The sequence below is a fragment of the Zosterops lateralis genome, assembly GCF_965231275.1.
Source record: "Zosterops lateralis genome assembly, chromosome: 7".
NCBI lineage: Eukaryota > Metazoa > Chordata > Aves > Passeriformes > Zosteropidae > Zosterops > Zosterops lateralis.
The window spans coordinates 21,569,503-21,832,670 of NC_139767.1; the positions used below are offsets into that span (position 1 = coordinate 21,569,503).

At 36.8% G+C, this 263,168-nt stretch overlaps 4 protein-coding genes across 11 annotated transcripts; 3 read left to right on the plus strand and 1 right to left on the minus strand.

Moving 5' to 3' along the window:
* Positions 1 to 1,601: 1,601 nt before the first annotated feature.
* FAP (fibroblast activation protein alpha) lies at positions 1,602 to 38,934 on the plus strand. Of its 5 annotated transcripts, none has more exons than XM_083865375.1 (26): positions 1,602 to 1,627; positions 2,564 to 2,648; positions 8,398 to 8,493; positions 10,346 to 10,440; positions 10,548 to 10,622; positions 10,813 to 10,865; positions 11,841 to 11,913; positions 12,511 to 12,631; positions 13,127 to 13,281; positions 14,317 to 14,420; positions 14,754 to 14,889; positions 17,767 to 17,811; positions 19,407 to 19,511; positions 19,597 to 19,667; positions 20,263 to 20,316; positions 20,642 to 20,766; positions 21,980 to 22,027; positions 24,784 to 24,882; positions 25,607 to 25,676; positions 26,862 to 27,056; positions 29,386 to 29,440; positions 31,791 to 31,890; positions 34,869 to 34,933; positions 36,894 to 36,966; positions 37,220 to 37,293; positions 38,634 to 38,934. In XM_083865375.1, the coding sequence occupies exons 2-26, from the start codon at positions 2,621 to 2,623 to the stop codon at positions 38,733 to 38,735; spliced, it is 2,217 nt and encodes a 738-aa protein (XP_083721501.1). In that variant the 5' UTR covers positions 1,602 to 1,627; positions 2,564 to 2,620; the 3' UTR covers positions 38,736 to 38,934. The 5 variants fall into 5 exon arrangements, 4 of the variants coding, with proteins under 4 accessions (XP_083721501.1, XP_083721500.1, XP_083721502.1 ...); XM_083865374.1 differs by lacking the exon at positions 1,602 to 1,627 and adding an exon at positions 1,820 to 2,289; XR_014590571.1 differs by lacking the exons at positions 1,602 to 1,627; positions 31,791 to 31,890; positions 38,634 to 38,934 and adding an exon at positions 1,820 to 2,289 and having other exon boundaries at positions 37,220 to 37,254.
* Positions 38,935 to 49,576: 10,642 nt separating this feature from the next.
* GCG (glucagon) lies at positions 49,577 to 56,229 on the plus strand (the record flags this gene model as incomplete). The annotated part of the gene is made up of 6 exons (XM_083865531.1): positions 49,577 to 49,674; positions 50,058 to 50,219; positions 51,093 to 51,146; positions 52,629 to 52,766; positions 54,894 to 55,037; positions 56,074 to 56,229. The coding sequence occupies 6 exons, from the start codon at positions 49,577 to 49,579 to the stop codon at positions 56,096 to 56,098; spliced, it is 621 nt and encodes a 206-aa protein (XP_083721657.1). The 3' UTR covers positions 56,099 to 56,229.
* A 5,146-nt stretch (positions 56,230 to 61,375) lies between these two features.
* On the plus strand, positions 61,376 to 143,792 carry DPP4 (dipeptidyl peptidase 4). 3 transcript variants are annotated; one of them, XM_083865643.1, is made up of 26 exons: positions 61,376 to 61,579; positions 61,651 to 61,735; positions 69,756 to 69,845; positions 70,412 to 70,506; positions 70,633 to 70,707; positions 72,617 to 72,669; positions 72,772 to 72,844; positions 74,004 to 74,124; positions 74,536 to 74,696; positions 76,534 to 76,637; positions 80,010 to 80,139; positions 80,285 to 80,329; positions 83,274 to 83,378; positions 83,480 to 83,547; positions 83,750 to 83,803; positions 84,261 to 84,385; positions 85,340 to 85,387; positions 85,858 to 85,956; positions 87,849 to 87,918; positions 89,496 to 89,690; positions 90,624 to 90,678; positions 92,512 to 92,611; positions 94,042 to 94,106; positions 99,159 to 99,231; positions 99,475 to 99,548; positions 143,634 to 143,792. In XM_083865643.1, exons 1-26 carry the CDS (start codon positions 61,574 to 61,576, stop codon positions 143,637 to 143,639), a joined length of 2,175 nt encoding a protein of 724 aa, XP_083721769.1. In that variant the 5' UTR covers positions 61,376 to 61,573; the 3' UTR covers positions 143,640 to 143,792. The 3 variants fall into 3 exon arrangements, with proteins under 3 accessions (XP_083721769.1, XP_083721768.1, XP_083721767.1); XM_083865642.1 differs by lacking the exon at positions 143,634 to 143,792 and adding an exon at positions 135,563 to 135,688; XM_083865641.1 differs by lacking the exon at positions 143,634 to 143,792 and adding an exon at positions 100,451 to 101,608.
* SLC4A10 (solute carrier family 4 member 10) lies at positions 103,646 to 217,382 on the minus strand. Of its 2 annotated transcripts, none has more exons than XM_083865645.1 (25): positions 216,955 to 217,382; positions 195,859 to 195,940; positions 184,904 to 185,050; positions 175,337 to 175,475; positions 168,235 to 168,395; positions 157,809 to 157,997; positions 147,510 to 147,598; positions 142,968 to 143,125; positions 141,124 to 141,211; positions 140,489 to 140,635; positions 139,821 to 139,921; positions 138,240 to 138,414; positions 137,921 to 138,054; positions 136,469 to 136,714; positions 126,215 to 126,320; positions 123,386 to 123,547; positions 123,020 to 123,133; positions 122,363 to 122,524; positions 119,397 to 119,648; positions 118,096 to 118,164; positions 115,588 to 115,761; positions 114,843 to 114,965; positions 112,069 to 112,136; positions 110,279 to 110,395; positions 103,646 to 105,855 (listed from the first exon to the last, which is right to left on the minus strand). In XM_083865645.1, the coding sequence occupies exons 1-25, from the start codon at positions 217,033 to 217,035 to the stop codon at positions 105,789 to 105,791; spliced, it is 3,351 nt and encodes a 1,116-aa protein (XP_083721771.1). In that variant the 5' UTR covers positions 217,036 to 217,382; the 3' UTR covers positions 103,646 to 105,788. The 2 variants fall into 2 exon arrangements, with proteins under 2 accessions (XP_083721771.1, XP_083721770.1); XM_083865644.1 differs by having other exon boundaries at positions 147,510 to 147,601.
* Positions 217,383 to 263,168: the final 45,786 nt, after the last annotated feature.

Genomic DNA, 263,168 nt, shown 5'->3' on the forward strand with positions numbered 1-263,168 from the left:
GAATATTTTAAAAAAATGTCTCTCCAAGTCTAATGCTATGAATGTTGCCAAAATACTGCCCAGATCAGTTCTACCTCACCAAGGCTGGTGTAACAGCTAGGATTCAAATTCTGGCCCATACTTAAGCTAAGGTGGTAACTTGGCCACTTGAGGGATAATATATTAAATGTTTTTTCTTTGTCATAGTCTGTAATAAATTCTCCAGTTAGCCCAAGTTCTGCTGGACAATTTGATGTGACAGGAAACCTATCTCATCTACCAGATTTTCAATTTTCAGGGAAGCCAGAGGAGTTGATAAACCCATCAACTACTGAATTTCAGTAAGATCTGGGTACTTGGTCCTTGTTAACCTCCTCTGAAAAATCAGTCCCAGTGCCTGACTTTCACACAGAGACACCACCATTGCAGATTCCTTTCCTCAGAAGAAAATGAACTCTGTCCCAGCAGGGAGAAAGGTGAGGTGAGGTCATCAAACTGCATGCAAAACCAACAATCTTAAACCCAGCCTGCAACTTCCAGTCCCCAGCCCTAAGTTTTATGTGACTATTCTGTCAGACTGTGGCCTTCTTTGGCAGGTGACATTTCCCGTGTGTGTGTGTGTGTGTGTCTGTGTCTGTGTTTATGTGTATGTGTATGCATGTATGTCCATTTATGTGTGTGTTGATGTCCATGTATCTGCGTGTCTGTGTGTCTGTCCCTGTGTATGTATTGTGTGTCTGTGTCCCTGCATGGATGTGTGTCTGTGTCTGTGTGTCTGTATTGTGTGTGTGTGTGTCTGTATCGTGTGTGTGTGTCTGTATTGTCTATGTCCATGTGTATGTGTCCCTGTGTGTTTGTCCCTGTTCCTGAGTATGTCCCTATGTGTGTGTCACTGTCCATGTATGTGTCTCTGTCCCTGTGTGTGTGTCCCTGTTCCTGCGTATGTCCATGTGTGTGTGTCCCTGTCTCCGTGTGTGTTCCTGTCTCCGTGTGTCCCTGTCCCTGTGTGTCTTTGTCCCCATGTTTTTCTGTCCCCGTGTGTCTCTGTACCCGTCTGTGTCCCTGTCCCGTGTGCGTCCCCGTGCGCGTCTGTGTGTCCCTGTCTCTGTCCCCGTGTGTGTCCCTGTCCCCATGTGTGTCCCCGTGCCCATCTGCGTGTCCCTGTCCCCGTGCCCGTCCCCGTGCCCCTGTGTGTGCCCCTGTCCTCGTGCCCGTCCGTGTGTCCCTGTCCCCGTGTGTGTCCCTGTCCCTGTCCCTGTCCCCGTGCCCGTCCGTGTGTCCCTGTCCCCGTGTGTGTCCCTGTCCCTGTCCCCGTGCGCGTCCCCGTGCCGCTGTGTGTGCAGTGCAGTGCCGTGCAGTGCGGTGCGGTACCGCCAGGGGGCGCGGCGCGGCCGGGCCTCCCCCAGGGCAGCACCGCCCTCAGGCCGGGCCGGGCCGGGTGAGCGGCGGGCGGGTGGCGGCGGGGCCCGGGCGCGGCCGGCTTCTTTCCTTTTCCTGCCTTTCTCTGCTCTCCTCAGGGATGGGTTATGTAACCTGACACTGCGGTCTCCGGAGTTTTCCCAGTTTTCAGCTGACCTCACTTCAGTGGGCTAAATAAAATAGGTGTAATTGGTGGTTGGAGAACTATTTCAGAATTTCCGCTGGGCCCGTATGTATTTACTTCTTTAAACTCTCCTACGTAGCCTATAGATGTGCATAGTTCTGTTTTTCCCTGAAAAACAGAAACTCTCCTTACATGTGGAAGACATTAAACAGTATCTGTTTCTGCTGCTTGTTTTGCATTCTTGTGCGGTCATTTATTATTTCTAAAAGTAAACATATGTGAATTCTACATAAACGATAAAGCTACGCGACTTTCTTCTGATTTCTCTGTAGAGAGTAGAAATACGGTCATGACTGTGTCCTGAGAATGTGGGGATTGCCAAAAAACACAGTAGATACTTTCCAGAGAAAAACAGTGCATGTCAAGTGTCTGGTGAGTCACAAAACCTCAAGTTAGTGTAAGCAGATGTTGGTTACACTCGCATTGATGGGAAGGACATAATCACCACCCCAATAGCCTCCCACTGTCCGTTTCTGGTCCAAGAACTTCCCCAAAAGTGTGGTTTCAATTTTATGGAAAGCCTTTGAAATTTGGCAGAGTTTCCAAAAGTATGTAGGGGGAAAAAAAAAAAAAAAAAAAGTCTGCCAGAGGTTTGGCCTCCAACTGTGAAAACAGACACTGCCTTTTCAAACTCCACTCCTAGATCTACTGACCAACACCCAGAAGAGAGAATTTACATTCTTTTAGAATACAACGGGAAAATGAAGGTCTGTATGCTCCTGAATTCAACTTTTGATAGCATTTACATCCTTTGTTTTAAACTGTCAGCTGCTGCACAAGGCCAGGCTCTGATGTGGAAATATGTGCTTGAAAGAAGAGGGAAAGGGAAGTGTTTTCGTATGTACTGCAGGGACATTTTTTGCTTGTTGCTTGCATGGATTACAGCAGTTAGAGAGAAGGAGGATTTCATTATTTACCAGCCATGGAAGCAAACTTCAGGCAATATTAAAAATGTAATTATTGTTTGTTTCTGTTCTGCAGACCCGGCTAAAAATCATATTTGGCGTGGTTATATGCCTTTTGCTTTCCTTATTACTTATGTGTATTATACTGCTTCCATCAAGAGGTAAGGTATTTCTAATCTAATGTAGTGTAAAATGCAGTATCTTCTGCTTTTGTGGCTTGTAAAGTTCACAAAAGTTTATCAAATCATGTTTAGGATTGTCCTGTCAGAATTGTTATGGCTTTATCACTTTACAGAAATGTACTGACAGCTGAAATATCCTGAAGGTAGGATTGAAATGCCAGCAGATGTTGAAACAAGGAACTCCTTGAAGTGAAAAGCACCTGAATTAACTTCATTGTGCATGATACATAATGTTCTTAGTCACAGCTGTAAAAATAACTCTCAGATATTCTCATATTTTCTGTGTTAGGGGTTAGGAGACTTTCCCAAACTGCTAGTAATTTTCTTTAGCTTGACGAATTCACATTTAGTTTTAAATGATTGTGTAATAATTACAGAAGTTCTGTATCCAATTACAAGTTAAACTTTTTTTTTTGTAGATGGTACAGTGAATTACTTGTGAATATATTCAAACTTGCATTTTAAAATTAAAGTCAGCATTGTATAAAATAGAGATGGATAGTTTGCTCTAGTATTATTACACCAGCTGTAGGTAAATCAACCCAGTGTGGTCTGCTGAGTCCTCTGGTGAAGCTTGAAATTATTTTTTAAATTTTTGACATGAGTGGCACTGACTTAATTGTTTTCTATGACACGTTAGTAAGGGCAATACAAGTATTTACATGACCCTATCACCATAGCAGATTTTCGAATGCCTCTGAAATAATTAAAATATTAATAAAAGGTTTATCTTCCTGTAACAGTAGCTATTTAAAGAATGTTTTTTCTATCATTATTCTTTTTTTGTGTGTGTGGGTAGGGGAACTGAGGTGGAGAAACAGTTTTATATTTACAACTAAATGTTATTATAAAATTAACCATCTGCTTAAGTCTTGTGAAAGTTAAGTCCTGCAGTTAATATGCAGGTTTTGTGAAAGGTGAAACCTCTTTTGTATCTGATATTTCTGTGACTAATGTTTATCATGGCTTGTTGAGAGAAGGGTTGAAGGTTTCTAAAGCAATTAGGGATGATTCCATTATGCAACATTTTAAGATGAGGATATCTATATATCAATTATATATATCTATAGATAGATATAGATATGCATATATATTATGCAGTGCTGGAAGAGATACCACCTCAGAGTGACAGGTTTGACTTTTACTGTCACTAGTGGGGTGCCAGGTTTTTTGCCCAGCTAAGCATGGTCAAATCTGAGCTTTCACTAGGAGGTAAATGCATGGTATCAAGTCAGACTTACCCCCATCGGATCTGCATTTTATGACAGGGAGGGCAGAATATTTTTATGAGATTTGTATTTTAAAAAATAGTAGTGAGGGAACAAAGAGGATGGAGACCAAGGATCATTTTGGAAGCCTGAAGAAGTTGATAAAGATAATAGAAGATAGTGTAGGAAAAAGTGAATATCTTTTTTTCCCCTCTCCAGTTGTCACATACAGCTCACTGGCTTCTTTCGTACCTCAGCAATTATGGGGAACACTTGTCATCTCTCTTGGAATAGTGATTTGATAACCAGTCATACCAAACATCATATTTAGATCCAGTAGGACGATAAAGAAATTATCTTACTTCACAGGATGCTTTTGGAGGAGCATTTTAGACAATTGAATAACACACAGTTTTGTCCAACACAAAATTATGTTGGATGTGTCTGATTATGGCTTCTTATTCTCAGGTGGAACTGCAAGTGCTGCAATTACCTGTTCAGATGCCCTAACCTTTTTGAATTCTAAGTAGTCTAGTGATCAGTTGTAAACAGAAGAAATATAAATTAATTTTGCAGTTACAAATTTTGCAAGCTGAAGACAGACAGGAAATGGCTACATGGCTGGAATGTTGTTTGTACATTCCGGCTTTACCACTGCTCAGCTGGAAGGATGTGGCAATCTAGGAGGACAATTATCTGCATATGAGAAATGTATAGACACAGACCAAATAAATTTCTACTTAAGAAATGTACAAAGAAAAATGGAAGAAGCATTAAGTTCTGGTCTTGTCTGCTAAGTTTCTAGTAATTTCATGTTCTTCAGTCTTCTCAAAATGGGATAGCTGGTTTTGATTTATACATGCTAGTGTATAAAAATGTCAAAAATTCTCAAAAGTTAACTGGAAAATAATTTTTTGAGGGGATATCGAGAGGGAAATACTTGTCCTTGGTCTTCAACAGGAAAAGGATTTGTTTTGTCTACCTACTCTGTGAAGAGTAGGTAGCACTTACAAGCACTTAATATGAGGCTCAGAACTACACCCCTAGGCAGCACAGAATCTGAAAAACATGAAAGCTAAAACTTAAGGCATCACTTGCAGTTATTAGACAATTTCTGTGGGGCTCAGAAGAGCAAGGTGGGCAATCTCAGTGTAGCCAATGGCATCCATGCCTAAGAAATCACTGATCATTTTTTGACACATCTTTGAGTTAGGAATGTGTGGTGGGATTTACGTGGCAGTGATAACCATGACTCCAAACTATGTTACCATAACTCCAAATGGTTCAGAAATGGGCTTTTCACTTGTACACTGGGGTACCTAGTCCTGTTCTTCTGCAGCATAAACAAGAAAGAAAATACCTGTCTGCACTTGAGAAGCAATAGCAGAACCACAGGCCGAGTTACGGTTAACTGCTTAGGCTTCAAATTAATCTTTTCTGCTATTTTTAATGAATGTCCAAAGTTGTGTCTGTCAAAGCATCAGCCCACAGAGATGAGAATGAAAATTCTATTCCAGAAGCAGACAATGACACCATGCTAACCAATTTTCATTTGGCATGTCCTCTACTTGATTGTTAGCAGTGGATGCTAAATAAAATACTTATAAAATTACATACATATGTATAACTGCATATAAAAAAATACCATATACAGAAACAACAATACCTTCTGATTATGTATGCTTACTGTAATTTGGCCAGACTAGACACAATTTATAAGGATGCATATTAGAACATGTTGTGGAATAAGCCATAAACCAGAAGAGCTTTGAAATATAAAGGGTTGTGTTGGTTTACCCACATCCAGTCTTTGAAATTGAATAACCCTGGTAATAGAAACAGAATTTCACAGTGATGGAGTGATGTGCATAAAGTTAATCTGAGTTTAATATAACTGCAAATTTTTCTTTCTGTGTTTTATTAAGTTCTCTCATGACAGGGAACTGAAAGGTAAAGGAGAAGGTATTTGCATAAAGCCAGTGATAATTATTAGATGTTTACAGACTTTTATCGCTACAATTATACATGTAAGTCCAATAAATGCAAATTCATGAGTGAGTAATTATGATTATTGAATATATAAAGCAAGTTACACTGTGAGGCAAAATAACCAATTCAGTTCAGAGAGAAATGCAGAACTGTACCCTGTAAATGAGTGGAAATGGACCACAAAGGATTAAATCTGAGGCAGCAGGGTGGTGAAGGGAAGTGAGCAAAGATGAAATTTGAATTTCTGTGTTTGGCTCTGCTGTTTGCTTCCTTTTCGTCCCTGGGCTTTTTTTTCATCCTTATAATTTCACAGAGAAACAAACCAAAATGAAAGAATTTGCCAAGCCTACTAACACACATCCAAATTAATGTCTGTAGAGTGCTGCAGATACATAAAGTATGTTTCATGTTAGTGCCCAGTTTGTGAGCAGAGATTTCAGATACTGTTACTGAACAAGTCTCTAGTTCACAGAGGAAAGAATCAGCAGAAATTGTGGGAAACAGTTGAAGATGCTGTTGCTATCTTCTGTTACCTAAAAACAAAGGTAAGTACTCAAGTGAGAAATAATTGTATTCAAATTTTTCATAGTGGTAGAAGTTCAGATCTTAGTGGCCACATTTTGAAAATCAGTAGTCATTATAAATCATCATGGAATGTTAAGTATGTAAGGGTGAAAGAACTAACACAGGGAAGGTTTAAATTAGAGCTGCAAAAATTAGACCAGTGATGAGAAGTTTGTGATATTGCTTGTCTCTTAAAATGAGAGAAGGAACCTGGTAATTTTACCAGATTAAGGTATCAAAAAGGACTGCAAATTTAAAGCTTTCTATACAAGCAACCTTAGAAACAGATCTTGATTTCTTTTGCTCATAAGCTTATTCACTTAGAGAATTTTAAGTGATAGTTATAAGTAATCATCATTCAACATAACTGGAACTGGATTCTTTGGAGTTATGTCCATTTTTCTTTTCAGTCTGCCATCTTCTGTGTTTTTCATTAGTGTATCAAAGATCTGTAATATGTAGTCATAGTATTAGCAAGAGGAACTAACTTCTTATTGAACTTCTTGGGATATTTTCTGGACATATTGCTAGCTCAGAGTTTATATGGCCAGGTTTTTGCCTCTGGATTGGCATTCAGTTTTATTCCTTGTGACAGCTTTCTTCTGCGTTAGTGCAGACAAGGCTTGTGTCAACAGTCAACCTGACATGTGTATTCTACAGTAAGTAATAGTCACTTAGCAGAAGAAAATATCTATTATCATTACAAAGTACCATAGAAGGCAATATGAAGAAACATTTCCCGGGAAGTCAGTGTGATCTTAACAGAGAGGGCAACTAATGAGCAAGTGATGGAGCATGATATGAAACCTGAGAGCGACGAGTCATCTTGATTATCTGACTGTCATCTGAGAGCTCTGAAGGAACAAACAGGGGAAGTGGCAAAGATCTACTAAGCTGCAGTGTGATATCTCTGAAAACCCTGGCAGAAGTCCCTTTGATTTTAAAGGAGAAAGCATAGTGTCCAGAATGCCTAGACCTGAAACCTGCCATTATTGTGCTGTTGAACTTTAAAAATTTGCCTTTATCTGAAAAGTTCATGTGTCTTTTGAGGATTAAATATTTTGATTACTCTCACTCTTGTGAATTGCACAGGTTTTACACAGGAATTGCACAGCATAATCCTCTTCTTATCCAGTTGATTTGACCTTGAATTTTCTTTTAAAATCTGCCTTAGTTTAAGTTGTTCAGCTTTAGAAAAAAATATAGCCCAACAAGAGCCAGAAAACCAGCCTTCACTTCTTGCATTATTTTAATACCATTATCTGACCTGCTTAGAAATCAAATATTTGAGTACCTGTCTTCTTTAGAGAATCATTGATAATTTTCTTTTGCAGCATTAAATAAAAAGTTCAAGTTTTGGTTCACTCATTCATTACTTTTCAGCATTATTTTTACCTGCATCCTTTGTCAATGTGTTTCATGTGACTACTAAGACATATATGTGGATGGGATTATTTTGCAAGCCTTCTAATAATGATTAATGAGACATGTAAAAAATTTGGAAGTAAGAGTTTGTAGGCATATCCTGTTGTTTGACCATTTGCTGAACATGCGAAGATCTTGATTAAAATAGTTGCCTTTACAGGTTCGTGAAACCCATGCTTTAAAAAAAAAAAAAAAAAAAAAAAAAAAGCACCAAACAACCTTTAATTTGTCATTTGTGTGGAAGAGGCTTATTTGGACTCACAGGGTCTTCAGGTAAAAGTGTCTGAGTGAATAAATGCTTGAAATAAATTAGTTTGTCTTAGTTAATTAGTTAATTTTGCATTCCCAAAGATGAGTCTTTCAGAGGCTAAAGGACCTTATCAGAACAGTAACAGAGAACTTTTCTTTCTGCTGCACCTATGCATATCTCCAGGACTATGGTATCCTCACTGTTCCATGGCACTAAGTATAGAAAAAATAAAACTCTGGACTAATAATTTTTCCCTCTTTTCATTAACAGAAACTTTTTGTCTTATTCTTAGTTGTCAACACAGATGATGGTCCCAGAGCTCTTACATTGGAGGATTATTTGAATGGAAACTTCCAATATAAAACATTTTTTCCATATTGGGTGTCAGGTAAGTAAAACCTTTTCCCAAACACAGATAAGTCTTTCTAATATGTGTTTACACACTGGTTTACACAGACTGAGAAATATATTTTCCTTCCAGCTTTACTTTGAATGAATGCTAACTATGAAGTTAAACAAGTGTTAGTCAAAACTTATGGTTGAAATTTACTGTTCTGTCAGTCATTCTAGAAAATTCAGGTATTTGATGTTTCAACAGACATGTCTGAGTCAAGTATAAACCATAATTTTAAGAGGCCTTCAGTGTTTTATTTCTTTGACTGTCATATTCAATGCAGCAAGTGAAAGAAATTTGTCAATGTGTCAGTTATTCCTTAAGCAATCTCCTTTTCATGCTTTTCTCAGCACTTTTTCACTTACCACTTGTAATGATTGAGGTAGTCTGTCTTACAGACCCTGTTCTTTGTTTTCAGTAATACTGGGCTCTGCAATGAGGCCAGCTGTTCTAATCTCATTTAAGGAAGTGCTGAAAATGCTGAAATTCCTGAGTTCCAGGATATTGCATAGAAAATAAAGTTGAATTCTCAAGTTCCTTAAGGTGGAGACATGAAGTCAATTGCTGCTGATATAAATATGTCTGTGTGTGGCTGAAGTGCTGCTCTTGTTACCATTGAATTGCACAGCCCAGGAAGGCTGGAGCTAGCCTGGATTACATTCTAGCACACATACTACTCCCATCTCTGTGCTGCCTCAAGCACTGTTCTCTGCCAGTAGCAAGAAGCAGAGTGCCCATTCACATGGTCTCTCACAAAGCTAGTTTTATCCCACGATTTTAGAACTGAAGTAAAGCACTATACAGCATTGCTTGCAGTAGTTTAATTTTATAATAACAGCTTGAAGTATGTTGTTATCAGCCGTATAATTTAAAAATCAGGTCACTGTTTGTTAGAATTCTGTCTGAATGTCTGAAGAATGTAGGCAGCATATCACCTAAACCTAATATTCTTCTTCTCTCTTTATAGCTTTCTCACTTAGACTTATCTTTTAACAGTCACAAAACTCACACAAAAGTCATGCCATAGATTCCATAGATAGTCATGCCTACAGCATTCCATATGTCTACTTCTTTTCTGAAACAAGGAGTTAAAATTGTATATCTCATCCTAAGAGTGATTTTAAACACAAATACTGTAACACAAATCACACAAGAGTGCTCAGAAGATCCAAGGGTGATCTAATTTCCTAAAAATGAACATCTTCACAATGTTTCAGCCTGCTTTTTAACTTTTAATCTTGTTTTCTAGCTACACCAAATGTGTAATTCATTGTTGCTGTTTGTAGCAGTGAAAATAATAATCTGAAACTAAAATTCTGATCTTCATTTTCTACCAAAGTATAGCCCAGATCTTGAGAACAGGGAGGGTTAAATTCCATTTTCAATAAAGCTCACCCACCCTCATTTTGTAAGACTTTTGTAAGAGCAGAGTCATGCAGTGTCAATGGCATGGTACTGCTGTTTTCTGCAGATTATACAAATGAGAATGTTCTGGTAAAATGATAAACAAAGATTTTTTTTCTTTAAAATATTTAGACTTTGATATTGACTTTCTAATGAGTCTGTCACTGGCATTTTTGATCAGACATTGATGAGAATAAAATCTGGCATTTACTTGTAAAGTTAAATAGTTGACCCTCTGTGCAGTGTAAAGTCTCGAGAATGTACTCAAAAACCCTGAAGACAGCTTCTGGATAACTGTACCTCAGCATCATTAGAAGAAAAACATTTTTTATGTAGATGCCATAAGATATTAGCTTAAAATCTATTCTTTGAAAGAGATGTGAGTTCTTTGTTCTGTAGTATCTTCTGCAAAGGTAACAGATATTTTATCTTGTTTATAAAGATAATGAATATCTTCATCAGTCTGCAGAAGATGACATTATTCTTTACAATGTTGAAATTAATTACGCAACCACCATCATGACAAACAGCACAATGGTATGTACTTTTTTAATTATTATAAAGGCAGAAAAGTGCAGTTGTATTTCAAGTTACTGTTTAAAAGTGAGTGATATTAGAATCTAATTTACTTATTAATTTTTCAGAAACAAGTTAATGCTTCAAATTATGTGATGTCATCAGACCAATATTTCATAGCTCTGGAAAGCAATTATTCAAAGGTAATTATTTTAATATAGCTCTTAATGTAATATTTACTTTTATTTAGCATTTTGTTGATTGTGTTTACCATGGATAAATGTTTCTTGGTATTATCTTGAGAAAGAGGTAGGCTGTGAAGTGGCTGTTGATTATTTGTAATTAGATTATCTTTTTCAAGGCTAATAATACTCTCTTGCTTCATTTTTGCAGCTGTGGAGATACTCTTATACAGCATCATATCACATTTATGATCTCATAAATGGGTAAGGCCTGGTATTTCTTATGGAGAGCTGTGGTGAATACACTGTAGTGATGTGCTTGCAAGCATTCATTCAAGAACTGTAGTAATGTGACTACCAACTTGCTTTGCTTTTGCCTAAATCTGTCAGGTTACTTGTTTGCTTGAGAAAAAAAAAAAAAATGTTCCCTAGGAAAAATAATGCATTCTTTTCATCTGGATTGATTTCTATTTCATGCCCTAAAACTTTCACTGCTCAATATTCTCGTTTGTCTCCGTCCTCTTCTACTAATTCATTCTTTTTATCATTGATCTAATCTTCAGCTTTTCTAAAACTCTTGTAACCGGCCATCCCACATTCCTCAAAAGTCTACAGCTTCTCCCATGGCGTTTGGTCTCTTTCCCAAGGTTGCCCAAACCACTCCCCTTTCCACCCAAATCCACTGGAGGCCATATGCAGTGGCCTGTAAGTAGCAGCATGACCAAATGCTTCTTAGTTCTGAGCAACAGGGGCTGCCCTGAGCTGCACTATTCTTGGGAAACTGTTGGCTCAAGATGACAGGAAGAAGTTGCTGCAAGCTAATGTGAGTAGAGAGGTGCCGCATGGAGCAGCATGTGCAGCATGTGCTGGAGCCTCAGCAAGTGCTGGATGTGCTGCTGTTGTGCCTGCCTCAGGGTATGCTGAGTTCACATTTAACCTTTGAGACTTAATGCAGGCTGCAGCTACAGCAAATGACTGCAGGTGCTTGTGTAGCATTTGGAAAGAGATAAGACTGCTCCTTAGGCGGCTGAATAGGTTTTCAAAGGAATAAGTTTAAGTCTTTGCCAGCACTGGTGCACACCATCCTATTAACTGCATGTCTCTGCCTGCCTTAATTGTGCATTCTCAAGAAACAATGAGCAGTTAGAAAATAACTTTGTGACTTTTTTATTAATGTACAGTATAATGATCCATTTGCACTGTGCACAAAAAGCCATCTCAACTTCTTTCCTTTTTTAGTGGTTTTGTAACAGAAAATCAGCTTCCACATAAAATTCAGTATATATCCTGGTCACCCGTTGGACACAAATTGGTTAGTAAAGATAATTAAGTGCTAGAATGAATTTGCTTTGTATGGCTAAAAGACATTTATCTGCCTTTGGTTTTTTATTTTGTTAGGCCATATTGTTGATAGGCCTGTGTTTATTAATCTTAGTTATGAGAAATAATTACAAAGAGAACAATTTTAACTTGTTCAGATTTTACTGTCTGTGTCTCAGTAGAAAAATAATTCATGTTCTCAGGTATATGATATGTTCCAGTTTGCTCACCAGTCTCTATCCAGAATTGACCAACATAATTTTATATAATACTAAATGCAGTTTCAAGGCCTGAAAACCAATTGGTTTCTCCTTGATGCTGTTTAACACATGGATTTAAAATGGATATTTACAGATGCAACATTTAAAATCTGTTCTAAAATTTTTACTGAACACGGAATTTGGCCTGTAATGTATAATTTATTTGCTGAGGTACCAACTCTTGCAGAATTTACAAGGGCTATTAGTATACCATTTCCTATTTTGTATTCATTAGGTCTTGCTAGTGTAATGTAGGCGTATTGACTGCAGAAGATGTTGCTCTAATCCTGTTATTGCCTGTACTCTTAAGAAAACTTTCTTGTCTTTAGGTATATGTATACCAGAATAATATCTATTTGAAACAAAGTCCCAGAGAGGCACCAATTAAAATAACTAGCGATGGAAAACAGAATGAAATATTCAATGGGATTCCTGACTGGGTCTATGAAGGTAAGTGAATCTTGAAGGGCAACAACAATGCTTTGTTTAGATTGGTTCCAGTTTTCATAATCTATTTTTAAATATCTGTGATAATACTATTTATTTTAAGCCCTAAGGATTACTTCTTTTCCGTATTGGATTTGCTGTACAATGTATGAATTTTGTATTCATAACACATAATCAAATTCCTGAGTCTTTGTTATTGAAACTATATTAAAACTCAACAAAGTTGTCTTCCTTCTGATGCAAAAGCAGAGGCTGGGAATTAAGATTTAAAGTTTCAATTTCAGTGAAAATTTGGCACTTCAGTGCATCCAAAAAAAAAGTTAAAAACATGCACACAGGAAAATCTCAAGTGATTTAAGTGGGATCTGTGTTCATATTTTGGGATGTTTGATGTTATTTATTTAGTGTAGCTGTCTTTATGTGTCTAGATTGCTGAGTAGAGTGCTAAAATAGACTGGAAGGTAGATTACAGTTATAAACTTTTTTTTCTTCCCTCAGAGGAGATGCTAGCAACAAAATATGCACTGTGGTGGTCTCCAAGTGGAAGATATTTAGCATATGTACAATTTAATGATTCTGACATACCAATTATTGAATATTCATATTTTGGTGAGGATCAGTATCCTAGAAAAATAACTATCCCTTACCCAAAGGTATGTTTTATCATTCTTTTAACTTCCCTTCTGTTGAGAAAATTTTTATGACAGTTAGAAAATTAAATGTGCTTAATTCCTTAAGTATTACCATGGTTAAACCCATTGTGACTTAAATGAAAGAAAACAAGCTTGGTCAAAGTTCTGAAAAGCTGTAGATACATACAAAATGTTAAATATAATGTCAGTGAAATAAATGGAATTACTCATTTAGGTAAAAAGCCTGTGCAAAAGTGCATGCTTTAATATTTTTCAATTCAGTTTACTTATTCTGGTGTGTAAACTATGCAGTTGTTATCTTTCATTATCGTAAATAAATTAAGAGACTAATTTTTATTTTTAAAAATAAAGGCTATGGCAGCTTCACTTTATTTGCACACTTCATAGTGCTTTTTGATCTCAAGGGGCTTTGGATTTTAATTGCTTTCAAGTGCCAGATCTAAGGCAAGAAGGTTTTGGGTTGGCATTTCTTCAGCATGTATTAGAGAGCTCTCCCAGCTCTTATCATGTTCATATGACTGCAAGGGATCATGTTAATGTATCTTAAGAATTTGCTCACCTGTCAGCTGGGTCACAGTTCTAAAGTAAAACTGGATGGTTTAGACCACACATGGAGAAGAATTAATAAACTGATAATATATGCAGTGGAGAAGCAACCATGAAATCCGTTTAAGCAACCATTTCCCAGCCAGGATGTCAAACACCACTTGCAATAATGTGAATAAACTGGGGTTTTACACTGAAGTCAGGATAGTGTGTGCTGCAAAGACCCACACTGCAAACAGAACAATGATTCTCACAAAGGCACTAAACTCAAATGTTTAAAAGGTTTTAGTTATACATGGAATGATACAAAATTAAGTATGTACTACTGCTGCAGTGTCACTCTGAGATCTTATAAGATCATTTGCTCTGTTATACTCAATTGAATTCATACTTTTTAGCCTGTCTACTTTCCTGCAAGAAGTGCTTTTATTTTCCTCAATCTGAATTATTCAGAGCCTGGTTTTAATAACCTAAAATTTTTCTTTGAAGGCTGGAGCTAAAAATCCTACTGTTAAAGTGTTTATTGTAGACACTATCAATTCCGAAGCATTTGGGCCAGAGGAGGTGCCAGTTCCTAAAATCATAGCAGCCAGGTAGTGTGCCCTCAGATATGTCTTTTCTTGTTTAAAAAGATTTTGTCTATTTGTTTTAAACACTTGACCATCTGAGTTGTAGTTTTTCTAACAATGTATTGCCATATAATCCTCTTAGAAGGATTAGAAGCTAACTAGAAATACTGTATTTTTATTTTAGCTGTCCATATGATACATATGGTACAAAGGATAAAAAAGTACCCTAAAACAGTAAAAGCTTTGCTGTTGTTTTTCAGAGAGCAATGTGGGGGATGGGGATGCAATCTGTAGCAATGCTTCTATACTCCTGTTGTTTAATAATGGCCATTTCTTCCTTTGTTTTTTATATTTTAGTGATCACTATTTTACTTGGCTTACTTGGGTAACAGATACTCGAATCTGTGTGCAGTGGCTGAAGAGAATACAGAATTTTTCAGTCTTAGCTATTTGTGACTTCAAAGAGCATTTAAATACTTGGGACTGTCCAGAGGTAATGAAGTTGGAAATAAAAATCCAAAATTACTGAAATTAGCAGTTTCTAATCCCTGCCATAATTACATTTTACAATGTTTTGTCAAAATAATCTTTTATTAGTAGTGATACCTTTTTCAGTATTTTAGTTGCTGGGAGAGGGGTGAAAAATATTAATTACTCATTAATTAATAAATAATGGAAATAAAATCACATTTTTTCTTGGTGAAGCTTAAATAAGAACCAAACAACAACAACAACCAATACCAGAAAAATTTTATTGAGATGCTTTCAGTAATGTTGTTTATTTCCTGCTTGTGTTAGCATCTTCAAAAGTGGAACCATATAGGATCTGTATTTTTTTTAAGGAAAATCTTATTATGCTATGTTGAAATTCCATACTAAGTCTGTTCACATCATGTCATTTTAGATTACTGTTAGATTATTTGAAAGAACATACACATTAATAGTAAGGCAGGTTTTCTGGAAGAAGAAATTCTTCTGTTTTATCAAATTTTTATCAAATCATACAGTTCCAGACACTAGGCAAGTTTTCAGAAACACAATCAGATCTGAAAAGAAAAGTTCAGGCTAGTTGCAATGGTAACTAATTTTGGTTTCAATATGTCATTCTATGATTTAGTAAGTTGGGAAAGAAGATCCTGGTCTGCTGAAGAGAACAGAGTTTTGTAAAGCCTGAAAAGGGTACACACAGATAAATTCATATAGATCCTGAAGGAAAGACAACCCTGAATTTCAGTAACTCACAGAGATCACAGAGATCTCATTTGTTGTCTTTTAGTATTGGTTCTTTTGGCTTGTCTTGTTCTTAGGGTTCATGGTACAGAAACACTATTAAAACTAACATTAGACGAAACTTTGAACTAATGGGAAATAAAATCAATAATATTTATAAAAGCATTCTGTATAACTGATAAATTATAAATTCAGAGTTTATTGACACAGCCTTTTCAAACTGAAAATAATTTTTACTCCTCTTTAACTTGAAAGTTGTTGCTAATTTAAAGGGAATTTAAGGTCCTGTTATTTTAAAAAAATTGTCATTGAAGCAGTATTCCACAGAGAAATATTGTAATTTATAAGAAAAAAACATGTTTAATGCAGTATTTGCTGTATTTCCTAAGTAATTGTTCCACTTTATAGGTGCATTAACACTGAATCCACACCTTGCCTCCAAGTAAGCTCTATTTTAATAATTGTGTATTTTAATGGAAAGAAACAAGCATATAAGGTTTCTGGTATTCTACCACAATCCACTGAAGTACTTTAACGCAAGCTTAACTTTTAGCACATAACCAGTTTTATTTACTTCAATAGATCTGTTTATGTGTTTAAAATTAAGCATGTGCTTAATTGCTTTGCTGGAACCAGACCAGACCAGACCAATTAACATCTTTCAGGACTGTGTTCATGATCCTTGTTTAATTGCATTTCTCCATGAAACCTTATTTATGGAGTCACTACTGACGTTTCTATAATTCTATATTTATACAGTGATACAATGCTTTTATCACATTAAAGTTTGCACAAATGGCCCATCGAAGGAGTGTGAACAGATGGGACTGCTGCATTAGCTCTATTTGCCATTAGAAAGTATATCTCTGAACATTTCCTTTGGCAAAAATAGTTATCTTGTTGAATTCAGATTACATTGAGTCTCTAATGTATAATAAACATGCTATGTTTTATGCATTTGATAATAATAACAAAATAAAATCTACAGGATGATCCTAAAGTGTAGATTCATCAAAAATGTTCACATGTTCCACTCTTGCTCATGTGGCTAGACCACAAAAACCAGTATGAGCAGTGGAACTATTCATATGAGTAACAAAAAGGCATGTCATGTGAAATTGGGACTACTCAAATGAGAGAAGTTAAATATGTCCCTAATGTACTGTCATCAAGATCTGGGTCTTAATTTAAAGAATGGAAAATAATGTTAAGATGCAGATATAAAACAGGACATCCCATTTTTGTTGTCTGAAAAAAGCATAAAATCCATCTTTTCAGTTAGTAGCATAGTGGAGCCCTTGCAAAGTACTAGGTAGTCTTCTAAGGGACAAGGTCCTGCAACTTTTCCTTTGTAGTCACTTTGTTGGGATTAAATTAGAAGGGAGAACACATGATTTTAAATAGTAATGAGATTGTGCTGAGGATAAGAAATACAAACCATATTCCTTAGAAAGCGGATTTGTTAAATTTAGTTCAGACTATGGAAGAAATACTGTACTGAATGAACAGTATAAAGAAAAATTTTCAAGATAAAAAAAGAATTTCATTGATCGAATGCAGAATTTTAAAATATATCACTAGAAACTTTACAAGCAAGATATAAGTGCAAATGTAAAAGCTCCTTTAGCTGCATTGTTCATGCTCAGTATCAGTCTGTTTCCAAATCAGCTTTAAGAACAAGAAGTTAAAATCTTCTAAATTTATACTCATAGTCTCAGGATGCCTAGTAGTCACATCATCCAGTGCTCTAAATCAACATCACAGCTCTGAAATCAAATATAAACCAGCTGAAAATCTACACCAAAATTTTAGTCATAATATTCCTGATATTATTTATTTGGATTTTTGGAAAAAAAAAAATGAGATTAAGTAGTTGATCATTCTTGTATTCAGTTAAAAGGTTGGATAATTGCTTTAAATTTTATTTAGGTCTGATGACCGCTGGTAAAAACAATAATTTAATTAATGTAATGACCTTAATACAGCAATATTATTTACTTAGACAACCTCCAATTCCCTGAATCTTCATAGCAAATATTCTAAAATTCTCTTTTACAGGCAGTTACTGATTTATTTGAAGATTTTAAATCTCCATAAACTCAGTTTTCTTAAAGAGTGTATGTTTGCTTTTGTTTTTCAGAATCAACAGCACATAGAAGAGAGTCAAACAGGATGGGCAGGCGGGGTAGGTTTTCTTGTTGTACTCTATTTTAATTCAGTTATAAGCTACAGCTTCCTGCATCTTCCCATCAGTGTTTTGAAACATGAGACATACACCTTTCTGAGGTGTACATCTCACCTTTTGGAGACATACAACACTACTGCTTAGACTTGTTGCACTGTAGGACTGAGACTTTTAATGCCATGCTAGATGTAGTATCTGGCTACCTGCTTTCTAAATTTAAAAACCTATTTCTGTCCCGACCAACTTACTAGACAGGAAAGTTGGTTGAGACAGAAATTAATGAAGAGAGGAAAGTAATGAAAATAGGTTGATTTATAGTGCAACGTAATCTTTAGAAGCATTCTGGAGTGTAAGAATAGATGTAAAATTCCTCTGGTGACACTAGGGCAAGGGATAAAATGGGCTATCGCAGTATCTTAAGAATAAAGTCTGTCCACTCAGGACAGTTTGAGTGCCATATCTTCAGCTGGGGGGAACCTTCAAGGTAAGATAACCCACTTAGAATGGCACGCAATACTTCTCTGGAGTTACCTCTTAGCAAAAGATGTTTTTTCTGCCCAGTAACCCTAGACTACCATACACCTTTGGAAACTTGCAGTAAAAACAAACTTACGAGGAAATTGTAAGAGCATGAGGTCAGTATTTACAGTCATATAGTCCAACAGTGAATATGTAGCATTGCTTATATTTACTTTCAGGCAGGGCAGGTTAACAGAATCAAGTGTGTGAACCTCACACTACCTGAATATCTTGCAGTGGACTGAACAATGAGCTTCAATTTTCAGTGCACTATCTCCCTAAAGAGATGTTTTAATGTGAAGATATATATTTATAAGGATTATTTTACTTTGTCCTTTTTTTTTTTCTATTTTCTTTTTTCTTTTTTTTTTTTTTTTCTTTTTGATAGTTCATTTGAGATTCTGATGACAGATTTTTATTAGAGCTAAAGAATTTGCACACATGCATAAATCCCAGCTTTTGTCTTTATCGGCTTTCACGTATTAGGAATCACAGATACAGTCTCCAGGAGAATTTAACTTGTGGTCACAAGTCTTAGTTGAGCTTGAGTTAATATTATTCAAAAGTTGTATTCACTCAGGAATGTTTGACTATGTTTGACGTATTTGCAGGTTGTTCCTATTGTCTTCGTGTTTTGAAAATAAAATTTACAGTCGCAGTAATTCAACCTTGACTTAAAATTTTAGTAAAGTGATTGTTTAATATTCAGTCTGGCACCATTCATGAACATAAGCTTTATTCAGAAGCTTATTTGTTTAAAATAATTTCTGCCTGTTTTTAAATAACTAAAGAAAGGTCATTCAGAATATACAAATTATTCCACTTATAAGTAGAGAGCTCACATCTGGTCTTGAGGTATCTATATTATCAGTTTAAGAAATCTCAAATGACAGAAGTTGTAACGTGATCACAGGGAGATTGAATATCACAGGTACAAACTTGTGCAAAGTAGTTTGTCCCATTTGAACTGATTAAAGTAGTCTGCAGTCTTGTTAGTTTTAGCATGTGTAGTATAATCTGCTAAACAGCTTGGACAGTCTCATGTCTCATCTACTGTTTTTCTTCCATTGTTTCAGTTCTTTGTTTCTGCACCATATTTTACATCAGACAGCAGTTCATACTACAAAATTTTTAGTGACAAAAATGGTTATAAGCATATTCATTACATCAATGGCTCTGTGGTAAGTCAAGCAAAGTGTTCTACATTGATCTACTGTCCTGAAAGAATTCTGCAATATTCAGTAACTTAAATGTCTCACTACACAGGAGAATGCAATCCAAGTTACAAGTGGAGAATGGGAGGCAATATACATTTTCAGAGTAACAAATGATGCAATGTAAGTGTCATGAAGAAAAAGGGTTGTGCGTGTTGTCAGTAAAAGCAACATATAATCATTTGAACACCGTTTGTTGACTCGTCAGATTATAATTAGGTGTAATTTGTTTTTTATCTGAATACATCCACAACAAATTTGTATGCTAAGGCACTGCATAGGTTTGTAAACGTGATTTACTTATGAAAGATTCTTAGGAAATTGCCCTCAATTTTCTATTTTTTTTATCACCCATCTTTGAGAGGCTTATTTAAAAACACTTAATTTAATCATGTGGTTAACCCTCACACAATTTGCAGTTACTTATCTTTTTATGATCTCTCATTCTGCTTACTGTATAGACAGAAACAGCTTACATAATTGGAGGGATTGGCTCATGAGAATTAAGATTCTCATATTTATATGGCTTATGTGTCACCTAATCATAGTCTGAGCAAAGATTTATTAAGATGAAAGGTATATAAGCTTAACTACTCTACCATCACATGCAGAAATCTCAAAAAGTCTAAATTAACTTCCAAGACGGCTTTTCATCTTGATGCTCATTCATAGGTCATCACTTTATGGATTATTTATTAACATATAAATGAATTTGCAGTTTCTATTCAAGCAATGAATTTGAAGGCTATCCAGGAAGAAGGAATATTTACAAGTAAGTGTTATCAACATTATCTTATTGATAGGTTAATAGAAGATGTCTGGATTTGTCAATAAAACAATTTAGTTTCAAGATGTTTAATGTGTAATTTCACAGGCTATTTTAACTAAATCTTAACCTCAGATTCTATCTGACAGTTGAGGAGAAATGATACCTAACATTTAAATATACTCTTGGGAAAAAATTATAAAAAGACCAAGCATTTATTTTTAACGTAACTGTTCTGAAAGTATAGGACCTGCAGTCAAAAATATGAGACAGGCACAGGTAAAGTTAATTTTAGCAAAATAACCATTGTTTTGTTTGATTTTTCTTTTAGAATCAGCATTGGAAGTAAACCTATGAGAAAACAATGCATTACTTGCAATTTAAGAAAAGAGAGATGTCAGTATTATACAGCAAGATTCAGTGAACATTCTAAGTATTATGCCTTGATCTGTTACGGTATGTATGGCATGCGAGCAAACATATAAGCAGTTGTTCTTTAAAATTTACCAGTACTGTAGTTAATACTGGTTATCCCAAATGATTTTTGTATGATTCACAGAAATTTCACAATAACCAGGAAAGATTTCCAGAAAGAGACTTTCCATGTTCAAAAATTTTGTGAAGATGTTTCAGCAAATACAGATATATTCAGGATTTTCTAACTTTTTCAACAAAAAGCTTGGGGTTTTGAGAGTTAAAAACAAATTTGTGAATGTCCTTCATGCCACAAAACAGATTTTAATTCAGTTTATGAGAGCCATGTGTTTTCTTGCAGCAGCCAGAGCAGGATTTAGAAACATATACTGTTTTTCAGTTTATGTCACCAGAGTTAGCTTGAGAAAGAAACTACTTTACTCTGTTTCCCAATTTAAATTATTAAGACCTGTGTCAGCCATAAATGTTGGCTATTTAGTACCTGAGAACATTTTTAATAACTGATCTAAGAAAAATTCAGTTCTAGATATGTGATCATTGAATCTGCTTGCAAGATACAAGTATTAAATGAAGTCTTAGCTCTTTTGTATTAAATTAGGTGATTTCAGTGATCTGATGTTTCATCCACTGCTGTACTCAAAAAAAGTGACATCACAATCTAAAAAAAGAGGAAGAGTATCCAAGGTTTTCCTTTTGTTTACTTCTTGTAAAGTTTACTGTTCTTGTGATTCTGCACCAACTGATCAGCTGAAAAGTTCCTTAGAACTTCTGTTGAGCAGAGAACCAAATGTAGCAAATAACAACACCTTTCAATCATTCTTGAAAAAAATAGTCAGTAAGGTCATCACCATGTGAAAGGCACTCACCTTCACAAATACGATGAGACATGTTCTCAGAAGAATGTTTCACATTGGTAATTCTGCGTTCACCTTACGTAATCACATCTCAGGTATTAACTAGATGTCACTTCATCTCTAGGGAGGAAGCATTAGTAGGTTTAAAGTTGCTTCTATAGTGTTTGCTAAGCAAAGTCTGTATATATGCAAGTCCTTGTACACACAGTACCTTATGTATTGCAGCAGGGGCTAGTGAGTTGTACAGCAGGGGATTCAGATTTCTGCATCAAATTTGAGTTCTTTAACTCCTGACAGTTATCAATTTTAATGTAATACACACTGCATCACCAAATTCCAGCTTCAAACTGTAAACTGACTTTTTATCATTCTTACAACAGGTCCTGGGATTCCCATTTCTACTCTTTTTGAGAACCGTGGTGATAGAGGTACCGCAAGTATCCTTCCCATTTCTGAGCAATTGGTATACTCCTTTACCTCTAATCCAGATCAAGGGCTTCTAATGCAATAGTTAGGATTGTGATCAAGAAGCATTTCATCTTGTTTGGTATTAAAAAACCTAGTGTCTTTCTAGATTTTTTCATTAGTAAAATCCAAACATGAATGAACACACCAAGGCATTTATCTCAATTCCTGAGTCCAGCACTTTTGTAGCATCCTGCTGTTTTTCCTGTTTACACACTGTAGATAAAATGAGCATGGGCTCATTTTGTCTATCAAATTTTGAGTCAAACTTTGTAGAAAACATTATTGTGATTTCCAGAATATTCCTTTTCATATTTGGATGAACACAAGACTTTCTTTTTCATGAGACAACACTACCTTATACAAAAGAAAATAGTGTACTATTTAGAGTTTACAGTTTGACTTATTGTGCTGTACTAATTAGAATTTGGTTCAATGACTTCCTCTTCAGCCATCAGTAGAGATGTCAGTTAGTGAAGTTAGTGTAAGTTAGTGAAGACTGCAACCAAGCCAAGCAGGAACTTTCTAACTATGAAAATATTAATTGTTCTGCAGTGAATCTTCTCTGTCCCTTGTTTTTTTCCTAAAAGTTCTTCGCCATCTTTAAGCCTTCAGTTCCTGGAATGTTATGAAAACTAGCATGGTTCTGTATAAACTTCAGTGATTTGGCATTCCCTTCCTTCCCCAATAATCAATGGAAGTGAGCTGGTAGGTGTAATGGTCCTTACAGTTCAGCCTGCATTGATAACTCACTGTTACCTGAGTGTTGTCTGATCAAAAGACACACAAAAACATAAGGAAGACAAATGCCGCAATATTGTTAAATTAACTTAATCCGTGGTGATTCTGTAGAAGTCAGTGAATTGCAACATCATGTTATTTAGACTCCAGTAGTTGGTACATCTTATTTTATAACCACTTAAAAATTTTTGCAGATGGAAAATATAGGTTAACGTGTCTATTGAAGTTATGGCCTAGAAACTCTGTGTTCTGGTATTTCTTTTACAGGAGGTTTAAATACATTTAATAGATTTAAAGGTTTAAATACAGAGCATACATGGATTTTTTAAATATATTTAATCCATTGTTACAGCTCTCTGTTTTTCCCGATTCACTGTTATCTTTTATATAAAGGACCCTTGTTATCTTATCAAACTATGCATTGTTTGAAATGCATACTGCCAACTGCAGTTATGTGTTTCTTAACCTCTCTGCAGCAAAGAACAATTTTCTCTAATGGATTTTCACCACTGGTTTCATCATGCCTCCCTCTTCTGTGCTGTTATTCTCAGGAATAAAAACAAATTCAGGCTTCTCCTTGACTTCTTCATTACCTTTTTTGAATTAATTTCCCTTCAGTTCCTTGCTTTCATAATCTCTTCTGTGGTGCAAAACTATTTTTAGTAAATCCATTTTTGTTGCAGTTGGCAGCATTTTGAAACTGTATCATCCATAAATTTTAGTAGGAGAGAGTTAAACTGACATAGATCAGCTTGGAAGTTTCTTCCAGGATGCCTACAATTCAGTTGTCGTGATGGGGAAGTTTCAGGAGTTTTGAGGGGAATGATGAAAACTGGTTCAGCTGAGTTTGCATGAGCATCCGAAGGCAGAATGATCTTTCAGCCATAAAAAACCCACTTGAAACTGCAAAACTTGTCAAGAGTACTTTGAAAGAACAAATTCCAGTATTATATTTCTGGCATATCCTAAGCACTACCTAGCTCAATATATGTTGAGAGAAGAATACTTCTTGTACCTTTTTGAACATTTCCAGAAACAAGGAGGACGGAAAGGTAAAGGAAAAAAGAGAAATCTCCTGCAGTTTTAAAAGGTTCTTTATTCTGAAAGTGAAGCTAAAAGTCACAGATTTCCATTACATTTCCAATATTCTTCATCCCTCACTACTCATGGGAAAACACATAAATAAACAAGACCAAATGGATTCATAATACACAGTTCTGCCGTCTGTCCTGTAAGTTAATTAAATTTTACACAGTAATTTTTAAATTATGCAACTGTAAATTTGGTCTAAAACAAGTAAAACAATAAATGTTAATACTTTAGATTTAAAAAGCTAAAAAATAAAAGAGGAAAGGTTTACTAAGTGAACAGTAATAAGGACAGTGAGTTGGTAAGTCTGTTGTCTTTGTAGGAACATATTGTTACACTAGTTGAGTGAAGATTTGCCATAACCCCTTGAGAAATTGAATTTCCTGCATTACCCAGAAACAAGACATTCCCTGAGGACCATGTCCTTGACCACACTGTCCAAAGGTCTCAGAGGTTAAACTGATGTTAGTCTGATAAGCAAGAGAGGAGATACAGGAGAAACAGAACTGTGTTTTGCACAGTGCCACGGATTTTGCATTTCTAGATCCCCCATTTTACAAAACTGGGATGAGGAATCTGCAGGAGAAAGCTGTTTCTTCTTAACATGCGGGACTCTAACACTCAGAGGCAACATGTGAAATGATTTGCATTGCAAAATGTACATCCTATAAAAATCTAACGAGTATTTGTGCACTGCAATACCAGTGCTTTTCTTTCATTTAGCTATGTGATCAAGCCCAATTAGAAGTGTCTGAGTGGATTTCATTACTCTGCTTGTAAAATTCACAGATTTCCTTTCTGTTCTAATAACACAAAATAAAGGAATCTTAATTACTGAAGAGAAATTAGCAATAAATCAGTTAATAATTCAGGCATTTCTTTTACTTAGAGCTCAAAGTATTGGAAGACAATTGGGAATTGCAGTCTGCTTTGCAAGAGATCAGACTGCCAAAAGAAGAAATTAATAAGCTTGAAGTGGATGGTATAAGTAAGAATTGCATGTATTTATTGTACTTTTTATTCTTACCATTTTAATATTTTGCCTTAATTTTGTTATAGTAAATATTGTCTTTCTGTAGAACAAAGTTTTTAGCCTGTCAGATTGGGAAGAAGAGGCCTGGTTCTGCCCTGTTCAATAACAGATAATTTGTCTATGCCTCAAGGTGTCTCTCAGTAAAATAGTAGTTAAAATACATTTGTTTCACAACACAAGTTTTGAAAAAATCTTTAGCACTATTGGTAAAGAGTTTAAATATTGTATAAAAACAATATAATATGGTGGTAATAAAATGGGAAATGTAAACTGCTGTTCATGTGTTACACATTATATTGACATTGCTTGCTCTATTCTTTTCAGTAATGACTTACCAACAGTATCCCACAGTAATAAATCAGCGTAAAGTTTCCAAAACTAATATCTGATTATCTTAAAACAGTTATTCTTTTCTAGGCACCTGGAAAAACTGAGAACCTAGACTTTTGTGAAGTAATAATTTAATGCATAGCTAAATTAAAGTAAATGTGGGTTTCTTCAAAGCTGTTCTTCAACAGCTCAATATAAACAGTTAATTGCATCAGTTCTGTGATTCACAGTTCGTGCTTTGTGTACTATGTGCTGATTCATGTTCATATACTGTTACACCAGACTCTGGATTATGCCTAGAGGAGTCGTTTCAACCATTAAGAATGTTATTTTAATTTGTCTTTTCTAGCTTTGTGGTACAAAATGCTTCTACCTCCACAGTTTGATAGATCCAAGAAGTACCCTCTGCTTATTCAGGTGTATGTAGCTCTTCCTTCCTTTGAATGTTGTTGTTTTGTTAGAAAACATACTTTTTCTAATTTAACAAAGCCTGGGACATTTGCAACATTTTATAAAGCAAAAGAAAAACTACTTAGTTCTGTTTCGTTTGTCATTTTTTTTTTTTCAATATATTTCTGGAATAGAAATTCATCATGGAGATCTATAAGGATTTTAATGTTAATGGTAAGGAGTACTTTTCTCAGAGAAAGAAGGCTACAATCATGTGGGATACTCTTTGTAATTGTAGCTCTGTTGCTGTTTCTGTTTATCATGAGACAGTCTCAAAGTATTGATTTTAGCTTTGTAAAATGAAAAAATATAAGAGCCTGCTTCATTTTTGAAGAAGAAAACTGAGCCATGTGGACTTGCTTGTTAAGAGCATTTGACATAATTTATTGCAGGCAGAAAAGGCAATAAAAATTGCAGTGGTGAAAGGAAGGGGAAAAAAAAAAGATGCAGAAAGGAGGGCTGAATGGGTGTAATAAATTTCATATCATTTTTTATTAACAAATGATGATCCAAAGGTCCAAGAATGCTAAGTATGTTTGAAGTTTAGAGTAGAAGAGTCCTGTCCTTGAGGTCAAATGAGTAATTTGCATTAGGCCATTCTCATGAGGAGTATCTCTGTATTGCTCAGCTATGTGGGGTGTGTTCTGCCCACAGCTCTAAGAGCACGATATTCCCTACTGAAACAAATAAGGTCTGGGGATAGCCAAAAAGTGTGAGGAGTGTATTTCTTTTTCTCATTTTCTTTGGCATTACTGACTGCATGTGGAAATCAAATGCAGAAAAGCACCAAAAAGGGCTGTTACTCCTAAATTTGGAGAGAGCAAAGAATTGAATCTTTGAGAATTGAATCTTTGAGCTCTTCCAAGGATTCCCCTTAGGACAAGCAGCTGATACTGCACCACTTAGTCTGAGCTGAAACTAACTATTTTCCTTAGGAATAAGACCTAAATGATTAAAATGGATTTTAGATAGCAAAATCTCATAACATGAAAATAGTAGTAGAACTGTTTGTCTACTGACCTCTCTGAACCAGACTCACATAGCAAAATACATGTGGAGAAAATGTTTGAGTACCAATAGCTATAGTTCAGTGTCCAATAACCATTTATAAATTTGTAAGTATGAGTTGAAAATGTGTGAATTTTTATCCTCAGGTACGGAGGACCTTGCAGTCAGAATGTAAAGGAAACCTTTAGCATTAGCTGGATAACCTATCTTGCAAGCAAAGAGGGAATTATTGTTGCTCTGGTGGATGGCAGAGGGACAGCTTATCAAGGTGACAAGATTTTGCATGCAGTATATCGAAGACTTGGAGTCTATGAAGTTGAGGACCAAATCTCAGCAGTTAAGTAAGTAGATTATCTCCCTGTATAGCTGTTGCATTTGTATACTAAGAAGTAGTAAGGTAAAAGAAATATTGAATTCTCAGCCTTTCTTTTGAAGACCTGAGGTCTCCAGAATATGAGACAAAAACTTTTATAAAAATAAAATATTAGCATTTGCTTGATGTCAGTGAGGTTTTGTCTGGTATATTAAGTCCATATACCATTAAGTCCACATTTGGACCTCAGCACTTGCATTGCATAAGAGAATCATCAGAGGCTTCAGTCCTAAGACTAAAAAAATATAGTTGTCAATGGCGAGAGGTAAGCCAATTACCATTTTTCTGAAGTTTTTTCCTATAGGGCAAGCCTACCTCAGTGACCATAGAGATAAGCCAGAGATCCATAGGGATTTATCTCACTGATTACCTAAAGGTCAAATGAAAAGTTTGTAGCAAAACTGAACCTGACACAAATGTTCTACAGATCAACGAGTCACAAACTTGCATTCTGTGCTGTTGTAGGAGATTTAAGAACAGCAGAAAGTACCTGAGGTCCCGTGATAAGTGTTCCCCAACAGCTGCTCCTCCGCATGAAAACACGTAAAAGTGTTCCAGGGGAAAATGATTCCCTATGCAGAGATTTTGGGAGGAAGTGAAAGCTGAAGATTGCGAAGAAAGGTGGTCTTGTTAATTTTACTGATGCAGTAGCTCTGCTAAAGTGAGCATTTGAAGAAGTGTTAGTTTGAACCCCACAGAGATGACTGAAAGGCAGGAATTTAGCCTAGCCTTTGGTGTGGAATTTGGCCCATCAGAGTATGGATAGATTTCCAGGTGCCCTGTTTTCTCCAGACTAAGTACCTTGACTAAGGTACTTAGGTATCTTAGCTGGAAATTGGATGTAGCAACCCAGGTTTTCACAGCATTCTTTCTTTGTTTGAGAGCATTGCCTGTACTTAGAAGTGTGTGTGAGGAGGATATCTGTTCCTTCGTCTTTCTGCTTTGTGATAATTCATTTCCTCTTCAATGTTATAAATATAAATGCACCATTATCCCTTTCAGTGATAAATTAAACAGAATAGCTGTAAATCATGTCAAATTTTTCTATTATTCTATTATTTTATTTTCCATCTTGAAACTTTTAGGAGGAGTGACATCAAAATATCACAAGAAAGCTTCTATGTTATTCTGAATCTTCACTCAGACATAGAATATCAGAGGGAACCTAAACTGATCCTGCAGTTGCAAAATCTGCTGAGAATAGGCCATGAAAAAATGACCTCAGACTTCACACTTCCCAGTTTTCTGTCAGCACCTAGACTAAATTTTTGTTCAGTTAAATGTAGTGCATTCCATCTTCCTGATCTAACACATGGATTAAGATGCATGATTTTTATAGAGCCTCTATACTCTAGTGGGAAGTTCCTGGAGGGGCTTTTATTGTAGGTGGAACCCCCAGGATTAAGACAGTAATATAACAAAGCTGAGTAATTTTTTGGCTTTTCTGACTCTGTCCCACCCAGAGAGCATCCCTCATTTTGGATGTTGTCATTTCACTTGTGTTTGTCCTAGTAAATAAGGCTACTATGTGTCCTGGTGTGTATCTGAACCTATTGTGTTTATTTGTCACTCTCAACCCTTTATGGTCTTTTGCCTCATCCTCTTTTCTTTGCTGTTGCTAATACATCTTTAGAAATGCAGTCTGCACACTCTGATGCAGGATATTTGTAGGAGACCTAATATTTATGGTTCTCTTTGACCTATTTGACTCTTGAGAGCATAAGAAGTTTTGCACCTTTTATACATTTCAAGCTTATTACCTACTTGGAGCCTTAATAGATGATTTCTTCATTATTATTTTTTATGAAAGTAGGCACAAGAGCTTTTTACTTTTCAGGCACATAAAACAAAAGCTCATTTCTCCAGCGAAATCCCTGATCTCCTCAGAAGCCGATACTGTTCCTCTTGAGAAATCGAAGTATTAACTCACTCTGACATCAGTATGTTGAGTATCTTGCACAGTGAAGTATGAATGTTAATGGTAATCCAGCACCTTTGGCAATAAAGCAGTGAAAATGATCCTCGTCCACTGGGACAAAAATTATTATGATGAAAGTATTAAATTCATATTTTTTATTCTTTCAGGAAAAATTCTGCCCCTTCCCTTTCAGAACCTCTTGATTGAATAGTTGATGCTCTGAAGAAATCAGGCATGCTGTGTTGATTGTCAGTTTGCTCAAATTGGTGGGATATGTGGGAAAAAAGTGAAAGAAAAACTATTTTTTTCTGATTTGCCATTGTACTAGCCATTTTTTGTAATAATAATGCATTTATTGCTGTGATTTTATTTTCCACAGAAAATTTATAGAAATGGGCTTTATTGATGAGAAACGAATAGCAATATGGGGCTGGGTGAGTGATTGGAATTTTTTACATCTATCTTTAAATAATCCTGTAGTATGATTTTTTTTTATTCTTCCTGGCTCCGTCTTAAATATGTATAAAATTTCTTCTGCAAATGTGTGATGGTATTACCAAAGGGAATGATTCTTGCTGCTACCTATATACATGCAATTGCAACAGTTCAAGCCCCCTAAAATGAATCTTTGGCATCTCAAGAGGGACTTTTGAAAATCTCATGTCTAATACACTGCTTGGACTGGAAGTTAAGACAAATTAAGACATTTTATTTGGCTTTATTTTTAACTTAGGGACTTACTGGCATGTTGTCAAAATTCAAGTATTTTCCTTTCTGATCTGAGATTAAAATAGTGAGAAAAGTCCTATGACTATCTCCCATCATAAAATGTGACCCCTGCATCATCCTGAATCACTGTGTACTTGGCTGGCTTTGCAGTGGTGATCAGGGATGAATCTGAAGGGTTTACAACATTGACAGCTTCACCAAGATGTGGAAAAATTGGACAGTATGGGAGTCATTCCAAATTACTAGCCAGTCTATTTTTCATCTTTGCTTTTTTCATGTATTTGTCTTTGTAATGCTCCCAGAACCTTTAATAGCCAGATGTATTGTCTGATCTTAGACATCACATGAGCAGAATTGCTAAAATCTTTCTATGAAGCTTCTACCAACCAATATTTAAAAAACCAGAATAAAATGGATACCATATGGTGAAATGAAGTGACACAGACACTTAGAAGTGAATAATTCTAAAGTGACATTAGGTAATTTAAGGCCTCAAGAAAATATTTTCTTTTTTAAATCACATAATATTTTATTTCACCACAGTGTTTCCAGAACCAAGCTTGGACACATTGTATTCCAGTAGTGGATAAAATATTAAAAGAAAGGCACTACTGGCAAACCTATTAGTCTTTTTTTCCCATTTAGTTTCAGTTTATTATACCATTTCCTGGTCTGTAAGCTTTGAAAGGAGTTGAAAGGTGTTTCCTTATTTATAGGCTGCAGCTTGGCGAGTGTGCATGAACTCGTGCTCAGACTCATCAAACTCTTCAAGATGGCAAATTCTCTTAAATAACCACTAAAGTAATTTAGGATGTGAACTCTCTCTCTTGGCTTATTACAGTGAATGTATTTATCTCCCCAATCCTCATCCCTTACTTTGTAGCTTTGTGGACTGATTTTTTGAAAGATCAAATGAGCAAATCAGATGAGTTGGAAAAATTCTTCGAATTACTGTTTCTACTACTATATCCCTCACTATCATTTCAAGCTGAAAAATCAAGATGATGGACTAACCTAACTTCTGTACCAAAAAAAAATATTTAGTAATTCTGCTTATTTCCCTTAGTCTTTCATATGCTACTGAAGTAATCTTCAGAATTTTTCATGACACACCATATTTTTATCCCTTCCTCCATTCCAAAGTAAACAGAAACCCATTATTTTGCAAAGACCTCATAGTTTTCCTAACCTCAGTTCCACATCCTGTGGAGAGTCAAACCTAAGGCTTTTTATTGACATTATTTTCCTGTCTCAGCAACTAGCCCCATTCAGTTTCACAGATTTATTCTTATATCCAGGCTTACTTTTTGCTTTACCCTTCTTACAGCCATGAACTTTCTGGGTCCCAGTTTGAGGAGTCAGGTCAGAAAATACTAGGAACAGTGGCAGGCAGCAGGGAGGAATTGCTCCATACTGAAATAGATGAGTATATAAGTACTGATGATTGAATTAGTTCAATATGCTAATCTTTAGGAAAAATTAGGTCTTTTTTAAGGGAGAGAAAAGCCCTCTAATCTCTTCTTGGAGGTGCACCTTGAAAGGGTGCAATGGTGCAAGAGGCAATGAAAACAAGCTGCCAGAAGGAAAGTTTCTATTTGATTTTAGGGAAAAAGGATAAAGACAACATTGCTCACTGTTGAAGCAGATTGAGTGGGGAGGATGTGTACTCTGGATGTGACTGTGATTGGTACCATTTACACCTGAAGTTAGCCCTGTTTTGAGCTATAGGTTGCCTTAGATTACCGTGAAGGATGCTACCAAATTAAATTTCCCTGTGATTGTAAGTGGTAATGAAAGCAGTATCCTGTGATAAACACTGAAGAAGTAGCAAAAAAGAAGTGATTTGATAATATTGTCTAATCTCTCTGACAAGAAATTACATCAGATCCATTTGATATCAATAAATTAATTTCAAAAAAACTCAACCTTTTGTTACTTTGTCCTCCATGCATTCAAAGCCAATTAATTAATTTGGAAGTAATTTATATGAGTTTGATTCAGAAAACAGAATGATACTTCACCAGCAATTTTAAACTGTCTGTGATTTCCTCCTAGTCCTATGGTGGCTATGTAACTTCTTTGGCACTTGGATCTGGCAGTGGAGTATTTAAATGCGGAATGGCTGTGGCTCCTGTTTCTAGCTGGGAATATTACGGTATGGAAACTTGTCATAAATACTGACTTGGAAAGCAAGATGTAGCATTTAATGACTTCTTAAATTAAATCATTGCAGGAGATTGGCAATTTGAAACATAAAGACATTCAAATTACCTAGATTTAAAACTTTTAAGACCTTAAGTTTAATGTTTTTCTTGCTGAAAATAACTGAGTGCAACTGGCAGTTTGGAACTGACTTTGTTACAAAGAAGGTATGTCTGGATAATTCCATATGCACTTCTTTAACAGTAAGTGTATAAAGCCCTCTCAATAAACTGCTATTAAGGAGTGGTCTGCCTAAAAATCCTGTTTAAACATTATCACTGAATTCAGAAACAGTTGAACTGATTTATCTGCCAGTAAAAGAATCATAATACATTTCAACTGCTGACACCACAGATGACCTGTGTCAGGAATCAGTATTTCTGATGACTGCAAAGTTGTTTCCAAAAAGCAGTAGAAAAGAGGACTATTGTGTTCAATATAATTTTTTTTAATTAAATACTTTTCCCGTTAAATGTTTCTCAGCCACACCTCCTGTATTGTTGTGTAACGATTCATACTTTTATTTATGTCTATGGAATTAGGTTCCAAACTGTTGAGAGGAAACAACACTGGGAGTATATTCCCAAGGCCTTCCTGTGTGAATAAAGCAGGCACATACTCATACTTGCCGACCTGTTTAGCTTTTGGCATGGTGTTAAGGAACCTTAGTGTAAAAAAAAAAAATCATGGCATGAATATTTTCAATGAATAAAATGTAGCACTTTGAACACATTTACTTAGCATATGGTCGTTTTCTAAGAAGTCTTGGTTATGAGAAAAATTTTTGGTTAAATGGGAAAGATTCCTTCCCTGACTGCTAGCACAGACATTCCTTGTATTTATGGTGTTTTGCAAACAAAGGGGAAAATATTTGTATGACACAGGAAGCATAGTCTTCGTGTTTTCACTGGCATCAAGGGTTTTTTTAAGACATTTTTACTCATGATCACAAAATTATTTCCAGGATGCAGGCATAAAGCACTGCTTTTGCAAAAGTCCTTTAATAAAAGACGGGTTATAAAAATTTATCCCAGCATCACAATTCAAATGAAGTTTTTAAGTTCAAGCAGATTAGATGTGCACCATTGCAATCTCTACATCAGCTGAATTTTCAGGTGGCAATTAAAGAATCTTTCTGAAAACACACTGTAAAATCCCAACAGGCAAATGTACCTCCACTAAGGAAGGAAGGAAACAAGGAAGTCATGAGTCATAAGTTTTGGCAAACAGATCATGTTAACATTAGGGTGAACTGTGTTAGGGGCAAAACTACAGGATGTTACATCCTTGAGTCTCTGAGTAGTATCAGTATGTCAGAGGATGTACTGGCCCTAGAGCTTCTAAATTCTGTCCAACCCTCTTTTAGATGCACAGATGAGATCTTTTGTCAGAAGCTGTCTCACCCCCCTCCATTTTGAGTGAGAGGTAATAACAGCTGAACAGTAATAAGATGGAAAGGAAGATTACATTCAGGGACAATGTATAGTTAAAAGCATTAGATCTGTGACTGTTTTATTAAAATTTATTTAAATTCATCTGCTTTTCCTTCCTCAATAATTGACAAGCTGAATATTCCACTTAGTCATTATAATGCAATTTTGCTGATCTCTGTGGACTTGTTGTAGCTCTATTGGTAGAAGAGAGTGGAAAAATTGGCTCAGAATACTGTAGAAATGCCAGCCATTCAGAAAGAGTCTATTTTATTGAAAACTTTAGCCTGATATGGTTGTTTGACACTGTGTTGACAACAGATATTGCACATTTTCTGTTTTCATGGAATGATAAAGGATTTTGATAAAAGATAGGCTACTTAAATTTTTTTGCTACTTATATTACAAATTATCTTCAGAAGCTTTACTTGGCTGATCTGGGAGACATAGTGCACATCTTTAGCTCTCAGTGATAGCACATGTAAATGATACATAATAAACTACAGGAACAAGAGTATATTGATTAATTTTCTTTTCCTGGGAGGATTCTCATTTCTATTTTTTAATAAAATGTTTCTAATACAGTGTATCAAACTGGACAAAATAGAAAATCCCAATTCCTTAATGATTACAATGGCCATCACCTGTCTTTTGAGAGGGAAAGATTACAGCTCTTCTTTGTCAGAAAGCCTTGACTCCCTTAAATAAATAAAATCCTTGAAATACTGCAGCTTGACTGCTCAATATGTGTCAGTTACTCTTTCAAGGCAAGGTCATAAAGAAAGTAATCTTATGGTAGTAGCAGCTGCTGTGTCAGTTTTCCATAAATTTTCATAACAGCTCCTAGTTAAAATACAAATACTGAGGCAGCTCAAAGGGAGATGTTTCTACTGATTTCTTGGTGATGGATACTGTTCAGTTATTCACATTTATTTTGTCAAATCTGTTACCAGACTTTGTTTTAGTTAGGAAAAGGAATTGAACAGAGACCTGTAAAGCAATGGGCCACCTTTTCAGTTCATGCCTGCATCCTTTCCCGCTCCCCCTAGTTGCTGCATGTATATATTCAATAGGAAAAGGACAACATACATATCCATATTTACTGTTAATGCACATACAAATCCTCAGCTCATCTTTTTAAGGTGTGAAAATTTTCACACCTGTGTCATCTTTTCACCATGCACCTTTATTGGCTCATTGCCATATTCAGCTGACTTCTGGAGTTCAACCCAACAGCATAAAGCATTATCAATTAATTACCTTTATCCACAAAACCTAGATGAGTATAAAACCACTATTTCTGCAAAGATGTTTTGGAGAATGGTAAATAATTAGCCTTCATATTTGATATTTAAAATATGTTTAAATTTGGTGTGTTATGAGGAAACCAAGAACAGAAACAGTTAAACATAATTTAATTTCCTATGTGTCACTGAAGCCTTTCTGGTTTCTTTCTTTCTGTACTTTCTTTATCTGTAGCTTTATTCTTCTTTAATTTCAGCATCAATCTACACAGAACGATTTATGGGTCTTCCTATAAAGTCCGATAATCTTGAGCACTATAAGGTGAGAATTCTGTTTCTCTGCTGATCTGTCTTAAATTTGAATCACACTTCCATGGATAAGTGGAAGTGTGAAGAAAGTGGCCCACCAGCTCTCATGGTACAGTTCTTTTGTAGCAAAGCTACTGCTGTGAAATTCTTATCTACAAAATTAACTGTAGGTTTGTATTTATAAATCCCAAAAATGCTAAATGGAAGTCCTTATTTTCTTACTTGGACAAATCAGAGTCTTCTGCCAGTGCAAACCACTAGCCTAGAAAAGAACTCAAGTGAGAGGGATTAAAATGTTGATATTGATAAGGTTTTTGTTGGTACTGTTAAGCTGTGATATGCAAACTGCTTCATGCAAATTTAGCCCTCTGATAATAAGATATTAAGCATACTAAATGATCAGAGCAGTTTCCCCTGCCTAGAACAGGTTGCCATTCTTTTCTTCACATTAAAGTCTGTAGTTTCCTCTAGCAGCAGACACACACCAGCACTGGATATGGAGAGGCCTGAATTAACATCCAAAAAACTTAGTAGAAACACTCCTGTTAAAGATTTGGATTGTGTTCTCAGTACGTATTTCCATCCCAACTCAAAGAGCAGAAATGCTCAGTACCAAACAGGCCTGGTAGAGCTGTCTGGGTTGCCAGGAATTAGAGCATTCTGGGAATGGCCTGTCTTGTGCTGTTCTTTGTATGAATTGGCCCCTAGAAAAGACACTAAATATCACATCTGTTTCTGATAGTGTAGGAACATTTGTGACAGCACAGAAAGCTACCTGCTGCAAGCCAACCTTGCACAGGGACCTTTTATGGGCAGATACCATCAATATGGCACAGATTAATACTTTTTCTCCTGCTAGTGCTTTTCAGAATGCATGCAATTAATGTAAGAAAAATCCAGCATTTATTTATAGGTATTTCTGTCCTGAAGCCAAAGTCACAGATCACAGATGCACAGAATTATTTAGTTTGGAAAAGACTTCTGAGATCATCAGGTCCAGCCATTAACCTTAAACTGCCAAGTGCACCACTAAACCATGTCCCCAAGTACCACATCTACAGGTCTTCTAAATACCTTCCCAGATGGTGACTCATTCACTGCCCTGAGCAGTTAGTTCCAGTGCCTGACAACCCTTTCCTTGAAGAGATGTTTTCTCATATCCAGTCTAAACCTCCTCTGGCACAATTTGAAGCCATTTCCTCTTGTCCAGTTGATTATTGTCTGGGACAAGAGGCCAACCCCCACCTGACTAAAACATGCTTTCGAGGAGTCATAAGAGAATGTTAAGGTCCTCCTGAGCCTCCTCCTCTCTCTGGCTAAACACCCTCAGCTATTCCTCAGAGAAATCATTCTTCAGACTCTCCCCAGCTCTGTTGCCCTTCTCAGGATACATTCCAGCACCTCAGTGTCTTCCTTGGGCCCAAAAGTGAACACAGGATTCGAGGTGGCCAATAAAGGGGGATGATCACTTCTCTGGTCTTGTTAGCCACAGTACTTTTCGTACAGGCCACGATGGCTCAGGCCTTCTTGGCCACCTGGGCATGCACTGGCTCATCTTCAGCTCCTGTCTAACCAATACCCACAGGTCCTTTTCTACTAGAGAGCTTTCCAGCCACCCTTCCACATGGCCCCTTGTGCTGCACAGGGGTGGATGTGACCCAAAAGCAGGACAAAACACTTTGCCTTGTTGACCCTCAGGCTTTGGGTCATTGATCCAGATTGTTGAGATCCCTCTGTAGACACAGATATATATATATATATATATATATATTGTTTGTTTATTTGTTTTATATATATATATATATATACAGCCATATACATGGTTTCTATTGTAATCTCAAATTGATATGAAGTCACTGCTGTCATGTCAGTTCAACTGTTTGATTGTTTTTCTACTAGGTAATGAAAGCCTTTCAGCACTATAAGTAAGTGGTTTAAATTGAAGTTGCTGAACTGTTTTTTCCTCTCAACAGAATTCAACTGTGATGGCAAGAGCAAAGAATTTCCAAAACGTAGAGTATCTTCTCATCCATGGAACAGCAGATGGTGAGGTTTGCAAATGGCAGAACAAACACAGAGGCAGAATCACTTTGTTTGAAAAACATTAAGCATCTATCTTTGATTGGGTCAGGACTTAGATCTTTGGTAGATTTCCATATGACCTATCATAAGATGCTTACTTGTTCTTAGCAATGTCAACTGTATCACTTGATAATTAGTGGACACAGCTAAATGCACTATAACTTTATGCTTTGTGGTATTAACACGTTTCAACGATCTCTTTTTTTTTTCTTTTTAGATAATGTACATTTTCAGAACTCAGCACAAATTGCAAAAGCTCTGGTTAATGCACAGGTGGATTTCCAGGCAATGGTAAATAATAGACTATTTTTCATTTTGAAAAGTGGTTCATAACTTTATCAATAAGCTCATCTGACATTTGGCAGTGTTTTTAACAACCCTGTTCAACTGAACATGCTTCAAAATTTGGCAATTGCTAGTGCATTTATTATTCCTCATAAACAACTTCTCAATTTCTTCCTCAATGATTTGCCTGCTCTTTTTTTTTCCTTGCCCTTTGGATGCTAGCAGGAGTTTTCTCTTGTCAAGAATAACTTGGAGGCTTTTAAAATGAGCCAGGGATAAGAATAAGAATCCAGCTTTCTTACGAGTGTTTTTGATACCTGGTAAAAGAGGATGATGAAAGAGCTGAGTTCTGGGGTCAAATTGTCACTGGTTGTGGTAGATTCTATCTTGAATTAGACTTGCCTGCCACAGGCACAAAGTGAAACAAGCAAAAAAAGGGTGTAAGGCATCAAAATATATATCCAGAATCAGCAAAAAAATGTTCTCTGAAAAGCTTGCATGGGATAGCAGGTACAGGCAAAGAGAGAAACACATAGGCAAGAGGTTGCAGGATATAAAGGAGAAATAAACAAGGGAAATGTAAATCTGATTTCTTTTCTAACCTCTGCTTCCAAATTATTTTCTCAGGGCTAATAACAGAAGTGTTTGCCTGCTATCACACATACTGGCCTTCTGCCTGAGTCTGGCTTCAGAGGGCCATGAACTCCACAAAAAGGGATGACAGGGGTTTGTAGGCCCTTTTGTGTATCACACATTTTCTGCCTCCTTGCTGATCTTCAGCAAATCTGGGTTAAATCATAAGTATCTGGAATACTGTATGCAGTTGTAGTCATTCTGGTTCAGCCACAGTGGAATGGCAGATATTTCTGAGTTAGCATAATTCATATGTGTGTTTTATTTCTGGTACACCACTCATAAGATTCATGGCCCTGCTATAATGCAAGACATTTTGAATAGAACTTAACATTTATCTGAAACGTTGTTGCTTAGAGCCCAGTACTTATTCCTAAGCAAGTCTCTTACCCCTATTGCCCAGGCCATGCAGCAGGTCAAGGGGATTTCATCCCTGACGGCATCTCAAGGCTCTTTTGCCTGACTTGATACAACTGGCCTGTAAGTTCTGAGGCAGTAATGCTTACTTTTAAATAACAGAAGGCTTAGAAACTTTTTTTCAGCAAGAGTAATAATATAGGGAGCTGATGAAAAAAAATAAAGTTCCTCTTTTTTCTTGAGCCATCCACTTTCTTATATATAGCAATAAAATACATTTTTTGTATCGTTTAGCTCTTGCAGAATTGAAAACATAACATAAAGGGTTTATGTTTTGTTTTTGTTTTTTCTTTCAGTGGTATACTGATCAGAACCATGGAATTCCAGGCCTTTCCAGCAAACATCTCTACACACATATGACCCACTTCCTCAAACAATGTTTTTCTTTGTCAGAATAAATAGGCTACTCAGAGCATGCTAAGGCATCTGATAGATCTCTGGGAGAATGAAATGACAGCAGTGCCCAAGTTGTATAGTTTTCAGGTGAATTGATCATAGGAACTTCGAAATTTTAAACTTGATGTTTACATCCACTTTTGATACTGTATATTAGCATATGTTATGGTAACAAATGTTTTGACACATTTGATACCTGTTTGACAGAAAAAATAAAATCAGAATGTAAAAAATCTTGTGCATCTATTGCCGACTTGCTTAAACTTATATTCTGCAGTCCAAGAAAGGTGGTTCATTGAAAATGCACACTATCAGATTACTGTGACTGTATTTGTTAACTAGAACTGAAAAATGGGAAAGGACAAAGGAAGTGGTGCAAGTAGCTAATTAGCATCCTAACAAGAACCAGCTTCTCAAAATTTATTTCCAACTTTATGTAAAGAATCCAAGAAGAGATAGGAACACACAATATTTAACACTGAAGTTTGGATACTTACGGAAAGTATTGAATGTATTCAAATTTTATTCAACTCTTATTTGAAACCTTGCAAAACTTCTTAAAACCTTCTGCAAAACTCTCAATGTTCAGGTTTAAACATGAAAGCAGGACACTCATGATAACTATCATATATCATTGGGTTTTTCACCTGTAATCAGTATGTGAGCCATACTCACCTGTTTTTAATTCCTAATCATCACTTCAGCATTCGAATTGATCTCAGTGTCATTCATCCGAGAATGGAGGGGAAGGAACAAAGGATCGTGCAAGCTTTCTTTGCTTTGCTTCTAGTGAAACTATTTTAGGGAGTCAGTAAAAAATGCTGGAAGCTAATAATGACTAAAATGCTTGCATTCTTTTCATTAGTAATTAAATCAGTCCTGTCATAATATAAGAATATTAACAAGATAATTGGCAGGAGATCCATTCTAGATTAAACAATTCCCTTGTCATGTGTTTAAAAAATTTGGAATTAGTCTACTGCATAAGAACCATGGTCTTTCTGATACAATATCTGCTATTAGCTGTTGAGAGTGCAAAATAACCTGAAATAGATTGTGTTGCCTTCCTACAAAGCAAGCTGCTTTATAACTCACAGTCAGAGACCAGTTGCTGCTTCTTCATGGAAAAGCAAGGGGTTTCATTTGACTTTCTTGACAAAAACATGGGGTTTGGCCAAAATAATTAAAATGTGGAAGTGATTTGCTATGTAACAGCTTCCTTCGTTTGTTAATGGCAATATCAAATCTGATTTTCCACACATGAGAACATTCCTTAGATACATCTTTATGTAAATGTAGTTGCCAAGCTGTTTGTAATGGTTAAATTATACTTTGATGGGAACTCTTCAGAAAATACTCAATTAGTTCAGGTTTTTTTGGAAACGCTGCCAATTACGTGACGTTAATGAGCTTTTTGTTGGTAATGTAATTAAAATTCAACTGCTATAATGGCTAAAGGAAAAAATTATAGCTGTAAGAAAGTTAACATTAAGCAAATATAACATGAAGTGGGCCTAATTAGATGTTGATTATATGGTCCTATGTGCATTTGCTGCACACAACAGTAGTCTCAGAAATGTGGTTATCTTACAAATAAGGAATACAATTCAGTTGAAATACTGAGATTTAACTCTCAATTTGTTATATTGATACAGCACCATAGAAATCATTGCAATGTTGTGGTGAAAGAGAGAAAAATTAAGCTCTTATCTGACATGCTTAAAGGTTTTAGATACCTGAATATGTCAGTGAGAACCTAGAGTAATTTCCAAAAAGCATGCTATCAGTCTCACATAAGTGTCAATATATTAAGGTCATTTTCAATTTCTACACCTTTATTTTATTTTTTCGTTTGAAAATCCTCTAAGTTCTGGAAATTTGGGCATATAGATTGGCCCTTTGTTCGTACATTAACAAAATTATGCAATGGGTTGTTCACACCCTGCCCACAGGTCTGTTGTCTGAAGCTTTTGGAAGTATTTGAAATAAGGGACATTTTGGGAAAATCTCTCAAATAAAATAACAGAAGGTACCTCTTTCTCAAGGGTGGATTAGCTATTTCATTATTAATCTGCCCTGAGGTCTGTTTGTTTCCTAAAGCAATCAGATTACACATCTTCCAAACTGTTCACCATCTACATTGGCTTCTAGGCAGCAATTTTGGGGATAAAAAATTATTAAAAATCAGTGCAGTTGCTGCCAATATTTTTCCTTCATTGTTTTTCATGTTGTTAATGTCTTTGACTTACACAGTGTCCTTGCAAAAGAATGGGAATATGTCTCCAGCAGAGTGTGACATTTGCACTGAATTGCTGAAATAATGTCTACCTGAAAGCTTTATGATAGAGCAACCATGTGTTTTGATGACCTAGGAGAAAATGTCCTAGGATCCTGTGAGTGTCAAAAAAGCCCTCTTAAAAATACATCAACATCAGATTGCTGACTGGCCTGTGCTTGTAACAGGTAATATCACAGTCAATCACTAGAAATGGTGCAGAGCACTGCAAACCTACCCTCATATTATAACAGAATCACAGAATGGTTGGGGCTGGGAAGGAGCCTTGGAGGTCTACTTATCCCACTTCCCTGTTCACACAGGGCTACCTACATCCTATAGCCCAGGACTTTGTCCAGATGGCTTTTGAGTATCTAAAAGCCATCTGGACACACTACAACCTCCCTGGGCCACCACTGCCAGTGTTTGGTCACCCTCATAGTAAAAAAGTGCTTCCTTATGCTCAGACAGAACATTCTATGTTTCAGTTTTTGCCCGTTGCCTCTCGTTCTGTCATTGGGCACCACTGAAAAGAGGCTGTCTCAGTCTTCTTTGGAAGAGATCATCCCTTCAGATATTTATATATGGTGATGAGATTATCCTAAGCTTTTTTTTTCTCTAGAAAGAGAACATATTCCATTCTGCCTTGCCTAGAAACACAATCCATGTTAGAAGCATTACCCCAAACATTCACTGGACAGTTACTTGCCCCCATTCAATCAGAGAGAAGAGCTTTAAGAGGCTGCAGAATAGGCTCTTTTGTAACAGATCTTCAATAGTTCAATTTGAAAGGGCTTCTGCTGAGGTATCAAGGTGAAACTAACAAAGTATGTGAATAAAAAGTATATATAACTATATTGCAAACATGGAATGTGCTGTGTTAGAGCCAATACTAGGACACAATTTGAATTAAGTTAAGCTTTTACAAGAATGAACATTCTCTGAGTTTTGCTTCTCACTTTCAAATATTTTAGAGGATCTGGTTTTCAAACAATGCTGAGCACTTTCTGTTCGTTTCTCTTTTGGATAACATTCTCACACTTCAGATATTCAAACATACCACTTCAGACAATGAAACATGAGTCTTCAACTATGTGTAATATAAACAAGGTATCCAAGCCTCTGAAGGTGGGATATAGTTGCTCAGATTTAGGTAGAAGGCCCTTGATAAATAGCCACAAATACAGTTTTTACAAGTCACTTTCCACTATGAACCCTTACTAGCTTTTACAAATTAAAACTTGAGCTGAAAAGTAAAAATTGCTTTATTCTAGGAGCTGAAGTGTACATGAATGGTAAAAAGTCACTGATTCCACTCCAAATCTGTTTTCATCATCTACCTTATTTGTGCTGTGTGAGCTGTGCACATGAAGGAACCTGCAATCCTTATACTTCAAACACAGACCTACCTGATTTGTTTCACAAAGGATTACTGCAGCTGCAAGGAAGAAAAGGCCTGAAGAGAAATTTAGCAGAAAACCAGTCAGGTTCTAGAATATGGTTAGTGTTATATTCATTTTTCTCAGATATCAAGTCCAATTCAGACTGCATTCAATACTTCCCAGTTTGCCAGTCAGTTCCAATTACAAGGCACAGCTGTTTAGAACATTTTATAGAGTCATTTGAAGACTCTATATTTAATCTGAATAATTCATAGTATTTGCTAAGAGCATTTGGTATTACTTTCAATTATGAACATTGTCTTCTCAGAATGTAAAATAACTAGTACATATTTGGCCAGCTCTTCTGCTTGCGCAAATTGATGCAGCTCCATTGACTTGCAGTGGAGCGATTCCAACTTATGTGAGTAGACAGTGTGGGCCACAGCACGGTGACAATGACTGTGGCTCCCGAGGTACAAACTGCTCAGCATCCCTGGCAGACAGCATGGAGCTGCATGCTGTGGAAAGGCCCAGAGACCCCAAACCAACCCTCCCTTTCAGAAAGCCATTCTTGCTCCCCAAAGGGTGGCCATGGAGTTGTACACATACATAGTCACACACTGTGTGTGTTATGTACAAGCACACGTTTAGGGGTGTAACATGGTGTTTTATGTGTCAGTGTGTTTACACATATGTTCCTTCTATATTGGTTCCCATTTTCCGAAGGGGAATGCTCTTTTTTTTTATCATGTAACAAAGATAGCAAAACAAAAGGGGCTGCAGAGTCCAGCCCTCTGAAGTCACAGCTGACAAGGTTAGGAGAGAATGCTTTCTGTATAATATGAGAAAGTAAAGGGTGTGGGCCTGTAGTCATACCCCAAGATACATCCTCCTCCCTTTAGACATGTAATGGGTAATAATACAATAGTAATAAATATGTAATGAAGAAATACACAGAAGAATTTGGGGAGGTCACTGCTTTGAAAGCATTTGATGAGTATTTTTTTTACTTTTAACTGTCAAAAGCCAGCAAGTTCCTAATTCATTAAAATGTTCAAATCTTGACAATTTTAATCAGATGATGGTGCAGAAAACTTTGATAAATTCCAGATACAGTGAACCCAACCACTCTAATAGAATTATGAAAAACATGGAAATTCCCCAAAGACAGGCCACTTTCAGCTTCTGTCTCTTAGTCTGACTCAAAGCACTGTCTCATTTGAGAACAATGATATAGAGGGAGGACAGTGATGTTGCCCTTGATTTTTGCCAAGAGGTGCCAATTAACTGGTGTGTTTTAAAATGTGGGAGGAACAAACCTGAATATATGTGCATGCCTCATACACCTGATATAATTTTCTGCTTTTGTGTGGAAACTCTTGTTTACTGTGCTCCTGAAATATATACTCTATACTCAGTTACAGCAACTGAGGGTTGCATGGTTCTTGATGGAAGTTTATTTATTTCCTGTACATTTTATTTTCTGTGTACCACTTGAAAAACAAGTAACTGGTCACCTTCTAGAAGCTAGATGACCTGCTAGATACAGCTCTGTGACAGCCTGCCCAACCAGGTGCACTGAGGTGCTCTGTCTCATTTGGTGGTTTTTTTTTCTGGAATCATCCTACTGTAAAGAAGGAACTTTATATGACACAAGAAAATAAACTGAGATAAAAAGAGAAAAGCTGTCTGTTTCTTGGAGGAGAGGACATTGTCTCACGTTCCGTATTGCCTCTTTCCAAAGTGTCTTTAACTCAGCCTGTAGAGATGATTGTAGCAGTCCATGCAAAGCCTGTGGGTGTCCTGCTGGTGCAAAGGGCCCTTTGATCCCCATCTGCTGCATTGCCCGGGTACTGCAGAACGCGCTGGTGGCCTCTGCGGGAGCTGCCGGGTGACCCACCCCGAGGACTAGAAATGGGAAAAAAAAAAATAAACCATGAATCTCATAGATTGATTCAATAGCATTCAATAGCATGGAAAAATTACACTTAACAAAAATTAAATTTGATGATGCGCACTGTGTAGTGAGACAATATTTCCCTGAACCCCTACCATGGTACCAGAGCCAGGTATTTTGGATAGTGCTCTAGGAAGAATCCAGTAAATTTTGTTTCCCACTCTAATATGGTTGTTATGTTTATACACTACCTCAGCTGTATCTTATGGGCTATGCCGATCTGGCTGTGGTCAGTCAGCAGAAAGTTGTCCCACTGAAGCACATTCTTTGCCAGCTTTGAGAAGCAGGGTTAAGGGAAATAAGGTTTGTTGTAATGTGCCTTTGCCACAAACCAGATCATGAGGCGCTCTAGACTGGAGCACAGGCTGTCATTAGCATTCAGTGAGATTTCTACTGTGATTCCAGAACCTTCCTCCTACCAATCTCCCCTACCTGTCTCAGTCTCTGTGTTGTCACCGCATGGATGACCACGGCTTTCTTTGGCAATGCTGCCTCACTGGAGCTATGCAATTGTCTCCATTGAACAACAATAGTTGCTTAGAACAGGCACTATTACAAATCTCAAATATATTTTATTTCTTTTTTTTTTTTCCTTTTAGGGAATGGAAATGTGAGGAAATGGTTTTATCTTGCATAAATCTATAGGCCACTGTGTGAAACTCAATTTATAGTGAATGTTTGACATTTAGTTCTCAAGTGAGTGTGAATTTTCTTACAGTAGCATTTACAAATTTGGAATTTTACATCTAAGGCCAATAAAAACTTTTTTAAAATTTCACCTGTGCTAGGCATTGCATAGTGTGTAGCCATCACTGCAATATTTCACATCTTTTCATATTCAGTATATTGGCACAGGATTACTTGAAGAATCATTCAAGGGCTTTGGGAAAGTTGTGCTTATTTTTAACAATGGATTAGATTTATAAACTCCCATTTAAAATTGATACGTGAAAACAATGCTATTGATGTCTATAGAATCAGGATTCTAAATGTTAAATGTGGCAAATCTGAAATTGGAGAAATTGCTGCCTTGATCCCAAGCACCTTTTGCCCACTGTTTGTGATGTTAATGCCCTTCTGTTTGATATTTACTACTTTGGACATTGCTACCTCACTCCTTTTGCAAATCCATGTTAGCATTGATGTCATAAAGTAAGCAGAATGAATGTGTGAAATTGCTTGTAAAATTATCAAATGAAATGAATAGCAAATATGATGACTTTTTTTTTAAGTTGAATAAGGAAACTGTCAGCAATGATGCACTCCTGTAATGCTTACTAGAGCTGAACAGTATATATATAAGTCTGTGCAAAAGAGGCAGCTAGGCAGAGCTCAGGATCCTCAAGGCTTGCCATAGTTGCAGAAGAGAGAGTAGCTCTTTCTGCAACTGCCACGTATCACTTCAAAGTATAATAAGGTAAGATTTATATAAACTACCAGTTATTTATTTGAGAAAGCCAAGTGCATTATCTGCATTGTGTTGCCCAAAGTTTGCAATAGAGGTACAGATCTTTCAGCAAATTGCTGTTTTCTTCTGAGGTTATACTCACTGATATTTGGAGTTAATGACATAATTTAAATCTTTTGATGTATTGATTACTTCAACATAGAATGATCTGAAAAAGGGAAATCAACAGTTTGTGTTGCAGAATTAATTGAAAGAAGGAAGATTAACCATGAGAATGTGAAAGACAAGTATTGTAGTAAAAATTTAAATGAGATACACAATTATTGATTTTTATATTTTTCTCTTTTATGGTAGAGATAAGTAGTAGAGATATTTGATTAATATGAGTTTAAAATTATTCACTCCTTATAGGTACTGCCTAAATATGAATCAATGAGGGTTAAGTTAGAAGCATGGAAACAAATTCAGTGGGTTTATGTAGACACTGATTTTAAACTGTCCAAGGCAGATTGTCACTCTCTCACCCTACAGACTGTCACTCTACTGCCCCACTTTTAGATTAGTTTGTCTCAAACAACCATCATATCACTGTAAGATCAGAAAAGGAAATTTTATAGCACAGAAGTAAAAATAAAGCCTTTCAATAGTTATTATTATTGTATAAAATTTGATTTAATCTTCCATCCTACTATGGAATTCCATAGACTAGAACTCTTGGATTTTACAGAATTTTCCACAAGGCATTATAGCATGGTAGGTAAATTATATGTAAAATACATCTACCTGAAAAAGTAAATTATTTATTTCTAGAAATTATTGTTATTTGCAGACAGTTTCATGTCAATAAAAATCTATTCTATTCATTCAAGTATGTTCATATGAAAATATTTCCTTTTTTTACTGCTTTTTTATGTAACTTCATCATTTCTATTTTTCACCTGGAAGAAGATACAAATGTGACTTTTGAAAATTCTTTTTGAAAACTCAATTAACTAAGCTAGTTAAAATTGTACATAGATACAAAAAATCTACTACATCTGTAGTAGAATATATTAGAAAACTAGAAAAATCAGGTTGGTCAAGGAAATAATATTCAAATAAATATCTGATCAATATTTGAGAGGCACATTTGTTACATATTTCTGGTGGTTCAAACTGAGATGTCTTCAATTTTTCATTTTCAATCAGGAAGAAATGAAAATATTTTCATTAGTCTAATATGCATAGGAATAAAAATTATATGTGTAAGACTGGCTGTAGTTTTCCTGCACCTTGACAATAGTTTTCCATGGTTTTTAGCAGTACCTACTGGTGACCTAAATAACTTGAAGCAAATAAAATATTTCTTCTGATTGAGAAATTAATTGATTAGCCAGCATAAACTAAGAAAATACTATTTTTCTGATAATCTCTTTTTCTCTATAAAACGTCTGTATTACCAAGAATAAAATTAAAATTTCTTCTTTTAAAACTGTATCCCATTTAACTTATCAAGGACTTCTGTTGCTGGTTTGACTTACCAATAGCAAGTACTAAATGTTGAAAAAAAAAACCCCTGATGCTAACTTTTTTAAAGAACATATTTGACAAAAGGTTAATGGTTTTTGGAAAAGCTTGTTTTATTAATAAGGATGCTTGAAAATTTTATAAATATCAAAAACTGCATTTATACATATTTCTTTTTAATAATCTTCCAATTTTGATTCTTAAAATTTTAGAAAGCAGCTGAAAATGCATTTAACTTTAATCTTAATACTTAAGGAATAAAGTAGCCAGTGGAACTATTCATATCTGAAAGTTCTAAAGGCCTGAGACATTGGCGTTAGAGCCAAGATAAACTGAAATAACTGAATATCTCTTTACTGACTACACTGACTTTGAATTATTTTTAATAACTTTTATATAAAATAAAAGCTTTTGGTGTTGGATATTTCATTCCACCTCAGTGACTTGGGTTTATGGCTAATCTGGATAGCAGTTTTATAAAGCTACAGACAGCTGTAAACCAGGACTATTAAGCAGAGGAAATTTTCTTATGTATGCTGCAATAGCCAGACTTTATCTGGTGTCCAAGTCGAGTTTAACTCATTTACAGCCATATCAGCCACCAGAGGGGTCAATCAAACCATTTTGAAATGACCACAAGAGAGTCACTTCCCAAAGAACAGGCAGAGCTTTTGTTCTGTTACTCGAATCCTATGAAATGTGAAATTATGCATTCCTTGAGATAAACATTGGATGTCAGTGTTGCACCACCAAATTACAGCTCCAAACGAATCAGTGAAAACAGAGTTCAGTACTATAGCTTGTGTTTTAATAAGACTACATGACCACTGTGGTATGTGTTGGTACAATAGCAGGGTATGTTCCAGTGAAGGAGTCAACTCTTATTACCAGGACATTGCACAAGGCAGAAATGAGTCTCCAGACACTGATGAAAAAATTAGTAATACTGGCAGTGGCTTCTGGTAGAGAGGGGGAAACTGACTCTGTTACTTAATAGTAAAATCCATCAGAAAATATTATAGTCACACATTTATTTTCCTGAGTTTGATCAATATTTGACTAAGATTTTGATTGCCTCAAGTATTTTGATACTGATACAGGGGTATTCTAGTTAAACATTCATATTATTCAGAAATATTCTCTTAAAAATCAGGCCTCACAAAGTACCAGTCCAATAGATTCTTCCTAACCATTGGTAAAACGCCTGCCAAGAGTCAAGCTTTTCATCTCCAACTATAAGTTACTTTAAAACAGATGGAAGGAACAGGTTTTGAAAAAAAATCTGCTATGAAGGGGCAGACTTCTTGGGCAGAGAAGTCCTACAGCAGTAAGATTTTTGATGCGGGAGATTGCCTTTTCTGAGGTGTTCCTATAGCCCCCTCATTTGCATTGCTCAGTGCAGAGCCAACTCTCAATCTCAAAATGGAGTAATCTGCACCTCCACTTCACATCATTCCCTCACAATTTTCTAAGACTTCCTCCAGCCCATATTATATTTAAATTCAGCCTATTGTGACCAGACATTACAATAGAGAAGATATATATTTTCACTCAGACTGCCTTGTTTTATAAATCATTGAGCTCCAATAAGTAACTCCTGCAGTGTAGACACAGGAGTAGGCACAGATTGCATTTAGTGGGGAGGGTGTTTACTTTGCTACCACTTTACTTCAAGGCACTCATGTGTCCTATCTCCCTTTGTTTTTCAGACTGTATCATAAACCTCCATAGGAAAATGCCATGAATGGCAAAGGGCTTTTCCAAATACACAAGTATCAGCCCAAGTACATGATGAAATTATTTCCAGTAACGTTTTGCTGATGTGAACTCATTGCAACTTCTATAAGAAGGAAAGGATGGGGAGCTGCTAATGTGACAGTATTCTTGACAAAGATTTGCTGTGTTTTTTCTCCAGTGAATGATTTGGGGGAAAAAAATCAGTCACATTGCTACCGCCAGTTTTGCAATAGAACAGTATTACAGATCTAGTGCTTGCCATCAGCAGAACACAGAGAAAAGGAGAGAACAGACCTTTATCCTCACATTGCAAAAGACAGTGAGGATGTACTTGGTTTCAGCTCTCCTTGCATTCTAGAATACAGGCTAGAGCCTAAAAACTGGAACAGAGACTACATCTTTTGAATGCTTATCCAAGTCCCCAAAATGTCATCCACTGGACAGAAAACCCACCCTAGAAGGTTCTTTATATTTGTCTTCAAGTTTAGATCAGCACTAAGAATGTCTCTTTTCAATGCAATTGATTCAGACATATGTAAACATTATAATTTTATTTTTTATTTCTCTTTTGATAGACAATGAAAATGAAAAGCATTTATTTTGTTGCTGGTCTCCTTTTAATGATAGTACAAGGCAGCTGGCAAAATCCTCTTCAAGATACAGAGGAGAAGTCAAGGTAAATTCTTTAGACTAAACTTTTCCAAATACTTGGCCTGAAGTTTGTTTTCTTACTCTTTGAAACCAAATATACTATGATTTAAAGATAGCTTTCCTCACTACTTGGTCTACCATTGAAATTGACAGGGTTTTAATATTGCAAAGCTTAGCACAGAAATTTGTGATATTAAAACAATAGTTACCTTCTTTATCCAAGAGGACTGTGTAATTGTGCAGTGTCCAGTCTACTATACAGATTCCTTTTACCAGACAGCTACTGATCAATATGCCACTTGCTTTCACTTTGTGGGAGTAAAAAATGGTATTTTTAAAAGAAAAATCAATGCACCTGTAGACTGTACTGCAACCATTGCTGATTAACAAAGTGTAAACTTTTCACAGATCATTCAAAGCTTCCCAGTCTGAACCAATAGAGGAATCTAGACAGCTGAATGAAGTGAAACGCCACTCACAAGGCACATTCACCAGTGATTACACCAAGTACCTGGACACCAGACGAGCTCAGGACTTTGTGCAATGGTTAATGAGCACTAAAAGAAATGGGTAAGCATTCTGGTGACAGTGATACAGATCTCCACACATAGAAACAGCCAAAAATCTAGCTAATTCATTTTCCTGGCATCAGCTTCCCATCCCAGATCATGGAAAAAACCCCAAATAAGTAAAATACTTAAGGAAAATTTATATATACAATCATAAAATCATTTAGATTGGAATGGACCTCTAAGATCATCAAGTCCGGATGTTAATAGAATATTAATATGTTATTAGAAATGAGAACCATGCAAAATCAATCAAAAGGATTTGGCTAAATCAAAGTGCAGTATCTGATATGCCACCTAAAAAGTCTGTCTCAGCCTCTTTGGGGCAGATTTTCTCAGTGAATCAATTAAGTTCAATACAAATAAGATATATAAATATAATGTACAATTCTGGGCCATTAGGCCTTAACAAAACTTTCCTACCTATAAATGCTCTAATCCTGATGTTTCATTTGTGAAAAGGCAGCTGAAGTGTAAGTCTTGTTGACCACTGGATAATTTACCAGTATCATCACTATAAATTGGCATGGCCTTTTTCAAATACACTTTGATTAAACTCAAGCTAGCAAGCTGAGAGCAAGAATAATGTACAAGTGTGTCAGTCTTGTGTTCTAGAGAAAACCTGTCCAGAAAGAATCCAAAAATCTATTATAGTAATGCTTTTAAATCTCTATGGAAATTTTTAACATTTAAAATAACAATTTCTACACATTTTACTAATTTAAATTCATATGTCTGAAATATAGTGAATATAATATTCATCTATCAGTCATGGGGATTTACCATAACATTTAAATAATGACCAATAAAAGCTTATGCAGGTTCTGCAGTGAACTGTTAATAATGATCTAACGATTGTGCAATTTCACTACAGCCAACAAGCACAGGAGGACAAAGAAAATGACAAAGTCCCTGACCAGATCTCAAGGTATTCTATTTGTCACATTTTGTTATTCAAAACCAGTTTGAGTTCATTTTCCGTTAAACAAGAAAGAGAACAACTAGTATTCTTTGCAATGTTATCACAATCAAAGAAATATCAATCAAATACATTATTCCACACCTGATTTTTAGTAATCAAGGAGAGTAGAGAATAACATAAAAAGAAAAAAATTGGCATAGAGAAAGGCTGAAGAAAAAAAAATAAAAACAAAAACCACATTATATTGAAGAATAAAAAAACCATTGAGAGGATTAGCAAAAGGAAGATGGCCAGGAAAATTTGCAGAGAGGTGATTAAATATGATGCAATGTTCAGCCCTCAGCACTCAATCCCATGTTACATACATAAACCACTTATTACAGAAAGGAGAACACAGGACCTTCTGAAGGGCAGAATTCTGTTTCTTGACTCTGTTTTTGGGAAAGGGTTAGAGAGACTGGAAATTTTAAATAAATAAAGGGGAAATAGAGTGTTATTGCAAAACAGACTAAAATACCTATATTAATATGTCTCCTCTTGTCAGAAAATTGAAAAAAAGATAGCCCAGATCACAAAGATCCTTACGTTCACACTGTCAATATTAATAACAAATTTGTAATAATGTTTCCGCTTCATTGAAACAGCATATCTCAAAAAAATTAACATTTCATTAAAAATGTTCCAAACAACTCTAGTTAGCATGCTGATGAAAAGTGCAGATGGTACTAAATTAGGAGGAATGATGACATCCCAAGAAAAAAAAATAATACAAAGAGCTAGATTTGGGCAGAAATTAGCAAATTCTGAAACAAAAATGCTAGGGAATTTATTCATGGAAAATATATTCCATGATATGTCTACTTCTCAGTGGAGTTTGCCTTCCCAAGAGCCACTGTAACATAATTTTGTGCTATATCAGAGAAAGAACCACAGTGAGATGTAAGGAGGGAGAAGACAATGTCTTTAATAAAATGGAGTTGATCAGGCTTGAAAGTTTTCCAAGATTATGACTTGGTCAGGGTGATGATTAAAAAGGTGTTCATAAAACAACTCAAAATGGAAATTTGAAACTAATTAAGTCTCAATAGTTTGGCTCAAAATAATGGAGGTGAAGATAGGGAGAGCATTTAACAAAGGGTAACAAAAAGCACATCTGTATAATACAGTACAGTTTCCAGCTCATACTTAATTAGACTAGTAAAAGACCATTCCAAATACAGCTGTAATTGCTTTCCACACCTGAAGGGAGTTGTTCAGAACTAGTTCAGGAATCTCTGCACAGAGCTACATTGCATAATACAGGCAATACCTTCAGAACTGAAACCTAACAAGAAAAAACATGTCAAGATCAATTTGAGGTGCAAAAAGAACCCCTCTCTCCTATAGAAATGGTAGTCTGGCACGTGGGAAATTTAAATCAATAGAGATTGTTTTAAAAATAGTTAAATTCTTATACAGTCTGCTCCTGTGGTACTTGTCTTCTTCCAGCAATGCAATCTCCAAGCGTCATGCTGAATTTGAGAGACATGCTGAGGGCACCTACACCAGTGACATCACCTCTTACTTGGAAGGTCAAGCTGCCAAAGAGTTCATTGCTTGGTTAGTGAATGGACGAGGAAGAAGAGAGTAAGAATCCATCCATTCCTATTATTAAATTGTGCCTAGCATTTGGGGTTAGAAATCACGTCTGATGAAATTTTGATGTGTTTTTGATCAATCTTGCTGTACTTCATGTCTTTCTTTTGTATTAGAAGATATTCTGTTGATGATTGACTACCACTTTACATTATTAAGTTCATATGCAGATTAAAACCTGTTCAGTATGCTGTTACATTCTAAAAGGTCAAGTTTTATTTAAGATTAACACATCTAAAACTAAACCAGACCTTCTTCCTCTAACTACCACATTCTCCTTTCACATAACATTGCTTATAGTCTCCTTAACTATCATTGAGATTACTCAAGTCAGTGTCATCTTAAATTACCTTCTCTTTTTTCCTTTAACAGTCCATCTTTTACTCTGCAATATTTCCAAGATAAATGTCTACCAATGTCATCAGGTGTACTCTATGTGCTGATGATTATTCCCAGCAGTAACTAATAACTTCTTTTCCTCTTCCCATGCATCTCAGTGTCTCCCCAAGCTGCTGCTGCCATAATAACTATCATTTGCTATAACTTATCTTCCTTTTTAAGATGCCTCTGATTCTTTTGCTATGGTTTGCAGTTTCCTGGACACAATACTCCATCAATGGTTTTACCTTCCTATGATTTCTTTCATTTCTGTCTTGTTCTCCACATACTCATTGCAGATTTCTATCCCATCCACTTCATGTACTCCCTCATGACTTTACATCTTTTGCCATGATTGTCTTACACTTAGAATGGCATTGCCTTCAGTCTCCTGCAGGCACCTTCTGCTCATCTATTTCCAACTCTGCATGGTTAGGAGCTACACCATGCAGCTGCACTCTCCACCTTTTAACTGTTCTGTACTTGTTTGTGCCTTTAGACTGTAAGCTCTTTGGGGCAGGGATTTCAGCTCATCCTCTGAATAAATATTCTACCAGCTGTAAAGTATTATGTAAGTCTCTCACATTACATAAAAATAATAATAAATAATAATAAAATACAATCTGTAAGACAAGATTGTGTGTTGTAGTTAAGGAAGACTAAATAGGTAAAAGTTTTGTAAATATTGACAATTTCCTGAAAAAAACCAGTTAAATAAATTAGGTCAGTTATACAGAAAAGGGAAAAGCTGGTTCCCCTTCCTAGTTATGGTCAGATTTCCACTTGTTTTTATATCATGTTTTATTTTCATGAACAGAAATAGGGTATTTCTGTATCCATTTGAGAGAAATACAACCTCAACTGGACTTAGAAACCTAGACGGGCAAATAATTGTAGAAACCCTTCTGCTTTCCAATATTTAGTACTATTTTTGGTTTAGCTTGTATATAGTCTTCCTTGAAATGAACCAGTCTGCCTGTCATTGGATCCAGGGCCCAGGATGCTTCAGCATCAGTCCTCCTTAATGAAACCCATCAAAATCCTCCTGTATTTGATGGGATGAAACAAAAGAGGAAAGTTTTCTAAATCAAACTCTGGTTTAGATAAACTGATTTTTCCAGCAGTGAAAAAAGAATAGAACAGAATAAAAAAGTGACTCCAAGTACAAAATGCAACATTCTATGATTTTACACTAAACAAGCACATAGATTTTATACAGGTACTTTAAGTGAGCTATTTCAAACACCCTGCCCCCCCCAAAAAAAAAAATTGCTGCTCTTAATAATTCTTATTAAGAATAAGAATTCTTATGAAATATAATTTTAAGTAAATAAATAGGCCTTATGTCCAAATAAAACAGAAAAAAAGTATGAAAAATTGACTGTAATGTTTTAGTAGTGGTATTCCTTAAATAACAATTCTTAGTAAATGTACTGATCCCTAATCTACATGGCAGAGACATTGCAGACTGAGGTACATTTTTGAATGTATGGCTTTTTCAAAACCGTTAGAGAGGAGCTGAGGCTCATGGGAAGGAACATGTGTCTGTTTTGAAAATAATGCCTCAAAAGATGTTCTGACTTGCGTCGTGCTACACTGAGCCATGAGATCAGGCTCAACCCCTAGGTCCTTAAAGTTGCAGGGAATGTGCAATCTATTAAGAAGGCCTGTAAGAAGGCCCTTTAAAATGGTTTGTTTGTTTTGATCTGTTCATTGTTGATAATTTTTTTACCTTTGAAGTTTCCCAGAAAATGCTCTTGTGGCTGAAGAAATGGGTCGAAGACATGCAGATGGCACTTTTACGAGTGATATCAACAAAGTCCTTGATGACATGGCTGCCAAAGAGTTCCTAAAATGGCTAATTAACACAAAAGTTACCCAAAGGTGCCTGAATTTTATACTTTTCTTAATATACTGATGTTTAAAATGTATTTGTCAGACCTGGGGAAAATACTAGTAATTTTTCTCTTAACTATTGATAGATCTGTAGTACAGTACAAACTTTGTTACAGACATGAAGAAGGATAGGACACTAAATGGAACTAATTCCAAATATTATTTGAATTTTTATCAATGGTGAACCTCTCTAATAATTTCCTATTTAACTTGAAAGTAGTTTTGCTACTGAAAGTTACCAGAAGTAACATCATATTAAATTACTGAAAAATAAAACTTTGATTTGCATGGACATTATAAAATCAGAAATATTTATTGGTAAAATCACACCAAATTGATTATTCTTTAAAGACTGTGATATAAAACATTGCCTTAAAATGCAGCTGGTCATTAGGGAACAGTGCTGTAATCTGAGTTCCTGTCACATGACTCTTTAGGAACCCTGCTTTAGTTCCCCTGTGTATAGGCAAAGCAGCATTTTCTAAATGAGCGCTGCAAACAGGTCAATATTTGGAAAATATTCATTAAAATTAACCAAGCATTTAATAAATAATTAAAGGCCAACTCAAGACACATGTGAGGGGACACATTTTTTAAAATGTTGGATATCCCCTTTGCATTATTAAAACACTCAAAAATACTTGTTGATTTTGGAAATCTGAAAAAAATATTGTCTCAAAAAATTTAGAAGATGTCGTTAAAATAGGTTTTATTAACATGTTACTATTTTTATGTTTGTCATTCAGCATGGAAACAAACAATTTAGGAAAAGAATCTATTAGAAACTACTAAAATGCTTCTCCTTTAGGAATAATTGTTTTCAATCTGTTATTAAAGAGAGGCATTGAGAGGTCTGTGGAACTAACATCTGCTCACTCTTAAACAGAAAAAATATGTTCTACACATATTTTATAAATCTTGGGAGACTTCTATTTCCTAATTGCTGCTGCTTTTTCTCTCTCTCTCTTTTTTTTTTTTTTTTTTTTTTTTTTTTCTTTTTTTTTTTTTTTTTTTTTTTTCCCAGAGACCTTTTGGAAGAATACCAGTGAAAATGCAGAATAAAATGGGATAAATGAAGATCCTCGTTTCATCAACTGCCAGTTATTAAGAGATTCACAAATCTGTATTCTGTCATTTACATTTGGTGTAACAAAGCTATGTCACCTTGCATGCCAGGAAATAATTGTACTATAGCTTAGTGTTGCCAAAGGTTTATATATAGAAAAACTGTTGTCTTAGGGATGGTTTTCTTAACAGCTTTAAGACTGTGAAAGTTCAATAACTTCATATTTTCCATTTATTAGGACTAAAGTAACTCCATTTATATTTAAGGATAAAATTATTTTTCTAAAAAAAATTACTTCTACACACAAATTATTCAATCAATATGTGTTATTCATAAGGGACTGGCAGTTACAAATGCCTGAGAAGTGAATATCCCTCTTAAAACCTTTGTTATAAAAAGGCTAAGCTTTAAGGATATTAAATTATAGCCTTAAATAAAATTTTTTCAAGCTTCATTTCTGTTGATTGCTCATGTGTATATGCCATGTTCCTCCTTGCAGTCGAATTCATTTTATTCTAATATTTTAGTGTCACTGAGATCTTAGAAGTGATTGTTTGGAATGATAAAACAAACTCAGCACTGTTTTGTCACGTTTTCTCCAGAAAAGAGCTGTGTGAACTTTGAACTATCTTTAGGTGAAAAATAAGTCATATAAAATGAAGCTAGAGGGGGAAACGTGACTGAAGAGACAATTACTCTTCATTAGCATAAATTCTGGCTCAGAATAGGACAGCTTTGAAAAGTGTTAAGTGCAATATACTCCATAAGTGTGGGAACTGCCCCGGAACTTCTTCAAATTTTCTAAGATTGCCAAGTCAAACCAACTAATCTCTAATCTGTGTTTCATTCCTTCCTTCCTTCTTTCTCTGAGAATCACTTTTATGTGCTGATACCTCCTGCTTCCAATGACTTCTCCCCTTGCTATTTTAGCAATATACCAGGGATCTATATCAAATATCGTAAAGAGCAAGTAGTTTAAGAGAAATCCAATGTTTTTAACAAGTATCTAGTAGAAGTTGATATGAAACAGGACCATTGTTGAATCAGAATTAGTACCTATAACCTTTGCTAGGAATAAAATTTTTGTGGGAATAAGTTTTTTAAAAGCATCTGAAACTTCTACTTATAATCTAAAATCTCTGGGAAAATATTGGATCATTCTTCCAAAGTGCTATAGCAATGAATATTGTGTAATTTCAGATCATGTGTAATTTCAGATCAGAACAGATCATACCCAATTTGGCACCTTGATCACCTTCTTGACAGCAAAAGAAAGCTGTTCTAACATCCCAACTTTGAACAATTTAAACTCAATAGAATCTTGCACTAAAAAGAAAAATAAAACTAGAATCCAAAATACCACTGGAGATAAGAAAAAGGAAAAAAAAAAAAAAGGTGGTGGCTATATATACATATTATTTGTTTATTTAATCCCATTTGTATGCAGTGGTTTGGGTCCAAGTGGAACTGGAAAAGATTCATTTATACACAGTTGGATACATATGGTCCAGGATAAAATGGTAACTCTTCTGTTTCCACAGACTGAACAATTGCCTTTGAAATACTTTATTTCACTTTGTCCAGGATATTTTAGTGTTCTGAAGGACAGGATTCCTCAGTTACAAATCCATTTTTCTGTGGTGTCTGTTACCAGGGATTTTGAGCCCCTCCTCATGATGGCTTTGTCAGCTATGAAAATAATGGGCTTTCCTCACTTTTACAAATAATATGCTTTAGGAACAGAGGGATATAAATTATTTTCTCAAGTTCATGCAGCTTGTCTGGAACACAACAAAAACATTTAACCTCTGATTTTCTAGAATACTACAGAAACATTTAACCTCTGATTTTCTAAGTCCCAATGTAAAGCATGAATCAAAAGTAACTCTTTCTTCACAAGTGAGATAAAGCTGAGCTTGTAATCAGAAATATCAAACACATGTTTCAGCTCAACAGGACCAGGATTTACATATCCTGAAATCACAGAGCAAGTCCATATGGCACCAGTAATAAGGTATGCCCTGGATATTTCTCACACATGCTACATGAAATTCAGTGAATAGTATAAATATAGGGAGAAATAAGTCACAATCTCTTTGTCTGTACCACACAGTAGCTGGAGTCCTCTGGGTATTGCACATGTGCTGCCTTGAACTTCCAGGTGGCCTTATACTTAAAAGTGCTGCCACTGTATTTTATTTGCTGAGTGTGCAGCATCTTTCCTCTTCCGTGGTATTCATTAAGTATCTGGAAAAATAAGCATATTGCAGTAAAACAAGACAACTACTTGGAATTCATACAAAAAAGAAAAAAAAAAAAAAAAAAAAAAAGAAAAAAAGAAAAAAAGAAACCTGAGAAATGATATTCTAACCATTCAACTGTGCTCAGAGGACATTTTAAAATCTGTAGTTCCCAGGAAAATAATTTTCTAAAGATAAACACATAAACTTGAAAGAACTAAGAGACAGCTGCTACTAACCACATTGAAATTGTTGTCCCAGTGACACAATCACATAAAACAGGGATTTTTCTTTCTTGATTTTCAGGTAACACTTTCTTCACAATCCCCTCAAATAGAACCAATGCAAAAATGTGTTACAAAACTGTCATGCCATTTCAACGTTCAATGCAAAGAAAAAATGAAACTCCACTATTCAGTGAAGCCACTGAATCCGTACAAAACTTTATCCAGCCCATATTTGGTCTCCCACAGCAACACACTGAGAAATCTGGAATATATCATTGCACCTGCAAAGTAAACTGTACACATTTTAGTCTTTTTTTTTTTTTTTTTTTAATTCTGCAGAGAGCTTAAGTTTTCCATTTTTGCAGTTTGACTCTTCCAAATATTTCTGGTGGAAAGGCTCAAATATATAAACAGATGTCTAAAAAAGTCTTTAAGTTTTACTGAGGCTAGAAGTCTTAGGAAGACATTGCGTCTGGCAGGTCCACCAGCTGTTTGGGAAAGTCAATCTCAGGCTGAAAGCTCTACTTTCATTCTTTTCTAGTAAGTAGGTCTTTGCAATCATGTAACTTTTTTATGAATACAACTGTCTTGAACCTACAAAATGAAGCTACAGCTTCTCAAATTCCATCCTATAGCAGCCACTGCTGGATACTCATTTGTTTAATTTCTTGGCATGGTGCGAATACATATCTGATTACAAAAGAACACCACAGTATAAAGTAACTTGAAATATTTAGCTGGATGAACTTTTTTAAGTCTCAGGCTTTCACAAAAGACAATCTGAACCAGAGAACAAGAACCGGAAGGACAAGAACCAGAAGCACGGCCATAACAATAATTTTTGGGATCATGGGTGTTTTGATCGGTCAGGAGGAACTTGAGAGGTATTTCAAGTTGTAGAGAATCACTGTTAGGAACTATTACAACTAAATGAAAAACATAGTCTGCTTTACTAACACTTACTGTATCAGTCAGGTTGTTCTGCCTACAGATTTGGGCCCTGTAAGTCTCTCTGGCATGACCAGAGTCAGAGGCACTTGTAGGTTACTAAAAATTTGATCTAGACATAGGAACCCAGATTTACCAAAGGCACTTCAAATTGTCTTCCCACAGAAACCAGCAGTAGCCAGCCATATGCATTGACAGTATTGCTTCTTTTTTCTCCTTAGAATTCACCACTGAGAGACTTAAAAACATGGCAGATAATCTCTCAAAATATTACTAATCTGCAACTTTGCTATAAAAAGCTACAAATCATTCAGGTGCATTTTTTCACAAGACTGACAGAATTTGACTGCTGCATTTTGTGACATTGTGATGATCACGACTTAAATGTTTAGGGGGAAAAAAGCACAGATTGGCTGAATTATATCTATATTGTGATTCCTACTCACTAGGAAAAGGAAAATTCACCGTAGGGTGAGGGGTGGTGGTGTTTTGTTTTCCCTTTTGATTGTTGGTAAGACAAACAGATGCACAGTATACCAGACTGATCTTTAAGTGGAGCTGTAAGACATTTTGAAACATTGGTCATGCTTCTTACAGCATATAATGAGATGCTACTTTGAAAAGTAACGTAAAACTGTTGCTTTACATGACTGAATGTCATTTTACTGTGATTGTACTTCATGGAAGTGGCCTTATCTGTATTTAGAGATCAGTGATTAGCAAACTGTGAAACTGCAGCAGGTTGGATGTTCCATGGTGAATGTGCACTGTGCTACCTGGAATCACTGTCAGGGCACATAAATGACATTCCTGAGGTAATCTGATACAGCCAGCACAGAGTAAATTCCTAACTAGTACCAGCTGCTGCCTTCAAGGAAAATGATATACAACGAGCAAGAACGTGTTTGTACCTAGATGAAGTCAGTTCCATTCCATATAGAAACATCTTTAACGTTGCAAACATTTTGGTTATATTAAAATACATACTTTGAGACACTTTTTTGTCACGAAAGGCTATTGTCCCACTTCCAGACACAGTTTCCTCAAGAAACAACAGTATAATATTAAATGCTGTGCTCCATCTGCAGAAGTAGAATGAAGGAGCAAGAAGCATAACCTTTCTGAAAGCTTTGACAAGTAGTTTGAAGGCAAGACGAAGAACATTTGCTTTCCCTTGACTTGAAATCTTGCTTCAGCAGATCTTATACTTTTTCTGTTACATTTCTCAACTTGTAAAATACCTGCATCTGTCTCTGGTAGCTACTAGTGTTCTGTGATTAGAGGGGGGGAAATCTAACATGGATAAAACCAAAAGCACCACTTATAATTACTTTTTGGGTGCTAGACCTCTTAAAATAATTTAGAAACTCAGTTTATATAACAACTGGTAGCACTCAGCTTTTTAAACAACCAAAAACTTTACAGCTTTTATTTACAGGTTATTCTGTCTTTTCCAGCAATTTGTCCTATTTTCTCAGCACACACTCTAAAACTCTCCTTGGAAAGGGAATTTTGTGTAATAAACAAGGGTCCTCTTCAGCACCACATTTTAAACTTTTCTCCTATACTTCCATTTTCTGGTCTTCATTTAAAAACCCACTCAGCAGACTTATACAACTATCTCCACTGCCAAAAAAACTATAAATATAAGCCCTTCCTGCAATTTTATCAGGTTTTTTTTCACGGCTCGACTGTCAGGAAAAAAAAAGTTCAAAGAGCAGAAACTTTACAAGAAATGCTGGCGTTATCAAAACATTAGGGGCTTTTCCATCAGCGTTTGAATGCATTTCGCTGCGGGCCGTTATCTGATTTCCGACAGGAACCCCGCGGGTGTCGCAGGTCCCTCCTGAGCGGCGCACGGCGGTGTCCCCGCGCTCCGGGCTCAAACCGCAAAGCCAGCAGAAAGCCGGGATCTTGCACAACCCCCAGCGCCTGCCGCTCCCAAGGCAGCCGCCCCCAGCCCCCGCCCAGGCGCGGCTGCCGGGGAAGGCGAGCAGAGCCCGCGGAAGGCGAGCAGAGCCCGGCGCTGATCGCCGCTCCGCGATGTCGGTGGGTGCGGGCGGGGGGCGCAGCGCGGGCACGGCCCGGGCCGCCGGCGGCTGACGGGGATTCTCTTGCAGACCTTCCTGAAGTGGCTGCTGGGCATCCTGGGGGTCGCCGTGGTTGTCGCGGTCATCACCGTGCCCCTGGTGCTGCTCACCCGCAGTAAGTGCGAGGGGCGGCGGCGGAGCGGGGAAAGTTGTGCGGGAAGTTTCCGCCGCGGGCAGCGGGGCCGGCCGGGCTGGGGCCGCCGCTCCGGGAACGGGGGGGTTCGGCCGGCTCGGCACAGAGGGCGGGGGGCGCGGGGACGATTAAAAGTCTCTTAATTTTCTTGTAATTTTCTGGTAATGATTAGAAGCGTTGTCATTTTCACCGTTTTCTGTTCTTACTGTCGCCAAAGGCTCTCGAATCAGCAGTAAAATGCCAATTGCTCTTTTTTCTGGAATGTATTGAAAATATTATATTCCCGCTCGTTTGCTTTGCTTTGCTTTGTTTGCACAACTTTTGTTAACGCCGTTGAGTGAAATTATACAAACAGCGCGGTTACAGAGGTCGGAAGAGAACAGAAAGATTCAGAATGTGTTTTTGGACTCTGACCAGTTTGCACTTTCCAGGTTGCCCTTGTAGCTCTGGATGTTAATGTGAAACAGCATTAAATCCTGATCAAGCAATGCACTGCTTTCCGCTGGTAGGACAGAGCTGCTCTCCTTTTGTGCTCTGTGATTAACAACTGAGCGGTCGTGGTGTGGATGGTCAGCAGGGCAAACCCTAAGGGAGGGTTTTCTAGACTAGACCCCGGTCAGAGAAGTGCACCCCAGAAAAAGTGAAGTTGTGAAAGTGGATCTTGGCGATGTGCTCAGAAATCGCTTATGTGTGCACAAAGTTCTGGGGCTTTTGTTTCCTTCGTTAAGGAGGCGGAGCTTGTGTCACTAGTGCTCATGTGGCATAATTTACATTAAACTGTTTTGCAGTTCAGCTCTATTAATATCAATATCACAGTCATTCAGAATTGGATTTTCAAAGTCCAGATATCTGAGTTACATGCCTCCTAGGCTGAAACTTCCATCAGTGGATGCTGAGTCTATTTTCTCTTATTTTGGGGCAGCTTTTTTGCCACTTATCTCAAAAAAGCAGATTTTTGAGGTGACAAAAAATACTCTGAATTTCACAAGTGGGGAAGAGCAAGAGAAAGGGTTTTGATAACTTATCAGATGGATGTGTGCAGGCATAACACCTAGTGAAAGAATTCAGTATGCAGGCCTGAACTCTGCTGAAGAGTTAGTACTTGTCTATCTTGATGCCAATGCTATGTCTTACTGTAAATAAAGTGGGTTTTCTTCTTTCATGAGTTGTAGCATAGGAGTTCATTTGCTCTAGAAGTGGCTGCAATTCAAGATCAGTCATTCAGTTACATAGTAAATTCATTTTACTTTAAAGAGGCATTTGTGTTCTATGAGACACAGAGCACCACCATGCTGTCAGCCTTGGCTTGTGTCCTTGGGTTGTAAAAGTGTAGAACAGTGTGTCAGACTTTTTACTGCTGGTTCAAGTTTAGGCATAGAGAACACACCCAGGTAGTTCACTAAGTCCCTCTGGGTAAAGTAAGGATTGAGGTGGAGTGGTCTCAGTTCAAAAACTTGAATGCCTGTCTCTTCTCAAATCAAGCCAGCAGTAACAACTGTGACCACTGTAGTTTGGGAACCACAGAGTTCTTTTGAATTTTTGACTTAAGGGTGCTAAACAGATGTTTTCTATTAGCTGAGAGTGCACAGGTGGTGTACTCATAAAGTAGTAATTTATAGGTTAGAGCAATTAATCACTAATTTGATTTTATGAACAACCACAGGACACGAGAGTCAGCTGGGGGTGTCTCTTGGGCCATGCAGGTGATTGAGTACAAAATGCAAGTGGCAAAATTGTTTTGGGAAGGAGCAGTTCACATGGCTGTGATTATGTGAAATCAAAGTCTGCTCTCATAAAAATCTTTCTAATTGCAGTCAAAGAGTTTTTATTTCATCCCGATTGTTCAAGCATTGTACAGGGAGTGAATATGACAGTAATTGATATTACAGATAATTCCGAGTGTGGATTTCTTACCTTTAGTCTGCAACTGTTTTCCCTGCCATGCTTCTCAGTGTATTTTCATTTCATAAGCTCAGTATTCATGCAGCACATAGTTAGTTTGATAAATAATCTCCAGTGCAGTGGAAGGTAGTGAAATTTTGCCCCTCCAGCAGAGTTCTGGCTTGTGGGCTGGCCTGTAGGCCTTACAAGGGGAACTTCTGCTTCTTTTGTTGCAGACACTTAGCATGGACAAACAGTGCAGACTTAAATTTGCAGAATGGTTCCCTAATTTGAAGTGCAGCAATTTACCTGGAGAGTCTGCTGCCAAAACTCTGTACAAAATTCTAGATTTCATTTAGACCCACTGCCTATTTTGACACTTCATTTTATATTTAATAACCACATGGGGCTACTTGCATCAAACAGTTTAATTTCAAAACAGCCTCGGGGCTTGTATTTGAAGTCTGTAGATCAAAGCATTGTTGTGCTTTGAGGAGCTATCCAACAGGTGACTACAGTAACAAGTTGTTACCCTTGAAGTATGAGTATTTTATTAAAAAAATTGGTCTGTTTGTTCATGGTTAAGCAATTTGCTTATGCTTCTCACAGGTTTTTTTTCTTCTATAATCTTCTCTGCAAAAGGTAGATTGAAACATCCCATGTCTATTTATACCTTTACCACTTCTCTAGCTGCTGGTCTTGTTAGAGCTGGGCTGGAAGGCCAGGAGTGGGAGGATGAGCAGCCAATGCTGAGAGGAGAAAGGAGACAGTGCAGTATTTACTATTATTCTGCTGCCATGAGCAAGTCATAGATTGCCTTAGAGTGAGGGTCCCATACAGCTGTCTGTCCACAAACCAGATTTCTTCACGTACAGGTTTAATTGTCCAAGGGTGAGATACCTCACTAAATGAGAAGGATCATCATCATCATGATTAGATGTTATTATTTGTGTGCTTTTGTGGCCTTTTGATAGAAATGTGCCTAGGAGAGGCTGGAAGAGCACAGCATGTCCTAGGGAAGTTAATGACCTTAAGGTGCCTGAGCGTTCTGTGAGTCTGAAAAGATAGGGAATGGACATATTTTCCTGCTACATGTCCTTGACTTCTGTAACTGTCATTTAACTCAGTTATCTACCCTAACTCAAATGCTGAGTAATATAATAAATAAACCCATTATCAACAGTAGATTGCTATCTAAAGAACACCTCTGCTATTCTTATTTCCTTGCTTTGCATGAGATGGGGTGAGTTTGAGAGGGATTCCAGAGTTATTGATTACCAAGTTAATGATTAAATCCCTCCCGGGATGTATCTGCAGCCCCATGGAGTGGCTCTTGGATGAACTGCTCCAAGAGTCACATGCTCCAGGAGATGTGACAGCACTCATTGGTTGGTTGTGGTCTCTCCTGAATGTCCTGTATCAGCTCCTGGGTATTGCGTAGGATTCTGGATGAAGTGAGCCTTTGGCCTGCACCAGCAAAGTAGTTTTTACCTACTTTTTTGCTGGAAATCTTCTTCAGTGCTCTGTCACGTAGTAACTGGGGCCTGGAGAATACAGGAGGGGGGAAGAGTACTCTTTTACACATGTTGGAAGAGAACTGGGGAAACAGCAGGTTTAGAAAAGCTAGCCTGCAATGTCTCTTACTTTTCTGACCACTGAATCAGCCAGGATTCCCTTGCATCTCTCCCACTGCTCCTAAATCACATGCTTTGATTACATATTGCTCTTCTGCTGTCACTTTAAAGTGGCAATAGCCATTCACCTTTTATGATTTTTATAACTTCTCTATCCCTTTCTCGTTATTACTGAGTATCATGCTTGCACTTCTCTTTCCCTTTTTGTGGTCTTTCCAGTCTCACTTGGTAGTGGTGAACATGCAGTAAAGCTTCCAATATTACTGCTTTTATAGTTTTCCGTGGTTTAAAGTCAGTTAATTTCTTGCCTCTTTTTTAAAAAAAATTACACATGGAAATTAGGAAAATATGCCTTGACACTGGGAAATAACCAATACGTATACCAAAAGTAATTTCTCAACATGGTTCCATTTTGGTATGGTAATATGTCATACTATAAACCTTACACAGTTGTAAACTTCTTGTTTGCTTTACACCTGGTTTTGGCTGGTAATCAGGTCATTTTCTGCTCGTAGCTAGTCCAGTGCTCTGTTTTGGATTCAGTATGAGAATAATGTTGATAACACACTGATGTTTTGGTTGTTGCTAAGTAGTGCTTACCCTTAAGTCATGGATACCAGTTTCCCAGGCTCTGCCAGAATACAGGTGTACAAGGACCTGGGAGGGAGCATAGCTGACCAGACCTGGCCAAAGGAGTATTTCATAACACATAATGTCATGCTCATATAAACTGGGGGGGGGTGGCTGTGAGGTGCTGATTGCTGTCTGGACAGGCTGGACATTGGTCAGGGGGTGGTGATCAAATGTATTTTGCATTGGTTGTCTTTCTTGGGTTTTATTCCTCTAGCTCTCCTTTTCATTACAAGTATTAGTAAGAGTATTATATTTCATTTTATTTCAATCAATGACTGTTCTGATTTCAACCTATGGGTTGATTTTTTCCTGATTCTCCTCCCCATCTCCACTGAGGGTAAGGGAGGAAGGAAGCAAGTGATACTTAGTTGACAGCTTAAACAATGTCAACACTTCATACCTACAGAAACCAATTCAATTTTTCTCTTAAGAGAGGGTGTCATACTAATAGGAAATTCCAAAATTCCAACAGAATTGTTTGTACTACTTACTACTTACATAAAAGTTTAAGAGCCTTCTTTGCAGAAGGACTTACTTACAGTTTTACTATAGTAACAGGGGATTATGATGTAACTATTTCTAGTGTATCATTATGACAGTGGAAACATATATGTACTGCCAGGAGTCAGACCAGGGTAGAGATGAATCATAAAGATTAGGAAAAGCTTCCAAGATCATCAAGTCAAACTTTTAATTAAACACCACTTTATCAACTATACCATAGCACATCCTGTTATCTCTTAAATATTTGCAGGGATGGTGACCCCACCACTTTCCTGGGCACTCCTTTCCAATGCTTAATCACCCTTTCAGTGAAAAAATTCTTCCTGATGTCCAGCCTGAACCTTCTCTGGCACAGCCTGAGGCTGTTTCCTCTTGTCCAGTCACTATCTGCCTGGGAGAAGAGCCTGCCCCCCACTTGCCTACAGCCTCCTCTCAGGTAGCTGTGGAAAGCAATATCATTCCCCCTGAGCCTCCTATTCTCCAGGCTGAACACTCCCAACTCCCTCACAGGACCTGGACTCCAGAGCCATCACCAGCTCCATTGCCCTTCTCTGGACTCATTCCAGCACCTCCATGTCTGTCTTGAGTTGAGGGGTCCAGAACTGGACAGAGCCCTCAAGCTGTGGCCTCACCTGAGCCAAGTACAAGGGGACAATCACAGCCCTGCTCCTGCTGGCCACACTATTCCAGATACAGGCCAGGTGCCATTGGCCTTCTTGGCCACCTGGGCACATGCTGGCTCATGTTCAGCTGCTGTTGACCAGCACTCACAGGTCCTTTTCTGCTGGGTACCTCTTTCCCCAGCCACTCTGCCCCAGCCTGTGGCACTTACTGAGGTTGTTGTAAGCCAAGTGTGGGATCTGGCACTGCTGAACCTCAGGCAGTTTGCCTCGGCCCATCAATGCAGCCTGTCCAGATCCCTCTGCAGAGCCCTCCTGCCCTCCAGCAGAGCAACAATAATGCTAACTTAATGAGGATGAACTCAATCCCTTCATCCAAAGCATTGATAAAGATTTTTAAACAGAACTGACCCCAATACTGAGCATTGGAAGCTAGTCATTTGAAGTTTAGAAAAATAAGTCTGTATGTGGAACTGTTGAAAAAGAAAAATAACAAGAAAACACAGCCTCTCTGAGGAAGTGAAAGAAGCAATTTTGCAAAAACATAAACATCCATTGACCTGTACACAATCTTCAAAGCCAATAAAATGCTCTTGAATGTCAGCAATTACTTTATTCTGTCAAAATAAACCTGTTTGACCTTTCTTTTCAAATGAAATCTGGACAATAAGAACCAAAATTTGGAATTCAATGTATGTTGAGTACCTTTGGTCAGTGGCACAAAGTGGATAAGACTCTACTGGCAATGGCCTACCTTGTATATTAAGAAAATGCTTCAACTAGAACTTCTATGACTGTACCCTTACAGCTTGGCGTGTGTTTTCATATTCAGATACTATGTGGAAGGTGTTGACAGAAAATGAAATTTTAATTTTATACATAGCCAACAAATCTTAATTGTGGCCTGATTTTTAGTAATGAGACCTTAGCAAAATATGTATGTCACCAGGGAGAAAAACATTCATCAGTTTGGAAAAATCCCTAAACCTGTTCATCAGCCACCTGTCTTAAATTGCTTCTCCTTTTCCAAGAAAGAGTTTTGTTGCTTTCCGAAGCCCCTCTGATTGAAAATGACACTTTCTCAATTAGGAAGAAGTCATATTCCCAACTAGACAACTGTGTATGAATATTAAATACCCACTTGTTCATAATCCATCAAATTAAATATTCAGTTAAATAAATAACCTGAGAAATTAATATTCTCACAGAAACTTCAAGAGCAACAAATCCAGCCTAGTAATTTTTTTTAAAGAGTCTCATTTCAGATGGAATTGAGCAAGCATTTTTTAACCTTTTCTGAGCATTTTAGAGTAAAATCATTGTTTGTTAAGTCTCTTGCAGTGGTAGTTGTACAGTCTGTGCTGCATATATATAGTTTTCTTATTGTTTGGAAATAAGAGTAAAACTGCAATAGCCGATACAAGTGTCTTCCTGTGATGTTCCAGATGTCACAGGTGTCCAACCTGCAGAAAGAGAACTTGCAAAAACTGTTGTGAGGTGTTTTTCTCTGTGTATCCCCCCAAGGACTTTGCTGTCTTTTTCTTCTTCAGCATAAGGAAGGAGAAGGCACTCTGTTTAAAAGTATCCAAAAGTCTAGGGGCTCAGAATTGATAGGGGCAGGTTAACATCTTGGTGGATCAGTCACCACATCTGTACTTGAGTAGTTTTATTGGTTGCTATTATTATATATTATTCTAGTCTTTTGATTTAGCCAGCTGAAACTAAAATTTCTTCCCTTCCGGACCCTGTAGGTAAGAGGGTAGATACAGGTAGATGAAGGTAGATTTTGGGTTACCATTAAAAAAAAAAAAAAGGCAGAGAGGATGCAGAGAGGGAATTGCACACCTGAATTTAAAATCTGTAGTCTTTGTTTTCAGAGGAAAAAGATCACAAAGACTCACAGACTGAGTTGTTGTTGTTGTTATTACTTCTCATACTTTGGAAAAAGTAGCTTCTGTACTGCAGGCAGTAAGAAAGAAATACTTTACATGGAAGCTGACTGAAGTGTGTTGAAGCTGATGACCAAACTCATTAGCTTAATTAGATTCAGAGTTTCACTTGGTCTTTTCAGACTAACCCAATTACTTGGCTTTAATTTTCCAGTCAAAATTTTAATGCTAAAATAAACTTTAAGATACCTTGGTTAAAATCACATCAAAAAAAGGATAAATATTTAATCAATTATTTCATCATAATCTTATCAGGAAGTGTTTGTTATTTAATTAGGGTTTTTTAAATTAGACCTTTCCCGAATATTTTACTGCTTCTCAGATTTTTAGAATTTTTTATTTGAGGCATTTCTGAAATTTGAGTTTAAGGATAAGCAAGTGATTCACAATTGCAGCTATTAGCAATTGGAGCTCTGCAGTGAACTTCCCAGAATGAGCATGGGGAGAAAGGCACAAAGATCACTTCTTTGCAGCTTTAGAGGAGTACATGTTTGCTGAGGTAAGAGAGTCAGAGGTCTTCTGGTCATTTTTGTCACTGTCAAAAGGTATTTTTATTTCCATGAGTTTATTGAATGACCTCGATGACATTCCTTTATTTTATGCTTGCTGAATTCACCCTGCAATAAAGTTTTATTGCCTTCCCACTGCTACTACTTTAGAGATGGTTAGCTAAAACACTTTAATAGCCAGCAACAAAAATCCACTTAGTAGCCAGGGTAAGAAGCTGGGGTGGAACATTTTGCAGCAAGAACAAAATCTCTCCGCTGTCTGTTTCTTTCAGAAGAGACCTCTTCAGGAAAAGCATACACTCTACAGAATTACTTGAACAATGACTATACATACAAAACACATAATTTGGAGTGGATTTCAGGTAATTCCTTTATACATAAAACTTTAATGTGAGGAAAATGTCCTACCTTCAGTGACCTCATGCTGAGGTGACTACTGTAGTCTGAAAAGAAGTCAAATTATTTAACAGTACCATTATATAATGTATAGAGTGTGCCTAGCTCAAAGGGTTGATTCCTTGTTTCCATTAGAAACATGCTCATGTTCATGGTGGGTTGTATTTTCCTACTGCTAAAAGAGCATATTACTTCCGTGATTTATGGTAGAAGCTTCTTACCCTCTGAAGTGTGTCAGCTTCCTGTACATCAGTCTGCTAGGGAACAGGGAGATGCAGGCTGATTTTCCTTTTCACTGTGTCTACTGCCCCAAGGGAACAGGGAGATGCTAGAAGGTGGATGCTGTGAGCTCCACAACTACATTTTGTGCACATTCTTGTGCTATAAGCATCCGTTCATTAAAAATTGGGGGAAACAGCATTGACTAGATTTTTGGATTTTATTTCTTGATTAAAAACATAGAGGGGGAAATAGAAGTAACTGGTGAGAATTTTACTTACTTTTTTTTTTGTCATCTCTCTTGTGCTTTTAGGAAGTCAGTATCTTCACAAAGCAGATAATGGGGACATCCTGTGTATCAGTGCTAACAACGGAACATCCTCAGTAATCTTGGCAAATACAACATTAGTATGTTGACTTACATGTAATATATGCAGACAGATATTGCAAGAGGTATTGGATTTCATATTTTATTCTGTGTAGTCTTTGGAATCAGTGCTTAATATGTTTCTTTTGCCCTTCCTTTGTTGACAGGATAAGTACCAGGCAAGCACAGTTGCATTGTCTCCTGACCAAAAGTTTGCTCTTCTGCAATACAGCTATAAAAAGGTACAAGTGCACTTTACTTCTGAGGATAAAACTGGAAAATAAGCATTTGGGAATGGCTGAGATGCTAGGAGAACATGAGGGAAATGCAAGAGGATGGATGAATGTGATAAATGTCTGTAAGGGAGCAGTCAAGTTGAGCAGGCATGCAAGAAGAGAGTAGTATTGTCTGTGAACTTGGCAGAAGAGAGTTGACTGCCCAAGGAAAAAAAGCATCTGGATACAAAGTAGATGGAGAGTTATTGCAAGGAGAAAAAGGCTGGATGGTTTATCTGGGAAGACAATCTAGGAGAGTAGATAGGCTTGGCTGTCCCAGGAGTTGTGTGGGTAAGGAGAAGTGATGAGTAGATATGCTGGTATATATCTGCTTGTATATGTGTGCTATATATATATGTGGTTGTTACATTGTGGTGGTAGGAGGTAAGAGTTTAAAACTGAGGTGAATGAAAATCTTCATGTGCTTCAAAGAAGGCTTGTGCTTGGAGTGGGCTTGTGTGTCCCTGTTGCCTCCTGTCAGCAAGCACATGAAAAGCCTGCAGCAGAATGCCTCATCCTGGCATGGTGCTGAACCAAGAAACAAAGGTCAACCCACATTTATGCCAGGTGGCATGGAAACCTGGCTCTGTGTGCCAACTGAGAAGCCTCATGGAGGTGATCATTTGCTGTGCAGTTTGTGCACTGAGAAACCGCTCACTTAGTTGTGCTTTCCTTTTTGTTCTAGAGAGGTGCCTGTTCTGTTTATAAGAAGTTCAGTGCTGACTTGTGCAGTGTACAAATACTTGAGCACTGTGTCACTGAGCACTGTCTGCATGTCCTGGCCTTGCAGCCCCAGACACTGTGCCAGACACAATCTGTGCACTCATCAGGATTTTTAAGTTTTAGCTTCTGTGCTGGGTCCTCCTAAGCCACTTACCTTTTGTCTTTCTGAATTGTTCCAAATTATTTGACTCTTCTCTGCATCATTAGAGGCCACAAAATGCCTAATATTTTACCAGCCACTCTGCACATCCCCTCTACTTGTAATCTATTGCTTTGTAGTATTTTATTTGTTGCATTCATAACAGTTAACTTCATTTTAATGCTGAAGCAAGATATTTTAACCTTTATATAACAGTGTGATTGAAAGTTCTGTTATTATTAATTTTTATTGCAAAGAAAGAGAGTAACAAAATGAATCATGAGGATGTAGACACTTGTTATGTAATAGCCATCTGGCTGTGTAGTACTTGCTTGTTGGTTTATATCTTCATACAAATATCCAAGAACCCTCTTAAAAGGGAGCATTATTGCAATGTGTCAGTGCTGTGGGCTAAATCAAACCTCTCCAGCCTAACATAGTGAACATGTTTAAATGTGTCTGCATTATCATCATCTTTCTCTCTTTTAAGTACCCACAAAGTGATACAGATTTCAAGAGGCAGATTTCTCAGGGAGGGGTTTTATTTCTGTGACAATATGAATGGGAATAGGTCATCCTGGTACCGGAGGAACTGCGACAGACATACTGCTGGGACTTGTGAGAACTACTATAAAATAAGATGCCAAGTTAAATAATACAACATAAAAAATGAGACAGAAGACAGCAAGAGAGCCAGTAAAGCACAAGGAGGAGGAAGAATTGCACACTGATAATAGCCTGCCATGTAGCTACAAGGATTTGTGAAAATCTTCAGCATCTCTGTCCTTAATCAGTCAATGACCTCTGCCCTAGTATTTAAATGGTGACCCTAGAAGGGTGGAAATTCTTTAGTCTTTCCTTAAACCTGGTAGAGATCTGTTACCCTTGTATGTTCATTGTATTCTCACTGTCTTAATAAAAGTCACAAGGAGGGCTTAAGGGGTATTTCAAACTGCAAGAGATATGAAACCTTGTGAAATTCATTTTCTTAATATTAAAATAATTCTTTTGCAGTTGTGGAGGCATTCCTTTATAGCTTCATATCACATCTATGATTTCAATAGCAGGTCAGTAATTTTTGCATATAAGATGTTGTTTTAACATTCATTGTGCACTGAAATGTCATTTCACTGATTTCTCTTGGCTCCATTTTGTTTTTGTCGTTCCAGTTCTATCTTAGATGACAGACTACTACCTAATGATACACAGTATATATCCTGGTCACCTGTTGGTCATAAACTGGTTAGTAAAGAAAAGTGAAACTTATATAAGCAGTCATTTTCATACACATGGCATGGAAACTCATGATGTCTGTCCCTTGAGGTTTTGGGACTTTCCTGCTGCTAGGTAAAGTAGCTGAACTAGTTTCAAAATTGACTACTGTTGCTGGAAAGACTGCAAAGTCCCTCTGTGTGTTTTGTTTTGTTCTTCAATGAAAATGCATTCCTGAACGTAGCTAGTGGCCCCAGTTGTCATGAAATGCACAAATGTGCAGGAACTTTGTGTTTTTACAGTTGCAGACAGTAGCTCATCCCTTTCAAAGACAGCAGCATTACAACTGTCTATTTAATCATCACTGTGATTTTTATGTCCTAATTACACAATACTCAATGAAATTTTACTTGATGGATGCATGTAGTGGGATTAGAGGACTAAAATCTGTCTTGTCCTCTTTCCCACAGTTGTTTTCTTCCTCCAGTTCATGTCAACGGTGACAACCACCACATTTGCAGGGCTTTTGCCCTCCCTAGGTTGAGTGTTGGACTGTCAGGGGAGAATGTAGTCTTTATTTATTCTTATTGCTTAGCAAATTAGTATGTGAATTATAAAGGCCAACAACAGAAGCAAGGGAAATTGAAAAGAGTTTCTGCATCTCGAAGCAAAGCTCTAGATTAAGATGTTCAGTTACTGGAGATGAAAACCAGGGGTGATTTGAGGGGCAGGCAGGTGCCAAAATACAGAGTTCTGAGTGCTACTGAAGAAATGTACCATCTTTGCAGATGTACTGGGAGCACTGAGACCCCAGTGAATGTTTTTACCAAAGCCCTTATAGTTTTCTTTGAAAGACAAATTAGTGGAAAACAACTTCGGATGACAGAAAATAAACTTGTATTTGGGAGAAAATTAATTGAAAGATTTTTCAAAACTTGATACAGTAGTCATGTTACTTTTTTTTTTTTTTTTTTTTTTTGCATCTAGGCCTGAAGTTGTGTTGTTAACCCTGATCGGTATTAGTATTTGTATTAGTAATTCCAAGTTTGTTAAGTATCAACACTGTTTGGTGAAATGCAGTTTTTAAAGATAGTTTTTGTCATCTTTTGTAAATTGCCCAATAGATGAAATAAAGAAAGGAAGTAGGATTTACTATAATAGTAATTGTTACCACAATGATGTTTTGCAGGCATATGTGTGGAATAATAACATTTATGTAAAAGCCTCACCAACAGCAGAAGCTGTGCAAATCACTCAAGATGGAGAAGAAAATAAAATTTTCAATGGAATACCAGACTGGGTTTATGAAGGTAACTATATCAAGCAAGTTTCCTTTCCATTATTATGTGAAAACTTTGGTTTATTGTAATTATTATTTTGTTCCTTACCACTGAAAAATTCAAATTAATCAAAGTCTGTACTTTAAAAGATACATGCTTCCTTATCTGGACTTAATACCTGGCTATTGTGAAGATCTAAGAATATATGTGAGTTTGCCTAGTTTACACTGTGCCACTGAAAATCTTAGTGTGTATTAGCTTCACATGATAGATTAAAAACATTGATCTAATGTCTTATTTCAAAACCCCAGCAAACAGTCTGCATTTTAGTATCTGAACTTCAATTTTTTAAAATATGCTATTAAAACTAATGAGAACAGCACCTGGGATAAAAGAGTCAACTTATCAATTATAACTTAAATAAATTTGCATCTCTTTCAGAGGAAATGTTTGGCACCAATTCTGCTCTGTGGTGGTCTCCAAATGGCAAGTTTTTGGCATATGCGTCCTTTAATGATACAGAAGTTCCTGTTATAGAGTATTCCTTTTATTCTGAGGACACCTTACAGTATCCAAAGACCATTAAAATCCCATATCCCAAGGTCTGTGTTACTTATTAAACATGTTTGTTCTGTAGTTTCATTAAGAGAGTAGTCTCATTTAATCAGTTCCTGCTAATGAAAATATTGTCTGTCTCTCCTCAACAGCTTGCTGTGATTACTCTTTCTGAAGTCAACAGCATCTGGCAATGTTAAAGTATTTTATTATCTCCAGGGGAAAGAAAAAAAAGGAAAAAAAGTTTGATTTAAGGTTTTGTTGTTTTACCATAAAATTTGGAGGTAGTGAGTAGATGTTGAGATGAAAAAGCTCTCAGGGAGTCAAGTTGGTACAAAGCATTAGGCGGGTGTACATTAGGTTAGGGTTGTGCATGGTATTGATAATGGATTCTTCTTCAGCTAATCTAGCATTTTCAGTTTCCTGAATTGAGAGGAAGAGGAGGAATCTGCTAAAAGAGTTTCTTTGCTCACACCTTAAAGTCTTCTGATTTTAGCTGTGAGAGTGAAACCTTTAGTGCAAGGAGCTCCTCTTCCTTCCCCCTCCTCTCCCTGTGACTTTATGCCCACTGCTCATGGGACAGTTGGCACTGGGCAGAATGGGATGAGAGGCAGAGCGCTCTAGCAGGTTCCTTCATGTCCTCCATGGTAGGGAGAGTTTCATATTTAATACAAGCCTTACCTGTTATTTGATATTCTACAGGATTTTGATTTGTCTGAGCACTTAAGACATAAAGCAAGTACAAATTACACTTAGAGTACAACAATTTCACTACCCTGCTGAGTGTCAATACAAACATGTTTCTCATAGCTGGCCTCCATAATACCCTCACCATCAGGGTGCTAGGCATCCCCATTGCTGGAAGGAATAGATGGGTTGAAATCATCTCAAGCCCATCATTTTAGTTCTTTCTTTTCACTCCTGGGTTTTTATACTCTGTGATGTCTTAAAGCATCAACATGCCCTGCCCCAATCCATGAAGGTCTGGCCGTCCCAGGCAGATATTTTCACTCTTGATTAATGGGGCAGGACAGATGATACAGCAAGCTTATTGCTCATCTGGTACAGCTGCCTGGTGGACAGACTGTCCTCTTTGTGCCCTCTTGGTGCAAGCTCAACTTTCTCTGCAGCAGCATGATCACTCCCTACCCTTCCCAAAGGTCATGGAGCACATGACCTTTGCCTGTGCCGTGGAGCATCCCCTAGAAGGGTCACTGATGCAGATGTCCTAAACATGGCCACTGAGAAGAGACATAGGTGTCCAATGAATTGCCAATCTAAATTACACATTTTATTACAAACCCCTTTTGTTTGGAATATTGCTGACTTCTGGAGGTGGATCAAGTGTAGCTACCTAACTGTTACCATGAGGACTTGGCTGGTTGACTACAAGAGAAACAGCCCTTACTGACACAGCTCTTTTGCTGTCAGCAGCATGACATTAGAGATAGTGGAGTACATGCTGCAGTCACAGCTTTGATTGTGATATAGGCAGCTGTGATATGATTAGTTACTGTAAGGTGCTGCTTCCATGGAGAAGAACTTTCCTGCATGTAATCAAATCAATGGATTTGATTCTCTGCTAGGTACCATGTGTGGCATATAGGATGAGATCTAGTCAAATACAGCAAGCCCTGTGATTGTTTCTAAATGTAGTAGTCCTGCTTATCTACAAATGCATATCTAACACTTTTGTGTGAAAAATAAAAAGGATAATTTAAGTATCAATCATAAAACTGCATTTAGGAATTTGTCTTTTCACATGTTTGCAGTTAGCTGGTTTTACCTTTCTATCTGTAGTAATTTATTAATCTATAATTGCAAACACTTACTTCACCTAGAATATTCTCTCTTCAAAAGTACAATGAAAATTTTTATTTTTAGGCAGGAGCTACAATTCCAACTGTACAATTCTTTATTGTGGATACCACATCACTTTCAGATCCCAAACCTGTTAAAATTTCTCCACCTACAGAAATAGAATCAAGGTGAGAAAATTTTGGTTAAATATTTGATATTTGATTGTTTCTTTTGATGGAAGAGGAGGAGCTTTTATGTGTGACCTCCCTGTATTCAGTGTATATGGCAGTTTTTCCTTGTAATGTGGCTCTGGTAGCAACAAGATTTACCAGAGAAAATCTGCACAGAGATTATCCTCCCAGTGATTATATATAGATGGCATATTCCATGTATGTTATATTCAGAATGTGACAAGTTCTTGGCTCATCACATTCAGTGGAGTCTAACTATGGTGAAGTCATTTCACAGTACAACTTTAATATGAGCAAGTTTTCGTATAATCAAATTATAATATATGTATTTCAATTCACTGGGGGGAAAAAACCCAACAAAACAAAACCTTAATGGTAAGTGAAGATTTGATTTCATTGGAAGCAGACTCCTTGCTAAGGCAAGGTATCATGGTTGTCTTCAGATTTATACTTAAAATGTTTGTTTTCTTTGGGAAGATGGTGAAAATCAGCACCTCTCAGAGTAAATGGAAAATTGTATTCCTCAAAATGCCACTGGAAATGCACAACATGATATAAATGTATTTTGTAAAGAGCAGCTACATCAATTTAAAGTGCATGCACACAATTTGGTATCCCAGATCTTGAGTTTTGTCTTTTTCTTTTTAACAGTATTGTGGAAATGTTTTAGAGGTTTGTACTTACACACATGATGGATATGAAAGCACAGGTTATACTGATAAATCAGGAAGAAACAAAGGTCTGTTAGATTATGCATAAAATCAGCATTTTATATGTGGGGGCCAAAAAGCTGTAACTGGAAAATCAGTACTCTGCCTTTTCAGTCCTCACCACAGCGAAACATCCATGTGTTAACAGAGATGCAATTTCTTATGAATATGTTGTTCTTTATCCTTCCGTTACAGTCACACTGCAATAGCTACATGTTAGATAGCTGTCGTGCCTTGTTTTCCTCCAGAATCCCAGTGCATCAAAATTAAAAACCTTTTACATTTTGCTCAGTACTGATTAAGATCTTTGCTGTCTTAGAGGGGTTTTTTACCTTTTTTTAATACCTTATGGAAGTTGATATGAGGAGAATAACCATCAGCTGCCTTCCAGCCTCTCACCCATCTGACTGACAGAGGTGTGAGTTACATGGAGTTCATGCATTTTTAAATTAATTTCCCACTCTGTTAGTCAGGATTAATACAAACACAGATCTTGAACAATGAGTTCAAGGATCAAAATTCACTCCTTTTCCCAGTGGCTGACACAAATAATGGTCAAGTCTCACCATATGTGTCCTGCAAAAGTTGAGGTGGCCAGAACTAGTCTTGGAGAACTTGGCAAAAACAAAGATACACGAGTAGGAAAAGGTGAGCAATGTGCTGTGTTGCTGCTGGGTAGTTCTTTTTTCTGGAAGCACAAAGTATTGAATATTTATATTGTATTTATATATATCACTGTATGACAGGAGAGGTTAGTTTTTGTGATGGAAAATTCTACTTTTACTTCCATGGAGCTAAATTTTGAGCAAAACTAAGTTTGAGTTGGTGGCATACGTCACTCCACCTGCCTGGTTTAGGATGTTGAGGGGCAGTGCCTCAGCAAATAGTTGCCTATTAGAATATTCTCCAGAGCTTGGATGAGTACCAGTTTTACCCCCATATATAAGGGGGCACAGCACTCTTACGTTGCGGAGCAAGTGTTTTGTTTGTCAAGAAAAACTGCCAGAATCTGGAATGGCAGTGCTTTGCCATATGATGGTTCTTGAAACCTGGCACTCTGGGTGAATGACCAGCATGAAATCCATCCAGCATTTAAACGCTGGTTTTGGCACCATGGATATAGGGGGCGTCTCTTTGCCAACAGGAGGATGAAGGGAATGGATCCTTCTTGTCTGAAATGATCCGTCCTAAAATAAGCTGACTCCTGAATTGAGTAGTTGCAGAGTATCCCTTTTCAGCAACAAATGAGGAAGGGCAGTGCAAAACTACTGTACTTTATACTTGAGTTAATTGCAGCTTAGTTAATGTTTTGTGTGTTGTTGAATACTGAAGGTGCATTCCCACTCTCACAGGGGAGAGATATTTATTATAATAGCTTGATAAATAATATTTTTGTTTGTGTGTTTTCCTTGTAATGTCCATCTTATCTGATTAATGATTTATAGAATTGTTAGTGTCTCTCACCTTGAAGGAATGAAAAACGTGGGACTAATTCCCCTTATACAAAACAAGGGAAACCAGTATTACAGGAACCGGAAGAATGATGTTTTTCTTTTTCTATTTTTTTACAAACAAGCTCCTGCAGACTCAATGGAAGTAGCAATTAAATGACCTGCTGACTTCTCAGTCAAATATAAATGCAGAAATAGACCTTTTCCAAACATGATTTTGAAACTGTAATCTAGAAATAAATCTGAAGGTTTTTGATAGCCAGCTGACATATTTTTAATCCATTCACACTAATTGTAGTGTTTCCCTCCCCAAACTGCAGTGATCAGAAAGATACTCTTTCCACAAAACTTCCCACACATTTTTGTTAACTAACTTTGGGGGAAAAGGGAACATGAACTTGGAACTAAGTCAAATGTGCAAATGACGGTTAAAAATGTATACTTGCTTTGGAGGGGAAGTTTGTTTTATTTTAGTTCATAAGGCTTCAAGGAGATAGAAGAGATCTAAAATAAGAAAAGACAGTACATCTAACAGATCGTTATGATAAACAAAGCCACTAAATTTTATATGGTGCATTTTTAAAATTAATATACAGGAATATTCATGAAAATAATTTTTTTCCTCATACTTCATTCTTCATATCAGCTGGGTGGTATTCTGAAGATGCAAGTAAAATATCCAAATACTAATATCTGGTTTTGCTATGATCTCTCTCTCCATTGTAACAAATGGAAATAACTACTAAATTAAACAAAAGTATGTATCACTCAGAAAATAATTACAAGCAGCCAACTTCAGGCAGCTAAGGATAAAATTCCTTAATCTAAGGCATACACAACTTAATATTCAGAAGAATTTCCTCTACTCTAGATGCACACAATACAAGATTTATGAACAGCCTGGAGTAGCTATTATTTTATGCATTAGTGAATAGCTGCTAAAATTTAATTGCAGTCTTTCTGGAAGTGGGTTTGTACAAGCCATCGAATTCTTTATTGTATCTCTGAAAATAACCAAGGCATCTACTAGCAGAAAAAACAATTGATGAAAAAATGGCTCAATTACATTTGCATCAGTGTTTATTGTTGAAGAGTAGATTGAAATGAAAATAGCCAGATGAGTCTCATTCAATGAATTGCTGAATGCAATTGCATGGTATGCTATTATAGAGAGGATTTAAAATATCTTATGTTGTTGCTGTTTTCAGCGATCATTATTTGAGTGTGGTAACATGGGTGACAGATGAAAGGATTTCTCTGCAGTGGCTCAGAAGAATTCAGAATTTTTCAGTCCTCACAGTCTGTGACTTTGAAAATGCTACTTGGTCATGTCCAAAGGTAAGAAAAATTTGGTGGGAGAGTTGCAATGGTAAATTAAGCTAAAAAGGAGTAGAATATATCTGTATGTTTTTCTTTGTAGAAGTAAAGCCTGATGCAAAATAAACATAATTGTTGTGGGATTGTTTGTTTTTCTCGTTCTTAGGAAAAACAACTTACTGAAGAAAGTAAAACTGGCTGGATTGGCAGAGTGAGTGTTCAATTTATAAAACTACTACGTGTTAAATTCTGATAATTGTGAAAATTTTATATGAGCCTTTTGCATTTTGCAATACCTCTTGTGGGTAGGTCCAATCTTCTCACTTGCTGCATTTTACATGTGCAGGAAAAAATTATCTCAAATGTCACCCCACGCCTGGGGTTAAGCTTTATTTTTTTGTGGGTAATGGGTTCTGAACTCCCAGGCTGGGCTGACAGTGCAGCTCTAATCATGCCGTCTGTGACCTGTGCATCTTGTTGACAGGACAAGAGGTAATTGCTTTAAATTGAGAGAGTAGGTTCAGATTCAGTGTTAGAAAGAAATTCTTCACTGTGAGGGTGGTGAGGCACTGGAAAAGGTTGGCCAGAGAAACTGTGGATATTCCATCCTTGTGAGTGTTCTAGACCGAGCTGGAAGGGGCTTTGAGCATCTCTGGTCTAGTAGAAAGTGTCCCTGCCCATGGCAGGGGGCTCAGAATGAGATGAACTTCAAGGGCACTTCAAACCCACACCATTCTACAATTCTGAGATTTTATGTTCCACTTAACCAAAAGCATAAGGCCCTTTCCAGACTCCTTTCTACTTCTGACCTGCTGCTTTTGTAGCAGTAGGTAGGGGGGAAATGCAGGACCCCAGATTCAGAATTTCCTTTGTTATGGGATGTTGCCATCTCTGCTGGTTTACCTGCTTTCTAGTCTTCCTGCTACCTCTAGAAAGATCTAGGGAATAAAATGTATTAAGTGTATTCTGTAGCCTTTGAATCATATTGGAATAAAGGCATAGAGGACAAAAGCAATTTTTAGTGTATCAGCTTGCAACAAACCATTCCAGATTTTAATTGGGGCTACTTATTTATCTATTTTTCCCTCACATGAAATACCCACTAAAGAGAAGTGGGGACAAGTTGTATGTAACCGGTCAGATTAAAATTTTCATGCTCTTCTGCCAAACCAGCTAGTGTCTGGATGATGCTTTCCAAACTGCCTCTCAGTCCTTTTATACATGGTAGAGAGTAGGCACCTAATGAACTACACAGAAGATCTGGGGGAAGTGAAGCAGAGATGCAAAAGTTCAGATTTGGAGGGAGAAATGAGTTTCAGAGCTTTTGATGAGAACACAGAGTACACTTTCCACTCCCGCATTTTCCACACACTGATTATGCTTTAGTCACTAATTCACTTTTGAAGTCAAAAATGAAAGTTTAAAGAAATGCAAAGAGGGAGGCAACAGCAGGGATGAAATCATCCGCAGTATGAAGATGAGAGATCAACCCACCTGCTGTCAAATTTGATATGGAAAGGAAGGCCTTAACGCTGACACATTTTGCTTCTCTGCAGCAAAGGCTTCACAATTAGACAATGTGATGATCAAGCTGCAGACTTTGTAAACAGTTGTGCAAAATGAGAGGGCAAAATGCAAGTCTGTGCCACTAAACTAGGTTGTTGGTTTTTTGTTTCTTTTAAAGAGACAACCCACTTCTTAGGAGCTGTTGGAAGAAATGATAATCTCACCATACGATTCTTGGATTTGAGAAAGAAATAGAGAGTAGAAAGGATTAAAGAGGGGATAGGATAGATATATTTATTGCTTTTATATTTTCACCTTCTTAGGGATGATAAAACGATATTTGACTGATAAGGAATATTTTTATACATTTGCAAGATGTATATATGCACATACATATGTATAGACAAATTTAAGTAAATTATCTATGTGTGTAGAATACAGACATATAGTCCTCTCTTTATCTATAATGTTTTCTATGGTTTTTGGAGGAGAGGGCTTTTTAGGTTTTTTGTTGGTGGTTTTGGTTTTTTGGTTTTCAGGTTGTTTTTTTTTTTTCCATAGAGATGAAATTATGTTTAAACGAAGAATGCTCAGAAAAGCCTGCATTGCTGTATAAGGCTTCCAGGTCATCATGTTAGAGCTTGCCAGTTGAGTTAAAGGAAAGTCACACTTTGAAAAATAAGAGAAAAGCTAGCAAAATATTTGCCAGATTACTTTTTGCAAAAATACTGCTTGGGAACAAGGAGAGGTTATTTGGAGCACATGGTTAGAAAGACTTAATTCCTGTCATTGCTTTCTGAATGACCGGAGGCAAATCACTTCAGCTTTGTTTCACCATTTCAAGATGGGTATTACATCTCCAAGGCAGTTACATTGTGTCAGTTGCCTAATTAGCATTTAGATCCTTTGGGCATTTATCACAGAAATAAGTTCTATTTCATTCAGCTCAATTTCATTCCTCTCTTTTTTTCTACCATATGTAGCCCATTCAAATGGCAAAGAAATTGATTCATTTCTGTCATTCTCAATTGATAAATGGATAATTCCTTCATGAAAATATTATTCCAGTTTGAGTTCTCTGTCATTCTGTAATCACCTACTTACTAGCAAAATTTCCTCTTGGAAAGCAGCTTGTGTTTTTCTGAATAGAACAGGACATTTTTCACTGTTAAGCTAAAAGAGAAATTGAGTTCAAAAAATTTGTTCACAAATACGTGTTTTGAAATGGGAAATCCAAGAAAATCATGAATTTGCAAGGTTTACATTTTTATAGGTTACAGCTGCATTGGACAGAATAAAACAAGTAGATGCACATCCTGTTCCCCAAAATTTTATTAAACTAAGACCACCAAAAGTACTTCACATTCTGTGGGGGGATGGGGGGTGGTGTGGATGGATCACTGCCAGGACTAATACTCAGGAAATTCTGCTGCTTAAGGAGCAGGAAAATATTTCAAGTGTGTTTATTTTAAGAGTGATGGCTACAGGTTCTACCTACTAAGTCAGACGGCAAAGATGTTTGCAGTACATTCATTGATGCCTTGTTGCAAACATTGAGACTCCTGGTTGGAGCTATTAAAACCTAAATTTATCGCTTTGGATCTGGCATTTTGTTTTTTGCTTTAATAGACATCTCTCTTATGTTCAAGTTTCAGCCATCTGTCCCTCACTTTGCACCCGACAATGCTTCCTACTACAAAGTCTTCAGCGACACAGCAGGTTACAAGCACATCCATTACATAAATGGCTCACAGGTGAGGAATATTGTCTAGGACAGTCACTGCTGGCTTGTGTTTCTCCTGGTGATCAAGGATTTCATGTTCTACTTTTTGCCTTGCCTTTTCCCCTGCTCCAGGCTCCCATAGCTATTACTTCAGGAAAATGGGAAGTAATCAGCATAGAAGCTGTAACCAATGAATTTTTGTAAGTATCTGTAAATAAGATATTATAAATAAGATATAAGCCCTGTCATAAGGGCTGGTAACAAGTGTCTAAGCAAACACAGAGAGAGAACAGGGAGAAGGTGTCATTTAACTTATTAAAATCTGATTTAAATCTGTCAGATAATTTTTTTAATATTATACTGTAAATATTTTACTAAACCCAATATCTTTTGCTTTTATAGATACTACATCAGTAATGAAAATCATGACATGCCAGGAGGAAGAAATCTTTATAAGTAAGAAATTCTTTTTTCTGCAGTATAAGTAAAATTGTTTTTAATGGAAAAGAGAAACTTTAAGAAAAAGCATTGAAAACTTAAAGATTTGGATGTTTAGCCTAATGTGTGACCTTTAGAATATTTATTGAAAATCAGTGTAAGAGGATAAACTGCAAAATAATAAATGAAATATTTTTTATAAATTCAGTTAATAAAGGGAAATTGTGAGGAGAATCAACCAATCCTCAAGCAAAAAATCCCTAAAAATAACCCTCATGCTTTTTTCCTATTACTATAATTTCAATATTAATTGAACTCAGAAGTTGAAAGTCTGTTTTCTCTAGTTTTTGAATCAGTTCCTATCACTTCCAAATTTTAACCTTTTTCATTCGGCCATCTTTTTTAAAAAGCATATACTGGTTTAGCATAGCTTAAAAAAAAATTATCTCTGAGACGAAGCTCATTTACTTTGCAGAGTGCTCTTGGAAAGCAGTCCAAAATTTACTAAATGTGTTAGCTGTAATCTGGATCAAGAAAGATGCCAGTATTATTCTGTGTCCTTCAGCAAAGACACACAGTATTATCAGCTGAATTGTCTCGGTGAGTATATCCTGAATTAATTGACATAAACATGACTCACTGATTACTTGGGTGGAGAAGTTCACTTCGTCAGGATCTTGATATGTACTGTGTAACAATGATATGTGTTGATAACATTGGATAAATGTATTGGCAGTGGAAAAACATACTGCCTCCTAGGCTCAAAAGTACCTTGACAAAAATTACTAGGATAAAACTTGTTAGTTCTATCTGTCAGTGGACCTGAAAGAACTGCAAAACACTCCTGTCCACTGTGCATCTCCTCGAGAGATGCATGGGAAGCTCTGCCTGCAGAAGGAATTTGGAGGCTCTGAAAGTGTGACAGGCAACAGACTGGGTAAAGAGCAGTGTTTTTTATATGAGAATAAAATTAAGATAGTGCTGGTCAAGGAAAAAATCCAAGTAATGTAACGATAAGGTAAGTAGTGGGACTGCAGTCTGTCTCTGACCAGTACGTGCTCCTGCTAGATAGTACAAGGGTTAAATTAATCAAAGGGTGGGAAAAATAAAATCATCTCCAAAATTACTTTAAATATAAACGTATGCTGGTTTTAGTATGCCAATATCTTCTTTAATTCATGGGCTAAAAGGACAGACAGCAGACAGGGAATTTTCTGTCAGATTGTAAAAATGGTTGAAGACAACTGCTGTGGTCCTTGTGACAAGGCTTCCTGATGGCCAAACCATTGCCCACTGCCAAGGCATAGGCTTTGCTAAAGAGTGGAAATTCCATTCTTCAGTACCTCACAGTCACATGGTGCATCTCTGAGACAATCTGAGCATTTTGTGGGATCCTGTGGCTTGAATTTGGGCTCTACTAACCTAAAATTTAGCTTGAGCAGACTGGAGGGGGACAAGTTCTCAGCTTGTATGATTTACCAGTTTCCAATTACCTTACGAGGGTTGTGTTTCAAGCCAGCATTCAAACATCAAGGTTTTGTGCCCTGTTAACAGGTCCTGGCCTGCCTGTATCTACTATGCACAGTAGCACTGATGATCAAGGTATGGGATTGTCCTTAATTTATGTCGAGCCAGAAAATTTGCACTGTAAATTTATTCTAATTTTGTTCTCATTGCATAGTGTAATAATTAAAATTTCAGTTATAAAGGGTAAATTTAATTTCCAATAATTCCCAGAAGGATGAATTATATAACTTGACATGTGTTTATTCAGAGTTTATTTGACATTATCTTACACTGGTTAGAAAACAGTAAGTAGTGTATGACTTATTTACCGAATAATTGTTTCGTTTTTCTGAAATAGTATTTAGATGAAAAACAGGGAAAAAAGAACTGAAGGAAAACTATATTGTGAACATTAAATCTGAGAGGAAAAACAAAAACTGCAGTAAACTAAAACTGTTATGTAAGTTGCCATCATCTCAGGTTTAATATTTTAAGTGGTTTATAATTAAAGAGCAGTGTATTTGAAAAAAATGTGTTTAGTCTTTGAATCTTACTCTGTTATTTAGTCCTCAGATACTTGGAAAATAACACTGAGCTGGAAAATTCGTTGAAAGATATTCAGATGCCTTCAAAAAAATTTGGCGTCCTTAATATAGGTGGATACAGTAAGTTCAAAAATGTCTTTTACCTTTCCCCTCTGACCCCCTCCTTTTCACCAAGTGATTCAAAGTCTTTTGCTGAGGAGCATGACAGGACAGATGGATCTAGTGGGAATTCTTGCAGTTACTCAGAACTTAGAGGCAAGATGATTTTTTTTTATTTGGACATTTCCAAATATTCTCGGTTATTTTCTGAAATCCCAAAATGTTCTTATCTAAAATGTACTTTTTCCATAGTGTGATAACTTCACGTTTTCACAATGCAGTGGCTTAGCTCCTTATTCCTTTATAATAAACTGGAAACCAGAGATCTCTAACAATGCATTAAATAAATAAGAAAAATTAGGTTGGGGCACAAACTCAAAGCTCTTTAACACTGTTGAATTTAAATTACATTATAAATTCAAGTAGGTCTTTCTGATTTACAGGTGCAACATTTCAATACTATCACCTTTGATTTTGTGTGTGGGATTAATAGACTGAATAGATTTGGATTGAATAGTCATTCTTGAAAGCAGAGTCACACTCCAAGACTGCATAAACTTCAATACAGACCAGAACAAAATGCTAGAAAATGAACTGTTCATGCATTGTGAGTGGTGCCCCTCAGAATTTGGGTAGAGAAATGTTCTTGGTGTGCTCTTAGGCTGAGCAACATCAGAGAGCCCAGCAGTGGGAGGCCTGGTACCTGTCTAAACTGTTCCTGCTCCAGCCTTTGCTACTAGCTTTTCTCTTCATGCCAACCCTCCTCCTGATAAAATGAGCAGATATTCTTAATGGAATTCCATTTTTAAAACTGTATTGAGTTAGGTTAGTCATTGCTAACTGCTCTTTTTGATGCCTCCTTTCTTTCACTGTTACCTTATTTATATAATAATTCTCTTTATCTTTGTGTTTTCTGTCTTTTATTTCTGTCACATTTTTACTAGGGCTAAAGATGAAATCTTCCAGGCAAGATGGAGATTTAAAGATGTTCTTCATGCTATCAGTTGTATATTCATATTGTTTTATTCCTCTTTGTTCTTACTACTTCATGTCTTCAGGGTAAAAGCTTTTGGGTAAGGGGAATGTATTTTTAATATCAAAAATAGGAGAAGCAAATCCATTTATGTAGTCATACTTAAGGTTTCAGGTCTGCTCGCTAGTCCATGTAGGTTATTAGAGAAGAAATCCATCCCTGTGACTATAGAGTATGCAAAAGTTAAAAGTAGTATTTTAATATGTTCAATTTAGATTATGTTTCAGTGTTCTGATGCCTTGCATATTTATATCTGGGCAAATTTCTGTAAGACTTGCACTCTATTACTGCAGTGCAGTCCCTCAGAGTTACAGCATCATTTCTCTTAAAATTCATGAGGGAACAACTGAGCCATTCAGTTTGCAAAACTTACAGAATGTGCCTTTAAAATGTTCAGCTCACAGCCAGCTTGGGTAGGACAAATAACATGAATGGAACTAGAATCAATATTGCTTAAAAATAATAGATACTTGGACATGTTTCTGGGATGCTTTGCAAACTGTCAAGCAAAGTCTATCTGGCAGGTTCAAAATAATATAGAATTTCTTTCTTCTGCTGGGAGAGAAATTTTATTTTTGAGCTTGTGTTAGATTTACCACTGTAGAGACATAACAAGTTTCACATATAAGCTTAGAATAATGTCATGAGATGGCATGTTGAGTCCCCAGATTTTATTACTTTCTGCTAATTTAACTGTAAAACATTTTTTAAAAAGGACCAGATTAGCTAGGAACTTCTACATGTATATATTAGGAGAGTTCAAATGAAACTGCTCTTTAATTTTTAGGGGGTGGCTCAAATGGGCTCTTGTATGAATTGTAATGCATGTCAAATAATTTCACTGGAGAGCTGACCTAAGTCAAACTCTTTTTAATTTTAGATCTGTGGTATCAAATGATTCTGCCTCCCCATCTTGATTCATCAAAGAAGTACCCTCTGCTCCTTGAAGTGTAAGTTTTCAATCACATGGCAGTGTTGTGTTAATAATCACTTTCATCTACTTCAAATGTTCTTAATAAGGAAACAAAAAACTGGCATGTTTTCTAATTACTTCTTGAAGCAGTTTTAAGATGGAATGAAAAATAGGGGTTTAACCCAGTTCATGGTGGATTCCTGTACCCTGAGATGATGTAATGCTTTAATGAGCACATACTCTGGCAGTGGCACTGAGGCAGATACATCCTATGGGATTTAACAGCCAGGATGTTCGTGGTAGCTTGCCTCCTCCTCTGCTCATGGTGCTACTTAGGAATAATCTTTGATGAAATCACATTCCAGAATGAAATCTTGAATAAGCCTTGTATCTGAAGTAATGTGTGTGACATTGCATTTTTTTCTGTGATATTTGACTGTCAGTCAGTGTTAACAAACGTCATCCTGTGGTCAGGATTGCATTTGCTGTGGGTTTTTTTCATAAATACAAGCCCATGAACATGTGCTGATTGGTCTGTTCTTCCTCAGACACTTCTGTTCATCCTGGTATGTTTTCTTCTAAATCTGAATTACTGAATTCTAGCTATGCATTAATATAAAAATGTTAAGTTACTCCTTTTTTAGATAAAGGTGACTGTATAAGGAAACCAGCTGTTGGTTGTTAGATGCATCTTTATATAATGCAATTTGGTAGCACTTTTTGATGTGCCTGTTGAGGATTTTAATGAGCAGCCATCGCTCTTGGCTTCTTAAAACTTGTTTTGTTTATGGTACTCTTTTTATTGACTTACCTGGGCCTTTGTCAGGATCCCCTCTGGTTCACAGTGATTTTAATATCAGAAATTACTTTGGAAGTATAGGGAACCATAGCTTGAATTAAATTTCCAATAGTTTTTTCTGTGCTTTTAAACTGATAAAAGTGGGCTATAGAGCCATAGGAGACATTCTTCTATTTTTTACTCTGTTATACAGTGGCTAGAGAAGTGCACTGGACAGAATTTTACCATCAAGACACTCAGAGTATGATTTCATAGTGATCAAGTGCTTCTGAAAGACTTTAAAGGAAAAAGTTAAAATTATATTTTTGCTTCCTTTTTCTCAGCCTGCATAAGAAATAGTTCAGACTGATGAGGCACTGAAAATGCAGAAAATGGTATTTTTTATTTTTCCATTTGAAGGCTATTTATTGATTTCAGACTTAAACCAAAAAATCATGGGTGAATGGAACAGAAATAGTTAGAGAACATCACTTTGAAACTCAGGTGACTAGATATGCCAAAACAAAAGAAAACTTGGCTTGGATTTCTGATAAGCTGCTTAAAGTCAAAATAATGAAGGTTTCTTATTAGAGCAGAAAGAGTAAAATTAAAAAAAAAAAAAATCCAGTCTTCTTTTTTGATTAAACGCTGAATTTTTAAAAAAGCATATTGCTTTAGTGGCACCTTGGAGTCAGTCAGTGATCCTTTTCTTGTTTCCTCAGTTTAATTTGAAAGTTTTAGAGGCCGGAATTGTCAGCAATAATTATGTTTCAAATGCTCAGTGTGAGAATTTGTGGAGAGTAAATGCCTGAACTATGTGCCATTTTTTCCCCTAGGTATGCAGGACCCTGTAGTCAGAAAGTGGACCAGGCCTTCCGGATCAACTGGGCGACTTACCTGGCGAGCACGGAGCGGGTCATCGTGGCCAGCTTCGACGGCAGGGGCAGCGGCTACCAGGGGGATGAAATCATGCACGCAATAAACAGAAGGCTGGGGACATTTGAAGTGGATGATCAGATAGCAGCAGCCAGGTGAGCTAGAGGGAAAGGTCAACACCTGCTCCTTCTTTTACATGCTTATTGTGCAGGGGGAAAAAAAGGTGAAGGTTTCAAAACATCATCTCGAAAATATTGGCAAAAAAACCTATCTTCTGGCTCATTTTGTGCACTGAAGTGTGTCATTTATAGGCCAACCAACACTTTATGCTTAAGAAGAGAGGAGAGTTAATTGGTATTAACCATATCTCTGATTTTGTGGAGATGATTTTATAGATGATTTTATTTTATTTGTCATATTATTCGAAGAACATGTTACCAAGGGACTTGGAGATGGAAGTTCTACTTCAAGCTTTTTGCAAGTTTAATTCTGTTGTCACAGAATTATGATAAATAATCAGCTTTTAAATGATAGTTCATGTTTGTCACTTGGTTTATACGTTTAGAACCTCACTAAAACAATCCCAGTATGGATATCTCAGAAATGCAATGAAATGATCTTACAGGGTTTTTATGTGGGATTTTAAAATGTTAAGGATGTTTAAACAATTAGAATTTCACCATTTTCTTGATTTTTTTGATTTATTTTTTTTTATGATGACTGTATTTACATGTGTTGGTCTATTCCTTACTGCAGCAATTTGATTTTTATGCATCTTTAAAAAAAAGACAAGGCAGGTAGTGATATCTAACCTAATACAATACAAATGTCAGTGAATGTGGGTTGAGGGATTTCCAAGTGTTGTATGCACAGATGTTTTTCTAATTTTCCTAAAGACACATGTGCCTGAATTATCCTATGTTTTCATATGCAGTCGCTGTGATGAAGTGAGAAATGCTTATTTGTACAATAGAAAGAGGCAGACTTGATAGTAAATGGGCACATCTGTAGAATTGCAGATACTTGCAGTCTATTGAGTTTAATTATTAATTAATTAAAGTCTGTTTAATTATTCTGTTTGCTTTCAGAAAATTTTCTGAAATGAGCTATGTTGATGAGAACAGAATAGCTATTTGGGGTTGGGTAAGTACTGAAATAATTTTGGCAGGAATATTATTTAATTTTAACAACTATTTGTTGTGCTGCCATGTGTGTGAGATCCTGTAATGCTTCATGTGAAGCACCTCTGGAGTCATAGCACAATCCAGTACTTGAATTGATGAAGGTCATCATCACCTTTTGCAATCATTCAGGAGCCTTTGTAAGAGAAATTAGGACTGCTAGAGTGATTAAAACAAATTTAAATAGATGCTACTAAGTTCCTGTGTACAGTATGAACCTAGACTGAAAAGAAAAAAAAGTCCAAGCATGTATTCAACAGTATTTCTTCAGTTGGATGACTGATTTTAAAAAAGATGTGAGATTACACTTGAGCCAGCTGTGTGGGATGGTTATCATGGTATTTGCAACCAGAGGCCAGATTTCTCTAACTTGATGCATCTTTAAAACCTGGCACAGTAGATGGAAATATTTAATAGTTTAATAGCATATACATACCCTTTCAGCAGCAAAGCTAAGTGTGTACATAGTGTTAATGATTCCAGTGCTGAATTAAATTGTTAACTGAAATTTGGGCACTGCAGGTGACAGGCACCAATGAATAACTTGGCTGATGGCAATACGGTATCTTTAGTAGCTTTTTTTCTGGAGGTAAACATCTCTGTTATACGAAGTCACATTTAATGGTGTTAATTCCAGTGAAAGGAGAATTCTTTCTGCAGAAATTGATGATTTCATGCAATCCCATCTTAAGTCCTTATGACCATCAGGATGAATAGTACAAGAGCATTCCTCTTTGGAGCTATGCTGGAATTATGTGTCCTGAACACTGAACCTGTGGGCAAACAGATTTTCTTTATCTCTTGAATTTTTAGATAGCCTCTCATTTGTCAGCCTGTCACTATGTACATGGATTTTGTTTGCCATAGATTCAGCAGTAATACGTTTACTGTGGCCAGGTTAGGCATTTATACAGTGTTTAATTACTAAGTGCATGCGTTACTGTGCTAATCTCATTGGAAGGACCTAGGAACTGTATTTGGACCAAACATTTAAGGACTTTGAAATAAGATGCAATTCCCTTTGCCTGTAATCTGTTTTTAAGACAGGAATGAGATCCAAAAATAGCTCTTGTTTTTGAATGTGGGTGGGCACATTTTCCTAAATAACCCATTCAAACTCTTGTGAGGGCAGTCATTTGGGCGGTTGGTGACAGTGTTTAGGTATCTTGCTGCCTGGATGCTCAAGTGTGTCAGATATTTACTCATCTGTGTATCAGGCTAGACTGTGAGTAAATTTTATGTGCGTAGCAAGGAGTGTGTTGTTGCACAGTTCCTCCCACAGACTCAGCAGATCCTTCACTCTCCAGTTACAGTCTTGCTCCTGACACTTTGGGGGAGAGTTAGGGGGCGAGCTACCATAGGCCTGCTCCAAGGGAGCTGTAAATTTTTGGATGCCCTGTTGCAACTACTCATCAGATGCACTGTGGGCCAGAGCTCTGTTTCCACCCACTCCCCCAGCACAGGAAGGGACACAGTGGTTCAGCAGTGTCTTGTTTCCTGTCTTTTGCTGCTGCCTACAGTGCTCCCAAACACAGTCATCCCCAGCTGAGTCACAGTTCAGCAGCGTTTGCACCCTTTTTCCCCATCGAGTTCTCATTCATCAGCGCCACAGCTGCCATGCGCTGTTTGGTGCCTGTTTCCCCGACTGAGCAGGCTGGCTGAGATCTGACCCAAATTCAGAATGGAGTTCATTAATATGAAAAACGCTGAGCCTATAAATGCCTGATGAGCTGTGTAGCAGATGGGCCCCATCCTTTCCCTTCCGACTAAAATAACAGCAATGTTTTCTTCTCAGTCTTATGGGGGATATGTGACCTCCATGGTGCTTGGCTCTGGAAGCGGCGTGTTCAAGTGTGGAATAGCGGTTGCCCCCGTGTCACGCTGGCAATATTATGGTATGTGAGGGCTTCCTTGTTACAAGGATTCCCATATGTCTTCTAGTGCACACGCTGCAAAGCGGGGATTCGTAGCCCAGAACTTTTGATTATCCACTGGATGCCATGTAAATGCCACTTGGTCTGTTTCTTATGAACTCATGGACAAACTTCCAGTAATCTATGTAACCATTAATGAAGACCATTGTAATATTGATAGTACTGCTGTAATGTGTCTGTGTTTGCTTTGAAACCAGCATTGTGTGCCAGAAATCCATCGCAATTAAACTTTTGTGTCTTCAAAATGAAACTTCACTTACAAGAATGAACTGTGACAGTTAACTTTGAACTTGCACTGTAATTTACTCTCTCAAAGTATCAGAATGGGATTTGAATTGCCTTAGGTTGGTTGGTCAGAGTTTTTTAGCATGTAAAATTCATCTTGAGAATAGCTTGATGTGAGAAAAACCTGATCAAGTGGACAAGTCTTTACATGCTTCAAGCCTTTAGCGCATAAGGTTTCAAGTAGTTGCATAAGGCTAAAATACAGTTATTGGGGCCCTCCTCCCAGATTAAAAAATAATGTAAACTTATAAATAGGTGCTGGTACAATATGAACATATTTTAACATTTTTCTCATTTTGATTTGTCCAAAAACATTCAAGGGAAAGCTTTCCCTGGCAAACCTCTGCTAAATAAGGCATAATTTATCATTCTGCAACTAGCACAGAGGCTGTATAATAGCTAATTCAGCAGATCAGATCATATTGCCAGGCAGTAGCAATAGTCTGTTGGGGACATAGCAACATATTCATAATATTTTGGACATGAATATTACAGTATGAGAGGAAATATTTTTTAAATTATCAAGATTTCTAGAATTCTACTTTTAGCTAGTTAAATGAAAGATTATGGAGGCATACATATTCAGCATAAAAAAACCTCCAGTGCAACAACTCTGATGAGTAGTCAAGAATATGGCAGCAGAGCATTAATTCGTATGGCTTAAAACAAAGCAGCAAATCTGCAAATGGTAAAATGGGAAAAAAAATACGTGGAAAATCAATTATTTTTTAATCAGCCAAGATGAATCCTAATATACTACTATATTTTCATAGTATAGATTTTTTGTAGTAAATATTTAGATAAATAATTTTTTTTTTCAGATGCTAGTTATTTACTGCAACATTTTCAGTCATTTTTTTAGGATTACTGAAAGAATAACAATAAGGAAACACTGACACAAAGTACTATATTAATATTCAACATTCAGGTGTCCATGGCAACAAGAAGATTAAATATTCTGAATAACGATGGTTACCTACACCCTTCATTGTGGAAAACCTGATTTCCAGTATGCATTGTTACTGCTCTTATCGATGGGTAAAATAGATGGTAGACAGACTGAAAATTAAGTAGCAGATTCTAATTTTGGGATATTTTAATTTCAGATTCAATATACACAGAGCGATACATGGGCCTTCCTACAGCAAATGATAATCTGGAGAACTATAATGTAAGAAAGAAATCACTTTATTTCATTTTTTGTGTGTGTTGTTTCATTTCTAAACTGCTGTATTGTTCTTTAAACAGTCAAGTTCTTCCCCTATGGGAAGAAGTAAGTTTGTTTCTTCTTTCCTGCTAGAACTGTTGCATTGTGCTGTTAAAGGCTGTAGTCTCAGATGTCTGCATTTGCACAAGGCAGCTCCTTCTTGGTGAATGGTGTGGGGTTTCTGATGTTTGTTTGGTGTGTTGGTATTTTGGGTTGCTTTTTTTGACATTTAGTTCCATTTGACTACTTTGCTGACTGCAAAACAACTGTGAAAACTTTTATTTTAACCACCAAGAAACAAATCTGTTCTAAAATTTTTATGTTTGTGAGCTAAGTATGCTTTATCTTAAACATTTTTCACAAAAACAAATGTACTCCCATTCTTTCTGAAATGTAATTTTTTTTTTTTTTAATGGGTGTTGTGTGAACTTCCCTGCTTTAGGAATGTGGAAGCTTTTTCTGGGGAAACCAAAACATCCTCAATACTAGAACACTTTGATAGGTAGGCAAGTCTCTCTGTACTGTTATCATATCAAATTTGCAGATCAACTGAGAGCCAGCAGTGTCAGGACTGAAATGTTGGCCTGATCTCCACAAACACAGAGTGTCCAAAGTTTGTTCTAATGTGACCAGTGTTTGCACAGAAGTGAGGGAATTCCCAAGTGTCCTGCTGACAACAAATTGTATGTAGATTGTTCATCCTTGTAATAGCATGATTAATCAATGGTTTGACTAGTTCTTCCATGTGCCAGATAAGTTTTAATGCCTCAAGGGCTTTTCGAAGTCACAGGTAGCATAGGGCAGAGCAGCCAAACTTTCTGTTAGGTTTTATTAAACTCCAGGCCTCAGTGAAAATACAGTGGCTATGGGAGAACTGTGAGGAATCTGAGGGATACTTTGTGGCCTGGTTATTGGAATGTTTTACAGAAGAGTCCAGCCATGGTGATGTTAGAACCAAACACTGATGTTGGAGGAGATAGAGCATTCTCTGTGTTTGGGTTGGTAAGCAGGGTAGAAGACAGTTTAGCACTGCTTGTGTGCATTAAAAAATGTCATGGGAGGAAAAAAGGATGGGAGTTGTTGCATTGATTTAAAAGTATGATAAAACATATAGATACATACATATATGTACTGAAACATATGGTTTGACATATATTTACAGTACTCTAGTGTTGTCAACTGCTGTATAAGACATTCTGGTCAAGGCTGGGGACAATGGTAGTGACTGCTGGGCAACTTGGTACTGTGTCTGTGTCTCCCTCTTGTAACCACTGAGCTACTGGGCCCAGCAGGCACTGACCAGCAGCCTGCAGCCTCCTGCCTGCCTTTTTCCAAATGTGTTTCTTTAAGGCAGTGGGAAGAGTAGGAGGTCTGCGAGGTAGCAGTGTAAATACAAGTTACTGTCGCTGTGCAGAACGAACGTTAACGCTCTGGGTGCACAAAGTCACTCACCAGCTTCACGGCACAGATGGCAACAGAGGACTGTTTAATCCTTTCAAGCCAGGAGTCGGATTTTCTTGGCATGGCATCCATTGCTGGCAATGGCCACGTTGAAACTGCCAGTACCAAAGAGCTAAAGGTTTCAAATGTGTTACTCAGAGGACTAATTGGGGAGAATGGTGGCTAGATGGAGGAGGAGTAATTGCCTAGATCAGATTGTCACACTTCGCTGCTGCTCCTAGAGAAAGGAAAATGCAACTTAAATCCTCATTTATTGTTCAAAGCTCTAAATAATATAGTACTTGGACTTCACTTTTAACCTGGAGGGTGGGGTAGCTTGAGAAGTGAGTTTGTTGTTTTTCATGTAGCCTCCATGAAAGCATTTTGGGATTTTGTTATTGCTGAAGACCCTTACTGACTTCAGCCCAGAATGTTCCTGGCTTACAGCCCCTTTGTTCTACATCCCAGTCCCAATAGCCAGCCTCCTGGCCCCTTGACACTGATGAGAGCTGTTTGCTGAACTGAATGTTTTTTGAAATGAATGCAGAATCTATACTGAAAGCTAATACATACAGCTGAAGCTGTTAAAGCCTGCACTGCTAACTCTGTGCTGTCAGGCTTGTGTGCTGCATCATATATTCTCTATCCTGCTGCACTGCTGTAAAGCTGGCATGAAAAGTGGAAAGTTGCATAAAATGTAGTATGCACCCTGCTTTAAAAGAAATGAGATGGTGTACACAGCTGCTTAGAGAAGATGAGCACGGCCAGGCACATTCCTAACATGTAGACTACTAGTAATGACTGAATATATAGACTCAAGAAATTAGTTGTGGTAAGAGAGGTGCAACCTACCTTTGTATTACTGTGGCATTACATTTATTGAAGGCAGAGAGTCTGAGATGCCAAATATTTTGTTTGTCAGGAGTCAAGACTGAGGGAGCACTCACACTCCTAAGTGGGCTAATTAGGTATGTTCAGTGTCTTTTAAGGTAGTTGTAAACTACTAAAAATTAGCACTTTTAGAAGAGAGGAGCAAGCATGGGTGGTGCTCTACTATAATCCTGGGCTGAGTGGCAGAGAATCTGGTGGCCCGAAAGAAACATCCCTGATGCAAAAGACTTGAGACTGAATCAGGGCAGAGCTCTGGAGGTCAGACGCAGTAGCCATGTAAAGCATACTGAAGAGACTGTTCAACTTGTGAGAACATTATTTTGCAGTTCACTCTGAATTTGATATGCTTTTGGCAAGTGTTTGAAACAGTCATAGATTTGGCAATCTTTTTCTAGCAGATTTGAAATGTTCAGTCCTTAAGAACTGCTGCATCATTAGGTTATGCAAAACAGGGTACAATTTTGTAAATATGCCATCTTGTACTGATTTGACATTTGTTCTATTATCTGAGAATATGCTAAAGGGAGAGAGACCTTCAGTTTCAGCCAAACCTTAACTTGTTTATGGAGTGCTGATAAAATGTTGACTGCTGTGTGATCTTTAGAAAAGCCAGTTACACTCAGCAGGGCCTAATTCTCAGTGCTTGTGCACATTACCTTTTCAGAGCCTTTGTCCCAGCAGTAGAACTATAAAATAGAAGTGGTAAATAAAGTTGCATTTTTTTGCTGTCCACTTAAGGTTTGTTCAGCTGCTGTTGCTTTGTCAACTAACTGTGCCTAACTTGAGAGTGCTCCTTGTCTTGCAAGCTTCTTTAAGGACACAAAGGTACTGTGTCCTCACAGCATGTTTTAGGGAAGAGACTCTTCATGTTGAGTGTGAGTACAGCAAGTGAAGTATCACCAGTGATAAAACGCAAAGAAAGTATCTCATATGCTTCTTCTTTCTGAAGTAGTTTTACAAATTACTTGATTTTATTTAATGTCTGCAGAGGTAAAATAGTGACATTCTCTTTCTAAAACTGCTTTTTCCAAGTCAAGTTCTCAGAAGTGTAGCTTAAATCAGCTTCCACTCACAGAAGGCTTACTTAAAACAGCATTGGTTTTCTGGAAGAAAGCGTAGCAAGGTGATCTATCAAGTTTCCCTCTGCACATGTGGAAAATTATTTACTCAAAGGATACTGGTTGGTTTGGGGGTTATTTTATTGTTGTTGGGGTTTTTTGTCTTTAATCTCACTGGGCCATTTCTTTCTCATTTGTTCTTGGTTTACCAGTGCTCCTCAGTGCATCAAAGTGCTCTTTTCATATTTTGGCACTCACAGCTAAATGTTCTTACTCCATGATACCAAATCATCTAAATGGAAAGTGTCACATTTCTACTGTTGGTGGATTTCCATATACTAGATTTTTGGTGCTCTCTAGCCTTTGACTATTGAAAGAGTGCAACTGCAGTATTAAAGACTGGAGGGTGGGGGTTTTTTGCCCTTTCTGCCAAACTTGGCTTTTAGATTTCATTGAATACATACAAAACTCATTTCATGTATGGAAGGAACTTAATATTTGTACTTGCATTAAAGACTCATGAGTGTAAAAGAGACATAAGGAAATTAGAACACTTCTGTGTTTTGGCAGTATAATGTATTTGACTTTTTGGGGATACTAAATGCAAATCCTTGTGTAAGGATACAGCCTTAGCACAAAATGGGGAAGATAAAAAGCAAATCACTAAATTCTTCTGTTCATAATTTTTAGGGGTTTTTTTTTCTTGCCTTTCTTGTCTTATCAAGCCTAAAATGTCTTGTCCCTGTTTTTCCTCTTCTATCTCTGCTCATAGCAGAGCACCATCCTATTCCTTTTCCTCGCCCAAATTAAAAATCTTATCTGCAAACCTTACTTGTCTTCATTCTTTAGTCACAGTAGCAAGTCAGGTGGGCTAGAATGTTCTAGGGAATATACTGTTACTATGTTTTAAATTTCTCAATAAATCGTAGCTGCTCATTATTTCATCTTTTCATCACTGTATTGTGTTTCCATTCCCAAAATGTAGCTTGACTTCTATTTAAAGATTTAGTCTAGTGATTTTTGTTCAGGCATTTCTCTTTGTATTTGGAGAGCACATTTTTCTAAACTTCTTGTTACCCAATTTTATTGGAGACTGAGACAGTATTAACTCTGTTGCCTTACCTGCAGGTGAACCTTGTAGTGAGGAAGATAACGTGTGTAGCCTCTGCAAGATCTACTCCTTGCTCTCACAGGGTGCACTGTTGCCATGGCAACTTTTTTTTTTTTTTTTTTTTTTTTTTTTTTTTTTTTTTTTTTTTTTTTTTTTTTTTTTTTTAACTTGTCTGCAGTCACACAGGAAACCTATGGCACTCGGTGTGCTGCAGGCTACCAACATGCTGGCCATGCACTGAACGTGTACCTCACTCCAGAGCTCTTCCCCTCTGCAGCTGCCCTTTCCTTTGCAGCCATAACCTTGGTAACAACTGCAGGTGGGTGTGGAGTGAGAGCACCCAGCCCCTGGATGTGTCACCGTGTCCTGTGGCAGTTCAGAGGGGGGTAAGCAGGGCTGTGCTTGGTTTTAGCTGAAGGACCCCAGACGGTGTCAACACAAATCAAAGTCAGTTGGTAGCAAGTCACATCCTAATAAGTAGCACCTTTTTTCTTTTTTTTTTTTCTTTAATTTCAGAATTCAACAGTAATGGCCAGAGCTGAAAAATTCAAGGAAGTTGAATATCTCCTTATTCATGGAACAGCAGATGGTGAGTTGCAGTTAATTAGACATTTTAGTATTACAGACAGGTTTGCAATTCTACTACTGACAAAACAAAAGCATGAAGGGGCAAGGCTGTTACATTTGCGTCAATAAAATAATACTGCTTTTTACAACTAATCTGTGTTTCAGTCAGCAGTGCTGGGGAGTCTAGTGTGTTCATTGCTTTGATTTTCCCCCAGAGTATTACAGAAGCAGTTTTTGTTTACCTTTTTCCTCTTCCACTTTTCAGATAATGTTCACTTTCAGCAATCAGCACAGATTTCCAAAGCTCTTGTTGATGCTGAAGTGGATTTTCAGGCAATGGTATGGTTCTGTTTTGTTTATTATTATACAAATGAGAATAATAACATTAAGTTCCCTGTGGTAAGGTAATTCATTGCCTTCTTAAATGAAAGTTCATATAGTTGCATTTCATGTTCAGTAACTGAAATGTGAGCGTAAAGCATGTATTTTATTTCTGCACAGGAAAAACTGTAAAGCAATGCCATCTCACATTCAACCCTTTTTACCAAATCTTTCATTTTCTTAAATTTTTTGTGTTCTCAGACAAACAGCCAGTCCCAACCTTTGCATATACCCAAGTGCAATGAATTTTATCCTATCTTACAGATAGGATAAAAGAATAGGTTCAGCAAAGGATAGGGGTTTTGCTTCAGCAAAGTCCCAGATACCCTGTCCGTCACATCTGGTGTTTATTGAACTTTTAAGACAAGGAGTTATTTGCCTAATCTTTCTATGTTGTGCATAGAACACACTAAATCTTTCTTATGTTGTGCATAGAAGTTCTCAGACTAAGGTGCAAGCTCTTCCTTTCCTACATTCTCTCAGCCCTTGTGGAGCATTACTGAAAAGGATGATGTATAGAAGGGGGCCAAGTGCATGATTTTCCTTCAGCCAAACTCAAGGCCATAGAGAGGGAGAGGTCAGGCACCCCTCATAACTGAACAGGTGAATCTGCCCTCCATGTGGACAAGCCACGTGTTGTTTTTACACCTTCAGCATAAAAACAGAGCAGGTCCCACATGCAAATAAAGGGCTAAAGTGTCATAACAGCTTCCTACCCCATTATGTCATTGCCTCCACGCTGAAAGTCTCATGCTAGGATCATTTTAAATGGCTGCACAGGTTTTTATGTCTGTCATGTTTGATTTATCTCATTTAGATGTAGCTACAACTAACACTCTCTGTATTTCTCTTTCACACAGTGGTACACTGACAAAGACCATTCCATCTCCGGTCAAGCACATAAGCATATTTATACCCACATGAGCCACTTCATAAAGCAGTGTTTCTCACTGCACTAGCACCAGCATTTTGTTTGTTAGTGATGGTACTTCTCCAGAACACTCTCCAGATAATGTACTCTGAGCCAGTATAAATCAAGATGAGATAAGAGTCAGCTCTTGGGATAGCAGTGTGCACAACAAAATGCTAGTCTTTATAATGATTCCTGTTGCCAGGCAACTATTGCATTTTTATTGATTGTGTTTAATCAGGTCTTTACATCACCAGAATGATGTTGCAGAGTTCTAGAGGAACCACGGTACTTGCTTGAGTAATTACCTTTTGCTATTTCAGTCTAAAAGAGAAACAATCCAGTTTGCATATCAGGGTAATGAATGATAAAAATGTCACATGGTGATTGGTTGCAGAATAAAAATATAATATTTCCATCAAATAATGAAATGAACCCTGGGATAATTTCTGTAAAAATAATGAAAAAAGTCTTTGCAGGGTATTATTTTAGAATTGATATCAGGAATACTGCAATGTTGATATGTGCAGAATGAAACACTTTATACTGCAGTTCCTGAAGTGAGTGTGCTTTTTCTGCAATCTCTTTTATAAGTTGTAGAACTCCTGCAAGGAAAGCACATAACCAGCTTGTACCAAAGATTTTGAATGATACCTAATCAAACCAAGGACACGGAATTTCTTTGTGTGCTATCATACAGTACTGTGATTTTTGCTTATTTTATAGTAAAAATAGCTGCTACTCTGAGAATCTGCACTGCAAAATCTCCTCTGGGAACTCAACAAGACCCCCATTTTTTAAATGTAGAAGTTGCTCATGTACTGATGAATAAGAACTGGTTCTTATACTCAAACATAAAACATTACAATGTGAACTAGCAGTCACTTAAAGCAAGGACTGAACTGTTACTCTCCTGTGAATATGCTCTTTGACAAAACTGCTTTTCCTTACAGCCTACCAATAAATGCCTGCTTTCTTTACCCCACTCCAAGTAGGCTTCTCCATCTAATCTGAGGATTAATTCTCTCAATTTCACATAGAAAAAATGCAATCCACTTGTACTAAAAATTGTGCTGCTTTAAAATAATAAAGACATTAATTTATGAAAGGAGGTGTAGTCCATATCATTGAAAATTTTGCTTCAGAAGAACACTAGAAATTTTTTTAATGCCCATTAATTTTGAGGATGATGTACGGTGAAGTTTCTGATTTTGTGTAATGCTATCATGTAATGGAGTGTGACATGATTATCTAACACTTAGCTTCTTGATATTACATGCCAGCATCTGATTATGTCTGTATTGTGGGTTATTAGTGACATTAGGTGTGAATGTAAAAGTACTCATGCAGACAGATAAAGCATGGGGAAGAATGTTAAGACACTTTGTGCAGCTTGTCCTTAAATGAGAAAGCCTCAAATAGGAAATCAGATTTTGTTTTCACAAACTAACAATTCCTTGACTCACAAAATAAGATGGGTGGTTTTGTTCTGTTTGTTGGCATTTTTTTGAAACCCACTGGAGCTGGGTTTTGCAAATCCTGTCTTGGGTTCAAGGCAGTAGTGTCTCTAATGTAGACTGGCACCACTGTTCTGCAGGATTACAGGCTGTCAGTTATCTCCAAGAGGTTATATCATCACATCTCTCATTCTCTTGACTCAAGGCAAAGAAACCTAAATATAAGGTAAATCCCAGCTATACAGACAGGCTATAAAAAAAGATTATCATTATGATATGGCATGTGCATGCAAGGGTAGAGAGTCAGGATTTATTTTAATGTTATCACTCACATTTGTCACAAAGACAAAAAAAAGTGTTTCTGTAATCCAGAAAACTACTTTCACCAGGCTCTCATTAGATAAGTGCAAGAATTACTATAATCCAAGAAACATTTAAAAAAAAAAAAAAAAAGTGAAACTAGAAATTATATGGTCTAAGTCTTTTTAAGATGCAATTCTTTGCATCTGATCTACCTTAATGATTCTAGCATCTCACTGGGGAACTCTTCTGTACTCTCAATACATCATCCCCTTTCAACTGTCTTATCTGTGAGGCATAACACAATGCAATGCTAATTATCTTTCCTTGTCTGCAAAGCAACTTCTAAGGTATCCTGCTAATAGACAATGATAAAACTTTTAAAACAGAAGAAATTTTTATTGCTATAGTAAGTGTCCTAGTTAACATAAATTCAGTGTTTAATTTTTCACTCTGGTAGAACTCCCTGGGCTCCAAAATAATGCAGGCAATAGGATGGCTGAGCTGCCTCAGGGAACTGACAACTTGCTTGAACTGCATGAGGACAGGTAAATAACTAAAACCAAGGCCACAGAACATATCTAGCTCATTTCATTAATGTCTAAAGCTAGAAATCAGTTGTGCCTGAATTACTACAACATGCTAGTTAGTTACATACCTACTAATTAACTTTTTTCTCTGTATCTTTTTTCCTATGTGAAATGGATGTTTAAGTTTGTTGCACAATACTCTTTGTGCAAAATTCTAACAGAAGCAGCTGAACCTCGAAGAGTCACTGTTACCATGTTCAGGCTGGGAGACTTCTAGTCTTTGGTTTAATAATTGGGGAAGAAGTTCAAAAGGGATTTAGTACAATGGAGTCAATACTGTATGTAGTACTGCAATTTATGGCCTTGAAGTTTTTCAGTAGCAGAAATATAGAGTTCTGAGAAGAGCAGCAGCGTTTTAAATTGCATGACCTTACCTACTGATCTCTAAAAAGATCTAGCTACACCTGCTTGGGCCACGTCACCTCTCTTAGGAGGAAGGAGGACCAACTCATGAATAGTAAATCGGAGCTTCATTCCCATTCTCTTCCTGGAACAGTGAGCTCTGAGCTGTCCCCAGTGCCACACTTACTGTTAAAGTCAGACCAAGTACATCACCACCAACTCCACTCACAGCCTTACATGCTTCAGTGAGATTCCACTTGAAAAGGGAGCCATGCTGGGCTCTACCACTCATTAATTTGTGAAGCATATTCAGGTCAGGTAGACATTTCAAATACCACATGATATTGCAAACATCTTCTGGGTTTTGCAGTATAAAAATAAAATTGAAAATTAGTTAGGATAAATATTTATTTTCACATAACATATCTTAATTGTGAAAAACACAATAGTCTATTCACATGTACACATAAACTTTTGTAATAAATTACATCCAAGAAATTGAGTAATTTTGACCAGGAATATGAAATTAGAAGTAAATATAGCACTACATCTGCTTTATATTGTGTGTGATTTCAGAATGTTAAGATTAACATTGGAAAAGCACTTAAATTCACGCAAAACCAGAGTGTTTTAAAATAAAACCACTCTGAAATACTGAACAGAAATACAGAATGCCATTGAATACACTGATTTCTTAATATTCTAAGAGTTGGTCAAGTGAAGCTAATACATTTTGATTGTATACATTATTGGTAACAAAGTCAGCAACATGTTAAAACACCATCAGGCTGCTTTCAGGACAAACCAGTATTGAGCTTCTATACTAGCTTTAAAACAATTGGAATCCTACAATTTATCATCAAGTACACAAAACAAAGCATTTAACCTTAATGCATCAGCATTTTTTTCCTAAATTTACATATACAAACATTGAATTAGATGTGAATCCTTCTTTGTATCCATTGGATTTTTTTTTCTTCATAAAAATGGCTTTTAATGGGCTTTGATAATGCTAAGGTAAATTTAGAACAGCGACCCTATTAAGTTTGCAGCAAAATGCAATTATTTATGGCTAAAGTATTAAAACATACACACTCATATACACAAAAACATTGGAATACTTTAAATGTGCTGAATGGGAAAACTTGTTCACGGGGTGTATAGAAAATCGCTATAGTAGCTGGGAAAGCTGGGGAATGTTAGAGCCCTATGGATGAGTTCTTACGAAGATTGCAAGACTACAATTCTTATTTTTAGGACTCAAAGTTACAGCATAATACTGTTAGCTTTCATTTTAATAATTTAAAAATTTATCTTAAAAAATTTAAAAATCAGTGAATTCCAAATAACACAATAAAACTTTAGCTCCACATCCCTATTCATTCAATACCTAATCTCACAGGTTTTTACACAAAAGAACAACTTGAAGGATCGGGCAGTAACAAAATCCATTACGAAAAATGTAATAGCCTTAAAGCTACATTTTACTTTGCAATGTTGTTTTTCATCTTTCAATCAATATGTACTTGATCGAATAATAAAGAGCTGTAACAAAACAACAGCAGGATACCCATTTAAGTATTATACACAATCTCTGAAACTAAGAGGTTTATAGCTGTTAGTGGAGAGAAGTCAATATAAATATGCCCTTTATGTGGCTGAATTTTAGGCAGTAAAGAGGAAGGTCACTGGGCAGGTGATAAAACTGTATGTGGGGTATAGTTTGTATCTACAAAATTTTCCCTATTATAAAATAATGGATTGATTAATGACAAAATGCATCTGTTTGGCCTACCATGGCAACATTCATACAATACAAGATACTGTAATCACAAATTGCATTTTAAGAAATACCGTATCCATGTTTCACATCAAAGGATGTGGTGGTGTTCTTCAGATAAGGTGAGAAGATGTTTTAATATATAGGTTTTTATATATATATATATATTTATATATATATAGGACTATGTTCCAGTTACATACAAATTTTAATATTAAATACACTGTATTAAATCAAGGAGAACTTCACAAATACAGAATCTGACCCTGCAATTCACATTGCAGAAGTAATCCATGACTTCAAAAGGACAGATTAAGGAGGAAAGGATTATCCTTGTTAGTTTATTCACAGGGTCAGATCAGTTGTTATTTTATAAACTTCTTAATGTTTGCTTGTCAGTTTGGGTCTTCTGAAATCATTTACTAGTTAAGTGATTTAAAAAAAAATTGGAACAAGGGTTTTCAAGTTCATCTTGAATCAAGATTATTAAGTATTCTCACACAGAAAAAGTAGCAAAATACAGTACAAACCTATTAACAGGAAAGTTGAATTTTAAAGAAAATTTGCTTCTTACGTTTCTGATACGAGTACTGATAAATGGCCAAGATCAGCAACAAACACAAAGATTTTTTGCATTGGCTACTGCAGACATTTACATTGATACTAGACAAGGTAGACAAGGTGGAATGAGACAAGTATTGCACTACATTACCTGTGCTAGTTTGAGATGAAAGACAAAAGTTACAAGGTAAATCATTTATATTTAGTGGTTGTGGCACTCCTTTAATTCGTCTGTAAAAAAATTACTTGAAGAGCAAGTCATAGACAAGTCTCCCGGTCAACACCTTTCCCTGAGTCAGCTTTCTTCTCTTTTCTGGTTTCAGCACTAGGAAATGAAAGGGGAAATTAAAAAAATAGAGTTATAGTAGCACTATCACACATACACACACATACATACATATAAATTATCTACCTGAAAACCAACATTACACAGATACTTTATTTTTCATGCTTCATGGCACAAACTGGGAAAGCAAGTGAAAATTTCTGTGCTGAATGGTGTAGATGACATCAGCCAGCATTTTAGTGACAAGGTAGGTAAACAACTTAGGATGTACAGAGACAGCCAGCATGCAAGCAAAAATAGCCACTCATTTTTTTCTTTTTTGGCAAATACAACTTAATTTATAAAATAATGGTAACAGTAGAGTTCTCAGACAATACCAGCACATTCTTAAACGGAACAAACAAAAGGTCACAGAAGGTATTTCTTGTCTTTAAAATGTATTCTCTTGTTCAGCTGTACATTTAGAAGGAAAGTTTCTGAACTAGAGTAGTGCAAGTCAATATCCAACAAATATTTGGCTTTCAGTCTTGATTGGGGAGAGCAGAAGTCTGGGGACGATGGGGAGAGACAATATTCCCCATGTGGAGTGTAATACATACTTCCTCATGTATATAAGGAAGTAACTTAAATTAAAAAAAAAAAGGCCTGAAAGATCAGACAAAAGCCATATCATTCAGAACTCTAAACTAGAGTTCAAATTTGGATTCAGCTTTTTTTTCCCAGTTAAAACAATGTTGATTTGCCTACAGAAAGCAATATACGTGCAAAGCAGATGATTTTGTGTGCGTGTGAGTGTCCTAATTTACAGCAGCGTAAATAAATAAAAAGTCATGTTCTTCCAATGAGTCTCAATCACAGTATGAAAATGTAAAGAGGCTTCCACAACACAGGCAAATCAAGCCTTCAACAAAGAGTGGCAGGGTATCTAAAAAAAACCAGATGGTTCTGAGAACAAACCTGTAGCAAGCACATAACCTACCAGGTTTCATGGGAATAATTCCTTAACTAGAATGAATGAGAAATAGGCTGAGTTACACAAGGCTTAAAGAAAGCAAGATTAATTCTCAAATTCTTAAGGCGATTCATGCACAATTCTACAATCATTTGACATTTTTCTTCACATAAAAATTGCTTTAAGGATACAATTCAGTTCAGCCAAAGCTTACTTCTATGCCAATGGCAGCTTCCAGAGGTGTTAATGGAAATAGCTAAAGAATACCAACTTCTGCCACTTCAACTGCCAAATCTGTCACCTTCTGTAGAACAGTGATAGAATTGGGTATGTTACACTTTCTGCACACAAAGGGTATGCAAACAAATTCCGGAGGGGGATGAATTGAAAGTGCAGCAGTACAGCAGGCAGGGAGTTACCTGTGCTTAGTAAAAGGAAACACTGAGGTGTTGTGTGCCTTACAGTCTATAATATTTCCACGTTTTAGGTGCCTCTGTGATACCAGGAAAGTCTTCCTTCTATTTAGGATTCACATCTCTGAGCAGCTCCTGCAGATGTGGGCTTTAATGCCTTGAGAAATTTGAAAAAAAAAGGACAAGTCCAGTCTTTTTCCAGTAAAACATGTCACTGGTGGATCTGTAAAAGAGTTGGAGCTCTCTTCCTCCCTTACAAGGGAGTAGTAGTCTAACAAGCCTGAGCAGGAAGGTCTGGGATGTGGGATTTTCATATCTCCAGGTAGAAAAGGCAACTCATTCATACCATCTACAAAGTGACAGATGCCTCTTACTTCAATATTTTAGAAGACCAGCTTAGTCTTATGTCCTGTCCATGGTCAGATCTGCATATGTTTTGAAATTGCTCTCTGAAGCGCTTGATATTATAAACAAAGACAGAGGAATGTTTATTTACATGTACCAAAGAGGGCTGTGTTTCAGATAGGTGCCTTGGCTCAAAGGCAGACCTTTAGATCCCTGGGAATTTTAATAATAAAAAAAATGAAGGTTGGAAAATTTTAAAGGTCAGGTGCCTCTATGGCTAGGCACATTGACTGAATCCCATGTAAGTCCTCTCTTTAGACAGGTAAAAACATTCAGGAGCCTGGGATGTAAGAACTCTGACACTGCGCTACTTACAGAATCAGGGCCAGGGCACATCTTGTGATACAAATTATCCCTGCATCAGGCTGGGAAGTCATTTGTATAAACCCTTCCTAAAATCTCTTTTTGTAGATGATCTTAGTTTATAATTGGCCAAGTCAACTCAGCATTTAATTACTATGAGTAACTTCATATTAATTGGCCAATGCCTTACATAAAAGGCATTACATAAAATCATAGTTCACTATCATAATTTAATTATCCCTATTTGATAATATTTTGAGATATAAGGAAGCAGAGCTGACAGCAGAAAGGGAGTAAATGTTATATAGTTGAACTTCATAAGGCTTCAGTAAAATTTATTTCAAAATGAGATTTTTTCCCCCCTCTATGATAAGGTACCCTTCACTATGGAAATTGTGTAATCCAATGCTGCTGATCTTGATCATTTGCAAAAATTATCCTTACAACTGCTACCATTCCAAGCTTTTTTCTTCTTCATTAATTAGCTAGGACTGAATTATATCCTCATGTAATGATACATGCATTATGGTTTATAATATTTTTGTAGTTCTATCCCTAATATGACTTAAGATTAAAGTTGCTTATGGCTTGGCTTATCAGAAAGAAAGTCTTTCAGGGTTAAAGATCTTTGAATCTACTCCTCTCTCAGAATCTGAGATAAGCAAGAGTGTCTGAAAACACAGGATTTCACAGTCTTCAAGGCTGTTCCTTTACAACAGGACACTCATATCTAAAACCAGAAAAATCTTTTCTCCCAAGTCTTTGTATTCAAGAGCAAAGATACAAGAACAAATTGAAAATGAGACTTTTAGAAAATTAGTTTCTATTTCACTGCAATTTAAAGGCCAAATCTCTTATCTGAGCCACAATCTGTGTGGATGCTCTTTGTTCAGAGGATCGTGTTTACATCATTTATCATACCATCAAAACATGCAACATCCACCAGAGAAATTACAAGTCCTCTGTCCCCAGGGACTGTGAATGTACCACATCAGGTTCTTCTCTGTCTCCAGGCTTTCACAGCCTGGACAGCAGAGGCACTTGACATAAGAAAACCCTCGAGCACATCCTCCTTCCATGCACCACACGGATTTCATGACAGGATCCTTCTCAGTCCATGTGAAGAGTGGAAGACAAACAAGAACTACACTGCTTTGACTGTCAGTGAAATATCATCAAAATGACCACATTAGTGGGCTGCTCCATGGGTGCCTGAAATGAAGGTTCTCTACTCATCAACTGCTCAGTTACTGCTTTATTTATGCAGTACAGGGAACAGAACATTGAAAGGCAGCATGCCATTTTGGGCTGACAAAATTAAAAAACAGTACCACTACAAGTGTTCTCTTACTGCATCTGTTCACCTTGAAACAATGGCTAGCTGTTTGAAATGTGGGCCTTTGAAAAGTATGTTTAGACATGGGCAGAATATAATTTTGTATTTGAAAAAAAAATGACTAGGAATAAATTCAGTTTGACATTTGAATACACTACACTATTTTAAATACAGAGTAAATTTCAAATTCTAATATTTGGGATGTTAATGAAGATGTTTTACATTATTTGAAATTTCTTCTCATTCTGTCTCCCCAAAAACTACACAAAATCAACTCATTTGGATTCCAAGGTGACACCATTTTGAAATGGAAGACACAGTCAAGGAAAAGGTTGGGGACAGGGTCTTACCTTAGGGGAATCAGCTTCTAGAGTGATTAGGAAGGGGAGCTTATGACAGAAGTGTGATATAAAACAATTAAATAGAAAACAGTTAAATTTTAAATTTATGGAAGTAGACTAAAAAATTCTCTTAGAAAGTCACACTGTGCTTGAATTTAATATTTTCCTATTCCTGTAGTAAGTCTGTAGCACAGATAAAGTATTTTGGCTTCATTTTACTGGAATAAAATTTTTAATTATTTAACTGTTTTGAGTACAAATGAAGTAGGCAGAAAAATGTAAAGAAATGATGCAATCATAAAATTATTTTCACTCCAAATATTATTAGATTGCATTCAGAGTACTGGGTTCTTCATACAGCTATTTCCAGGGTAGTGATGATCACTTCTTTTTCAAGAGGAAAGAACAAAAGCAAGCAGAACAAACACAACAGCTGTTGTGCAATACCCAGGTGGAGGCTGGTGGTTCATTACACAAGCATCAGGCATGCTCAGCTTCATTTTCCACTGGAGCATAACTAAGTACCATGCAAATATTTGTGATTTTTGTTTTTAAATATATAGTGAATTTGTGTTTTGAGTTCAGAATATTACAACTGGACATAAGAAATAAAACTGCAAAATGCTAGAAATCTTTCTAATCCCTAGCAAAATGTCTAATATTGGTTTGACACCAATATATGAAGTGTAATGAAGTAAAAAAAAATTAAGACCTTTTAGAAGGAAAGCTTGACTCCTTATCTTTTGCATTCTCTGAGGATATCAACAATGTCTTCCACACAGCAGTTTTTGCCATTTCATCAGAAATGTTTATCACAGATGGGTCATCTCTAGACAAGAATGAAAGTAAATACACAATAAAACAATCAGCAATCTTGTTACTTATTAACTCAATAAAAGTCAAAGTCCTTGAAAACTGATAGTGATGACAATAGTTAAGTGCAATAAGAAATTATTAAGAAATTAACATAATTAAGAAATTATGTTAAACTTCATAAGTCCTGAACAATTACTTAAATACTCTCTCAGAACATCTTAGCACTTTTTTCATATTTTCTTCCTCCAACAACAATTAATCACAGCAACATCAATAAAATTTATTCACTCCCAACTAATAAACAAGAGAAAAATTAAAAAGTGTGAAACTAAATATTGCCCAAAATCTCATGGCATGATAGTGGCATTGCTGGATTAAACACAAATCCCAAAAGGTTCTTCTTATGCTCTGAAACTCCACCTACTTTTTCAACAATTTTAAAAGCAATCAAAAGCCTTAACAAAATATTTAAGAGAGCTAATAAAATGTCCCAATTAAACAAACTAATCAGTAGCCTTAAGTAGCACTTGATAGCCATTATGCTCTTTGCTTTACCTGGGCTGCTCCAAAGCTGTATTTATACACTTAAGAATTATGAAGTCTAAAATGTTTTAAGGGGTTGCCTGTACATTATTCCTGACTTCATGGTCAAATATACTTGGCATTCAGTAAGCCCTCAACTTGCTGTTTTGTGTTTTGGGGAACCATTTCAACCACCAATATCTTGACTCTTGTTTCTGGCTACAGGACTGCAACCCTTACAGTACAGAGAGTCAGGTACTATTCAGGCAATTCTACCAAAGTCAACACAGTGGAGATAACAGAGATCACACTGCAAGATAAATTAAGCTACATATTGCTAATATAAATTACAACAAAAAACTATAGACAAAACAAGGAAAAAACCCAGACCGTTAGTAGTGTGATGAGTCAAAAGGAATAGGCTGGGAGTTTTCAGAGACGGTTACAAATCTCCTGATTTTGCATTAGAAGACAGAGTAACTTTGTGTTAAAACGTTTGAGAGAAGGCCGCTCTAAGATGGTGTTCCTATGAACTCACATCAATGCAGAGGTTACTGTCACCAGATATTTCAAATCTTTTATTAAGAAATCCTTTCTGAAAACTTTAAATTATATTTATTCCTTATAGGCTGGCAACATGTGTTATTAATATCTAATAACACAGATGTTCATGCTTTTTTTAGTTGTGTTAACCCTGCACTATATGCACCATCTACCCAGGACAGCTCTTGATTCACTCATGATCTTACATCATAGGATTTAATCAGAATGTTTTAGAATATACTACTGTAAGAACCTAGTTTTTCTGCAGTGTGTTCAACACCTTTCCTGGATCCCTGCTTGCATCAGGGTGAAGGGTTTGACCAGCTCCACATCTTCCTTTTGCACTGTGCGTGTCAGAAGCCAAAGTTCATTGTGAACAGTCTGATCCTGCAGTCCTTCCCAATAGAAAACTTCCAACTAGTGTGTCTTTTTCCTAGGAAATGTGAGATCATGTGGAAAGACTAGAAAAGGCCTGACCTTGTTAAATGCTGCAGTGTATGGTTCAGTTCACCTATCTGTACCAGACACACATCCTCCTGATATTCAGTAAGCATTAAGAATAAATATTGTGGCATGTTTATTTAATTGCAACTCACCTAAAAGAGGAAAGGTATATTTTACCTGTAATGTCCTTCTAGTGGTAACTGAACAGTCCCTTCCTCTTCCATTGCTAACATACTTTGCTCTTCCTAGAACAAAGGAATTTAGACATGAGACAGGATATGAAATTGTGAAAAATGAAATTTGTGTACTGTAATCATCTTTCCATTTTCTTTAATATTATTTGTTTGAACTTCTTAAAATAAGATACTTCTCAACTTTTACTATAAATAGTTAACATTTAAAATCTTCCATTTTGAAACTGTATTTCAAATGCCAAATAGAACATTGTTTTGTAACAATAAAGAGGAAAATTAGTAACAGTGATTGAACAACTGTCTGATAAATTTTAAATAACATTGATAACAGGATATATGCATTGATGTTTACATGCAAAAATTAGGGAAGGTGCACACGCAGTTTTAATACTGATAATACTGATTTTGATACTGATTTTTCTTTCAGTGAAAGATAGCGGAACAAGACACCCAAAGTTAGTTTTCACTTGAAGAGAATTAGGAGAGAAATCTACCAAAAACTTATGTAATTACAAATTTAGCAAATCTGTCTTAGGGGGAGGGGAGAAGAATAGAACACCTCTCAAGCACCATGTCTTGCCTGCAAGAACAAAAGAAAACAAGTCCTCCAGAAGAGGATTCTCAATGTCCACACCCCTTAGGTCAGGATACCCACAGCTGGGAGGTTAACAAGTCTTGGCAGGGAGGCAACCATCAAATCCTGCTCCGAATTGCTGCAGTGTGTGTGTGAGCTCAAGAGACACACAGAGACCTCCACATCTTTCTTCCCTTTATTAGATGGCTTTGTAACAGTTTTCACCAGTGCCTGTCTGAAAGCATGTGTTGGCTAAAAAGAGACTTTATCATTTTCTGGCAGATCACCAAAGCCCCACATGCATCACAAACACTGATTGTTGGTATTAGCTGCAAGAGCCAGTACCATTTTCCAAAATAGTAGAATTTAAGTTCTCTCTGCTCAGAAATTTGTTTCTTCAGTGCTTTATTATTACAACTATTTCAAAAGTCACAATATTTTTTTTCTTCAAATGTAGAAGTCCTTTGTTCATTCTTGTCTCAGAAAGACTTCATTGATTAACATCAAAGGGGCTTCCAAAGGAGGTCTGTGAGGAGAAGGCATGTATAATATCCACTATAAATGTACAAAGCCCTGGAAAAAACATGGCCTAAAAATATAAAAACAACTTAAGTGATGAAATTAGGATTCAATCAAGTAAGTTTCGGATCCTGTCAACTATATTTCTGAATATTCTTGTGGGTAGAATACTTCTATTTTTAAAAGCTGTGTGATAGCAACTCTCCAATTAATTCCTTAGGCTACATGTCAGAAGTTTTTTATTACTAGTTAATTTTGTCATTTCCAGGCTTCACAGCTTCATAAGTTTTTGACAGTTGAACAGTTTTAATAATAGCTCTAAATATTTAGAAATGCCAAAATATGTAAAAATAACCTCTCAAAATAGACAGTGAATGAAATAAAGTAACACCAGTAGATTTTCCCAGTTTTGTTTTCTGATGCTATCCTATCAAGCAAGGGAAGGAAAGTGACATATAACCAAAACATAAGGATAACAAGGAATTCTTTCCAATAACCAGACCCACAAGAAGAGAGCTACCTTGGTTACTTCTGGTTACTCTGAATTGTGATGACAACAGACACCGTGGTGAAACAACTCTCTGGGCTGCTTTGATTCAAGGGAGAAAACAATGACTCACATATTTTAAATTCAGCCTGGTAGTTTTATTTACTATTTAGTTTGTGGCTGTAATCATCTTAATGTTTCTTATAGGTAAAATCTTTTCCCCAAAATATATTCCATGATAGTATGTTGAATGTGTCAAGGAAATCAAAGTTAAGGGTTCTTCAGGTTACAGATGAGGCAGGGAGTTTTCAAAGGTCACAGAAGAATCAATCTAAATTTAAAGGCAGAGTAATCTAGTTGCTGTAGCTCCACATTGGAATTATCAGCTCATGTCCTATTTCTGCAAATAAAGCTACTAATGGGAATCCTTAACACACACATTTCACTGGTCTTGGATCACGTCTCAAGGCATCCCTAAGGATAACTTTCAAGTTGATAGGGAATTATCTGAAAAGCATATTCTTTGAAATAAGATGAGGAGTCCAGATCTGAAAGAGCCAACTGGGTGGTAATGCCACAGGATGCAAGTCAGAGTCTGAGCATTTGGTTAATGGGGTTAGCAGTGTCACTGACCTTTTCATTACAAAGTCCAAGGAAATAGTTTCTGCAGAAGCAGAAGGGTAGCTCTGGCCCAGAGTACAACTGGGACACTGCACAGGGTGACGACATTGCTGAGCAGAAAGGGCATTGAGTGATACTGAGTCTGTGTAAGGCTCAGAGGCAGCTAGGATACCTACAGGCATTAAATCCTTCACTCCTCAGCACCTCCTGCAGGGTGGGACCCGGCCCAGTGCAGCATCCAAGTGCCCCAGGGCCAGGATCTGAGGGCTTTCCTACAGGTTCATCTCTGCACACCATCTGAGTGGCTCTCAGAAGCAACCCCCAGGAGTACTGTGGATAATATTTTATATGACAGGATGGCAGCCTAAGAATCAACATCCCCACCTAAGCCTATCAGATTTGTAACTTTAAAAGCACTTATGCAAAATATGACAATATTACACTCAGACACTGTTAACAAGTCTGCCTTGTGCATGGAATGTGCCTTAGAGAATTTTCTCTAAATGTCCAAAGGAGAAATTGACAAATTGCTACACACAAAGAAACCCTGACCCACCTCTTTCTCAGCATCTTCCAGTTTCTTTTTCTTGCTCTCAGGCATCAAATCATCTAACCAGCTGAGCTCCCGCTTGGTAAAAAAGAAATCCATGAGTTTTCGGACAAATACCAAAGCTAGGACCTGCAAAGATATTAATTCAAAGAATTAGGAAATGAAGCAAGTAAAACAGACAAATACACTTGTAGAGGAATCCTTTCAAAAGTGACCAGTTTGTAGTTGGAATTTTGTCCTTTAATTTGAGTAATTTAACAGCTGCTGTTCCTTTGTTCAAATGAAGTATGGCTGGAAGCATTTAACAATCACTGAGGTCAATAAATATCTTTTATTTTCTATTAGTGAAGTCATCAGAGAAATCACTTTAGGCAGCAAACCACCTTTATTTCTCCCAAGACACAGAGCTGTTAGACTTCTCATTCAAGAAGCAGTTTTCCTTAATAAGTGAATGTTCTTTCTGTTAATGGGATTTAGTGATATTCCTTAAACAAAATATAGCAAATAAATTTTAGTATTTTTTTATTTAAGAGAATCATTTTTCCTAAGAGAATATATGTTGGCATATACACACATAGGACTTAAAACAGAGGTTAAATGTCAAATTTTTCATTACTTAATACATTATGAATTGTCCTTGAACACAGAATCAAAGCAATATTATATTTACCTGCCCAAAATTATTTTTTCTTCAGTAATAATTATCCATAAGTGAAAAGGGACTTTTAGAGGAAATAAAAAAAATTCATACCATCATAGGAAAGACGATGGCAGCTCTTGAAACCTTTATAATCCAGAGAAGCACAAGACAACTCAGCTGAATTATAGTGAAGAGATGGACCTTTCTAAGAGGAACATGTCTTAGATAAATAAAATCTGGCTGGTGCTTTGCAGGCATCCAGAATAACTTTATCCTGTCAAAAAGCTGAAAGAGAAAATTTTTAAAGTTTGGATCAAAATGAGATGTAGGATCATCAGTGCTGGCATTCACACACTGCCTAAGAGATTCTGAATATCCAAAGAATCTGGCTTGTTATTCTAAAAGCAAAAACTATATAATTTCAGCAGCACAGAAGAAACTGCCTCATTTACAACCATGAGCCTTTAATCTAGATTAGTCCAGCAGTGGCAAAGGATTTGTCTTCTCACACACTGAGCCACCAGAGTATGAATGAGAAACATATTATTCAATCAAAGTTTTATTACTTGGTTAGTAATATTTCAGTTCCTTTCCATTTTAATACTCTTGTCTCCCTAGTTTGTATTGCAGATGTGCTGAGACATTGAATTCTGCTGAATTACATTCTGTATAGCCATACTGTAGGAAATACCCTGTTCACTGGATGTAACACACAAAGAAGGTGGTTACTTTGAAATAATACTGCTCATCATGAACTATTAACATTAGGCAAAGCCAGACTTCAGAGTGGTCGTGAATCAACTGTGAATCCAGCTGCATGGAAGCTGGTTGATCCTGCATGGAAGCTGGTTTTCCTGTATTAGGAAAGCAATTGGTTATCACCAATACATCCTAATACATCCCACACTTGTTCTTCAACAACTGAGCTCTGCCTCCTTTAGCACATAAAAAGCTGCTCATGGAGGGACCTCTCCAGCCTTTTATTTCCTGTGAATGAACAACTTTCCTTTTACTTCACCAGACACTTTATCCCAGGCTGTTTTCTTCTCCATATTTCACTTTATTCACAAAACCAGAAACAAAAAAGGGGAGGGGAGAGGGAAAAAGAAAAAAGAAAAAAGAAAAAAAAAAAAAAAAAAAAAAAAAAAAAAATTAAAAAAAAAAAATAAAAAGGAATGAATGCCAGAAAGCTGACTGCTAGGAATGTGTGTGAGAGGTTCCTATTTTTCAGTCCTATTTGGCTCCATACTGACCTGAGACATTTATGTCATGGCACAGTGATGATGGTGATACACAAATTCTCCCTGCATGGATGAGCCATGCTATATTCACACAGCCTTCAGCAATGTCAAGTTTTGGAAATTTTTATTGAGCATGTGCAAACTGCATTTTTTTTAAGGCTTATAATTTGGCCAGATTTGAGCAGATTTCTTTTTCACAGGAGCAGCAAAAAGCACATCCTCCCACAAAAGCTATCTTATCAAATCTCCATTCCTTGTCCCAGCATGGGGGAGGGAGATAAAGAGGGGGATGCTATCACTTTTCCAAGTAAAGATAGCCAGATTTCAGCATGTCTTAAAAACACTCCTCAATAGTGAAGTGTACTTTCTCATACCCCTGTTCTGAGAAACAGCTGAACTATATTAAATTGAAATTATTTAAACCTCAGTAAAAGCCAAACTACATTTCTGAGAATATCGACCCAAAGGATAAGAGATAGGCAAAGTTATAAAAGAAGAGTCTCTGAATAGAGACCACCAGTCAAAAAAAAAAAGGTTCCCAGCTTTGCCTATAAAAGGAGGTAACTTGCAATCAAATATAATAAAAAAACAGTCAGACATTTTCTTTGCTTTTTGTATTTGACCTTTTGCACAGTATAACTTGTGTTTTCACCATGTGATGCTTCTTTCTCAATTGTCTTGGAAGGTGTGTCAATGCCTCGTGGGCTAAAAGATTTGACACTGGCATTTAATGCTGCAGTCAGCCAGGAGAAACAGAACAGCACAACCCCAGCCTGAGTGCTGGAATCCCTGGCTGCTGCCAGCTTCTCCTCCTTAAGGCCACTGCAGGAATGCTGCCCTTCCACTAGATTTAACCCTTTACCCCAAAGGACTGTGGCTTGCAACATCTCCCCCTCCCTGCCTGGAGTGTTTATTTGCACAGGGAAGACCTTCAAATTTTCAGTTATGTTAATTTTAGGGCAAGTTAGCCCTAAAGGAAAAGTTTAAGATAAGTGTAGCCCTGCTAAGGAACTTAGAAAAGGCAGCATGCAAGCAAGTGAAGGGGGAGGTAGCAGAGAGGGAAGAGCCCCTGATAGTTATTACTCTGTCTTTAGGCTCAGCAAAATTCCCTTGATAATGAGAGAGAACAGAAAAATCACCACCCAAAAAAAATCACCACCCAAAAAATAGGAAAAAAAAATGGAGCACATTGCGTAAAGGGAATGCTCTGTTTAGAGGGAATCCATTTTCCTTTTTAAATTAGTCACTTTCAAAAATTTAAGGTTGGCAACATTCCTTTAAGATTTTACACACAAGTTAATACAATAACATAGTAAGAACATCTCTATTTTTTGTAGAAAGCATCATCAATAACAGACTCATCATAAATCCATTTTACCTGAATTCCCTTTAGAGATGAAGCACCCATGTAAAGAAATACTCCATAAAGTACTGGCATAGGAATAAACTGCACAAACAAGCAGAAAAAGGGAAGAGCATATTAAGTACTACTTAACAATTTTAAATGCTTCTAGAAAGACATTCAAAACAGTTCAAATACAAAGTGCCATATGCCTGCATTAATCAGACAAGTTGTAAATTCAGAGTCACTCAATTATAAATTAATAATGTTTCTCAGAGTGTAAAGCAAAAGAATCTGGCTCTGTAGTTTTATTTTCCTCTCATGGCCAGTTATTACAATATACTTAATTCCCTATTAATAAAATTAACAGAACTACACAAAAACATGAAAGCCTTAATTTATACTTAAATTCTTTACTTTAAAGACTGCTCAGCAAAATGTTCAAGAGACATAAAATACTTCTTACTGGTAAAAGTAATATTTTCTGCTGTAAGCATTTAAAAATGGGTGAATGATTCTATGGAATGATTTTTTAAAGAAACTATTTTAGATGTTCAGGTTCTCAGCATACTGTGTAGGTAAACAAGTATGTCCATAGATAAGAATCTGTTAGAAATACTAAATACGCAAAATGCATGTTTTGTGTGTTTTCAAAGTGAAGGCTTATGATAACTTAATAAAATACTGCTGGGAAGTACAAGGACTTATTGCCCTCACTGTGACAATATGCAAGACTAAGTTCTGGTTTTATTAAAGCCAAAACTCTCACTGATTTCACAGAGGCCAGATAATTCTTTAAAAAGTATTAAGTGTGTACATGGTATTATACATGACTGTAACTAGACACCCTTCTTCAGGACACTGGTGAGCTGTGTTGAGTATGCAGGAAGCATGAGGAAATTGTCATGTCCATTTCCAAGAAACAAACCATGGAACTTCTCTTGCAACTATGAAAATACTTTAAAATTACTCGGAAACCACAAAATGTTTTTAAATTATCTAAATAAATTTTAAATTGGTATAACAAGACTGTTTCATAATAACTTGCCACGGGCCCAAAGAATTGAGAGTGTTAATCTTCATCTACTACAGCTCAATGGCAGAATTCCCTTGGACTTCAATCAGGCCAGGTTTTCATTTCAAGGTTTTTATTTAAAAAATGCTAGAAGTCCCTAGGCACTTCATTAAGCAAAATTAGAATTCGACTTAAGACTCTCATTGTGTAACATTATGCTAGTTAGTAATATGCCTGGAAAGAGCATTCATTAAATAATACAGTAAAAACAGTGAAATGTTCAGTGCAGTATTTTTAACTTTCCCTCAATTCTCCAAATTACCTTTAGAATACTTGTCAAAAAGACAGAGGAGCCCATAAGGATAAAAATCATGAGCCCTGTGACTCTTTGCTCCCGGATTCCAAGAAATTTTGGCTGCTCCCCTGGAGCGGAGCACTCTGATTCCAGTTTTAAGCTGTTCACATGGGAAATGGAGAGGACAGTGGCTGCAACAAACCACGGCAATCCCATAATAGAGCAAACACCAAGCATCACTGCCACCATCAGTAGGTCCAGGTGGTATCCACACCCTTTCTGTTAAAAAAAGTAAGGATGGAAAGAAGATGTAAAATGATATATGAATTAAGGAGAACGCTCCTGGCAGGCATTCCTAATGAACATCTGGAGACAATTAAAAATTTGAGACTTGTAGGAAAAAAATAGCTTCCTTCTATATGTTATTCAGGTTGGGTCAGTAGGGATGGCAGGCTGGTTATCTAAGGAGAATTCATACTAGTTCACACTCAGTGCTCAATGTTACTGGACTCCTTCCAGTTATGAGTTAAATGTACCACAAAACCACTGTACAGTGGGCACCAAACAGCTTTCCTGCTTATGAAATGGATACTGGTAAGACACTGGAAAATCCATACATTTTCTGTTTTAACTAAGTCTGTTCTGTGGATAATAGTATGCAGAACATCCAGCTGTGCTGCCAACTTCCCACTGCACCAATCTTAGTAGACCCTCCATCCATTCTTACAAAGAGGTAGAAAAATATGTATTTTTATTGGTCCCTACATAAAAATCCATAACATTTGCAAAGTCAGTTTATGCTAGAAAGGGCCATAAACCCACGCTGATCCTTCTTAAGTTTTTTAAGATGGTAAGCACATGATACACATTTTCACTAACATACTTTCAATCTTAAAGAAGAGCAAATAGCTATAAAATAAGATACATTAAATTAAAATATAAAATCAGGTACTGGTTTATTGGTTTCCTTATTCAAAGATAGCATCAAAATATCCATATGCAAAGTCAGTACAAAACCTTTGGGTTTGGATCACTTCTGTAGTGGTCAAATGCTTCATAAATTTACCAACATGTGGATAATGGTTTGCTTTTGGGCATAAAATTCTTTGGTCAAATAAACAGATAAATTTAAAAACCTACAATTACAACTTCACTGAAAAAGAAAATGCAGCAAGCTTGGTTCTATAGATATCTGCTCCCATAGCTGAGTGGGATATTTCACTTCAATTTTAGCAAGTATCCAGGACCTCCTCACAGCTGCAAGTAGCAGCTCAAGCTATTTTCCTTTAAAAAGTCAGGTAGTTAGCCATCTCCACAAAACTTTGCAATATGGCAACAAATCCAGTGTCATGGTCTGATGAAACAGCGATGTTCATGCAAACAATGTGAATATGTTGAACCATAATTTTGCCTGTAAACCCATGCAAATGCCTTTTGACATAAAAAAAGTAACTAAACTAAACTTGGAAGGGTTTGCTACAAAGACTGCCAAAAGCTGAAATGTGCACTATCCAGAATTTGCTATGGGAAGTATAAAAAAAGAGGGGAAAATGAGTTGGAAGCAAACAAATCATTTCTTTATGAAGACAACTTTTACTTCTAAAACGGGAAGCGTCTGGGTTTATGAAAATGTAAGCCACATATCAAAATGAAAATGCCATCTTATTTGCTTACATTATTTAAAAAGGGGGGAAAGTAAAGAAAATGAAGAGAATCAACTCTAGCAACCTTCCCTCACTCCCCAAAAGTGCTTATGAGTCTTATCTCCAAGACACATCTTGACAAACTCAGAGATGTGTCAAACACAGATATTAGTTACAGGCACAATGCACTCAAAGAAAGAGTTTAATTCTAAATCCTAACAGAGACACCTTTTTTTACCTTCTGACACATTTATGAGGAATGTATCTGCTAATGCATACAGAATCCGAGAGCATTTCCTCACATTCATACATGATCTGAGGAACCTGACATATGGGAAGAAAAGGAAGCATAGCAACAGGTGATGCTACACCAGACCCCAGCAAAACTAAAACGCAGCAAGACAAGGGGGCAGCCAGGAGGACCATCTGACTCCCAGATGCCAGTGCTGAAAAAACACATTCCAAAGCTTGGCAGCAAATTCCTGCATCTGTCAAGTTAACCACATGCAATGCTATGGATTGACATGAAGAGCCAGGCTGACAAAGAGGGCAAAAAAAGAACATATCAAATGTCACAATCATCCAAGAAGAGGCAATGCAAAGTGAAGGTTGCAAATGCATTTGCTAAAGCAACTTGGGATTGGATTGCTGCTTATTAAAAGTATGTCAAAAAAAAAAGCCTAAGCTTGCTGCATATACATGTACAGAAACCTGCTGCTAGATTTTGCCCAACAGTTTTTCAGAGGGGTGATGTCCCTTTTTCTCTCTCCATCTGTAGGCAACTAAAGTGTTGCAGAACAGAGCAGGAAGTTGTCCTATGTTGTTTTAAGAACCCATTGTGCCTCTAAGGCTCAATTTTATTCTTCTCCCTTCTTTAACATAGGAAGGGCATTTAAAAAAAGGATGGCTAGAATGACAGAGAAGGACGAAAAGAGGGAAAAATATCTCCTATTGCAAAACAACCCCTGAGTAGTTTTTAAAAATCCAGTCCAGTAGAAGAACACTGTCAATACCTAAAGAGGCAATTAATATTGTGGTATTTAGGGAGATTATTAACTTGAAGGCGTTTTTTCTCTTTAAGTGAATGAATTCTACTTCTACTAAAGCACAGAAGGTACCACTTTCTTAATTCAGAATCTGTGTTCCAAATGACATTCATAAATTCTTCTGTAAGGCAGTGGATCACTGACACAGGGGACAGGTACTACACAGACCAACAAAGAAAAAAGCATAAAAATTTAAAGGGGTTCTATATAATATATAACAAACTAGCATACACAAGTAGATGGATGCACATTACATAATCTGAAGCAGAAAACAACAGTGAAAGTACAAATTTTGACTGAATACCTTTAGTTTGTGTTCTTTTCTATTGATAATGACAGCTGTGATCTGCTGGTCCATAAAGATAAGGATAGTACAAAGCAGGGCTGGAATTACAGCAGCTATCACTGTCCACCAAGGATTGGGCCCCAAAGGAGTAATAAACCAGCCACGATCATCTCTGGTGGGCTATAGAAACAGTCATGCATGGCCAGTCAGAATGGTAAGGATTACTTACATTTCAATTTCACAAGAATAGACATAAAAATATGACTTCCTTCAAAACTAACATATATAGAGCACTAAAATACATGCTTAACTTCCTCTGATACCAAAACATGAAATTACATAAATAAGATCATCTGGATTGCTACAGACTTGGTTGCACTTGATACAGTAAACCCAAAATTCGGAGGAAGCCCCAGAACATTACAGTAGGCTAGGATGTGGGTAACTTGAGCCTTGTTAATCTCTGCAGAGATAACATTAGGTAGTACAACGGGGCCTGATGGGAGAGGTTCACTTACATGACTTATAAATCAGAGAGGTTGCATAACACCTTGTAAACATGATAATTTTAAAATAGTATCACTACTCCCTGATGATGATAATAAAAAATTATAAACCAAACATAGTGGATTACTTTGAAAAATTATAAAGTAGTGCAATTTATCAACAACTTACCTTAAAAGCATTTGGAACCTGAAGTTTTGGTGATGGAATTCCAATGGCATAGTCAATTAAAACCATGGACAAAATAGTGAGAAAGACAGCAAAATCGCTGACAACAGAGCGCACCTACAATTATTGAGAGAAATTACAATTTTAACTAAAACCTCCAGGTATGATTTAAGATTTTTCTTCACTATTTTAGTATACAGCTTACAGCTTTAGCTTACAGCTAAAACCATGCTTCTTCTGATACAAGTTTCTTACAGAGGAAAGATGCACTGCCTACTTCACCAGCAGTTAACTGAATTTGCAATGCAGATGGAATTCTCGGTTAGACATGTCTAATGACAGCTTTTGAATTGCAATAAGGGCACACACCTTTGTTGGGAAGTAGCGGCTAGTTTTGAACTGCTTCAGTGTGGAGGAGAGTGTTACTGTAGAGAAGAACAGGATGACAGACCAGAAGAGGACATCGGGAACGTAAGGGCCGTGATGACCACAGGCTCGCCCAACAAACTCACCATGAAACTTTTTACATTCCTATCAGGGAGACAAAAACAGCATTGCTCTAAAAATTATCCATGCTTGCACTAACCTTTTCTTCGCAATTTCTTTCCTAAATTGCAAGCAAATTGTATTACTAAAAATAGTAAAACAACATCTACATATTTATTCTTTTAAAACTTAAAACTCACTATGTGTGTATCTAGTCTGCATGGAAAATTCTCAAAGGAGTCTCTTTTTTAGCCATATTGAATGATGAAGTCACTAAGACATACCATAAACAAACTAATTAATATAAAAAGTGGGGTTTTTTCAAATTCAGCAAGTACACAGATTTATTTTCTGTGTACAAATACAGATTTACACTTACTAACACTCTCCAAGTGGAAAGCAAAGTTCAAAGGCACAAAGAGAAAGGCTGCTCCTGGTGCATTCTCAAGAAGTGCTTTTTTTGTTTTCATTTCACAGGCCCAGCAAGTGAAGAAAAAGCTATTTAGGATGTGTGCCATTGGCCTAAAAGGAGCCAAATACATTTAATACCACACGGGGGCAGCACATCCTGCAAATTGTCTTTCTCTTTAAAAAGATCTGATAAAATGCTGGAAAACCCAAAATCTTTAACAACAATTATACTTAATATATTTTATTATCACTAAATATATCAATAACATATGGATACAGTGGAAAGCATTTCCAGTATTTCTCCACTACTATCCTTAGTTGTCTAAAATCATAATGAGTAGCTCTAGAAATGTGAGCTACCAGCTCTGAACTCAATCCTTTCCTTCTCCTTCCCAATCTCTCCACAGTTATTAAGAAGAATGAAATGCAGCACCCAGAATCAGGGATTCCAGGCAGAAATATCCTGCCAGATCAGGATCTTTTTGTATTAAATCAAGTGTGTTACTGGCTTATCAGACTCACTGCACAGTATCATGTTATGGGAAACTTTGGCTTTGAACAAAGATTGTCTTGAAAAAAACCACAATTGCTATTTGATGACTGTGAGACAAAGAAGCACAAAGCTTTTTATACTGGTAGAGCAGCAAACTTGGGATGAAGTCCATCATATGCCTCCTGAAGAGGATTTTGTCACCATTAAAATCCTCTCACACTTGTCCAAAATCCTCTTCATACTTGGTCCAAAATCCTTTGCTCACACTTGGTTTGTCTTGATAGCAAAAAATAATCACTGGGTTTTAAGAGAGAATGACAATCCAGATCTTCAGAAATTTGAAACATTTCAACTAGACACAAGAAATATATGAAGACATGAGTAGCAAAAGAGACATAATGGGGTGAGTCTGACCAAATATTTACAGACAGCAATGTCTAATCTCTTACTGCAGATCTCTAGAACAGAGAAGTTTCATGATGATGCTTGCAAGAAATAAAGACACAAAAGTACAAAAAAAATTCAGTTATTTCTTTGACAACTATAGGGACTCATGGGAAAAAGTTGGTCAGTTATACTGCTACCTAAGTAAACTCAAGTTTTGGTAATAAGCTTTCACTGGAGTTTTTAAGGGTTTTATATAATGCAGTCAGTCTTTTACATTTATAGTTAAAACAAAATCTGTTATTTTAAATCTCCTCAGCTGCAAATGTACTCTGAAAAACACTGTCAGAGATCTGAGAAAGTGAGAGGAGGAGTCTGCCCCTGCACAGATGCTCTTAGAGTGTGCTGCAATTTTGAGAATATTCATTCTGGACTGCTGGAATCCCTCAGGCCAGCAGTTCTCAACTTTCTTCCTGCTGTTGCCACACCAACAGAGTTGAGGAGCAGTCCCTGCTCAGAGCAAGGCGGGGAAGCAAGACAGAGCAGCCATGGAAGATGGCTCTTACTTAACATGAGCTCTTCTGCATTCCTGCCTTTGAAAAAAAAAGAACAGTATCTTCTGGAGACAGTCCACCAGATTGGCTTTTAAGTGTTCCATTTTATTGTGCCTATGATTTGGTTAATTCAGTTCTCATTTAAGTCTGGTGTCTTTTGCACTCGATTCTCTTTGACAATGAAAAGATCCATTTGCGAGAAAAAGTGGTGGCCCAATCTCAACACAAGACTTTAATCAAGTTGTAACTGTCACTTTGAAGAAGGCAAACTTGAATTATATAAATCCTTTAAACATAGGAAAGTGTACTGTTAAAGAACTTGTTACACATTCATGCAAGCCCCACTGAACTGTAGCTTTATTCCTTTCCTCCCTTAGGAAAAAGAATTACAGAACTTATGTAAGAAAAAAAGTGGTCGCTGTAGAGAAAATGTTACAAAATTTCTCCCCATCCTCTTTTTTATAGCCTGAACTATTGCAAGAGTGTTTTAGGGGAAATAAATGCTTCTGATTCTTTCTACACAAGGGAACTTTGGTTTTGCCATCTGGCAGAATTTAGGACAAATTCATTGTCATTTGACATGTTTGACTTAATCTCAGCCAAGCTCTTGTGTTAGTGTGTCAAGAAGGTTCCAAAGCAGGGCATAAAATGCACACACTTGCCTTAACGTGTACTATCAGAGGCTGAAAAAAGCTTACAAAACGAGATAATGCTATAAAGTCCATGTTAATTTTTGTGAAGTGTATTTTATTATTTATTTGAACAAATATGAGCAGGAAAAAAAGGTATTTTTAATGTATTTGTTGCAGCAAGATGGACAAAATTATTTATGCCTATGCCTTTATTTATTAAGTTCCAAAATTTACTTACTGACACAGTTAGGTTCCCCCATGGCACGTCAGATGCAGATATATTGTAGTCCTGCCAGTATTGTAAGGTTTTATTGCTAGGATGTTCTGGTTCCACACAATTGCATCTGAAAATAAATTTTTTTCCTTAATTATAAAAGATATATCAGACATGAATCCAAATTATTAATTTTATCATACATTGAAATTATGCTCTATGTTGACAGATAATTTTAGTTCAAATGGGTTCAGTAAATGCATGCTTTGAAGCAGTTTGTAGTTCAGTAGCTAGTGCTATTACTAGACTATCATTTGCTGTGAGGTGCATATGCATATATAGTACGTAACGTGATCACCACTGATCAAACTACTGATCACATTAAGTTTTATCACCTGTTTTCTTCCTTGTCTATTGATACTTCTGAGAACAGTTTGTAATACTGAGAATATGCCATTCCTGTGGCACCCTCTTACACCTAACACTTCTCACATGGATATTAGATGCTATGTACAGTTACAAGATGATCCATTTCTCAAATAACAAACCCTCTGCATCCTCTTTCTTTCCTAGATGAAGAAGTGCCTTTGCATGCAAAACTGCCCAACTACACAGTCAAGTGTCAGGGCTCTGAGTGTCAGGATCACCAGCACCAAAGGCTCTCTGAACTCTGTGTCCCTTGTTTTTCCTTTCCCCACAGCTGCTGTAAAAGCACAGTTTTCATTTTAAATTGTGTATTTTAACACGCAAAATGTGACGAGGCAGTGTAGGAGGACAATACTGCAAATAGGTAATTTTAAATCAAAATTAAATCTTTAAAGCCTCTGAAGCAATTGTGGGAGGCTTTTCTTTGACAAAGCCTTCAAAACATCCAGGATACTCTGTAGGATCCAAGATGTCAAGTGCACTTTACAATACACTTTAAATTAATCCTACTTTAATAATCTATAGCACTATCTAGCCTACTAGTATTTTAATGTGCTTATGATGACTTTAAATAAATTTTGAACTCTCTGATAAAGTTTTCAGGAGAATCTGGGGACAGGATAACATCTGACTATCACATGCAGAGCCACTGAGCGTAAATTGCATTACAGTTGCAGCAGAATATCAGTTTATTCACTTACCAATGCCATCTATTTTCTATGTGGCTGTTTATCTTTCCACAAAATTACAGTACTCATCTAGATTTGTATGATTTTCTATATATGAAATTCTACCTTCTACATTGTGAGGACACAACACTGACATTCTATTTCAATTACAATACTATACATGTGACAACAGCTGCATTTAATACATAGATAGGCAAAGATGCAGGTTGTCTTTGTGCAATTCCTTGTTTTTATTTTAAATGCAGCTATTTACAAAAGAAAGAGAAAACCCTTACAGCTCGTGAACAAAAAGAAAAAGAAAAAAAAAAAAAAAGACAAACAAAAGCAGCTGCATTCAGAGAAGTAGAGGGCCTGAGCCAAAAGTCCTTGACTGGATCTTTCAAACATATTTAATATGCTTTGGATCAGGCCCTAAGTGCAGGATGAATGCGTGTTCAATGTACTACCAAATGGGTTAAACGAAGCACATCACTACCAGTGAGCTACAGTAGCAGCATAAAGCCAGCAAACAGTATGGCTACATCATGTATTGCAAGGGAGTATTGGATGTTCATGCAGCAATGCAGAGGTGGCTGTGTCAGGTTACTGCTGTTCTCTGTGAGCACAGGAGCTCCCTGGCCCCTGGTGTCCCTCGCCGGTCGCAGACTGGCCAGACGTGATTACAGCAGGCCAGGGTGGCATGGGCTGCTCACTCAGTCACCTCCTCACTAGAAGGGAAGACTGTGCCTGTCGCCAGCACTACATGGTACAGCTACACTTGCTGCAAACTGCAAAATTACATTTAAAGGTTAGAGGAGCCAAAATCTCTATTTCCTCAGAAATTTGACAGTTGAAGCTACAGTTACAGCTCAGGTAAATCACCTTCAGGTGACATCACCTGTTTATTTCTATAGCAATATCACATTCCTCCTGCACAGCATTCCAGTCTGGTCTTTGCCAAGTTTCACAGGCATTTAGCAATGGCAGACTGATCAGCAGCAGATAAGTGACTTGTGCAAACTACACCCACGCAGACCAAAATCACCCTGCACAGTGCTTTTGTCACTGAATGGGAGCAGAACTAGGCTCTAACTGTAGAGATCAGATCCTGTTTCTACTCAGAAGACCATTCAAACAATGATCTCAGTGTTTTGATATGTACAACATTACATTGCTTTCAATATTGTATGTGTTTTGGCAACACTGACATTTTGATGTGAGATTGTATCATGGTATTACTGTCTTCCAGCATCCCACTAATTGCTTAACATTATAGAACTGTGAGATAGTAAAACACTCCCTGTCCAGCCCAGAAAACACAAATGAAGGTACCATTCAGTGCCAAAACATAAAAATATTATCTACCAAAATGTGTCATTTCACAGCAGATATAATTGTTTCAATGATAAGTATTTCCCAGCATAACTGACCTGCAAGGAGAATCTCACATTAATTATAATGTTTCCTACTTTTTATATATATATATATATATTAATCTCTTTCATTGCCATTTTTACTTTGAGTAGTTTTGCCAGAAGGAGTAAAATATGCTGAATAGTTAACATCAACACATCCTTCTATTTTCCTGATAAAACATTACTCAGAAGGCTGGAATAAGCAAAAAAAATATTTCCTCCTGGGAGTTCAAGTGCTCTTATATTTTTGTAAAGTTGTTTAAAGTGCTGAGCGCTTGCCCATGACAAGGGATCTGTGTGGAGTTTATGCTATTTCCAAATGAGTAACAGACTCTACAAACACCTGTATTTTCTAAGCAACATATTCAGCTTTAAGTACAGTACCAACTTAGCACTGTACTCTTGTGTCTTTGAGTGATCAGCCAGAAATCGTCTTTGTGATGGCAAAGAATTCAGAAGGATTCTTTTGATTCTCTTTCATTGTGGCTAGAATACAGGCAAGGAAGAATCTGACACTGGTTGCGGTAGCAAAAGCAGAGGTGTCACTATGGGGGGACAATCTTTGCTGCCAATTTCAACACATCCATTTCATCACATTGATGACAGAAATAATTCACTTTTCATCTTTACACTTTTGGATACTGCAAGACATTCTGATCTCCTGGTAGCAATTCAGATGTTCAACTATGGGTGACTGTACACTCCATGGTATCTGTGACATCCGTGATGAGCTGGCACATAAGAGAGGATCTTTGTTGACTCATGCCTTTGTTTTCAAAGCAGCTGGAGGCTGAGAGATCTAAAATGGCACTAGACACTCAGTCACAGGTCCCTACCTGTATTTAAAATGTCCATATTTTGCAGCTAGACAGATATCAGTGGAATTTGCTTTCTTTTAGGGTATGTAAAAATCTAATTCAGCCTAATAAAAAGTGGATTATACATCTGAGGTTGATAAATAAACCATTTCAGACACGTCAGTCTTCAGACAACTCGGAACTGTTGTAAGATTAGAACTGACAAAATGAGAACTTAACAAAGAATAAAAACCTGAACCTGCTAGCTAGAAACAATAACCAGAGCCAATATTCCAGATATTGCTCAAGAAATCTCTGGCAAATCAGAATGGAGAACAAAGGTATATTAGAAAGAATAAATTTTAGGACCACATGAAAAATGGGTATCCCCTGGAGCCTGCATCTCTCTCCCTTTTACAGGAAGATCAAAATTTCAGCTAAATCTTCAGAACCAATTCAGCTGTAACAGTATAGGCAGTATAAGGTCACTCCCCACTTCCCTTCTTTGTCCTCCCAAACTCCCCACAATTTCTTCACTGTTTTAGGTTTTGGTTCATAAGTCTCAATTTCATTCACTTCATTCATTATAGGCAGCCATCCTAACTTACTGCATGCAACATATACAACTTGTACTGTTTTCAGAGAACAGAGCTAGGATCTGACAACAGCAACTTCAGGAAATTTCAGACAACAGTGTTCTTTGTTCCACAAAAGGAACGGTTATGACTATCCTTAATAGCACCAAAAAGACTGTCTGTATGATCCCTCTTTATTTGGACTATGGGAAAGGAAATATTAGTTAGCAAATTAAAACCCTGTCACTTTATATGTCAAGTTGGGGAATATTTTCCCCCTCCTTTTTAGATTAGCAATAAAACAAATATCATGGCTGCTCAACAACTAGTCAGGTGAAAGGTTCTATACTAAAACCACTTTCATCCTGACTGTAATTTTCTGTTAACTGTAAAACAAGAAACTTATTACCTACCATTTGTTCAATTCAAATTAACCTCAGTCTAGTCCTTCCAATCCTTACAATATCCACCTCCCACCCCTGATTCTTCAGGTTGCTTCTGCACCATTTTCTTCTCTTTACTCTGTCATGCATGCTCGGCTCCCTACATAGACTGTAATGGCATGGTGCTAGTCCAGCTTCAAAAAAGAGCCTCAGATAGTGTTTTTGTGAGTAAATAAAACACACTTAAGCAGCGCAGCTCCCTTTGAAAGCCCCATGGCCACTCACCCCTCGCCAGCTGCCATTTTTTGGTAGGCTGTTTTCAAGACTAGGCGGCACTTACTATTGGCAATTTTATACAATCCAAAAGGCACTGGTTTGGATCTCTTATTTTTTCCAGCATTTACATATTGCATGCTACACCTATTTATACTAGATAAGGATATGATCTATAAAAGATGCAACTGCAGCTTCTTCCTGATTAGTCAATATACCATTTCCCCTTCCTAGAAGGGAAAAATGCCTTTCTGGCTCACTTAAGATAGCCTGAGAATGAGATTTGCTCAATATGAATATTTATAATACTTTAAAAACTACAGGCAAGTATGACAAATAAGTTGCAAAATGTGCTTGTTTAAACAATATGTCTCACTGAATATCAGAGCACATATTTGGTAGTATGAGTAGGAAGGTTTTCCCCCAGCACAGAGGACGCTCTGAGCGTGCTGTGCACAGATCACATAACAGAGACACAGGAGGATGACAGTATGAAATGGAAGATAACATCACCAGGTTTGTTTTTAAAGTAAGGTATATGTGTAGGTATTCTTTACATTGCATTTACAAGGCTGAAGAATATTAATAGCAGAATGCTATGCATGTTTAGGTTTTCTCCAAATGCACCATTTTTATGTGAATTATGGGCATTCACAGAATCTTTCTGTTTCTCTAAGAACTTCCACGGGAAGAAGACAACAACATTATCATAAAATGATGTCTTCTCTGCTGTCTCATACCTGCAATACCTGTATATTCCTGACATATTTACCATATTCCTTCTCATGCCAATCTTCGTACCAACTAAATCAAAGTCTCAGCGGAGAAAAGACTCAGAACAAAATAATTAATAGTGATGGAAAATGGACTTGTCAGTTAAGTTCTATTCTCAGTATCATGAAACCCTTTCACAGCACAGCTGTCATGGCAAGGCAAGATTTTTTTCATTTATTTATGAGATCTGCCATCCTGAATTACGACAATTAAGTTATGCGGCCCATCTCTGACAGTCACGAACATCAGTAGGCATCCACATATATTCTCTAAGGTTTCAAGTCTGTATAGTTTAGTTGGTTAAGTACTGCAGGAAAATAGAAAAGCCTGTTAAAGCACCTAAACAATGCACAGCACAGTAGTTTCACAGAGAAAAAAAGATAAATCTGAGACGGGGAACTGATGTTAGACTGAAGAAATCTCAAAGAATCAGGTTCCTTTGGATAGCACATCAGAAGGAGAATGGTTTTTTGCCAAGAGGAAAGTCTAGAAAAGAGATTTATAATCATATTGTAGCTCTGTTAACCTTGAACATTGGGTTCTATTAGCTATCTGGTGCAGTATGCAGTCCTTGCATTTGCAGTAGCACTATGGTATGTAACTGCCATACACACAAGTTCCTGTGCAGAAAAGCAGTGCAGCTCTGGGGGATATTGACAATTCATCTGAAAGCTTTCACTGTGAATATTTCTAGGGTGTCACTTCACCCTGCTTCCAAAGTTAAGAGTGTGTACACTTGAGGAGGAGAGGTTCAGTATAATGCTGGTACAGAAATAATTACTGCAATACATTATAGTGCTTTATGGTCAGCTGGAGTTTCAACTGTTCAGATGCAATGCATCAATACACATAAAGGTACTGTAACAAAACCACCCACGGATTTTAGGTAAGCATTCTCAGATTTGGAAGGCATTGTGTAGACCAGCTCTCAGCTACAAACAGAATGCTGTGGAGAATTGCTTAACAAGGATATCTATTTCCACAGTGGAGGGGATGAGTAGTAGGAAAGAGGTGAGTATTTTCTGGGTTCAAAAGGAAGAGAAAGAGGCAAACAAGTCCATTGGGTTGGGTAAGCACAGAGACGTCTTGGAAAAAACAGAATAAAGAAAAAGAAAGCCTGGATTCCAAGGTTTGTCAAGAAGCAAAAATGGAACCAGCAGTTAAACTCAGTGATGGCACTTGCACGGTTCTGGGAAGAAGAGGGATATTCTTAGAGAAGGACACACAGGGTATGGCACAGTTACTTAACTGTAGGAAAAAAAAAAAAAAGCCTATAAAGAAGGGGAACAGAAAATCTATATTCATACCTAACTTCAAAAAAATCATTACAGGACTTGGAATTCAATTACATGCCTGGGACCATAATGAGCAACACTGTGCTCATCATCACTGACTTTTCTTATTCCACCTGCAGCTTAAGGGATATAGGATACAAATTAGGGATGCTAATTTGCATTCAATAATGATGTATTTAGATTAATTTATATAGATAATGGAAAATTTAAAACTTGCTTATTCAAAGAGCCATATGAACAAAACTGATATTCACAATGCCTTCTAGAAGCAATGGTGACTATAGCCTGAAATGATACTGAGATTGACATGATCTTGGCTCCCTAATTACATCAGAGTGGGATTTTCTACTCCTAATGCTTAAGTGCATGTCAATACCAAGACAGATTGCAATATGCATATTACTATGCCAAGAAATCACTTTAAAATTATTCAATGTAATCTGTTAATAATTGAGTAACTTCTGGTAAAGAATTATTAAAACAACATGAATTCATCACTTTGAAAAAAGAATTAATAAAAACCAAAAAGGTATATAAAATTCCTTTTTACACCAAAAAGGTATATAAAGATCTAAGCAACCTCACCCTGAGAAATAACTGAACTTCTGTGTTCTAAGATAACTATCTTAAAATGCTTGTATTTTAAAGAATACTGGATTGCTTTCTAAATCACATTCCTTTCATCCACAATGTTTATTCTGTTTTCCTTTTTCAAACAGTGGGTTTTATCTGCTCCAATAAGGGGTTCTCTTTTCCTAGCAAAAATAACATTCTAATATTTAATATACACATTAAAACTGATGGGCATCAGTGTTCCAGACAGGTTTCACTAACTGGAGATATATTTGCTACCAGGGTAGGAAAAAAACAGGAGGAGGAGAGTGCAGAAATAAGAGAGTTGCTATGCCAACCTACAAATGCTAATGGCATGACAAATACAAAAAGGTCACATTAAAAAAATAGAAAGGAAAGCTCTGATCAAGAAGTATTTGTATTTAATTTAATAAACAATGTAGCCACTCTATTCAAATTCCTTCAAAACAACTCAATTTAAAAATAAATTTTAAAAAATACAGCATAGTACCACACTGAAAATCAGGTTGTCTTTGTCCTTCCTTTGATTTACCACTTAAATGCCTTATTCTTCATCATCTGTATCAAAAATATGGTGTTTTAGGAAAAAGTTACATACAAATGCTGAATGGATTTGCCTGCAAGTAGACCATGTAAAGATCAGGGGTAATATTTAAATACAGAGTAAAAATAAAATTTAAAAATGAGTAAAAAGTGCATCATGTCTAGTTTTACATTAATTAGATCATGCAACAAGATATTTTTGTCCTTTTGAGATATAATTCTGTAACAAACTCAAAACCTTCTACTAAAATGCTAAATGCAATTTTTAAAGAAATCTTTTAGGACTTTCAGTCGATTTTCAAATATTTGGGTGTGCTTGATTAAAAACTAAAAAAAAAAAAGAAGAAAATTCTAACTGTTATGAACATTCTTCCTCTAGTGTTCTAAGACGTATTATGATTATGACAGATATTAGTAATGACTCCTGTACTCTCGAATATAAGAGATGCATGCAGTGCAGTCTTTTACATCAAATTCCTGCAACAGAGACTGTTTGTAACAGAATTCAACCCCACCAAAATACAGAATGGGTTTTCTTTCTTACTTGAAATACAGTTTCAATCTGGTTGAGATACCAACCACTTAAAATTACTTTTTTCTTTGTCTTTCTAATACTCCAAAGAGAGGATTAACAGAATGCCAGTGACTTTTCCTGCGTCAAACTCATGTCCTCACCAGGGCAAAGGAACAGTACTGGCACATAGACAGAGTACCTGTGGACATCAGAGCATCCTCAGAAACCCTATGGGAGAAAAGAGGATAGCTGGGCCACAGCATACACTGAAAATTTCAAATATATTCAGTGTTCTGACCAATTTATCATCAGCTTTTTGAGTGGGCAACAGAAAACACAGAATTTTTACAGTATAACCCAAGTTTTATAGCATAGAACCACAGATCCAAGACAGAGTTTGACATAAGCTTTGGTTGAGCATTCAAAGAGAAATGAGTTGCTCAACCTTTTGAAGATTACCCATGGCTAATTAAAGACCTGCCAAGGCTTTACTAACAATTAAAAACTTGTCTTTAAAATCCCCAAAGAGGAAAATGCAAACAGCTGTTTTAATTAGCAAAACAGCAGATACTAATTAGCTTCTGTAACAGAGTAGGCTGGTCCTTTAAGGACAAGACCAGTTTCAGCCCAAGTTTGTTACCCATTTAAACTACAAGTAGAAGGACTGAAATCAGATGCTGCAGGAAAAGCTTTTAATTCCTTGTGAAATCAATGTTTCCCAACTTCAAGTACACAAAAGAGGGTAAAGAAAAAGACAAAAATCCATGAGGACTGTGCTATATGAAGGTCTACAGAGTAAAATACCTACTTCTTAGAAAGTAAGTAAAGTTGAGGACATAACCTCAACTGCATGCATGGTCTATTCTTGATGTTTGTTCCTTTGTCTTCAAATTAATATGCCTTTGTCTACTGATTAAACTATTAGAGAGGAATAATAATATTTCCAGCATGATGAGTGTATGTCATGGCAGAACTACAGTTCCTCTAAATTAACTTGTTCTCTGTATTAAGGTATATAACATACATTCAGATTCAGGATATGCTAACTATTTTTCTAGTGATAATATACACAAAGCTCAAATGTTTTCTCTGTTGCTGTGTTCTGTTTTTCCCAGCTTAAAATGCAAATGAGACATTTGGTTGAGACACTCCTGTTTTTCCAGTGAACAGAAGATGTGGCACTGTTCAAGCACTGTTGCTTTATGGCCCCACCCAGCTCATGCAGAGAGTTCAAATGGGTTCAGTGAAATAATAAAGACATTTCTGGAGAGAGATTTTCATTGAAAATGCTTTTTAATGACATCTTATTTACTAATGTGAGCAAGCTTAACTGGCCTCAGGACAGACTAGGATCTTGTCCTTTACTAGAACATTTTTGTTTTCATATCACAGAAACAGGTCTATGAGGCTTTACTTCTCAATGAGACAATATTGATAAAAGCAATTCACTTTTTTATTCCCCAAGTAGATTATTACCTGTCTAAAGTTCACAATAAAGTAAGCTGTTTAAATTGAATTAGATGAAAAATCTTTGTGTTAGGAACAAATTCATTATGAGCTACTAAGATGCCTCTAACAATTTCAAATCCACTTCAGCTCTTGTGGATTAAATGCCAGAGAGGTTAAAATAAAGGAGGTACATCAACTCATAACCTTTTAGAAAGGTGAATATTTCAATTTGTGGGAAAAAAAAACCAAAACAAAATAAATATGATACCCAAACATTATCTGAACATCCTGCTGCCATTGAAAGATTAAAAATCATAAGTAGAAGGTTACAGGAAGAGACCATGGGCTTATTCTCATTAAACAAAAATGCATAGAGACCTAAAACTAAGGTCTAAAACACATCCCTGCAGTAACTACTACTTCCATAAGAGAGCATAGTGACTGAATAGCTTCCCCAGGCTGCAAGTACTGCAAACTTTTCCTGCTGAGCTCCTTGCAGAGAAAACAACCTATGGAAAAAAAAAAAAAAAAACACCAAACCCTAAGAGTCTAATAGAAGAAATCTTACTTACGAGTACTTTGTCAGCAGCTCCAAATTATTATGCATGTTGATTGGATACGTCTCACTGAGATGAAACAGCTTCTCTAAGGCCTCATAAATGAAAATGATGCAGATAAGAGAAGCAAAGGCTTCTTCAGTAAAGCGGGTAATGTAGCAGACTAGGGAGCTTGCATCAGTTGCAACAAGGATGATGCACAGGATTGCAGTCCACAGCCCAATGCTGGCTCTCAGAGAAAGATATGACAACCCATACTCTCTAAAAAAAAAAAAAAAAAAAAAAAAAAAAAAATAATAATAATAATAATAATAAATTAACACACTGAACCTTTTGTCCACAGTAAATTGAAACAAGGCAGCGCCAAAATTTCCTTTCTGGGGACAGTCTGTATCAGAAATTATACTTACTGTGAACAGAAGATCCTATCAAGTCACCTCCTGACCAGAGCTCTTCCCCCAAATAGCAGGACACAAAGAGGTCTATCTCTACATGAGCAGCTTTGAGAGTAGTCACACACATGAAGTGTGTAAGGTCCACTCACTCTTTATCCCATATCCTGCTTTGTGAACAGCCAACACCTGCCAATTTCTTTTTAAGCCGTGAAAGAGTAGCTATAACAACTTTCATCAAAATTCTGTAAGCTTATTGCATATGATAATAGAGCTCCAAACACACCGTGTGACATTATCACAGCAAACTGAAAGGTCTGTCTGAAGGTGTGAGAAAATCTGAGTGCTAAGCAGGGTTTCTACTCTGTGTTGTGCAGGAGATCCTGGTACAGAAGTCCCTGTCACAGCAATGAGGCAGAAAAGCAGACTGGATGGCAGAGAAGCATGATGCCTTCCAAATGGAGACACAACTTTTACCCACATTGTGGCAGAGATATGTCAAGTACAGCACATTAGCCTAAATGTGGCTTTGCTGTCATGACACTTCACCCCTCCTCTGTCCAGGTGAGGGGATGGCATGGTCTGTATAGTGACTATTGAAAGAGGACACCACTTCTACTGCACTCACTTTCTTGGTGAGAAGCAGCACTTTTCAAGTCAGGGACAAGATAAACTAGATTTAAATGTATTATCTGAGTAGAGAATGATAAAATTAAAAAAAAAAATAAAAAAAAATTTAAAAAAAAAACCTAAAAAAAAAAAAAAAAAAACCACAAACAAACAAACAAACAAACAAAAAACTGAAGCTGTCATTCCCTTCAAAACAGCTGAGGGAAGAGAGAAGGGAGGAAGAAGAGCTTTAAAGCAACAAAAGCCCAAAATTTTAAAAAATTCATTTTTCTGCATTACCAATTCACTGCATAGTTTTTGGACTCTGCAACACAGAAGTTGTGTTGCAGAAGAAGGCAACAATTTATCTCATAGTGCACTGCTTAGGATTTCAACTTTGGGATAGGTAGTGTCTCTACTCTTACCTAACAAATGAAGGATGATGAATATCATGATCTTCACTTACTTGCAAAATTTGAATAAGATCTTTTCAAACACTAAAACGGGTCCTGTGCTGCCAAGTATAGTGAGAGGCTGTCCACCAAAAAGAGAGTAGGCAATTCCAGTCATGGATGCTCCAAACAGCGATTCTATTGCACTCTGAATATGATACAGAGAGAAGTGTCCATAAATTTTCAAACAGGTTCTTTTTGCAATGTCTTAGTCCATAGCCTTCTAAACATTGAAACACCAATATAAAAAGGTGATTCATGCAACAGTAAGGAAAAACTAACCGCAAAACTAGGAATGTAAGTTTGTTTTAAAAGTTCAGATTTAACACATACTATACGACCTTCAGTTGCTTCTCCCAGCAGACCACCAAATGTGATGACAGGAGACATGCAAGCACAGTAGAGAAACAAAAATGATGCCAGACACTGCAGACTGAGAGCATCCCTGAAGTCACTCCAGAAGAAGGGAGCTTTTCTTTTGATATCTAAAATTAATCCTCCAAAAAATCTAAAGAAAACACAGAAGAGCTCAAATTAATTAAGGTGGCACACAAAACTTTCTTCTACAGTATTGCTTCAACCACACTGCAGAGAAGCTACTGTTCCTTGATCAAATGATACATCATACTCTTATGTTTCACCCTTCATGAAAAAATGAGTTTAGAGGACATCTGCCTTTGTAACTTCAACCAGGAAATTATTGTGGTTTTAAAACAAACTTTCCATGTTTCTTTTATAAATTCTTCAACTAATCATCCAGACCCCGAAGTTCTGAACAGCAGCTTACTCCCATGCACTAAATCAAACTGCTTATTACATGAAATAATTCTTTACACTTGTTTAATTAGAGGGGAATCACGGTGCCTATTTGCTCACACATTTATATATAGAGTTTCACATTCTTTATTTGAGAACCTGTTCCTAAATACTCCTGATGACAGAAATGAATTACTACCATTTTTCAAGGACAAGAACTGTCATCTTTTGTCTTTTACACTGTGTCAGGTATAATCAAATATTTAGGAACAGACACTCCCTTACAAAATACCATACAGCTAAAATAAATAACCCCACAATGCTCTTTTCCTCACAGGCACACAATGTATCAGATTCTGCTGAAGTAAAGAAGGTGGTAAAGGTATAGTGCTACTACTTCCTAAATATTAAAACAATCCTTCAAAGCTGTCAATTAGCAGGTTCTCTGGTGAGAAAACAACTTCTAGCCAGACTGGCCATCATCTCCCCTGCCCCAGTGTGCACCAGCACTGCAGCTGAATCTTTAGCTTCATGCTAAAGGTAGGAACAATATTTAAATATCAGGAGGCAGCAAAGTAAAAGAAACATCTATTGCCCAACTACACTGCACTAAGGCAGCCACTGACAGCTGACTTAGACCACACCATATTAGATGAGAGAAAATAAGTATTCCTTGGGGCGAATCCTTCATTCTGATGTCTGTTGCAGCCATCAGGGTAACCACAAACTCATGCACCAGGACATATCATGGCTTACTGAGATAAAAAAGAAATACTAGAGCTGCACAACCCAGAAACTGCAACAACAAAACAGCTCTAAGTATTCATAACATATAGCACAATATTATACCAAGTTTTCCTTCATCCTGTATAAAACTGAGAACCTATCTTAATCAAGTTTAAGATAGGTCCGGCCTTTGTAAATATTAGAGAAAGGAGCTTGCCATAAATACAATGAGAAAACTCAAACCCCCTTGCCCTCCCCTGCCCTCTGCAAATGAGTATGTATTGTCTTCTTCAGCTACATGGCACATGCAAATCACAACAAATTCCTGAAAGAAATCACGTGCCAAGACACTTCTGAGAGAGAACCAGACCCTTGCGATTCCTTTTGAACGTCACTTTGAAAACTGAAGATTTTGAATATGTTTTCACTAACTTTCCAGTGCGTTGCAGTTCTGGACCAGAGTGTCCCCCAGGATGTTCTGCTTCCCCATGGGCTGCAGTTCCATTTGGCACTCCTGGGATCTTGCGCTTCTCCTACCAGAAGGAAAAGATATTTCTCATGGGTTTTAGCACTGAAACAGGCTCCGAAAGTTAAAAGCTTAAACATAAAAATTTTATTTTAAGATTCCTCAACATAACCTCCCAATAAGCTGTAGAAGAGTTCTATTACCAGACAGTTAATAGTAAAAATAATTGTGATTCTGTGAAATTTAAAGAATTGATCACAAAAAATCTTGTATCAAAAAACATTTTAAAGAGTAACAAGCTTTGATCAATGCTTGCAATAAACTTAAAACAAAAGCAAACCATGGCTATTTGGAATAATCAAGGATGCTTAAGGCTATTTATCCCTGAATTTATTATCTTTAGATACAACTGCCTGTATTTACTCAGGAGAGAACTAGTACTGAACTAAACCAAATGTCATCACTATACTGTATACTTGCAAGTCAACTGTTCTTCTAAAGAAAACTAACCTAAAATAAAAAGAAGGTGCAAAACATAGTGACTCTGCTCAATGCTAAATGAATGAGACTTAAATCTACATAATAAAAATTCATCATAACTTTTTAAATTGTCTGAATTTTACACTGTACGAACCTGAGAGGGAACATTTTTAGGTGGTTCTATTCGAATTGTTGGGTCCCACTCTCCAGGAGGGAGAACAGTAACCTGATCAAGAAACTCATCAATTCCAGACACCAAGTCATTGCGGTCTTTTGCTTTGTAAGCAACATCATGGAATACCTGTGAAAAATTGAGAAGTATGTGTGGGAGGAAAAAGAGATGGAAAAAGGAACTCTCTCTAAAATAAAGGCCCCTCTTCTCTGAAACAGAACACACTTTGTAAAGTTCCCACTGAACACACAATCTCAGCTTCAACTGAAAATAGCTTCTGGTACATAGTTCCCATAGAAATTCCAGCTGCTACAGAAAAAATATCCTTGTGCCTGCTAAATATTCCAGAGATTTTGCAGCTTAAACAAAATTAAATTCACTGCAAAGCAACTGCGTAAAATGGAACCTTATTGGTGAAGATATCCTCACTTGTGAATATTGTTTCTCATTTTGTTATCCCCTTACAGCAGCATAATCTGGGCTGTCACAGGACCATGAAATGAGCTAGAATGCTCGTTGTCATCACCAGAATGATTAGCCACGTTTCTTCTGAAGGATTGGAGATTCCCTATTACACCTCTTCAGTTAGTACAAAACTGAAGCACGAATAAAAATACCTCATCTGTCATTAGTGTTGCAATTGATCTTCCAATCTCATGGTATTGTTGGCCTTTACCCAGTGGTCCAAGAAGAATAAACAAAAATCTGCAAATTAAAGGCAAATTTGAGAAATTGTAAAGGATAGATGGTTGAAATTAACATAAATATTACAGATATATTTATCTAAAATGTGGACTAGAACAATCTCTCAGATAAACACTATATATAATCTCCCTCAAGATCATCACACATGCATTTAAACATGAAGCTCTGCTTAGAAAAAAAAAGTGAAAATAGCTTCCAAAAATATATCATAAGCTTAACAGTCAGCCTTGATTGAAACTACCAAAACTTCCTTACATAACAAACCTTAACTTACATAATAAATGTATGCAATTGCAATCTATGTACAGAACACATTCATTTATTTAATTCTGTTAATTCAACAAAACCATTATGGTTACATAAATTATTGCAATATTGAAGAAGTTAAATTAACCCAAATAAAAATAATTTTTAAATTATTTTTATTCCCATTAAGGCTCTGGACAGTCTGTACAAGAGGCTGTAGGCAAGTAAAGTTCTCTAAGAGGCAGAGGATCTGTTCAAATGAAATCACTAAAATTCTCAGTTTTGCTAAAATGCAAAAAACAACATTTTGATGTATATTACTGAATATTTTTTATATACACATTTTTGCTTAAAAAGAAAAACATTTAATTGTCCTAAATTGTAACTATTTAATTTTATTTTGACCAAAGATCAAGAAATCTGTTCTTTTCCTTTTGGTGCTCTTTTTTCTTGTGGGAATTCAGGGGAGGTAACAAGTAAAAGCTTTTTCCCAAGTCAACTCAGTCCCTCAATGTTTCTTATACACACAGAAAAACTAGAAAACATAAAAAAAGTAATATCCAAAGTAACTACAAAGTACAATTCAAAGAAAATAATACTGTTTATCTGGTTAGAAGCAAGGGTCTGAGTCTCAGCATTGCATTTCATAACCAGAGTGTCATATGTGTGTGTCTTGAGTGTCACAAACAACTGGAATACACTACTGCCTACTGTTGGAATTCTACCTTTATAGAAACTAGAAGAGAGAAGGGAAAAGAGAGACAGAACATGTGTACAAACATATGCACAAATTTTAAAAAAAGGGGGTGGAGGGGATATAGCAATAATAGTTAAGTAAGTGAACACATATGGGAGAATCACTCTGGAGTTTTGATCTGAATTAACCCCCTGCAGGACACAATGCAATCACAGATTTATCCCAATGCCCTCTATTTGAATACAAGGTCTATTTTAGACTTTTTTCCATTCCTCAGAATTTGTTTTCAGAATCAAAGTACTCCATCAAAAAAAGTTTCAACCTGGAAAATATTAATCTAATAAAAAATTGTGGTTAAAAGTCACATTCCTTACCATGCAAAGTAATCTTTTGAAGAAGTACAGATTTTTGAAGAACATACTTACAGTATATTCTCCATCCATTCACTCACTACCTCATTTTTTTTAAGTCCTGTACATAATTATGCAGTAGCACACAAGTAGTTTCAGTTTCAGATGAAATATTCTACGAAGCTGAATATTTCACCTTAGTATTTCATCTGGTGTAATACTTGTTTGTATGGGATAAACTGTGTGTTATAGCCTACATTTCTACATCTGTGAAGTTCTCACAAACCAGCATGTGTCTGAATATACCCATACATGATTTACAGGATGAGTGGAAGGCTGAGAGATGCCTCTGTTAAAGAGCAAACCTAATTCCTCACTCAGTAACTGGCAAAGCTGAGGGTCACATCACCCTGTCTCCACAAGGTACTCAGAGAAACACAAAGTAAAATCAGCCCAACTGTACCTGGTTGGAATTGGAACTTCAGCCAGTCCTGTAAGCAGCACTGCAGGAGACAACCGAACAAACGCCACAACAGCACGGTCCAGGAACTCGAGTTCACCAACTAAGATGTTTGATGCCTCAGCTCCAGGTGGTATCTTTTTCATGAAGTGTAGGTCAACCTGGGAAAAGTATAATAAATTACAACCTAAAAGTTACTCAAAGGGATTTTTTTCCCTCTGCTTTGTTGACAGAGACTTCCTGATCTATAACCTTAGCTATTTCAGTTACGCAGTTCCACTATTCTTGTCTGCTGAATAATTGTTTTTTTTAATTTTTTTAAAATAAAAATGCTTCTCTAAACCAAACTAGACAATTATTTGACTGATTTTTCTTGGAAACAAAGCACTGCAGAATTAATCTATAAAAACAACAAATCAAATTAAAAATATTTTTAAAAATATAGGATTAATTTCCTAGTAATGCTTTTTATCTATACTTGTAACAGCACGAATACTTGATAACAATCATAACAGTGGAAGAAATTAAGACACCTTATTTTTCCATAATTAATAATTCTGGAAATCGTTAATTCATAGCTCATAGTTGTTGTGTTATTATCTCACTAACACTAGATTCCACTACACGCAATTTTCCTTTTTCTACTCTGAGATGTATTTTTGATTTCAGATTTAACGGAGGACAGTTCCCCCTCTGCTGAAAGTAACAGAAAATAAGCTATCCTGAGCATTGACTGTCTCAAAAGCAAACTGAAAGAGCAAAGCAGAAGAAAAACTTTGGAATTTTAGACAGTAATGTTGTCTTTTGCAGGATGATAGAAAAACAGAGACACAGCTTCATCATTACTATAATAAGTTCAAGGTATTTGTGTAGGAATGTATGACTCCAGACTTTACTCTGTAACAGACTGATATGGAGTAATAAAGTATATAATGTATGTCTAATTTAATTATGCACCAGCATTGTCTACATTTCAAAATGCATGAATTTTGTCATTTGCTTTCCTTTTATTAATCTAAACACAACAACAGCAACCAAATCCAATATAAACTGTTAAAGTGGACCATTTTAATGTCTATCTTACAGCCATCTGTCAGTACTAGTTTGCATAGTTTTTGGTAATATTTAGAAAATTGTTTTCTTGCAAATGGCTCTGGCACTAAATCAGAATTCAGATATAACACAGTTGCCTGTGTAATGAAATCTTGGTTTGCTGAGATCACAAAGAGATATTTAATGCTTCCCTAAGCTACAAAGATGACTAAACACCTCACAAAGTTAAACAAGATCTACATCAACCTGGAAGGTTGGAGACCAAATACTTTTTCAAGGTATATTGAAAATTCTGTTCTCCACTCAAATCACAAAATAACTCTTCAGGATTAAACACATAACTAAGGTTCATTCTGCAGCTAATTTTGGTGTCACAGGTTACTTGTAATTGAGAAGAAGAAAGTAGTCTTTCAGGCATGTAGAAATGTGCATTCTGTGCTGAGTTTACCTTATGAATGGATGGATTAAACATTTAAATGCATCTAACATTTAATAATTAATGTAACATATACAATATGCTACAGTTGTGACATTGAGGTCTTCTAACATACAGATCACAAGATTCAAAGTTAAAATAAACATTCTGTCTCCTGTCTACCAGAAAGTATTCCCAGATATTTCCTGTATTATTTATCAGCTTGATATTCTAATACTGTCCAATATTGTTTTGGTAGTGAAGAGAGCCCCATTAAAACGGAATTGGCTGGCAGAGGAGCAAACTGAGCAAACACAGCCAAACCCCAAAGGTGCTGCTTTCACTGCATAGTGGGAGTGGAGCTGGTCCTGGCATGAATTTATGGCAGAGGCAGAAGCTACATATTTCGAATGCTTCATCTAATCTATCCATAATAAATCTCTTATCCCAGGTCTTTAGCTGGAGAGACCTGATGTGCATCTTAATCTGCACCCTAACCTGAGTCACATTCCTGACCTGGCCCTAAATAGCCCTGGCAAGGTCCAATTAAATATAAAAATAAATAAATAATGCAAAGGCCATGTCTCTCCAAGGCAACACAAACAAAGACTGAAGAGTGGTGGACATCTACCCTGAAACCAAACGTAAGTTGACATGAAGACAAACAAAATACCCACCACTCCTTCTTAGTAAAACATATTTATCAAATTTATTTATAAGCAGGGTCAACCAGCACTCAAAACAAGTCAGTTGCTTCACATGGCATTTGAAAGACCAAACTCTGTCAGAATGGGACAGGGGTTTGTCATAGAGCACAGGAATGTTGCCATGAGAGGGGATGTGGGTACAGTCTCTTTATACATTTTGTGTTCCAGGACAATTAATGTTTCCCTCAGTCTTTGGCATAAAAAGTAGAAATGAGCCAGATTAAGTTCTTAAACCATCATCCCCCATTCTGCTCAGACAGGGGGTAAAGTGGTGCTGTGACAAATCACCTCCACATCACCCTGAGAACACAAAGTCCTGGTGGTGGCAGCAGAGGAAGAGGAGTGACACATTTACAAACAGCACAAACCATCTCTCTCTCTATGCTACTGAAGTAACACTCAAGACAGCTTTCAGTGCCTGTCTCACATTTTTCATAGATAGATACCAATACAATCAACACAGTCTCAATGCTGTATGCAGACTAAGTCAGCTTTTTGAATCAACTCCAAATTTGGAATATTAGATGTAGCCCAAGGGAGACAGATTAGCAAGGAGAGAATATGTGAGGTAGCCAAAGGTGATTTTTTTGTAGAAGATAAATGAAATTAATATCTGGAACAAAATTAGAGCAAGAAATCATAATACTCAAGAGAAAATTAGTGTACTGCTCTACTTTCCTCTCAATCTGTGCATATAATTCCAATTATAACCATTGGGAGTTATTGCAATAGCACATTTCAAGGGGAAACTGCACTTATGCATCTTCAAAAGGATAAATGGATCTATTTAAAGTCAGTCAAAAAGAAAGGTATTAGATAACAATCCTTTACTGTTATTTCATTCCTCCTAACAAAAGTTGTTCCTTTAATATTCCTGACATCCTTGTTGGTATCCATCACTGCTGAGGTTAGAAAAAGATGAAATGTTGATTTCTTCCAGCTAGTTTAAATGGGAAGAGCTCTTTTGATCAGCAAAGCAGCAGCACTACAAAAACAATGAGTGAAGGATCAAATAATGCATTTCTCATTCTTGTTTAATACAAACAGAATTGCAGTTAGACAACTGACTGGGATTTGGATCCTAAAACAGTCAAAGCCACTGGAGAAATGTTCAAGAAAAGCACTACTGAAACTTAATGCCATTCCCTTCACTTCTGCATGGCTTAATTTTGAATAGAAAATTTTATTTGTATTTTATATCCTTTAAAATTTTACATGTTGATATTAGAACACTTGTAAAAACAGTTTTACTTACAGCTTTAATATAAATATCATGAAACCAATATTTTACTTGACTCTAAAGCATTATAATTTTAGTTTGAAATATGTTTAAAGGATTAACATTCAATTTTTAACAACCCGCCACTGTTTATAGATGTTCTTGCAGCCTCTACAGAAATGTGGTTCATAATACATTCCCAGTCAGCCTCCTTTTTTCTCACTGTCATTGACAAAGAGATCTGCTTCCCCTCTTATTTCAGCCATATACAATTCATGGTCTGGAATGTTCAGTCAAAAATTCAAATGATGCAAATAGCTACTGCTGCTAGGAAATAAGTCTGGCACCAGATGGAGCAATCACATAACTCTACTTTTAGCTCAGCTGCACTAACATTAAAATTCAACAGACTCAAAGTGCTGTTCTTGAGAATTTTGCTTTAAATCACCTTTCTTCACTTACTCAACCTTTGTTGCATTAATGTGTCAGCTGAAGTCATCCATCCCTGTCAGGCCTGTCATCTGCAGCCATTGTGACTGTCTTAGGTACATACAGATTTCTTACACAAATTAGGATTCTCCTTCACATTAAAGCTGAGAAGCTGTTTGCTTTTCTTTGCTATCTAACATTGAACTGTCATTGCAATCTCCACTACTGAACAGTTAACATCTTTTGTAAAGTGTACTGAAATATCTTGGCTTGCCAGAAGAATTAAGTTATAGGTTTACAGAAACACATTCTGTTTGAGACATCTGGAATCCACGACTTCAGGTTATAAAAAGCATAGTTTGCATTCATGCATCACTTTTACAGAAAGTAAAAATCTGAGGTAAATGTGAATTATAGGAATTCTGGATTACTTTTCTACTTAGATAATTTTCTGTTAATTTGTAAAATTTCCCCTACAAATATACACCTATGATATTAAATTTATCTGTGTTCCTAAACTGTGATTTCTTGTGACATATAATTTAGAAAGAAAATGTAAGATTATCTTTTGTCATACAGAAACTACTTCAGTGCACACAAAACTTCAATGCTTAAGTAAAATCTACACTTTATAGCTTTTCCTGACTCACATGGATTCATTTTATTTCATTTTAAATATATTTTTGGTAGCCAAGAAGTTCTCACCATCAGTGAACACTTACCTTGCTAAAGTCAACAGTGCTGTTTTCTCTGCTCACATCATTTTTGTTTTCAATACAGGCTGGAGTAGCCTGTGGGGAAACCACCTGACCTGCTAAAAAAAGTATCATTATTACAGAATACTAACAGTTCTATAAAGAAAGCAACATCTAATGACACAATAATTAGACCTCTGCATACATTTCATATCATAGATATATGATACACCTAAACATGGCATTTTAATTAATAACTTATTTAGAATAGCACATTCTCAAAAGACAGATTATTCATCATGTGCAGTTAGGAATATGAGAAGGTAATTTAGAAAATATAAACTATACTATTAGAAGATATTAGAAAACAAAATTTCTATACCAATTAAAGCACACAATTCTAAAGATATACATTTGGGGAAAGTCTCACCTTCACATAGCTTTTGTAAATAATTTGAGGAGCTGCCAGTTTTGGGCAATATCTGTCTACAAAAGTAATCTTCATTGATTTAAATAAGATTTTGAATTTTTACAAAGTTACTCATGTGTATAAGAATATCCTGATTATAACAACTACAAAAAAACAACATTAAAGTGGACTGGTATAAAAATAAATATATGGGAAATTAACTGATTTTTAAGCTCAGTATTGAAAAATGTGATTATGGACACGTATAAAACAAATGTCTGAGCAAACAAATTTTCAAAAAAATTCCAGTGAGAATTTAGTAAAATATTTTAAAGACTTTTTAAAAACATCTCAAATGAGAAATGTTTAAATACACCTCAGTCTTGTGGAAACAACGAGCAAGTCTTTTGACCAAAAAAAATTTTCCAACGAAAGCTCAAAAGGAAAAAACAGAGTCAAGTAACAAGTCTATGCCATTCAAAACATATTTTTACTTAATGCCAGCATTGCCCCTGCCCATGGCCAGAGCCCACCGTGCACACACAGAGGGTGTGGGGCTGGCAGCAGGGCAGCACACAAACCCCACAGGGGCACAGGCCATGCCCTGCTTGCCTTCACTCCTTCTCCCCCTCTGGCAAGTCAGAAGCTACACACAGCTCTGAACACCACAATAAAGTACAAGAGAAAGTACCAAATACACGAGCCAACTATCTCTTACTGCCCTAACACATACCCAGGAATAACTGCAGAGTCCAACTGGCCCAGAGTCAGCATCTCGTGCCCAGCATATATTTGTTTCCATAGCGAATAAAGTCTCTCATATGACTGAGAAATGATGATGTGAAAACATTGGTTCTGGTGAAAATCAACCTAAACTTGCACAGTAACAAAGACCATATGTTCATGATATTTGAAGATGAAGACAGTCAGAAAGTCCTAAGCTAGGCACATTGTCTGGGCAATTCCAAAAGCCACAGAGTGGCCCTTACTCTGCTGAGACTGACCCCTGCAACCTGGGCACATCCTCAGGACACTGAGCACTGCACAGGATTCAGCCTGAACAGGACCAGAGACTTGAAAGAGCGCCTCAGCCACTGCCAACATGCTGAAGTATCCAGTTTCTGTCACAGCTGAGCAACACAGGATCCCTGACTGTCTGGTCATTAATTCCCAGTTGAAACACTTGCTCAAGGAAAATGCTGGTTTTCATGAAAATCAACATGTCATTTTCCACTAGACAAATCTCCCATGACACAAAACAGGTTTCAGACTCATGTGTGCATCCTGGCAGCACAGACAGAGATACTGTGCTTTGCTTAGGTAGCACAGTAACAGAATGTTTAAAAAGATACTGCTAGAAATCTTACTATTAAATGTATATATCTTTAAACTGCAGGTATTTCCATTTTTCTCTCTGATTCAGGACAAGGACAGATCAAAATAAGAATAGAAATCAGGGCTTTTGTTCAGCTCTACAGTGAAATAAACAGAGAATGGCAAACAGACATGACAAGCATGTTAATTTAAGCAACTAGAATAAAAATAAAGTCAGGATTAAAATTTACATATGACAAAAATAAAGGATTGATTTTAGAAATACACATATTATTGTGAATTAAAGGAATTCATATAAAAAGAGGCTATTAATTCCTAAATGTCACAGGAGACAACTTTTGCAAAACAGAAGCCAGAAATTATTACATATGCAAGGTATTTATAAACAGACATTCAATTTGTCTGTTTTAATTAGAACTAAAAGAAAAACAGAGTTCCATCATTGTTACACCATCATTGTTACAATATGTATTCCAGTGCTCTACTTCACATTGTAATTCTTTTTCTGTATTGTTTATTTAGCAGTCCTTCATTCATTTTTACAGGAATCATCCTGTAGGATTACAGCTATTTAAATCATTAACATAAAATTATATAAATTTTATTTCTGTTCTATTTTGGACATTTTATTAATGTGACAAAAAAGAAAACCCTTCCACTTATTCAAATAGAGAAGGCATAAAGTGCTCAGGGAAAGTTTCTGTTTTAACTTACTCCCAAGAAAACCTAAAAGCTAGTAATATAAAACCTGCTGATTCTTCTTTTTTTTTTTTTTTACACACTCCTCTATAACCTAGGATGTATGAAAAGGGAAATAGTTGTTATAATTACTCATACTAATATACATATTACATTATAAAGAAATTACAGTAAAGTAACAGAAATAGTAGTTCATTATCTTTCTCTTGCTAATTAGGCATTTACACATTTTTTCTGGACCCAAAAATTCAAGAAAATGAGAGCGGATATATCTGCCAGAGAAAAAAATACTGACCAACAAAGGAGTCAAAGCATGGACCACCTGTTTAAATACTGAATTTTTAACATCATAATTGGAGGTGTCAAAAGCAATCAGCATAGCAGTACAGAGGACTTTTAAACATTGTGTCCACTTTTCTTTTAGGAGAAAAATATGTAAAAATATACATATAAGGAATAAAAAGCCAGTAAGTATGTGAAGTTTTTAAGAATAGCATATGTTCTTTTTCTGTGCCAACAGAAGACCTCAAACTTTGATTTACCCATATGCTGGAGTAATCTGAAAGAACACAAGTTTTACCTTGAGGCAGAAAGACATGTTTAAATAGCTCTACAACTTAAGACAGCTTTCTGGATCATGGAACAACAAGTTTGGGTTTTTTACTGTATTGAGTAACAATCAAAGATACAAGGTAGAGACAACAGGTAATCTCTTTTCACAAAAAAAATCCCACAAAAGTAACCCCAAACTTCAGCCAGATTTTAAAGCAAAATGCTCATTTACATGTTGTATGGGTTAAATACAGAATTTTATTCTTCAAAAGTAAAATGTAATACTTTGAGTCATTGTAAAGCTGAAGCCTTGATTTATCCTGTAGTCCACCTACATAAAGCACGTGAAGAGCTGCATTCTTCAAGAATCCAGAGCCATTCAAACAATTTTAAGCACCAAATGCACAATGTGATATCATTGAAGTAGCCAGGGTACATAGAAAAGAACTTAATACATAACAGATAAAACTATGCTATAATTGGTGTAACAGCTTTTCTATGTAATAAAACGCCAATATCTGTGCAGTTTTAAAACTGTGTTTTAAAAAAATTGCATATATTAAAAAAAAATGTCTTTTCAGATAATGTGAAATTGCTGGAGCTTTGACGAGAGCAAGAATTCACACAGAAAACACTCTTTCATGCAAAGTCAAGCCACTTATAAATCAAAATAAGGTTTACATTTGTTACAGTAACAGAAGTTTGAATTTCCAAATACAGTTTGGCATTTTTGAGATAGTTAGTCCTGGCAAATTTAAAAAAAAAAATTAATCCCAGTAAATTAATGTCACATGTAACATATTCTTCCTCCCTAAAATGTAGAATTTATGATATTAAAGTATGTGCATTGTAGTTATTAGTTATTACTCAAAATTCAAGATATCTCTAGAACATCAATGACAAAAATGCAGAACAATATAGTCCCAGACACAAATCACTCCTAATGGAAACAAACTGGATGCAACCAACACATCAAAGAAACTAAACCAGAAAAGAAGTTGCTTGTTTTTCTAAACCATACATATTTCTTCCCATTCAGAAAAAAAAGAAATAATCCTGGTTTTCAAACTTCTTCAATCTTCAGACTTTTCACTGCAACTAGTCACCAATATTCCAAATCTAAATGCACAACAATGTCCTGACCAAAACTCAAAGACTGAAACCCAGTAAGTTTTCTTAAGTATATGATAAATTTCTAATATAATAGAGCAGTGACAGCATCTCTGCAGGATGAATTGTGTGTGTGCCCTCAGGCCTCTTGATGAACAACATTTTTAACCAGTGGAGAATCGTGTCACTCCCATTGTACCTGTGTAGCCAGAAGGAGATTCGGTGTTCACTACTGATATGCAATTTAAGAGGATGAGGAAGAAGTCACTTAAGCTGTTTTTCTAATGCTAGGCCTGAATATCTCAAGCACAAATCACATGAATTCATGCAATATAAACTAAAACGCTGTGATTTGCAATTTTATAAATTGATGTAAGAAAATGAACTTATAAAGAAATGCACTGCCCCCCCCCCACCAAAGCAAAAAATTCCACACAAACTTCTCTTCAGTGTGCCACAGTTGCAGACAAAGGCCTGAGGTATCTTTTTAAATCACTATAGCAAGAAGTTGCATGCTGACAAGAAACTGAGATGAAGACATGAGTGTACATTTGAAATGATCTGAAGCCCAAGCAAGAATAGGTATTTATACTACCTCTGAACCTTCAGGGAGTTTACAGAACCCAAAGGATAGGAGATGAGGAAGATACAGAGATGAGATGAGCCTGTTAGGGACAGACACAACAAAGACAGAGCAAAATAAAGAAATACAAAGATGAATGATACAGTTTTATACATATAGATTACACATTTTATCATGAGTACAAGGAAATGTGGAGAAAGAAAGAATAAATATCAGATGAAAATGTCCAAAATTATAAGTTATATTTTAGTAGTATAAAAACCTGTGGAAAATACAATCTGATTAAAATATATACATTTGAGAAGAATCTAAAACGAGAAATAAAGCATTAGCAACTCTAAGGCAGAATTAACTATCTTTGAGTTTGTCTACTCCCCTGATCCAGATCCAATTCTTCAGAAAACTCATAAGTATATTGATGGCATTGGTTGAGATTTACTTCCAAAATGAAAGTGTATGGTCATGTACTTCAGAAGGTCCCCACCCTTTTCTTGGGGCTCCAGGTCATGCCCACCTTTCTCCATATGATAGTATTGACAGGAGAGATTCACCTGCTGTAAGGTCGCTCCGAGTTATGGCATAAATCCTTGAATTGATCTTTAGAAAAGATTGGGAAACTAAAGAAGGTCAACTAGCACCATAATAGACTGAGAATTTTCACTTCCCAGGATACTAAAGGACACTATCCCAAATTAGGACAAGCATAGATTCCAATACCTCTCCCCCCATCATACTAATTGAAATAACAGGGAAAAGCTTTAAAAAATAACATGTCAAAATGAACAGTTTCAGCAGCTCATGCCATTAACTCTAGAGATCCCAAATCTAATTTGCCATTGCTTTCTCCAAGCTCTTTGGAATACCAATAAACCTCTGCTTGGAATTTCAGAATTTCTCAGAATCAGACATGATGTGTGGTGTAACCCAATTTTTACACTAAAATGTGCCTGCTCTGATGTCAAGGGAGAAGAAGGTCTTAAAAATGGCATAAGTATGGAACAGAAAACAGGCATAAGATCATATTATTGTGGATAAAGAACACTTCAGCAAGGTGCATGACAATACAAGTACCTTAGCCTGCCATACTCCTCTGCCAAGTTCCCTCCTCTTGGACTTTAACCAGTGTAAGGCCTGCTAGATTTCATTTTATATACATATACATCCATATATAAATATGAAACATATACATCCCTTAAACTAAAAGTGAAATAGCCAGTCAAAACCCTTAAATGCTTACATGATGAAAACTTCTTTTCCTAACTACAGTTTCACAGAATTGGTTATTTTCTCATGCCACACGTGCTTACACTCTGAATTTCAGAACCTCTTTTATAAAAGGGGAGAGGCTTATGAAATTATTTTAGCATTCCTCTTGAACAGAGAGGTGTCATATATTTGCAGTTGTCTTTGGCTTTTTAGACCATGCCACGTGAATTTACGAACATAGCTCTGAGGTATCAGAGTGTGAACCTACTCATCTCAATAAAAATAGGTTAAATTGCTTTATAAAGCAAACTTTCTAAAGATGATTTACCAATTTAAAAAATTCACATTTTTACCTGGCTTTTACAGTATTTATGCTAAAATCACTTGCCACCTTCTATTTTGGGTATTTTGTGTCAAATTGGCCTATTAAAAAAAAATCATTTTTCCTGCTCTTATGCCAAATTTGACTGTCGTTTTTTATTGGAACATCAAAAGCAGGCTTTTAATTCTCACAGTTTTGATGCCTAATGAAAAGTGAAAGTTAAACACAGCATGGCAGCATTAAAAATGCATGGTAAATCCATAGCACCCTGACATCTTAGCCCTGCAGAGGATGTGAAGAAAAGCCATTGTAAACAAAAGATAATACTACTAAATACAAAGCAAATTAATTAGATGGTCTGACAGACTCATAAACAAAGAAAAATGGAAGGAGAACATATGTACAGCTATCTTCCAGCAAAGATATCACAATGGCCTGTCAGTGGTGCTGCCATATATTGAATTAATTTATGTATTCATTTTCAGACTTTGCTCCTGAACATCCGAAAATTGACACATTGATAAGCTACTATTGTCAAGAACTTGGACAAAGAAGGGAGTTTGAATCCTCAGCTGTACCACATAACCCACAGATCAGGGACTTAGGGCTCTGAATCACCTCTTTTACAATCAACAGACTGCTACGGGTTGTTTCCAACTCAACTGTCTAACACTAAGCCCAAATCCACCCAAAGAGAGAACTTCCTTTTGTGCAGAAAAAGCATCCAAGCTCTCCCATCTCATTTCAGCAGGAACAAGAAGTCCTCCTAAAGCTGCTGGCATGGGCTCTTTATCAAAACTCCTGTCTCTGATAGGGCTGAACTGGGCTCTAAGTTCAGCAGCAGTACCTGAGATGATCTGTTTCTGTCCCTGCAGTCTCCTAGGAATTTATCATCCAGAAAGTAAAAGTAGCAATATTTTGAATCCTTCTTTTTATTCAAAGGAGGGAAAAATACTGCTACTAATGGCAATATTAGAAACATCTTACCTTCATACACTCTACACAATGTTTGTGGACAAATGGGAATAACCTGATTAAAAGGATGCCTTGAATGCATTTGACCAGTTTATCCTCAAGAAACAAGATGTGTCTTACAGTGCTCTCTTGGACAATAATATAAGTTGTTTATATATTTTAATTTTTCTTCCTTTTACACACATCCAGGTTTTGTTTTTACATGATTCAAACTTATATTTTAACAACTCATTTTTATATTACTATGAGTAGCTTGTAAAGACTCCATGGCAATCTATAAAGAAACATATAGCTGAGTGAGCCTAACACTGTAACTGGACTCCAGCCTTTGGGAGGCACTTGCAGAGAAAATTATCAGATACCTCACTGCTACCCCTGGTCAAGCTTCCAAGAACAGCAGAGTTCCTGACAGCTGAAATGTCACAAAAGATGAGATGTACATGTTCCTGCAAGAGGATTTCAGTGCAGATTCCTACCTAATTTACACACCACATACACTTGCAAGTTACACAGGGTGAGGAAATAACTAAGAGTATGGCAGAAGAGGTACAGTTAGTGTACCTGAAACTAGGCAGCTCTCCAGAATTCTCTTTTTTCCCACTTTTTAAATCCTGGAGTACTCAGGCAATACTTGCCACTCAGACCCCTGAGCTGCTTATTTGTAGTAGTCTTGAAAAGAGAAAAAATTCTAGTTCCTTTTAAAACAAAAAAATTAGACTAGATTTTCCTTGTCTAAAGCTAATACTACCTTCAATGCAATTCAGGCAATAAAATAAGATTCAGACCTTTTAATGTAACAGGGCAATGGACGATAAAAGAAAAACCTCGAATAAACAAATCTTCCTTGTTTAATCACAGGGCCATTATCAATTTTGAAGAAGCCAATGCAGGAGACTTCCAAACATGCATTAGCACTTAAAGGATGCAAGTAGAAGAACAAAGCTTCAAACTGATTAAAAAACATCTCTGTCCAAAAAGTTCATGCTTAGAACTTTTCATTGTAATTTAGATAGAAATCCAATATACTTTCATATAAGCATCCCTAAAATTACTGAATCTCTCTCTACATGTTATTCTATTTTGTACATACATATATAATTTCTGTCTATTGGTATATTTCATTAAATTAACACAGTAAAAGTGACTAAGACTTTTTTTAACAGAGGTCAGAGTACTCTGAGACATTTCTACATGAGCACATGAACTATGCATTTGACTTTTTTTTTTCATCTTGCAAAATAGGGACAGACAAATGAAAAACTGTAAGAATATGTCTCCCTACTTAAGAGAATCACTGAACTACTGAGTACATAAAATTAGTGTGCTTAATGTGGACTTAGATGCTATCCTGATAAGAATTTATTTGGGGGGGGGGGGCGGAATTTAGGAAGAGCTAGGAAGTTTGCCAGAAGAAACTTGGGCAAAAGCAAGATGTTTCTGGAGTGGATTACTGCATCAGTTCCACTAACTAGACACAGAAAGTTACTGCAATTGAGTTCATGATATTTTCAGCTTGCCCTGAAGGTTCTTCTTAAGGCAACTAATGCCTATTCATTACATAAGATCTAGCGCAAAAAGCTTAATGGAATGCAAGCTGCCATCTTACACCCTGTGAAAATTAAGTACAGGATCATTATGCCATTAACTTTCTCTGGTGTCTCCTAAATATCTGTTTAAAGTCATCAGCAAAAGCTGTATAAATCACCAAGAAAGTTGTCTTTAAAAGGATGGCAATCACAATCATCTGACTTATATTTACTCTTGTGCAGCCACATGCATAATCACACACATCTTAGTAAATATTATTTTTTCTTACTCTTAAAATGATACTTTGACACAATTAAAGTTTCTATTTGATATCCTCATCAGATGAAATTATATGTTGCCTTTTAGGTCTGAGAATCTTCCCCAGGGAAGCAACTAGATTTAGATCTCTTAAAACTTTATATGGCAATGACTGAAACAAAAGCTTCTTCCTTGAAATCAAGTTAACCTTTATACTGACAGCCCCATCTTTCCAGATCAGCCACACAACTACTCTGCTTTTCTGTCCTATGCCTCAGAGCACACAGATTTCTCTTGCAATCCTGACCGTCTCTGTGCTATGGCTGTTCCCTCACTCCCCACTTCCCAAGGTGATAGGGGAGCTCTGACACAGAGTGACAGCAGAAGAGACCAAGATTTCACTACAGTTAAGATGATTTCTGGAATAAGAGTTAACTGAAAAATATTTCCAAAATTTGGCTGCAAATTTCATAACACAGACTTTTGTTAATGCAAATAAGGAAGGGGCAATAAGAAATGATCTTTCATTACAATGACCTGCAGCAATTACACACCTTGTAAGGTCTTCTGTAAAAGCACAAAAAACAAAAAAGTTATGCCAATATTTTACTCTAGAACCATCCTGCAAAGATTTCTCATTTGCATTATCCTGATTTTCCCAAAAGGGATTTTCTGAAAGAACAAGGTACAGCTTTTGTGACATCTCTTCAACAGTGTCATCTTGAAATGTTTGCCTCATTTTTCCACCCCTCAAACTCACCCATAAAATCTGAAGCAGCAGTTGAACTCTAGCTAAGGCATACACTACTGTAGACTTAGAAACTATTTCAACAATCCACTACATTTTTATTAAACAGGTCCTGGATAGTCAACAGAAGTCAAACATAGTCCTACCACATTCCTGGCACTGATGGAGCCTGTCCAGTTCAGAACAACTCTGAAGTTGTTCTGAACTGCAGAGACGCTGAAGGTCAGTCTGAGAATTGCACAGAAAACACCTAAAGCACACCTAAGCTGCACTGGAAATAATATGCCATACCAGTTACATAGGATGTTGTGGCACACCAGCACAGTTTCTAACACCTCAGCTAGTTCCCTTGAATAGCTCTGCCCATTCCTGAGTATCCCTCAGCTAGTTCCCTTGAATAGCTCATCCCCTCCCACCAAATTTTAAATTTGAGCGGATATATTTCTGAATGCATAAGAGGAGCCACTCTCAAGCAAAAAGTACCATTTTTACAGGGTAGCTTTCCAAAGCAGAATCACACTGTTAAGCTGTGGGTACAAAGTACATGCAATGCCTAATAGGCAGATGCAATTGAAGGCTGAAAATGCAAAATAAAGCATTACCATTTTTATCCATGGAATGGGGCTCAGACTGCTTCTTTCCAATATCAGCAAAGGATCTTACAATTGGGATCCTGTTGCTCAGCTTCTTCTGGTTCTGATGGTGATGCTGTTTCAGTAATGCCTCATGCACTCTGTGACGAACATCCTCACTGAGCTGCCCAGAACCCACCTGCTGGTCCAAAATCATATCTGAAAATACATACATAAACACAATAAAAGAGGGGAAAGAGGAAACATTTTATCTTTTAAATTGCAATAATAATGATTAGTACCCTATAGGATTACAAATGAAATGCACCAGTTCCTTTAACGCAACACAATTAAATGCAAGTTTTATCTAGAAGTGTTTCACTCTTGAGGAGAGAGAGACAGGGGAAGGGAGAAAAGAATGCCATTAATACTAAAAAATCCTCAAAAAATTATGCAGTTCACAAATTAAGGTCACCTATGCAATGACTTTGAAGTCAGTCCTTAAGCACTCTAGCATATAACATATTTAAATCCAGGGTTATGATGTGTATATAAGATGTCCTTTTTTTCCAAATAACCCCTATTCTATTTCCTACAAAGGGCTGGCATGCTGTGAGGAAACAATTTTTTTATTCCCTTTGTACTTACCAGAGGAGATGACAGTCTTTCTTTCCTGTAACTATAATTACAATACCTTCAGTGCAATACAAAGAAAGGTAAGGTAAGACCATACAGAAAAATTGCTGCATAACTTGTCGATACCAAACAGAATCTATTTCTACTGACAGATGTACATGTTCCTGCAAGATCCATCCCCTCTAAGAAATTACACTAATTTTTGCAGTGCACTAGCAGAAAATAGTCTAATGTATTCATATTCAACACTATTTGTACATACACAGCCGTTCCTCTAGGAAGGTGACACAGCCCAGTGAGGTGCTTTTACATCGAAGCACACAGAATGGACAAAAAACAGAAGTTGGAAGCCACTGTGCTGCTGGAAAGTTATGACCTTGGTGCCATTACTGACATTTGTGGGGCAAATTCCACAACTGGAGTGTGGCCATTGACAGCTACAGGCTGTTCACAAGAGACAGGAAAGGAAGGAGAGGCTGAGGAGTCACCCTCTACATCCAGACAGGGATTAAGCATGAGGAGCTGTCTCTGAAGAACAGCTACAAGCAGAGGTAAAAATGAGACAGAGGCACGAAAGGGAACTTCACAGTGGTGGTTTACACAACAGGTCAAGGGGAGCTTCACACACCAAGCTCCAGGCTGAGAGAACTTGGATTGAGCCTGGAAAAGAGCAGGCTTTGGGATGACCTAATTGCAGCCTTCCAGTACCTAAAGGGAGTTTACAGTAAGGATAGGGCAAGACTGCCTACAAGAGCACGTACTGACAGGACTAGGGGTAATGGATTTAAATTGAGATTAGTTTTAGATTATTAGGAAAAAATTCTTTACTGTGAGGGGGGTTGAGGCACTGCCACAGGTTGCCCAGGGAAACTGGATGGATGCCCCATCCCTGGAGGTGCTCCAGGCAAGGCTGGATGGGGCTCTGAGCAACCTGGTCTACTTAAAGCTGTTCCTGCCTACAGTAGGGAGACTGGAACTAGATTATCTTTATGGTTCCCTTCCAACCCACACCACTCCATGATTCCATGATTCTTTGATTCTATGACACGCATTATGTGTTTCAAATGGGAAAGAATTGTTGAGAATTTTGTGGGATTTTTTTATTACTATAATTTGGGGAAATACTGCTACCAACAGAAATTATGCTTAACAGAAAAATAAAGAACAAAAGAATTCTGTATCAAAGCATGTATAACAGCATTTAAGTACACACTGCCCTTGTATATCAATTGGAAGAAACTGTACTGCACAAAAATAGTGATATAATACGCTGAGTCCAAAACTCCTTGTACTGAAAATTCAGACAGCTCATGATTCTGTGCTGGAGTCAGATTCATATCTGCCAGTAAACTCAGTGGAAAAGCAAGCAGAGCAGGAAAAATAAAAAGCAGATGCATCATCAGTAGAGAAATCATTTGTCATGTCTTTGATAACGGCCAAGAGCAACAGAAGAGAGATAATAAAAGGCATTAAATAACTATGGTTAAAAGCAGAGTTTAATTGCTAACAGTCACCTATGCGCTGTATATACACAAGTCCTTCTGAAGTTCTCAGTATCAACATAACAAACCAATATATCACACACCTACTTGAGAGCTGAACAAGAAGAAACCTGCAAGTTTCCCTTGTGATGGAGAGTCTACCAATGACTCTACATCTCTACATTGACACACACACAGAAAGACAAGGATGATGTCCAGGTAAATGCAGCTGCCAACAGATGCAACCATGAGGATGTATCCAGAGCTTTGCAATGAAGAATCAGGCAAGAGGTTTTCAATGTTGTACTGGATCCCACCCCCAGCATTCTGTGCAATATCAACAACAGGGCTGACCAAACAGCTCATACCAAGGAGTAATGTTGCCCCATATTGTTCCCAAACTTGTAAACTCTGTCTTCTGGGTGCTTCACCTGAGCCTGAAGGGAACTTCTATCTCCAGGGTTAACTCAAACACCATTAGGTCAGTTATCGCTGTACTCTCAGTCTAGACAGAGGCACTTTCTTAATCACTCTAGACCCTAATGAAAGAGAGAGGGAGGCATAGTAACAAGACACGACAGAAAGCCAAAGAGAGGGTAACACAAGTTTACAGAAAGTCTTCAGTAGAATATTTTAAGGAGACAAGAATTTGCAGCACATGAAAACTAGAAACCAGTCTCCTGCTCCAAGAAAAATATTTATTTTCCTCCTCTATTGCCTTTTGAGACATGCCTCATGCCTCTGCCCTAAGGATACAACTGTCTTGCCTTTAGACACCCTTAGTACATGAATCCAAAGGAACAGCTGAAAAAAAGGATTCCTCTGGGACAGGTAAATTTAGGGTCATCCCCTTGCTTACAGATAAGTGGAACTCTACTTGCATGGTGTCATTCCTGGAATAACAGCATATTCCACATTAAATATTAAAATATATTAGTGGCTGAGGATGATGTCATTTAAGGTTTTAAATTTAGGAGAGAAAATTACAGGAAAGAGAAAATCAAATCCCTAGCCTCTTCCTTTCCCTAGGATGCTCTTCTAGACTTGTAAACAGCCACAGAAGCCAGAGTTGGTGCCAATGTGGTGACTAACAATTTTTACTTCCTGCCAGAAATAAGAAAGTGGTTTACCTTGAGCTTTTTTGTGTTTTTTTACCATGACTTCCCTTTACTGTAGCACTGCTACCACATGTAATAAGGGAAGATGCATTCAGTTTTGGAAAGAGTGCAGATGTGCTTTCTTGCCTTGATATTTCCCTCCAGCTGTTATTCTTTGAACACAGACTCAGTTGCTGTAGTAGCTGCAGGAGCTGAAATACAGTCAAATTTCTGACAGACTGCCTTATTTTGACCCTTTTTTTCAAGCCCTGCAAAGATGTGAGCTGGAGTAAGAAAGACTGTGTGCATCCACACCTTTCATTATGGGATTCCTTTTCAGTTTCTTCCCAAGCTTCTCAAAATACTTTTTAAAAGCCCAGGCCCCTGCAGTATCAGTAACACCCTTAATTGCAAAGACAGCCTTGAAAACAAGAGCAGCATAGTTAAAGTCCAAAAATAAACAGCCAAAAGGAGCATTTTAAACATTTAATTTTTAAAATAGACTGTAATTCCTTAATCCTGTGAGTAGAAGAGCCTACATGCTCACATCAGTTGAAGATGTATGTATTTTCAAAGCCCTGGTCTTCGCTTTTGTATCTAGAACAGGCAGCCACTTCTTCACACTCCATATGAAGAAAAGGAGTAAATAATCTTTGTTTTAAAGAATTCTCCTCTTGAATGCCCTTTCAAATCTGCACAGCCCACTTCTAGATAGAAACACAGCTTACCATTCCATTTTTCAAGGATGCTTCACTACCATATGAAGCTTTCAGAAGGATGTGGAACCTGTGGAACATCCAGCAGTACAGTGTTACCCATTCTATTAAATGTTCACACTGTAACAATTCTGATGACTTCAAGTACACTAAAATAGGATGTTTCTTCAGTAAGGAATCTTGGTTGATACTGGAACCATGAAATCATTTTTTCAAGCTGTTAAAGACAAATATTCTCCCTGACCTGGTCATTTAAAAGAATCCAAAGAAACTTGGCGTTTCATATAATTTCAAGAATGCTTTCTCCATTCAAACTCAGTTACAATATATCACCTGTATAAAATTAATTTTGTGAGTAAATGTGAGCAATGTGACTACTTTAACAAGCTATTGCAGTAACTGAGCTATAACTCATCACCACCTGTGAACAATTTACCCAGGCTGTGAATTACAGCACTGGAGTGCAGACAATTTGTATCAGCTCAAATGCAGCATGGCTCATGTGTGGCCCAGCAAAGAAAATCCCATCTGTCTCACCTCTAGAGTCATCAAGGATGCAAAAGCAGGCTGGCTGCTTCCACTCACTCTGGAGGTGTCTGTTACACACTGCAGCTTTGCACAGAGACACGTGCCCAGACCCATGTGCAGCCCCACAGGTCCAGGCAAATGGACAACAAGGAGCAAATGGCAACTGTTCACTCCCCACTTCACCAGATTCGCAGCGTGCTCACCACCTCATGTGCAATAATACACAGAATGTTCAGGTGAGACACAGAATAAATTCATGGAAAACATACTGTATTTGTACCAAAATAGCTCTGAAGTCCAAAACCAAGTTGCTGGGCTCATATTCTCCTGATGTAGGTTGGCACTGACAGTTTACAGCAGAAATTGAATTCAGTATATACCAGCAAGAGTGCTGGTATTCACACTTCCAAAATCTGTAACTGTACAATTGTAGGACAAAATGAGAGATTAATGACAAAGTATAAAACACACAGGCTTTTGCATGCATCATGATTACAGTAATAGCTGACTATCCTAATTTAAAACCCAAAGTTTTAACCCAAGTCCTAATTTAAAAGCTAATTTAAAAGCCAAAGTTTTTCTGGTTTGTGGTCCCTTAAAGACAGGGAAGAAAAAAACAAGCAACCCTAATGTATGCTTTATGGAAGACAATCAGTTGGAACACTGTCCTTTATCTTTACGCATCTCTAATGAGGAACCCAAATATATCCTTCCCTAGTGAGTAAGGCAGGAGGAGCAATACAAACCCAACAATTAGGATTTCTGGGCTGCACTTGTGAACGAAGACCCACTTACATTGTTTACAATGGTGATTATAAACAAGGTATCTAACCCAGCAAATTTAACAGCTCATCCAAGAGGGCAGAGCATTCCAGTGCTCCAAGACACAGATTTTATTTCCAGCTTTACCTGAAATTATTTGGTTCAATTATTCAGTTAACATACTTGAAAAGGAAAGAAAGAACAAAAAAATGTCTGCTTTTCTAAATAACAGTATGTAATTTTACTAAGGAACAAGAGCAAGTATTTCACAAAACTGTATATTGCAGAGACAAGGCCAAAATTCCCAGCTTGCAGTTCAGAACTACAGGCACAGTGGATGCCTCATAAAAAAATATATTTTGCAAGCTGAGATTGACTTGTGCAATCTAAAAAGATTCCTACAGTTGTGGTTAACATGGGAAAACACAAAACAACCACAAAAAAAGACAACGCTACTTAGAAGTTGGTACGAGATCTACAATTTACCCACAGACAAAGGAACAAAACCTGACAGTTTCTCTGCAGAGGTTATTACCACATGCTAAGCTGAAAATAAAGCAAACAAATGTAGAAACCTGGGCAAGTGAAAAGGTGAAAGCAGAACAAAAGACAGGTGTAGGGTCAAACAGAGAAGCAGATTACTCACAGGCAATCCCACGCTTTATTACAGTGTTTGTAATAAAAGTTAAATGTACCGTAAAAGCTCTGTCAGAAACATAACACAACATGAGTGTTGCAGATGAAACAAAAGGCTCCAGCGAAATAAAATCTCAACTTGAGCCAGTTAAAATATGCCATTATTATGGAGTAACAGAGCTTAAAGCGAACAAAAGTAAAAGAAGACTTGTTCAGATTGAAAGCTTAATGTGATATTAACAAAATCAATAAAATTGCACACTTGGGATATAATGCCCTGAGTTGCTGAGCACAGAGTCCGGTGACCTCAATCACAAGATTAAGCTGTTACACAGATTGAAAATTCAATCGTGAGGAACATACAAAATACTGCTTGGGGAAAGAACAGTCGGATCTTGAGATTGGAAAGTAAGGGTTGATTTAAAATTTAATTTTAAAAATAAACCATTATTACAAATAAACCATTTAAAATAAATGGGAATATTTCAAATATGTGCAAGTCACCAAAGCCCCACGGTGCAACAGAGGCTAGTCTGTATTTGACAAGAGTTGACATTTGTTCACAGAACACTCTGCCCAACTACAAGAATATGCAAGTTCTGTGGCTCATGCTGTAAAGAAAGTATTGCCATTAAAGGCTGGACTGAATAGTTTTTGAACCAAACAACAGAAAATGGCATCATATGTTAAATAGAAGAACCTTTTGGGTTCATTCAGTGGTTATAATCAAAAAACCAGATGGTAATCTGAGAATCTACATGGTTTCAAAGGAACTAAATGAAAATATCAAAAGAGAACATTTTCATCTGCCAACTTGAACAACACAGTGAAGCTGCTCTCTAATGGTACAGCCAGATTCTGGCAAATACATCCCCAAGAGACAAGTTCCAAAATAAACTGTTTTGATTACATCGATTTTTCAGACTTCCTTTTAGCATATGTTCTATACAGAAGTGATCGATAAAATATTACTACATAATGTTCAAAGGAATTCCTTGTGCATGGAGTGCTAACTTACTGATACAGGAGTCACTGCAAAGACATATGAAAAAATAACGTCACGTATTAGAAATAGTAATAACTCCCCTAAAATATGTGTAATAAAAATTGCATTTTTAAGCAGGATAAAGTTCAGCAGAGGAACTGAGCTCTTTTCAAGAGAAGCAAAATCCATCTTACAAAAATTAAGAAACATTTGAGAAAATTCAGGAAGAAACATGCTGTTCTGTATGATGACAGTGTTGGAAATTCATCTCAGAAGTCTCTATTATAATAAGATGCTGTCAGTGAATTCAGCATCATAGATATGAATAAGTTCTTTTGCAAGAAGGAAAATTGTATGCCTGTCCAAATAAATACACAATCCTGTAGATGAAGTAAATTTTTAATATGACAGTTGGAATGAAAAAGACCTAATAGAGAATGGACATGCTGGAATAGAGGATGATTTTAAAATTCTCACCACATAAACAGTACCAAAATATTTTTATGCAGAACTGTCAGTGTTTTCAGGGATAAAATACAAAATGTTCTGGAAACCATGCAAACATTACAAAAGGTGGCTTTCATCTGGTAGACTTTACCACAAGCCCATTAATTTTTTAAAATACAGACTTCAGTAATAGAAATTCTCAAGGGCTAAGTGCTAAGAGTTTAATGTCTTAGTGAGTAAGTGTTTATAGATTAAAAGCCTTGACTAAAACAAACAGGAATTCTTAGTCTCAATTTAGCAATAAAGTTTAAGTATACCTCTTTAAAGGATATGAAGACTGGCACTGCATTAATAGAAATGTAATTTGATATTGGAATATAGCCCAGATAGCAAGACATTAGCAATAAGTACACAGCACACATTTCTCGCTAACAAAGCATTAAGGCAAGTAAGAAGAAAGTACTTGTGCACAAATAATGTATTTGTTCTCCAAAGAGGATGTATTACAGCAACGCAGTAAAATTATCAAAAGATTGCATTAAAAAACCAAAACCTTAAACTATTAATCAGAAGCACAAGAATCAAATTGAATTCAGGAGTACCTTTTAAAACTGTAGGGCACAACCTGTTTTCACAAACACTATGGAAACAAAACCAAAAGTGATCACCAGGACTGCTGGACAAGCCTGGCATGAGGATGGTTAGCAAGCCAGATAACAAGAGCTGAATGTTGAAAAAAAAATTGAAGCCAATAGGCGAGAGCAAGCATTTCCTCAAATTCTAAAGTGTCAGGACGGTCAGATACAACTGGAATATGTAACAGTTCCTATTGAAGACAGCCTTTGCATTGTATAGCACAAGATAAATAGGATTATAACTACTAACAGCAAATACCAGCTGACTGGAACAGACAATAAAGGATTTCCTGAGAGATACCAGTTCTGCCTAGTCTTCAGGTCCTAAGTAAAAAGAACTGCCTGTCATATTTGGAATGATCACATTTCTAGGACACCCAGCACACGGGCCTTGGTGCTGTGCCTGTTACCACCACTCTCAGTCTCTCCTTCTCACAGTGCTGCCTACTGTGTACCACACTCTTTGTACCATTCTCTAATCACTGGAGACTAGGAATTACACACATAGCAGTAAAATAACAAATTACAAAGAAACTTGATTGAAGAAACAGCATTGCTACAGCACAAATAATATTAACACAGAGAAGCAACTGGATTAGCAACTTTATTTCTTGAGAAAACAGAAAAAAATCTCTTCAAAGAAACCTGACAGAACATGAGTAATTTACAGAATGATTCACTTGCCTGAAGCACCTGCTGCAAAGATTTTTTAAAAAAGAATGGTTCATTGCTTATTGAATCTTCAGAGGAGGAAAAATATAGTCTTCTCTCAAAGACCAAGTGCAACCCATGCAAACCTGATCATGTGTCAGGTCAGAAAAGGATGCCTACTACTTCAAGCAAATAATACAACAAATAAAATGCATCCAAAATCTGCCACACAATTTCATTTACTTTTTAAATTAAAATGGTACAATTCAATTAATGAAAGTCATCCTAAAGCCTCTCCTCAGAAGAAATAGGTTTTCTTAATCCACAAACCAGGATAAGCCACAACTAAGGCTGACTTATAATAGCGTCAGGGTAACTCCCCAAACTCTCTGGTGAAGAACAACTCACATCTGTGGTGAATTTCAACATTAGTATTACAAATGCTCAAATCCTTGGCCACATTAACTAAAACAAAATCACTACAACTAAGAATTTAAGAGATTATAAACATTAATTAATTAATGTTTATAATTAATTGTATTGAAAAATTACACTGTAATTGAAAAATGCACAATATCTTCCTAATTAAAAAACACAATTCTGGAAGGGCTTTCTTAGCTGACTACAGACTAAGTTGAGTGATTTCCCCATTAAGAATGTAAAGCTCAAGACTGAAAAATGCAGTGTACTATTTAAGCAAAAAATTAATACAAGAACATCAAGCAGCTGACCTGAGTATGTCTTAATTATTTACAAATAAATCATAAAGCAACATACTGATAGACACCTTTGTTCCTTCAAATCAGCTGCTTTTTATTCTTCATGCTTATATTTTATCATTATCAAGACAAATTTTGAAGGTCTGATTCAGACTATGAGTCATGGAAGAATCAGATCTCAGCACAGAGTAGAAACCCACACAAGTTTCTGCAGATTTTTGTTAATAATATCTTGCGTCAGTTTGACATAAACAATAAATACAAAATGTAAATACAAAAAGCAGCTACCACTATTTGAGCCAATTTTAATTCCACTGTTCTATATAGCCCACCAAACAATATCTCCTATAACTTAAATAAGTAAAATAAATTTTATATGGGTCTTACATAGATTTATATATCATCCATAATGTAGCTTTCTCGATAACCTTGACAGTTAAAAAATTTTGTTACTTTGTATTTTGTATCTTTCCTAAACTAGTTACAATCTTTAAGGGAAACACCAGGAAAGCAGGAAATGGCATTTAGTCTCAATCTCACTTATACTTTTGGAAGAGAAGACTCATCCATTATGTTTTGCCTTGCTCAGAAGCTGGCATAAGCCAAATAAACTTCCATTGGAAAAAATGCACTCAACTTTATCTTAAGAAGTTAATGTACCTAAAATTCCTTTTAAAAATTTACACTGTATCATTACTCCTGATTTCATTCTCAACTCACAGACATATCTGTATTCATGTAACTTTATTGCAATAAATACTTCCCTATATTTTGGGGTTTTTTTCAAAACTAGATTGCCTGCAATTAGCATAGCAGTAGATTAAGTTTGTGAAAGTTAGCACACGTCTCATTCATATGAGGCAGCATGGCAGGAGCAGAAAACATGCCAGCTCTAATTAAATCTAACCAAACTGTCCTCTTTCCTCCATTTTAATTTTCTTCTTTATTCAAAAACTGATTCTTGAAGCAGCAAACTCCACATAAAAATATAAATAGGATATTTACTAACTGTGCCAGACATGAGTTTCTTTTCTATTACATTAAGAAAAACATTTCCTAGGAGTTTCTAAATGGAACTTATTATTATGCAATAACTTTCTTGGTATTCATTTAGTTTTTATTAAATAATTTTCATAACCAATAAATGAAACTTCAGTACATACCTGCAATTTCTTCTATGGAGTTAGCTCTCATGTCCAAAAGAACTGTGCCATTCAGGATGCAGCTCCTCAGTTCAAACAAGCTATGAAGTGACAGTGTGGCAACGTAGGGTTTGCTCCACCTCTCTCCACCATCCTCTACATCTTCCTCAAACTTCAACCACCTACAGAAACAATCAATTTTATAACTCCATCTTGCATAAGAAATGAAAAATTAATTACTTCTATGGATGTTGAAAACAGAGACAAAGATGTTAAACATGTCTTTAGATTTCACTTTATTCTTCCTTTTTAGGAAATATGAGAAACTTTACTTTGCCTAGTTCTTTCCATCTAATGCTGTATTATACCATTTTTGAGGATAAGTTCTGACCACAGAGATGAAGAGAGAAATATATTAAGCAAATATCTTTGTACTCTATAAGAACTTTGACTAATTCTTTGGTATACAATGATATTTCTGCGATAGAATATCAAGTTGTACGAAAACAAGTCTGGAGAAACTTCAGTAAAGCGAAAGGATTTATGAAACTGGCACGAAAGGATGAAGTCTTTTGTTATCATCCAGCCAAATGAACTTGCTTGAGACTGAATTCTCCACTGACAAATATCACAGTTTAAATGTTAAAAGAATATTAACTGAACAAACAAAAATCTGAGCAGTCACACAGGGATGTTGCTGAGTGGAGCCCTGCAAGCTGCCAGCTTGGCAAGGTTTGAACAGCTGCAGCCAGGGCACACACCTGTATCACTGAACTCAACAGCACTCAGCTGTTTTATACAGACATGGCAGAAGAGAAGTCAAGCAGAGCCTCACACCTGGACAGCATCTTCACACATTTCCAGACTGCAGCAAAATGTAAAGCCCTAAGACCTCTAAACCTGAGGAATTTCCAGTTTTACCAAGCCTCACAGCCCAGCAATGCAGCTAGCACAGCTGTTCCTCTTCTGTTCCTGGGCCACCTGCCTAGTTTTGCTCCTACTTGTAAAATACGCAAGTGTACCCACATTTTAGATAGTTTCCTCCTTTCAGTCCTTGTGTACCAAGTTCTTTCCCTTCTGCTGCCATCCTGCAGGCAGCAACCATTTCACTGACCCACTCATTATCAGTATATCTGCTCCCTTCCTTGACATTGTCCCAGCTGCCTTCTAATCATTCTCTCATTATTTATAGGGACAATTTGCCTCAGCTCCTTGGGTCCTTCAAAATCTCCAGTCTCCTATGTATCCCTCTCTCCTCCTCTTAGTATCTAAACATTTTCCCTCCATTTCCTCTGTGAGGAAACTGGCCAGTTTCTGTGCTTTGTCTTTCCTCTGGAGAACTCTTCCCTCTTCATCAGACCTGTTCCCCACTCCCTTTGTTGCATTCTCTTTTCTCTTTCCAGCCCATTCCTTTCATTTTACATTCCCCCAGAGAAGCAGCAAGGAGGACACAGCCCAAAAATTTGCTTCTGCAGAGCCAAACCATGAAATTGAATTTGCATATGCAAATGAGATTTTCCAAATAAATTTTCAAAACCATGTCCAAACAGACATCAAGCGCAATTCAACACGCTCCTCCTCACCAAATTCAAAGCAACACTTTTAAAGGGGAGGCTACAACAACTCAGGACAGTTATCAAGAAGCATGTGAGAAGGAAAGATAGTTCTTAATTTTTTTTTCACTTTGCAGTTACACTTGAGCTCCCTAAGAAGAGGCTGCTCCTATCTTACTCATGGCACTTTTGTTCCCAAGCTGAAAAATGTGCAATACCTATCTGCATCCACAGCATCATAAATACAGTGCATTTATTGTCCTGTTTAAACCATTTTCTCACATGACTCTGCAAAATACCTACATTTTTCTCTTCTCATACCTCTATTTTTGTGCATGTTTCTAATCTCTTTAGAAGATTTATAAGATCTTTAGGCTTGAGTATTCTCAATTATTTGTTATGCATTATTATTAGTGTTATTATATCTTATTATTTCTGTTATTATACTGTGCTTAGCTTGTTATAGCTTTTATGCCACTTCAGAAAAAAAATTAAAAATCATGCTCCATATATTCTAAAAACAATGATCCAATAGAGTCTTACAAAATATCATCAGAAACCTCATACTGTCATTACCTTCTGTTCATGTAAGTCAGTCTTCAACATTGCTTATCTGATTATGTTGCTGCAGTCTGTCCTTAATATTACCTAATTTAAATCTACTGACCAGTTGTAAACAGATTTTAAAGAGCAATAAAAGACAAGCATGTTCTTAAAAGTCTCAGACAGGTTACTGGACAGAGGCAGGCTTATTATCAGAGTGTGTAACATACTAGGGACACAAAGAAGTCTAAATCATGAAAACTGCTTTAATCAGAGTTTATATTATCAGATATTAAAGCTTACACATTGCTGCATAAAAATCCATAGGAAACTATTGCTACTGCTCAAATAATTATACTTGCCATTGTAATCACCTGGATTTCCATGAACAGTATAATTGTATGAGTTGCACCCATTTCCTATTGTTGCTGAAACTTAGGTGTTTAAACACATTATCATACATTGTTACTCAATGAGCCAAGAGGCCAGGACATGGAATTAAATCATATCCAGCTGAGAGCATTCTATGTTTGGAATAAATTTCTATTTTGATTTTAATAAGCATATGTTTACTAATTTCATCAAGGGAATATCTTGTTATTGTTTATCACCTTTTATCTTTTCAGAAATATTCCTGTTATGTCAGATAATCCTTATTTAATATATCAAATGAGAAACAGTAGCAGAAAACACAAAACAACTCTAATCTTACGCAGTCTTTCAATTCTAAGTGTTCAGTGGTTTTAAAAATCATACCATTTGATCAATCATCTGAATTAATGCAATTCGCGCAAGACTCCATGAAAGAAATGGGTTTGGAATCCAAATTCAGGCATAGATCCCAGTATGCCAATTTTGGGAGAATAATTTTTTCTTCTCAAAGAAAAATTTAAATATATTTACTTTCGCAGTTTAACCCCTTAAATTGCTATGACTGACAGATAAAAGCCTTTCATAATTTCTTGGGAAACAGCATCAACCCCTACCAAGCTCATGTCACATGCACCCCATGTGAATGGAACCTATCTGGAGCCATCTCAGTTATGTCTGATTGCATGGAAGAGCATTTTCATTCTTATGGCTTTCTTTTACTAGTAAAGATTGTCATAGGCCTATTGATCACACAGTTTAGTTCCTCTGATAGAATGCTTGCTAGAAAAAAATATGCCAACAAGAGTTTCAGCGAGGTGTGTTACTATAGGAAAAAATATTACTCGGGCTAGTGTGTGTACATACACCTTATGTATATTTCCCAGCTTCTAAAGCCATCCCTTTCTCAGGCATCAATAACAGTGCACAGTTACTACACCTTCTGCACAATATGAAGTGGGTGATTTTACTTCACCTATTTTGTAGCGTGACATGTCTGCAGCAGAGAGATGGACTATGTACTCACAACCTGCTCAAGTCAGTGGTTTTAATGTAATCTTTCAATTTGTATAAATTTCCACACAAGCTTGTGTCTGTCCACACCAATTTAAAAACCAATCAAAGAACACAGGCACGTCAGGAACAAAGCAGGAGTGAGAAACCTATGTTTCTTGTGACCTAGTCTCTTTGGAAGAAAGTTTTGATCCAAGGAAAATGCATTACACTTTCTAACCTTCCCTAACCCATCCATTTTCTAGTTACTATTAACCCATCCATTTTCTAGTTACTATTAACAATTTACTTTCTAAACTATGGACACGAGCTTATTTTCCTAACTGTACATTAAAATTTAAGCTTATGCACTTTTCTCCTGGTTGCAAGGTTCTTTCTATTTTCCTCCTTACTACATAATTTTTTCTGCTCCATAAAGATAGTGATATTGTCTAGATAGTTTTTGGTTGATGCTAGCAGATAAAAATGAGTCCCAAAAGTCAGGGTAGAACTTGCTACAAATCAGGCACTACTTTCCAGCCATGACACATGAATTGCTTTCCCAACAGCTGCAACTTGCAGCTACACTATTGGGTGTATAAAATAAATCCAACTGTTGCACTTCAACCTGTTTCTCCACAAACTTAGCAGAAATATTTTTTTCAGAATAGAAAATATACATCATCTCCATAGAAAATGTACAGCTGGGCCACATACAAGAAGTATTGTAAGAAGGACTATTCATTTTAAAAAGCATGTGTTTCTTCTGGCTTGAAATCAATTGATGGAGAAAAAAAATTAATTTTATCCCTATATCAAGATAACCAAGCTATTCATTCCATTTTGCTCTCTAGCTAATTCTATAGATGGGACATTCAAAATCAGATCCTGGAAACAGAAAAGTGCAGTGCACTTTCAATCAAACTGAAAATACCAAGATACAGATGTGCTTCATCAGAGTCAACCCAACACTTCAGTCCAGGAGCACCAACTGCAGAGCTGGGTGAAATAAGTACATAACCACTTAGTGCTATCACTCTCATTAAAGTAATTAAATTCTACCTGGAACTACATCCGAAGTCAAACAGTAAGATTTACAAGCATTTCCCAGTGACATTTTGAACACAGATGAAAAACATATAATAAGCCTGGAACAGCAACACATTCAGATTGTATCTTCTCTGTACCATGCTTTCAGTCAAATCAATAATTTTGAAGTCTTGAATCAACCAGAGGTATTTAAAGTGATCCACTGTATTAGTTTCTAAGCACATGATCTTGCATATTAACCATCATCCCATTTCTATTACTCTACTCAAAACCACCTGGTTTTTTGTATGATATCTTAATCTATTTCTCAAGGAGTAATCCCACCTAATTTCTTATTATCAACAAGCTTCTTTATTATAATCCTATTTTTTAATTCATTAATAAATCTATTTACTAAGCCTAATTCCTCAGAAGTTAACTGTCACTGTCTTCCACACAAATAGTATAATCTCTCAGCATTACCTTCTGTACCTCTTCAAATAGTTCCTGACCTGCTAATGGAATTTTTACACTAGAATGCAATTTAAGTAATAGATTCCCACTGCTGTACCATATCTAATGCCTTACTTAAAAAAATTTATATCCACTGTTTTTCCTTTGTCAGAAAAACAAAAATCGATTATCTGATTAAAGAGCCTTATTAACTTACTCTGACATGGTATACCACTGTATTGTATTTTATCCAATTTTCCACTTATCTCCAAGTCTATAATTTTTCTTTCCTTCAAGCATTGTACGACTCTGAAATTGGGCTCTGTTTGCCCCAACCATTTTTATCCTTTCTTTAGCAGCATTGCTGTGTTTGGATTAGTGCAACACACCTGACAGACTCACAGAAAGACAGGAATTACTCTACCCATTTAAATACATTCCTTCTATTTTCTGGGAAGGGAAATTATTGCACCCTCTTATTTGCACAGAAAAGGACTCTGAGTCTTCATTTTTAATTTGGTAATTTCCCTGCCATCTCCTCCATTTCTAACCAGTCACTCCATGTCAAATGCAGTCCAAAATTTTGGGATCCAAATGGAAAAAGACCATTTATATTTCCACACAGCAGCCCCACACTTCCTTCGTTTCCATCTTACTGCTAAAGCTAAAGAAAATTTTACTATTAGCTATTATGTCACTCTTGTATCTTCTGAGATCCAAAAATTTCATTTTCTTGGTTATTTTTCTCCTGCCCTTTTTCAACCATCTCATCCTGTTTCTATTAAATATTTTTAATTCTTCATTTCACGATGAACAATTGAGAAGTCTGTATATATAGACAGATCAGCCGAAACAGTAATTTATTTCACCTACTCCTTTTGAATTTTATCTTCATCAGAATCACTTGTTAACAGAAATTGTTATAATTTTCAGAAACACAATTATTTGATAACTTGAAAAGGGATTTTTTTTAAGTTGACCTAAAGAAGTTATTTCCCTGCTTAAAAATAACATAACACACAGTGGTTTTTACTTTTTAATTTCAACAGAAGTTGATACTCCTCCTAGAGAGGTTCCATGTATTCCTAATCAGTATGAGAACATTGCAGATGATTACCTTGATTAGATTTTCTCTCTCTGAATATTAATAAGATTATTTAGGAACACTAACGTATTCCTTTTGGAGCACAATCCCCATATGAGAATTTTCTACACATAAAAAGTCTATATTTAGCATCTGTCTATGCTGCCTATGAACAGATAATGGAAGGGAAGGTCACAGAAAAATTTTTGGCCCTCTGGGAAAGCAGAAATTTGCAGTAAAATTAGAAAGAAAACTAGCAGCCATGTTCATGTCAGACAGCCCACATACACATTTGCCCACAAAATCCTTCCAGAAATTTTGCAATTTATATTCTACCAAATACATATTACACAGACTTTTGGGCACCATTGAGGAATATCGCCAACAACTGGCAGGGAGAGTTGAAGAACTAAGAACTAAGTTTTCAAAATGAAAAATAAAGCAAAGATTCCTGTAAAATGTAAATTCTTAATGAAACTAAGCAAATCATCTCCAATTAAAATGGGAAATGATTTAAAAGGAAACAAAATTCTAAGAAAAGTTCTGTATCAGAACTTTTTATTTTTTTTTTTCACAGCAGAAATGGAATGTAAAAGCCTTTGCCACTAATTTTGCAGAAATAAAATAATCCAATACTGAATACTCATTCTCAAAATAAACTGTTCATGGAGACTTAGAATACATAAAAGTTCTATTGCTCCAAGAGCAATCTCATTCCTCACTTTAATCTTTTTATAATGGTATCCTTATCAGTTTCTTGAGGATTCAAGCAAAATATGAAGTCTGAAAGATTCTTTAAATTAAAAGATAAAATATTAATTCACCCAATAATTTTTAATTCACATATATCATACATTTACATCAAACTTTTTCCATTGGTATTCCATCTGACCTATATTCATAAATCCAGATGAAAACATTTGGCTCTGGGAAACAATGAATGCTGTTGTAATACTAGCAGACTAAGCATTAAAATTATGGTTTTATTTAAGCTTTATATCCAAAATCTGTCCCTCAGCTTGCTACAGGTTTGAAATCATTCCTCAATACAGTAGCAACTAATACCTTCAGAAAACTTTTAAGTTATGAGAGCACTCACCTTGCTGTCTCCCTCCACTCTGCATCCTCTCCTTCACGCCAACAGATTTCATCAAGTTCAGTAAAGAGATCATGAGGAATGTGTTCCTCATCATCATCTTCTGTTCCAAGAATAAACTGCACCCTTTGTGATGGGGTATCTGGAGTAAAATAAAAACATCAAGTCCAAAACACCACTTCTTTTGCCCTGAGAAAACAAATTTTACGAGATTATCTAGATGTTTTCATACATATCACTTACTGCCACACAAAAAAATTATAGTTCTGCTGTAACATTAATTTAAACACAAATACATTCAGATTGACATTTCTTCATTTACTGTAGTTGTCAAGGCACTTTTAAAAAAACTACTTCAAAGATATAACCTGAGGTATAGAAACAAGGTCTATTGGAAGCTGGAACAGTGTCACCCAGAGAAAAAAAAAAAATAAAAAGACACACAGAAAGCAGGACAGATTAAGCTGAATAAACTGATAAAAGTCTTTTACTCCAGTGTTAGGAAAAACTACTTTGTTACTTCATAAGTGAAGATCTATCTCAGGTCACACAGCTAGAATACTAAATGTGAAATCTTCACTGTAGGAGAAAGAAACCAAATGAACCTGCCTAATGTGAATATACAATTGCAGACTTGACCCTTGTCCCTTTGCTAACTCTTTCTGCTTGGTTAGGCTGCTTGAGATACACAACTTCTTAACCTGTCCCAGCTTCCTCATTTTATTCTTCCTGTCTCTGTCTTCCCTTTCAATACTGTTACTGATTAATTTTCTTCACAACCTTTCAGCACAGACAGCTAAATATATTTTTGAAGACATTGTATTATATTTTTCACTCAAAAATTCACAGAATTCAGAGCATCTTGAATGATGAACATTGAATACTTTAAATGCTGTATTTAAAAATCCTACATCCTATTTGCTTATTTAAATTGAAATCTCAAATGAACAAACTCTGATGAAATGCAGTCTCTCCAGCAATACATAGCTGCCTTTTCTGCTAATGTATTTTAGATTTCTGAAAGGAACCAAAAGTCCTTTGTCAGAGCTGAGAGGCCAGGCTGCCAGTCAACTGAAAAACTGATTATCCAGCAGAACAGCTCACTGATTCCTTGAGCATTGTCTAAACGAAGTTCAGCACTATAACATATTTGTAAGACAAGCCACAGTATTCCATCTAACAGCAAAGAGCATCACTGCACAGGGTCCTCAAGCTCTGAATTTTGGAAAAAAATGAGATGATAGCACACATTGAATGCTAATTAAAGAGAAAACACAGCTCTGATCCAAACAAGTGAAATGGGCCACTGACACAGAAAATTAAATTCATTTTTAGAGATACCTTTTTGATAGTAGTATTAAACTTGCTATAGCAATGAAATACAAACAATACATGACAGTTTTCACCTGTGATCTATTTGCTTAAACAGAGTGTAAAGATATAGTACAGTAAAGCCTATTTACTCCGTCACAAAGCAAGGAAATTAAACCCAAGGAGAGAAGGAAGAAAGATATGGGCTTGGGTACTACAAAGCACCAGAGGATGGAACTGCAGGGGGTACAGCTACAGGAATTACTTTTGGTGAACCACTGAAGAACAGTGAGAAACTTCTCCACTTCATCCTTTCTTTGCTTTCTCTTCTCTCTCACTGTTCAGATGTCTTTTTTTCTTTAAAACCATTCTTCTATTTTTTTCAATCTGAGACTTGAAAGTACATTTTTGTTAAGAAGTGTGCAACTTCTTAAGACTAATTTCCAGAAGGACAAAATTCAGTGAGATGAACTTACAAAGGATCGGTGCATATGACTACTAACAGAACATGGAAAACAAGCTACTCTGATGGACTGCAGCTAGAATCTGAGAATAAGCATTGCCAGGAACATCCTGTACTCTTGATAAAATCAGCACTAGAACTGATTTACAGCAACTGCTACTGTTAAGTAATAAATGAGCAGTGCTGTACAGCAGAGCTGCAGCTTTGTGACAGCTATGATCCTCATGCAAAGACATGCTTTCAGCATGGGAAGACAAGCAGAGGATCACAAATCTCTTGAAGTCAGGTGAGTAGTAACAAGGAATCACCTTACTGCCAGTATTTGCTCTTACTGGGTCTTCCATGTAACAAGCTACTTGACTGACAGCAGTGAATCAGAATCTTTTAGGTTGAAACGATATCTAACATCATCAGATCCAGACATTAACCAAGCACTGCCAAGTCCATGCCAAACCACACCCCTAAGCACCACGTCTATAGAGATTATGAAATATGCACTAAATTATCTTCTTCCTTGCTAAGAAAGCAGTAAAAAAAACCTGCTAGATTCTCTCTTTACTGCTGTGATTTCTATTGGTATTTGAAACCTGCAAGTCACAGCTTCAATTTCAGACAACAAGCTGGAAACTGAAAAAAGAAAAAAAAACCAGTCATCATTCACTTTATGGTACAATAATTTTATTTCAAGGACAAAACCCTAAAATATGTAAACAATAGGAAAATTATAATAAAAACAACAGATCTGTTGGTTCCACTTATACAACTGAATTAACAGGCCTATTCATGAGCAATGCCAGATAGATTTGGCTCATATTCATAGGAGTAATAAATACCAAATATGTCATTAATATGTTATATAGAAAATTAGTAATATGTGATTCAAAATCAGTATGGAAGAATACTTCAATTGCTGACTGTCAAACTGTGATAACTTAATCCTCAGTGCAGAAGCATAATATTTGCAAACTAGGACACAATGTTTTCTGCAGTCTAGGCAAACAGAAATTGGCTTGAATATTATTTTTGTCTATCCCTACTTCAAGTAGCACAGCCAGCATAAAAAAAAAATTCTTCATATTATTATTGCTATTTCTAAAAAGTAATTAAAACAATCTAGATTACTCTTTTAAATAAAATAATGACTGAGAATAATCTGTTACAATAGTATTTCTATCACTGCAGATTTTTTATATCAGAGTTATCAGAAGCAACATGAATTTAAAATTTCACAGTAAGCAGCTGATGAGTCTCCCAAGTAACTAGTTCATCACTAGTTCAGGAAATCCTCCACAACCAGCTGGAACTGGTTAGAAAGCCTGGTACACAACAGGAGCTGGGGTACCATCCACAAGCACCCCTACTTGGCTAATGAGCAGTCACAGTCAGGAAAATTGAAGGAACTTTGTGATTGCTGTGGCTCCACCAGCCCCTCTGTTTTATCCCTGGGTTTCTCTGGGCTTGTGCTCATTTCATACATGCAGCACTTGCATCCAAACTACCTCTGATACCTCAAATCCATTGCATGCATGCAAATTCTGAGTATTCCACATTTAAAAATCTGGCTATTCCACTAGTCTAATAAAAGAGTCAAAATTAAGAGCTGGTGGTTAATCTATTATTGAAGACACAAATTCAAAGTGAGACTCAGTGCTGCAGAAAGGGAATGACCTTGCAGAAACCTGACATATTGATCTATATTATAACACCTTGCAAGTCATCAACATCCCTAAAACAAATGCAAGATGTGGCACATACATACAAAAACAGCAGATTTGAAAGCCAGAATTTCTAACCACCTAATTCCCAGAGGGAAACATGAAGAGCTGCTCTCTGGAACAGCACTGAGTGCAGGTAGTGGCAAACAGTGTCCCACAACACCATCCCACTTTGCAAAACACAAGTAGAAAGGAATCATAACTTCCATTTCCCCCATTTAAAATATCCCCAAGTGCAACCACAACTCTGGGTCAGGGCTGCTCCCTCTTGCCTAAGAGAACAAGGTAAAATCAAGACTTGGTCTGGGGTAACAATGGAGGATCACTCTCAGTCCCTTCACATGAATTCAGCCCAGCAAACATCCAGTTCCACTACACCAGTCAGAGCAATCCACATCTCCTCCTCAGTGCATGCCAGGGTTTCACCTGGGACAAACTGCCCTGCCAACAGGCAGAACTGCGCAAAATCCACCAGGTGATATCACAAGCTTTCAGTACATATAAAATGTGTCCAAATTCTGTCCTCTGCTCTTGATAAACTCTAGAAAGTGTGCAAAAATGTATTTCTAGTAACACTCCCATAGCTCACTTGCCAGGACAGGTTTCTGTGTTTCTCAGGCTGTCAAGCCTGCATGTAAGGGTAGAATTAGAAGGCAAATATTTCTTAGCGGGGTCAGCAGATGAAGGAGTAAGAGATTATTTTTTCCACATTAGAAAACATCTAACTATTAAAATAAAATTTTCATTACAGAAATTCACATAAGATAGTATTCAACATATACAAGATTTATTCCATGCCTTGTGCTCTTGTACATTCACATTAAAATAATACTAAACATGCAAAATATTTTTTTTAATTACTCACTGCACGGACAAACTGCAGACAGGAAGTTGACAGGTGTAACACAGTTGGCAGATAACAATCCCTTGCAAGCCAAGGAAAAATGGTATGGAAAATTCACAAGAGCAGAGAAAAGATAGGATCATTTCAGACACAGGCATTCATCATCCTCATGCTTGCACTCACCACAAAAGTGGTGGATGGGGACCCTCCCCTAACCTCCTTCCTCTGCAGATTGGACCCTGCCCTTGGCAATCAGTAAAGGAAAAGATCATAAATTCTTTTTTTATCATTAGAAAACTTAGTAAAAATTAAAACTAAATTTGTATTACTAAAGCTCACATAAAATAGTGAACTACCATACACCTGAAAATTTCTTAACACACCTTAGAAATCACAGGTTGGGTTGGGAGAAAGTATCCCCTTTATTACTCTCCAACATTTTATCCCTACAGTTACAATCTGCTTCAGGAAACTCTCTCAGCATTTTCTTGACATGAATAATTTCCATCAGCCCAGGGCTATGACAAATAATCACATCTTTTGGATCTGACAATGTGGACAATTCAGAAGCTTTAATTTTCCTCTTTTGGCTAGATTCTTAAAACTGCAATTATAATACATTATTTTAATCCAGATTTGCATCAATCTGTTCCACAGCTGCCCAGAGATTCAAATTTCTGAGTTCATCCTTCATCATACAATCCTATAGTTAAGAGTAGGTGAAGTCTCTCAACAGCCATACTCTTTACAAATAATTACATTTACCCCACTAATCACCCTTCAGCATTTGTGATTAGGTCCCAATATATAATTTCTTCAGATCCTTCTACTAACCCCACTTAGAGAAGCCCCACTTAGCAATTCATTTTTTTTGCCTGCATTACCTTCAGGGAGTCCTTGCTGAGCCGTGTGTGCAGTCCTGTGTCAGGCTCACCTCCAGGGCTGCTCTGCTTGCCTTGCCACATCCATTATCATGAATTACAAATTTAAGCCTCTTTAAAACTAGGGATTACTAAATCCAGATTTCTTTAGAGAACAAACCAAGCCTTCCACAACCCTCAACAGTGTCTAGTCATACAGGACACACAAGGCTGTAACCAAACCCCAGCTCTCACAGCTGTGTTCACTTTAACCCTCAGCAAAACCTGTCCTTAAAGACACCCTGTTTAGAGCCAGTCTTCCTACTCTACCATTTTAAAACAGCTACTTAAATATCTTTTACTCATGAGCACCAAAGAGCTGTTTCATTGGTTACAGACAAACAACAGACATCAAAAAGGCCACAGAAAACTGCTGCTAAAATCCTCATGCACACAAGCAAGTGCAAGCCCAGCAGCCAAAGGGAAATGTGCACCAGGCTTTCAGTGCCACCACGACCCATGGCACTGATGGAGCCTCGTGGCCCTGCAGCTCACAGGGGCTGCCACCCACTGCCCTCACAAGCAGCACCAAGGAGATGCCCCAGGCTAGAAACAGCTTTTTTTATCAAATTAGTTTTAATTTGCATCAATTCCCTAATTTAATTCACAAAGCAGTCACAATACTTTACCCCACAAGGAAAACCGTGGAGAAGGGGAGCTTAAGGCAGAAATTAAACTGGGGCTTTAATTACAACAGCAGCATTTCAACAGTAAACCTCTGCAGTAAAAACAAAAAGCACTACTGCATTTTTAACTAAGTGGATAAATGCACTGAATTTCTCCTTCTCTTCAAAAAGCAGACATTTAAGAGACAAGATGGTGAAAACCTACACCACTGAAATCACTTAGCTTACAATTTTTACTACCCATAAAAGCCTCCCAATGTACACACCATGTAATCTGCAAATTGTGCAATTTACAGGCACATCATCATTGCAAAATGGAAACACCTTTTACAACCTCATCTCATTAAGAGGCAACTGACAGACAGAGAGAATCAGGTGTAGGGAAAACAAAAACCAAATATGAGTGACTGATCTCTGCCCCTAAATGACATGACTCTCTTTCATTCCACTAAGTACATATCCTGAATATTATTTGTCTAATCTGGAGTCATCTCTGAATCTGTACACTGAGAACACTTGGGTTATTTTTGAAAAGTGATAGCAGGAAATAAAAAAAAAAAAAGCTTATGAGCCGATGTCACAATATTCTAAAAAATCCATTCTCTACAGAAACCTTCCCAGAAAATAGCTGGTACAGCTTTCCCAGCCAGGAAGCTCCCCCCTATCATCATTACACTGACTAGAGGTGTTTTCCATGCTGGTACACAGAAAACACTTTAAGAAATTGTGTTTTACTGGACAGGGACCAGGTGGCACCTGCCCACTCTGCATGGGCCCTGCACAGCCCCACAGCACAAGGTGCACTGCACAGCTCCCTGGAGCAGTGAGGGCAGAGCAAGATCTGCACGTGATGGTACTGCACAGATAAAGTTATTGACTACACAGTTACAGATTATGACAAAAAATAATGCTTTGTCCTATGCTGGGTTAACTGAGCAGTGTGGAGCACCCCATGTCTGAATATTTCAGGCCTTTACTTGTCCTAGAATCTCTATTATTCGGTTGTTGGATCTTTTGCTTTTATTTTATCTCCTTTCATACTTCACTGCTTCAAAACACTGCTAATTTATTCTCTTGTATCATAAAAATCATGTATTTTTCTGACTTACTTCAAAGCACTGTTTTCTATCAGTTGGTCTCACAGTGCTTATTTTCTCCATTTTTTTCTTCTTGCACCTGCTCATCAAAATGTTTTTTTCTTTCCCCTCCTCCCTCACAGTTCTCAAGCATACAGCCTTCTACTATTTGGCAGAAATGCATTAAAAGTTGTCGATGAAAAGAAGCTAAGCATTTCTGCTTGCTCAATTAAATCAGAATGATTCATAAATTAAGGGACTAGTTTGGATCTCCTCTCTCAGGTAATACATATTGATGTGTCAAAAAACGAAAGTGCATTTGTCTTCTTCGAACTTCCTTCAGTTCTGGTTACTGTTAGAAACTTGTAGTCATGAGGAAGAAGAGCTAAAAGGCTTATTGAGGTTTAGTAGGTTCAGATTTAGTGTGGGAAGTATCTGTTGCTCCCTCTGTGCAAATAAAGCACTGAAAAACTATGCTTATATTCTCTCTAAAGGCAATGCTTCTCCCCAGGCAGCACAACAAGCTGTCTGTAAGGGAAAAACCACAGTAAAAGAAGGAGGTGGGTATAGACTACTATCAGTCTCTGTATTCTTTTGTCTGCCTGATCTGGATGTGCTTAACCTCACAACCACTGTAGCATTTTAATGATTTGCCTTCATTATGCAAATCCCTTTCACTCTTGTCTATAGAATGCCACATACCTGCCTGGATGGACAGACAGATGTCAAAGTTCAGTGTCTGGCCAAACTTCCAGGAGTCAGACAGACAAAGGGGGAAACCCTCAAAATCTACTATTCGGATAATTTTTCAGGGTGAAAAAATTGGATATTTCCAGATTTGTGGTTCTATCTTTGGATTCTTTGAATTGTTACCAACCAAGCACTTTGAAGAGGATCTTCAGCAGTCTGAATCCAGAAAAGATTTCCATGTTTCTGTCGTGTAACTTGCCTGTTAAGTGACACCACTTAAACACACCCTTTAACTGGTAGCTATAATACCTTTAAAAGTGAAAATGTGACTTTAAAAGTGCAGATCTGTATTCACTTCTTGAGGTAAACCAGAGGATGAGTGCAGTGAACATCAAGTTACAAATGCACTTCAAAACTATCCTTCTTTCATATTACTACTATTTCACCCTCAGAGATCCTTTGAATATAAGCTGATTTACCTAACACAGAGTTATGTCAAACATTGCGTTTTATTGTATGCACAGATGTCAAAGACTATTAAGAACAGATTCAACCAGTTAGTTTCCTTTTTTTTTTCAATTTTGACGTTAAGAAGGACACAAGCCTAGGTCTCCAGAAGTTGAAAGAACAGAGCTAAGTCCTCAGCCAAAATGTGTCACATACTGGCACTTAAATAAAACCAGATGACTCAACAGAAGACACTGTTTCATAGTTCAAGATATCTCACTTCTTGGCTAATGTAACTTTCAATTGTTTCTTTTTAATCTGACTTTATATGTATATATGCATATTCTTTTTGAAAACTGTTTTAATAATTTATGAACTTTGGTTTTTTCCAAGAAACTGGTTTCAATATAGTATTGGGTCTTTGTACATTTGAAATCCATTCCAGACAGAACCACTACAGCCAATTTTTTCCTTACTGTTCAGTCTTCAAAACATAACTTGTATCTGCTAAGTTTGAAAAAGTCTTGACTTTGTTTTACTCTCAGTATAATAAACCATTGTGCAAGATTTGAGAATTTCAAACTCTAACCATCACCACTTACAATATACTTGCTTAAAAGATTTCCACATATAAAATACAAACTTCTGCTTAAAAGAAAGTCATATAATTACTATTCTGTAACCTGAAATTACACTAGCACATTTCTCTAATGATTTAAAAACACACTAGAAAATTGTTTCCTACATGTGCTTACATTATATTTTAAACACTTTCCATAGCCTTGGACACTTCATCACATGCACTTTTTATTTTTGAACAGCACGTGTTTTGAGACAAAGCTTGACTAATTTAGTAATGACTAACCTCTTCTCTTCTCTTCTCTTCTCTTCTCTGTATTGTTTTCTAACTTAAAATTTTGAGAACCTTAGGCGTTTCATACCAGGTTTGTTTACTGGAAGGTATTTTCCGCTGCTTTTTCCTCAAGTCCACAGTTACCAGATTCACATTACAGTGACACATTTACAGTGGCACATTAGGAAAAAGTAAACACAACCTAGATCACGTTTTAAATCTGATAAAACACTGCAGCTTCAGTAACATCAACATTATTACAAAACTAATTGTAAAGGACCACAAACTCTTCTAGGTTTTGAGGAAAATACTCCAGTCTTCCCTGAGGGCAGCTGGGAAAGCACTTTCCCCCTCAGTGGTGGCTGCAGTCTGTGAGAACACTTAGGAACAGTCTCCCACAGTGCTCCTTCAGTGCTAGAAACTACTGAGCTTTCTCATGTGCTGACTGCCACTGGCTGCTGCCCTTCAGTGGATTTATTCAAAGGAAGGAATCACCAGCAGAGGCTCTGGTGGATTCTCCAAAACCCTGCTGTCAATCACGTCCAAGTGATAACAGGACAGAGTATGTATCACCATGCCGACGCTTATTATTTAAAGACCTATCCAAAAGTAACATTTGTCTTACCAAAAGGAGGAGATTCTCTCCCATCTTCTAATCCTGAATCCCGCTCTCTGTCTCTCTTCCTGTGTTTATGCCCGCGGTGCCGATGGCGTCGGTGACTTTTCCTTCCACCCAGTGGCACATGAACCCCAATGAACAATGTTCGATGGCCTGCAGGTAAAAAAGGTACCTTTGTGAAAGGAGCTATGGCAACATTACAATATAAGTAAAATGAACAGCATTAATGGTATCATTCTTATGATAATTTTGCAGTTTTATATTATTGATTATTCTAATGTTAATAGTCATAATGGTATTGATTTGAATAATGATGATTAAGCATCACAGATACACAACCTCTTGATAGAGGAAGAAATCCCGGTATTGAAGTCCTTATGATGCAGTGCCAGTTTTTTTTTTCCCTTCAAATTTGCATCTTTGTATGTGAACTTTCATTAAAGCCAGACAGGTGTTCTGTTAAATGTCTTCCAAAACAGTAGCATAAAGAGACACATGGATCTCTTTGGATTGAACATTTGGTAAAGTTGCTGTTTGCTTTGTGTGTACAAGAACTTTACCAAACTCATTCCTATTTATGAGCCAAACCTTGACAGAATTCTTGTGGGAAATTCACTGAATAAAAAACAAAGAAGGAAAAAAAAATAAAAAAGAAATCTAAAAAACAGTAAAACACTTTGTAAGAAGAGCACAAAATCCCTATACAACTTTGCATGCTCACATCATAAATACATTGCTGGTACCTTAGAGTGCTTTCATTTCTTCTTTTTTCTCCTTTTAAATACATAAGAAGGTACATACATATTGCATCCCTGCTGCTTTCAAGCCTGACAAATTTTATGTTGCTGATCAAGCCCAAAATATTTAGGTCTCTTAGCTATGTGGGCTAACAGGATCAGAGCACAGTAAAGCATTTAGAAGGGGAAAGCACAGCAGAAATGTGCAGAAAGAACCACTAACCAGAATGGGAAAGGAATCATGACTCACTACAGGCAGGTCTCCTACATTTACTCAGCAGACAGACATAGTCCAGATTACTCATCTCAAATAACATTATTTTCTCCTTGAAATGAACATAAAACAGCTCATGGATAAATGCTGCCTTGCTGTAATCATTCAGCAGTGTCAATCATCTGAAAAAGGTCAAGAACACTAAGCTAAGGTAGCACGTGATCTCTAATCCCATGGAGACTCCAGAGGAGACAGCAAACACAGCAAGGCAGCATGTGTCACAAAACATCAAAGAAATTCATCACTGACAGGAATTCTCTGCAGAGGCAGAGCTAACAAAGCTGGAGAAAAGACTCTGGACACCACACTAGTTACTTCCTTAACTGTTATCTATGTAGAGGAGACTAGAAAGCAGAGGCATCAATTTTTGAGATACTACTCTTGTACAGTCAGGAGATTCTCCTAAAACAATGCCCACAAGTTGAAAAATATTTATTTATTTAATACCTCTTTCTTCTTGCTTATTACATTTAAGCCAAGAAATGGTTTAAAGAGAACTGCTGCCTTTTGTATGTTTCAAATGTATTGCAGTCAGTAACGCATGACACAAGGAAAAATGCATTAAATAAAAAGAATTCATTGCAGAGATACTGAAGGACATGAGTAATTCAGTACTTTACATTTCCTTGTCCCCCTCCTCAGAGCGAAGAAAAAGCAAAACAACATTTTGAAAGGAATCTTACCCTTCCTAAGACTTAAGTAATTTCCAGAGCTGCAAATAGATTGCTATTTTAATTTAGTAATTTAGTACATTCCTGCTGTTTCGTGATAGAAGTCGGCATGCTTACCCTAGTTTTCTCCCACATCAATGATCAGATTGTACCTGCATCAGGAAATGCTGATTGAGACTCACATTTCAATTAATTTCTAGGGCAGAAACCAGTACTTGAGTCCAGACTGTTCTTTATTCAGTACACTGGGATACAGTGCCAGAACATTCATGTGTGTGTGTCTGAATGCCACAGCAATTTTCCTTATACAGACACAATCAGTTCACACTGAAAAAAATACCAGGAGCCTGGAAACTGAAATAGACATCAGGAAAACACAAAGTGGATTTTACTCTTTCTGTATGAACATACTGAGACCAGCAGAGTCCTACCTAGGCATAATTTCAATAAACACATAGAAGAAGGTAGGTGCTTGTAACAAGGTTCAGACAAATAAGAGGAAAAAAAACTGACAGGGGAAAAGCAATAGTTTTCTACAGAAAAATCATAGAGCAAAAAGCAAAAAATCTGAGAGTTAAGTAATTCTGGTTTATTAAAAGATCACAATTGTGGAGCAAAAAGGAGACCATCTGGGAACAAAAGAGTAATGAATTTTAAATTGCTGACAAAATGACAATGAATGATAGAAGCAGCAAAAAAAAGAAAGAGGAAATACAAAAGAAATCCAATTACTGTATTACCTTACTTTGAGTAACCTTTTCATGGTAGGTATCATGAACTAGAGCCCAGAATGTAATGTACATTTTGCTGTACAAATTGTCCAAGGCATTATTAAACAAGAGTTTCCAGAGAGCTCTCTAAAATTACCAAGACTAGAAGGTAAAACATGGACAAAGCAGGGCAGATCTCAGAAAAAACTGACTAAAATTTCTAAAAAGCAAGGGCATCTCTGACGGAGTGAAGTCAGGATCAACCAGGATACCCACTATCCAGGATATCCGTATCGATAATAACTGATTGTATATGGGCATTTCTTTCATTTATCTTTAAGAACTCTTTTGTGTCTTTTATTATTTACTTCATCAGGATACCAACTAAAAATGACTGAATACTGCTCAAATATTGTAAAATAATTTTGCTCTGCCATACATTTTCATAGCACCTAGCTCAATTAGACCATAATTTCTCATTCTTTTGGCAAGGCTACAAAGACAGTAAAGTATGGGAAATAGTAACAACTGTAGGTTACATCGGGGTACAAACCATTGACATCAGGTACAACCCAACCACCATTCTCACACAGAACTGACTCGTGGCTTAAAAGGTGAACATAACAGATTGCTCTCCCTACCAAATGAGTGTGTTTTCTGTGTTAAAATTATTTTCAGAAGAATGGGAGGCACTGGGGCAAAAAAGTCTGTACTCTTAGCATTCCATTAGAAAGATCTTAATTCCATTAATTAAGGCAAACATTTACAAATCCTTTCTCTCCATCTCCATTTTCCCTTGAAATGTCACATCACTCAAATAATTGTAATGGGATTTCCAGAAGTACCTAAGTCATCAAGCACCATCAATTATAATGGGTTATGTGTTTTCAGAGCTTTAGGAATCCCACTACATTTCTTTTTCTTTCCATTTATTTAATGCATAAGATAGGTAGCTAGGATAAGCTTCTGGTTTTAAATTCCAGGGTCTGAAAACCATTTCTAAATGTTACTTCAGTCATTCTCAATGGATATGCAGAAAATGCTTCCTATTCTGAGCCTGGTTTTTTGGATTATCAATTTGCTATTGAGTTCTTAAAATAAATTTAAGTATAAGGAATAATTTCTCCTTTGAAACACAGCAACCCCAAACAACACTTCTACTCAGATTTTATTCTGAGAAATGTCTCTGCAAGACGTATTCATATTAATAATGTATGTTTCATATCTGTCTTTTCTAGGGCAATGAATTCATACCTCCACAAACTCAATACACTTACAGCAGAATACTTCTTTTCTTCAAAAGTTTAGGGGAGATCCTGATTTTTCCACATGCTTATATGCATTTTCATCTGTCTCAAAATTAATTATAATTAACAAGACCCCTTTTAAATATTTTACAATATAATTTGGATTTAATGTAATCCTGTAAAAATTAAAAAGAATGTTTTATAACAAGGATTATTATTTCCTCAATCCTTAAATACTTTAACTCAAGGAGTGTTTTAATGCTTTGAAGGTAAACCATAAGCTTCTTATGCTATAGATGCATACATTTGAACTAACTTTATATTCTGGGTTTTGTTCCCCAGCTATATGTGATTTGATTCAGAATAGTCTTTTATTAAAAACAATCATACAATTTACCAGTGGATGTGTAGCATTGTCTAAAGTTCATTGCAGAGCAGATCAATTCAGTGCATTGCATTTCTTTAATAAGATTTCACATTATAAATAATCTTTGTGTATTACTGTATTTACTCAGTGGGTCTGTTTTTAAAAATTATTTACTCCTAAATCTTAACACTGAAAATATTAATGCATGTGTTCATGTTTCGCTTCCCTAGCAGCACATCTAGACTAAATCAACATTTGAGTTCAGAGTGTGTTTTTGCCCAAACAAAATTGTAGCCTTTCTACAATAAAACACTACTGATGCTAATGTAAGGTTAATAGAAAAACTCAGGAAGACCAGATAAATCCTACGGCTCACTGATATCTAAACCAATTCTGACTTTTAAAATGCTAACATAAATTAAACACAACATTAAGCCATGGAGAAGAGACTCTCTCAGCATGGAAATTCTTTCAGGTCTCCATGCTACACCAGGAATGTGGAACTCAAGTAGGTACTTAAGAGCTTCTTACTGAACCAGCCAAGTTGGTGGCAATTGTGTAAAAAAAAAAGACTGTCCTGGATCTAAACATCCATGAGCACCAGATGCTCAGGGTACATGTGCTTGTGCTGTCTTCCACCTGGGATTATCTGAATCTGCCTGAGGCACCTGCTGACACCAAGGCTTTCAGAGCCCTGCTCCCAAGCATGGAGGGAAGGGGCAGAGAGGGGAACAGATGGGTCTTGAAAAACCTTCAGAAAGAGCAAAGGGAGGCTTCTGTGACCTACTGAGGAAACACATTGCAAAGGCAAGATGCCTTGAGAGAGAATACCTTGCCAGTAGTTCAAGCCAAGCCTCAGCTGACTGCTGACTTCAGCAGGACCAGAGGGGTTTCTCCCTCCTCTGGAAAACACTCAGTGCCTTGAAGCCTGTCCTATGCACTGACAGCTAGATCTGAACCACATACAATTTTTCACCCTCTCAAAAATGAACAGTGAGGTAGAGACAGAAAACTGTATGTCCATGTAGGGTTAAAAAATTGCCTTTTTCCTTACAGGAAAGAAAGTGATTATGGTGAATTGTGTAGGAGTAGAGAGTACATGACTCATGATTCGTTATTGTAGTGCAGCAGGGAGGCAGAGCTGGAGAAAAAGCAGAAGGGACAAAAGCAATCCTTCCTAAATCAACAGTTTACATTGCTGCTTGTGGTTATGGTTTGCCCATAGCCCATTGTTCACCATTTTGCCGTGCCATAATTTGGAGGAAGTGACAAGAAAACCTTAAAAATTTTTTTTAGATTATGCATGTAATTTATATTCTAAGGTAGATTACAACAGAAATTATATAGAAAAAAATAAAAACCATATTGCTGACCCAAGATAACATTAAGGACATATTGAATATGGAGGATAAGTGCATCTCACTGTCATTAAAGTTAAGGACCTTTTAAAGAGCCTTGAGCATTCACTGCCCTCCCCAAAAAATCTTGCCTTTTAACAAAAGATTTTTCCAGGTTCTAAGTGGGCTAAAAAGTCTTTTTCACCAGTACTTATGTTCCAAATTTCCTACATTACTCCATAGAAATCCAGAGGTGTTGTATGTATGGCTCTATCATGAGATCAGGACCTTGCCAAACAAAAGAAAAAAAGCCAGCAGACAAGGAATATAAAAGGACCTGCTCAGATACACAACTCTTTCCACTGATGGAGAGTGAAGCTGTGGTTATTGGAGGGAAGAATTTGACCTATATTTCTAAATTAGTAACAAGCCAAAAAAAAAAAAAAAAAAAAAAAAACAAAACAAAACAAAAAAAAAACCACAACCTCAGTACTAGTACAACTGCATGTTTAAAAAGGAATGTTTCTGATGCCGCAATTCAGCATCTTTTACAATAACAGCAAATTGGTTTACATCAGTTTCATCTGGGATTTCACAAAGTGAAGTATTTGAAAATATTAGAAACTGCTGAGAAGGGACAAGAGGGATCAAAGCAAAAAAGAAAACAAAACTAGATGAGAGGCACTACAGAAACATGTGCCTTAGGAATCACAGATGGTAAGTATGTATGCAATATCTGGTAGGCAACAAAATGAAAGAGCCCCTTTCAGGTACAGACTAAGCCAAATCATTCTACAACTCTGCTTCCACAGCTTTTATTGTTCTCATCTAAGTGCAGCACACATTGCTGCAAGGAGCACAAGCGAGGTCAGAGTAAATGTCAGGATGAGATGAGATGAGCAGGGCACCCAAGGGAAGCACAGGCAAAGAAGCTTGGAGCAGGGGATCTGTACTGACATGGTAACAAATTATTTGCAGTAGGCTGTAACATCCTGGGAGCCAAAGGGAAGGGAAATCTTGGTTGATGCTCCTGTCTGACCAAGCAGAGCCGGTGTCCCACTTGCTTCTACACTGAGGCACAGGTGAATCAAGGCCAGGTTAATAAAATTTATATTCCTTCAGTACTATGAGCTGCTAGGTCCTATTAGTTTTCAAGTAAATAATGCCAGTGGCAGACAGGTGTACTATGATGTTATTTCGACAAAAAATATCCAGTCTCTGAGAATAAAAGGGTACTTAAAAAACTATAGCCACTCAAATTTCTACTAAGTAATAATATATGGAGATTAGCATCTAATCTCAATGAGGTTTTTCATATATTAACCCTAGCAGTATATAATCAAAATTTCATTTAAATAATTTTTAAATTACGTCACAAGCTAGAACAAATCTAAAAAGAAAAACGAGCTAAAATTATTATTTTCAAAAAACAATTAAAAACTTTAGAATTTCACCTTTTTTGCTTAGCAGGATATCTACTACCAAAATTATCCTTTGTGCAGGTTGTTAATTACAAAATATCACCACAAAATTTAAAATTAACCTTTGGTTTATTAAGTTTACAGCCTCAGCTTCTGCATCAATCTGTGTTGTGCTGCTGATATTCATACTCTAGTTAAGCTTGAAGGTTTTTTGTAACTTACAGTAAGCAATCCACGCAATCTGAATTTTGTCAAAAGTGTCATGAGGCATATTCTGATGTACTGCAATGCATATATTGGATACAGTGTCCTCAGAGATATGAAACATGGCAAACTTGATTTCCCCTGAGGCAAATTTCCCCACGCCACTTAGGCAGATTAAATGAACGAAACTTGAAAAGCTTAAGCAAAATCTTGACTTCTCTGAATCAAGGATCATTTTGCAGTTTTTTCCAACAGAGCAAGAAATCATCCCTGAGTCATGCTTGGACCTTCACTTAACAATCTGATCTCCATTCATCTCCCTGTTGAAGCTGCTTCTCAAGCCAGGCCACAGTAATGCCCAGAGCAGTTCTGAAATACTCTCACAAAAACCCTCAATTGGCAGCTGACCCTCTCCAGCAAGGACAGGCTTGGAATGGCCACTTGCCCCTCAGCTAACAGGGTGGGCATAAGGAAAAGACCTTGGCCAGAGTGTATTTAATGTCAATCCCATTGCATATCTACATAGTCCAGAAGACTCAGCATGTGACCTGAGAGCATCTGAGATCTTCAGCACAGAGCAACCCCAGTGATTTGGGCCCATGAGATAAACAATAGATATAATCCATTTGATCAGAAAACTGTTATTACTGACCATGCATTGAAGCAATGGCAGCTAGCCAGGGACAACCACATGGAATAAGCTGAGGGTAACTGTTGATGTGCACATCTGTCCATGAAAACCTGCCTAGCTGCCCTCAGTACAGGTACATGTACAACCTGTTCTTTTGCAACTAAACACTTGAGCATCCAGAATCAGTGGCCAACTCCTGTTTAGGAATTCCACCACTGACAAAAATGACAGCATATTTACTTCAGCACGATTTTTGTCTGGACACACATTGAAAGATAATGTGCAAAACAGGTGATTATAACCAGGGAAGATAATCTTCTTTTTCGCTTTTAGAAATGCTTTCTAGGCCCCTCTATTAATGCAACAATCAGACAAATGACGTCTTCAATATTAGTGACTGATCCTGACCTTACAGCTCACAAAAAATTAATCACATGGAAAAATAATTCATGCTGAAAATCTGAATGCCAAAGCTCTGAAAACAATTCACATCTGAAGCACTACAAAACTTTAGTAAAAAGATACAATTTGAAGTACTTACTGCAAGTATCATTACTGGCACTAAGATCAGCACCAAATCTCTTCTGTTCCCATAAGTACTGCAGTTCCTGTCCTATGTTCCCAAACTTTTACTATACTGCTCAGGGAAAGAAAACACAGATCTAGAGAGAATGAGGCAAAAATCTATTCTTGTGTTTGTTCTTCGAGGAAGGATTAATCACCATATCTTCATGCTTTCAACAAGAAATGTACTTGCAATATACTTGCACAAGGACTGCCTAAAATATGCAAGTACAAATATTTGCTAGACTTTGAAATTTCAGATGGAAATTTTAGTACACATTTAAATCAGTATTTCTGAAGTTCAAATGTTGACAGTGTAAAATAAAAAAAAAAAAGAAAGACAAAATACTTACAATTATAAGATTTAATAAGAAGAAATTGAATACTGATGTTCAGATTTAAACCTGTATATCTTCATATGAATTTCAATTTTTGAAATGTTGCTGACATGGTGACATTGAAACTTAAACCCTGGCAAAGCTAATCTTCCCTAGAATATTCAGTAACTAGCTATTTACATTTTTAAAACATAAAGCAAATTAAATGTCTGTCAAAAAGATGATTACATAATACATATTAATAGTCTGATAATATTATTTTTCTAAGGTATGGAATTAGCACCTCATTATTTAATTTCATATTTCATAATTGTTATGTCATTAGGAAAAAAGTACATTTTTCAGCAGAACCCAACACAATGTACAATGAATAAGACAGACATTTGTGAGTCACATTGACTGTTTCCAGGGGGAGAAGTGCCTAGATGTACTGCAAAATAAATGGACATGCTATTAACAGCAATTGGATATTAAAATTTGAAATTTCTTCAAAATTTATTATGTCACTTGGTATTTTTGAAGGTAGTGATTATGCATTTGAAGACAAACTGATCTGAACTTAGAGTGGGCATGACATTTTTCTGAGAAAGCTAACTGCATTATGAAGGATTGATTCTACACTGAAAAACTGTTTTCCTAGAAAATTTTGAAACAATAAGATTTTATTTTTAATAAAAGTAGATTTATTTGCTAACTGCAGAATTTTTCAATATTCTAAATTTATTTCAATTTAAATTGATGGAAAGATTGTAGGAGTGTCACTGCCATGTTCCATTTTCTATTGATAACATCCTAAGAGCAAATCTTTGAAATAATATTTTCACTGATATTTCACAGGAGCAATCCTACACATCCTACGATGGTAGGGAAAAAATAATTAAATAGAGTTCTTAAATTACATTCCATGCAGTCACATGTGGAACTTCACAGTAATTCTGACAACCTTAATGCTTGAGTCTACTCGTGTGACTGACCTTAGAGATGTCATTCTCCAGAAACTGTCCATTTTTAAAATGCCACCTTACCATCATCAATAAAATGACTCAGTAAAGGATATTTTTGTGGGTAGACTCACCCCACAAAAGCTCCTTGAGTCAGTACCATGAAGAAAGGGAGACAGGGAGCTCCCACTCTTTTATTGGGTGTTTCTCTAAGGACACCAGATACAGTGGTTTCTCTTTGATCAGGGATGGGATCAAGGGACTGAAAACCACAGATGAAATGTGAGATTCAAAATAGGAGGTTTTGTGCTGAAGCCTAAAACTGTCATTGCCAGCCTGACCCACTGGTACATTTACCCCTGGAGACACCAAAACTCTAAATGCCAGCCTGGAGCATCTTACCTGAGATCTATCCTTGCACACACCCAGACTTCCCCCAGACTGAGTAGGGAGCCATCAATGTCATACGTGCCCACTGCACAACATCTAACATCCTTCTGGGAGAGACAACCTCACACAGACACAGCCAGGACCCTCTCAAATGCAGCTACATCTGCTTTTTGAGGAGGCACTGCTGAGGGAAGCAGTAGCATGGAGTTCCTGTGTAACATTGGTATTTCAATGAAACCATCAATATGACCAACATGTATCAGAGAACATGAAGTTCATACAGACAGAGAAAAAAAAAAAAAAAAGAATATTACAGAGTAATCAATGGTAGGCATTTAGAAAGCTCAAGTTCCTGCACAGATGGAGACATTTTGTTTTAGACCTGAAGTGGGGAAATTTTCAGATGCAGCATTTTGATCTTAGTATTTCTTTTGGGCTAGCTCATGTGGATGTGTGTGACAAAGACAGGAGCCTCCATGTTGCACTGCAAGAAGCTCACAGAATCAGCTAGTTCCAGTCTCAGGAAAGCAACATCATATGTGTAACAGAAACTCATTTTTATTATTACTGTGACTTGGGGGCCCAAACAACTCAATACAAGAGCTCAAGCACAGTAGTACCCAAAGTTTGGGATACACTAAACAAACAGAAATGCAACTGACTCATTAGACCAATATCTAAACAGTTCTCACAATTTCTCACTTTCTTCTACATGGTCAGGTTAGGCGGTTACTGCAGTAGATATCAGCAATTATGTATCCAATCTGTGACGCTCCAGAAGGCTTTTGTTCAGCTGAAGAGGTGGCTAGGCAACTACATGAGGATTGTAATGCAAATGTAGAAGCCATTATAGGTACTAAATCAGCTTGCATTTGTATATTTGAAAGCTTAAAAGACTTCTCTAAAGTCACACATACATATTCACAGGACTTAACCATAGATCTCCAATAACTAGCAAACACTTTCCACCATCATCTGTTTCTGAAGAAAACAGTATTTCTCTTTCTAAAATAAATTATGAGATTCTACTCTCGTCTCTTCACATCTCTGTTCAAATCAATAGTTTTCATATTGGAATTACATTTCAGAAGAAAGTGACAACATAAAGCACAGAAAAATCATCCCTCACCTTCTAGATCTTCCTTTTCAAAATGTGTCTTGAGAATGGAGCGAGTTCCACCTCTATCCACAACAGCCTCTTCATCATTTCTCTATAAAACAGAAAAAAAGGACAGATAAGCTACTTTTCATTTGGAAACTATTGGCAAGACTGTACAGTACTATAAAATAAAGATTTTTTTTAATATTAATTATTAACTTTTCCTACTCAAGAACAAAAAGGGGTTTAAGAATTTAATTTTATTTATTAAATCCATTTCTTATGCATCAGTTTTTACTGAGGTATGATTACAGCTAACTTTGACATGCAAAACTTCTCCTGGTAAAACCTGCAAGATGATGAGTAAACCCTCCCTGGTTACCAGAAACCAAGAAAAACCTGAGCCAATAGGACACTGAAAGAGATGAGAGAAGAAATGTCTGATCAAGGCAGCTTTATTCTCATACACCTTAAGAAAAGGGTTGCATATGCATTTTTGTCTTTAGACAGGATCTTAAGCTACATACAGAATTCCCTAATTATTATTACTAAGACTCCTTATACTTTGGCAAAGCTATACAATGATATTCAGTGACAATATGGTAAGAAATAAAACTAATATCATGAAAACAACTGCCTTCGCTTACTAGTGAATTGCAAAGCCTTTGCTTTTCTTTACAAACACCAAGCTGAATTTAGTACAAAGGCAGGCAGCACACACTAATAGGCACAAAACAGAAAAGCTATTCTTCCTCAGGAACATATATTACATGTTTAATTTTATCCTCGTGCATTTTAACTGTACTTTGTACTGCACTATAAATGTAGTATGGGATCAATTAGTGTATTGTACTCAGGCTAGGTAAGGTACAGAAATTAGTGATTTTGTCATTTCTGACATGAAGAAAAGAAAACCAACTCATTTCTCTGAACAGAAAAATCTTTTGGGAGTTCAGCAACAAGACACTAGCTGCTATGCTAAAATGAGTATTTGGTTCATTATGAGTTCGACATCCCTTGTGAAAAAATCCAGCTGCTAAATACAGTCTATATTTCACAATATGAAAGAGTGGTTTCCATTAAATTATTTTTAAAAAATTTGCATTATACAAAAGTATCAATTAATATATTTACTTGTTATTAGTAGAGGGGTTTTAGTAAGTGATATTAGAACTAAAACTACTTGATTTCAATATGTAAATTGGTATCTTAAGGTAAGTATGAAGCAAGGGGATTTAAATACCAGTGTTACATGATAAAAATACATCTATGTATAGAAAGCAACGGAATATAATAAGAAATTAAAGTCTTTGAACACCTCTCCTTAAAGGTCAGGTGCCCCAGACAAAAAGATTCACTTATATCTGTGTGTGGTGCATTCTGGATGTGAGTTTTTGTTTCAGGCTCCTTTCTTTTTTAAAAATAGCTGTCATGCTGTAGCTATCTTACATAGAAAAATCCTACAAATGTGTCAGCATCAAGCATCTGGGCTGTTAAAGAAAGAAAGACCAAGTGTTAAAATGTCTTTATTAGAGCTTTCCCACAGATAATAGTACATAACTAAGATACGACAATGAGAAATGGGCTTCTATTAAAACTGTTTTGTCTTTTAATAATTTAGAATTCACTAATAACCCATTAAGATGTACCAGGAAAACATAACTTTGCACAAACCATTTGATCATTTTACTAAAATGAATCCATTTTAAAGTAGGAAGACATAACAATGCCATGTCCCTGGGTGAGTGATTAGGCAGGATGTCAAAGGCCAAGTATTAGAGCCATATCATAAATAACACTATTTTAGAATAAGACATTCACATCAGAAAGGGATGTTAGGGAAACATCCCCTAAACTGTTAGGGAAAATTTACAGTGGGGAATATACTAAATTTCTGGACAGTTTAAAGCCTTTACAGATTATCTAAGTAAATTAAATACAAATTAATTCATTAATATTTATCAAAATATGCTCATACACTTTGACTTCTCCTTTCCCATGTGTTCAATTTACAGCTTCTGGCAGTCTTTTACTTCTCTGCCTCCTCTTCCTGTAATATCACAGCAAGTCTCAGCCCTGCCTCATTCTCAGAAGTGGGTTTATTCCATTAATATTACAGGGAAAAACAGCTTAATTGGGAGTACTGTGTTGTTAGCAATTCACTTGTCAAACTCTGAGCAAAGTCCAATTAAACAGGCCTTGCACTGAACATGCTGACTTCCCAGGGAGCAGCATGAAAGCCACCTCACATTTACCAGTACATGAGCTATAACTGCATTTACTCTGCAAGTAATTTCTGCGATTCCTGTACTGCCCCTTTGGAGGGGGGGAGAGGTGAGACAAAGGTGCACTTATAGTTTAGTGCTTAAACTCACTGGGCGGTGAGGACTATTGCAATACAAGTAAAAACAGATCCCACTCCACTTTCCCCTGAATGAATAGAGACTGGAAACCTAATTGCAATTAGTAATGCTCTGCTTTTTATTACAATTTCAGGGAAAATGCAAATTTATTATTTTTAAGTGATGCAATAAATGAGAGTTTGAAACTGAAAGTATAGGCAAGACTAACCCTAATACAGTTATGGAAGACAGAATTTATGCCAACCAAACTCCACACTAATATCCTCAAAGCCATGAATCCACTGCAATTTGGCCTTTCTGTTAAACTAAATGCTCTTCATTGTCATGCCACATTTATGTCAGAATTCTACCACTTCTTCCTTTTACCCCATTTGAAGATGACGAAGGTACAGGAGTTTACAAAGGGCACAAATCTGCAACAACTGGAGTAGTGAAACCATACAGACATACTGCAGCAGTCTGCAAACAAATGTGTGGACACACTGACCATGTGCAAGTCCTTGGAACTGTCCATTACTGCAATGAGTTGCTTGCTGAGTCCAGTGAACACTGTGGTCTACTGCTTAAAGCACGGAAGAGGGATCCAGGAAGTCCCCGAGTGCTAATCCTGGATCTGCCACTGACTTGCTGTGTGGCCTGGAAAAGTCACTTAATCTCTGTGCCTCAGCTTCCCCATCTGTAAAATAGGGATAATAACACTTACTCATCTACCTTCCTCACTGGGCTGCTCTGTGCCAAAATATATTTTCACACAGCATTTCAGAGCTGTAAGGCACTACAGAAGTGCCAAGTCATTGAATTCAAGAAATTTTACCCAGGTGAATAGATAATTATAGGAAATAACAAATTGATAAAAAAACATTAAGGCATAAACTTCCTTTTTGTTAACACCAAACCAATGTATAATAATATTTTGCAATAATTTTACATTGCACAACTTTGACAAAGATACATAAGAATAAATGTACTGGGTTTTTTTCTCCCACCCTAATTTAAGAGCTATTCTGGAGAAGCCAGTGGAATTACATTTCAGTGAAGCTATAATCAGAGTGCAATAAACTTGTCATAAACAATCTTACATTTCACTCTCCTTTTCATAGTATCTTATAGTTTTACATAGTCACCACACAATAGCTGATCTAAAATTTATTTCCCTACAGTAATAAAATACCAGCAAACAGAGGGTAGAAGAAATAATGTATCTGAGATAAAATAGCAAGAAAAAGCCAAAGCTTTTTACATGGAAACCACAAGATCCTTAGAGGCTAGGGCCCAGCAACTCAACTCAGTCCATGACTTTTTTTAATCTCTTACATTTTCCAAATGAATGCTGGAATGACCTTCACAATGCAGCAGCAGCAGCTGCATATATTTCACAGAAAAAAATCTACTTAATGAAAGTGTTATAAACACAGTTGTTACTATATTTGTCTCTTCATACTACAAGTTCAAACACAGTGGCAAGTACAGAAAAGCAGACAGCAGAGTCATCTTCAGCATGCTTTACATTGCAACCACATTGCACTGAAAATATGTACTTGAAGATGAACAAAATAAAGGGAAATAAACCATCTAGAAAGACATTACTTTTTGGTAAGCAGTCACAAAGGAAGAAGGTCACCATGAGTCCCGGCGTATGGATTTTCAACCCTTAGATAAACAACCTGCTTATCAGAGTATAAAGTGAGACGACAGTTGTTGCCAGGAATTTTAAGTGTATTGGTTAGAAGGAATAAAAAGGCCCATGACTTAGAAACCAAAACCAGGTGCCTTAAATGCTCTTTCCACCTACGTATTGATAAAGCTCACCAACCAGGATATTCCAATAAATGTCAGGATATTAAAATATAAAAACAACCTCCTAGAAAGCTTCTCAAAGTGACCCTCTTTGGCTTTGATACAGCCCTAACTACAACTTGTAAAAGGTTGCAAAGAAGTTGATCCTTAACCTGCCACCTCCCAGAAGTGTGCACTGCCTTTCCACATCTCAGAACAACTTACCTGATGAAAAAATACACTTTTAGAAAAGCTGAGAAGCATTATTTTATGACAGATGGTTTTGTGTCTTTTAGTTAGAGCTCTTATAAACTGCCTATGCTTTAATCACATTGTAGGCGACTGGGTGGAGAGAAAAAGGAAGTCAACTGCTTTCAAAGGTGGATCTGTACAAAGGCACACAACACACCTCTTTAAATATGTATATGCTAACGTAAACACATACTCTTGTAGAACTTCAGTATGTTTCTAGATGACGGAATCAGGACATATTCCACATCTTCTGGATGACAACAAGGTAGACTGAAGTCCAGGTGACAGAACTTGATTTGAAGTTATCTATATAGGTATTATATGTATTTACTACTAGGGGGAAATCAATATATTCTCTTAAAAGACAGCATTGCATATATCATAAAAAATACTTGGATACAGGGCAAACATTTACTAAAGATCATCTGTGTTGATCACTACAGTAAATGAAATATTAGTATAACAATAAATATACATTAGGAAACAGGAAATTAGGACAAGAGGGAAGTATTAAATACTTGGAAAGAGTAGTCTCACTATCTTTCCCTTGGTAGGTTGATTGATGCACTAGTGTGATATCTGTACCTAATATATTTTGAGCAGACAAGTAAAAATGGATAAGATAAAAATTTTTATTTTAAATGAAAAACTACAATTTTTTTTGATCCTTCTTTTTATCTAACTTTCTTCATACCTGGATACTTTTATTTTCTGTTCTGGTATTTGTTGAGTGTTTTCAATAAACTGGATGACTGTTTCCCTTTGAAACACAATGCAAAAACCAGCTACAAAGAGTATTAATATTCCACTTTTTTTTTTTTTCACAGTTTTTAAGCCTCTCAGTCAAATCCTCTCCCTTTTTAATTACATTATTAATATACTCACAGCTTAAATCATACCAACATAACCATAAAGAATCTTTTTTTCAGCATCTTTCTTTCTGTAAAATATATAACAGAGCAGAAGCCATTTTGATTTTTCACACACCAGAAATTATGCATATGACACACCTGCTGACTCATAAGGAAAATAATCATGGTATTAATTGCTTCTCCATATAAGCCCCTTATTGATGATTAGACAACCTACATAATTCTGAAATGCCATCTGGATCTCAGGAACACCTGTCAGCATAAAACATGAAATACTGCCTTCCTATAAATGATAGAAAGCTGTAATGTGCTGGTTTTGGCTGGAGTAGAGTTAACCTTCTGCACAGTGGCTGGTAGGGGGCTGTGTTTGGATTTGTGCTGAGCACAGGGTTGATAATACAGAGATGTTTTGTTATTGCTGAGCAGAGCTTACCCTGAGCCAAGGCCCTTTGTGCTCCTTGATGGCCACACTGGAGAGAGAGGGGGCTGGGGGTGCCTGGGGGACACAGCTGGGACAGGTGACCCCAGCTGACCAAAGGGACATCCCAGACCACGGGACATCCTGTCCAGTATATGAAGCGGGGAAGGAAGGAGGAAAGGGGGAGGGCATCTGGAGTGACAGTGTTTGTTTTCCCAAGTCACCGTGACCTGTGATGGGGCCCTGCTCTCCTGGAGATGGCTGAACACCTGCCTGCCCACGGGAAGCAGGGAAAATGAATTCCTTGTTTTGTTTTGCTTGTGTGGGTGGCTTTTGCTTTCCCAATTAAACTGTATGTACATCAATCCATGAGTTCTCTCACTTCTACCCTCCTGGTTTTCTCCCCCATCTCACTGGTGTGGGAGTGAGCAAGCAGCTGTGTGGGGCTTGGCTGCTGGCTGGGGTTAAACTATGACAAATATATAACTATTTCATTTATTTTATATTATCAATAATTACATATGCTTAAAAGATGGAACTCTAACATCTTCATTTTGGTTTATACATATTATCATAAGGTTAGTATTATAAAACTTGTGTATCTACCTTTCCAATGGCCTGTAATGAAATACTAAACATGTTTGCAGATACCACACACACAATTACCTTCTCAGTTCCAACATTACTGTTTTGTGTTGTATTCATTTTACAGATCCATTACACAGTATTTGTATTTTAAGGTAATTTTGGTTGAGTTCAGGTTAACATTTTATAAAGATAGCATTGCTAAAGATATGGAACACTAAGTTATTTGAACTCAAGAGCTACCAAGCGCATATTGGAAATATTTTGCAAAGACAATTAACCTAAATGGCTAAAAAGCTGTTAGATGTAGATGCCTGCCTCCCTGCTGTAGGAGGAAAATCACTGGTGACTGCCATGTTCAGTCTTGTCCTTTAAACTGTCCTTGAGCAGACAGGCTCACACAAAACTGATTTAGTGCACAATGTGTATGCCCACAATTTAGATGCTACAATTCTTTTCTCTTTCTGCAGATAGGGTTTTTAAAAAACTACCTTTTCTTAATATTATCATGTTTAATTGCTTATAATAATATAACCATATTTAGCAATCTTCTGAGGTGGAAAGAACAGAGAATTTTATCTTTCGGATGAAATATAATTGCTTTTCCATTCCACTAGCTACATTATATCATCCTTTTCCCCTCTATCCACCTATCAAAAAAGACCCATCAAAACACATTTATAATGCAATAAGGTCTTTTCTGTAAGGTCTGAAGGATCATTTTTTTAAGTGTTCCTTTAATGGTACTGCTATTATGGCAGCTTTCTGGAGTAATCACTACTGGTTAACATAAAGCACAGGTTTCCTTTTGGTCAGCTCTGCTCCACATAGTTCAGGCTATGCAACAAAGTAAAAAGCAATTAGTTTTCATCCCAGATTTGCATCTTCCCCAGGGCTGCATGTCATATGCATAAAAGCATCCTCCTCTGTCTTCTTTTTTTCCTCTTTTCTATATTTATAGCAAAAGCCAAGATAATGTTTAGCATGACTCAATAATGAAATTTCATGTTCTGCAATGCTGCTAAAAATTGCACTAATCAGCACTGGCTTCAAAGAACTGATTCGTAACTGGCCTGAGACTGAACATATATTTAATGTTATAGTGCAATCTCTGTAACATACAAACATAGATAATCACTTCAGACATTAACACTAAGCACAAAGTACTGTTATAAATAAAACAAAACACAGGCAGAAAAAAAAATAAAGCAGTTTTACACAGATATAAATCTCAGTAATACTTGTAATTCCTGTGTTTATCTACATTGAAGCATCCTGTGCTTGTTATATATCATTATTCTAACAATAAAAACATGCATAAATGACTGTTCACAAAAATGTTTTCTTCATATTTGATTCTTCTTTCTTAGAAAAGCCATTTTAGGTAGAAACAATACATTCCTTCCTTTTGCAAGGCAAACATGATACACTCTGTATCTATTATCCATACACCTATACAACTGAAGACAACATTTCTATTTGAAAAGATTAAACAAGAATTCAAGGCAAAATAGTAGCTTAACTTGTTGCAATGGCCAGCTGCCCCACTTTGTCTAATGGGGGGGAGGATGGGGACAACTGCAATAGAACATGGACCAAAAAACTTTCCCAATTAAAATGCTTGATAAACCTGTTAGAGCACTCAATATAATAGTCAAATAATGAACTGTTAAATTCTGTCTGAATTCTGGTACCTGTTTTAAAGCACCTGCAATTAATTGCAGCTGAGCTTACCATATTTTCTGTGTCTTGGAGTAAAATTACCAGGACTGCCTAAGTGATGCAAACACCTTACAAAACCTGAACAAAGCACTTAGGTTATTGTGTTTCTTTGAATATTTTAGTAATGTTAAGAGTCTCAAAACTTCTGCCTTTCCTTCTAGCCTATCACTTCTGCCAGATTTGCAAGCTAATCTTTATTCAATTGCTAGTTTCAGCCAGATGTCTGACTAAATAAAAGACAGTACTCCTTGCTGCTATGTAGACGTAGAAGTAGGGTAACATCTGTATGACTGAGGTTTTATTCCTTTTACTTCATACTTTTTTACTACACTGCAAAATACTTAGAAGTTCTAGAGGAGAGAACAGCATAGATGGTTGTTTCCTCCTCTGTGGTTATTATTTCAATGTCTTGTGTCATTCTAGTGCAGTCCCTGAAATCCTTTTACTCACTTCATAGGAATGGCTATGTCAACTACTACAGAGAAGTCTAACAGCAAGAAGATGGATGCAAATACTTTATCCAAAGCCCAAATGAGATTTAATTTTAGCTTGTCTGGCCTCTCTTGTGCCAGGAGAGGACAGATCCAGGATAACAGCCCTATTTAGGTGCAGTTAGAATCTGAACATGCAGATTTTACTCCACTGTGCAATAGGATTTTAGGGGAAAAGTATGTAATTGCTAGTTTCTTAATCAGCAGTAAGATATATTTGTTTTTAAGTTGGATACACTTCCCATCTTAAAGGGTCTCCTCTCAGCCTCAGAAATTATGACATGTTTTCCAATTTTTTTACCTCAAAGTAGAGTCACGGAGAGGAATCATAGAGATCAGTCTTCTTGAAGCAGCTACTCATGTGGAAATAGCAAGTGCAAAAAAGAGAAAGGGTCGTGTCCAACTTACCAGAACCCATTTTGACAACAACTACAACATAGGAGAGAGGAGATTTTTCTCTCCTTTTACAGCCTGCCACAAAAATTGTATTGTTTGGCAACTGCATCTTTTAGATGCAAATACATGCCAATCACATTTCAAAACCACCTTTTTTGACATCATAAGCTAGCAAGATCAATAATAAACTATATCACTCCCTCTGAAACACCAATATAATGTTCAGCAATTCTTCTGCTTCTCAAACCCCTTTCAATTGTATTTGACACACACTTTCTTCAAACACAGTACAAGAATTAATGAAGGCAGCAGGAAGGTTTCTCATGCTGACCTTCCACAGAATTTTGCAACTTCAGACAGCACCAGATATCTAGTCAGGAATTTGAAACCATTCGAAGCCACCATACTCACTTAACTATACAAGAAGTTTTTTAACGCTCTCTCATTTTTTGAACACTTCCAAGAACAGTGACTCCACTAAGTGCAAAAGGCTCTTCCTCTTCAAGCACAATCTTAATGTAGGTATTAAAAAATAATAATAACCTGCTGATCTGTATTTACTTGTAAAAGCATTCTTCCTCTTGCAAGTTCTGCCTACTTTCTCTTTGACTATCATTGTAATTAAAAACATATATGTATGCATATATGGAGAAGGAAAAATAATGCCTATGGGCTCCACTGACATACATGATGCAAATACATGCATGATGTGCTTGTCAAAAAATTACTTATTAGTATTTCAATAATCACATCACTTAAAGGAGGTGTAGCAGCTGGGAATACAAACAATAAATAGCCATGGGTTAAGGGTACTTAGCAACCCAAGTGTAATAAGATGAACACAACTAGCACATCTGCCAAGTCATTAACAGGTTATAATTCACTTTATAGACTATAGAAAGAGTTTTGATGAGGATCTTCAAAGATTGGGTGCTTTAAAAGAAAGTTTACTAATGACTGTAAGATGAATAGCAATTGGGAAATGAAAATTGATACTATAGTGCCAATAGAGCAAACACAAGATTCAACCTTGTGGTAAAATCTCTCGCTTGGAAGGGAAAGGACAAGGCAAGTTGCAAAGCTGTTAAAAGAAAGACAAGAAGTTTGTATTTGGGAAGATGAGTAAATAGACCTTAAATAGCAAGTGATGTAGGCAGAGTGATAAGCAATGATATTAACACCAGTAATCAAGTGAAGGAAAGCTGTAAGTATTAACGTCAGCCAGACAGATGAGATCATAACAGTCATGGTGCTGAGGTGAGCCAGACCTCGATCTGATTTATGGCTACATGACCAAACAGAAACTGTCAGCTTTCAGAGCCACATAGAGCAAAAAGAGCACATCAGGAAAGAAAAGGAAAGAAGATTCTGACAAGATTATACTCAGGTGACCACTGAAGACCAAGCAAATTTTCTGAGCTAAGCAGGGTTTAACTGGACTGGGGGAAAATCACTAAAAGTTAAAGCAGTGGTGCCTTCATAAAGGTCATGCTCATGGCTAAATTATCTGAAATAAGGTGCGGAGGAGGATGCAAAGCTGAGGATGGATTCCTGAGAGATCTAAACACACACCTACATAGAGAAAGAGAAGGGGGAGAGGAAGACCCACCCAATAAAAAATTGAATCTGTAAAGAGAAACAATCAACAAGGACAAAATGACAAATGTCTAAGAACAACAAAATTTAGTGAAGACTATAACATAACATCACAGAGAGATGACAGATGGAGTGGAGGAGAATAAAGGATTAGACTGGAATTCCTCCAGGAAGAAGTCAAGTGGAACATTAGTGACATAAATTTCAGTGCAAAAGACAGAAACCAGAAGTGAGCAGTTCTAGAAAGGCATTAGAAGACAGGAAGTTAAGACAAGTGTACAAAGCATACGAATAGGGGGAGTGAGGAGTGGGAGCACAGGAAGGAGGTCAAGGGTTAGGACATTAATCTGGTGAATAGAAACCTCTGAAGTAGGGGTTGGCTTGTGCTGAGTTATTTTTTAATATGAAGAGACTCAGACATATTTCTTGTGCAAGGGAAAGAATTCAAGGAGAGAAACAAAAATTTAAAAAAAAAAAGGTCAGAATGTTGATAGGAACAGGAAAAAGTTAATTGGAACAGGTTCAAAGACGACAAATCAAAAACTTAGAAGTCTGTTTCAGTAAACAAAAAGGAAGCTTGAATGTTGACCTTAGTTTGTTACATCTAAGAAATTCACATGGAGAGATGGGGAACTAGACAAACTGAATGGAAGGCTGTATGACTAACAAAAAATACACAACCGGCAAAACTGCAAGCAAAAATATTCATAACAGATGACAGAAATCCCAGAGATTAAGAAATACAGAAAGTCAGCAGAATCAAAAGATTTTCACCAGAGATAGTCAGCAGTATCTCCAAGGCATTGCAGATGGCATTAGGAACTGAGAAAATGGATACTGGGAGTCAGCCAGGACCATGAATGTCAGAAGGGTTTGGAACTGTATGAGAACAAAAAATAGGGCCTAAAGGGAACTGATAAGCTGATAGAAAAAAGTAAAGAGGAATAAAGGAAATCAAGACCATCAAGACCAACAAAACAGAAATTTTATGAAGTCCTATTCCGAGAGAGAAAGAATAAAAATCTTTTAAAAGTTCCAATAGTTATCACAGAAAAGGAACTTGGATAACACGGTGCAGAGAGAAGACCAACTCAAGCGTGTAGCTGACTTGGCACACGGCGTAGAGTCCAAATAAGAAACAGCACCAGGGCAGCTACAGAGTTGGATGGTTATCCATATGGAGACTGAAGGGTGAGAAATTATGAATGGAAGGAAGTTGCAAGTCAAACTCAGACAGAGATAGGAATAGGTACAGTTGAATGCATGCACACCATAAAAACATTAGAAAGACAGGCAGTAGGAAATTCAATTGCTAAATAAATAAATAATAAATAGGAGCAGGAAGAACTCAGAACAACACAGAAGTACCTAATTATTCAACCCAAATTCAGAGCAGATAGTGTTTTAGATAACAGTCTCCACAGAAAGGGCCAGAGACAAAGCAGTGTTAATAAACCGGGAAAAAACCTCTGTGGGCTGGAGCGAATGGCAGAAGGTAGAAAGACAACATCTAGGTTCTTTGAGATCAGTTACATTCTAGAAACGTTAAAAAAATAAAAAGAAGAGCAAATAATGGACAAGATAAAGAGTTTTGCACTCAAGGTAAAAAAAGGAGTTACAGGAATTTCACAAGCTGAACAAGAGGCAGATGTAATTTAAGGGAAGAAGGAAAGGACATTACACCAAAGTATAATCCAGACATAGTTTGATATAAGAGCATGAAAAGCATCAGAAAACACAGAGATAAAATGCCACCAATAAAGTAATCAAAAATCACTAGAGAAAGGAAACAGCACCCTACTAATTGTTGCTCTTTCATATATCATGAAACTTCTGTTATCTGAAGCTGTTACACATACACTCTCTGACACACATTACTTGTTTTAACAAACAACATGGTGATTTCAAATGCTAGTTGATAAGGATGATTTGCTCTGACATAGTTATACTAGGAAAGATTTAATCCCCTGAAGCTTATACTGCATGCCAAGTCCATATAAGCAGTACTGGTCAAAGCATTTTATACTTGTACACTCTGTAACACTAAAAGTTCATACCAACATACACTAATAAATCTTTTGTAATGTGGAACTGGACTAATCTGAGTCCTATTCTCAGAGGAATTTTAATCACATTTATGGATCATTTGCCAGAATTGCATAGTGATTGCTTAATTCTTCTCAAGATATAGTACACAAGGGAGTAAATAACATCACTGGTTCTGCACCCCTGGACATACATATGCCTGGGTTCTTGCAGAAGAATGTTAAAGTTTTTTTTAAGGAGCTTGTTTTGGTATTTGAAGCTTATTTATTCTTTTCACATCAATCATCACAGCTTGTATGTGTGATACATAACTTTACCAATGATTATATTCAAGTAGACTTCTGAAGGCAAAGGACTAAAACAGAATAAGGCCAGCTAGTGTAACCAGGCATATCCCAGAAAGTTGCAAAGGGTTTTTGGTCCCCGAATCAGAGTGCAATCAGACCTGCTATATGGGGACCACAGATTTCAGCTAACACATTAAACAGGAGTGGATTCATTTAAAAAGAAAAAGAAAAAAAAAAGAAAAAGCACAACTTGCACAGCTTCTGTGTAGTCAATGGGAGCTAGATGAGATTCCAGATAAAAATTATCTTGAAATATAGCACTGCCATGGACTGCAACAGACACTTTAAACAGTGCCTATCATGAGAGCTTTCCTCTGCTTACAAACAGAATGAGCTTATTTTAAATAGGCAAAGTGCAGAGAAAAATTCAGTGAGAGATGAGAAGCAACAACAGGAACCCAAGAGAACTGGAATCTCCCTTGAATCTTTGTCTATCCTTCAAACAAAGAAGGCCCTAAGTTTTTATAGGACCACTAAAGACTGAAACGGCTTCTCCCTGTACATTCTACATTTAAACTGAAGGATTTTTTGTGGAGGTAAAACAGAAGAGAATCAAAAAACGAAATGTCCCCACTTCTCCCATGCAACCTCACAAGCACCAGAACAGCAAGTTTAGCTTAACTGTCATTCTGTCCATGCCCATTTACCATTTACCTGCTAAAAAGAGTAGTGGGAGGAAAGGAGGGGAAGTAGCAAGAGACTACTAATTAATTACTAAGTAATAGATAAGAAATATCTCCTTTCCAACAGCAAAGGATCAAGTCAATAAATCTTGGGCGTAGTTCCATTGATAGATATACTATGATTTCCTTGAAAATTTTATTCACGATTATTCTCATTCTTGTTCATTTTCCATCATCCTGAATCACAAAAGCAATGCTTATGGCAAATTATGGAAAAATATTAGCAAAGACGTGATGGCATTTTAATCTATCAATGAGAAAAACTGAAATTCTATGTAATATTATTACCTTGTATTTGAGGTCTCTTGTTTTAAACACTTTCTGAATGTTCCTACTTGCTCAGTTTTCTTCTTACTCTTATGCTGGCTTATATTTCTGGCCAGCCTAGAAGCAGTATCAAATTTGCATATCCTTCCCATAATATATTTTAGTCAACAAAAAGCTGTTTATAATCCCAAATTTTACAGGTGAAACACTGCATCTGGTGTATAACATCGTTATTTAAAATCTCCCTTCATACCTTTGAACTGGAAACCTGCTGTTTTCTGAGAAGTGTGGTGTTGTTCCTCTGTGGCCTGCTAGATCAGAGTACATGTCTGTCCCAAATGGCAAACCATGAGAGAAAGAGATTCAGTAATGAACATGCTGGGAAGGAAGGAACATCCATTATGGGAACAGTATCATCTCCAAGGCTTAACCAATTTACTTTACAGGATCCCTGCTGCCCAGCTCTGTATAGAGCCAAAAGTGTCCAAAGCAAAAGAGCTTTGCTGTGACTTGAATAAACAAAATAAGAGAATCTTCAGTTCTTCTGAAAGAGAAAGGCGCCATTCTTTACATTCCCACAATAGAGAACTACAGGTGTGTACAGTGTAACCAAGCAAAGACAGGAATATTAAATGGGAATTAAACTAGAAATTGATAATGACACTTCTATGAACATGAAAGGAGGCCCATGAGGGAAATAAAGTCTAAGCAATTACCAGCAAAATTTGTTTATAGCTGATGATACAGACATTACTTAAAACGTATATTTAATTCTTGTCTCTGCAATTGCAAATGATACTAAAAAGGAAACAATTTAACAGCTCTTATCTGTTGAAGGAGGCAAGAAAAGGACTCAGAGCATGTCTCACTTCACTCCTGAGGTTTCTGTTGCTGTAGATGTTCAGGACACAAGGCAGTGCCAGTAACTACTTCTGACAGCACAAATTACATCTTTCACTGACATCCACAGCAAATATGCATGTTTGCATTAGAAGTTAAATGGCTGAGAAATTTCAGCACATCTGCACCCTACAAACTAGAAAATCACTCAGGAAAGAGGAGGAGGGGAGCAGAAGGCAGACTGGGCAATAACAAAACCCAATGAGTCACGGTGAGACATTCAGTAAGCAGCAATGAGAAATTCACTCATGACTACATGCAGAAGGACTGGTAACAGAACACTGAGATCCAGCACAGGATCCAGTCTGCCAAAGGCAACAAGGTAACCAAGTTCCCAGAGAAAGAGGTCTTCAGTTCCTTCTGGAAAACAAGAAGAACACCAACACAGCTTTTCATTTCCTTATGTTTCACATTTCATATGCCAGGTAAACTTCACTGGCAGTATCCAGCCACTGCCAATAAATCCTGTGTCCAGGTAATATAAGATGTTGTATTTTTGACATATATTAGCACAACTACCTTAGTTGATATTCTAAAGATAAGATCAAGCCACAGTTATCAGACACTGAGCTTCTCAGTAGAACTCACAGAGCTAGGCCTATACTTGTGTGGAATCTAAGCACCCAGCAATAATCTTCAGAAGCACAGAAAACACAATAAAAAATCACAGCACTACTATCACTGCTATGAAATTATAATTTTGTATTTTTCGTATATATTAGATTTTTCGCTTGATCATTCAGTGAACTCCATTACAAATGTTACATGGCAGACAACACTGAGGTAACACTAACCAATCTCAACATTCTTATATAATAAAAGTTGTCTGATCTTAAATTACAAGTTCTGATGCATACAACCACTGCTTAAGACACACATACTTGTCTAAAAGACAAGAGTCTAAAATTCTTAATTCACCAAAATGGACTAGAAAAGTTAGAAAATAATGGGAAGAAAAAAAGGGAAAGAGAAGGATTGTCATTTTTCAAGTTTAAAGTATTTCAGAGAGCCTTTGCGGGAAAAAAGAACATAAACACTTGAATATCCTTTAAAATGGCTACCTCTCAGACAGAAACTCACATCCTAAACTTGCTGTCAGGTCTCCACCAAACCAATTCCTGTCTCCAAAACAGAACTCCACACCTGAATGGTCTTGCATAACTGGGGCTCCCCTAATCAATATAAGGACAAGATATTCCTCTCCTTTTCCACTTGCAGGATTCAGACATAAACATGACACTGCCTTTCCCAGAAAGTTCTAATCACAGGATTGAGACATAAAACTGATATTGCTTTGGCTAGAATACTTTTAATTGCGTTAAATGTGGATACAAACCATATGGGTATGATTTCTTGCATGGATTTTAATGACTCTGCCTGCCTGCATAAAATCTTTAATAAAGAGAATTTAAACAAGTGAACTCATTATGCTAGGAGGAAAGATATGGATGGATCTTAAATCTCTGAAGGCTCCTATATACATTTTTGTTTCATTTAAGCAGCCTAGGGGAACAGAGGGAAGCTATTATAAAAATGAGAAAATTTTTACTACACCTCAACACTCCCTCATGTCACTTAATTCTTGTTTTACATCATTCAATACACAAGCTGAATATTTGTTATCAGTTGATGGTTGCTGCAACACTTGAGAACATTTGAGAATTCTGAGTTCACTCTGAATTTCAAGCAAAACTAGAAATTAACAAATTATTTTTGTCAAGTTGACAAAAAACACAACTCTTGAATCCCTCTAGGTCATGTTCCATTTAGTTTACCTTTCTGGGCTTTTTTTGATTAGTGATGTCATACTAGATAATATCCTTTTATTCAGTTACTTTGAAGTTTGCTTAGCTCAAAATATTAGTCTAGCCTTTTCTTTTAGGATTTATTCTCTGCTTATATCAATTACTATGAGGGGATGTAGATTCCATAGAAGACATTTCAAAACAACAGGAGGTTTCATCACTAGAATGACTGCTATGAATTAAGCAAACCTGTTCTCAAAGCTTTCCCTCTCCACAAGATTACCAATTATATTTTTTGTGCATTCAGTCCTCATTTTTCAAGGATTTCTGTGCAAATTTTTCCTTATTTAATTGACTAGTTAACAGGCAATCCAAGTTTCCTTACCAGATAATGTGACTATGACAATGCTCCTCTACTGAGCCCTGTTGAGACATAACTGGAGAGCTCTGAGCAGGTCTGGATTAACTTCTTACATGAACAAAATAGACATAACTAAGTAAGTGCAGTAAAGGGACATAAAGGTCATCAAAGGAGAGGCTGAGAGTGAGGGGACTGAAAAAAGCCTGAAAAGAGGAGGCTCAGAGGTGTCTTATCAGAACGTACAACTCCATCACTGGTGGGAATGTAGGGAAGACCTAGCCAGACTCCTGGTGCTGACCAGTGACAGGGTAAGAGCAAATGGATACAAATTAAGTATGAAAAGTATCATTTCAACATAGAAAAAACTTGGTCCTCTTAATAATAAGGGAATAGCAGTATTTCCCCACCTTATCATTAGTCACATCTTGTAGTCTCTTTATTGGTATATACATTGATTTACAATATAATATATGGTATATAAAAATTATTCAGGAAAGCAATTTTAGGGTCTCACTGACAACAGTATGGCAAGCAGCATGGAGTTTACTCAGTGTGATCTATGCTTAATATTGATTTTACTAATGAAGCAACCTATTGGAATTTACCAGAATTATGGATCAACTTCTACTTAAAAGAAATTATAATGACAGCAAAGCCACTGACCACAGCAGTGTAACAGCACTCATGTTAATGGGGTACTTTTATTAATAACATTTATTGAAAATTTAAGTAAGGCAAAATAAATACGGTCTTGCAAGGAAACAAGAAACAACATGAATAAGTCATTATTTAGCAGGATCATTATGGGATGGGAGGATGAAAAGAGAGGCACAGGGTGGAGAAACAGAAGGAGAGAGAGAGAGAATGAACTGAGATAGTTTCTTCTCTCAAAAATGCCACTCTAAGTAATGTATAACCATTCTCTTTTACTGCATTAATATGCTCAGCTTCCCTACTACTTCATCTTAGGTGGTTCCACCTCTACTGGAATTTTTGGGGACTACATATGACTCTATTCTAAATTTTTTTTACAGATTTATTCACATTTTCAAACCACATCTTAGCAAAACTCCTTCCAATAATCTTTATTCAGAATGACCATGTGATGATATTCCTGGAGCACTAAATAGAGTGGAACATACTTGGAACACTCATCATGTAGCTCTGAATTTTGTGACCATGCAGTTACATATTTACGCTATTACTTTATGTTTTAAACCTTTCTGATATGCTTTTAGTAAGCCTCCCCTAATTCTGGTCATTAGGCCAAATGACTTGATACATGAATTAAAATACTTACTGTGAAGAGTTTGACCTGAGAAGAGGGTCATGTCTCAGGAAGTAGACTTAAGTACAGCAAAACCACCTGAATTCTTTCAGCAAACTCTGAACATATTTTTTGCTTCTAGTCTTTTGCAAATGTTTGGTCATGATCTCTCATTTGTCCCAGTGTTCTCATTTCCTTAAAAACTGGCACTACAACCTACTGACAAAAAGAAGTCAGTACTGTGGAATCAGGAAAGCAACCAGTAACAAGTAAAAGCACCACAACTGTGTATATGTGCATGAGTGAGAGCATTCTTGTTTAAAATTGGTAAATGACACAAATATTTGGCTTCTTGTCCAACTGTTCTTAAAACTGTGTTTCTCTACAAGACCTTTATCAGAGAGTCCAGTTAAATTGCAATGTTTTAAAGATAAGGAAACGCATGTTCATGGATGTGTATTCGTTATGCTCAGTCAAGGGAAAAGAATCCTTTATTTAGCAAGATCCTTCCTTACACAGCATTCTTTAAATACTGACAGTACCAATCATCTTGAAGAGAGATGATACAGTTTTAAAGAAGGCACAAAAATGTCTTTCTGTTAAGTTGCTACTAACACAGTGCCCTGGATTCACTGCCTTTACTCTTGTGCAGTATGTCCAAATACCAGCAAGACACTTTCAAACCTGTCTCTTTTAGGGGGCTGGAGGTGGGAGTTAAACAACTAAAACAGTAGTTTTAAGTTTTCAGATCACTTCAATCCAAGTCCCTGCTGTCATGTGTCTAACTCTATCCTGCTGCAATTTCTTATCTTACAAAAGAACTTTATTTCCTTAATACATTCTTATGGGGTGCTACTCTCTAGCTCCTCCAAATGAACGAGGGCCTATAACGTGACTATATCCTTTGAGTGAAAAAACATATTCAAACTCACTTGCAATAGTTAGTAATAGTGTTGCTTCAAAACAGAATGACCTAAACACAAACTTCCTCAAGCAAGCATTTTTCACCAACTCATTTTCCTCTGTAGATAGTTTCCATTGTCAACAGGCTGCAGTGGTTGTCTACTGCACTACTGGAGATTATATCAGTGATACATTCCAAAGCCATCCACAGAATGCACTTTGCAGAATTAGTGTAAGTGATGAGAGTCCAGGGCAAGAACAACCTAGTGCTGTAGCTTCCAGATGCAAAATTCCATGGAGATCTAATTATTTCAAATGAGCAAAGAAGGAATAACTTCAAAATGAAGCTAAGTTAAGATTGTACTTTGAATAAGGAAAACAAAGAAGCTGGGGGAGGGTTGGTCCTATTAAAAGGTCTATAAATACTCTGCAAAACACCAAAATACCATGAAACCAATACTTTCAGGAATTTCATTCCAATGCCAAGAAACAGAATGTACTCATTGTGACTAATACATCGAAATACTGAAAATAAATTCTAACAGATTAAGAAGATCTTGTAGCAAGAGAAAGGTATAGTTAAATCATGCCAAACTTAATCAAGCTTAAGAGCAGGACAATCTTTGCCCGCTATTAATAAGAATCTAAGATGGATAAAGTGGACTGGGAAACTAGAATTTATGGTCAATACAAGTAATACAATATTTTCTACAAATGTTTTTAACAAAAAATTAAAAGACAGACATTTTTACAGTTGCTGCACAAACTTAAGCCTGATCTTCTGTTGTCTCCCACACACATACGGCCGCAGCAAAATGTTATTAAATGGGATAAAACCAGAATATAGTTCTAAATGCAAAATTAAATCCATGACTTAGATGTTTACATTTATAGATGGATATATGAAAATATCATTAAATCTTGATCACTTAATCCTCTGCTTTGGGGTCAGAAAATACTGCTCACCCCCGCCAATCTGCTGTCCAGTTATACATGAAAATTGTTCCACAAGGGTAAAGCAAGAGACAGAAAAATTGCCGCTACTTTCAGGCTTCAGCCGAGCTTTTAAAACACATGGTCAAACACGTTGCCATGGAAATGTTCTGCAAATATATGTAGAATTTCTTAAGATGGAGCCGAATATCCCTTTTTAAAATAAATGTCTCCTACAATTTTAAATATAATTGCTCTATAATGCATTCAAGGGAATACATCAGCCATTATCTAACATTTATAATACCTAAAAGTGGTAGCAGTATTTCCAAATCAATGTTTTGTTCCATATATGAAATTAGGCCACTATCTTCCTATGTAAAATACCCATATACTTGTTTTCTTTTATGTACTCTGACTTTCCTCTACATCATTACAACACATTAGCAGATCTACAAGTATTAGTCTTGCGATAAAGTTGACAGCAGTTACAAAAAAACAAAACAAAGAGACATGCTTCAATAAAATTAATCTGGTTTTTAACAACATTCTAAATTTTTAAGATATTAATCTTCTCTTCTACAACCCATTAGTATTAGTATGCGTCACTGAGTGTAATAATTAAAAAGAGGAGAGTTATCCTGCCAAACTTTCACTGTTATGTTCCATGAGCTATTTTTAAAACTGATTTGAAATTAAGCAAAAAGAAAGAGAATCTACTGCTGCAAAATGAAGCAAGATCTATGTCTGCAGAATAGCTCCATCCTGTTACACAATGTGATACGTTGTTTTAAATAACCTGGCACTGTAGGTAAACAGTTGCCTTATACTGCATTTCATATGTTAAACACGAGCACAATAGCTTTTGTGTGTCATGTAAAGATAAAGCAAAATAAAAATGCAATATAATCTTGTCATTTTACAGCAAAGCGATAACCTTTCACCATTAATTAGTTAACAGAAAACAGATTCACAATAAAACAGGTTGAAAATAAATAGAGAATAACCTTACATTGTTCAAATAAAAATTAACACATTAGAATTCCAAGATATATGTTGCTCTGCTTATGTAAACAGTCTACCCTATAAATCCTGTAACAAATCCAACATGAAGCAATTACACAGACAAAGAGATTGCAAATGACCTAAAACTGTAAAACAAACCCTGTGTTAGAAATATTCATATAAACCATGAGGTCATACCTGATGACTTAGGGACTGTAATGTCTCACCGGTTCCAAGCTGCATGACCTTTCTATTTCCAGAGACCCCCAAAAATTGCATTTCCTGTCTTATCAAAGTACATCACAGACCTATCTACCTTTCAAAATCTTCTGGGCTAGTGAAGAAAGCATTAACAGCCATTCTGTCCATCAGTAAGTGCTGGAGTCATTGCCCTCAAGATATCAGATCTTAAATATAGTTTCCTCCGTGCGATTTCAGACATGCAGCAGTCGAGGAGGCTGACACAGCTATATCACTGATGCTGCTAATGCCATCTGAAAACAGTAAGCTTACTGCTTAAAGCAATCCTGCATCGTCCAAACAGAACAAGCCACATCCTTCAACTCCTCACTTGCGTTTTTTATAAAACCTAGCACTGCCATTATAGATTTTGTTTTCATCTCTGGTCAGCTAAAGGAGAAATTAGATATTATGCAACCAGCTTTGCATTAGCGAAAGAAAAACGGCAGATGAAGTGACATATCGAGGTTATCAGATTTTGCTTGCATGACCACTCCTCAGCAAGCACAGTCACCATTCACAAGAAGCATCACAATCTGATCTAAAGGAAAATCACTAAAAGAAATAAATTATAAGCAACTCACAGGCAGCAAGGTATTTTAATTCCTCTGTGATACTGAAACAGCTATTTTTATGCAGCCTTATGAATCCTAGTCCCAATTAAATTAAAAACATCGCTTGCCTAGTATTTTGGTGTCTATTTTTAATAAATTGCATGATCACTGCATTGTTTCCATTACTCCCTGCTAGCAGCCAGAAAACAGCATGACTTGAAAATGTGCCAGTGTTATGACAGCAAAAATGTGGTTTGATATCAAACAAAACAATCATGCATGAATTTTTTCTGATATGAGGGACCTTTCAAGCCAACAATGTACAGTAACCTCCTTAATAAATTTAAAATTATTAAGACTACAAAGCAATAACTGAACTTTTTATTAAAACATATGTTTTATACAAAGTGAAATTTCCAAGTGAAATTTATTATTATAAATCATTGTTTATATTTACTGTTGCTAGTATTATGGCAGCAAACATGCAAACAAAAAAAACACTTCACAGAACTAAGATGAAACAGTGCCACCAAACTAGTAAAAGCATCATTTAGTAATTTCTCTGAATTCCAGACCCACAGAACAATTATTTGTGTTCACATAGTGAGATACTAATTTTGAGGCATTCGGTTCATCTCCTTAAACATACAGGAATTTTCTCTCAAAACACATTGAAACACTTTGCTACCAATTGAATTTTACTGACAAATAAAACTTGAAAGGAAAAAACTCTACCCTAATTTAACTTCAGCTTGCTAGAAGTGTTATTCAAATTAATCTGGATGTCCTTCTTTACTTCAAAATATAAGCAGAAGCTGGAAGTAGAAGTAAATGGTTCTAAATTAATTCACCCAGATCCGATCCTGTTAGTTTAACATTATTATTACACAGTTTTAGTAATTGCTCCTTTGTGTAACTGAAGAGTTAATCAAATTTAGCTTACAGTCATTCACATTATGGCACTGATAAAAGCAAACTGGTCTCATCCATGAATACCACATATTTCCCTTTAGAGGGAGAAGCTACCTGCTATCAGTTTTAACTGGGTTCACTTTATCTAGTGTGCAATTGACTCAACATAAGGATGCTACATCTCCAGGGAAAGGGCCCTGTCAGCCACACACTGCTACAGGGTCTCCAGTGAAGTGTCCAGCAGCCTGGCAGAGCCAGTCAGTGGAGCTTTGAAGTGCAGCAGAGAACCAGATAAGGCCAGACTTGACGCTGCCTTTTATACTCTCTGAGAGTTAATCCTGATGTCCAACAACCTGACACTGTCTCTTTACTGCTGCTGGCAGTGGCAGCCAGGGAGCCACTTCTGAACATTGTGAATGTTCTCAAAAGCTGCCACTTTTCAGCTTGCTCCAGATTAACTCAGTAATTCACTTCCAACCTAGAAAATATTATTAAATCTACACACACAATAATAAATGCATATGCACAAGGAGACAAAAGGCCCTTTAAAAAAAAAATGAGCAATTTAGCAATAAAAGGAGAAAACAGCTTTCCCTGCATCAGTATAGAATATTTCCAGAGGTTATATTTTTATTTCCACAGTTAATTTACAAAAATAATAATGCACCAGCACTAAATATTAAGTTACTTTCTCCAGTACAAACACTGAGTTCAGCAATTCATTCTGACCAGTATCTACTTAGAACTCTGTAAGGGAGTACAACCCCACAACTCTAAGTTGCTGGCAACAACTTCTAAGCTCCCAAAAGCCACTTGCTAGGATATGAAGGCCCATAAGATGGTAAGAAGTGATATAAAAAGTGTAGGCTGCCAAGCCACCTTTCTTAAATATTATGTAGGTTCTCCCTGGGCAAATCTTGTACTGCATGATGATCTCCACCCAGAGAGTGAGAAACACCCAGCTCGGGGCTATCCCCACAGCTGTCAAACACATCACTGAAGAGTTTCTGCTCACAAGCGTGGTCATGGCCATTCCTCCAGCTGGACACTTGAAGAACTCAAGAACTAGCAAAACACAAGGCAGAAGACTATTTTCCTGAATTTGGTTAAGATCTCAGTACGAATTGTAGAGGCACTCAGAAATATAATACTATTTCTTTGTGCACATTATCCCAGCTAATGGAGTACTTTCACTGGACTTACTCCATGTTTTTCCTTATGTCAACACCATTGTTTTTTGCAAAAGTGAAGATTTTAGTTTCAGTAGCAATGTTAAAGTAGAGGGAGGATAGAAATATAGTACCATTTTTTTAAGTATATACTTAATCTGAGATGTTAAAGCAAAAATCTTGTAACCCATCCTTTTAGATAATCAAAAAGTACCACTTTATGTCATACAAAAAACTACTAACAAATACAGTTTGCTTTATTTATTTTTCCTTCACAGGACAAAAAGAAAGAAAATTCATTTCCTGTGAATTATGCAAGGTGTAATAAGGGTCCTTTTGAATCTATCATAAATCAGTTTCATATCAAATAGAGCTGACCTAAGCAGTGAGGGAGCAAGAAACAGAAGCTCTGTCACTCAAATTTCTAAATTAAGTTTAAATCATGTTTGCTAGTACTAATGATCATGATAAAGAACATTTGAAATTAGTACAAGATATTGGAGTCCGTAAAATGTGAAATTATGTGGTGCTGCACCAAAAGAGCTGGAAGAACAATACAAATGCATATTCCTCAGCAGCAATTTGAGGGATCAATTTTACTACATATTTTTATAAATTACCAGAGCATAATATGAATTATAGTAAAAAAAATTCGCAGTTTGGATTTGTTCAAAATTTCTGATATGGGAAAGTACTGCTAATATATGAAGATTGGAACAGCACCAAGAAGACATGGCTTACCTCTAGGATTGCAAGAAGAAAACTGAGGTAAAATTTAACGGCGCAAAATGAAAAAATGTGATCTTGATGATTATTAAGTTTCTGCTGAAAATTGAGACCTCAGAAGTTGAAAATTACAGTGGATGAAACTTTGGGTACAAAGTAGATCTCAAGTAATTACTTGAGATCTCAAGTAATTATCAAAATGATGTCCCTATGGAAATGAAATTTTTAATTTATCAGGTAATATATTTCTAGTACATAGATAGCAACATTAATGCAATAATAAATTCTATTAAAATTCTATTTTTCTTGCTTTTGATCATCTATTGTCTAAAAAAGGAATTGAGTCTGGAAGAGAAAGACTTCTACAATGGTCAGGGGAAATTTGAGAAGAAACCAAAAACATTTGCTTTTTTTAGCTTAACAAAAGACTTAAAGAGAGATCTGCATAGGTGTGTCAAGAAAGAAATGCCAAGGAAAAAGAAATGCAAGTAAAAATTTGTAACAAGCACAAATCCATGATATGTCATCAATAATTTTGGGAGTTTGAACTATCAGAGGCCCGAAAGAGGAAGAGATCAAAATCTAAAGAAAGTGTATCTTGCATACCTCTATTTCCAAAAGATATGAAAACACTGACAAATGAAGAAAAATGCAGAAATTAAAGTTACAGCAGAATTGGTATCAAGGACAGGAGCTAAAGGAAAATCCATAGATTGCAATGAGGCTCAATACTGATTGGAAATTGGTTTAGAAATCTGAATTAAAAAAAAAAAAAATAAAGACATGATAACAGTTGGTTTCTCATGTACTAAGGACACCTAACTTACATCTCAATATATAGAATGATATTAACAATATAAAAAGTGATTTCTCTTCACCAAAATAAATTTAAAAATCCAAGCTTTAGCTGATTGCTCAAATCAGGTTAAAATTACGTCTTCATAGCTGAGTAGAGTAAGCTGAAAAGTAATTAATGATAGCCATTCTCCTTTAATCTTGATGAGAGGACTGTTTCTATTACCCTTCTTTAGTCTACATACGTACCTCATTCAATTCTCCTATTATATTACTGGGGTTTGGATAAAGTATTAATCCATCCTTCTGTAGGCATAAATCATTAGGAAATGGAAGCTTATTTTTGTTAACTCAGTTAAAACTTGTTATATTTTATGGACATCTCAAATGAGATACTGTCCAAAAACTGTCCTGGGATTATGTCACCAAGCATTGTGTAAGTCTAATCAGCTCAGCTGTGGACAACCATGACTGTGGTTAAAGGAAACTCAAAACATTTGTAAAACAAAATAAGAAACAAGTATAGTCAGACCTGAACCATGGAAGCATTGTGAAAATTTGCAAATCAATTGCTTGGTTCCAAATCTGCCTAGCAGATAATGCAGCTGTATTAAAACCTGCCTCCTCAAATATCCCACTGGTAGTGTGACTGAATCCTAAATTTAAAACCCAAGCCTGTATCTCGGGCCAGTCCCTGATGATCCAGAACACGTCACTATGTATTACTGACAAATTAGTATAAATTAATAAGAAATAGTTTCAAAGCAAGATTTTTTTCCAATATTTTACCTTCAAAAACTATTTTAAAATGTCTGGCATCCAATTTCCCAGAAGATAACGTAGGAGAAGGCTGACATCTCCTTTCTCTCAGACTGCTGAGGAGCAATCCTATACTTATAATGTATATAACAGATGGTTGCTTACACTTGTTCCTGGAAAAGTACAGAAAATAAAGAATAAAAGGCTCCTCAAGCTGCAATCATACATTTGTTTTCTAAGCAAAATTTTATTTATATATATTGTGTATTCTAGAAAATTATCTGTAAAATCAGACTGAAATGGCAAATTTTAAATGTGTGAATAGAAAGCAAATAGGTTCTATCTAAAATAACCACACCTTACTTTTCTGATTAAAAAAAAAAAAAAAAAAAAAAAAAAAGCAGCTTTCTGTGTTTTTAAGCATCTCACAGTATGGTAATTTGTGCCACAGCCTGGGAAAACCTTTCTACTTTTATTAACTGACTGAGGACACATCTGACCAAGGCTTAACTTGTAAATGGGGATGCTAGAATTGATTGTAGGAAAACACTTTCCTTTCCTCAAAAACACGATGATGGAGTTTGGACTCAATGTTGTTTGGCAGAAGAGAAATTTACTTTCCTGATAACAAAGAAATACCAATTTAATCAAAAGGGCTGGAATTCATTAGCAAAGCAAGTTCTAACAGCCCTCCCACAGAAGGAGAAGCAGGACAGGCAGTGTTGTTTTGGGTGTCTCCCAAATATTACACAATACTGAAGTTGCAGCCTAGTTACATTACATACCTCATATGTTTGTTTCTTTTGATCCTTTTTCATCTCCCCCTTGTCCCTGAAGAGGAAGAAAAACTCCTTTTGACTAAGAAAATTTTGTCAGCTCACTAATCCTAGCTCCTTATCTGCCTCAGAATAGATCTGACTTTTCTAAATATTTTGCATTAAAAAGTTCTCTTTCAAAGAAGAGAAATGTTAAATTTTGACATATAATTACCATTATCCTCTCTGCTAGCAGAAAATGATGGCAAAATGCCAACTTGCTTGTCTGCTACAGATAAGACATTTCCAAGCTTCCATCCTTCCCTTCAGAGAAAACAGAAGGGGAAGACCAGCCAGGAGAAAGCCTACCCTGTCAGCTGATCCTCTAAGAAATAAAATTAATATTCTCCTAGCAGAAATCATTTTCCTCCGAGCCTGAGGTAAATGATATGCCTTACCATATGTTATGATGGTCCTTTCAAGAATGACAAATTTGATGAATTTTTCCTGGATGGTCTTTCTCTCATCCAATCTCTTCTCATCACCTCCAGCTTCTGCTGCAGGCAAACTCTCAAGAGGCATAAATCAGCATAGCATCACCAAATTATATAACTTCTATCCCCTGGAGATTTAGCCCCTTCTATTTCAGACTTAGCAGAAAGAAAAGTGCCTGTGCATTCTTCAATAATCTTTTTGATCTGAGTAGAGCTTTAGAGAATTACCCTGACACACTGCTGAGCTGTGACAGCAGTGCACCCATTGCAAGCAGAGAACATATAAATGTTTTTAAAGGAAGAGCTCTATAAAGGTTATGTCCAACTACAACATATTCAGAACTAGCTCTAAATCAGAAAAAGACTCTGCTTCAGTTCAAGCAAGGGGAAAAAAGGCACGGAACAGGTTCAGTCAAGTTTCTTCACTGTTTGTAAAAATATTGGCATAATTTGAATACAAACTCAGCTTTGCACTCCTCATTAGTTTGCCTATACTTCTAGGCACACAAAATGTCTAAATATCTTTGCCAAACCCCAGATACCAGATTATTTGCACATCATTTGTACATCATGGTCCTTTAAAAGTTTTACTTTTATCAATAAAACATAGATACAAATACAGATATTTAAAAAATCCATCTATCAACCCATAGTTTTCAAATTTTATCATTTGCTGTAAAGTATACTGATTCTAAAGAGAATGACAATAAATAAAGATCGATTTCAGACAATATTCTCAGTCAAAGCTCATCCAAAAAGAAAATTGCTGGATATATCAGTTAGCCCCAAAACTTCCAGGCTGTTTTAACTGTTTATTTAAGCCATATAAAACAAGTGGGTTTGTACATTTAAATACTGGAGCAAAAACCTAATATTGTTTCTATGTAAAATACTCTTTGGAATCTTAAAAGACTGTAATGTGGGATGAGAATTGCAAGGATTGGGAGGCAAGGTCACTGCTTTGTAAGAAGGCAATGGGAGAAAGGAGCTATTACTGGAGTATAATTTAGGATTAGCTTAGTCTTGATAAAAACTATACAATAGGAAAAATGCAAGACAGTAAAAAATGCTTTGTAAATGCAACCGATCACATAAATATGTAATTTATCAGAAAGATTAGTACCTAATTTCATCATGATTACAGCTACCAAAAAAAAAAAAAAAAAAGGGGGGGGGGGAATAATATTTTATTCCAGAATCAATTCCAAAATGTGATCTCTGAAACAAACATTTGCTTTCTTGCAAAGTTACCAAAGGATTTCACATAGAGATTAAATAAGCTAAGATTAACTGCACTAGATCTATTTTGCTATCTTTCCTCTGCAAGGGGACACAGAAAAGCTATTCAAGCAGCACTAACTTCACTAACTTCACACTTCAGCTAAAATTCTTATTTATGATGGTGCAAGGTAAGGCATCCACAGCCTAAACAGGCACTGGGCTGGGGGTGGCCCTTCTCCCACTTATCTAAGAATAAAGAAAGGAGAGCAGAAAGAATAGCCTCCCCAAACTAGAAGCAGGCCATAAAGCTGATGTTGGGATATTCTGGAATAAATTATGAAATCAGAGATACAAACTATCTAAACAAGACAAATTCATATATATTTTTGAATAAAAATGGGAGAAAAGGTGCAATTTCCTGGGACAATTCCAAGTATTTTAAAGATTTAATTGCCCATGTGGGTTTTTTTTAATATTTAAAACAGAATTTTATACTCAATAATGCAAGGACATATACAAAAATGTCAAGATCTCAAAAAAAAAAAAAAAAAAAGCCAATGATTGCTTCAAAGATAGAAAACTGGGACAAAATGCTCATTGGAACACACAGAATCTCCCACAGGACTTAAGAAGTCAGACATTGCCTGCTTTTATATTTAACCTGCCTTTCAGCTACCTACTTCAGTAGAAGATGTGAAAGTGTAAAGGTGTAAAGGACAATAAAAGATAAAAGAACACTAAAATGAGGAATATGTAAAATCTAAATGTATTCCCATCATGAAGACTTTCCTGCTTTTGAAGGGGAGTTGGTGCTTTCACAGCTGCTTGTCTTATGATGATAAGCAACAGTTAAAAGAAAGCAAAAAGGTTCACTCCTGTGAAGAGGAGTCATTTGCCTTTGAGTGTATATATACACCATACATACAGACATAAGGAAAGTGTATCACTTGTCATCCTAAACCCTCACATGAACCTAGACAGCATAAAAGATTTTTTTTTTTTTTTTTTTTTTTTTTTTTTTTTTTTTTTTTTTTTTTTTGCATAACACACAAAAAAAAGAGCTATGGTTTGAGAGTCCAAAACCTAAATGAACAGATCATGACTAAATGCACTCAGGCTAATAAACCTCCCCCTTTGTCCTGAAAGAGAAAGCTAATAGCCAATTACACCTTTTCTCTTTCCTCTCCAGTGCTGGGACCAGCTCCCCAGAGAGTGAGTGGCAGACACAAGGTTGTCGACTTACACAGTTCTTTCCTGCTCTCACCTGCACCCCATGAACATCAGTGGAACCACCACACAGCCACCAGCACAGCCCTATTTCAGGCCTTCCTGCTCTCTTAAAGTCTTACTGTTTTCAAAGCTGATGAGAAGAAAAAAAAAAAAAAAAAAAAAAGCCAAATGAGTCTGGAAGCAAATCCAAGGCAAGGAGAGAAAGAAAATCTCCCCTACTCAACACCCTTTCTTAAGATTCTTTAAGATTCCTCCTAAATTACAACTGTGAGCCACTTCCCCAGAAATTTCAGAGAAAAGGATAACTATAAGGCAAGGACATTCTCCTCACAAAACAGTTGTCCAGCAATCTCCTCCTCAGAAGCTACATGGCTTCAGCCTGTGCTGTCTCCAGTGTTCTGAAAGATATCACATATGTTCTTGAACTAAAACCTGATCACTGGGTTCACAGACCAGACACAGGAACAAAATGAAGGCCTGGAGAAACACTGAAGTACTGATAAAAAGATTCAGAAAAAATGCTTCCAAATTTGATACAAAAATGTTGTGCTACTTCCTCTTTGTAGAAGAAATTTGACATTTAATACCATGAAATTCATGAAAGTGTATGGTTAAAAAGTGACTTTGACTTTGAAATATATCACCTGTAGAACAGTCTCACAAAGAACACAGTGCTGCTACCTTTGCTATGGTGCTTTCAAAACTCAGCTGGATAAAATGCTGTAAATCTCCTGCACAAATTCATTTTCTGTTATCAATGCACTAAAAAATTCTACTTAGTGTCACACTTCATGGCTTGTTTAGCTCTACCATGCCACACACTGAAGTCACAAATTCCAAGTAACTTAAATACTCATATGAATATGAGACCACATCCTTCCAACTCAGCATCTTCTGTGATTCTGTGATCACTGGTAATGACACCAACACAGACAACTCTTTTAAGTTATTTTGGTCCATGGATTGGCTTAAGATGAAGTCTTTTAAGTAAAAAGAATAAATGTAGTTTACTGTGAAAAAACTTGTAGGAAACTAATGCAAGGTTTAACTGCCAGCTGGTCACATTTCTGTAATAAGGTAACACCACAGAGACATCAGTTGCAGTAGCATTGAAATTGCAATTGTCAAGCTTGATTTCAGTTATTTACATTCTAATGGATGACCTCCCAGTTCTGGATTCCCTTCTACTTTTATTATGAGAAAAAAAATAATAATAAAGGTAATTAAATGTTACAGAACATATTCATTAATTTGAAGAATTTTCAAATAAATTACTAAAAGAATTTTCAGAAGTGAAGCAGAAGATATTTTTTAAAAATACATGAAGAGTTCATTTAGTTTTAAATAAATGGAATTCTGACTTCATTAAGTATATGTAAGGAATAAGATTTGTTAGTTCCCCCAAAATCTATTCTTCATTTAGTTCTTGACTGCCTTTCAAGGTAATATATTACACAAAAAAATCTACCTCAAATATAATCCAAGAACATCTGTGTTAATTCAATAGTCTGGCTATTCTTAAATTCCTATATATGACTTACTTTTTATAGTACTGTCATCATACATAATGATTCTTCTTCAAGTCACCAACCCAATTTTTGTCTTCAAGGATGAAATCTACAGTTTAACACGTTGTGTTGTGTGCCAACTTAAAGAATAATATTATGCAAAAGGGGAACCATGGAAAGAATAATACAAATGTGGCACCAGACTTGCACTACTAGTAAAAGTTCTGAATATTTCAACTATCTACAGTGTTTTGCTATTGCTGGCCAGAGACAATATAAATCTCAAATGCAGCCTTTCTTCCCACCCTACAAAGAAAACAAACTTACTTTGAAAACAAACATGTGGCAGTCAGCAACCACTTAGTAGCAAGGTGAACACAGACTTCTATTATGTCATAAGTTCTTCCCACCATTATAGTTCTGATTTACACAACTCATACAAAAGCCAAGTTTACCATAAATCACTTTAATTATTACAGCTGTAACATGAAATCACTACAAACAACTCGTCCAAGAAATTAATTAGCAACAAAAGATTTAAAAATTCACTCAATGATAGCAGAAGTATTTAAAATAAATGCAATAGAAATAATTCATACTAATGTAAAAGACAGTATTGAGCATTACAAGCCAAGAAAAGCAGTTCAGACCATGTCATAAAAAGAAAATTCTCATGAATGTTTCATTTTTTTAAAATTACTTTCTTACCTCACTTAGCCTCCAGCAGTTGATAGACCATAGGCTTATCTATAGTCTATTCTAACTTCAGAAACCACTCAATCACTTGCCAAGGAAAAGAAAACTAGGAAAACTAGGGAAACCAATCAGAGCTTGAATTTAAGGTAGTATTGTATCTGGGCCTGTTGCCTCTTTCTCACCTTGAAAAACAAAAAATATCTCCCACTATCGGGAAAAAAAGAATTAGTCTAACTAGAATAAATGAGCTCTCTACTCAAACAGATACTCCATATGCTCACTTTATTATCTCTCCCAAGAATACAATGACTAAAAACACTCTGTAAGTAAAAGTCTGAATCCTAGCACCTTCATAATCCATTCCAAGAAAAATGCATTTTGCTCTCCCTTACTCACACTCTCAAGCCACTCTACCAAGTTGACATTCCTACATCTAAGCCTATTTTCCAGGTCATCAGTATGACCTTGTGCAAAGCCTTACAGCCGGTGGGATTTATAGCTGGATGGCACTATGCCCACATGGAAACTTATACTATCATTTTGGTACTGGTGAAGTAAGCAAAGACTTTGGGTCTTCTAAAAAGAAGCTTTTGACAATTTCAATCTTTGTAAAAACATCTCCATGTGTGTCAATCACAGAGGAAGGTTTGGAGCACCGGGCACTCAGCACAAATGGTGCACAAGGCAATGCCAAAGGCTGACCACCAGCCTCTCCCATGTTCAGGAAGCCAAAAATTCTCATATGCTATCAAAGCACAACAGGTCATGCTGGTCACAAAAAACACTTTTAAAACACTTGATTGCAAGAGAAAGGCTGATTTCCACTCAGCTTGACCTCTTCTGCAGATCCATAATTTCTCTTGTATATAATTCCATTTCTCATAACCCACAACATAATGAAGTTAGAGCAGCTACCACAAGTATTAAAACAGCAACTTAAGAAATCAGAATTCAGCAGTTGTCTTCCTGATGTTAATAGCCCAAGTGCAAGGTTTTTCTTAAGTAATGCATCTATTTTATACTAATTATCATCATCAACATTAGCAGAAAAAGTAGTATTTAGCACTTCTGATTTGAACCAGTGCTACCAGCAAAGCACTGAAAGGAGGCGAAAGGTGCAAAAAGGAGAAGTCAGAGCCAAGGGTCTCTTTTTCTTTGTTCCAGGTGGGAACCCAGGTTCAGGGATACCTGACATCAGCAAGATTCTGATATCTGTTCAGGTTCATCCCTTATTTTGTCCACAAGCACAGGTCTCATAGGGGGCTCCTCCTGCTCCTTTCCCAGCAGGGCCCCACATCCAGCACCATGGCTGTGCCCAGCCTGTCAAGGTAGTCCATACACTAAAATATTAAATATAGAGTGTATGAATTATTCATACAGTCCAGTCTGACACACTAGATTGAATGTCACAGTTATCCTAAAGGTAAAAAATGTTGAGTTCCACATAACATTCATTAAATGTAGTGAACTAATTAAAGTATGTTAATTAGGTAATAGGCAAAAAGAACTTAGTATGTGGTAGAGACTGGTCACTTTTAATACAGTGTGTATTGTACTGCATTAATACCTTGGCTGTAATTTTATGCTTAATGAGCAAAAGGAAAAGCTGATTATTCAGAAAACAGAAAAAAAAAAAATCACATGTGTTATGTGTTGGAAAAATGGCCTCAGGTGACAGAGGAAATACGTACCAAAGGAATTGGCACTCTAACAAAGAAAGTATCATTTCAAAACTCATAAACAACATGCTGTCACTGGGAGTTTTACATAATCAGATTCTAAGAAAAAATACCTAATTGTTGATGTTAATAAAAAGATGAAAATCTGATTTTATTTACACAAGTTATCTGTTCTCTCTGTGCTGTGTAAACATTTTTCCCAGTTTTTCTTAGATTCATATTTGCTTTATGGTAATTCAGAATAAGGCTTTTATACCAAATGCTCTAGTTAGGAGAAAAAAAAATGAGAAGAATTTATTGATTAAACTCCTACTCACACCAGGCAAATGTTGGTGGGAAATATAAATGCATATGTCTGGCACTGAAAAAAAAGCCCATGTAATGCTTTACATGCAATTAAAAAATACTCTGAGCTTATGTTAAAACATTTCTTTCTCATTCCATATCTTATTTCCCTGCTTTCCACTTGATTTGAAAAGGGTTCATCAAACCTAGAAAGCACCTTGAAGTATGTTACTAGAAAGAAAAAAATAAATCCAGTTAGTGCTCTCAGTAAAGCAAAGGCCTATACTGTCTTCAGAATATGATTGGAATAATGACAGTAACAAAGAGGACAGATGTTCATGATCTCAAACTACTCAGGACAAAAGCAAACTACTTAAGTTCTTTCTTAAGCTCAGCAGCATACATTTTGGATATCATTAAGCAGTCATTACAAAGTGAACCCTAGTATAAAAGACTAAGAAAGACAGATTGAAGAAAAGAACCTCATACTCACAATGAAATTTGGAGAGAACTTAGACAAATTCAAAGCAAGTCTTAACCTTAAACAAAATAACACACCACACACAAGCTTATGCACTGAAAAAAGAATTCAGAAAGATCAGCACCTACCTGGCCTAGAGGCCACTCTGTTTGGGTTTTTTAATATTAAAGATTCATTACAGCTAAAATTCAGCTGTGAGACACATCAGTCTTCACGGGGCCAAGAAACTTGAGGTCTCACCAGAGCCTTACAGCAGCCAGAGCCTGAGCTTAGGTGTTCTTCTCACATCTGTCCAGTCAACTTTCGTTGTTCTCTGCAAAAATATGTCCAACACCAAAAAGACAGAGATGGCCACTGCTTTGTTTCCTAGAAATACTATAAGGCCATTCACCTTTGTTTGCTCCCCTAGAGGTCTGCTTATCATCTCTACCTGAAAGAGCTGAGGGACTTTATTTCCACACCTCTGGAAAATGCTCTCATTGGGAAGGGAACTGAGAGCTGCTTTGTAGCTGCAACACTCTCCAGGGACACTGGAAAAGTGGGTTATCCTTCTAAAAAAGCAAAAGGAGTTGAAGTCGTGTCTCGTGTCCTGCATCATTACATTAATCACTGAACCACTGACACACAGAAAGCCATGAGCATACCCACCATCTGCCCACAGAGAAGGTCAGGGAGCTGTGGGAGCAGATCAACACCCAACACCCTGTCGAGGCACCCAACCCAGACCCTCACATTGAGCACCAACAGCTGCACCTAGTTCAGGAGACTGCACTGAAAATAAGGCTAAAACCTTCATAAATGGCCAGGAAACTTGGAAGTTTTAGTCCTGTCAAATGTCAGACACGTGGGTAATTTCAGATGAGCTGGTGCAAAGGCACAGCACTGCATCAGCCCCTGAAGCTGCACAGCCACACGTGTGCCCTGCTGCACTCAGCCTGGCCAGGGGCTCCCCTGGACAGGTGTAGCTAGCAGAGGCACAGTGCCATGCTGCTGTGGCAAAACTACCTCCACTTCTGCATTTATTTTATCCACACAAGGTCAAAAATATGTGAACTAGACTCTCAAATTTTGTTGTAGTGTGAGAAGTTTTTCCACATCAAGATGGCAGCCACGCTTCATGCCAGGCCTGAAGAGAACTGCTGGAACCGGCTCAAACTCACAATGGGCCACACGGTTCACAAACATTATTATCCCTAATGCTCACTGCTTAACTCTAAGCTCATTAACAACAACTTCTGAGCACTCAGTTGCAAGGTCTTTCACCTCTACCTAGTTATGACCTCTGTTAGAAAATGTGATCCCAAGTAAAGTTCCTTCGAGAACATACCATGCCACTGCCCAGCACTAACAAATACCTTCTTAGAGAGGATAACACACTAAGTATGCAGGGCAGACCATATTAACACAAGTTGCACTCAAATTCACAAGAACCAGAACTGTTGTGTAAAGTTTCTTACCCTAGCAATTAACTGAGGTGTCTAAAGAAACAGATTTTTTTGTTATGATTTGTCCCCCAGAATAATTCACAGCATTGGAACCACAGAGCTTTTGTCAGGAGAAAGTAGCAATATTTCCTGTAACACATGAATGGCATCAAATGCAATTAACTGGTCTAACCAGAGTTCACATATCTCTGCTGGCTGAGTATCTCCCTTGGTCCATGCACCCTTTCCAGTCTTTTTTCTTTGTGTTTCATATAGTTATCTGCAAGGGTTTTATTATAAGTGAGTCCAACTAAGCATATAGTTATTTTAAACAAGGGCATTGATTTAATGAAGCCCTGTATATTCATGAACAGCAGAACTTGAACCAATTCCACGGGATGTGTTTCCCCAGTGCATTTTCCATGACATATAAACTAAGACAATGAGTGCCTATTTGACTGCTCAGCACTGCAAAATGACTGCAAAAGATTTTTAATTTTCAAGATCACTTTAAACATCAAGAATCCAGAAAATTCAAGAGTCTCTCATCAACATCACATGGCATCCTTTCTGGAATAAGTTAAATAGATGAAAGAACAATGCTTTTCCTGCTTTTGACAGACAATGATGTAACACCACCATTTTTAGAGTGGGAAGAGTGCAGGTACTAAGATAATAAGCATTATAATATGCCTTAAAAATTTAAAAATGTGGCAAATAACCTTTCTAGGAAAGGATGGATTATTACCATTCTGTTCATATTTTACCACTACCTGTGCTTTGACAGCTGTTTCTAACTGTCCTAAGTGCATTTTACAAATCTGAATCACACCAGGATTTAATTTCTTAAAATTTTTATTTTGGATTTGACTTGAAAAAAACCTAACCAGGTAGAGAGCGGTGTATTTCCCAAAAGTTTTGTGAAATTCAGACAATCAAGCTGTCAACAAATTTATTCACTTAAAAAAAAAAAAAAAAAAAAAAAAAAAAAAAAAAAAAAAAAAAAAAAGATATTGAAAACATAAAGCTTAAATGATTTAAGATATGATAACAAAGTAGCACCTAAACTGAGGGTTGAGATTAATTATTTAGGATCATTTAGGAAGGCATAATTCAAATGAACAGGAGAAAGTTTTCCACTGTAAAATTCAAGTTAAACTTGAAGATCCTTTAAAAAATGGGATTGTAAAGCCCACAGTACTCAAAAAATTGAATCAAATTGAAAGCCCAACTTTCCAGACACCCAGAAGTGCTAGACTAAAAAAACACAAGGTAACAGGCTTTTTCTCAGTACAATTGCTAGAAACAATAATGAAATTATTTGCATTGTCGGGAGGTAAATACCCTTGCTGATCTTAGCCATTTCCCAGATAATGGCTGACAGATAAATTAGCTTTTAACTGTAAAGGGTAAGAACATCTCTGGCCTAAAGGAATCAGTTACAGAGACCTAATCAAATAATAATCAAGTTCTTTTTTCATTCCTTAGTAGCAAGAGACAACCACATGAGGAGAGGAAAATCTTCTTGATAGGTGATGTGACTTAGAAAAACAACCTAATCTTGTCAGCAAGACAAGAAAGTGAAAATCATAAAACATTGCTGCAGGGATTTATATGAGGCTTTACAAGTTCACAACAAAATTTAATTTGTAAGCATTTTTGAATGGATATAACATTTAAAAACAAGGGAACAAAGATACATATTCAGGTGATTATCAGATGTCAGTAAAACTCAATGACCTTCAAAATTACTTCAGTAACATTACAAATGTCCATCTTCATATTTAGTTGTCTAAATTTTATAAAAAGTTGCTGGGAAATATGCCCAAAACTCTGTTACTAGTGTATCAGAGCTATTTCTGCTGTGATTCTTTCACCAAAAAAAAAAAAAAAATTACAACTGTGATATTTATAACACAGACTAAATATAAGTAAGCCTTCAAGCAAAAATACATTATTCAGATGATAAATGTCTTTCGCTACATTTTTTGTCATTTATTCTAATAACAGTTGCCCTATTTTCAGAAACTTTATATCATTCAACCTTAACAAGTCTTTTCCAGAGGGAGAAAAAGACTATTAAATCCACTTTCTGATCATAACTAGTAGGAGAAAATTCTGTCTCCTTCAGTATGTGAGGACTTTTTCCTTTAAAGTCTTGGTATTTCTACCACCAAAATGGCCACATTTTCCCTATGTAAATAATAAACAAACCAACATTTCATTCCTATTTTGAAACAACAGCCAATAAAGTGGTGTCAAATTATGAACAGCAAAGAAAATGTATCAGTTAAAAAATAAGCTTAAGAACATGTTAAGCATGTAAAAATTGTATACTGGCAACTTGGAAATGCTGCCCCTTCCTTTCAGTTCAAAATTTGCCTAGAGTGAAAGAATTTCCATCATCTAGAAATAGGTTACTGTAATTTAATGCAATTGATAATGCATGGCTGCAATCCCCCTTTTTTGCCAGCAATCTCTCATTAGCCCCATTCAGGCCACCCTGGCTATCCCCAGCCCATGATCAATTTCTTAAAAATATTTACAACCAACTCTACTGAAGGCTTTCATCCCTACCAAATCAAGTACACACAGATCAAGATGGAAGTCTATGAACATTGTGAAGGCTTCACTATGCTCTCCTAATGCAGATCATAAAGTATTTGAGGAAGGAATGTAAAAATTATTGTGGCTGGAGAGAAATCTGGTGCTAGAATGAGCCACTACAGTAGATAGGCCAAATCATGTACTATATGAAATTCTGTAGAGTGGTCTTGTCTAAAAAAGTATAGTTCTAACATGACATTCCCTCATGTAACAAAAACTGGCAAAAAAGAAATTACCAAAAAAAAAAAAAAAAAAAAGAAAAAGAAAAAAAACCCCAAAAAACTTAAAGATTGATTAAAAATTAAAGATATATAAAGCACTCAATTATGCTGTAAGACTTCAGTGAGAGAGTCCTCCGATTACTGTAGAATCTGGATGAAGTTCCATATATTAAAAAGCAATTAAGCAAATTAAGAAGAAAAAAACTTTTTCAATACATTATGCAACAGCATGAAACTTCAGCAATTGCAACATGAAGCCTCATGAAACCTCTGCAACACAGCAGCAATCCCCACCTTCTGCAGGAGCCTGTCAAAGGTCCACTAAGAGGCCCAACTGCAATTCCCTGGGGTGGATCAGTAATTCACCTCAGTATTGGGAGATGTGTTCAAATGCTTTCACAGGTGCTGGAGAGAAACTGCAGCTACATGACCAGTGCTTTATGGGAATACTGAGAGGTAAAAAAAATCATTCCTCTACTTTGTTTACTGCTTGTTTTACAAGTTCCAAAATAAAAGAGTTCGGAAGCCAGTACAAATCATAACAGTGATTCAGATATTGCATTTCAGCAATCTAACCTGAAAATTCCCTACACTCTGTAAAGAATCTGAATTATGAAATACAAATACTAATTACCTAGAATCTTAAGTGTATCATATTAGTCTATTCATGCTATACTGATCCAGAAGATGTTCTCAAGCCATAAAATGGACTGTTGAAAATGCAATCCTTTTTTAGTCTCTGCTCAACTGTAACACAGAAAGAAGTAAATTAGAGAACAGGGGGTTTTTTTTCCTGTCTCCTCCAAAAGAAAACCAGTAGCAGAAGGTATCCCATTAGAGGGATCACAAAGAAAATATAGCTTGAGAACAGATTCAGTATTGCTGAAGGGGATGAAAGCTAAAAGGCACCTAGAGAAATAAACAACTTTAAGCATTTGACTAACCAAATGTACAGCAGACTTTGCCACCGGCATCTCGCCTGCGCAGCTCTCTCTCTCCTGGTTCTGCCCCTTTGTACCATGCCCTAAGCAAAGCAGATCAATTTAAAACAAAACTCATACAAACATGATTTAAATGAGCTTTTAGGTCATTTTAGTTAAATAGTCTATTTGAATCTTTGTTTACAGCTAGATTTTTAGATATTTTCCAAAAAAGGAGATCTATTCTTATTCATTACTATAGCAATGCAGGTATACTGAAGAGCAAAATATGATGAATTAGATCTGGTGGGTGTATATGCACTAACATATTGATCAGTGTCAATTTTGCATTATTTTGTCAGAAAATTACAGCATTTAAAGGATAGTTTGGTTTCTGTTTGTTTGTTTGTTTGTTTTGTTTCGTTTCTGTGGGGCTTTTAATCAGGTAAGTTTCCCAAGAGTCGAATTCAGTGAAAATACTACACCAAACATCTTTTTTTGAAATCTCAGTAGGATTTTCAATGTTTGAATTCCTTTGAAATTTTGTGTACATATCCTTTAAATTTCAAAAGCTAGATCGCATCTTCTCTAGTATATCCATGTACTATGTGGAAAAAAGGCTTTCTTTCTTTTTCTACTCCCATCTGGGTCCTCAACTTTGAATGAATCCTGAATTGACCCACCCATCTGCTCTAGCACACATCTGCAAGTAACATAGACTTGGTTTAGCTGGCTGAAAATGCAGACAGCTGAAGCAGCACAAACCTCAGTGATTAGGATCCTAAGTCTCTAAGTTAATTTCAGGTTGCTGCCACTGTAGCTCTCAGCTGACAGAATTCAAAAACCAGTTTTGTACAGAACCATATACATAATCATGCCAAGTTGTAATCTGCTCCTGATGGTGGGACACAATGGACAAAGAGAGTGCCAAAGAAATGGAGAAAAAAAAAAAAAAAAGAAAACAAAAGGAAAAGGATGAAGATGTTTGCATACGAAAACAAGATGCTAACATATGGTTGTGTAGACTGTAAGACTACTACAGAAATACTTGAGAGAGAGAAATCCTATTTTTAACTTCTAATATTAATCTTGGGCAACTTCATTGGTTTCAACCAAGTTACAATGCATGGCATCTTCCTAAATAAAATTTGTCAAGTCTTACAGTTTCATTAAACAAAACATATGTGTGGAAAATCTTTTGTATCTGGTCATTTCTTTATTATAGGTCAGATCCGAACCTAGAGACTCAGATCAAAATACTGGAAAAATATTTGAGATTTTTTTAAGCCCAAACTTCCAAATCTGAAAATTAACCTTTAAAATAGAACTTTATTTCTCAGCAAAATGCAATCCAAAACTGAAAACATAATTCCTTAATCCTGACACAGAAAATATTTTATGAGATTTCCTTGTGAATGTTTTAACACAGAATTTCGTTTTACCCTGTCCTGCAAGGAAAGCATTTAATGAATATCATTTTACTACAGATGTGAGCACTGCATTTTTATTCTAGCATCTCTAAACACTGTTTCAAATAATTTAAATACTTTCAAATAATTTTAAATTGTTTAATATTTGCTGTGGTGTAAATTAGAAACTTAGTTTTGTGTCTATTCTAATCCATCTGAAGATACAGGATTTTTGTGCAGTGTCACTGTCAAAATTATACATAAAACAATTGCTGATTTTCCAGCATATTTAGTGTTTAGGCATCTGAAAAACAGATCTGTCTCAGAGCATGCATGACTATATTCCTCAATATTACAGGCCAGGATGCTCCTAGGTGAAACTGCAGAGTAACAGGAGACCAAAAACTTAGCTGTTTCAATATCCAAATACTGAAGCATCAAAATTAGTAGGGATCTTTGAAACTAACAGAATTCCAACTCCTAGAAGCTCTTCAAGGTTGGTTTCACATCACAAGAGCCATGTGCTGACACCACACACACAATGCACTCTCCTCTCCTCACTTGCCAAGCAAAGCTCCCAGTGAGGACAGGAGGGATGTGCACAGAGCAGCAGAGACAAGCCAGGCACCATCTAGGGCCCAGCAGCTGAATTACACACAGCTGGTCCCAGCAAAATCCAGGGGCATAGTCTGACATTAATACAATTAAAGTGAAAGCTCTTGGCATCCATCATCAGCTCCTTCAACGACTCTTCCTGGCTCAGTGGCAGCCTTGTGCCCTCCTCTGAAGCTCATGAATCTGTAAAAGAAAATACAACTATCTGCCCACTGTAAAAAGCAAGTATTTAATTTATTATAAAAAGTAAGTCTTGTTACAGCTGAACCCTATAAATTGCTGGGCAACACACTCACAATGATCATCAACGTGGATTTTTCAAAAATCAGATCTGTGATAACAACCAGAGCTATGGCTTTAACAAAACTCCCAAAATTCAGCAAAGGGAGGTGCTTCAGGTAAGGACAACAGTTCACAAGCCCAGGAAGACATCTGCATATAGATATCTCATTTGCTTGTATGAAAATTAGAATGAGCAAGTAGAGCAGACTGGTGATCTCCTTCCTTTGCTACCGAACTGAGCAAGAACAATGTGACTGACCTCTCCCATTATTATTCATTACTAAAACATTTGAGGTTCTGCAGGTTCTGCATTTTCCTATGTTTGGGACATCTCAACCAGGAACAACCTTCTCCTGAAATATCCAATGCAACAAAAAAATGTAACTGATCAGAAAGGAAATTAACTCTTTGACACAAGAAAGACTCATTTTGGATAACTTGATATTTTTAAATTATCTGATCTACAGGTGAATGATTGGTGAATCATTGGTAAGACCAAAGAGATTTATTTCTTTTTACACAGAACCATCTGAGAGATAACCCATCCCTGCAAAGCTAACAACAACAAACCCAATTTCATGGACCCCAGTAAGGAAAACAAAAGCAGAACCACAGAAATCTGCAATACAGTGTCTTGCCTCAGGTTGGTTCTTAACCAACAACTATTTGGTTCTTACTGTACAGGGGAAAAAAGGGAACTAGTAAATGGTCTTTCCTTTGGTATTCAGTCCTTCATTCTGGTGATCAGCAGTTTAAAGTTTTCCTAAGCTGGTGATTGCATCTGTTGAATTAGGATCATTGTACTCAATTACCTAATTCCTTTTTAACCTATTTACGTGCATGGCCTCCACAATACCCTTTATCACTGTAATTTCTGCACTTGAACTCCATACTTTCTCAAAAATGTTTCTCTCATTTTTAACTTAGTAATTGATAAATGTTACTGAAATTTACTATTTCTGCTATAATTAAATGGTTTGAATTTATTCTGTATTCAGTTTTTATTTATCTTTCACAGTAGCACATCCTCTGTCTCCTGAATTGCCTCATTTCCAGAACAACTCCTAATCTACAGGGCTTCAATTTCAACACAATTCATTTCCCTACTAGCCAAGCAATCGTGATTCATGTAACACCAAAATACGATCCAGACTTTACAGTCCTGAAATTGAAAGCCCGGGAAAAGCCGTCTCAGGTTGCCAGCCCTCAGGGCTACCATCAATGACATTATCTGAGACCTGTCACTGTCACCACTCCTTGAAAGCTGTGGACAGGTCAGATAACATCTAGTATTTTCTTTTCTTTTCTTTTTTTTTGTTTTCTTTTTCTTTTCCCTTTAAGAAATAAAAAATTAATGTGCAGAAGGCTCTCTGAAACATCTTTTTATATTGAGTCCCCATCAGCAGCCACTTAACTCTCAGACACACACTTGTGTGCAGCACAAGAAACAGAAGAGCAGGAAGAAATGCCTGAGCAGAGCACAGCACTAGAGAGAGGCATATCCTGGACAATGAGCATGCTGGACAGAGGAGAGAAAACCACCTCAAGGAAAAAGCAAGTTTGTTCCAGAGAAAGGATATTGACAGTCAGCAGTAGCTACCTAAAAATCAAGATACTGCCTCAAAAAATAAGATACAGAAAGAAGAAAAGATAGGATGATTTTTGCCTTCTGGATTATCAAGACTGATATTTTCACATTTTCAATCTCTACCATGAGAGGCAAAATCTTGCCTATTTTTTTTTTTTTTTTTATCTTTCAAATAAATAACTAGAATATTGGCGTTTTCTTGGTGCCAAAGTTACAAGATTGCAAGACTATAGCAGAAACAAAAAAGTTGACAAAAATTATTTGATACCAAACTTTCTTTGTAATTTCTTGCTCTAAGCATTTTATTCACACTTGGACCACTTATGGAACACCTGGAACTTAACACTGCCAAATACTAGAAACGTCTTTATCACTGTATTCCTATCCCCACCAATAAAGATACCTAAAATGAAAAAATGAGACACTTGAAGATTGGTATTTTGTAGAAGAATCATGCTGCTGACTGCGGATTGAGACATTTTCCCATTCCACATAAGTAAAGGAAAAAGACATATTTCATATTTTTTCTCTTTTTTTTTTTTTTTCTACAACCATTTATAATACTTGTTAGAAGCTGCTTTAGGGCTTAAAACATTGTAATAAATCTCAATGTGATTTCAGTGCCTTGAAAACTTTGGTCAACAGGAAACGTTGAGCACTTGCCAACTCAGAACAAAGCCTGGGTCTAGATAGTTCCATGATTCTGTGTGAGGTACTGGAGCAGGTTGCCCAGAGCAGCTGTGGATGCTCCAGTCCATGGCAGTGCTCAAGGCCAGGTTGGATGGGGCTTTGAGCAGCCTGGTCTAGTGGAAGGTGTCCCTGCCCATGGTACAAAGGGGGCTGGAATGAGATGATCTTTAAGGTCCCTTCCAGGCCAAACCATTCTATGGTTCTATGAAATGGAGTAGAACAAGTACTAAACCACAGTATTAGTAACAAACTCAAAGAAAAAATTACTTTCAGTAATGGTAAAAACCATTCAGTTTAATTGCAAATACCAGGAAGACATTTTTAAAAGGATTCCCATTAGAATTAAAAATTTCATATTTGCATATACAGAAACAGAAAACACAGCCTTTCTAAATATACTGCTGGAGAAATATCAAACATTAGCAGAAAAATAACCATTTCATTGTGGACTGTAAAAAAAAAAAAGGCAAACAAATTAAATAAGGCAAACATTAAATAAGTCATAACAACTATAAATTGATATTATTTTTCCATATAAAATATATTAGTAGCAGAACTAGGCCCAGTCTTAGGAATGAGTCATTAAAAACTGTGCTATAACTGCAAAGCTAAAAATATATTACAGGTTGCACGCATCATCTATCAATTTTTTTTTTCTTTGCTCAAGTCAATTTTGTCAGACTTATTTTAATGATTTTTATTACTTTTTAATAAATGTGCATAATGGAAGCACTATATAAACAGTTATTTCTGCAATCACTGTAAAATGAAAAATTTAAAACTCAAAGTTGAAAGTATAGCAGATAATAGAATAAAAGTTTGGGTTACAGTATTTCAACAATATAAATCACAATCCTCTAGATTTTTTTTTTTATTTCATATCCATAAAAATGCATTTGACCTATTGCATAAAATCTTCTATTTGTTGTGCATGAAAATTGGAAGTTTTCTTATTCTAAAAAAAAAATATAGAGAGAGAGAGTAATTTTTATTTCTGTCCAGTCACAATTTTTAACTATTATTTGAACTCTTAGAGCAAGCACTTTATGTGATTATAGTCATAATGATTATGCTACAGTAGCTCAGTAATTTCCACGAGCAGTCTGGAGAGTAACAAACTTAGAGAAAATAAGCAGATTTCTGTATTGCCAGAGATGTATTTGTTTGCAATCACTGCTACTAAGCAGGCTCGTTGTTCAAATGTGAACTGTCCCAGCCCCTGAATAGGCCAGTCATGGACCAGGAGCAGTGAGTGACAGACCCTGGACCCAATCAAAAGGAAACCACAGTCCACATCCCAAAAAGTTTACACAATTTTTTTCCTAAACAAATAAACATAAAATATAACCACCTGAAGTTTTTACAGCATCTTATCCATGCTTTAATATTCTTTATTCTTACCATGTTTATTCCTGTGGGATGCCAAGCACAAGGCAGATCAGCCCAATTTTCTCAAGGGTAAACCTATATTGTATTTATGCAAGGTCAGTGCACACATCTAAGGGACCTGAAGAGAAGGCTCTGATTCTCTCTACCTTACAGCAGGTTTCTTGTACAGCCATCCTTTGTATGCAATCCACGAGAGGAGACAGACACAAACAAATTAATATTAAATAATAACTTTTGATGAAGGTCATAGTTAGCAAGTCCAAGAGTCCAAAAATTGGTTTTGCAGAGATACGTATTTCTAATATTGCCACTGAAACACTACTCAAAAATTTTTTATGATGGGCTTATTTTAATATCAGACTAGTTCTGGAATTAGAATTTCTACAGTTTTAGATTTAAAAAAATATATTTCAGAGCAAGAACGCTACTCTCCCAGCAGAGTTTCTCAGATCCTACATTGGATGCATCATCAAAACCTACATTCTTTGTGTTGAACTACCCAAGACATGTAAGTCATATGAATGTGTAACAGACTGGATTGTATAAATCTGAATCATTCACAGAAGAAGAAACAAAAAAAATTAGTCAGGTTTTACATATCTGCACATTCACATGTTTTGGTAATAACTTTCATCAGATATCTTAAATATTTCCATATTTTTCTTCAAAAGATTCTTTTACATAGTTCTATTTGTACTGTCTAGCTTAACATTTTTCATAGACATACATATATTAACAAGTTTCACATTTATGGAGAAATTTGGGGGAGGGAGGCAGGGTAAGGTAGCTTTGGGATTTGGTGTTATTTGGCTGTAATGTACTGGGGTTTGCAAGCTCTAATCCTGTTACCATGTACAGTCCCATCATATCTGCTAATGGGAACACAGTTCCTGTAGCAGAAGCTAGTCCAAGGCAAATCCCTCATCATGGGTACAGTGGACACACCCAGTTCTCAAAAACATCTCCTGTCCTCCACAGGCTGGCTTGTCAGCAGCACTCCTTGGTAAAGCATGCACATTCTTCAGGAGCTTGGTATTTTTCAAGGCAAAAAAGAGCTTTGCTGCTTCTGTTATTTTTGCCCAAATTCGGCCAGCACTGGACAGAGGACTGGGGGAAAAAATTATAGCTCACAAATATTCAGTGGAGAGTTACTTGTTTCTTTTCAATTGGTCTTTACTCCAGAGGCAACTGCAGTTGTGTTCCTCTGGGCAATACTGGCTAACATTTAGAAACCTCTCATCTACCTGGAATTATGGGTGGGCAAATAGAAAAAAAAGTTCACGTATTTGCTGGCCAAAGCAAGTCAATTCAGATACGGCAGACACAAAGCCCTGAACTTTCAGGTAAGACAAATTGAAACAAACGCAACCAAACTACGCAAACTACAGACCACTAAAAACATTTCATCCTGTCTAAAGCTGAAAGTGGCTTTTTCTTTAAAAGATCCTTTAGAAGTTTTTTTTTCTGCCTATGTTGTTTTAGACAAAATTATGTGAATTACATGAATTTTGAGTGTATACTCCACACCAAGGTTTTTCTCCATCCATTCCCCTACAAAATGAGGACTGAGGGGTGAGGGGTTATTCCAAAAGCAAGAGGCACATTTGATGTTGATGGGGAAATCCAGACAGATCACTACAGAAAAAAATCCTTTTTTTGAAATCAGTGAGGATAAGCATGAAGGCTTCTGCACTGCTCAATGCTTTTTGAGAGCACTTCCACCTAATCTGAAATCATTCAGATGCTTCTCCCAAAACATGGAATTCACCTATTATTAGAATTTTCATGAGAAGATTCTCAGATGAGTACGAAGCACAGCTTTATGGGTGCTTTTACAGCTCATTGCTACATTTAATTTTAAAAGCTTTTATAATGTTGCAATAAAAACAAGTGGACATAGTTAAGTATTTCAGTATGGCACAGTCATAAAGAGGAAAAACATAATAAAGTGGAAGCTTTCTAAAAGACAATTATACAGTCAGTCGAGTCTTATGTTTGAGCATTTCTATCTTCTCTTCAAATAAAGGGAAAGGATAACATCAATTGAAGGATAATATGGATAATATGGGTTACAATCCAAGTTATGAAATTCACTGGAAAAAAGTAAAGTATGCTAAAATCTCAGCACAGAGCAGACTTGCAGACACTGCATGAAAATTTGCCACGGTGATGATACCTTGGAAATGTATACAAGTCTTAAATGAAGTAGCAATAGTCTCAAAAGAACTGTAAACTAAGTTGTTTCTGAAGAACAGCATTAAGATGGCTGGCAGCAACTGCTGCACAGACTTGGGGATGAGGGGGCAGAATGGAACTAATTTTATTCTATAAATTCTTTTAAAATACCAATACATATAATCCCTTCTGCTGACATGATAATGTACTGTTCTGGGACACTCTGGTTCTATTTTGGTAGCTACTTAAATAGGTCACAAAAATGATTAAAAGAAATGCTTAATGCATTTTTAGGAAAATGGATACAGGTTATCACATTTTCATGAACTCAAAGGCAGACGAATGCCCACTATTCCACAGGCAACAGGAAATTCTAATTTTTATTACATTCTTCATACTATAGAGTATAGCAGGAGAATAATTTTATTCCCCTGTGTATGCTTTTCTTTGACTTTATAAAGAAAAAAAATCAAGACAATTAGTCAGTACCACTGAAAAAAAAGCCAAAGCACTTCTAATTTACACACAATCTCCTTCATTGTGCCTTTATTTCCTAATCATATTTACAATACTGTGAACATCCTTGATACCACACAACCACCACAAAGTTTTCAGTGTTATTCAGAATTCAAAAGTTTTCAGATTTGACATGAAATCACATTTTTGGTTTTGCATGCTTACTTCTGAACTAAAACCTCTGTGCACATTCATATGTTGAAAGGGAAGTTTACATGTACCTACCGTCTTCTCTCCAGAAAATAGATGGCATTTTACTCTTGACTTTAATGACATTGTTTGCCAGACTAATTACAGTTTAAGTATCTATTTTCTATTCTTGCCAGAATCTAATAGCAGGGTTGGGTCCTTTTTCCATCCTTACATAGTTTCAGTGACTATGAATGGCTCTAGAGATAATCTACAGCAATTGCTAGTGACTGGTATCTGGAACTATTCTTCAAAAGAGTGGCTCCAGATCAAGGGTATTTTGAATTTGTAGCATTTTAACTACTATTAATAAAAGTTTCCAGAAGAAAGTGCAATATTTTTTTAATCTCTCTTGAAAAAACTACACAAATGTGCAATATTTTCTGGCCTTTTTGAGTGTGACAGCTAATTGCTGTGACAATAATTGCTCCCAGGGAAATTTGTCCCAGAACTTCTTGCAGCCTCACTGATGCAGACAGAGTCCTACACTCTTAAAAACGTCAAGAGGATTCCACAAAGGCTTAAAAATCTACATTTCAGATTATCATTGTGCAGACAAAAATTAATAATGTTGCATTTTATAGTTTTGTATGGTCTTAAAACCTGCTTGCAACAAAACAGATCAACAGTAAGCATTTATCATTGCAAGATGAATATGTTTTGAATATGTTTATAGCAAATTAAAATGTTTATAGTAAATTCACTATTTAGGTGGACTTAACTGAGGGTATCAACATTTATAATCCAGATAAACTACTTCTTTCTCCTTAGTTTGCACTTAATCTATCATCCATCTATAACATACTTGTGCCAAAAAGACAAGACTGAGCTCTTTTCACAAAATTATAGGACTGGAAGAGATCTTGTGAGGTCTTCTAGTCCATTACTCAGCTCTAAAGCAGCAATAATTGTCTTATCTATTCCTACAGACTGATAATAGATTCCACAAACATATCAGACAATTTGTTCCATTACTACACTACTCTTAGCATTACTCAGCTTTCCTTAACATGCTTTTAAAACTGTCCCATAACCTTTCCCTTGGTTCCTATTCAGTACAGATATAAGAAAGAATTTGATCCTTTTTGCAGCAGTATTACATACCAAATATGTCTCCAGGCTAAGGAATCCCAATTTCTTCAAATGCTCTTTCATAGTTTTAGGCCCAGGCTCATTTTTGTTGTTCTTGAATTGTTCTACAATCGCTAATCTTTTCTCAAAGCACACATATAGTACTGCACTAATCAAATAATACCTTACAAATGCCAAATATTAGCTCATGTAACTTGCAGACTTCATTTCTCCTGAATACGTTACTGCACCAGTTTTTTTTTTCCAGCAAGTTCCTGATCTGTTTGATTAAAATTGAGATCCTGCAAATCTTGATCTTATCTTTCACATCTGCACTAAATTTCAATAGGTATTTACTTATAAACTTCGCAATGCCTTATAAATACCTAATTAAACAAAGTGGAAAGGCTTTAAGTAGGGAAACAAGGAAATTGGCAAAGACAAAAAAGACTCAGGATTCAAGATACTATTTTATGCTGGCTGTACAAGGGGGGAAAAGGCCTGGTGTTCCTGCTTCTGTCCCTACACTTCTTTGTCCATGAAATTTAGTCAGCTCCCTTCTGCCTTTCACATCAGTCAGCCATAATGCCCTCGATTCTCCAAGTCTGCACGGAACTCCACACTTCATTTATCCTCATTTCACCCTGCAACTTCTTTTTTCCCCAAGATATTTCTTCTATTTTAAGCAATAGCCTTTATCATCTATTCCAACTTTCACCTTGCCTATCCTAATAAACAACCTTGTAGAACAAGGGTGGATTTTAATTATCTTTAAATATGCTACACTTTTTTTTCATTTCATAAGAACTTTTTAACTGCACCAACACTGAAAATTAGGTGAACACATCCAGTGTTCCATCAATTTGTATGACATCAAAATGGCATTATTACTGCAAAATAATGTGATGTGATTCTTCAATAGTTTGGGCTTTTTACAAGGCAGACCTGAACCTACGAAAGGAACATGCAATGCCCATGGCTTTCCCTTCTCATATCAGGCACACAACTAATTGACTAAGACACTTCACAGTGGATTAAGTATTCCCTCACCTACTTAAACCCTCTTACCCACTGAAACTGTAAACATTACCTATTTAAGACACATTAAAAGATGTTAATGGAAGTATTTTGTTTTAGAATTCATTCTATATTTTTCCAAAGGAAAAAGTAGAGACAAGATGCAATTATTAACAGAGGAAATTGAAAGCATATATTTAACAAGTAGAATTTGTGGGAAGACTGTAGATGCATTAAGATTTCCACACAGTATTCATATTTTTTTATTTTTGTGCAAATACGTCTCAGGCTGCCAATTATTCTTAAACAGAAACACCAGAGAACACCATATGATCCAGATGTATGGAGTTTTTTAACTGTGATACTGGCAAATATAAGGGAGAAGTTGGGGAGAGCTTAAATAAATACGTGATTGTGATTGTAACTTAATTTATTTCTAGCATTTTCTGGGAAATGCTTTATTTTTTCTTTTTATTTAGAAGTTGGAATCAGGCAGTAATAAAGAAAACAACAAATTCAATCCTAAATTTATACTTACAATCAAATTTCAGAGTTTCATTTTCAATGGTGCCATTATCTCAGCATTCCTGTCTTGAAAATGTAATACTGCCTCTGTATTTTTCCTGTAGTCTCTATAAACTTGCCTTAAGTGTTGCTATAATGCTGTATTCTGGAGAAGTGAACTGGGGATGAGTGCTGTTACACAAACCACGGGGTCAGGCTCTGACACCCCTTCTCACAATGAGCAATATATTTCATCTGCAAGTCTCATCCAAGGTCCCACTCAGCATTAACAAAAGCAAAAGAATTTGGCCTGTTAGCGTGAGCAGCTTCCCACACTCACCTGCTACATTAAAAATAGTTACTTCTCAAGATCTTGCTATACCATTCTCCCACATAGGGAGTCCTAAGCAGCAATAACTGCGTGCCATTTGCAGCAGCACAAGAGTGCTCTTGATACAAACAGCCTTACCTAGAGCATGCACATCATACACTGTAACACATGCAAATGCAGTATCCACATATAGCCCAGCAATGTCATGCTTTGAGGCCTTGTATCTACCAGATTTGAATAATAAATAAACAAATAAATAAACAAATAAATACAACAAAATAGCTCTTCAATTTTAAGAGTGAATGAGGAGGGCAAGAGAACATGAACTTAGAAAGGAAAAATCAATTTCACTTTCCATACATGGGTTTTACTGCTACCTTCAGAAAACACAGAAAAACAACATGCCAAACGTGAATATAGTTAGCAAAAATATCTGCGCTTTGTCTACACACCCTCCTTACATCCAAAATATCAAACCTCTACCAAATAACAAGCCTATTTTAAAAGCCAATTGCATATAAGAGGTCCAGAATGTACAGGAACAAATATGAACAACTTGTGCTATGAATAAACTGCCAATAAAGTCACAATAAGCAACAATTTTCAAAACAACTTCCATGCAATCAGGTATACATGTACACAGACAAACTCGCAATATTTAGTTCTTTGCTAGGAAATTAACAGAAGGTCTTTGTAGAGGTCTGCAGATTGTTTCCCTTGTTCTGTAAACAAATGATGACTCCTCAGAAATCTTTCAATTACTCACAACTATTTTAAAGCACTCTGAATAATCACTGAAAAAACATACTTGATGACTGATAAATAAATCACTAGATGATTCTGAAAGCATACATTTTGTTACCATATTAGTTTATGTATTGAACAATACAAATTAAGACTACATTTGCATTTCCAAGAGCAGCTTCAACAATTTGTTTCCAGGTGAACAATTGCCTTTTCAATTTATTTATACAATATTGCACTTATGGTAAATTAGCAGTAGATTCCTGATAATCTTCACCAAAATTTGTCCACACTGCAAAAAACCCACATTAGCACAACTGCTAACAAGGCTATTGTCACAGTATAAGACCTGTTTTCAAAAAAAGTGACAGAAAACTGCCAAGGAAATTATTTAATTCCTCAGAACCACAGGCAACAATGTATTTTTATTAGATTTCAAATTGCTAGGAATTGGGGTTATCAATTAAAAGTTTGCATTATAAATCAATAACACATGACTAACACTAGAATAAAAGTAGATTCCACTTTGTAGAGACTGGGATTTTGGGAAATTTTATTAAGGCTTCACAATCTCTGAACACCATTAGTAGATAAGATTAATTACGGACTACATTTGCAATCTTCTCACTAGAAATAACAATTAAAACATATAGTGTGTTACAGTTTCACAAAAAAAGAAAAAAGTTAACTGTTGCATATAGCAAAGACCCCAGACTAATCCCTGAAGGAAAAAAGCTCTGCTAGAAGCCTTTTCCTTCATACCCAGAGCCCACTGAACTGGGACAACACTTGGGAACAGACCTGTATTCATTTTACAGCTTGCTTTCCTGTTCTGTTTGTTTCCAGTCATGATGAGGATTGATCCCTAAAGCAGAAGTCCCCTGAAGGTGTGTCACAGCATCAGCTCCCAGACTAACAGATCTTAGCACCGACCACCCAGCACCTATTCCTGCTCCCTAAACTCTGCCACGACTCCGGGTACAAGACTCCCAGCAGGCAAAAGGCATTTCTGCCTTATAGGGCCCTAGAGAGCAGCCAGGCTGAGACTGCCACAGCACAAGCACACACCTTATTGCCTGACACACAGAGAAAACATCACCAGAACCTAAAAATCCTGAGGGATCTGTGCCTTTGCCATCATGGTGGCAGGAAAGCAGTGCTCTGTTGCTGAGCTGCACAGGCCCTCTCAGAAACCACAACAGTCAGAGAGGACTGGGGTACATGCCACAATACACATATGTATTACATGGAGAAGAGAAACTTCCTGTCCCCACTTGAAGCAAACACAACTGAATTAGTTAGCTGTAGTAAATGGAGCTGGGAAAGAGGACACAAACGTAGCAAGCACCAGCACTGATCTGCAGCTCTATGGACAGGGACCTTCAGCTCTGCAGAGAGAGGTACTGCACCAGGGCAGGGCTCCTGAGGGAACAAGGGACAATTGTCCCCTCATCAGCACACAAGAAATACTATCTCCTTTGGTGCTCTCAACCACAGCAACAGCCTTTTCTTCTAGGCACAGCCTGAAGAAACAGACTTTAAAGCCCAAGGCAATCCTGCACGTTGTGCCTTCTGAAAGCTGACTCCTCTGGCTCCCGGTGCAGTGGCCATGGCACAGTGACAACACACACTGATAAAGTGAGACTAGCACACAGCAAGACATGAGCAAGAGTGAGACTGCTACTGACTGCAGGCTACTGCATTGGTGTGACACACTAAGGACTAAGCCTTCCATGGAATCACTATCATGAACTACAGATGGAAACTTGGTTAACACTTAACTGTCTCTCTACAGAAAGGAACTCAGCAGCTTTGTCAGTGAAAGCAACAGGACCTTCTACTCCACTCTCAGAAACTGAGAGAGCAGCAAATAATAGGAAGTAGGATTCATAAAAGGGATCCAGAAAGCAACAGGAAAAACTGTCCCTGCCACAAGGAGAAAGAAGATGCCAGAGATAACCTCACACTGTGTAGCAACCTGCCACCTGATTGCAAAACGGACCACGTCAACAGATGATGGGAACAGACCCGATGAAAAACGGGCTTGCCACGAGCGCATCTCATCAACCTGCAGCAGCTGAGACGTGTCTCTTTCAAGCTTTGTCAATGTTGTGCAGCTCGCTGTGCTAACACACAGCCATTTCAGGAGCAGCAAAGCCTCCACAGACCTATGCAGTGTGTTGACAGGGATGATGTGTACGCACAGTCAGACACTTGTGTATGAACATGAGAGACTTCTCCCTGCCCCAGACAGATCTCCTGTGCAAGGCAGGAACCACCATCCACAAACAGAATCTCAGTATGAGATCGAGATCGACACCCGCAGTTAAACCTTCTGTGTGTCTGCAACCCTGTGTTTGGGGGAGGCCTGGCAGGAAAACAGGGTCCCTACTGATCTAACGATGTTAAAAGTCCCCCATCAAGTGATCACTTTCCTACTTGCAGGGAAAACGCTGCCCGGCCGTAGCTGTGCAGCCACACGGCGCTGCGAGGAGAGGCTGCACCGCGTCCCCCCCGGACAACAATAACCCCAGACCAGCAGCTCCACGGCCGAGCACAGGAGACTGCGACACGGCAGCACCAGGCACAGCCCGGGATCCGGCGGGAGGCAGACCCTGCCGTGCCAGTGGCAGCCCTCAGCAGGTTCCTCTGCGGTGCGCAAGCGAGGAGGGCCAGGGACCTGCGGGCACTGCCCCAGCCCGGCCCCAGAGCGGGATCCCCGCGGGGCCGCCCACAGGTGCTCGCTCCCTGCGCTGCCCCACCGCCGGGGAGCGGGGGGAAAAGAGCCTGAGAAAGGAGATGTCGCAGGCAGGGGGACACGAAGAGAGGGGGCGCCGAGGGAAGGGGATGCCTGAGGCGGGGAGCCGGGTGCCTGCCCCGGAGGGACACGCGTACACACACGCACAAACACACGCCGCTCCAACCCCGAGCGTCCTGGCGCGCAGACACTCCCGCCGCCGCAGCATCGCCCGGCGCCGGAGCGAGTCAACCTGTTTCCCCGCGCACCGAGAAATCGGCTGCGGCTCCCGGCACGGCCGGGCGGGCGGGAAGGCGGCCCCCCGCACCCCCTCCCCGGCCGCCTCCCCGCGGGGCGCGTCGCAAGCCCCCGGCCGGGGCGGCGCTGCGGCAGCCGTACCGTGGGCAGCAGCGGCTCCATCTGCGCCCCTTGGTCCTGAGTCTCCATGCGGCGGCGGCGGGGCCGCGGCGGCGCCCCCTCCCCGCCGCCCGCGGGCCGGGGCGCTCCCCGGGCGCTGCGGGAGCCGCTGGGCTGCGCCGGGCTCGGGGCTCGCTCCGCGCTCCCGGCTCCGCGCTCCCGCCGCGCTCCCGCCGCGGATCAGGCGGCGCGGAGGCAGGAAGCGCGCGCCAGTCACATGGCCGCGCGCACCCGGCCCCGCGCGGGGGGGGCAGGAGCCGGAGACACCTGCGGGATGAGGGATGTGAGGGGTGCGGGATGAGGGGTGAGGGATGAGGGATGCGGGATGCAATATAAGGGATGAGGGGTGCGGGATGAGGGGTGCAGGATGCGGGATGAAGGGTGAGGGATGAGGGGTGCGGAGTGCGGGATGAGGGATGCGGGATAAGGGGTGAGGCCGCTCCCGCCTCGCCGCTGCTCACCGGCCCCCCGCGGGCGCTGCAATGGGAGAGAGGGGAGCGGAGGGACCGGGCCCCGCTAAGGGAAAACATCACACACGGCTCGGAAGTTTAGCGCTTTAGGCCAAGCTTCAGCCGCAGACCCTCCAGCAGTGCTGCTTCAGTGCAGTCTTGGGCCAATATTTGATTAGCCAGCACCAGGAGAGTACCAGAAAACAGTGACCCTTCACCTCAGTCCCGCCCGGCTTTGACCCTTAGTTACAGACAGCACCTTCAAGAGTTCTGTCCCTCTTCCCACTACGATAACTCCACCACCTGCCAATCATAAACATATCAGAATACTTTTTTTTTTTTTAATTTTTTTTTTTTTTTTTTTTAATAGGGTTAATAGGAGTCTTACCCTCTTTTTCACCCAATGTTATCATTCAAGCCTGCTATATTTAGCTTCTCCTGGTCCATCTGGCTCTGCATCTCATTGGTTACATTCAGCTATACCAAAACCCCAACAAGCCAAGCAAATTATTGTCAAAGCCTAAATCTGCTGTACAAATGGGAATAAAAAGTTGAGTCCCCACAGTACTTGTACTGCTAAGAACAAGTGTGACATTGCCTACCGAAACAACTGAGCTAGAGTTTATATTTTCATCACTTCCCAGTATATCTTCAAAAAAAACATGCCCATCCAAACCTGTGTGCATAAAAATCAAAATGGACAGAGATCTGATTATGAAAAATAAACTAGCAAGTAAACTTCTTTCTCCCTGTTAACATTAATTTCCTTGCCAAAGCAGCAGGCCATGCCCTACATTTTGGATATCCTTTGCAGTCTAAAAGTAGATCAATAAACAGCTTCACTAAATCTGATTAATTTCCTCTGCCATGGGACATGTTCTTCAAGTCTCCCAGAGATCTTCCAGGTTGAATTATTTGTACATCAGCCAAGCAAGACACAGAGATGGCGGAGTAGTATGAAGGAAAGGGGAGTCAAAGCTGATTCTTACAAAGAAGGGGCTTTTTTTCTGAGTTACAACTGAGAATTTGTTCTTTAAAGTGACACATACATGTTAACACTGTACAGAAAGACAGACAGCAGATATGGCCCAGGTTCTGGGACAAAGGCCAGATGTGTATTTTCATAACGTGATTACAGATCTACAGTAATTAACATAGGAGGCCATTCCGGTCACTAGAGGTAAGGCTGTGTCAGCATTTGTGCAGTAAAACCCTATTTGTAGGAGCTTATAATTAAGCTATGAAAGTCATGATGAAGCTGGGAAAGAGTGTGTGTAAAAGTGATTTTCCTCCTTAAAAGAAAAGAGAGTTAAAGTCTACCACGGTAAAGAGAGTCAAGTATACCACCTGTGAAATTAGGGAAGACCAAAAGCTTTCAGTCTATAGGCAATTATTTCAATGAATATTAGTATAAGCACCTTAGTGTTCTCTGCCTAAACATCTCAAGCTTATCCAAGAGTGTTTTTTCAATAGGTACTGCAGTTCTTCAAACTTAGTGGCATTTATACATCTTTCACTACCCAAAATACTCCCTCAAAACACACTCATCCACACAGACACATCTAATAAATGTAAAGCCTAAAACCAACACAGATACTGTGTACATGACACTGCTCCCCAACACTTCACAGTGAAAAACAGGATCAAGACCACAAGCACCATGCTCAGGAGTTACACAAGAGTTACTGAAGGCACCATCAAAAGAGAGTTAGGATCAGCCATGTAACTGTTTTTGCAAAGGTTTTTTGTCAGAGTGCTTTACAGTCAGGATTTTGCCATCATGGAATAATAGATGAAATATGGAAAGAGTCAGTTAAATAACAAACCACTCCAAATCATTCTGTATTGTCCTGCTCCACACACACAACAACACGTCCCAGACATCCATAGCTACAAAGCCACACATTGACAGCCAGAGTCAAAGTGCAAGTCGTTCTTTCAGCAGCTGTGACAAACATGCTTCAGTATGAAGATCCAAAATGTTGAATCCAAAACTCCAGAGCCAAGGCTTTGCACATACAAAAGTGGAAAAACATAAAAGACCTCGCTGAAAATTCTATTTTTAATCAAACATAACTAAGCTATTTTTTTCTAACATTCTAGCAGTATATCATACCAAAAAGAGAATTAAGAAAAAGTAATATTTATTCTCTAGTTGATTTATAACTGAATTTGAATTCTGTTTTCCCTTATTCAAGTTGGCTTCTTTCACTATTGCATCTGATTGTAAGCTGTACTTCCATGTCCAGCAATTTTGTTAGTATTACTCTATTACAATAGTAATTTCATTTCTCATCCTAAAAGAATAAGCTTTACATTTGTGAAATTTTAAAATAGGGCAGGCTTAATGTCTAGTTGCAACTTTTAAGGTGTTATTTTCAAGCTTTTGTACATGAAAGGTAAGTAAAAGAAATGCTTTATTTCAACCATTTCTCTCAATACAATTCCTGTTCGAGGAAGACATCCTGGGAGTATTGGCTCATCTCCCAGTTTAGCCATAAAATATGTCACTCTACCAGGATGGAGGGGGGTGGGAATTGCTGCTAAGCAAGAGTGAACTCTACAGAGCTGTTAGTTACAAACCTGAACATGAGAACTATTTACTTTAAAATGTCCCCATAGCAGAAATATGCTTGAAGCCTACATTCATTCGCTTACATCTATGTCCAATAGTCTCAGCATGTTCTTAATTCCAAAAAGAACCTGCACTCTGTCAGACCTAATGTGGTTGCCAGTAGATTTTAGCAACATAGTGAACAATTTCACACAATATTCAAAATCAGAAAGGGCTGGGGTTAGATCAGCTTGCCCTCTCTTGATTCCTGCCTAAGCTCGAGCCTCAAATACACTGGTAAATAAAATGCATGCACAATACACATTAATTTGAATGCTCATACTGTGCATATTTATCATAAACATATTTTTTTAATGAAGGGAAACCTTTTTAAAAATTGCAAATTATTTTCTGCTTGTTACCAGTTATTTCTATTTCAAGTAAAACAGCAAAACAATTTCTATGCTTCTGGGGGAAACAAAATAACTATCAAGCAGCCAAAATCCTTTTCATTCTATTTTTGTCTTATTGACCATGGAAGATGAAATAGTAATGGGTGGATTTCTCAAACTGCATTTTATGCTACTAAAAAAAGATTTGAACTACCTTTACATATAAAGAGGAACATCCCATTCATATAACCTATTCCTAAAACATGCTTTTCTCTGTAATGAGAGAAACCTTCTGACAAAAAGGTAAAAAAGAGGAGGGGAAAACCACAATTCTGGCAGCAGTGTTTCCTCTCTCCATTCTTCCTCCCTAAGTGAAGATAAATAACCATCTGGATCACTGTACTGCCTTTGTGACAGGTGGTACTCAGTTATGTTTCTCATTTGATTGGAAAGTGGTAATGGCTCTTTAGCAGCTCTTTCTTTTGCTAATATACGCTGCCTGAAATCATTTACTCTAAGTTAATTCATTTGAAATATGATCCAAAAATATTCAGTACTGATTAGGATGTATTCTTCAATTGCAACAAAATCTCTTTTTTCCTACTGGCATTCAAACAGGAAAAAAAGTACACTAATAATTGTTTCACTAATATAACTTCTCACATTGTTCAGCCAAAAGAAGTAATGCCAATGAAATATGTCTGTGTCCACAGCCCAATCCTACAACTCCTATGACACAGGGAGACAATCTGTGTTGGTAAAGAGCACCAAATATTTATTACTTACTTAATTTTCCCCAAAATGGGTCCTCTACCAAAAATCATTAATTTTATGGTATTCTGACTCTAAGCTAGGCCTCTGACTTTTGCTATAAGATCAATATTAGAGAATACTATTTAAAAATATAAACTAAAATTAATATATTTTGGAGACTCTTAAAATAATACATTTAATTAATCATTATATTAGTTTGCTAATTATTAAGATAGCCACTCTTTCTGGACTCATTTTTCAAGTGAAAGAAATTCCTCAGACTTATCATCCATTTAATCCTGCTTTGTAAATAAAATATGTTGAATCAGGCCCTGATTAGTCACTGACCTAAATAATCCTTCAGAAAGATTAAGCAATCTTAATTTAAAACCTGCAGGGGGGGATAATATATTGTTTCTTGCTCAGTTACTCTAACAGCAAACTAGAACTAAATATATGTCTTACAGAGGTAAGACAACATTTATCTAGATTGAGCTTCAAGTGGTTGGATTTTGCTACATGCCTTGCTTGGTGGCCAAGACCCTTGCATCAGGAATGGTTTCTTTATATACGTGGGGACTGTGTTAATACTTCTCTTCCTTTATGGTGCTTCTAATTCTCTGCTTCTAATCCTTCTCTGCACCACTGTCATGGCTCCTTTGAAGTTTCCAATTTGCAGGGGAACACCACAGTATTACAAAACTTGGCCTGACAATGTGGCATTAGGCAGCCAGACTATCTGCCTTTGACCTCTGCCTCATCCCCTGTTTTTCACATCATGGAACACGACTGTTCCCTTTAGCACTGCGCCGCCAGGAGAGTTCCTAACCCGGGCATCTCCAGGGTCAGATGATGGTTATTAGGAGAGATGGATGAGTCTGGCTGCAGTTTGGTTTGTTTGCAATATTTGAAATTTGCTACAGTAAATGTTACAAAATGCATATATCTACTTTCAGCTTTTAAATCCTAGCCATATTCTTTGTCTGGTGCTTGCCTCAGACCGTAATCACTTCAGCAGGGAGTTTATCAGCCTCCATAACAGACCAGAGTGATCAGGTGGCCTTACTGTGATTGAGCCAAAGGCACAAAACTTCAGACAGAAGCTTTTCTGTAGGTTTTCATGAAACTATAGACAATAACTATGTAAAATTCATATTTTGCACATACACCTAAGACATGAAAGCTATCTGTGTTAGTCCCAGAAACAGAAGCACTAAGGTGTGTCATGCTGTACCCATTCTTCTCATCACATCTTGGGCAAGATGCATTATCCAACTGCTGGGATTTTCAACTTTGTCTTGAATTGCAGGCAACTGAGGAGATTGTTTGCAACACTACTTTGGCTAAATCATTTACTCCTGGCAGAAAAAGCACCCACCTCCTCCTCCTCAGGTTTTCCAATGACAAAGTTCATTCAAATCACTTCAAATCTAAAAAGAGAAAAGGGAGAGAGGATAAAAACTGCATGGAAATTATCTTTTAATTACAATTTTGAAAGCACAGCTACAAAAATTACAAATATTTCGATAAAATTCCCAATCTAGACTGCATGTAACCCTGAAGTTTCACAGTAAATCAAAGCAGTGCTACAGGTAATTTATGGAGCTGACAATCTCGCCCCCTCTTCACCCATCACCTTTGACAGGAACCCAACCCTGGTATCATGGAGTTTGCTTAGCAGCTAAGATTATTTTCTCCTCTTTTGGGAACATCTCTGAGATACCAAATAAAAGTGAATGAACACTAATATTTACTATACTGTCTAATCACACATTCCTTATGCCCTAAGCAGCCTTTTTGCATTACACAGGATTTTTAAAACAAATACTTTAGAAATTACATCACGTGATAATTGTTCATTGTAAGCATGTTTTACTACATTCATAATTTGCAGTGCTGTACTAGTTTTTCACAAAAACTAGATCCATATGTAATACCTTACTAATAAAGATGTGTTGGCTTTAAAAATGCTTCTTTTGTTTCAAAATACCACCTTTGTCAGTTTTGCTGCTCTAACCACTACACATAGAGAAAAACCTTTGTGTGTTTATACTGACCTACAAATGAAATAGAAATAGATATTCTTCCTATTTTTCCACATGCTACATGTCCAGACATAATAACTTCACCTGAAATCCAGAATCCAGGATTTCACAAGAGCAGTAGCTGGCATAAAGTGACAGAGCTCCAATGCAGTCAAACAGAGTTTATGACATGAAAGTGCATTCCTTACTGAAGTAGCCAACTCAAATCAAAAGCAGGAATTTAAAAAGGAACTATTTGAAAAGAATAGATACAAAGAAGTAACTATTCTCTTTAAAGATAAATACTTCAAAGCTGAGCTTTTAAAATGTGCAAAGAGAACAAATTCATCCATGTTCCCCAACAGGCGGGTAGTTGGGACAGTTTCACTTTCACAGAAAGTGAAATCATCATTGAATTACTAGCCTCATGGAAGCCAGTGATACCAATTCCTTGGTTTTGTAAGAATTTTGCTTCATTAGGAAGACATTTTCACCCAAAAAGTAGTGATCAGTGATTCAAAACCTGCAGACAGTTAGTGTCTAAGCGATGCTCATTTCCAGTCAGTCAGTTTTGGGACAGATCCTGTGTCTAATCCTTTAATGATTACATGGCTGACCTCCATGATAGGACAGAATGAGCCCTCCTGAGGCCCATGGAGAGTTCATGGCAAACTGGAGGAGCAGGCAGACAGAAAACTCATGAAGCTTAGCAAGAAGTGTGGAGTCCTGTACCTGGGATGGGTCTGCTCTGTGGGGTGAATTAGCAAGATCACAGCCAGAAAGTGCAGGAATGGGATTATTCCCCTTGCTACTCACAAAGTAACTGAAATAACAATGCTCTGGTTTTGGGACTCTGGTACACAGAGGAAGATCAACAAACTGGATTCTGTTCAAATTACATACTTACAGCATTGTCAGCCTAAATTTCCAAGAGCAATATATCTTTTATATACAGAAAAAGGCATTTCTCAGCTATAATACTCATATCTCTCTAAGGTAAACGTTTAAGATGATTCATGACCTAGGAGTATTTGTTCCTCTCCAAAAACTTCAAAAAGATTTCACACAAATTTCTCAGATATTTTTAGCCACATTTGAGTCATCTAACACTGTCAGAATAACCCCCTCTACGTTTTCTTGCATTACACACAAAAAAAGAGAGATTATTTACAAAGTAATTAGCTGCATATCTGCACTCCAGTTGTTTACCCAATTTTGACCAAAGGTAAACACACCAACCACAGAATTGAATTCAAAACTTATGCTCACGATAAGAAGCTTTAACCTCAAATACTCCTGTACTTTATTCCTTGAGATGAGAAAATATAATATTAAAATTCCAGTTATAAAGCGAAAACTGAGGAGTACTAACATGGCAATATTCAGGAATTGTTTTTGCAACATTAAACACATAGATAAAACTGTTAACATGAACTCTTACCAAAGCAGTAGTATCTCATTTACCTACAGGGTCTTTAAAACCATTAATAGATTTTGTTAAAATGACACAGAAGTCATTTAGTACATGCAATCTCTTTACGTTTCTGCAAATACCACATTATTCGAAGATTTGTGTCAGGACCCAGCTGCACATCCACTCCGTAGCTATTGCATTACACCCAGCAATGCCAGTTCTAGTGCTCTAATCTAAGAAATCATTGCCTGTTCCTAAAAATTGTGGCCAACACGTTAACACAGGTGAAATATTTTACCACCTGCCAGCACAACTAGAAGCCACCAAAGCTTCCAGAATTCCTCTAATACTCCCACCGCACACATGAAAACACATTAAAGTGAAAATGTGAGGTTATCAGGACCACCTGAAGCATCAAACATAAATATCACACTGAGACAACTGCACTGTTGCAAACATGCCTTGAGGCACTGCCACATAATTCAGCCTTGGCATCAGGCTCTGTGTTTAGAAAACAGGGATGGACTGATTAAAGCCTTGACCAAAATTATGACATAAACTGTGCTTAACATCTCAGACTGTGGGACACTAATATCTAAGCTGGCTAAAGTTACAAAGATATCCTCTTATCTCCTGTGGCTCCCACTCTGACATGTCCATATCAAGACAAGATCATGGTACGATTTCCCCCCAGTGTACTGGTTCCCAAAAAGAAGAAACTGTTATGGGGAAGCTGTAGTGCATCACACACAAGAGAGGAGGGACACCAACAGTGCAGCCCTTGATCCCAGTTACCTCAAGAAGCATTTGTAACAGAGAGACTGGAAAGTGCATAGAAGTCAGAGTCTTTTCAGGAGAACAAATTGTTTTGCCCTACCCTAAGAATTAATGGTCATCAGGATAATCCTGCAGGTCTCAGCTGTGAGATAGTCACATCTCTAATGTCTGGCATCACCGCTGGACCACTTTTGTAAAGACTATATTTTGCTTGAAGTTTGCTGCCTTTTGCTAGACCTCATGAAGAGAGGACATGTTCAGCAGTGGACATTCTTACCTACCGCACTGAGAGGTGTTTTCTGGCTGTACAGACTTATATTTCTCAGACCAGACTACAACTTCACAACTTGAATCATCTTCAGGGTTTGTAGGAGATTAACATGTTTAGGGGAAGAGCACTTTTTTGCACGCATGCCAGTGCTCCCAGCATTGGAGATATTTTATATTTTACTATATTTCTTGGTGTTATTTCAGAAAATATAACTCTATTTCTATCACTGCAGCACACTCAGTCATATCTGATCCACACCTAAATTACTAAGATGGCAGTGGAACTGCAGTAGCCCCAAGAACACTGTAAATCATCCCATGCTGGAGGAATTAGTCTAACTTCCATTTCCCTAATATCTGCCATGGCAGCCTAACTGACGAGCAACTCCCTGTAAGATCTTCCATGATGATTTATGTTTTGAGATCATTCAAAAGGAGCAAACAAAATGAAGATCACACCAATGCATTTCCACATGATTCTGTAGGTCATCTTCAAAAACTTCAAAAAATTACTGAAAGGGGTTTTAGTAAATTCAATATGGAAGCTTTGACATTTCCCCATGATTAGAAAAGTTATAAGGGTGTGACAATATGTGATTCATATTTTATTCAATACTGAATTTTGATAACAAAATTCAAACAGATTTTCTAATAGATAAAAAGAAAAACAAGATATCCTTGTGAGTAATTGTCACAAGCTCTGCCATTTCTTTTAGTTCTTGCACAAACCCTCGGGTGAGTACATTTTCACCTTAGCTGATTGCTGCTGTTTGTCCAAATCACAAGGCTACCATCAATCAGAAAAGAATATAATTTAATGCCTAGAGGTAGTAAAAAACAATTTAATAGAAGACTTTTTTCTCTCCCTTGCAGAGAGCCTGTAATAAATTGCCCATTTTCCAGGCAGGACAATTCAGGAACGTATCACCAGGCTGGCTTAAATATATGAAAACCTTTCACACTGTAATAAACACCTACTGGGGATATTAAATAGAAGGAAGGTAAGGAAGATTTTCCAACTACTAATGAATTTGCTGTCAAAAAAGAAGGAATCCATATCCAAATTTTATCTGTAGAAAAAGCATTAAGAACTCCAAGACGCAGGGATACAGCCACCATCTGTGGTCATTTAATGCAATCGTGATTACATCACAAGAGCAGCTTGTCTCAATTCACAAAATGTACTTTGCACAGCTTTTTCTAACTGTGCAAAGCCACAAACCTTAGAGCAAAGAACTCTAGAGTCATGTCAAAAGGCAATTCCACATTTGTCTGAAACTCCATATACTGGTGAATTATCTGAAACATGATATTCAGAGGTACAAGAATAAGTTGGTTGTGTAACAACAGATGGAGGCCTGAGGAGTTCTGAACACTTGACAAAAGGGTCCTTGCAGTAAATCTCATCTGCCATTGCATGCAGTCAAGATTACTTAATAGGTATTTATTTTTATAGATATATATGTCTATATATACAGCTTTTTCTTTCGTCACTGCAAATTGCAGTAAAAGCATGCAATCTTTGCAGTGTATGAATGCAAGACATCAGATTAACTGTTGTTCTTCCATGCCATTATTATGCAATGTTTCCAAGAGAAAACATAGTGGACACTGGTTGTTCTTGCGATATTTGCTAGCTGGTGGCCAGACACAGCAAAGGAGGTGTCGATATGCAGCAGGCTCATTCCATACTGCTGAATAAGGTGCAGAATTCTGGTCTCACCTTCCCCTATCTCTAACACAGAACCAGTTAAAAAGTTAATGCCAAACACACAGTTGAAAGACCTTGCAGTATATTGAAGTTGCTTTACCTTTCCATGATAAAAATCGACCCAAGACACAGTAGCCTTTTTTAATTACAAGTCCACCTCAAATTTAGACATAAAGTTAAGGCTTTTCCTCTCAAAGTGTATGTAGATAATTATGGAAACTGTTAACTTTTCCAGATGATGCCAGCCTTTGTCCAGCTGACTCAGTTTCATTTAAATGGAAGAAGTTCTTACCTGCCTCAAAGTGGTGTGAAGAAGCAAGACCGTGCAGCAGTGCACAGATGAAAGGTGACAAAAAGTAATGCATGCCACTAACCATCCCTCCCTGCCCACTTAAAATCCTTCTGTAGCTAACAACTATCTGCCAGCTGTGAACAGAAATGAGGTACCATTCCAATAACTAATACACAATTTGATTAGTAAGTAAATAAATAGGGCATGGCACTTGTATACACAAACCAATAACTGAAGTTTGACCAAGAAAAACAGTAAGATACTGATACTACCATTTGTCCTGTCACCCTTCAGACAGGATTAAAAAACAAAGCAAATTCTATGTGACATTCAGAAACTGATTTAGTACACTAAGATTAAGTAAGTTTGAATGGCTGCATTGTCATAGGGAAAGATGGAAAATAAGAAGAGGGATAGAAGGAATTTCTATAGGTAGCTTCATTTGCCTCATGTGTTTGCTGCATCTAAGTCACACCTTGAAACAACACCATCACACTATGCCTAAAACTGATGGTTGTCCCCAGAGTTTCACTTTTAAGCACATACTACAACTACACCTCCAGAATTTCAGGTCAGAGCTGGGAATTTAGTCTTGCCCTCAGCACAATGATTGAGTGCCATGTGCCAAATCCAGCTCTGACTTAAGTACCAGTAAAAATTGTCAACACAAAATGTAGCTGTCTAAGGTCAAGCCCCAGATGTTCTGTTCAAGTAAAGCACAGATGATCTTGACCTCTTAAGAAAACTGAATGTAACATTCATGTCATGGACTAGTCAAAAAAAAACAGGGTTCCTACAATAAAAGCAGTAGTTATTTATTTTTGATGGAAGAATAAAAGCCTTTGATCAAATGGTACCTTTTAAGCAGATAGGAGCTGGATCTCAGATAACTTTAAATCGTGCAAAATTTCCCCAGAACCATAGGGTATTGCAAAATATAAACTGTTGATCACAAATAATTTTTAAAAACAACATCATGGTTGTTCAACAGTAGTTACAGCTTTTCTCCGTATTTTCTCTAAGCTAAACAAACTGAGAAATTTTATTTGAATTTCACATTGATATAGGACTTCCACAAGAATGTTTTTTTTAATATACTGCACCTGCTCGAAGCTAAGAATTAAGGTCAACAAATTTAAAAAAAAAAAAGGTCAGAAGATTTCTTCAGCAGCTCCAGAATGATCCCTTAGCAAAGCTTAAGATGAATTCCTGCTCAAAAGTAGCTTGAGAGGCAACATGTCTAAGATATGTAGGATGTGCGTGTTACAAGTTTGCATCTATAAAACCTCCCTTCCCAGTCACGCAAAAACCCGTCTCAGCTGTTACCTCGTCGTTTGCGTCCTCCGGAGTTGAAGACCTATTTTGGAATACCTTGTGCTGCCGGTGCCGTGGGCTTTAGTGCCACTCAGTGTTCAAATGACACAAC

What these genes read in the sequence shown, in the direction of transcription:
- FAP (XM_083865374.1), top strand. An exon ending in CACCCGTTGGACACAAATTG is followed by an intron (nt 11,914 to 12,510) that starts GTTAGTAAAGAT and finishes TCTTGTCTTTAG; the next exon opens with GTATATGTATACCAGAATAA. An exon ending in TTCTAGCTGGGAATATTACG is followed by an intron (nt 31,891 to 34,868) that starts GTATGGAAACTT and finishes CTTTAATTTCAG; the next exon opens with CATCAATCTACACAGAACGA.
- DPP4 (XM_083865641.1), top strand. An exon ending in GGAGGAAGAAATCTTTATAA is followed by an intron (nt 83,804 to 84,260) that starts GTAAGAAATTCT and finishes TTTACTTTGCAG; the next exon opens with AGTGCTCTTGGAAAGCAGTC. An exon ending in TTATCAGCTGAATTGTCTCG is followed by an intron (nt 84,386 to 85,339) that starts GTGAGTATATCC and finishes CCCTGTTAACAG; the next exon opens with GTCCTGGCCTGCCTGTATCT.
- SLC4A10 (XM_083865644.1), bottom strand. Translation starts at nt 217,035, where the DNA reads ATGCAATTTTTGGGGGTCTCTGGAAATAGAAAGGTCATGCAGCTTGGA. An exon ending in GGGGGAACCTAACTGTGTCA is followed by an intron (nt 123,548 to 126,214) that starts GTAAGTAAATTT and finishes TCTCCCTGATAG; the next exon opens with GAATGTAAAAAGTTTCATGG. An exon ending in GAAAAGAACACAAACTAAAG is followed by an intron (nt 119,649 to 122,362) that starts GTATTCAGTCAA and finishes TTTTTTTAACAG; the next exon opens with AAAGGGTGTGGATACCACCT.